The sequence below is a fragment of the Pongo pygmaeus genome, chromosome 18, assembly GCF_028885625.2.
Source record: "Pongo pygmaeus isolate AG05252 chromosome 18, NHGRI_mPonPyg2-v2.0_pri, whole genome shotgun sequence".
Lineage (NCBI taxonomy): Eukaryota > Metazoa > Chordata > Mammalia > Primates > Hominidae > Pongo > Pongo pygmaeus.
The window spans coordinates 23,571,333-23,782,952 of record NC_072391.2 but is presented as its reverse complement, the minus strand read 5'-3'; the positions used below and the strand labels follow the sequence as shown (position 1 = coordinate 23,782,952).

General features: G+C 50.0%; 3 protein-coding genes and 1 pseudogene across 3 annotated transcripts in view; 2 read left to right on the top strand and 2 right to left on the bottom strand.

The window, feature by feature from the left end:
• Nucleotides 1–1,746: 1,746 nt before the first annotated feature.
• LOC129015901 (lipopolysaccharide-induced tumor necrosis factor-alpha factor-like) lies at nucleotides 1,747–10,511 on the top strand. The gene is made up of 3 exons (XM_054454600.1): nucleotides 1,747–1,966; nucleotides 4,803–4,959; nucleotides 8,762–10,511. The coding sequence occupies exons 1-3, from the start codon at nucleotides 1,747–1,749 to the stop codon at nucleotides 8,868–8,870; spliced, it is 486 nt and encodes a 161-aa protein (XP_054310575.1). The 3' UTR covers nucleotides 8,871–10,511.
• A 20,800-nt stretch (nucleotides 10,512–31,311) lies between these two features.
• On the top strand, nucleotides 31,312–185,405 carry LOC129016364 (uncharacterized). The gene is given in 67 exon segments (XM_063654026.1): nucleotides 31,312–31,378; nucleotides 35,028–35,081; nucleotides 36,406–36,566; nucleotides 39,828–39,898; nucleotides 42,500–42,665; nucleotides 42,744–42,878; nucleotides 44,135–44,315; nucleotides 49,798–49,937; nucleotides 56,530–56,633; nucleotides 57,740–57,905; nucleotides 63,864–64,049; nucleotides 64,678–64,830; nucleotides 66,617–66,761; nucleotides 69,590–69,748; nucleotides 71,076–71,200; nucleotides 72,912–73,106; nucleotides 79,278–79,433; nucleotides 80,616–80,800; nucleotides 81,675–81,857; nucleotides 82,912–83,003; nucleotides 86,815–86,978; nucleotides 88,881–89,040; nucleotides 89,294–89,373; nucleotides 96,304–96,490; nucleotides 97,486–97,641; nucleotides 97,995–98,128; nucleotides 98,552–98,710; nucleotides 101,554–101,734; nucleotides 107,779–107,990; nucleotides 109,502–109,690; nucleotides 110,514–110,653; nucleotides 111,681–111,843; nucleotides 111,955–112,038; nucleotides 117,524–117,661; nucleotides 117,757–117,876; nucleotides 119,020–119,112; nucleotides 122,726–122,943; nucleotides 127,404–127,597; nucleotides 133,197–133,505; nucleotides 134,290–134,525; nucleotides 134,608–134,769; nucleotides 135,374–135,451; nucleotides 139,345–139,552; nucleotides 142,917–143,083; nucleotides 144,468–144,580; nucleotides 146,084–146,165; nucleotides 150,074–150,211; nucleotides 152,535–152,697; nucleotides 155,295–155,416; nucleotides 156,036–156,176; nucleotides 157,618–157,731; nucleotides 157,833–157,961; nucleotides 158,965–159,126; nucleotides 160,775–160,939; nucleotides 163,868–164,036; nucleotides 164,910–165,094; nucleotides 165,309–165,401; nucleotides 165,549–165,744; nucleotides 166,943–167,127; nucleotides 167,206–167,303; nucleotides 170,114–170,295; nucleotides 171,982–172,187; nucleotides 172,333–172,510; nucleotides 173,071–173,188; nucleotides 173,392–173,500; nucleotides 173,616–173,757; nucleotides 184,703–185,405. Coding segments are annotated over 67 exon segments (9,951 nt in total). The 3' UTR covers nucleotides 184,708–185,405.
• Nucleotides 90,813–90,906, bottom strand: LOC129016430 (small nucleolar RNA U13; annotated as a pseudogene).
• A 20,178-nt stretch (nucleotides 185,406–205,583) lies between the features above and the next one.
• Nucleotides 205,584–211,620, bottom strand: part of LOC129016372 (recQ-mediated genome instability protein 2-like) — a 6,315-nt gene continuing 278 nt past the window's right edge. The window contains exons 1-2 of the mRNA XM_054455777.2: nucleotides 211,586–211,620; nucleotides 205,584–206,715 (exon numbers count right to left, since the gene is read on the bottom strand). The exon at nucleotides 211,586–211,620 is cut by the window's right edge and continues 278 nt beyond it. Coding sequence (XP_054311752.2) covers nucleotides 206,567–206,715; nucleotides 211,586–211,620 — 184 coding nt within the window. The 3' untranslated portion in view covers nucleotides 205,584–206,566. The remainder of the gene's footprint in view (nucleotides 206,716–211,585) is intronic.

Here is a 211,620-nt window from a genome sequence, read left to right as displayed (position 1 = left end):
TCCTCCTGCCTCAACCTCCCAAAGTACTGGGATTACAGGCATGAGCCACTGCACCCAGCCCTTTTGTTTTGTTTTGTTTTGGAGATGGGAGTCTCACCATGTTGCCCAGGTTAGTCTTGAGATCCTGGGCTCAGGCTATCCTGCCACCTCGGCTCCACAGAGTGCTGGGATTACAGGTGTGAGCCACCGCATCTGGTCTCTGTTTCCACTTTGAGGTGAATACCCTTTCTTTGGTTCCTCCAGAGAAGTCTCCTCTTTGGGGCTTGGTTTAGAGGCAGGGCTTCCGAGAAGGACTCTACCCTTCTCCCTGCAGTGGGATTAATTGCTGCCTTGGCTTCCCACGAGTTCTAGAAAATGAGGCAGACAGTGTCGGGAGAGGGGAGCGGTGGCTGTGGCTCGCTGCCCCGGAGCCTCGTTTCCCATTTCTCCCGAGACAGGTTTGAATGGCTCTTCTAAGGCAGCCTGAACCCTGCCCAGTTAGAAAAACAGCCACACAAAGAACAGCACTGTGTCTGCTTCCAGCTGCCCCATGGCTGCTGGATCATGGAACATCAGACAGGAGCACACTCTGGGTGCAGGGTGTAATTCTAGGCGAGCAGCAGCTCTGCCAGGGCTGGAGGGAAATCCTTTCTTTGCCCTCACAAAAGAAAATGTGTGCCTGGCTGCTCTGGTGCTCATTTTTCAAAACGAGAACTGAAGTCTATGTGTATTTCCTTCTTAAAAAGCTATAACACACAGGCTGGGCACGGTGGCTCATGCCTTTAATCCCAGCACATTGGGAAGCCAAGGCGGGAGGTTCACTTGCCCCCAGGAGTACAAGACCAGCCTAGACAGCAAAGTGAGACCCCCATCTCTACAAAAAATGAAAACATTAGCCGGGCGTGGGGGCACATGCCTGTAGTCCCAGCTACTTGGGAGGCTGAGGCAGGAAGATCACCTGGGCCTGGGTGGTGGAGGCTGCAGTGAGCTGAGATCGCACCACTGCAGTCTAGCTTGGGTGACAGATCTTGTCTCAAAAAAATAAAACAAAACTATAACACACATACAAAAAAGTATATACGTTTTAATTGTACAACTCAGATTTTTACAGACTGAACATACCTCTGTAACCAGCCCCCAGGTGAAGAAAGAGAACAGGACCCGCCCCCTGCAAAGGCCCCCTCATACCCCTTTCCAGATTCTTCTTCCTCTCCCAAGAGTAACCGCTCCATGGATTCATTTTGCCTATTTCTGACCTTTATTTAAATAGCATCATACAGCGTGCATTTTGTGGCATCTGGCCCCTTTGCTATTTGTGATAATTTGTGGTTGGTTTTTGAATGCCTTTATCTTTTCCGTTACCTGAAACAGTTAGTGAAAACCACAGTGGTTTAAAAACCAAAAAACAAAAAAACAAAAAAACAAACAAAAAAAAAACGAAGAAGAAACACCAGATATGGAAGGTACATAGGTCATTGTCCGGTAATGGTTTATGATGTGAAGAAGAAATGACTCGTATTTGGTTGATGTTTCCACTTTGGATTTTCCAGGTTTTGGTGATTTTTGGTAGTAATTATTTACTTTTTGATTAATTCTGGGGTCTTGAAGGGACATTAACCCTCTTCCTAGCTTTTGCACAAAGCTGGATGGAAGTCATTTTCTCAGAATTTCTGTTTGCCAGAAAGAAAATTGAAGCCTTAGGTAAAAAAGAGAGGGAGAGATAACTGAATTTCTTATCTGGTATGTTCTGTTTCTGTTTTAGGTAAAATGTCGGTTCCAGGACCTTACCAGGTGGCCACCGGGCCTTCCTCAGCACCATCCGCACCTCCATCCTATGAAGAGACAGTGGCTGTTAACAGTTATTACCCCACACCTCCAGCTCCCATGCCTGGGCCAACTACGGGGCTAGTGACAGGGCCTGATGGGAAGGGCATGAATCCTCCTTCGTATTATACCCAGCCAGCGCCCATCCCCAATAACAATCCAAGTACGTGTGGCCTCGCAGGCCCCCCTTACCATTTCCTTGGCCCTCCACACTGGGAATCAGGAGAGTGACCAAAGTGACTCTACCAAAGAGTCTAAGTAAAGTGCCAGTACGTTCCAGTTTTAACCCCTTACCTTGAAATTCCACACACGGTCTTTTAGATTCCATGTTGGTGAGGCTCACAGCTTTTCCATAATAAAGTATGGTTTAGGATCTTTCCCATGATCATCATATACGAATCTTTTGGCACATCTCATGGAGGCACAACCAACTTTCTTCTGAGAATGGGAGTTTGTGTCTTAAGGGCCCGCACCCTTCCTCCTGAGGGCTGATGCAGAACTTCTGCCCTGAGGCCAGGGCCGAGGTAGGAATAGGGAGGAGAAGAAACCATCCTGAGCAAGGTGTGATTGTGTTTTCATACCAGCTCACCCTCAATGCAAGTTGCTCTTCTGCTTTTGAGCAACTAGATGGTCCCTGTCCTTTGGTGCTTCCTTCCGCCCGAGGGTGACCTGGTATGTCACTGCTTCAGTATCACAGGTAGCTCTGAAAGAAATCTTTAGCTCAGAGAGGGGGCCCGTGAATCAGACTGCCTGGGTTCACATAACCTCCTTGTGCCTCAGCTTCCCCATTTGTAAAATAGGTTTCATCAAGTACCTATTTACAAATATCAGTGAGTTGTTAACATGAGAGGAAGTACTGTGTGCCAAATACAGAGTACTCATTTGATAAAAGTGAACTCTTATTGTTGTGTTCAAGTTATTTTGAGCTGGAAGAGGATGAGATAATGACTTTAGATTCTTAGACCATCCTGTGATCAATAAATAGTTTCTTCTTCTTCTTTGGTTTTTTTTTTTTTTTTTTTTTGAGACAGGGTCTCACCGTGTTGCCCAGGCTGGAGTGCAGTGGTGCAGTCATGGCTCGCTACAACCTGAACCTCCTGGGCTCAAGTGATCCTACCACCTCAGTCTCTGGAATAGCTGAGACTATAGGCATCCACCACCTCACCTGGCTAATTTTTAAATTTTTGTAGAAATGCAGTCTCACTATTTTTCCAGGCTGATCTTTAACTCCTGAGCTCAAACGATCTTCCCACCTCCCTTGGTCTCCCAAAGTGTTAGAATTACCAGCATAAGTCACAGAGCCTGGCCCAAATAACTTATTCTTGAACCCCAAAAACACTTAATAAAATGTATGAACTGGGTATGGTGGCTTGCGCCTGTAATCCTAGCTACTGAGGAGGCTGAGGCAGGAGGATCACCTGAGGCCAGGAGTTCCAAACCAGCCTGAGTGACATAGTGAGATATTGTCTCTATGGAAATAAAATTAGCCGAGCGTGATGGCTTGCACCTGTAGTCCCAGCTACTTGGGAGGCTGAGGTGGGAGGATTCCTTAAGCCCAAGAGGTTGAGGCTGCAGTGAGCTATGATTGTACCCTTGCGCTCCAGCCTGGGCAACACAAGACCCTGTCCCCCCTGCCAAAAAAAAATTACACATAAGTGCTAAAGTATGATTCAATACTACTTTTCTGGAAGGAGGGTCTTTCTATGAGTATTACTAAGTTCAGTTAACTCTAGGCAGTAATTTTCCCCTAATTCATTTGTTATATAAATGGCATTCTAACAACGTAAAAAGGAACAGAAGGAAGTTGCTTTGACAGAAATATGAGCTTAACAACTGAAGTGCTTGACGATTTTCATCACCCCGGATTCTCTCTTTTTTTTTCTTTTTTTTTTTTTTTTTTTGAGGTAGAGTCTTGTTCTGTTGCCCAAGCTGGAGTGCAGTGGCACGATCTTGGCTCACTGCAACCTCTGCCTCCCGAGTTCAAGCGATTCTCCTGCCTCAGCCTCCCAAGTAGCTGGGACTACAGGCACGCGCCACCATGCCCGGCTAATTTTTGTCTTTTGAAACAGGGTTTCACCATGTTGGCCAGGCTGGTCTTGAACTCCTGACCTCTGGTGATCCACCCACCTCAGCCTCCCAAAGCCAAGGGATTTGCTGGGATTACAGATGTGAGCCACCGTGCCCGGCCTGGATTCTTTTCTGATTCTTGCGAATGTTCAAACATGTTTTCACATAGCTTTTTCTTCCTAGCATTATTTTATATTTTCATTTCTTGTATCAACACAGTTCACGAGCTTGTTGTCTCACAGAGTTGGCCTGCGTTTCCTGGCTTGGTAAACTCTACCCTTATCATTGGCTGTCAGAGTTTATCAAAGGGTCTGTGTAAAGAGAGTGGATTGTTTATCAAGAGCTGCTGGGCACAGTGTGAGGCTGTTTAAAATTTATTTATTTGTTTTTGGGACTGAGCGTTGCTCTGTTGTCCAGGCTGGAGAGCAGTGGCGCAATCATAATTCACTGCATCCTCAATCTCTCAGACTCAAGTGATCCTCCCACCTCAGCCTCCTGAGTAGCTGGGTCTACAGGCATGTACCACCACGCTGGGCTAATTTTTATAGTTTTTCATAGAGATGAGGTCTCGTCATGTTGCCTAGGCTGATCTCAAACTCCTAGGCTCAAGCAATCCTCCCACCTCGGCCTCCCAAAGTGTTGGGATCAGAGGTATGAGCTACCGCGCCCGGTCCTCCTTTCTTTTTGAGGCTGAATCATATTCTGGTGGATGGATAAACTCTGCTGTGTTAATTTATTGGTCCATCGATGGACACATGTGTTCCTTCCCCTTTTGGCTCTCATAGATAGCCAAACGATGAACGCGTGCTATGAACATGGATATACAAATATAATATTTGCTCGCATCCCTGCGTTCCTCTCTTTGTCCTGTAGTGAATGCTATTGGTCTTGTTTCCTGAGCAGCCTGTGTTTGTCCCTCTCCCTTTCATCAGTTACCGTGCAGACGGTCTATGTGCAGCACCCCATCACCTTTTTGGACCGCCCTGTCCAAATGCGTTGTCCTTCCTGCAACAAGATGATCGTGAGTCAGCTGTCCTATAACGCTGGTGCTCTGACCTGGCTGTCCTGCGGGAGCCTGTGCCTGCTGGGGTGAGTCTACCTCCCACTTGGCCCCAAGCCCTCCTGCCCTTCTCTCTGGGTGCTGGCAGGGGTGGGTTCGCAACTGCACCATGCTTGACATTCAGGGCCAGACGTTTGTGTTGTTTTTTTTTGAGATGGAATCTGGTTCTGTCGCCCAGGCTGGAGTACAGTGGGGCGATCTCGGCTCACTGTAATCCCCACTGCTCAGGTTCAAACGATTCTCCTGCCTCAGCGTCCTGTGTAGCTGGGATTATAGGGGTGCACAACCACGCCCAGCTTATTTTTAGTAGAGTTGGCGTTTCACCATCTTGGCCAGGCTGGTCTCAAACTCCTGACCTCAGGTGATCTGCCCGCCTCGGCCTCCCAAACTGCTGGGATTACAGGTGTGAGCCACTGTGCCTGGCCTAAGACATTTCTTTCTTTTTTTGTGATGGATTCTCACTCTGTTGCCCAGGCTGGAGTGCAGTAGCACGATCCTGGCTCACTGCAACCTCCACCTCCCAGGTTCAAGCTATTCTCCTGCCTGAGCCTCCTGAGTAGCTGGGATTACAGGTGTGCACCGCCAGGCCTGGCTAATATTTTGTACTTTTAGTAGAGATAGGGTCTCACCATGTTGGCCAGGCTGGTCTCGAACTCCTGACCTCAGGTGGCCCGCCCGCCTCAGCCTCCCAAAGTGCTGGGATTACAGGCGTGGGCCATCATGCCTGGCCCAAGACATTTCTTTATTGTAGGAGGTGTCCTGTGCATTGTAGGATATTGAATAGCATCCTTGGCCCCCACCCGCTTGATGCTAGGAGCACCACACTCCCCAGTGTTCTGAACAAAAATGCCCCCAGGGAGGCCAAGTCATCCCTGCTGGTCTAAAGCATATCAGTCCCCAGAAATTGGTCTTCCATCTTTTCTTCTTGCTTATCTGCTGAAACCACACCCTGTGTATAGGGACAAGCTTCACAGCTGCTTCCAGCTGTGTACAGGGCAATACCCTTAGGGATTCCTTTTTCTTCTAGAATTTCATGACCTAAATAATAATGTTTTGCTCGAGCCCGAGGGAAGCTTTAAACAATCTGTACATTAAAATTCTTCATAGGAATCGCTTCAAAACTTCTTATCTTTTTATGACCCGAAGTATTTTTCCCATTACTCATGCAGGGAAATTATATAAATATTTATGTCTGCACCAAGGGTATTATGTTTAAAGAGATAATAGTTTCTGTTCTGGGAGAAAAATCTGAGGAAACACAATCAATTTTTTGTTTCCCACCAAGCAGGTAAAAGTAGCTTCCTTATTCCTGGCCACGTGAGCCACTCAGAAAACCCCAAGGGTCTCCATTCTTTTCCTTGAAGGAAACAATATTTGTGAGTTTCAGGAGCCTCATGCAACCGGCACATTCCTCTACATTGTCCTTTGGTGACTTGAGGTTGAGAAGGAACAATATTTCTCTTCCTAAGTTCAATAAGAGGCTCAGAGTCCCGGAGAGTTTAGTTAACTTCCTTGAGGTCATGTGTTAAATAAGGAAGGAAGGAGACAAAACAGCTTTCTGGGCACCTGATTCCCCCTCTTGCCCATAGGACTCTGCTGTTGTCTTCATTCCGTGGGCAGAAAATGCTTAAAAAAAAAAAAAATCCATTGCCTCTGGATATTTGTATTAAAACAAATTTTTATCTTTGAAATCGGGGAAAGACGGAATAGAAACTTACTTGTTTTGTTTTGTTTGAGACTGAGTCTTGCTCTATTGTCCAGGCAGGAGCGCAGTGGTACGATCGTAGCTCTCTGCAGCTTTGATCTCCTGGGCTCCTGCAATGCTCCCAGCTCAACCTCCTGAGTACCTGGGACCACAGGTGTGTGCCACCATACCTAGCTAATTTTTAAATTTTTTTTTTTGTGGAAGCAGAGGTTTTACTCTGTTGCCCAGGCTGGTCTTGAACTCCTGGACTCAAGCAGTCCTCCTGCCTTGACCTCCCAAAGTGCTGGGATTATAGAGGAATAGAAACTTACATTGAGAATCGGCCTATGCCAGTCTGGCTTTAGAAATCGAGGCAACCTTTCTTTTCCTCCCTTTGTTCCTTCCTTAAACATGGTAGAGTGGGTTCAAATCCTGCTTCTCACTAGCTATGTGGCCATGGGCAAGTGACTTTACCTCTCTGTGCTTCAGTTTCCCCATCTATAGATGGGGGTACGGGGCAATAACACCCACCTCAGGGGCTGCTGTGGATAAAATATGTGTGTATGCTGCCTGGAGCCGCGCCTGTACCTATAAGCCGTAGGTTAAGATTCCTGCTGAATGGACTGACTGCCCTTATTTGAGCTCTGGAAAGCTTAGGCAATAGGAGGAAATTTCTTTCATGAGATAATTTCCTCATCAGAATATTTCCAAATTCTGCTTTATGTAAACTAGCGTCTTTCTGTAAAAGGTTGAGTTTTAACTCCGTTTTTGGCAAACATTGGTTGTCAGGCTGTCTGAGATTCCTGCCTGTGTGTGCCAATGGTGGATTATGTAGGTTAAGAGGCGTTATTTGGGGAACTCTACTTGGTTGCTGTAAGAAGCAGCCTGTCTATATGGAAAAGAGATCAGTAAGACGGGGGTTGGCAAAACAACCCTGGAGCCAGGCGCCTGTTTTAAGTTTTACGGGAACACAGCCACGCCTGTTGGTTTTTGGATTCTCTGTGGCTGTCTTCTCATTCCTAGGGCAGAGTTGAGCAGCGGCAACAGAGACTCGATGGCTCATCAGGATGAAAGTATGTGGCCGGGTGTGTGGTGGCTTCCACCTGTAATCCCAGCACTTTGGGAGGCTGAGGTGGAAGGATCACTTGAGGTCAGCAGTTCAAGACCAGCCTGTGCAACATAGCAAGACCCCATCTCTACAAAAACAAACAAAACACAGCAACAAAAAGACTAAAAGATCTACTATCTGTCCCTTTGCAAAAAAAGTTCACCAAGCCCATCTAACACTTTGAAAGACTCCCAAATGACCCCAGATTTGAAAATAATGCTCAAAGGGGCTCTGTCCGTAGGAGGAGCCTTAGCATTGGCTGGCATGTTAATTTCCTAGGGGTGTCATCACAAATTACAACACACCTAGTGTTTAAAACAACAGATATTAACTCTCACAATTCTAGAGACCAGAAGTGCAAAATCAAAATGTCAGCAGGGGCCGGGTGTGGTGGCTCTCACCTGTAATCCCAGCACTTGGGGAGGCCAAGGCAGGTGGATCACTTGAGGTCAGGAGTTTGAGACCAGCCTGGCCAACACGGTGAAACCCCATCTCTCCTAAAAATACAAAAATTAGCTGGGCCTGGTGGCATGCACCTGCAATCCCAGCTACTCAGGAGGCTGAGGCAGGAGAATTGCTTGAACCCAGGAGGACAAGAACTGCTTGAACCCTGGGCAACAGAGTGAGACTCCATCTCAAAAAAAAACAAAAACAAAAAACAAACCAAAGACTAAAATGTCAGCAGGGCTCAGCAGGGCCACGCTCCCTCCTAAGGCTTTAGGGTGAATCATTTTTTGCCTTCTCCAGCTTCTGGTAGCTGCAGGTGTTCCTTGGCTTATGGCCTCATCACTCCAGCCTCTGCCTCTGTCTTCACATACCCTTCTGCCCACTCTGTATCTCTGTGTGTCTTCTCCTCTTCTTCTGAGGTCATTAGGTTTTAGGGGTCCACTTGGATAATCCAAGATGATCCCATCTCAAAATTCCTAATTATACTGGCAAAGACCCTTTTTACAAAGAAGGACATGAACATGTTTTTGGCAGCCAGTGTCCATCCTGTTGTGGTCAGTAATGTGCTCCGTGTGTCTCTCTCTCCTTCCAGGTGCATAGCGGGCTGCTGCTTCATCCCCTTCTGCGTGGATGCCCTGCAGGACGTGGACCATTACTGTCCCAACTGCAGAGCTCTCCTGGGCACCTACAAGTGTTTGTAGGACTCAGCCAGACGTGGAGGGAGCCGGGTGCCGCAAGAAGTCCTTTCCACCTCTCATCCAGCTTCACGCCTGGTGGAGGTTCTGCCCTGGTGGTCTCACCTCTCCAGGGGGCCCACCTTCATGTCTTCTTTTGGGGGGAATACGTCGCTAAACTAACAAATCTCCAAACCCCAGAAATTGCTGCTTGGAGTCGTGCATAGGACTTGCAAAGACATTCCCCTTGAGTGTCAGTTCCACGGTTTCCTGCCTCCCTGTGACCCTGAATCCTGCCATCTAACTGTGATCATTGCCCTATCCGAATATCTTCCTGTGATCTGCCATCAGTGGCTCTTTTTTCCTGCTCCGTGGGCCTTTCTGGTGGCAGTCTCAAACTGAGAAGCCACAGTTGCCTTATTTTTGTGGTTGTTCTGCCCAGAGCTCGGCTGAACCAGCCTTTAGTGCCTACCATTATCTGATCCGTCTCTTTCCATCCCTTATGACAAAGATCTTGCCTTACAGACTTTACAGGCTTGGCTTTGAGATTCTGTAACTGCAGACTTCATTAGCACACAGATTCACTTTAATTTCTTAATTTTTTTTTTTAAGTACAAAGAGGGGCTATTAACACCCAGTACAGACATATCCACGAGGTCATAAATGCATGCTAGAAAAATAGGGCTGGATCTTATCACTGCCCTGTCTCCCCTTGTTTCTCTGTGCCCGATCTTCAGCGCCCCTTTCCATACAGGGATTTTTTTCTCATAGACTAATTATATGAACAGTTTTTATGACCTCCTTTTGGTCTGAAATACTTTTGAACAGAATTTCTTTTTTTTTTTTTTTTTAAACAGAGGTGAGGTCTTACTATGTTGCCCAGGCTGGTCTTGAACTCCTGGGCTCAAGCGATCCTTCTGCCTTGGCCACCTGAAGTGCTGAGATTGCAGGCATGAGCTACCGTGCTGGGCCTGAACATAATTTCAAGAGGAGGATTTATAAAACCATTTTCTGTAATCATATGATTGGTGTCATTTTTCCATTTGCCAATGTAGTCTCACTTAAAAAAAAAGGAAGAAAAAGAAATGGATAATTTAATCTACTGCCTTTACTTGGGGTTGATGTGGTTCTTAAACACCTTCATCATGGAACTCTCAAAGTGGGGTCCGTTTTGGGTTCCTGGTGGTGGGTTTTGAAAGATAAGGGAAAGCACATTTTGAGCATGTCTGGGTACCATGGTGCAGATGCTTGGGAACCAGAACTGTTTCAGAGGAATCTAAAGTCTGATTTTAGTTTTCAGAGACACAGCTTGTTGTAAAACATGAGAAGACCTGATTTCTAGGACTCAGGCAGCAAGCCAGGATTCTAGGTTGGCTGCTGTGTCATCTTTGAAGTCAAGACAAAGCTGGGCTCAACCTTCAAGAGTCCTCATTTTGATAATAATTCAGCACAGGGAACTCATGTGAATATTACTATGTAGAAATAAAACCTAGACCTTGAGCGAACCTCTGTATATTGGTTGAAAACGATAGTGGTAACCATTGATCCCCCTTCATTTGATGTTTGGAAAATTCCAGTAATTATCATTTTTGCAACGAATATGGATACCACATAGTACTTCGGTGTTACCTGCTTTTGAAAAATAAAGTCTTTGGTTCACCCGGTGAACTATTTATGAGTTCTTTTGGTGTGATGAAAGGGCTCATGTTGCATTTCCAGCCATTGCTACAAAGAACCTTTATTTGCTCAGTAACGGTAGAAAATCCTTCCCGATTAAAAACTTCAGACTTGCTGAATATACTGCGATGTCAAGATGACCGATGTTGAGTTGGGTGGATTTGCTAACAAGTCAGATTTGAACATGAGGCTATTGGAACCCAATAGGCGTCATTGATGGCGGCAAGCCACAGCTTTCAAGTTTTAATAAAATGCACAGAAGAGAACTGTCCCCATGCATTCTCTGAACAAAACATGCTTTGTGAGATGCTAAAAGGAGAGTATTGTAACATGTCAGGAATATGGATGCCGCCTTCCCCCATCCTTTGCTACCTGATGATACAGCTTCATTTTGCTAGATGCAAGGAAATAATGTCATCTTGGTGTGGCTTACATTGTCATTTAAACCCTAAATTACAGTCTTGAAAAATTGCTGCTTTCCAGATCTTGATTGTGTAGTTTCGGGGCCATGCATATTTAGCAGTTTGGCTCAGATGGTGGCATATACATGATCTCAAGCTATTATTAATTACATATGCAAAGTCTTCAAAACAAGAGCCCTATTTCAGGATCGTAAAAACATGTATTATACGGAACTTTCATGTCAGATGCCTGGAGTACGAAGCGTTCATTGGACATTCCATTTTACTGTTCGAAGTATGGACTTACATATCAAATTAAAAGGCTCTTTTGTTCTGCCACTGTTTGGTGGGGACTTGAGAGTCTCTTGCAAACACTGGTTCACATTCAATTAATGAAAGGGCTTTATACCTACCTACTTGGACCGCAAAGAGGAATTTTACCAATCTGAAACCAAAAGTGGCTATATATCTTATATTCTGTTATGTCCATCTAGGCGACGTGGCTTTCTAAGAAGTGTTGGTTTGTGGCTTAACAAAATCATTCAGCTACTGCATCTCTTGAAGCCAGACTTAAGCATATGATGGATTCTTTGCTGACCACAGCGTTACCTGTGAAAATGTTTTCTTCGGGACAACTGGCTTCCCAGTTGCTAACGAGAACCCTTCTGTTGAATACTGAACTATTTATAAACATGGCTTCATATACTCACACCATTTGGCCTCAGTTTTCTCCCCAGTGAGAGCCTGTCGTGTTTGGGATGGTAAAAATCCTCCTCTGACTTTCTGGGCTCAAGATTTCTGTTAGGAGTAAATCTAGACGTTGGAATTTTACGCAGAATTCTGATTTGCCTTTCGGTTCCTTGGTCCTCTCCTCCCTGTATGACTCAAATGTTTACAAAGAGTCGCCTGTTTTTTTGCAGGCACATGAGTGAATTGGAAGTAGATCTAGCAAGGGCCATGAAAAAGGCATCAAGAATAGTTTCGCTTTTTATTTTTTTGAGAGGGAGCCTCGCTATGTTGCCCAGACTAGAGTGCAATGGCATGATCTCAGCTCACTGCAGCTTCCACCTCCCGGGTTCAAGCGATTCTCCTGCCTCAGCCTCCCGAATAGCTGGGATTACAGGCACCTGCCACCGTGCCCAGCTAATTTTTGTACATTTAGTAGAGTTGGGGTTTCGCCATGTTAACCAGGCTGGTCTCGAACTCCTGACCTGCCCACTTCGGCCTCCCAAAGTCCTGGGATTACTACAGGCATGAGCCACTGTGCCCGGCCTTTTTTTTTTTTTTTAATCTAAGAATTTTAAATAAGATTCTGGAGCTCAGATTAAAATGAATAAATAAATAAATAAATAGCTCACCACCAAGTATAGAGTCTAGTGCATGTAACTAACCACCTTGTAACTGCTCTCTGCAGTATTAAAAAGATGTTCTCCCAATTAAATACCTTTTCTCCTTTTCTTTCCCTTTCTGTTCCCTTTTTTTTTTTTTTTTTTTTGAGATGGAGTCTCGCTCTGTTGCCCAGGCTGGAGTGCAGTGGCACAATCTCGGCTCACTACAACCTCCTCCTCCAGGGCTCAAGTGATTCTCCTGCCTCAGCCTCCTGAGTAGCTGGGAGTACAGGTGCGCTCCCTCACGCCAGGCTAATTTTTGTATTTTTAGTAGAGACAGGGTTTCACCATGTTGGCCAGGCTGGTCTCAAGCCTCTGACCTCAAGTGATCCACCTGCCTCGGCCTCCCAAAGTGCTAGGATTACAGGCGTGAGCCACTGTGCCTGGCCTCAGCATTTAAGTATTCTTAAAGCTCTTAGTACTGCAGTGCCTCTTAAGTGATCTTGGCCGGTTTCCCAAATGGGCAAAATCAATTTAATGGGTTCATCAAAAGTCACAGTGCATTACTCATAATAGATCTGACTATTATTTGTAAAACTTGGATATATAGATGTGTGTGTTTGGGGGAGGGGTCACGGTGTAAAGTTAAGTGTGAAGGGTAACATCTGGAAGCCTCTGGTTGGTGTCTGTGGATTTCACATTGTGTATCATTGATTAACTCCTGCTGTTTTGCAGGCATTGTACAATCGGGGTAGAAAACACGACCCTGCCTAGGAAGAGTGAACAGTGGGCTTAGTGCTGCCCTGCCAACATTTCTGCCCCCTTCCTCTTCCCTCCTTCCTTCTTTCCATCTAAAATTCACCTAATGTTAAAGTACATAATTAGGTGGCTTTTAGTACATTCACAATGCTATGTAACCATCACTTCTACCTAGTTCCGAAACATTTTCATCAGCCCAAAATAATACCCCAAACCCATTAGCAGTCACTCCCCATTCCCTTCTCTCCACAACCCCTGGCACCCATCAGTCTGCATTCTGTCTATGGATTTACCTATAGTGGGTATACTATATCAATGGAATCGTAGAGTATGTGATCTTTGCATCTGGCATCTTTTGCTGAGCATCACATTTTCAAGGTTCATCCACATGGTAGCGTGGACCAGTGGTTCATTCCTTTTTGTAGGTGAATGATACTCCATCGTGTGGATAGACCACGGTTGGTTAATCCACTCATCCTTTGATGAACGTCTGTGTTATTTCTACCTTTTGGCTGTTGTTAATAATGCCACTGAGAACATTTGTTTACAGGCTTCTGTGTGGACATATGTTTTCAGTTCCCTTGGGTGTATACCTAGGAATGCAATTGCTGGGTAATTCTACCTGTACGGTCCATTCATTCATTCATTCATTCATTCATTCATTCATTTATTGAGACCAAGTCTCACTCTGTCACTCAGGCTGGAGCGCAGTGGCGTGATCTCGGCTCACTACAACCTCCACCTCTCGGGTTCAAGCGATTCTCCTGCCACAGCCTCCTGAGTAGCTGGGACTACAAGTGCATGTCACCACGCCTGGCTTATTTTTTGTAGAGACGATGTCTTACTGTGTTGCCCAGGCTGGTCTCAGAAGTCCTGGGTTCAAGTCATCCGCTTGCCTCAGCCTCCTGAGTAGCTGCGATTACAGGCACACGCCACTACACTCAGCTAATTTTTAAATTTTTTGTAGAGTTGGGGTCTTCTATATTGCCCAGACTGGTTTCAAACTCCTGGGCTTAAGTGATCCTCCTGCCTTGGCCTCCCAAAGTGCTGGGATTACAGGCGTGAGCCACTGTGCTTGGCCTTCCCATTTTCACTGAAGGTCTTTCTTTGTGGTTGCATTGGTTTGCCTTTCCCTGCATTAGTTGTTTGTCTAACTTAATGGCCTCCTCATTTTATGTTCTGCCTGCCTTCTGTCTTAAAGTCTTAAATTCGTTCAGGCCTTTATCAGTGACCAGATAGTGTCCACATGTGTATATGTGCGAGGGGGTGGTCTGGGTGTCTCTATAGGTGTGTGTGTGCATTGGGGGCTTTGTATGGGGGAATATGTAGGAGTGTGTCTGTGTATGTGTGGGTGTGTCTGTGGGTGTTTGTTGGAGGGCCTAGGTGTCTGTCATGTGTGTGAGCTGGGCTCCGGGTGTCTCCGTAGCTGTCTATGAGTGTCTGGCCCCGTGTGAGTGTGCATCCACACATGTATGTGTCTCTGGGTGCATGGAGCATAAGGGGAAGGGGCCAAGCTGCCCGGAGCTGCACTGGCCTGGAAGCCTTCAGTCCTCCAGGAGCCCTGCAAGGACTGTCAGGCCAACCACCCCCAGGGGGAAGATAAATGAATGTTGCCTCACTGATCTCAGGGACTAAAGGGCAGGAATGATTGTTCTTTCCATTGTTATGCAGTGTGGAGGGGACCATGCCTGGCCTCCCGACCTTGTCAATCATGGCTGTGTCCGGCTGCTGGTGGATGATTCCAGATGGGAAAGATTCTTACTGAATCCTGTACGACAGGGCCAGGGCCACTGTCCTCAGACTCCACGCTGCACATTAGAATCCCCTGGAGGAGGCTGGGTGCAGTGGCTCATTCCTGTAATCCCAGCACTTTGGGGAGGCTAAGGCAGGAGGATTGCTGGAGCCCAGGAATTAAAGACCAGCCTGGGCAACACAGTGAGACCTCGTCTCTATAAAAATAAAAATTAAGTTTGAGCATGGTGGCTCATGCCTGTAATCCCAACACTTTGGGAGGCCAAGGCAGGCAGATCACCTGCGGTCTGGAGTTCGAGATCAGCCTGAGCAACATGGAGAAACCCCGTCTCTACTAAAAGACAAAATTAACCGGGCATGGTGGCGCATGCCTGTAATCCCAGCTACTTGGGAGGCTGAGGCAGGAGAATCGCTTGAACCCAGGAGGCGGAGGTTGCGGTAAGCTACGATCATGACATTGCACTCCAGCCTGGGCAACGAGAGCAAAACTCTGTCTCAAAATAAATAAATAAATAAATAAATAAATAAAATTAGTTGGGCGTGGTGGTGTGTGCCTGTGGTCCCAGCTGCTCTGGAGGCTGAGGCAGGGGCATGGCTTGAGCCCAAGAGTTCAAGGCTGCACTGAGCCGTGATCGCACCACTGCACTCTAGTCTGAGCAACAGAGTGAGGCCCTTGCTCTAAAAAAAAGCAATGAAAAACAATTCCCCGGGGGAGCATTTAAAAGGTTCCATGCCCAGGCCATGCACCAGATCAATTGGATTAGGAACTCTCAAGATGCCACCAGGCATCATTGCTGACCTATCCCTGGGCACAGCCATACTGGGGCCACAGAAAGTCTTTAATTGTACCATTTTTTTCCATAAGAGGGAAAAATGCCTGCATATAATAATGAATCCGGCCTGGATTATATTTCTCTTTATACCAACACAGTCATAAAATACATGTTTAAATATATTTTTATGGAGGAAGTGGCCCACTGAAGTGCTAAGGCTGCCCCGATCAGCCTGCAGCTGCACCGTGGCCCCGGGTCGCTGGCCTGGCCTGGGGGTTGGTGTGAGTGTGTGAGGCTCCATCACTGATGCTGTGGTCCCCAGGGCCTCTGTTCATTCAGTAAGTGCGTATTGGGTGTGTAACATGTTCCCAGGATACAGCAGCAAATGGGAGAGTCAGGCTCCTTGCTCTTGGGAATCTAAACTAGAACATCATCATGTTATGCTTCCTTTGCATATTATGATAACGTGATCTTGCATATAAACGCTTCCTCAAATATTGTCTCCACCAATCCTGCCAAGAACTCTTCCAGATAAAAAGGAAAAACATGATCATTTTACAAGTAAAAGAAAGGAGGCATGGAATAAGTGTGATTTACGCAGTTGCCAAGCAATTCATAACAGAGTAACTTCTGGTCCTAAAATTCACCTTGGGCTTGTTAAAAATACAGATTCCCAAGCTACATGCCTGGAGATTCAGATTCGAAAGGCTTGGGAGGGGGCCCAGAAATCTTCATTTTTAAGAAAAGGCAGGGTGTGGTGGTGCCCGTTGTAGTCCCAAGTACTTGGGAGGCTGAGGTGGGAGGATTGTTTGAGCCTAGGAGTTAGAGGCTGTAGTGAGCTATTACTGTGCCACTGTACTCCTGCATGGGCAACATAGGGAGACCCCATCTCTTCAAAAAGAGTGACAGAAAGAGCAAGAAAGAGAATGAGAAAGAAAAAGAGAAAGAAAGAGAATGAGAAAGAAGGAGTGCCTGAGTGTTTCCTAAGGGCTGGCAATGTTGAGAAATGTTGTTCCATGTGGCCTGGGGATCAGATCGGCCAGACAGAAGGAACTGAAATCAGGGTTCTTGACCTTGGCACTGTTGACACCTTGGGCTAGATCATTCCTTGTTCTGAGTCCATCCTGGGCATTGGAGGATGTTTAACAGCATCCCTGGCCACTACCCAGAGATAGATGCCAGTAGCAGTCGCCAGTTGTGACAATCAAAAATATTAATTCTCGAGGCCAGGCAGAGTGGCTCATGCCTGTAATCCTAGCACTCTGGGAGGCCAAGACAGGTGGATCACCTGAGGTCAGGAGTTCGAGACTAGCCTGGGCAACATGGTGAAATCCCATCTCTACTAAAAATACAAAAATTAGCTGGGTGTAGTGGCAGGCGCCTGTAATCCCAGCTACTCGGGAGGCTGAGCCAAGGAGAATCGCTTGGACCCAGGGGCAGAGGTTGCAATGAGCCGAGATCTCACCACTGCACTCCAGCCTGGGCGAAAGAGTGGAATTCTGTCTCAAAAAAAAAAAAAAAAAAATACTCCAGACATCACTAAACATCTCTGAGGAACAAAATCAAATCACTCCATTGAGAAAACCTGGGCAAAGTGCATGGTTCAAAGGAAACATTTCCCAAGTTTGGGGATCGGGTGTCTGTCACTGACTGAAACATGGTTAAAATACACCAATTTCCATAACAAGGAATGCAGCACTAACACATACTACAGTATGGATGAGCCTTGGAAACGTTATGCCACGTGAAAGAAGCCAGACAGCAAAGGTCACCTGTTGTATGATTCCATTTATGTGAAATATGCAGAATAGGTGATCCATAGATAAAGATGACAAATTGGTGGTTGTCAGGGGCTGGGAAGAGGGGAGAATGGGAAGTGACTGTTTCACAGATCTGGGGTCTCCTTTGGGGGTGAGGAAAATGTTTTGCAGGCCAGGCGTGGTGACTCATGCCTGTAATCCCAACACTTTGGGAGGTCGAGGCAGGAGGGTCGCTTGAGCCCAGGAGTTTGAGACCAGCCTGGGCCACATGGTGAAACTCTATCTCTACAAAGACATGCAAAAAAAAAAAAAAATAGATTGGTGTAATGGCAGGCACCTGTAGTCCCCGCTACTAGGGAGGCTGAGGTGGGAGGATCACTTGAGCCTGGGAAGTCAAGGCTGCAGTGAGCCATGATTGCACCCCTGCACTCCGGCCTGGACGACAGAGTGACACCCTGTGTCAAAAAAAAAAAAAAAGAAAAGAAAAAGAAAATGTTTTGCAACTAGATAGAGGTGGCAGTTGTACAACAATGTGGATGTACTGATGCCACTGAATTGGTCACTGTAAAATTGTTTAATTGTACTAGGGGAATCTTACCTCAATCAAAGAAAATACACCAATTTGTATAGTTTCATGTGACAATTGGTAAAATGAGGATGGAGTGAACTGTGAATACAGCGTAAATCAGAATGGAGGTTTCAATGAGATAGTAACCACTAACAAGTGTGTTAAGACTATAATATAATACGGGTGCGGTGGCTCACACCTGTAATCCCAGCACTTTGGGAGGCCAAGGCAGGCGGATCAACTGAGGTTGAGAGATCTGCGAGGCCAAGGCAGGTGGATCAACTGAGGTCGGGAGATCGAGACCAGCCTGGCCAGCATGGAGAAACTCCATCTCTACTAAAAATACAAAATTAGCCAGGCATGGTGGCACATGCTTGTAATCCCAGCTACTTGGGAGGCTGAGGCAGGAGAATCGCTTGAACCCGGGAGGTGGAGGTTGCGGTGAGCTGAGATCACACCATTGCATTCCAGCCTAGGCAACAAGAGCGAGACTCCTTCTCAAAAAAAAAAAGACTATAATATATAATTAAATAATACTTATAAAGCAAATGGTAGAATCTGAGGACAGGACCTCAGTATCGACATCTTTGGAACCAGTACAATGTTGGGTTAAAATGTACAGTACATGCTTGTTGAATTAGGGAAGACAGTAAAGTGAAAGCATTTGATTCATCAAGAACCATGACTGAGCCACTTGCAACCTGCTGCGGGGCTGGGACAAGTCATTTGAGCTTCCCACGCCGAGTTCCTCTCCTTTCGAAGAAGAGGTACGCTGATTCTTCCAGCGCTAAATGTCTGTGTTGGGAAATGGACAGGTCTAGGGGAGATGACAGTACCTGCTGGAACATTCCAGAACATGCTGGAATATGCTAGGGGCTTGCTGTTTTGGCCTATGTTGTGCTGAAACCCTGTTAGTTTCACTAGGGAGGTAACAAATTCAAGAGGCTGAAGAAGAAATGCAGAGCCAGCAAAGGAGACATTGGGTTTGATTAGGGACTTAGACACAGGGGAGAGAGTGCAGGTGGTGGTGGGCTGGAGAGGAAAACTGCAGCCACTTGCAAACATCATGCAGTTTATTCAGCATTTTCACTTAGTACCCTCCCCTTAACGACCTCCACCTGGCAACCTTCATGTAACCTAAAACTCAGAGCCTGCATCCCTTGGAGGGCCTGTGTTTCATGAGACAGGCCAGGGGCTCAGATGTTTGTCATAGACAAGAAACAAATCTCCAGGTTGGCCATTCCCGGATTCCGTAGCTGGGACACACATTCAGGTGAGTCTGCCATCCAGGTCATCCTAAGGATGTGTGCAGGTTATTGCGTTCAGGTGCGTTTGCCCTACAGCCCACCGGAGCAAACTCGTGGGTAAACTAGGAAACCCTTGAGACACAGGTCTCAATGAGCACCAGGCTGTGGTCAGCTTTGATACGCAGGAGCAGAACAAGCCAAGAAGCGACACTCAACTTTGCAAGAATCAGCCCCCTGTGTCTCCTTCCCACCGTCTGCTGCCAGGGGTGGGCGTCTGTATTCACACATCTGGCTCAGGTGAGGATGGGGCCGGGAGCCACCTTTGCAGGTCATTCAAAAGCCCCCAGATTCCTTCCACCTGTGGGCCCTGGGGGCTGCCTCCCTCCCTCCCGGAGCTGAGAATCCCATTTTTGGAGTGAGTCTTGCGTCTACAGATCTAGGGCTGCACGTGTGTCCTGCTCAGGGCATGGCTAACAGGGCCCATTCCCTGGAAACAAGGGCAGGAAGGGGACTGGGCATGGGGCTGTCGTCTTCAAATAAGGGCTCATTACCACGGAGGCCCTAGCAGCTGGGGCACCTGTGATCCTGGGCAGGTGTTTTTCTGTTTGGAGGACATGGGGATTGGAAGCAGGGAAGCAGGGGTCGATTATAGAGCTGAGCCCTGGGTGAAGTGGCTGGTGCATCTCTGAGTAGCCGAGAAATGGGGGGAAAAGTGCCGGGAGAGGCAGGCCTCCTAACGCAGGGAGAAGGTTTCAGACCCCACCGTAGACTGCTGTATAACAGCCACTCACACAGGGCTTTGCGGTAAGAACTTTTTGGCTTCTTCGGCAGTAGCTTTATTGAGATGTTATCTACATATCACACAATTCACCCATTTAAAGTGTACAATTCAGCTGGGCGTGGTGGCTCATACCTGTAATCCAGCACTTTGGGAGTCCAAGATGGGAGGGTCGGTATAGGCCAGAAGTTGAAGACCAACCTGGACAACAAGGTGAGACCCGGTCTCTTTAAAAAAAAAAAAAAAAAAAAAAAAAAAAGGGCTGGGCACGGTGGCTCACGCCTGTAATCCCAGCACTTTGGGAGGTCGGGGCAGGCGGATCACGAGGTCAGGAGATCCAGACCATCCTGGCTAACACGGTGAAACCCCATCTCTACTAAAAATACAAAAAATTAGCCGGGCGTGGTGGCGGGCGCCTGTAGTCCCAGCTACTCGGGAGGCTGAGGCAGGAGAATGGTGTGAACCTGGGAGGTGGAGCTTGCAGTGAGCCGAGATTGCGCCACTGCACTCCAGCCTGGGTGACAGAGCGAGATTCCGTCTTAAAAATGTTGTTGGGCATGGTGGTGTGTGCCTGCAGTCCCAGCTGCTGAGGAAGCTGAGGCAGGAGGATTGTTTGAGCTGTGCCGAGGTCAAGGCTGCAGTGAGCTGTGATTGCACTGCTGCACTCCAGCCTGGGCAACAGCAGCAAGACCCTGTCTCTAAAACATAAAGTTTTAAAGCATATGACTTAATCGGTTTTAAGTGTATTCACAAAGTTGTGAAACCGTTACCACAATCAACTTTAGCATTTTCATCAGCTCAAAAAGAAACCCCGGGCCAAGTGTGGCGGTTCATGCCTATAATCCCAGCACTTTGGGAGGCTGAGCTGGGCGGATCACCTGAGGTCAGGAGTTCTAGACCAGCCTGGCCAACATGGTGACTTGTCTCTACAAAAATACAAAAATTGGCCAGGCATGATGGTGGGTGCCTGTAATCCCAGCTACTCAGGAGGTTGAGGCAGGAGAATTGCTTGAACCTGGGAGGCAGAGATTGCAGTGAGCTGAGATCATACCACTGCTCGCCAGCCTGGGTGACAGAGTGAGATATGGTCTCAAAACAAAACCAAAAATTCTGTACCCTTTAGTTGTCGACTCTCAATCTCCCCTCCCTGCCACTCCCAGCCCCTGGCAATCAACTGATTTACTCTCCAGCTCTATAGATTTGCCCATTCTGTACATATCATGTAAATGGAATCATAGCATATGTGGTCTTTTGTGCCTGGCTTTTTTTTTTTTTTTTTTTGAGATGGAATCTTGCTCTGTTGCCCAGGCTGGAGTGCACTGGGGTAGTCTTGGCTCACTGGAACCTCCGCCTCCCAGGTTCAAGCAATACTCCTGCCTCAGTCTTCCGAGTAGCTGGGATTATAGGTGTGCGCCACCATGGCCAGCTAATTTCTTTTTGTACTTTTAGTAGAGACAGGGTTTCACCATGTTGGCCAGGCTGGTCTCAAACTCCTGAACTTGTTATCTGCCTGCCTCAGCCTCCCAAAGTGCTGGGATTACAGGTGTGAGCCACGGGGTCCGGCCGATGCCTGGCTTCTTTTACATGGCATAGTGTTTTCAAGGGCCACCCACGCTGTGGCAGGTGTCATTGCTCCATTGCTTTTTATAGCCAGATTGTAGTCATTGTATGCATAGACCACATTTTATCTGTTGAAGGTTATCTTTTTATCTTTAAAAAGTCTGTGGCTCTATCATTGCTACTCATTGTGCCGGCTATTTAAAAAAAAAAAGAAAAACCACTGTGCCATTTTTCAGTAAAATGATTTAGACAATCTTCTTCTATATTAAAAATTATAAGGGTAAGCCTAGATAGGACATGTCAAAGACAAAAGGGCAGCTGTTAATGAGTAGGCCAGGCAGCAGAACTGGGGCTGTCCTGGGCACGCCCAATGTGTGGACGCCCCATTCCTGGGCCAGGTAATAGCAATGCACTGTCTCAATGCTTCAGGCCCTGGATAACACAGCAGAGGAGCGTGGCCCCTGGTTAAAAACCCACATGTGGCCAGGTGTGGTGGCTCACACCTGTAATTCCAGCACTTTGGGAGGCTGAGGCGGGTGAATCACAAGGTCAGGAGTTCGAGACCAGCCTGGTCAATATGGTGAAACCCCATCTCCACTAAAAAGTACAAAAATTAGCTGGGCGTGGTGTCACGCACCTGTAGTCCCAGCTACTTGGGAGGCTGAGGCAGGAGAATCGCTGGAACCTGAGAGGCGGAGGTTGTGGTGAGCCGAGATCAAGCCACTGCACTCTAGCCTGAGTGACAGAGTGAGACTCCATCTCAAAAAACCAAAAAACCCACATGTGATTTTTTTTTTTTTTAAGACCTGACCATAGGCAATTCCAAAAGCTTTACCTGGCAGGCCTTAGGGGAAGCTGCCCTCCCCACACCAGACTTGGGGTGCAGCCAGTGCCCTGTCATCTCCAGAGGGGGTTGCATCGTGGTCTCAGGCACTGCAGCTCTGCTCTGATGCATGTCTGCATTTTTAGCCCTGCTGCCTGCCTTCCTACGTCTCCTTATCTGAGGCCTTGGGCAGAAATCTTCTTCAGGGGCCTCTTAGGACCAGAAGGAGGAAAAAGACCCTTTTCCCCACCCTGGCTTGTTACTCAGTACTTTTCTACTCCTAGCCCCCTCTCTTGCCCCCTACCCAGGTCCATAAAACTGCCAGGAGCTTTTTGCCCGGTTCCCCCACATCTGGATGATATACCAGATCCTCAACTGATGCCCTGTTCCGTGGGGAAACGGGAGAAGGTCAGTTGGCGCTTTCTCCAGTTTTAGCTTCCTGCTTGTACCATCACGGTGAGTGATCACGGGCGTACTGCTGTCATTTTTGGCTTGTTGCTTTGACATCTGACAGCTCAGCCCGCCCTCTTCCAGCTCAGCTGAGCTCCTGACAGCTATAGGAATTGGGACTCGATCTTTGACTGCGAAACGATGTCAACCTGTAAACAGTAAAGGTAAATTAGTGAGTAGGTTTCTGGATGCCAGGAAGATAATGACCAATGACTGTAGATCACCCCATCACGGAGCAGCAGTGAGTATCTGTTGAGTGCCTGCCATGGGCGGGGCACATTCTGTCATTGAATTTCACAACAGTTCTGTAAGATGAACATCGCCTCTCCATTTTACAGACAAACTGAAATTCTGACAGGTGAAGTTAGCGGTCCCAGGTTCCAAGCTGGGATTCCTCAGCTAACATGTCAACCCTCCCAGAGGCATTTTGTATTGTTTTTGTGCTTGAACTTTTTCCTTGTTTGCTCTCATAAACTACATGTTTTATTTCCTGGGCGGGAGGCAGCCCCTATGGTCCGCCTGTGAAAGAAACGTGGGGGCTTTCAAATGACAAAGAGGTGGCCACCAGCTCATCCTCACCCAAGCCAGGTGTGCTGATGCTGACGCCCACACCTGGCAGTCCATGATGAGAAGGGGACACAGGTGGCTGCTGCTTGCAAAATTGAGTGTCACTTGCTTGGCTTGTTCCACTCTTGCTTATCAAAGCTGAACATGACCTGGTCCTAATGGAGACTGGCTCATAGGTGCCAAGCCTGTGTCTCGAGGCGTTTCCTGGCCCCCTATAAGTCTGCTCCTGAAAGACAAGCTTATTTGTCATCTTTTCTTTTTTCTTATTCATAGAGACGGGGTCTCACTGCGTTGCCCAGGCTGGTCTCAAACTCTTCATCCTCTCGCCTCGGCCTCTCAAATTGCTGAGCTACCACACTCAGCCTATTTGTCTTGCTTCTGATCTGTCTCCCTGCACTAGAAAGTCAGCTCCTTGAGGGCAGGGGCTTTCATCTGCCTGGTGCTGTATCCCCAGTGAACAGTGACTGGCACACAGTAGATGTTTGCATTTCGGGAGGGGCCCGAGATCACTCTCGGCCTCTATGGTTTTCTAGAAGGACTCACAGAGCTCAGAAAAGCCATTGCACTCATGGCTGCTGTTGATTACAGGGAAAGATAGAGAGTAAAATCAGTAAAGGGAAAAGGTGCATAAGGCAGGGAGGCCAGGCACAAGCTCCCAGATGTCCTTTCCCTGTGGACTCGTGGACAGTACTTATTTCTCCCAGTCACAGTGTGTGGCAATGTGCATAGGGCATTGCCAGTCAACGAAGCTCACCAGAGCCTTGTGTGCAAAGTTTTTATTGGCAACCAGTCATGGCCAATGGCCCATAGTTGACCTCAGTCTCCAGCCCCTCCAGAGGTCATGCTGGTATCACCTGGCCCAAACCCCCCACCCGAAATCGTGTCATTAGCAGAGACTGGCTGGTGTGGTCCCAGGCCCCCACGTAAACAAAGACACTGACGTTACTATCAGGCAGCACATTCCAAGGGCCTGGAGTTTCATTCCAGGAGCAGGACAAGGTTAACTTTTTTTTTTTTTTTTTTTTTTTGAGACGGAGTCTCCCTCTGTCGCCCAGGCTAGAGTACAGTGGTGCAATCTCGGCTCTTTGCAACCTCCGCCTCCCAGGTTCAGGCAATTCTCCTGCCTCAGCCTCTGGAGCAGCTGGGATTACAGGCGCATGCTACCACGCCCGGCTAATTTTTGTATTTTTAGTAGAGACAGGGTTTCACCATGTTAGCCAGGCTGGTCTGGAACTCGAGACCTTGGGTGTTCTGCCTGCCTTCGCCTCCTAAAGTGCTGGGATTACAGGTGGGAGCCACTGTGCCCGGCCTGGGTTAATTTCTAGAAGGGGAATTGCTACGACAGAGAAAATGTGCCTCCCCTTCCCCACCCAGCCAGCGTTTTTATGGCCACAATGTGAAGGTGTTATGAGCAATACAAAAGGGAGGATAGTCTTTGCCCTTGAAAAGATTAAATTGCTTGAGTTTCACGTACTCCAAATATGAAGTGATCTGCCATTCACCTTTAACCTGCAAAACGTCAACGTGCTGTTTCCTCTTTCTTTTCCCTGAGAGCCCATGTCCTCTTTTTCCACTAGTCGCCAATTATTTCATCCAGGCTTCATGGCCTTTTCACTTAATTTTTAAAATTTCTTCTTCTTCTTCTTTTTTTGAGATGGGGTCTTGCTCTGTCTCCAGGTTTAAGTGCTGTGGTGCGATCTCAGCTCACTGCAACCTCCGCCTCCCGGGTTCAAGCAATTCTCCTGCCTCAATCTCCCAAGTAGTGATCCGCCTGCCACGGCCTCCCAAAGTGCTGGGATTACAGGTGTGAGCCACCGCACCCAGCCTGAGTTTTGTAGCTTTGATTTGCATTTCTTTTTTAGCGGCGTGATCTTGGCTCATGGCAAGCTCCGCCTCCTGGGTTCAAGTGATTCTTCTGCCTCAGCCTCCCGAGTAGCTGGGATTACAGGCATGTGCCAACATACCCGGCTAATTTTTGTATTTTTAGCAGAGACAGGGTTTCACCATGTTGGCCAGGCTGGTCTCGAACTCCGGACCTCAGATGATCTGCCCGCCTCAGCCTCCCAAAGTGCTGGGGCTACAGGCGCCAGCCAATGCACCCAGCCTAATTTGCATTTCTTTTAGGTCTAAGGTTGAACCTCTTTGCTGAAACTCTATTTGTGTCTTTTTTGTGTGTCCTTTTCTGTGAACGGGGTGCTCGTATACTTTGTCCATCTTTGAATCTGTTGTTCTCCCCAACTAGATGCAGTGCTATTTTTATCATGTGCGTGCTCCTGCGTGTACTTAGTTTCTTTCTGAACTCTGTTCTTCACTTGAACACGACGTGGAGCCAGAAGATACTGTGCCAGGAATTTCTAGCCCCTTTATTTTGCCAATGAGTAAAGGAGTCCAGAGAGGTTAAGTAACTTTTCTAAGTAAGAAGCAAAGGGATGAACCATCCCTCCCTCCTCTCTCCCATCCACTCCCCACCTTCTTCCATCCACCTGACTTTTCCAACCTTACTAGTAATCAACAGGGAGCTAATTTCTCTGTTAATCTTTTTTGTTTGTTTGTTTGTTTGTTTGTTTTGTTACAGGGTCTCACTCTGTTGCCCACGCTGGAGTACAGTGGCGTGATCTTGGCTCATTGCAACCTCCCCTTCCTGGGTTCCAGCAATTCTCTTGCCTCAGCCTCCCGAGTAGCTGGGACTATACAGGTGTACGCCACCATGCCTGGCTAATTTTTGTATTTTCTGGTAAAGGCAGGGTTTCACATGTTGGCCAGGCTAGTCTCGAACTCTTGACTTCAAGTGATCCACTTGCCTCAGCCTCCCAAAGTGCTGGGATTACAGGCGTGAGCCACCTAGCCCAGCCTCTTGTTCATCTTTTATCTTGAAGATAAGGTGGCAGTAGTGAGTGCTTCACGAAGGCCAGGCGAGAGGAGCTCACTGCCCCCTGCTGGTTACTTCTTCTCTATCATGGGGTATCTGTGGCTCTCTCACCTGCTTACCCTAGCTCTGCAAAATATCTTTTGGTGGTTTAAAAAGAAAGCTTCTTCAGGCCGGGTGTAGTGGCTCACACCTGTAATCCCAGCACTTTGGGAGGCTGAGGCAGGTAGGTCACTTGAGATCAGGAGTTCGAGACCAGCCTGGCCAACATGGTGAAACCCCTATCTCTACTAAAAATACAAAAATTAGCCATGCATGGTGGTGGGCACTTGTAATCCCAGGTATTTGGGAGGCTGAGGCAGGAGAATTGCTTGAACCCGGGAGGCGGAAGTTGCAGTGAGCTGAGATGGCACCGTTGCACTCCAGCCTGGGTGACAGAGTGAGACCCTGTCTCAAAAAAAAACAAAAAAACCAAAAAAACCCTGCTTCATTCTGAAAAGAATTGAAGAAACACTGTAGGATTCCAACTCTGTGACATTCTGGAAAAGGCAAAACTGGAGACAGTAAAAAGATCAGTGGTTTTGGGGTTGGCGGTGGGGGGTGGTAAGGGAAAGGGAAGGATTTATTGGCAGAGCAGAGGGATCTGGTTGTTTAAGAGTGTGGTGCCTCTGCCATGCCTCTCTCTTGGTCCCGCGCCTGCCATGTAAGACGCATGTTCCCGCTTTGCCCTCTGCCATGAGTGAAAGCTCCCTGAGGCCTCCCCAGAGGCAGATGCTACCATGCTTCCTGTACACCTTCCAGAACCGTGAACCAATTAACCCACTTTCCTTTATAAATTACCCAGTCTCAGGTCTTTCTTTATAGCAGTATGAGAACAAGCTAATACACAAATGAGAAGGCTGCCTTTTTTTTTTTTTTAAACAGAGTCTTGTTCTGTCACCCAGGCTGCAGTGCAGTGGCATGATCACAGCTCACTGCAGCTTCAACCTCCTGGGCTCAAGAAATCCTCCTGCCTCAGCCTCCTGAGTAGCTGGGACTACAGGTGTGCACTACCACACCTGGCTTTTATTTTTGTAGAGACGAGGTCTCCTTGTGTTCCTCAGGCTGGTCTCGAACTCCTGAGCTCAAACAATCCTTCTGCCTCAGCCTCCCAAAGTGCTGAGAGTAAAGGCGTGAGCCACTGCACCCACCAAAAGGGCTTCTGAACTCTGGTGACTCTGACCTGAGCCTGATGGGCTTCAATCCATACTCCGGCTGAACTCACACTGACTGGAAGCTCGATCCCCAGTCACTGGCAAACCCAACCCCAACCCTGTAAATTTCCTCCAGGTAGAAGCAGGACTTTTTTTGGTGGGAGGAAGAGGAGGTGGGAGGCTGGATCTATGGTGGATGGCTTGTACAGGAGGCTCTGAGTCTTTGTGAATCGAATCCTGTGTCCCCATGCTCTATCAAACCAGCTTACTGGGTTTTGGGCCTGTGACAACGTAGATACAAAGTGAGGCCAGAGGTACAGAGACCCTTCCCAGGCAGACTTGGGTAGGCTGGCGCAGTGCAAACACAGCTGGTCATCAGAATGGCCTGGAGGGAGGGCCCAACCCTAGGGAGTCTGATTGTCCTGGTCTGGAATGGGCCTGGGAATCTGCATTTGTAGCCAGTAACCGCTGTGATTGATGTTGCTGCATTGATGAGAAACCATCGCATTGAGGATTGCAAGGTTTCTGCTCAGGCTCCTGGCTTTGAATGGGGGAGGAATTCAGGCCTGTGGTCAGAGACTTGAGTCTCCTGGGGGAGAAGATGGAGAAAGAAAGTGATGGACCAAAGCTGCCAGAGCTAACAGAGCAGGGACTCTGGAGCCAGATGGGGTTAAAATCCTCCTGAGCTGTGTGACTTAGGGCAAGTGTCTTAACCTGTCTGTATCAGTTTTCTCATCTGTACCATGGGATGATCTAGTTCACCTTGCAGGGGTTTTGCAGGAGGAGTTGATTGAATGAGTTAATATACAAGGAATGCTTTGCCTAGTCTGATAGTTTCCTAACAACAATGCCATCTATTCTTTGAGATCCAGGGAAATGTCTCCTTTGTAAACTGCTTCCACGATTTCCTGCCGCAATAACTGTTCCTTTCTCTGAGTGAGGTCTCTCCGTGGTGTGCTGAAAATCTTCTGCCTGGATATCTCATTTCCCCACTGGCCTCCAAGCCAGCACCCGCCCCTGCCTGCCGGGATGCTTTTCCTCACAGCATTTAGCAGCCACACCAGAACTCATCGTAGTCCCCAAGCAGCTGTGAGCTGAAGGGTCTTTTAGGTCTCTATCCTTGTGGGTCAGGGGCTCCTGAACCCTGCTAGAGAAAATGCTTGAGCTGGGGGCCAGGCACAGTGGCTCATGCCTGTAACCCCAGCACTTTGGGAGGCCGAGGCGGGTGGATCACCTGAGGCCAGGAGTTCGAGACCAGCCTGGTCAACACAGTGAAACCCCGTCTCTACTAAAAATACAAAAAATTAGCCAGACGTGGTGGCACACGCCTGTAGTCCCAGCTACTTGGGAGGCTGAGGCAGGAAAATCGCTTTGAACTTGAGAGGTGGTGGTTGCAGTGAGCCGAGGTTGCACCATTGCACTCTAGCCTGGGCAACAAGAGTGAAACTCCGTCTCAAAAAAAGAAAATAAAGGAAAATGCTTGAGCTTGGGAAAAGGGAGGTGGAATCATTGATTTCAAAATATGAAAAGAAAATGGGCCAAGTCTAAAAGCATACATGATTAAGTTTTCATAAAACATGGTGTGCCAACCAGTCAACTGTGTCTTAATTTGACTCTAAGAAAATTCCATTAAAAGTACATTTAACTGTCCATCAAGAGATAAATGGCCACATAGAAAGTGGTCTGTCCTTTCAGTGCATTATTCAGCCACAGAAAGGAATGACATACTATTTCACGTTACGTGGCTAAGCCCCAAAACTGTCATGCTGAGTGAAAGAAGCCAGACAAAGGCCACCTACTAAACCATTCCATTTATGTGAAATATCCAGAATAGACAAATCCATAAGGACAGAAAGCAGATCAGTGGTGGCCAAGGACTGGGGTCAGAGGCACCAGAAGTGATTGTTTACTAGGTATGGGATTTCTTTTTGCAGTGAGGACATTATGAAATTTGTTGTGGTAATGATTGCCAAACTGCCTGACTTAAAAACCATTATTTTTTTGAAATGGAGTCTCACTCTGTTGCCCAGGCTGGAGTGCAATGGCACAATCTCGGCTCACTGCAACCTCTGCCTCCCGGGTTCAAGCAATTCTCCCGCCTCAGCTTCCCAAGTAGCTGGGATTACAGATGCCCGCCACCATGCCCAGCTAATTTTTTGTACTTTTAGTAGAGACGGGTTTTCACCACGTTGGCCAGGCTGGTCTTGAACTCCTGGCCTCAAGTGATCCACTCGCCTCACCCTCCCAAAGTGCTGGGATTATAGGCACATGACACCATGCCCGGCTAATTTTTGTATTTTTAGTAGAGACAAGGTTTCACCATGTTGGCCAGGCTGGTCTTAAACTCCTGGTCTTGTGATCCACCCACCTCGGCCTCCCAAAGTGCTGGGATTACAGGCGTGAGCCACCGCGCCAGTTGAGTTTTGTGCTTTAAATGGGAGAATTGAGCCAAGTAGACCCAGCTACTTGGGAGGCTGAGGTGGGAGGATCACTTAGAGCCCAGGAGGTTGAGGCTGCAGTGAGCTATGATCACACCACTGCACTCTAGCGTGGGCAACAGAGTGAGATCCTGTCTTTAAAAACAAAACAAAAACAAAAACAAAAACACACCTTGAAAACCAAAAGTTGTGGGTGGAGGTGAGTTTGAGGGAGAGAGGCAGAGATGTGGGAACTAGAATGAACGCTGAGCAGGTGTGAGCAGACCCCTGGCCTCCTGAATTACTTCCTTGTCTTCTTGGGAGGCCTTGAACCTGGAGCTTTGAAAAACCCACTGCTGCTGGGATAAGAGCCATTTCCAAAGGTCTTGCTAAGCCAGGCCTCCCACTGGCTTTTCCTAGTCTGAGTACTGGGAAAGACAAATTCAATGTCAGACTACACAACTAGGCAGTAGTGATGGTTGCACAACGTCATGAGTGGACACGACGCCACTCAACCGAATACTTTAAAGTGGTTAAAATGGGCCGGGTGCCATGGCTCATGCCTATAATTTTAGCACTTTGGGAGGCTGAGGTGGGTGAATCGCTCGAGCCCAGGAGTTTGAGACCAGCCTGGGTAACATAGTGAAACTCCGTCTCTACAAAAAATACAAGAATTAGGTGGGCGTGGTGGCACAGTGCCTGTAGTCCCAGCTACTTGGGAGGCTGAGGCAAGAGGATTGCTTGAGTCCGGGAGGTGGAGGCTGCAGTGAGCCACGACCACACCACTGTACTCCAGCCTTGGTGATAGATTGAGACCCTGTTGTTGTTGTTATTGTCTGTTGAGACGGAATCTAGCTCTGTTGCCCAGGCTGGAGTGCAGTGGCGTGATCTTGGCTCACTGCAACCTCTGCCTCCCGGGTTCAAGTGATTCTCCTGCCTCAGCCTCCTGAGTAGCTGGGATTATAGGCGCTCGCCACCATGCCCAGATAATTTTTAAATTTTTAGTAGAGATGGGGTCTCACTGTGTTGGCCAGGCTGGTCTCAAACTCCTGACCTCGTGATCTGCCCGCCTCGACCTCCCAAAGTGCTGGGATTACAAGCGTGAGCCACCGTGCCCAACTGAGACCCTGTCTTTTAAAATAAATGAAATGGTTAAAATGGTCAATTTTATGTTTTTAAAATATAATTATACTGCAATTAAAAAGCAACAACCACTACACCGTCTTGCCTTCTGCCCTGAGATCTCTGTTTACAAGGCTAGAAGAGTAGTCAAGCTCCTTTTTTTTTCCCTTCTAGGCCTTTTTTCCCCTCATTGGTCAGGAGCCCCCTCCCCTCCTCTCTGTCGGGTGGGGTGCTAATAACTTTATTGGAGGTTTCTGATTGGCTGGATCTCTGTTCTGAATGCCCCCCCACCTCCCCTTCTACCCTCCTCGGCTGGGAGAGTGGGTTAAAGCTGAGCCCTCCTCTTTGGGGAAAAAGATTCCTTTCAGGACCACGCTGAGCTGCTCTGGAGCCTGAGGCTGGTGGCACGGGGCTGGCCCAGGAAGTGATGCCGACCCCCGTGGGACTCCTCGGTCTGGTCCTGCTCTGGCCGCTGATGGCAGTGACTGCGGAGAGTAAGTAAAACTGCTGCGCATTCCTGGTCCTGTCTGGAGTGAAGCAAGGGGCAGCCCAGATGCACCTGGGACTGCACTTTTGTAGCCAGATGCCTGTTGACCTGCCTTTCCACTACCACCTTTTGTTTTGCTTTTCATGGGGAAGAGGAGGGAGAGGTGACAGGTGAATCCTCATCTCTCACTCACATGCTCCACTAGCATCCTCTGGAAACTCAGACAAGGCAGGGGTTGGGGAGCTGCAGAGACCAGATCTGAAGCCCTGAGTGAGAAAATGCTGCCTTCTGGACCCACTGAGCTTGAGCCCAGGAGGTCGAGGCTGCAGTGAGCCGAGATCACACCACTGCACTCCAGCCTGGGCGACAGAGTGAGACCTTGTCTCAGCAACCAAAAAAAGCAAGTAATCTTAATTTTCCTAGTACCCACACATACAAATTTTTAAAAAGGCAGGTGAAATTAATAACATTTTGCTTAACCCAATATATCCAATATATAATTAGAAAATGTAATCAATAGGAAGTATTAATGAGATTTATTTCCCATTCAACATTCAATGTGTATTTTATACTTACGACATATTTCATTTCAGATGCTAAATTTTCATTGCAAATACTTGATCTGTCTAGAGTTCTTAAAACATAGAGATGAGAAAGTAGGTTTAGTTACTGTGCTAAGTTGTTTCAAACATATTTGAAACTTTTCTTTCTTTAAAAAATATTTTTTGTAGAGGCGGGGTTTTACCATATTGCCCAGGCTCGTCTCAAACTCAAGTGATCCTCCCAAAGTGGTGGGATTACAGGCATGAGCAACTGCACCCTGCTGAAAGTCTTCTAATAAGTGAATTGAGTATTGGTTTTTTGTTTAATTAAAATTAAATGAAAAGTTTCTCTGTAACCAGTAACATTTCAGATGCTTCATAGCCACATACTGGACAGCACAGGCCAGATTGTGGGGTCTTCTATTTGTTGTAAATGATGTAATTGTTCTGATATTTGGACTTTTTTTCAGCATATAACACTGCCTGGCATGCTATAGGTACTTGGTAAATTGTGTTGGTTTCGTGAAAGAATGCACACTGATCAGAACTGACAGCTGAGAAAGCTGAAATGGGACTTGATTTCATTTGCTGGCTAGAGATGACACTCATTTCAGTCCAATTTCAGATCTCTTCCTAGAAGTGAGTAGGATCTGATTGAAGAATTTATTACTTCCAGTGTGCAGCGTTTTCCCATCCTTGGTTAATCTGTTATGAATTTATCATGACATGAACTTGATTTTTCTGAAATTTAAAAAATATTTTAAATGTGTTTAAGCGTTCAGGAAATGGAAGGGGTACAGGCTTAATTCAAGCGCAATGCTCTCAGAGCTCAGCTCACTTCTGCAGGTCATGGTGGATGGAGGCTGGTGGGCCAGGCTGCTTTGTAGCCTAGCTGAGCAGGAAAGCAGATGTAGGGATTGTCTGTTGAGCAAACAAGCAGGATGCTGGGCTTGTGCACAGTCGAGAACGTAATGATTATGCACACATATGTTTAATTTGGCGCCCAGTGTCCAAGTGATCAAAGAGTTGAAGGAAAGTTGGAAGGGAAATTGATTGGGTTGAATGTCTTTGAAATGTGGTTTTATCTGTTGATATTCTACTTGAATGCTAAGAGGGTTTTGTTAGATGTGCCAAAATATTTAGGGGAGAAAAACCCTGCCAGATATCCTACCATGTCCTATTGTTTTAAGGGGTGTAAACAAAATAGTATATAATGCACCCTGCCCCCACCCCTCCCCATTTTGGGGAAATGATTTGTTTTTCTTTTTCTTTTTCTTTTTTTTTTTTTTTTTTGAGACAAGGTCTTACTCTGCTACCCAGGCTGGAGTACAGTGGTGCGATCTCGGCTCACTGCAATCTCCACCTGTCGGCTCAAGCAATTCTCCTACCTCCCACGAGTAGCTGGGACCACAGGTGTGCACCACCACGCCCGGCTAATTTTTGTATTTTTTATAGAAAGGGGGTTTCGCCATACTGGCCAGGCTGGTCTCGAACTCCTGAGCTCAAGTCATCTACCCACCTCAGCTTCCCAAAGTACTGGGATTACAGGCATGAGCCACTGCACCCAGGCACAGTGTGTTTTTTGAGGGATTAAACAGGTCAGCAAGTGTAGCAATGACCAGTCGAGGTGCAGCAGGGTGGTTTTGAGGATGGAAGTGGTATTATTGAAATGCCATCCTATGGAAATGGCTGCAGATGAATGTCTGCTTAATGCACCGGAGGGCACGAGTGATGCCTTGGAAAGATCCTGCAAGTGGCTGGCAGGAAGGGGAAACAAGGCTTGAAAGTAGGTGGCAGTGGAAGGGCTGGGTGGCTGGAGGGAGGGAGGGAGGGGTGCTGGCCTTCCCAGGGAGGGAGCTCCGGGAATCCCTGGCAGTTTCCTTAGCAGCCTGAGCTGGGGGCCGAGGGGCCACCTCACCACATCTGCTCATGCCCTGGTTGTCCTCTGCCCCTTTGATGGTGGGAGAAGGGAGACACTCAACAGGGAGCGGCACCAGCTCCTGCTATTTCCTGCAGCAGCCTCTTGGTCTTGCTGGTGTTCCATTCATTACTCATTTGCTCACTTACTCTCTGATTCATTCAGGATGAGGGTATGGCTGGGGACTCTGCAGCCAGAGTGCCTGGGTTCAAATCCTGAGTGTCTACCGTTAACCAGCTGTGTGCACCTGGGCAAGTCACTTGGATGGATAGGAGACAGGAGAGGGTGGGTGGGTGGGTGGATGGATAGGAGGGAGAGTGGGTGAGTGGGTGGATGGATGGATAACAGCGGGGAGTGGGTGGGTGGGTGGATGGATGGATAGGAGGGGGAGAGGGTGAGTGGGTAGATGGATAGGAGGGGGAATGGGTGAGTAGGTGGATGGATGGATAGGAGAGGGTAGTGGGTGGGTGGATGGATGGATTGGGGGGTTAGGGGGTGGATGGATGGATTGGGGGGTTAGGGGGTGGATGGATGGATAGGAGGTGGGAGTGATGGGTGAATGGATGGATAGGAGGGGGGCTGGGGGTGGGTGGATGGATGGATAGGAGGGGGAGTGGGTGAATGGATGCGTAGGAGGGGGCTTGGGGGTGGGTGTATGGGAGGGGTGTGGGCAGTGGGTAGATAGATGGATAGGAGAGGGGAGCGGGTGGGTGGATGGATAGGAGGGGAATTGGGGGTGGGTGGATAGGAGTGGGGGTGGGGGTGGTTGGATGGATGGATGGATGGATAGGAGCAGGGAGCAGGTGGGTGGAAGGATGGGAGTGGGGATGGGTAGATGGATTGATGGATGGGAGGAATGGAGACCTGCATTAGTTGATGGAATTGGCAGAGCTTGCTGACATATTGGACTCAGGTAGTGATGAGGGATGTGGAAGCACGAATGATTGGCAGCTTGAACTATCAGGGATGATGGTGCCAGTACCCAAGATGGACAAGAGCAAATTGGACAAAGGGTAGGGCAATCACTTCCAGTCTTTGTGGCTCTCCCTCCCCTGAGGACATTTTGCAAAGTCTGGGGAGAGCTGGCATTATCATTTCTCATCTTCTTCCTGGAGTAAGGTCAGTGGCCCATAGCGTGGGGCTATCGTATGCCTCTTTCTGGCCTCACCCTGGTTCCATCTGATTTGCGATTTCAGAAATTCCAGATTCGCAGGTGGGGCAGGCGGCCTCCTGCATGACTGCGTGCACAGGTGAGTGATTCTCTCAGGACGCCTGATCACACCTCTGGTGACCAGGAGCCTGAGCCCAGTACAGGGCCCGATGGTGGTGAAGCTGTAAGATGGGATTAGAGACAGCCCCAGAGGGCCCTGGCTATGCTCCCAAAGATACCAGTTGGGAGGACCAAGGCCAGTTCTGCAAAGGTCACCTACAGAGTTAGAGAAACGAATAGCAAGCTCAGAGTAAAATGCCTTAAGCCATCCCAGCCCCCAAGGCTTCCTCCTCATACCTGTGGGCCCCAGGTGGAATAAATGTCTTTGGCCAGGTGATACCATTTGCATTTTGGAGGGGAGCAGATGAAAGAGCCTTGGGAACAAATTCTTTGGAAAGAGAGAAGGATCTTAGGAATATGAGGTGTGGTTCTGTCTCAAGGAAATTGACGTGAAAATGTCAGTTCAATCACAAGCCATGGGGAGGGGTGAGATGTTATAATTAGGTTTCATGCTTGATTCCCTGGCCTCAATAGAAGGTTAGAGACTTGGCTCGATAATTATAGACCTCTCTGTTCCCTAAATTGGCTCTTCCCCAGAGCAGTTACTCTCCTCACCCCCAGATTCCCCAAGGCTGGCCAGCTTTACAGCTTTGTCTTCTATAAAGATCAGAATAACAACACACCCTACCCGCCCCACCCCCCCACCCCACTGCCAGCCCCACTTGATATCCATCAAGGTGATAGGTGAGTAGTCAGACTCCCAAGGGTGGAATCCCAGCTGGGGATTGCCTAAGTTAGTTAACCTCTCTGAGCCTCAGTTTCTTCCTCTGTAAAATGGAGAAAAAAAGAGTACTCACCTCAAAGTTGGTTATGAAGCTTAACTGAGTTACTGTAGATGAATGCTTCTCAACTGGGGTGATTGTGGCCCTCCCTCCCCTGGGGACATTTTGCAAAGTCTGGGGATATTTTTGGTTGTCACAACTGGGCTGTGTTACTGGCATCTTGTGGGTAAAGGTCAGGGATGCTGCTAAATTTCCTGACAACACACAGGACAGCCCTCACAAACAGAATTCTCTGGCCCCAACTATTAATAGCACCCAGGCAGAGAAACCTTGATATTAGAAGAAGGCCTGGCCCATGATGACACTGGCTAGCACTTATTGAGCACTTACTGTTATTATCTTTATTTTCTTTTTCACCCTTATGAGGGTATGCAGCTACCCAACCTTTCCCCAAGCTGGGGACAGGCAGCTCAGCGCCCAGATGGGGAGAGAGAAGTGTGAGCAAGGATGCCTGGAGGTGGAGTTGGGATCCCAGAGGGCTGCAGGTTCAAGGTGACATTGCTCTCTCTCTCTGCCCTCCAGGGTCAGCTGGGCCCCACCTCCCTGTGGGCACCAGATACACCTATCACTTTTCCACCAACACCAGCACCAGCCTGCAGGACATCCCGGTGGAGGGGAGTGGTCTTGGCTTCCAAGGCTTGGCTGTCCTTGATGTGCTTGGCCCCTGCCAGATGGCTTTATGGGTGAGTGTCTTTGGGTAACCGGGAGATCACGTTGATGCTGGGAAGGACTAGGAGGAAGCCACAGCCCCTCATCTCCAATTTCCAATTAGCTTAATCAACAGAGGAGCTTTCTGAGGAATCTTATATTTGGCAAGTGAGGACCCTTGAGAGGAATGTGGGAAAATGGTGCAATTTTGGTTGTAAGAGGTGCCACAGAGGGCCCAATGGAGGAATAGCAGAGGTTAAGGAAGGAATATTTTTAGGGCAGGTTGGGGGAGTTCCTTGGAGTGAGAAGAGCCATAGAACGGAGACATACTGTGCCCTAGGGGTGGACTGAGAGCCTAGGTCTCAGTCTGCAAGTCCAAGGGTGTGTGCAAAGTCAAACCAAGTCAAGCCTTTGGACAAAGGAATAGACTGGGTGGAAGTCTATTCCCAGGAAGGCCTGCCCTGTGGACACTGGCCTTGCAGTGCCTGGGTCCACAGGCTCAGGTTATAGGCAAACACTAAGGGTCAGTGGTGTTAGTCCTGGGTTAAGGCAGAATTATGAGCTAGGCCCACTTGGTGGTTGCAGATTTCTTTTCATTGAGATTTTCTGGAAACTCCTCAATGTTCTTGCAAGCAGAAGTGCTTGCTCATTTGCCTCTGTCCCATTTCTGATAACCCTCATATTTTTCCTGGATAAACCCTCTCAACTCACATAAAAGGCCTTTTAGTTTCTGTTGGAGTCTCATCTCATATTGGGATGCATTTTTGTACTGGCTGGAGCACTTGCTAACAAGAGTTTCTCAAAACTGTTTTGTTGTATTTTCATGTAGACCACAGGATGAGGTCTTTCATGGAGTGGCCCTGAGGTGCCTCTGAATTCTTAAAGTGTCCAATATGTCAGAGCTGTTGCTTTATTAGTCTTCGTCATCCTTTCACACCCTTCAAAACACTTGTGGTTGTTTTTATCTGCAGGGTCAGTTTTCATAAAGCAAATTGTGTTCTGTTGCAGTTTTATTTATTTGTTTGCTTTAAGCACTTAAGAAAAGCTGCCAATGTCAAATGTTGGCTAGGATATAAAGAACTGGTGTATTTCAAAGATTCTAGGTGAAAATGGAAATTTTCTCACCCCTTGGGAGGTTAATTAATATATTTTTAGAGAAAAAAGTGTAAATATCACAAGTCTTCAGAACAAGGAATTTTCATAAACCAAACACCTATGTAGTGATCACCAGAGCCTCCTTCATACTTCCTCTTGGTCACTTCTCCCAAGGGTACAACTTTTTTTTTTTTGAGATGGAATCTCACTCTGTCGTCCAGGCTGGAGTTGCAATAGCACAATCTCAGCTCACTGGAACCTCCGCCTCCCCAGTTTAAGCAATTCTCCTGCGTGAGCCTCCTGAGTAGCTGAGATTACTGGTGGTGCGTGGTGTGCTCCATCACGCCTGGCTAATTTTTGTACTTTTAGTAGAGGTGGGATTTTACCATGTTGGCCAGGCTGGACTTGAACTCCTGACTTCAAGTGATTTGCCCACCTCGGCCTACCAAAGTGGTGGGATTACAGGCGTGAACCACTGTGCCCAGCCTGCCTTTTTCATTTCTACCACCATAGATGAGTTTTGCCTGTCTTTCAACTTCTCTCTAATGGAATTGTACAGGATGTTTTCCTTTGTGTCTGGTTTATTTTTATTTTTATTTTTTTACTGTGATTAAAATATAATATGGAATACACCATTTCAACCATCTTAAGTTTATAATTCAGTGGCATTAAGTACTTTCACATCGTTGCACAACCATCACCACCCTCCATCTCTAGAACTTTTTCATCATCCTAAACAGAAGCTCTGTGTACATTGAATAGTAACTTCCAATTCCCACCCTGCAGACTCTGGTCACCTCTCTTCTGCTTTCTGTCTCTATGAACTTGCTGTTTTTAGGTACCTTATATAAGTGGAGTCACATAGGCTGGGCACAGTGGCTCAAGCCTGTAATCCCAGCACATTCGGAGGCCGAGGCGGGCGGATCACCTGAGGTCTGGAGTTCGAGACCAGCCTGACCAACATGGAGAAACCCTGTCTCTACTAAATATACAAAATTAGCCAGGCGTGGTAGTGCATGCCTGTAATCCCAGCTACTCAGGAGGCTGAGGCAGGAGAATGGCTTGAATCCGGGAGGTGGAGGTTGCTGTGAGCCGAGATCGCGCCATTGCACTTCAGCCCGGGCAACAAGAGCGAAACTCCGTCTCAAAAAAAATAAATAAATAAAAATAAGTGGCGTCACATAATATGTGACCTTTTGTGTCTGGCTTCTTTCACTTAACATTTTCAAGTTTCCTCTCTATTGTAGGATGTAGCAGAACTTCGTCCTTTAAAAAATTATTTTTTATTTATTTTAAAAAATGGAGATGGTGTTCCACCATGTTAGCCAGGCTGGTCTCAAAGTCCTGACCTCAAGTGATCCGCCTGCCTTGCCCTCCCAAAGTGCTGGGATTACAGGTGTGAGCCACCGTGCCCGGCCATAATCTATCAAAATTTTTTTTGTTTTTTTTTTTTTGGAGTGCAGTGGCGTGATTTTGGCTCACTGCACCCACCACCTCCCCAGCTCAAGTGATTCTCCTGCCTTGGCCTCCTGAGTTGTTGGGATTACAGGTGCCCGCCACCACACCCAGCTAATTTTTGTATTTTTAGTAGAGATGGCATTTCGCCATGTTGGCCAGTCTGGTCTCAAACTCCTGACCCCAAGTGATCCACCTGCCTCAGCCTCCCGAAGTGCTGGGATTACAGGTGTGAGCCACCGTGACTGGCTCTATTAAATTTAAACAGTGAAATCAGTTATTTTAGGGAGGATATTTTCCATTTTTAGAAAGTCCGCCTTCTTTTGCAACCCCCGCCGCCCCCCCCCACCCTCCACTCACCCTGCCACACACACCCCATGGTGACACTGGGATATCCCAAGTCTTCATCATGGGCAAAGCCTTTGTCTGCTCTACGATGTAGCGTATTCCTGTTGGTACTGCATAGTCCTATGAATCCCTCAACCAAACTTCCAGTGTCTTTTTGGGCAAAATGAGAACTTTCCAGACATTTAGCAGGGAGCTGTAGGTACTTGACTATTTCAGTGAGACATTCAGCCTTCACCACCCAGGCTTTGTACCTGGTCAAGGGAGGGGTCTCTCTGCCTTGCCCCCAACATGGATTCATGTATCCTGCTGGGCCCTAGAACTGCTTTGTGGGTGGGATGCTGGCGAGGTCCTGGGGTATCCCAGGAGAGGTCACCAACTCACGGTGCTTTGTGCTTCAGCTGCAAGACTTCCAGGTGACATCCATCCTGGGGGCCAAGGTGGAGCTTCTGAAGGAGTCGGAGAGCCTGAGGTAAGACACTTGGCCATGGGGCTGGGACCTGCTCACGATGGGGCTGGAGGTGTGAGTCCTCTGCTGTCTTTCAAGAGCTGTCGGGCTCTGGGTGCACTGAATTAGATTAGGACAATTGGTTAGGGTGACCTCTCTGTAGCAAAGAGATGCCATCTTGGACTGAAGTTCAAAGAAGTTTCTATATTTGTTTTGACCTCGTCTAGCACCGATGAAGACCGCTGGGGGGCTGCCTTCATGTAGAAGCCTTGGGTGACTCCAGATAGCCGCAGGTGCTCTTCTCTTACCTGGTGGGAGGAACTCATCCCGTAGTTCTGCCTGTCACCCCCAGCATGTCCAGATTTCACATCTGCCGATCACCCCCTGGGCATCGTTGTTGAGTGTGTTCTGGAAGACTCCAGCTAATGGGACTGTCGGGGCCATGGAGGTCTGCCTTTTCCCCTCCCCCACTCTGCCGAGACCCCATCCTCTCCCACCCCAAGCTAAGACCCTCTTTTGTGACCCAGCCAAGCCTGGGATTCTCCCTGTGGCTTGTTTCCCAGGCCTCCCTGACAGCGGCCTCGGTGGCCTCAAAGCTCAGAGCGACCGCCAGCCTGAAGACAACCCCTTCTCTGCAGATTCCTCTTCCATTTTTATTGCAAATTCATTTGTTAAGAAATAAAGCCTTTGTCTAGGGATACCAGGATGGGGGATGCTGCTGAGAGACAGACAGATCCTCACTGAAAGGCAAGGGGAGGGTCTCCTCCAAGGGGACTATTGTCCCCCAGCTCCTCATCAGAAATGCTAAGTCGGTGGGGCCAGGGGTTGTCACTTCCTGGAGGCCAGACTGACAGTTGCTATTCTGGGAGTGGTGGGCACCATTAGCATTACTCTCCATCAAGGTCTGAGACCCAAGGGACTGCCTTAGGAAGACCCCCAGGCTTTAGTTGGAGCTGGAGAGTGACTGCTGCCCCCCTGGAAGGTAGAAGTGGTGACATATCTGTTCCCCAGGGTTTTGTCTTGCTAGCCTGTAGGGTCTGGGGACTTGGCAGTTTCCCCTTCGTCTTGAAGGATCTCTGCCTTCCAACTCCACGCAGGGAAGGAGGACTTCATCACCTCTCACTTCCTACCTTCCCCATCCCTTCACTCTGCAGATACCAGACCCAGGCACCTTTCTGCCAGGGGAAGGGCAGGCGGGAGGAGCACTGGGCTGAATTCTGGTGCCAGCTCCTTCCCTGACTTGCTGTGTAATATCCCCCAAGAAGGCCCCCGTCTCGGGACTTCATTTCCTTGTCTCAACAATAACAGTCTCAAGTCACTCCCAGTTCAGGGTTTCTGCAGCCTGTGACTCCAGAGCCAGCCTGCTTGGGTTCAAATCCCAGCTGGAGCCCCGAGCAAGACGCTGCATTGCTCTGAGCCTGTTTCCTCATCTGGAATGTGGGTGGAGGGATGATAATTACCTCCCTGGTGAGATCTGTAGGGAGGGAAAGACTCCCTCTACCTTCCTGGGTTCAATAGCTGTGTCTAGAAATAAACTGACATTAGGAGAAGAGGTAGATAGATTTTTTTATACACACAGGGGCATCGTGGAATGAAAGAGTGAAGGCTCCCCAGAGTGGTGAGACTTGGGAGCTTATACACCATTTTCATGGGGAAAGGGGAGGAGGGAGGGAGGCAAGTTAGAGGGGAGTAGATGGTTTCTAGGAAAGAGGAAGGGACCCTTGGAAGAAGAGATAGGAGATGTGCTAGTGTGGGATAAAGTTTGTCTGGGTGTGGTGTCGACTTGCACCATCCTCTCTTAGGATGAGAGCTGCTCTCCCCAGGTGGATGAAACTCCCTGGAGGGCATTGATGACAATTACGTTCCTTTTGGAGGATCTGTCTTTAGGCAGAAGAGGGGAGTTCAGAGAAAGCCTCTCCCCATATTTGCTGTTTCTCAACAAATAACAGTCTGGTTCAAAATAGACAAGAGGCTGGGGTGTGGTGGCTTACGCCTGTAATCCCAGTGCTTTGGAGGCTGAGGCTGGAGGATTGCTTGAGCCCAGGAGTTTGAGATCAGCCTGGGCAACGTAGCAGGAATCTATCTCTACAAAAAGTTTAAAAATTAGCTGGGCATGGTGGCCGCATGTCTGTGGTCCCAGCCACTCAGGAGGCTGAGGCAGAAGGATCATTTCAGCCTACAGGGTTGAGGCTGCAGTGAGCTATGATCGCACCACCGTACTCCAGCCTGGGCAACAGAGTGAGACTGGTCCACAAAAAAGCCAATATTCCCAAGTGGCATATTTTGGGGTGGCACATCCAGAACGCCTTCAGCTCCTTGGGATTAAGTGAGGCGTTTTGGAATGCAGGCAGCTCTTGTCATCCTTTTATTCTTTGACACTTGTCTCACACACCTGTCCATTTGTCCCAGGAGTGAAAAGGCTGGGGTGGCTCAGAGCAGAGTTGGCTGCCCCATAGCCCAGCTGCAGAGGGAAGAAAGGCTATCTTGTGGGGGGATGTGGGGTTCCCTGGGAGCTTCCCATGGGGGCTGGCCTGCAAGAAGGCAGGGATGCTGTGGCCTCTGGCAGTCTGCAAGTGGCCTGGGGCACTGGAGGGTCCCGCTTGACCCCTGTCCACCCTCCTGCAGTGCCGTCCTGGGCCGTAACCCACTCCGCTTCATCCTGCACTCTGGGCGTGTGGCCCACCTGTGTCCCCATCCCACTGAGCCACGCTGGGTGCTGAACGTGAAGCGTGCTGTGCTGAGCCTCCTGCAGGGCCACCCAGGGGCCCACAGCCCCAAGACCCTTGATGAGGTGAGGCCAGGAGACGGGAGGGGGGTGGGGGGTAGAGGTGGCCAGAAGGCTGACCTGTCCCCCACCCTGTCTGCCCAGGTGGACATCCTGGGCCGATGTCCCACCACATACCAGCGCCATGGGGACTGGCTACACAAGACAAAGGACCTGGCACGGTGCTCCCTGCGCAGGGGACGCTCATCGCTGCATTCTCAGGCTCTGCCTGGAGTGGCTGTAAGTGCTGGACTGGGCTGGGCTGGGCCTAGCCCCTGACTGCTATTCTCCCAGACCCTCCTCCTCTTCTTCCTCTTCCTCCTCCTCCTCCCTTTTCCTCCTCCCTCCTCCTCCCTTTTCCTCCTCCCTCCTCCTCTTTTTCCTCCTCCCTCCTCCCTTTTCCTCTTCCTCCCTCCTCCCTCCTCAGCTCTTCCTTTCCTCTCCTCCAATTCCTTCTCTTCTTGGTCCTTCTTCCTTTACCTCCTCTCCTCCCTTCCCCTTCCCCTTCCCCTCCCTTCTCCTCTGTCCTTCAAGAAATTTTATTTTCTGTATGTATGTATGTATGTATGTATCTGTTTCCTTAGAGACAGAGTCCCACTCTGTCACCCAGGCTGGAGTGCAGTGGTGTGATCAGGGCTCAGTGCAGCCTTCAACTCCTGGCCTCAAGCAATCCTCCCGTCTCAGCCTCTTGAGAGTAGCTGGGACTACAGGCACAAGGCACCATTCCTGGTTAATTATTTTTTTTCTGGATTTTTAGTAGAGATGGTGTCTTGCTATGGTGTCCAGGCTGATCTTGAACTCCTGAGCTCAAGTGATCCTCCTGCCTCAGCCTCCCAAGTAGCTGGGACTACAGGCACACGCCACTATGCCTGGTTAATTTTTTAAAAAATTTTTAGTAGAGATGATGTCTTGCTATGTTGCCCAGGCTGATCTTGAACTTCTGAGCTCAAGCGTTCCTGCCACCTTGGCTTCCCCAAGTGCTGGAACTGCGGGAGTGAGCCACCACGCCCGCCCCTCTGTCCTTTTCCCCAAGCCCTCCTCCCCACCTCTGTCTCCAGCTCCCTGAAGAGGCAAGTGCTTTGTAAATACCAAACATCTGCAGGAGGATGAGAAGTGATCATTGTTCGTGTTGGCTTATTATCAAAAGTCTCAGCATCTGAGAGGTGGAGGTGGGCCTCTGCTGATTCGAATGTTTTCATACTGAGGCTTTATCATTCCTCTCCTGGGGGTCTCTCTCTGCTAGACTTTCTTGTTTCCCCTCGTCCTTGTGATCTCTGGTATGCCTTTGCCTGGGCTGATGTTGCCACAATCCAGGCGAGCCAGGGGTGGGTGACGCTGGGATGCACCCCTCAGGGTCTCCTCCCCAGACTTGCTGAGTGAGGGGTGGGGGTCTACAGCTCTGATGTGTCCCTCGTCCCTCCTCCCCTTGGTCCCAGCTGGGTCCTGTGGATGGCTAGATCCTGGCCTGAGCTGTCTTTTCCCCTCTTGGTCCACAGCCCAGCCTGGCCTCCCGCCTGACCTGCATCCAGAGCTTCCGGGCCGGAGTGCTGAGGGAGGCCTCCTGCACAGAGCTGGACACCGCAGGGCCACTGTCTGCAAAGGCAAGCGCTGTGCAGATGCGGACCCTCTCCTCACTCAGCCTGCTGCATGAGGTGCCCCAAGATCCAGCGGGCACAGGTGACCTCAGCCTTCCCTGGTGGCCGCCCCCTGGCCGTGGTGTGAGGGGGTCTGGCCAGAGGGGCCCAAGCAGGCCCAGGCTCCATTCCTCTGTCCCGGCCTGGACACCTCTGACCTATTTCTGAAAATGGTCATCATCAGGAGAGTTAGCCACTTCTAGAAGGTTCTCCAGGCTCTTTCTGCAGGCTCAGATCAGAAGGCCCTGGCTTGGTTGAGTCCCTTTTCCCTGGGATGTCCTTGGTGAAGATGGAATCTTCTGTTTCTCAATCTTAAATTCAGTGACCCCTCAGTCTGCCCATTTTAGGGGCAAACTGACTCAGGTTTCCTGATTTTCCAGAAAGTTCCTGCTAACACATAGCATTGCCTGGGACTTGGTGCCGTCCTACAATTTTGCACAGAAAGAAACAAGCGAGGCCTGTATCTGGGGGGAGGATTGCTTTTCCATGTTTGGAAACCAGTTGTCTTCCTGAATAATGAAATAAGAATGGTTATTCTTACTGCTGGGACTTTGGAAGGATTTACTGTGGGCCAGTTGCTGTGCTGAGCACTTTATGTGTATTTAATTTAATTTAATTCTCATCAAAACCCCATTAGGAAGGTAGTGTTATTAGTTAAATTTAAATAAAAATTTTGGCCGGATGTAGTGGCTCACGCCTATAATCCCAGCGGTTTGGGAGGCCGAGGTGGGTGGATAACTTGAGGTCAGGAGTTCGAGACCGGCCTGGCCAACATGGAGAAACCCCGTCTCTACTAAAAATGCAAAAAATAGCTGGAAATAGTGGTGGGCACCTGTGATGCCAGCTGCTCGGGAGGCTGAGGCCAGAGAATCATTTGAACCCGAGAGGGGAAGGTTGCAGTGAGCCAAGATCACGCCACTGCCCTTCAGCCGGGGCGACAGAGTAAGACTCCATCTCAATAAATAAATAAATAAATATTTATTTATTTTTTATTTTTTATTTTTTTGGAGACACAGTCTCGTTCTGTTGCCCAGGCTGGAGAGCAGTGGTCTGATCATGGCTCACTGTAGTCTCAACCTCCCCAGGCACACACAGGTGATCCTCCCACCTCAGCCTACCAGATAACTGGGGCTACAGGCGCACAGCACCATGCCTGGCTAATTTATTTTTATTTTTATTTTTTATTTTTTGTAGAGACGGGGTTTCACTACGTTGCCCAGGCTGGTCTCGAACTCCTGGGCTCAAATGATCCTTCCACCTCAGCCTCCCAAAGTGCTGGGATTACAGGTGTGAACTGTTGTGTCCCGCCAATTAAATTTTTCGGATAAGTGACCTGTGGCTCAAAGAGGTCAAATGACTTGTCCAAGGTCACACAGTGAGTGAGAGGCAGGGCTGGGACCTGAACCCCTGCCGTGTGTTCTGCAGCTCTGGCTGGTAATAGTGTTTGCCTTGGAGGGCAGGCTCCCAGCACCCCCTGGGGGAGAACCCACTAGATGGGACCTTGGGATTTCTCCTACTTCGCTCTGTACCATGGGATGCCTTCTAGGATCCCAGCTTGGTCTGCCCTCCCCTCAGCTACAGAAACTAGCTGTGCCTGGGGGCATCCAGGCTTGCCAGGACCCAGTGGTGTCTCACTGAGTTGGGTATTTCATTTTTCTTCCTCCTTTTTAACAGCTTTATTAAGAGAGAATTCACATACTATACAATTCACCATTTAAAGTGTACAGTTCAATGGTTTTTAGTATATTTAGAGTTGCACATCCATCATCACCACAATCAACTTTATTATTATTTTATTTTATATTTTGAGATGGAGGCTTGCTTTGTCGCCCAGGCTGGAGTGCAGTGGTATGATCTTGGCTCACTGCAACCTCCTCTCCCAGGTTCACGCAGTGCTCCTGCCTCAGCCTCCAAGTAGCTGGGATTATAGGTGCGCACCACCATGCCTGGCTAATTTTTGTATTTTTAGTAGAGACGGGGTTTCCCCATGTCGGCCAGGCTGGTCTCAAACTCCTGACCTCAGGTGTCCGATCTGCCTGCCTTGGCCTCCCAAAGTGCTGGGATTACAGGCGTGAGCCACCATGCCAGGCCCTTTTATTATTATTATTTTATTTATTATTTTTTGAGATGGAGTCTGGCTCTGTCGCCCAGGCTGGAGTGCGGTAGCATGATCTCAGCTCACTGCAACCTCCTCCTTCCGGGCTCAAGCAATTCTCCTGCCTCAGCCTCCTGAGTAGCTGGGATTACAGGCATGTGCCACCATGCACAGCTAATTTTGTGTTTTTAGTAGTGATGGGGTTTTACAACCAGAGTGGTCTCGAACTCCTGACTTCACGTGATCCGCCCACCTCGGCCTCCCAAAGTGCTGGGATTACAAACATGAGCCACCGTGCCCAGCCTTCAACTTAATTTAAGAGACAGTCTTGCTCTATCACCCAGGCTGGAATGTAATGGTGCCTTGACCTCCTGGGATCAAGGGATTCCCCCGACGTTAGCCTCCCCAGTACAGCTGTGCGCCACCATGTCTGGCTGTTTTTAAAAATTTTTTTGTAGGAACAGGGTCTTGCTATGTTGCCCAGGCTGGTCTCAAACTCCTGGTTTCAAGTGATCCTCCTGCTGCAGCCTCCCAAAGTGCCGGGATTACAGGTGTGAACCACTGTGCTCCACTTTAATCAACTTTAGAACATTGTCATCACCCTAAAAAGAAACCTTGTGCTCATTAGCCATCATCTTCCCAGACCCTGACAGCCACTCAACTACTTTCTGCCTCTAATTTTCCTGTTCTGGAATTTCATATAAATGGGGTCATAAAGTGTGCCCTTTTGTGTCTAGCTTCTTCACTCAGCACAGTGTTTAAGGTTCATCCATGTTGTGGCATGAATTGGAATTTTTTCTTTTTCATTGCTGAATAATATTCCATTGTACAGAGGAGTTTTTTCATATTTTCACTGTCATTCCCAGGAGGCTTTTGGAGTCGGAACTGGATTCAAGTTCTGACTCTATGTTGTATGACTTGGGCCAATAGCCTCTCTCTGTGCCTCAGTTTTCTTAGCTGTAAATATATGGGTAGGTCACCCCTTACCCCATAGGTTATGGCGAAAGTTACAGAAAATGGTCAGCTGGGCACGGTGGCTCAAACCTCTAATCCCAGCACCTTGGGAGGCCAAAGTGAGCAGATTGCTTGAGCCCAGGAGTTTGAGACCAGTCTGGCAACAAGATGAAACCCCGTCACTGTGAAAAATACAAAAAATTAGCCAGGCATGGTGGTGTGTGTCTGTAATTCCAGCTGCTTGAGAGTCTGAAGTGGGATGATCACCTGAGCCCAGAAGGTCGAGGCTGCAGTGAGCTGTGATCACGTCACTGCACTCCAGCCTGGGCGACAGAGTGAGACCCCTTCTGAAAAAAAAAAAAAAGAAAGAAAGAAAATCGTCATTGCCTTTAGCTAAGCACCTGGCACGTGGCCTCTGTGAGCAGTGGTTCACATCATCCTGACCCCGTTCTTTAGGGCCTGATCCCAAAGGCATACTCAGAAATGAGCCTTTATCCCTCCTTGCAATTCCGCGCTGGGCTCAGATGGCCCTGGCTTGGCCATGTCCTCCTCCCTGGGTTGGAGTCATCTGGTTCCCAACTGTCGTGGGAGAATTCTCCTTAGGTTTGCAGATTCTTGGCAGGTCATCAGGAGTGTGTTTTCATTCATGCTTACCCGAAATGCTTGTCTGAGCACCTATTGTGTGCTAAGCACTGCCAGGGCTCTGGGGACAGGCCTGTGATCATGGTCAACTCCATTCCTGTCACCCTGAGGCTGACACCCTCCTGGGAGGGGGAAACCATTGATGGGGAAAAAACCTAGTCAAGGTGGCTTGAGACTGTGATCCATGTCAGGAAAGAAATTAAACAGCTGCATGACAGCCAGTGACTTAGACAGGAGCGACAAAAGGGCCTCCCTGAGAAAGTAATGAAGGATAAGACAAGGTCAGCTTTGGGAAGATGCAGAAAAGAGCATTCAGGGAGGAAACAGGAAGTGCAAAGGCCCTGGGGCAGGCACGACCTCTGTGTGTCCCAGGCACCTGGGGGGCTAAGGAGAGGTCTGAGGATTCGATGGATGAATGTGTGCACCTGTGTGGAGCCAGACACACTGTGAGGGCGGGTGCCCAGGCCTGCAGGCAGCCAGATAGTGTTGGACAGCATCTAGAAGGCAAATGCCTTTGCTAAGCAGCGTTGAAGCTGAGGGAGGTGTGGACTGTGGATTCGAGGGTAGGTCTTTGGCTGAGGTTTGGGGGTCCGAGTGGGGCTCAGGAAAGGTTAACACCATGGCTGTGTGCAGAACAGAGGGCAGTTTCTGCCATCACCCATCTTTATTAGGAAGCAGTCACAGGACCGAATGCATGAGAGAGATTAATATTTATTGTTTTGACAAGGTGATGTGTGACATGGTACAAAAGGACACGGTTAAAATGAGTCCCCCCTCTCCAGAGACTGACTCCATTCCTGGCTTCCAGTATACTTTTCCAGACAAATTCTGTGTACCTACAGATACATAGGCAACTATGTCTGTTTGGGTGGTCTGGTTGTTTTGTTGTGTTTTGTTTTGTTGTGTTTTGTTTTTTTGAGACAGAGTCTCACTCTTGTCACCCAGGCTGGAGTGCAGTGGAGCGATCTCAGCTCACTGCAACCTTATAGCCTCCCAGGTTCAAGCAATTCTCCTGCCTTGGCCTCCCGTGTAGCTGGGATTACAGGTGCCTGCCACCACGCCCAGCTAAGTTGTGGTATTTTTAATAGAGACAGATTTCACCATGCTGGCCAGGCTGGTCTTGAACTCCTGACCTTGGCCTCCCAAAGTGCTGGGATTACAGCCTCTGTGCCAGGCACAGAGTGGTCTATTTTTATTTTTGCACCATACATTGTTCTGCATCTTGCCTTGGTCACTCGATGGCTTGGAGATCTTTACAAGGTAGGGCGTGTCCTGCTGACTTGTTTCTGTTAAAAGATACACAGGGTTGGCCCGGCGTGGTGGCTCACGCCTGTAATCCCACCACTTTGGGAGGCCGAGGTGGGTGGATCACAAGGTCAGGAGATTGAGACCATTCTGGCTAACATGGTGAAACCCCGTCTCTACTAAAAATACAAAAAAATTAGCCGGGCGTGGTGGCAGGTGCCTGTAGTCCCAGCTACTCGTGAACCCGGGAGGCGGAGCTTGCAGTGAGCCGAGATCGTGCCACTGCACTGCAGCCTGGGCACAGAGTGAGACTCCATTTCAAAAAAAAAAAAGGATACTCAGTGTTCCCTGGTGTGAGTGGGCCACAGTTTGTTTGCCCAGCCCCCGCTGGTGGGTACATAGGTGCTTCCCATCTTAGGCTGTTTGCAATGATGCTGCCATGATTTCCCTTGTAGACACCCCTCTTAACCTGTTGCCTGAAACATGCTGAAGGAAGCACTGGCAGGGGTGGGGGCGACTCCCAGAGGGCTTTCTAGCTCACTCTGGCCTTTCCCCATATGGTCATCCCATCCACCTCTTACCATCTCAGATCCAGATGATAGAGACGATGAAGACATGACCCCAAGCAGCCTGCTGTATGAGTGGGAGGAGCTACCATCCCAGGCCATGGTGGCCACTGCGGCCACATTAGTAAGGAGGCTGTGCCTGGCTCAGACCACTAGCTTGGAGGTAAGTGGCTTCTCCAGCCCCAGGCCAGAGACTTTCTTGGCCCTGAGTCTCTAGGACACCTTCCTCTTCCTGCCCATATCCTGGCCCATCCTCTCAGATATTTAATATCAGGGTTGTCAAGTATGGGTGGGTAGGTTGTGCACTGCACAACTGTGCCTGATTGCAGAAGAAAGGAAATCTAGATGGTGTATGCCAAGCCAGTGCCCCAGTCCAGGTTGGATGTGAGCACAGGGGAAGCCTTTTCTCTTCTGTCTGTCTAGGAGCACACAACAGTCCTGTTGACTCATAGTCTAACCTCCCAGGCCTAGCCACATCTGAGCCTCAGCATTGAGGACTTCCCACAACAAAGTTAGAGACACATGGCCAAGGCCTCCTCTGAAACTCCTGGCTGTTTCAAGTCAAGAGGTGGATGTGGCTTTGAGACTTATGGCCAGTTCGTTCCTTGGTGATCCTCAAGTATCTGAGGCCCTGAGGCTGCGCTGTGATGACGAGATTCTCCTCGCCACTTGTCTTGTTCTGAGAGAGGGCCCTGAACCCACATGTAAGATGGAAAGCACGAGAGAGATGGTTTAGCGTGGCATAGTCCCTGGGGAAGGAAAATGATGTGTCATTGGATTGAAGACTCGTCCAGATAATCTAGAATGATCATATCTCAAGATCCTTAACTTAATTACATCTGCAAAGACCCTTTTTCCAAATAAGGGAAATTTACAAGTCCTAGGGCTTAGGACATGGACATATCTTTTTGGGGGCCTCCATTCAATGCTCTACAATTTTTTTTTTTTTAGACAGGGTCTCATTCTGTTGCCCAGGCTGGAGTATAGTGGTGAAATCATGGCTCACTGAAGCCTTGACCTCCCCAGCTCAAGTGATCCTCCCACCTCTGCCTCCAGAGTACCTAGGACTGCAGGTGCATGCCACCACACCTAATTCTTGTGTTTTTTGTAGAGACGGGGTTTCGCAACGTTGCCCAGGCTGGTCTTGAACTTCTGGACACAAACAATCCTCCCACCTCAGCTTGCTAAGGTGTTGGGATTACAGGAGTGAGCCACTGCGCCCTGCCAAGGCTTTACAGTTTAATTGAGCACTTAGTGTACGCTCATACAATAAGCTCCAGGGCCTCACTTGCGTTATCTAATTTAATCATCTCAGTGAAATTCATATCATTGTGCCCATTTTACACATGAGGAAACTGAAGCTTGAAGAGTTTAGGAAATGTTCTTAAAGCCACACTGCTAGTAAGTGATAGAGCTGGGCTGTTAACCCAGGCAGCCTGGCCCAAAGCCGGGTAACTTCCTTTTCAATGCTGTAAGTAATTTTCAGTGCTGTTAAGTTTCTCACCCTGGGTGCTGTGGACACTAAGGGCTGGGTCATTCTTTGTGGAATGTGTGGGGGAGGCTGTCACGTGCAATGTGGGATGTTTAGCAGCATCTCTGGCCTCTCCTCACTAGATACCACCATCATCCCCACCTGCAGTCCGTGGCAACCAGATGGCCCTGGGGAGCACAGTTGTCACCAGTAGGGGACCGCTGCTCTGTGGCCTGTGCTCTAACCGTTGCACTGCTGAACCTCAGGGCTTGATGGGAAGACAGGACTGCATTCTTTGTCTGGCCCTAAGAGCACCCCTGACCACCTAACTGGACATTTCCCCTGGCAGGGGTGGCTCAGGGCAAGGGCTGCGGGCCTGGGTCTCCACTTGTGGATGCTGGCGGTGCTAGCCCCAGAGGGCACTGTGCGGCTGTCTTTTACTTACAGCATTGAAAAGGAAGTTACTGCCACCATGGAGGTCCCCTGGGCTGAGGGGTGAAATGCTGAGGACCCTGTTGCTAGGAATGGCTTTGCAGGGACACATCAGTGCACACCAAGCAGCTCCTGGGCCCCCGGGAGGGCTGAGGGCCTGCCTGGGTTGCCAGGGGGATAGACCTCATGAGCTTCGGCTTGAAATGCCTCTGCCCCTCCCCATTGATGGTGGGCAGGTGACAAGGTTTGTTTTTCAGTCTGGAAACAAAACCAGGACTCAGCACTCAATAGAAAGTAAACCCCCGAGTCGGGCCCTCCATAGAGAGGCCCCGGAGTTTCGATGTGGGGGGCAGAGAGTGGGATGGCCAAGGGCGTCCCTAAGGAACAAAGGAGGAGGAAGCAAGGGTGCACTGGGGATGGGAGGGGACAGACAGAGGGAGCCAGCAAGGCCAACTTCTCCAGGCTGCCAGGAAGGATGCCTGGGAGAAGGCATGGCTCATCACCAATCTTGGGTGTTCTGAGAACAAGGAGCTCGAGTTACAGGTGTTCATTAAGGGCTGACTGTGTACACTCACGAAATGGCATAGACAGTGGCAGAACAGGACTGGCTCATACTGGCTCAGAAGAGTAGGTGAGTAGATTTCCAGGTGTCCCGTAGGCTGCTTGTTAAACACTGCTGTTTTAAACATTAAGTTGTGGCCAGGCACAGTGGCTCATGCCTGTAATCCCAGCACTTTGGGAGGCTGAGGTGGGCAGATCACTTGAGGTCAGGAGTTCGAGACCAGCCTGGCCAACATGGTGAAACCCCGTCTCCACTAAAAATACAAAAATTAGCCAGGAGCCTGTAATCCCAGCTACTTCGGAGGCTGAGACAGAAGAATCGCTTGAACCTGGGAGGCGGAGGTTGCAGTGAGCCGAGATCGCTCCACTGCACTCCAGCCTGGGCAACAAGAGTGAGACTCCATCTCAAGATAAATAAATAAAATAAAATAAAATAAAGTTGTGTTAACATAGCTGACTAATGGGTACAAATACACTTCAGTAGAAGAAATCAGACTCTAATCCTCAACAGATTCCTATGATGGCTATAATTAACATTAATCCTACATTTAAAAATAGCTGGAAGAGAATAATTTGAACGTTTCTAACATAAAAAAAAGATAGTTAAGGTGATGGATATCGTAATATCCTGATTTGATTAGATGAATGTATCAAATTATTCCACGGGTACCCTGAAAATATGTGCATCTAATGTGTATCAACAAGTAAATAGGCAGGGCGTGGTGGCTCACGCCTGTCATCCCAGCACTTTGGGAGGCTGAGGTGGGTGGATCACTTAAGCCCAGGGGTTTGAGAGCAGCCTGGGCAACACAGGGAGAGAGTCCATCTCTACAAAAAATAAGCCAAGCATGGGGGTACATGCCTGTGGTTCTGGCTACTTGGGAAGCTGAGGCAGGAGGTTGGCTTGAGCCTGGGAGGTTAAGGCTACAGGGAGCTGTGATCAAACCACTGCACTCCAGCCTAGGTGACAGAGTGAGACTGTTCTCCAAAAAAAAAGAAAAATTAAAAAATCAAATAAAATGAATTATATTAGAAACAAAGGTATTAAGTACTCCCAACCATGACTACCTGGTTATTTTACTACATTTTACTATTGTCTTTCCATTAGAGGTTAGTCATGTTTCTTGTAACCGTATGGTGGAAATATGACATGATGTGCTAAGGTGCATTTCTTCCCAGGTCTGTCCTTAGCAATTGCATGTTGGTAGCTTGAAATCGACCATGGTGGATGTATTTACACCATGGGAATCGGCAAATGCTACAAATCAAGACTTTTTTTTTTTTTTTTTAAGCCATTGCATATAGGATGCTGGTTAAGAGTGGGGGTTTAGGAACTGGTGCCCTGGGTTCAAGTCTCTGCTCTGCTACTGAGTAGCATGCAGCCACCGGAACCTGACTCAAACACTTTGAGTGTCAATTTCCTTCTCTGTCAGCTTAGACCAGTGCCTGGTACATAGTAAAGGCTCCTTACTAAGTAACTAGTGGTGTAGTTATTACTACTTTTTTTTTTTCCTTTTTTTTCTTCGAGACAGAGTCTTGCTCTGTTGCCCAGGCTGGAGTGCAGTGGTGCGATCCTGGCTCACTGTAACCTCTGCCTCCCAAGTTAAAGTGATTCTCCTGTCTCAGCCTCTTGAATACCTGGAATTACAGGCTCACACCACCATACCCAGCTAAGTTTTGTATTTTTGGCAGAGATGAGGTTTCACCATGTTGGCCAGGCTGGTCTCGAACTCCTGACCGCAAGTGATCCACCTGCCTCGACCTCCCAAAGTGCTGGGATTACAGGTGTGAGCCACTGCACCCAGCCTTATCACTATTATCATGTGTTATTGGTGGTGATGGGGGTGGCAGATTTCTTATCGACCTACATATCTGTCTTTTTTTTTTTTTTTTTCTCTTGAGACGGAATCTCGCTCTGTTTGCTCAGGCTGGAGAGTGCAGTGGTGTGATCTCGGCTCACTGCAAACTCCACCTCCTGGTTCAAGTGATCTCTTGCCTCAGCCTCCTGAATAGCTGGGATTACAGGCATGCAACACCACGCCTGGCTAATTTTTGTATTTTTAGTAGAGACAGAGTTTCACCATATTGGCCATGCTGGCCTCAAACTCCTGACTTCCAGTGAGCCACCCGGCTTGGCCTCCCGAAGTGCTGGGATTATAAGCGTGAACTACTGCGCCAGGCCCCGGACTTGATTTCTAGGCAGGAGACTTGGACCCTTTGCCTCCATCCGTAGCCTGCCTAGATCTGGCCTCTTTTCTCCTTTTGAATTTCTTTTTCCTCCAGTGGAGGAAAACCAGGATGAGCCACTGATGATCCCTCCTTTCGTGCCTGGATCTGAAAGGCCTATTCTCAGGGTAACACTTGTGGTCAGAGGCTTACCCAGAGCAGGAGGAGTGGTCCTGGGCAGGCACCATCCCCAGGTGCCCGTCTGCACACGTGTTCTGAACCCAGGGTGCCAAGGGCAGTCGGGGAAACACAGCCACCAGCCAGAGGGAAATGTGGCCGAGCCCATTAGGAAGGAAGGAAGCAGGCCTGGAACTGAAATTTTTTGGATAGCCACCCCAAACTGGGCAATAGAGTCTTTTAGGCTACCAGTGGTCAGGGCCAGCTGCGATGGTGGCAGTTAGCCTGCAGCAGGGGGCTGGCTCGTGGGTCCTGCCGGAGGAAGAAAAGATAGAGCTGAGCGTTGCCACTGGCTCTGCCCACAGAAGGCACATTCTGGGAAGGCTGCCGGGACTCTGGTGGGCAGACACGTTGGCAGGTGGGCCGAGTGACCAGTGAGGGCCTGTTTTGCAGGCTGCGTCTTGCTGAGATCGAGCTGCGTGTGCAGGGATTCTGTCACAGCCACACACGGCAGGGAGGCCCAGGGTCAGGGAAGCAGGTCCCAGCCTCGGAGGACCCCTGGGTGGGTGGGGGATTCAGGCCTGGCCCTGGCCAAGCCTGGGGGAAGTATGGGGGCTTCTCTGCAGGAAGCTGGGACCTGGCTTGGCTTGGCTCCTACTTTTTGCTCTTTCTGTGGTGTTGGGTTCAGGCCAATGCAGGGAGCCTGAGACGACATGGGTACCAGGACGGAAGGTTTTCCAAACTAAACATCTCCTAAGCACAGGGGCTGTTCTCTGAGTAGAGTCCTTTATTTCTTGTGAGTTCTGGGCCCTCTGCATCCCCTATAATGCCCTTTATTAGCCATCACTGTGAATAATTGTATAAAACAATTTTTTTATTAGAAATATTGGAAAAGAGTGGGTACGATGGCTCACACCTGTAATCCCAGCACTTGGGGAGGCCGAGGTGGGAGGATCACTTGAGCCCAGAAGTTTGAGACCAGCCTGGGCAACATGGTGAGACCTCATCTCTATGAAAAATACAAAAAAATTAGCCGAGCGTGGTGATGCACACCAGTGTTCCCAGCTACACGGGAGGCTGAGGTAGGAGGATCGCTTGAGCCCAGGAGGTTGAGGCTGCAGTGAGAAGTGACTGTGCTGCAGCACTCCATCCCGGCAGACAGAGGGAGACCCTGTCTCTTTAAAAAAAAAAAAAAAAAAAAAAAAAAGTCCAGGTGTGGTGGCTCATGCCTGTAATCCCAGCACTTTAGGAGGCCGAGGCGGGCAGATCACAAGGTCAGGAGATTGAGACCATCCTGGCTAACACGGTGAAACCTCGTCTCTAATAAAAATACAAAAAATAAGCCAGACGTGGTCACAGGTGCCTGTAATCCCAGCTACTCAGGAGGCTGAGGCAGGAGAATCGCTTGAACCCAGGAGGTGGAGGTTGCAGTGAGCTGAGATTGCACCACTGTACTCTAGCCTGGGCAACAGAGTGAGACTCTGTATCAAAAAAAAAAAAAAAAAAAAAAAGAGTATATATATTATATAGGAAAAGATTGCCACCTCACTAAATATTTGAAATATGCTAAGACTCATTAGAATGATTATATTACAATCATAGTGAACATTTATTGGGCTTTTATTAGATGCCACAGATTCAGACACTATGCCTGTTCTTTCACTGCCATATCCTGAATGCAATGCAAGGCACATAGTAGGTGCTCAATAAATACCTGCTAAATTAGAGAAAAATGAGCCAGCCTGTGTGCTTGTAGGGGCTGGGGGTGCAGGGAGGGAGAAGCCAGACCTGGAGCTTCATCTCACTGGGTCTCAGGACACCTTGGGAGAAGGTGGCAGGTCCTTCCCACTTTCCCCACGGTTGTGCTTGCAGGCAGGAGACGGGTGAGGTGACCTTCAGGGATCCCCCGCACTTCTGGGTGTCTCATGCTGCCCCCTCTGAATCCCAGGCCATGGACTTGTTCCTGACACTGGTGTCCCAGCTCCAGGGCCTTTCTGGGGGTGAGCTGATGGAACTGTGGCGACATTCTTCCTTCAAATGCCGAGACAATGGGTAAGGTCCCTCTCCGGGTGGGGGATGGACTAGGAGCTGGCTAGGGGCATCCCTGGGTTAAGGGAGTCTTCGTGCTGTCCTGGGTTCCCAGTGAGGGATGGATGCTGATGCCTCATCCCGTCCCCGTGACACTGACTTGTCCTTCAGTCCGAGACTGTGTGCCAAGAAGGAGATTAAGTGGGGAGGCTGGAGGTTCCCACGGGGCCCAAGCTCGATCCCGCCTGAGACCAGAAGCTGAAGGGGCTGGTGAATAAAGACAGCCATTGTTCCCTTCCCCAGACAGGACCCTCTTGCTGGAATTAGCATTCCAATGCACCTAGGGTACCCTCCTGCCGGGGGCGTGGAGAGTCTGGGCTGCGGGGTGCTGGGCAGGGCTGGCACTCCACCACCTAGACCTTGCTGATCTGGGGCTGGTAAGGTGGGTAAAGTGACTCCCAGTCTCAGAGGGGAGTCTCTGAGGCACTAACTCAGTCAGCTTAGGGCTATGCTTAGGAGTTTGAGACCAGCCTGGGCAACATAGCAATGCCCCCATCTCTACAAAAAATTTAAAAGTTAGCTCGACGTGGTAGCGAACACCTGTGGTCCCAGCTACTTGGGAGACTGAGTGGGAGGATCACCTGAGCCCAGGAGGTGGAGGCTACAGTGAGGTGTGATCGCACCACTGCACTGCAGCCTGGGTGACAGAGTGAGACCCTGTCTCACAAAAAAAGAAAAAATAAATGTCCTGATGTTGTGCTGAGTATTCGAGGTTTAAATTAGAGACTGTTTGCTGATTGCTGGTTCCTGTTCCGCTAGGGATTTTTACCCCTACTCGGTGACATTTGCTTGGGTGGGTTTCAGCAGAGCACTGGGTGCGGACTTGTGTGTTCCCAAACCAGTATTTCTTGGGTGGGTAGAGCTGCCAGGGTCTGGGCTGGGTGCTGCTGTGCTAAGAGCACGGGCCTCAGCCAGGCTGTGGGGTCCCAGACCTGGGTCAGCCCCTCCCAAGGTGTGAGGGTGGGCATGTCTGCACCGTACCTCTCTGAGCCTCAGTTTACCCCTGGGTGACTTCGGTGAGATGAGCTTTGCAGGCACTCAGCACGTGTGGATCTCCTTGATGATCTCAGGCAGCCATTGTTGGATGCCCTGCCTTCCTGTGGGACAGAGCACTGTGTGGGCCTCATGAAGGAACTCATCGAATCAGCAGAGGTGGAGGCAGACGAGGTGGAGGCATGGCTCTCATCACTGGCCTTCCTCCCACAGCCCACAGATGCTATGGTCCATATGCTGCTGGTGAGTCCCTGCACCCCACCCGGGGCCCCGGTGTCCTCCCTCCATGGCTTGGCTGCTGGTTAGATGCAGTGGAGGTGATCAGTTCTTTTGTGCCAGCCCTCATAGGATCAGCAGAGGGGGCCAGACCACCCATCCTCCTGGGCTTCTGTGGCAGGTTCAAGGGAACCTTTGGTATCAGAGAATTCCGGGTTCAAGGGTCAGCAATGTGTCTCCCACTTGTGTGATCCCAGGCAAGTGATTTAACCTTCCTGAGCCTCTTTTCTGATTATTATTATTATTATTATTATTATTATTATTATTTGAGACGGAGTCTTGCTCTGTCACCCAAGCTGGAGTGCAGTGGTGCGATCTCAGCTCACTGCAACCTCCACCTCCTGGGTTCAAGCAATTCTTCTGCCTCAGCCTCCCAAGTAGCTGGGACTACAGGAATGCACCACCACACCCGGCTAAGTTTTGTATTTTCTTTTTAGTTGAGATGGGGTTTCGCCATGTTGGCCAGGCTGGTCTCAAACTCCTGACCTCAAGTGATCCAGCTGCCTCAGCCTCCCACAGTGCTGGGATTACAGGTGTGAGCCACCACACCCGACTGTTTTCTGATCTCTAAAAGGAGGATGGAAGTGGTACCTCTATCCTGGGCTTATAGTGAGGAATGAAATGCTGTGTGTGAAGTGGTTCTCCTGGTGTCTGGCACGAAATCTGAGCACTTGAAATCAGAGCTATTATATTTATAAACACACATATTTAATGAGTCTGGAGATTAGGAAATCTGTGTGAGATGAGGTCTATAATTTCTACCAATATGTGGAGGTCTCATTTAACCCTTGAGGTGTCTCTATGAAGTAGGTGCTCTTATCAACCCCATTTTGCAGGTGAGAAAACCGAGGCCCAAAGAGGTAGTGCAGCTTGCCCAAGGGATTGCAGCTGCTCTGCCCTTCACCTCAATTCTGACCTGAGACCTTGGGGTGTGTCCTCACTTTCCTGGGCGGGGGGTGTCACCTGTCACTCCCCATCTTGTCCCGGCTAATAGTGAGTGCCAAGTCAGATGGCATCGGTAGGGAGTGGGAGTGAAGACACAGCTGGTGCCGGGCAGCTGGGGTCCCTGGGGGCATCAGAGACCCCTGCATTGGTTGAATGGACCCTACCAGGATCTGAGAGCCCCTGGAGCTTGTCCAGCCCTGGCTGTCCCTCCAGGTGGAATATAGGGAGCCCTTGCCTTCTGGCCCCTGACCCCAGGGTTTGAGGTGGGGCTGTTCCAGGCAGACTGCATTGTTGGCTCTGCTCAGCAGACAAGAATCAGGCACTGACTCAGAGCCAGGCCCAGATTGGGTCCCAAGAGGCATCACCCACAGTTCACAGCCTAGCAGGTGACACGCTGGCCACCAGGGACGCCAGAACCACCCAAGACCTGCCCTGGGCTTAGCCCATCTCCCTGGAAATGTCTGTCCCCTTCCCCTTCCCCTTCCCCCATTCCCCTCTTCCTCCCTTCCCCCGCTCCCCTCTTCCTCCCTTCCCCCCTCCCCTCTGCCTCCCTTCCCCAACGCCTCCCTTCTGCCCCTCCCCTCTGCCTCCCTTCCCCCGCTCTGCCTCCCTTCCCCCCCACCGCCTCCCTTCCCTTCCCCGCCTCCCTTCCCCCCTCCCCTCTTCCTCCCTTCCCCCCTCCCGTCTTCTTCCCTTCCCCCCCTCCCCTCCTTTCTTCCCCCCCTCCCCTCCTTCCTCCCTTCACTCGTTTATTTGTACATATGTTTGATTCATGTGCAGTAACTAAGAGCACAAACCCATCTGGACTTCCTCATTTCAGATCCCAGTCCCATTCCTCACCAGCAGGACCTTGGGCAAGGCACTTTACTTTCCCAGGCCTCAATTTTCCCCGTCTGGACAATGGGACTATATTGTAGAGTGACCTTGCAGACCAGGTGAATTGCTTGGTGTGTGCGGAGGGAAGTGGTTGTTGCCATTAGTCTGGGACACAGCACTGAGCCAAGCAGGTGGCATCCATCGGCTCGTGGAGCCCAGAAGCTTCCTCTACCTGCCTAACATGCGATGTTCCATATGCAGGCCAGAGCTCATGCCTCTCTGGGCCGTATTTTCTTGTTCTGTCATTGAGTCAGCAAGGCCCTGCATGAGCCCTGGCAGGTTCTGGGAATGCACTGGCTTCGTGAAGCCTGGGGAGAGGAGGGGGGTGGGGAGTGAGGGGCAAGCAGGGAGAGAGTATTTTAATGAACTTTTTATTTTAGAATAATTTTATTTATTTATTTATTTAATGATTATTATTTTTTGAGACTGAGTCTCGCTCTGTTGCCCAGGCTGGAGTGCAGTGGCACAATCTCGGCTCACTGCAACCTCCGCCTCCCGGGTTCAAGTGATTCTCGTGCCTCAGCCTCCTGAGTAACTGGGATTATGATGCACACCACCAGGCCCAGCTAATTTTTTTGAATTTTTAGTTGAAATGGGGTTTCACCATGTTGGCCAGGCTGATCTCGAACTCCTGAGCTCATGTGATTTGCCTGCCTCGGCCTCCCAAAGTGCTGGGATTACAGGCATGAGCCACTGCGCCCAGCCTTCTTAATGGTGTCTTTCGATGAACAAAAGTTCTTCATGTTGATGAAGTGCAGCTTCTTGATGCTTTCTAGCTGGCGTTTGATCTCCCCCCGGTCCTAACGCTTCCTGTCTTGTCTTCTCCCAGTTCTGTTTTCTTACCTTTTCAGGGAGGGTTGGTTTGAGCATGATGACTGAGCTTTAGAATCATGTTGGAAAAGTGAAATCAGCTTAATAAGGGTTCCAGGTTTGAGAATAATTTTATTTTTCCATCTTTAAAAATGAAAAAGTGAATATTTTAAATAGACTTTTAACTGAAGTGTAAGTAAGCCTTCGTTAGAGAGTTTTGCATTAAGATTTTTTTTCTCCTCCCTTTTTTTTTTTTCAATTTATTTTTCTTTCAAAATTCTTTGTTCTTCTCTTTGCGATGTGGTTTCTGATTTTTGTGAAAACGGGGAAGGCTGGCCCTTCTGGGCGCATCCCCCGGGCAGCCGTACACAGAACCCACTGGATCATTACTGTCTGGATTGCTCAGCACCCAGGCCTCATGCTGGCCCAGTTGTCCTGGCGGGGCCACCGGAAGTGGCTCACAGATCTGGGCTCTCTGCCAGCCAAGTGGCACCAGCCTGCCCCACAGTCCTGCAGGCCGTGACCAGGCTTCTGGCTCCAGCTTTGGTCTGGGACAGGCCCGAGCCTGCCCTGTCTGTGCCCCCGCCGCCTTTCTTGGACACAGTAGTCAGAGGCGGGAACCTCCAGCAGGCGGCCCCTCCCATGTGTCGGAGAGCTTCTTAGTCTTTTTATAACCCCTGCCCGCCCGGCCAAGCCCGCTTGCCCTGCTCTGTATTAACAAAACAGACAGTTTTGTTTACTTTGCTCAAATACAGGAAAACATTGAATGTGCTTTTTCCAGGCTCCACACACCCCTGTCCTTTCACAAAGAAAACATGCAGTGAGATGCACACGCCAAGACCCACAGACATGCATCCTGAGTGCACGTGTACACACGTGGGACACAACCCACACACACTGAAGCAGGCACCCATTGCACTGGGACGTGCACACGCACACTGGATCACGTGTACATGCACAGACCCGCACGTACACTGACACAGGCTCACACCAAGGCACAGGGACACACAAACACACAGGGATATGCACACACATGCTGGATCATGTGTACACACACAGACCTACACACACTGATGCAGGCTCACACTGAGGCAGGCTTTCCCAGGACACCCACATGGGGAAATGCAGGGACACACACCCACACCGTAGACCTGTCAAGACACACACACACGCACACACACACAGACACATTGAGGCATACACGCCAAGACTCACATACCTGGAGACGCAGATATACACCACAGTGTATGCACATGTGAAGACATGGCACGACATGCACATACACGCAGTAGGACACTCACACAGTGGGACATGTGGAGACAGCCACCCATACCTGGACACATGCAGAGGCACACCCAGATACACTGGGCTGTGCGTGGGCACACAAGGGACACACAGTACACACACACGCACCTGGACGCATAGGCACATGCACACACCCACTGGGACACACGAGATGCCCACATGGGAACACGTGTGGACAGGTATCCACCAGGAAATACATGCATACTAGGGTACTCGAGTGCACTGAGACACCTGCACACCCACATGGGAACGTACACACCCACAAGCACTAGGATTCTACAGCACACACCAATATGCACACACACAGATGCTCATGTTCACACCTTCACACAGTGTGCTCACATCCTAGCATAGTAATACAGATCTGGTGAAGAGTCACGAATCCAAAGAAAGAACAGAGCTGGGCAGGTTGGGCGTGATGGCTCACTCCTGTAATCCCAGCACTTTGGGAGGCTGAGGTGGGCAGATCACCTGAGGTCAGGAGTTCGAGACCAGCCTGGCCAATATGGTGAAACGCCATCTCTGCTAAAAATACAAAAACTAGCCAGGCATGGTGGCTCACATCTGTAATCCCAGCTACTCAGGAAGCTGAGGCAGGAGAATCACTTGATCCCAGGAGTCGGAGGTTGCAGTGAGCTGAGATTGTGCCACTGGACTCCAGCCTAGGTGACAAGAGCAAGACTCCATCTCAAGGAAAAAAAAAAGGGACAGAGCTAGGCAGAGATTTTATATCCCCACAGCTGCCAAGCAGTCCCTGTTCTGGAGTGGCGTGGGTCTAGCACAGAAACCCCTGTTCACACCCAGTGCCCCAGTGCCCCAGGGCTGGATTTTAGAGTGAGTCCAGAATTTGCATTTTGAGAAGCAGTGAGTGTTGGGATCATGCCTGGCCTGGGAGCCAGACCCTCCTGGGTTAAATCTCAGTTCTATTTACAGCTGGGCTACCTGAGGCAAGTTCCTTACCCTTTCTGTGTCTCAGCTTCCTCATCTGCAAAATGGGAATGATAAGAAAGGCAATGTGTGTGACATGTTATCAGCAGTCTGGCTTGTAGTGAACATGGTTTGTTTATTAAGATTTGTTGGTCTAGACCGGGCATGGTGGCTAATGCCTGTAATCCCAGCACTTTGGGAGACCGAGGCGGGCAGATCACTTGAGGTTAGGAGTTCACCACCAGCCTGGCCAACATGGTGAAACTCGGCTTTACTAAAAATACAAAAATGAGCCAAGCGTGGTGGCACGTGTCTGTAATCTCAGCTACGTGGGAGGCTGAGGCAGGGGAATCATGTGAACCTGGGAGGCGGAGGTTGCAGTGAGCCTAGATGGGACCACTGCACTCCAGGCTGGATGAGAGAGCAAGACTCCATCTTAAAAAAAAAAAAGATTTGTTGGTCTGATTTCTCCGAGGTGCCTGGGGCGGGGAGAAGCTCTGTCCTGAACCCCCTCCTGTTTGCCTTCCTTTCACTGAAGCCCTGGCGTGAGGATAGCTGGGCGTCTGAGTGGTGGGCTACATGGAGTGCCTTTTTTCTTTTCTTTTTTTTTTTTTGAGACAGAGTCTCGCTCTGCCACCCAGGCTGCAGTGCAGTGGTGTGATCTCAACTCACTGCAGTCTCTGCTTCCTGGATTCAAGGGATTCTTGTGCCTTAGCCTCCCAAGTAGCTGGGATTACAGGCACACACCACCATGCTCGGCTAATTTTTGTATTTTTAGTATGGACGGGGTTTTGCCATGTTGGCCAGGCTGGTCTCCAACTCCTGACCTCAGGTGATCCACCTGCCTTGGCCTCCCAAAGTGCTGGGATTACAGGCATGAGCCACCATGTCTGGCCTCTGGGGTGCTTTTAAAATGTTCCCTGAACAGAGCAATTTGTTCAGACTCTGGGGGACTCAGCTCTGTATTATGAAGTGCCCCAGGTGAGTCGGTGTGTGGCCAGGGTGAGGCCTGTGAAGGGCATTTACCCACCACCTCGGGTGGGGGCCAATTTCTGTCCCCAGCCACTGCTCCAGACCCCGCGGGCCAGCCCTGGTGCCTTCCTGGGCATCTCAGCCCTGGTGCACAACCTCTGTGCTTCTCTGGATGAGCCCTGCGGGCAGCTGCCTGGAGTCGGCTCCCTAGTGAGGATCCTGGGAGATGCCTTAGGTGAGAACTGTACCATCCAGGAGCCCTCGGATGATGACAAGGTGAGGACATCCAGTGTCCTGAGTACCAGCTTCAGTGCCCCCAGTGGGGCCCAAGCCAATCAGGCAAGCTCCAGGTAGAGAGGGTGGGGGTGGGTTACCCCCTTTCCCCCTTCCTCCTATCCTTCATTCCCCCTTCCCCCTTCAACCCATCCCTTCACCCTCCTGACTGCCCCCCCCACACCACTGCCCCTTCTATACAACTGCCCCCCCCCACACCACTGCCCCCCCAACGCCACTGAGTGGGGATGGGGTGAAGGGGGGAAGGGGGAATGGGCTGAGATGCCCAGGAAGGCGCCAGGGCTGGCCCGAGGGGTCTGGAGCAGTGGCTGGGGACAGAAATTGGCCCCCACCCCGAGAAGGTGGGTAAATGCCCTTCACAGGCACCCCCCACACCACTGCCCCCCCACACCACTGCCCGTCCCACGCCACTGCCCCTCCCCCACGCCACTGCCCCTGCCCACGCCACTGCCCCTTCCCACGCCACTGCCCCTCCCCCACGCCACTGCCCCTCCCCCACGCCACTGCCCCTCCCCCCATGCCACTGCCCCTCCCCACGCCACTGCCCTCCCCACGCCACTGCCCTCCCCACGCCACTGCCCCTCATGGTCCTGCCTCCATCTCGATTTAGCTCCAGCTTGTGCTGAAGGCAATCGGCAATGCGGGCTTGGCAGCCATGGCTCTCACCCCCACACTGAGTACCTGTGCATCTCTGAGAAGCAGCGCCCCCGAGATCCGGCTGGAGGCCATCCAGGCCTTCCGAAGGGTCCCCTGCTCTGCAGACGTGAGCCCTTGTGTGCTGTTTCACTGGGTTGGGGTTGGGTGGTGGTGGATCTCGAACCACAGTTTGCTAATTCACTTCTTCAATTGTTCATTCATCATGTATTTAATGAGCACCTACTTTGGGCTGGGTGCTAGTGTGAACAGATATCCAGGTCTAAGCCTGTGTGTGGTGTGGGAAACAGATTATTTATCAAAAACACAACCATATGATTACCGGTGCCATCTGTGCCCCCTCTAGTACAGGGTTTGGCAGACTACGGGCCATGGGCCACTACCTGGCCCTTTGTCTGTTTTTCTCAATAAAGTTTTATTGAAACACAGCCATGCCCACTCACTTATGTGCTGTCTATGGCTGCTTTCCTGCTCCACCTGCAGAGTCAAGTCATTGCAAGGGACCGCATGGCCTGCAGAGTCTAAAAGAGTTCTCTGTCCCTTTACAGAAAAAGTTTGCTAATCCCTGGACCAGTACCTCCCTTCTTACTCAGAGTCAAAGTCACAGTCCCTTCATTGACCTCCCAGGCCCTGAGGGATCTGACCTCTGGGCCTCACCTGTTCCTGTCACCTCCCATCCCTCCTCCCCAGCACATTGCCCTTTCTGTTCTTCCTCAAAGACTTGTGACCCTCTCTTGCCCCAGGCACTTTGCACATGCTGTCCTCTTTCCTGGTACACTTTTCCCCCAGATGTCCCCAGGCCTTTCTTTTTCATGTCCTGTACGTCTTAGCTTAAAAGGCACTTTCAATGTGAGGTCTCCCTTGACAATTTCACCTGAAATTGAACCTCCCAGGTCCCACTGGCTCTGGTCCTGTTTCACCATTTCATTTTTCCCTCCATAGGGTTTATTACCACCTAACTATTTTTTTTTTTTTTTTTTTTGGAGACGGAGTCTCGCTCTGTCACCCAGGCTGGAGTGCAGTGTCGCCATCTCCGCTCACTGCAAGCTCCGCCTCCTGGGTTCACGCCGTTCTCCTGCCTCAGCCTCCCAAGTAGCTGGGACTACAGGCGCCCGCCACCATGCCCAGCTAATTTTTTTGTAATTTTAATAGAGACGGGGTTTCACCATGTTAGCCAGGGTGGTCTCGATCTCCTGACCTCGTGATCCGCCTGGCTCTGCCTCCCAAAAGTGCTGGGATTACAGGCATGAGCTACTGCACCTGGCCATCACCTAACTTTTTATGTATTTCACATGCTAATCTCATTGACTGTCTCCCTGCTCTAGGATATCAGCTTCAGGTGGACAGGGGCTGGGTTGCTCTTGTTTATGGCTGTCACCTAGCACAGTGCTGGGTGCATAGTTGCTGCTTAGTTAATATTTGTTGCATGGATGGATGGGTGGGTGGATGGGTGAATGGATGGTGGGTGGGTGGATGGATGGGTGGGTGGGTGGCTGGCTGGCTGTGGAGGAAGCCAATAGGTACTGAGGGAGTCACAATGTGGGGAGGTGGCTTGCTTTGGAAGGGCTTAGGAAGGCCAAGACATTTAAAGACCTCCTGTGTAGCGAGACATTATGCTGTTTTTGTAAATAGTTTTATTGGAATGTAGCCATGCCCATTTGTTGGCGAATGGATGAGGCTCTAGGCTGAGGCTGGTAGAGACTGGGAATTAGGCACGGTCAGTGAACCCCCTGCTACCTCCCACAACTGCACCACAGGTGAGTGTGTGTCGGGGAAGCCTCCCGCAGTAGGGACATCAGGACAACTGGGGCTAGGCAGCAGGTCCACCTGCTGGAGCCAGGGACATCATATTCCTGGGTGGAGGCAGGTGATGGCCTTCCTTCTGCCCAAGCCAGCAATCGGTGCTCTCCCGTCTGTACCAATCACTGGAGGAGGATGCTGAGATCCGTATCAATGCCTACCTGGCCCTGATGAGATGCCCCAGTGAGGAGGTGTTTGCCCAGGTGCGGCGCACCCAGGCAGGCGAGCTCTCCACCCAGGGTGAGCCATGGGTATGTGTGTGGGAGGGGTGTGAGCAGGGATGGGGCTGGGAGGGCACCTCCTGAAGAGTGCAGGGGGTTTGAGAGCATCCTCTCCCTCCACCCCTTTGGTATCCTCCTGTCTTCTTGTTCCCCTGTTTCTCTACCACACTGTCTAGATAAGGGGCTATGTGTTCTTCCCTTCCCCACATAGCAAGTCCAGTCCCCATTCCGCCATTGGATGACTTTGGAGAAGTTGCTTCTCCTCTCTGGTCCTCAGTTCCGTCATCTGTAAAATGGGATGGGAATCAGTGAGGCCTCTTTTAGCTCTGGCCAGATCACGACGCAGTATCCTAGAGAGACCTAAGATAGAAGAGGGATGGTGTCGGCAAATCTCAGATCCCTGCTAGAGTGAGACAGTTCCCTTTATACAGGCAGCTAAACCCAAAGATGTAAATTCAAAAAAATAAGTTCAACTGATTGTTGAAAAATTTTCCATAATGCACAGTGGGGTGAGAGCCTGGAGCCTGAGAGCCCAGGTTGAAATCCCAGCTTCACCTCTTCCTTCGTGTATGCCTTTAGACAAGTAAGTAAACCTTTGTGAGCCTCCATTTCTGTACCTGTAAAATTGGGATAATGCTAGTACCTCCCTCACAGAGTGTTGCGAGCATAAAATGAGTTAATACACAAAGACATTTAGAAAGCATAGTAAGTGCCATATATGTGACTGTTGCTTTTAATGTTGTTATCACTACTGCTATTATTATTAATGCAGTGTAGCTATATAGTCAAAATTTTAAAGCATAGGCAAGGGACAAATGGAAAATTAGTCTTCCTTCCTCTTCCCCCCAATATTTTCCTGTGTCTTGAAGATACACACTGTGAAGAGTTCTCCTGTGTATTACATCAGAACTTGTAATACATAGATAAACATACACATGTATCTCCTTAACAATAGCATCTCAGGATCATGTTCTACTTGCTGTTGTGCTCTTGGCTTTTTTGTTTTGTTTTGTTTTTTGAGACAGAGTCTCGCTCTGTCGCCCAGCCTGGAGTGCAGTGGTGTGATCTCGGCTCACTGCGAGCTCTGCCTCCCGGGTTCATGCCATTCTCCTTCCTCAGCCTCCCAAATAGCTAGGACTACAGGCGCCCACCACCTCACCTGGCTAATTTTTTGTATTCTTTTAGTAGAGACAGGGTTTCACCATGTTAGCCAGGATGATCTCGATCACCTGACCTCATGATCTGCCCACCTCAGCTTCCCAAAGTGCTAAAGTGCTGGGATTACAGGCATGAGCCACTGTGCCCGGCCTTTTTTTTTTTTTTTTTTTTTTGAGACAGAGTCTCACTCTGTCACCCAGGCTGCAGTGCAATGGCACGGTCGTGGCTCACTGCAACCTCTGCCTCCTGGGTTCAAGCAATTCCGCTGCCTCAGCCTCTTGAGTAGCTAGGATTACAGATGCGCACCACCATGCCTGGCTAATTTTTGTATTCTTTTAGTAGAGATGGTTTTGCCATGTGGGCCAGGCTGGTCTCAAACTCCTGACCTCAGGTGATCTGTCCACCTCAGCCTCCCAAAGTGCTTGGGATGACAGGGGTGAGCCACTGGGTCCAGCCTGCTCCTTGCTGTTTGTCTTTAGCATGTCTAGGAGCTCATCTCTCATCTATAGCTCTTATAGACTCTCATCTGTGGCTGTTTCGCCAGAAGTTTGTGCTATAACCCATTTTACCAGTCTCCACTGATAGGCCTTTAGGCTGTTTCTGGTCTTTTGCCGTTAGAAGCAACAACCACAAACCTACCAACCTTTGGCCCTTGAATTAATCTCAGTTTAGGATAATTTCCCAGAAGATAAGTTGCCATGGTAAAGGGTATGTACATTTAAAAGTCTGATGTGATGTTGCTGAATTACATTCTGAAGAGATGGCACTATTGGAAGATACAGCTCTCTGCCTTGGCAGTTTCAGGCATGGGGTGTGATGTGTGCTAAACCCCTTCTCAGGGGATCAGCTGAGGGGCTCAGCCTCCACAGTGGCCCTGGGGTACCACCTGATGTATTGTCCAGTGGGAATAAGTGGGCACCTTACCCCTAAAAACCCACATTCTGCTCTATTCTGTGATAGATTGTTCCGGAAGCCCCTGACTGGACTTTCTAAGAGCCTGGGACAATGCAGGGAGGGTTGGGGGCTCCCTGTAGGACTCTAATATTCCCCACTGGACTCAGTCCCATGAGGCTTTCATTTGATCTTTATTCCTCCAGGGACCCTCATGGGTCACACGTCACCTTTTGTTGATCCTGAAATGTGCTTAGTCTTTTTAGGTCCAGGCTCTGCTTTTAACTGATCTTCCCAAAAAGCCCTGCAGGGTACTTTGTTAGTTCCTTTTTCAGATGAGAAAACTAAGGTTCCAAGAGCTGGAGTGACCATCTCAGGCCACACTGGTACATGGTAGAACTAGGATTTGAAATCAGGTCTGACTTCCCATTTTCACTGATGAGGAAACTGAGACTCAGAGAGGTAGAGGGACCACCCCGAGGTCACACAGCTTTTGAGCTTTGGGACTGGGTTCAGACTCAGGTCTGACTTTTGAGCCCATGACACCTTCCTTTCTCTTCTGGGAAGTGTGTCAGAATTCCATACACGGGCTAGATTTCCAAGTTCTGTTCAGGCACGACTTGTTGGCTGCTGTTTCTTGAGAGAAGATGTAGGTCTCTGTAGCCAGACTCCTGAGAAGCCCCCGTGTGTGGGAATTGCAGGACTGGGATGGGGGTCGGGAGAGTCTTTTCTCTGGACAGCGCCAGCTCCTGGCCATTTCCTCACGGCCCCTCCCTGCTGCCCATGACTCTATTCCAGTGGGTTCTTTTGTGTGGAGTCACCTCCTGCAGCTGCTGGAGACGCACGACCCCCTGAAACGGGCCCTCCGGGACACCCTCCCCAAGGACATCCTCAGCCGGGAGTTCCACCCAGAAATGTGGAAACACTCGTCCTATTCTGATGCCACCTTCCGATCAGGTATGGCCATCCTGGGCAGCCCCTGTCCTGCTCTGGGACCACAAAGGCTGGGGGACCCTGGAGCTCCAGCGGTTGAGAGCATGTGGATTACACGTTGTGTCAAGTGGTCAAATATTTACATGCCAGTTGGGTGTGGTGGCTCAAACCTGTAATCCCAGCACTTTGGGAGGCTGAGGCAGGAGGATTGCTTGAGCCCAGGAGGTTGAGCCTGCAGTGAGTCATGATTGCACCACTGCACTCCAGCGTGGGTGACAGAGTGAGACCCAGTCTCAAAACAAAACAAAACAAAAAAAAATGAAAAAAAAAACTTACATGCTGCTTGTTCAAAAATATATTTGCAATATTTCCATAGCACCTGCTGCTTTTTTTGGAAGACAGAAGTCATATCAGTTATTTTATGGCATTCAACTGAATACTTATATCTTTTCTCTAAATTGGCTCTTTGTACCTTATATTTATGTTAAAAAGGAAATTATCTATCACTACCATTAATAGAAAGTCAACTTAACTCTCTGTAAAGAGAAGGTAGTCCTAAAAAGTGCTGTACACCCAGAGGCGGGTAATGAAACACTGAAGTTTATTTATTTATTTATTTATTTTTTTGACACGGACTCTTGCCCTGTTGCCCAGGCTGGAGTACAGTTGCACAATCTCGTCTCACCGCAACCTCTGCCTCCAGGGTTCAAGTGATTCTTCTGTGTCAGCCTCCCGAGTAGCTGGGACTACAGGCACGCACCACAATGCCCGGCTAATTTTTGTATTTTTATTAGTAGAGATAGGGTTTCACCATGCTGGCCAGGCTGGTCTCAAATCCCTGGCCTCAAGTGATTTGCCTACCTTGGCCTCCCAAAGCTGAGATTACAGGCATGAGCCACTGTGCCTGGCCGAAACACTGTTTTATTAAATTCTCCTGGATTCTGTGGCTTGTTGAGGGCTGTGAATTGTGAGAAGTGTTTTTTCCTGTGTTAAGAGATTAGCCCCGCACTGAGACTGCCTCTTTGTTGTAATTAAACAGAAAATAAAAAAGGGGATCTCTTTCAACCTAAGGCTCCAAAACTACCTCAGCCATTCTGGGAAGCCTGGAGTTGGGGGTTGGGTGCTCTGGGCACCTCCTCTCTGCCTGTCAGCAGAAGTGGGTGTGTGTGACTCTCTGTCCTGGACTCCCTCTGTTCTTGAAAAGGCTTAAGGCTGTTTCCCATCCTGGCCAGGGAGGGGTGGGAAGACACACCATGTGTCTGGCCCTGTCTCAGGGTATGGCCCTGTGGTAATAGCCAGACCCCACTCTGTGAGTGTACGGAATGTACTGATGTTTTTTTCTTACTCCTAGTGTCTGGCAGCCTGGGAGCCAACCTGGAGGGGACCCTTCTCTTCTCTCCTGCCTCTTTTCTTCCCCGTTCTGCCACAGTCAACCTGACCATCCACACCATGGGCCGTGCCTTCAACCTTCTGGAGGTTAGAGGGGAGCCTTGCTGTAGCCTCTGCAGGGCCTCTTCTAGACTTCGGGCCAAAAATATCCCAGTGACTTACCTGTCTGTCCATCCATCCCTTGCCTCTATTGTTCAATCTCTTCCCCTAATATCTAGTCACCCACCCGCCCATAGATATGTCCATACATCTATCAGTTCACCTACATGCCTCCATCCCTCCATCCCTCCATCCCTCCCTTCCTCCCTTCCTGCTTCCATCTATCCACTTACCTGCTCATCTGTCCATCCGTCCATCCACCCACATCCCTCTCATTCATCTCGTCCATACACCCACCCATTATCCATTCATCCACCCACCCATCATCCATTCATCCAACTACCTACCCACCCACCCATCATCCATCCACCCACCCACCCACTCATCACCCACCCACCCATCATCCATTCACCCAACCACCCACTCACCCATCATCCATTCATCCAACCAGCCACCCACCCATCATCCATTCATCCAACCACCCACCCACCCATCATCCATTCATCCAACTACCCACCCACCCACCCATCATCCATCCATCCATCCACCCACCCACCCACCCATCATTCATTCGCCCACCGACCCACCCACCCGCCATCCATCCACCCACCCATCATCTATCCAGCCATCATTCATCCATCTACCCATCCATCATCCATCCACCTATCTACCCACCCATCATCCATCTACCCACCTATCATCCATCCTTCCATCCATCCATCTATTCACTCAATCCATTTACCAAACCACCCACCCACCCATCCATCCATTCACTTATTCATCTCTCCACCCGCCTACCCATCCATGGACATACCCACCCTCCCATCTGTCCATCTGTGTGTCCATCCAGCCGTGTAATTTCCCATCCATCTCTGTCTACTGTCTCACCTACCCATCTATTCATCTGTTCTCCCACTCATCCATCTTTCATCCTCTGAGTCACACATCCATCTATTATCCATCCATCCACTCACCAGTCATTGCCAACGGCTGGTCTCTTATCTTCTCTGAAAATGCTATCAGAGATGTCTGGATGGAAAGAAGGAGGAAAGAATGAATAGATGGAAGGAGAGTGGTCTATAAGAAAGGAAAAGCAGATGGATGGATAGGACTAAGGATGGATAGAACAAAGGAAAGAAAAGATGGAAGGTGGAGAGGCAGATGGATGGATGGATGGGAAGGACGAAAGGATAGGTGAACAGAGGGGTGCGTGGAGGGGCAGATGAAGACAGTGGGGACAGAAGGAAGGATCCGTTTATTTACCTATCAAATTTTGAGAACCCCCCCCCTCCAGGGGAGGTTGTGCAGGTGCCTAGTGATTGATACATGAGCCCTTGCCCTCATCCTGGGTCTTTCGAGGAAGACACATATTCCAGTCTGAGTATATTGTGTGGGGCAGAGGAGGTGGGAAGAGAGTGACATGGGAATTCAGGGAGGGCTTCCCAGAGGTGATGACATTTGACCCAAGCCTTAAAGAATTGGCAAGAATTCTGCCGTGTGGCATCTACCAAGCAGATACAGAGAGAGTGGTGGATTTCCCAAGGTTGTGTCCCTGAACCTAAGCCCAGGTGGACACCAGGGAGCCTGGAGTACCCTGCTCAAGCCTTCTGGGTCCCCCATTCATATCCCCAGCCTAACAGCTCATCATCATCCCTGTGACTGAATTGTTTCTCCCTGAGCCCCTGGCTTCCCTTCCCAGCTTGGGCTCCGGCTGGAAAATGCTGAGGAAATTGCTCACAGGCTGTTTGGCAGGAAGTCATTTTGGGGTCAGGAAGCCGGGAGAGAGCCCGAGCCAGAGAAGCCCCCAGGGCCAGAACCAGGGCCTGCACCACAGCCAGCCAGCCCCGAGTGTCCAGGAGACAGAGACAGAAGGATGAGAGACCTACAGCAGAAGGTAAGGGAGGTGGCAACACCGACTGTACTCCCCCAGGCAGGCCCACCCTGCTTCATGCTTGGACTTTTGAACCTGAGACTTGGGTGTCTGTGAACTCTGACTCTGCCTCCTCCTTACAGAATTAAGTGGCTGGTTCAAATCTGGGTAGTCAACTGGTAGCTGGCTTTATTTGGAAAAACTGTTGCTTGAAATAGATCCTATGCATGGAAAAGTCCCTAAGTTGTAAGTGTACAGCCTGCCTGACCACCACCTCAACACACCCATGTCACCAGCAGCCAGACCATCTTCAGCTCCCAGCCTCCCTTTTGTCCTCCTGTTCTTGTTAATACCCATCCTTTACCAGGGATAACCACTCTTCCGACTTCTGGCAGCATTAATTTGTTCTACTTTTTAAAAAGGAACTTTGTTGAGGTCTAATTGACACACGGTGAACACTAGTACACGGTTAAGGTGTACAATTTGATACATTGTCACCCATGTACACACTCATGAGATCATCACCATGATAAAGCTAATGAACATACCCATCATCCCCAAAAGTCTCTTCCAGATCCTTGATAATCCCTTCCTCCGGCCGGGCGCGGTGGCTCATGCCTGTAATCCCAGCACTTTGGGAGGCTGAGGCGGGCGGATCACGAGGTCAGGAGATCAACACCATCCTGGCTTACGTGGTGAAACCTCGTCTCTACTAAAAATACAAAAAATTAGCTGGGTGTGGTGGTGGGTGCCTGTAGTCCCAGCTGCTCGGGAGGCTGAGGCAGGAGAATGGTGTGAACCCAGGAGGCGGAGCTTGCAGTGAGCCGAAATCACACCACTGCACTCCAGCCTGGGCGACAGAGCAAGACTCTGTCTCAAAAATAAAAAAAAAAAATCCCTTCCTCCTGCTTCTTCTCTGTCCCCAGAAACTAGTGAGAGGCTTTCTGTCACCATAGACTTGTTTGCATTTTCTAGAATATTATGTAGATCACACAACATGTCTTTTTTTTTTTTTTTTTTTTTGGAGACGGTCTCACTCTGTCACCCAAGCTGGAGTGCAGTGGCATGATCTTGGCTCATTGCAACCTTTGCCCCCCAGGCTCAAACAATCCTTCCACCTCAGCTTCCAGAGTAGCTGGGACTATAGGCATGTGCCATCATGCCTATCTAGTTTTTTTTTTAAAAAATGTTGTAGAGACAGGGTCTCACTATGTTGCCCAGGCTGGTATCAACCTCCTGGGCTCAAGCAGTCCTCCTGCCTTGGCCTCCCCAAGTGCTGGGATTACAGGTGTGAGCCACTGCACTTGCCAACATGTCCTTTTTTAAAAAAAGCATGTACTCTTTTTTTGTTTGGCTTCTTTTATTCAGCATAATTATTCTGAGACTCACCCATGCTATAGGTTATAACATAGTTTCTTTCTTTTTATTGCTAAATGGTATTCCATTGTATAGATATACCACAGTTTGTTTCTCCATTCACCTGTTGATCGACATTCGAGTTGTTTCCAGGGTTTGGCTATTAAAAATAAAGCTGCTATGAATATTTGTGTACAAGTCTTTAGGCATATGCTTTTGTTTTTCTTGAATAATTAGTAGGTGTGGCTGGATCATATGGTAGGTGTATGTTTAAATTTTTCTAAAGCTGCTAAACCATTCTCCCAAGTGGTTGTACTATTTTTGCATTCCCACCAGCAGTGTGTGAGAGTTCCAGTTTCTCCACATCCTCACCAACACTTGATATGGTTAGACTTTTTAATTTTAGCCATTCCAATAATGCGTTGTAGTATCTCGTGGCTTTAATTTGCATTTCCCTAATGACTAATGGCACTGATAATCTTTTCACGTGCTCATTTGCTATTGTACGTCTTCTTTGGTCAAATGTACATTCAAATCTGTTGCTCATCTTATTTTGTTGGCTTGTTTTCTTATTACTGAGTTTTGAGAATTCTTTCTATATTCCAGAAACAAGTTGTTGATTTTTTCTTTTTTTTTTTTTTTTTTTTTTGAGTTGAGGTCTGGTTCTGTCATGCAGGCTGGAGTGCAGTGGTGTGATCATAGCTCACTGCAACCTTGACCTGCTGGGCTCAAGTGATCTTCCAGCCTCAGCCTCCTGAGTAGCTGGGACTATAGGCAGTACTGCCACACCTGGCTAAGTTTTTTTGTCTTTTTGTTGAGATGGGGTCTCACTGTGTTGCCCAGGCTGATCTTGAAGTCCTGACCTCAAGTGATCCTCTTGCCTCAGCCTCCCAAAGTGCTGGGATTACAGGTGTGACCCACCACACCTGACCAGAAACAAGTTCTTCATCAGATGTGTAACTCAGAAATATTTTCTCCCAGTCTGTGGTGTTTCTTTTTGTTCTTACAATGGTGTCTTCCAAAAAATAGGAGGAAGTCTTAATTTTCATGAAGTCAAGTTTATTAGTTTCTTTGGCTGATAGAGCTTTGACTGTTACAGCTCAGAAATTTTTGCCTGATGGGATGTTACAGAGATTCTCACAGGACCTTCTGCAGACCTCCGAGCACGCTCTCTGTTCAGCTCTCTCATCTCTGGCATCCTGTCCTGCAAAGTCCAGCTGCCAGGGTCTCCCCATACCCCTAGCTCCTCAGTTCAGGGAGTCACCCGGCTCAGCCTCCATTCCCCCTCCTTGCACCACAGCCTGGACACTGTCTCCAGGCGGGAAGCTGGGCTCATCTTGCTTGTTTCCATCTCTTGGGGTTCATCGTCTTGGGTTGCCTGATGTCTGTGTCTTGGGAACCATTGTTGAGCCTGTGTCATCTGGGTTACCAGCTGCTCCACGTGGGAGGTTGAACCCAGTCTTCATTACTCCAGTTTGGTTGGCAGTAGAGGTCACATCCAGTTCATTTTGTAAACTTTTTATAAATGGAATCATTCACCGTATACTCCTTTTTTTTTTTTTAAGAGATGAAATTCTCATATGTAAAAATAACCATTTTAAAGTGAGCAATTGGCCGGGCATGGTGGCTCATGTCTGTAATCCCAGCACTTTGGGAGGCCAAGGTGGGTGGATAACTTGAGCTCAAGAGTTCGAGACCAGCCGGGTCAACATAGTGATACCCTGTCTCTACTAAAGACACAAAACAATTTGCTGGGCATGGTGGTGTGCGCCTGTAATCTCAGATATTCTGGAGGCTGAGGCAGGAGAATCACTTAAAACCGGGAGGGAGAGGTTGCCGAGAGCCAAGATAGCACCACTGCACTCCAGCCTGGGTGACAGAGCGAGACTCTGTCTCAAAAAAATAAAAATGAAAAATCGAATAGGGCTGGGTGCCGTGGCTCATGCCTGCAATCCCAGCACTTTGGGAGGCTGAGGTGGGCGGATTGCCTGAGATGAGGTGTTCTAGACCAGCCTGGCCAACATGGTGAAACCCCATCTCTACTAAAAATACAAAAATTAGCCAGGTGTGGTGGCAGGCGTTTATAATCCCACCTACTCAAGAGACTGAGGCAGGAGAATCGCTTGAACCCAAGAGGCAGAGGTTGCAGTGAACCAAGATTGCACCATTGCACTCCAGCTTGGGCGGCAAGAGTGAGACTTCATCTCAAAAAAAAAGAGTGAACAATTCCATGGTATTTAGTACATTCACCATGTTTGCCACCACCACTTCTGTCTGGTTCCAGAACATTTTTATCACCCCCAAAAGAGACACTGCACCCATGAAAGAGTCACTCCCCAGCAGCCCCTCCTCCTAGCGTCCAACAGCCACCAACTTGCTTCCTTTCTCTATGGATTTACCTCTTCTGGATATTTCATGTAAATGGAACCATATAATATGTGACCTTTGTGTCTGGCTTCTTCCTCTTAGCCTAGTGTTTTTGAAGTTCACCCACATTGTAGCATAGCTCAGTACTCCATTCCTATCTAAGGTCAAGTTATATTTCATTGTATGAATGTACCACATGTGTTTATCCATTCATTCACTGATGGACATTTGGGTTGTTTCTGCCTTTTTGTGACTGAATAGTGCTGCTCCTGTACTTCTTTTTGTGTCTGACTTTGGTTTAAAATTGGTGAGATTTCTCTATACTGTGGTGTGTACTTATAATTTGTTCCTTTTCATAGCTGCATAGTATATTCCATTGTGTGAACAAACAACAATTTCTGTATCCATCAGTTGCTGGCTGATACATACAGTGCTATGAAGACTCTTGGGCCTGCCTTCTTAGGGAACGTGTGTATTCATACCTGTCGGGCGTACACCTAGGAGTGAAATTGCTTAGTCTTAGGGTGTATATATCTTTAGCCTACTTTTTCTCTTCTTACTGTCACTTGAGTGTTTTCTTACTAGAAGCTCACCATTCGTAGGTATTTTAATATTCATCCTATGGGTAGGGACCACAGTTTACATAACCATTTTGTCATTGATGGAGTTTTAGATTATTGACAACATTTTGCTCCTATAAAATGTCATTGCCATGTACATCTGATAGTGACCAAGGTGGATGGTTGGGGCGTTGGTTCACTTGGTTACATGTTTCCTAACCACCAAGTGTAAACCTGGGGCTTGGGAACAGCAGGGCAATAATCCTTGCTGTTAAAAGCATCTTGGACTAGAGCTGGGGGCAGCAAGAGACTTGAAAGAGGGAGGTCGGCTAGATATAAACAGTTTTTCTTAGAATGCACAATTCCCTTTGTCTGTTATTTTCTCGCTTTTCCTAGAGACTCACATCCCGAGAAACATTGTGCATGAGCGCAATGATGAGTGGCAGCAGATACTTGGCCTCAGTATCGGAGAGACAATAGGGAGTGGTGGGGACTGTGGCAGACAGAGGAAGCCCATGGCCCAGCTAAAGTGGCAGCCACTGCTCAGCTCTGGTTCCTTGTTGCCCCTTGTTGTGGGGAGGGTGGGCAGCCCGATGTTTCTCTTTATAGAGAAGCCAGAGAGCTGGGTTTTATATAAAATCTCCCAATTTCCAAATTCAATTTATAAAGAACATACGTGGCATGAAAAACAATCAAAGACTAAAAAACTGCCACTAACCGGAGACCAGGGAGATACGGCAACGAGATGCAGTGGGGTTTGCTGGATTGGATCTCAGGACGGAAAGAGGATGTTAATGGAAAAACTGGTGAAATGTAAATGAACTCTGGAGTTGAGTTGATAGAAACATACCAATGTTGGTTTGTTAGTTTGCACCATGCATCCTGGTGATGTAAGATGTTAACAATGGGGAAATCAGTTGAAGGATACATGGAGTTTGAACTCTCTGTACTGTCTTTGCAAATTTTCTTTTTTTCTTTTCTTTTCTTTTTTTCAGAGACAGGGTCTTGCTCTGTCTGTTGTCCAGGCTGGAGTGTAGTGGCATGATCATAGCTCACTGCAGCCTTGAACTCCTGGGCTCAAGTGATCCTCCCACCTCAGCTTCCCAAGTAGCTGAAACTACAGGCGGGTGCCACCATACCCGGCTTTTTTTTTTTTTTAATTTTTTAGAGACAGGGTCTCGATATGCTGTCCAGGCCGGTCTTAAACTCCTGGCCTCAAGCGATCCTCTTTTCTTGGCCTCCCAAGTGCTGGAACTAGAGGCATGAGCTACCATTCCAAGCCAGTTTTCAACTTTTCCGTAAATCTAAAATTATCCTAAAATAAAACCTTCATGAAAACATACACACACTCTCAGCATTGGGCACTACTGTGCAAGTCAGAGAAAACACATCTGGGGTTGGGATTTGGTTCATGCTCTAGGAGTTTTGCAAGCCTCATCTGGACCCCACAAGTTCTTGACCTTTCTCTTCAGACCCTTCCGCCTCCCAAAGTACAGGCACTTTGCCCTGTGTATTAGTTCGTTTTCATGCTCCTGATAAAGATATACCAGAGATTGGGCAATTTATGAAAGAAAGAAATGTAATAGATTTATAGTTCCAAGTGGCTGGGGAGGCCTCAAAATCATGGTGAAAGGCAGGGAGAGGAAGTCACGTCTTACATGGATGACAGCAGGCAAAGAAAGAGCTTGTGCAGAGAAACTCCCATTTTTAAAATCATAGGATCTCCTGAGCCCCATTCACTATCACGCTAACAGCACGGGAAGGACCCGCCCCCGTGATTCAGTCGTCTCACATAGGGTCCTTCCCACAGCATGTGGGAATTATGGGAGCTACAAGATGAGATTTGGGTGGGGACACAGCCAAACCATATCACTCTGCTAACCCTGACTCCATTCTTTGTGACCTCCCCCAGGTGACCCAGAGGCATGGGGCCCGGCAGGCTCTGCGATGCAAGCTGAGCATGAAGGTGCTGGGGCAGGAACTGAGCTTTGTGAACTGCGGAGCCACGGGGAGTCACGTGAACCACTGGTCCCTGAACCTGGCCGAGCTCGCCATCAAGCTCATGAAGGTAGCTCCTGCCTGCCCCTGTCCATGCCATCTGCCCTGTGACACTTTGGCAAAGCACTTAAGGGCATGAAATTTGGAGCCAGGCTGCCCAGGGTCAAATCCCAGCTCTTTCGTTTACCTCCTCGAAGCTGTTGATTCACTTACCACGGCCTTAGTTTCTGCATCTGTGAAATGGGATAATAAATAAAAAATAACAAAATATCTGGCTGGGCGAAGTGGCTCACGCCTGTAATCCCAGCACTTTAGGAGCCTGGGGCAGGTGGATCACCTGAGATCAGCAGTTTGAGACCAACCTGGCCAACATGGTGAAACCCTGTCTTTACTGAAAACACAAAAATTAGCCGGGCATGGTGGCAGGCGTCTGTAGTCCCAGCTCCTCGGGAGGCAGAGGCGGGAGTATCGCTTGAACTCGGGAGGCAGATGTTGCAGCAAGCCAAGACTGCACCACTGCACTCCAGCCTGGGTGACAGAGCGAGACACTGTCTCAAAACAAAAAAACAGAATATCCATTCATAGAGCAATTGTATTAAAGGAACTAATGTGGTGAAAATGCAGCAGGGTGCTTTCAGCTTGCCCGGTGCATACTAACTGCCTAGAATCTTAGGGAGGATCCACGTTCCTCCCCACCTGACTGAACCTGACCCCTGACCTTTTCTCATAAGCAAACTGCCTGGGTTCATACCTAGCTCCATCCCTTTCTAGTTACCGGGACTTGGTGGGACATTTATCTTTGTGGCCTCAGTTTTCTCATCTAGAAAGTGGGATCATGTGCCCTCTGAGGACAAATGAAATCTCTTGTGCTCAGTACTCAGAGGGCTCCTGGCCCACAGCAGGGGTGGCCACGTGTCCCCTTATGGTTTGTTTGTTTCTTTTTTTGAGATGGAGTCTTGCTGTGTTGCCCAGGCTGGAGTGCAGTGGCACAGTCTCAGCTCACTGTAACTTCTGCCCCCCCGGTTCAAGCAACTCTCCTGCCTCAGCCTCCCAAGTGGCTGGGATTACAGTCATGCATCACCACACCTGGATAATTTTTGTATTTTTAGTAGTGACGGGGTTTCCCCATGTTGGCCAGGCTGATCTCGAACTCCTGGGCTCAAGTGATCCACCCGCCTCGGCCTCCCAAAGTGCTGGGATTACAGGCGTGAGCCACCGCGCCCGGCCACCCCTTATTGTTTCTTGGCTGCAGAGGCAGGAGGTGCAGATGAACCGGAGGCTGAGCCTGGCCGCAGAGGAGCTGGTCTTTCCCACGGTGTCTGGCCTTCCTGCCCGGCTGACCCTAAACGCCTCGGCTGCCATCAGCATCCGGGTCCGAGGAACCGCTGACTTCCAGCAGCGCTCGGATTTCTCTGTGAATGGTTATGTCAAGCCCAGGTATCTAGCTCCTGGGAGCTGGCACAGGTTAGGTGGTGGGATCCCATCCCTACAGAGGGCTGCAGAGGCCTGGGTGACATCCATATGGGCAAGAGATGATCCCTATTCTGCAGAACACCTGTGCCAAGAGACTGTGTGCAGAGATACTGGGTGGTTAGATCCACTTTACAGGTGGGAAGGCTGAGGCTCAGAGAGGTCCGGTCACGTGTTCAAGGTCACACCGCAGTGCGAGGTGGCTGGCAACAACCCTATGCCCTTCCATCCACCCCACCCAGAAGGGAGGAGAGGAGCTAGCCTTGAGCTCACTGAACTCGTGGGACCCCCTCCCGACCAACCAAGCCTGGTGCTTCTTATTCCCACTGACAGATGAAGAAACCAAGGTTCAAGGCGAGGACACTGACAGCCTGGGGCCACATAGCGCCAGAGCAGAATGTGTGCAATATCTTGTCCGATTTTGGAACCTGTCATGGTGCTGCTGAGCATCTGTCCCCAGCCCCTCAGCTGAGCTGTCCTTGGGCCCTGGGTTTGACATGGGGAATGTGGATGCCCTAGGCTGGGTGCTCTCTGGCGTGAAGAGCCTGGGCTGGGACTTAGACACCCGGGGTTCACATGTCCCAGCCGCATGCTTTGTCCCAGTCATGGAACCTAGGCAGGTGCTTTCACCTCTCTGAGCCTCAGTTTCCCCATCCGTAAGAGGGATTAGTGCAGGTGAGGACTGGAAAGTGCTTGGTGCATGTACAGCCTCTGGGTGGCTGTGGTGGCAGTGGTGGAGGGGCTGCTGTGGCTCAGGAGTGCAGGGGGCTGCTGGGGGTGGCAGGTGGGGTCTGTGGCCCCAGGGCCCTTGGGATGCAGCTGGTACATGCCTGTCCCTCAGTGCCCTGCTCCAGATCTCGGCTCAGATGGGCACAGCAGGTGCCCTGGGGCAGGCCGGGCTGAGATGGATGACCAGTGTCCGCGGTGCCGCCAGCCTGGATGGCGGGATCCAGGTGCAGAAAGGCCGGGACCTTAAGGTGCATCTCAACGCGCCCAAGGAGACCATGGAGCTGCTCAGCTTCAGGTGGGTGCCCAGTGCCGGCAGGAAGGGAACCATGAGCGCGAGGGTGCAGGTGAGCAGGTGTGTGGTGTGTGTGCGTGCATGCATGCATGTGAGTGTGTGATCACATGTCTGCGTGTGTGCATGGGGATGTGCATGGGTGTGGATGTGACATTAGTATGCATGTGTGTTAGTATGCACACCCATGAGCCTGTGTCTGAGTACACATGATCAGACATATGAGAGTGCATGTGAGCTGCTGTGTGCATGAGGGTGTGTCCGTGAGTGTGTCAGTGAGGAGTGAGTGTGTTGTGGGAGTGCGTGTGTGTCCACGAGCATGTGTGTCTGTTGACTGTGAAGGGTGGGTGTGTCTGACAGGGACCGTGGGCAGCTGAGAGGTGAGAGCTGGAGAACTTTCAGACCCCTCAGCTCTTTCCTGGAGTCCCTCTGGGGCATGCTTGTCTGTGACCCCTAGGGAGGTGACTCTTGGAGAGGGGCAATTTTAGAGGGAGTGAGAGTCCAGGCTGCCCCACCTACCCGCATTCTTTCCCTTGTCCTGCCCCATGGGGGCTCTGCCCATCTCCCTCCTCCCTCCTCGCATCTGCCCCTGTTCCCTGCCCCTCACTCACTGTCCCCCTCTATCCTGACCCCCTCCCACCAGCCTTCTTTCCATGTTCCTAAAGCAGCCAACTTGTTCCTACCCCAGGGCCTTTGCACCTGCTGTGTCCTCTGTCTGGAACAATAGCTCCTTCTCATCCTTTGGATTTCTGCTCAAAAGTTACCTCTGCAGAGAACTCCCCCTGCCCCAGCTAGAGGAGGCCCTGCTCTATCCCCGAGACAGCCCTGTGCCATGCTGTCCTCCGTGTGGGTTTCTCACAGCACTTGTCACTGTCTGTGGTCCTCAGCATCTGTCCCTGTGTCCATGGAGTGTCACCCCACCAGCGTGTGCACTGCCCAAAGGCTGGCCCCGCTCAGGGTAGAATTTGCCCCTGTGCCAAGCTCTGGCAGCTCAAGGTGTTACTTGTCTAATGAATGAATGAAAATGACACGTCTGACACTGTCCTCTTTCCCTACCCAGCTCTCAGCTGTACCTCATCACCAGGGATGGCGTGAGGAGCCTCAGACATGTCCCTGGCCCTTCTGAGGTCCAGTCCTGTACTGGTGAGGAAGGTAGGCAGCAGGGCCTCCATGCCATCGTACCAAGGTGGGCATCCCAGGGTTGAAGGGAAAAATGCCGGCTCCAGATCCCACAGTTGCTCTTCTGCCCTAAAAGTATTCATATTCTGCAAACCAAAAAGTATCTGAGACAGGTTTCAATCAATTTAAACGTTTACTTTGCCAAGGTTAAGGACGTGCTTGGAAATAAAGGAACACAAATCCACAGAGCAATCTGTTGTCTATGCCTTTTTCCAGAGATGATTCTGAAAGCTTCAATATTTATTTATTTATTTATTATTTTTATTTTACTTTAAGTTCTGGGATACATGTGCAGAACATGCAGGTTTGTTACGTAGGTATACATGTGCCATGGTGGTTTGCTGCATCCATCAACCCATCATCTAGGTTATAAGCCCCGCATGCATTAGGTATTTGTCCTAATGCTCTCCCTCCCTTTGTTTAAAGGGGAAAAGCGGGCTGGAGGGGAAAGAGGGAGGGTATGGTCACATGACTGAATCCACAGGCTGCAAGGGAAAAGGAACAGGGAAGGGAATAGTCACTTACATGCTCGTACTTGCTCAATAAATCAACACTTTACATAAGATAAGGTGAACATAGAATAGCTGCGCAAATATTTAACCTTTTATCTGTAGCTACCTGCTTAGGAACAAAAGAAAAGGCAGCTTCTTGCATGACTCAGCTTCCAGATTAATTTTTTCCTTTTGGCATAGCAAATTGGGATCCCGAGATGGTACTTTTATTATTATTATTGAGACAAGGTCTCTGTCGCCCAGACCGGAGTGCAATGGTGCAATCATGGCTCACTGCAGCCTCCATCTGCCCAGGCTCAAGTGATCCTCCCATCTCAGCCTCCTGAGTAGCTGGGACTACAGGCACTCGCCGCCCTGCCCAGCTAATTTTTTTTTTTTTTTTTGTATTTTGTAGAGACAGGGTTCCACCATGTTATCCAGGCTGGTCTCAAACTCCTGGGCTTAAGTGATCTACCTGCCTGGGCTTCTCAAAATAATGGGATTACAGGCATGAGCCGCTGCACCCAACTTCATTTTCCTTTACCAACCACTTCAGTCAATGATAATGCTTCTAGAATTCTACCCTATAAAAGCAAACCAAAATCACTTAAAAATGCTCTGCACAAAGATGTTCGTTGCATCATTATTTAGAACAAAAAATAGGAAGCAACTCAAATATTCCAGAGTAGGCAAAATAGCTAATTATAAAGGCCAGTGAGCTAAGGGCAGGTTCTTATATTAAGTGGCTAAAAAGAGTCAAAAGAAGAATATCTCATATCATGAAAACTTCATGAAATTGAAATTTCAGTGTCCAGAAATAAAGTGGTATGGGAACGCAGCACACCCCCTTCATTTGCATATCACCTGTAGCCACTTTGTCCCACAACAGCACAGCTGAGTAGTTGCAAGCTAGACTCTATGACTGCAAAGCATAAAATATTGACTCTCTGGCCGGCAGATAGCTCACGCCTGTAATCCCCGCACTTCGGGAGGCTGAGGTGAGAGGATTCCTTGAGTCCAGGAGTTCAAGACTAGCCTGGGTAACACAGTGAGACCTTGTCTCTACAAAAATAAAAATTAACAAATTAGCCAGGCATGGTGGCATGCACCAGTGGTCCCAGCTACTTGGAAGGCTGACAGGAAGATCGCTTGAGCCCAGGAGGTCGAGGCAACAGTGAGCTGTGTTTATGCCACTGCACTCAAGCCGGGGTGACCAAGGAGGATTCTGTCTCTAGCTAGCTATCTAGGTAACTAACTAAACAAACAAACAATCTGGCCCTTTACAAAGAATGTTTGCTGGCTCCTGGGTTGGTAAGTTATTGACGTATCGCATAACTTTTTTTTTTTTTTGAGACAGAGTTTCACTCTCGTCGCCCAGGCTGGAGTGCAATGGTGCAGTCTTGGCTCACTGCAACCTCTGTCTCCTGGGTTCAAGCAATTCTTCTGCCTCAGCCTCCCAAGTAGCTGGGGCTACAGGTACCTGCCACCAAGCCCGGCTAATTTTTGTATTTTTAGTAGAGACAGGGTTTCACCACATTGGCCAGGCTGGTCTTGAACTCCTGACCTCGCGTGATCCACCTGCTTTGGCTTCCCAAACTTTTCAACTCCATTATGAGTGAGCTGTTTTAATGAGAAACTTCTTTAATAATAATGTCAGGTGTAAGCCAGCAACACTGAATATGATCGCAAGTGGGTGGAAAGACAGGAAGTAAATGTGCCAAATAATAGCAGATCTTGAAATTTTTTTTTTTTTTTTTTTTGGAGTAAGGTTGGGGAGGGCTCTATTTAATGAAGATATACAAATTTTGCTTCTTGATAATTTTTCTTTTTTGCATTTAAGTTGCATTTAGAATTGTAAATAAACTTATGAAACTAATATATAATACAGAAAAAAATTTTAGAAATCTTTCTGAGCTTTCTAATTTTTTTTCTAATTTCCTGCAACAAGTACATTTTTATTTTATTTTATTTTAATTAATTAATTTATTTATTTATTTATTTTGAGACAGAGTGTCCCTCTGTCACCCAGGCTGGAGTGCAGTGGCGCAATCTCGGCTCTCTGCAACCTCTGCTTCCCGGGTTTAAGCGATTCTCCTGAGTCGTTGAGATTACAGGTGCCTGCCACCACGCCCGGCTAATTTTTTTTAATTTTAGTAGAGCCAGGCTTTTACTATGTTGGCCAGGCTGGTCCTGTACTCTTGACCTCAGGTGATCCACCCGCCTTGGCCTCCCAAAGTGCTGAGATTACAGGTGTGAGTGACCACATCCAGCCAACAAATATATTTTTATAATCGGGATAAGTGTTACTACCAAAGACATCACTGTAGGCCTGGTGCTGCTCTCAACACTTACTGACCTGTTAATCCTCACAGCTACGCCGTGAGGCAGGAACTATTATCATTAGCAGTTTAAGATGAGGAACACTGAGGCCCTTACAGTGAGTCAGAGGAGTAGTAACAACGATAATGAAAAAGAAACATTGAGACCCAGAGAGGTTAAGTAATTTGTCCAAGGTCACAGAGCTGGGAAGCGGCCGAGCTAGAATTTGAACCAGGCATTCTTGCTCCAGAGCCTGTGTTCTACACAGTATTGCCTGACACTCTTTTTAAAAAGTCTACCAGGGGCTGGGCACGGTAGCTCACGCCTGTAATCCCAGCACTTTGGGAGGCTGAGGCAGGCAGATCACCTGAGATCAGGAGTTCAAGACCAGCCTGGCCAATATGGTAAAATCCCATCTTTACTAAAAATACAAAAATTAGCCAGGCGTGGTGGCATGCGCCTGTAATCCCAGCTACTTGGGAGGCTGAGGCAAGAGAATCACTTGAACTTGGGAGGCAGAGGTTGCAGTGAGCCGAGATTGTGCCACTGTACTCCAGCCTGGGTGACAGAGCGAGACTCTGTCTGGAAAAAAAAAAAAAAAAAGTCTACCAGGGGTTCTCAGCTGGGGCAGTTTTGACCCCCTAGGAGACATTTGGTAATATGTGCAGAAATACTTGATTGTTGATAGGGGTTACTGGCATCTAGTGGATGGGGATCCAGGATTCAGCGAAACATCCCACAGTGCACAGGACAGCCCCCACCTAAGATGATCTGACCCCAAATGTCAGTAATGCTGAGGCAGAGAAACCCTGGTTTACACACCACTGCCTCACGGGATTCCTGTCTACATCGTGCCTTTCCTCAGAAGAAATTAGAGAAGAGCTTTCTTTGCTGATGTGGCAGCGGCGGGCACCCATGCCCAGAGCCCTCTGAGTCTCCACTGACCAGTTCTGCCTGCTTACCTCTCTCTGCAGTGTCCTACACCTGGGGCTGGCGGCTGTGCAGTGGAGTGACCTGGCCGGTGCCTGGCCAGCCCTACCTGCTCTCATTGCCTGTGTTTGCGGCCGTGACGCTGCAGAAACAGGACCCAGGGCTCCGACAGTACCTGCTGGAAGCTGCCTATACCCTGCAGCCCCAGGTGGGCCCTAGACAACAGCCCCGTGTTTCTCAGCCATGTTGTGGGTCTCCGTAGGTCAGCACTGGGCTCACCCTAAAGGACGTGGGGCTCCTCTCTGGGGCTATTGGGCTGTGCTGGTCTTGCTGTAGGTTTCTTCTGGACCTTTGCACATACTGATTCTCCATCTGGGGCTGTATGATGCATTAACTGGAAATCAGTCTTCAGATCTCAGTTCAGGAGTCACTTCCTCAGGGAAGCCTGCCTAGGTTACCCCAGAGCACATCATATTCTTTTGTGACTTGCCTTAAGACAACCACGTTTCTTCCCTTTTGATCACTTCTGTTTCTTAGTGAAGCTAGTTGGTTAATGTCTGTCTTCTCCGCTGGTGACTCAGTTTCTGGGAGCAGATTGAGGGTTTTTTTTGTTTGTTTTTTGATACAGAGACTCTTGTTGCCCAGGCTGGAGTGCAATCGCATGATCTTGGCTCGCTGCAACCTCTGCCTCCCAGGTTCAAGCGATTATCCTGCCTCAGCCTCCCTAGTAGCTGGGATTGTAGGGATGCACCACCACGCCCAGCTAATTTTTTTGTAATTTATTAGAGATGGGGTTTCTCCATGTCGGTCAGGCTGGTCTCTAACTTATGACCTCAGGTGATCCGCCCGCCTCGGCCTCTCAAAAATGCTGGGATTGCAGGTGTGAGCCAACGCGCCTGACAAGCGTTTGTTTTACTTAACTCCTGTGTCATCAGCACCTGGTCCAGAGGAGGCACTCGGTGGCCTCCTGTCTGATCCTCCACTTCCCACTCTGATTTCCTTACCATCTTCACCAGCAGCCACATGGGCCCTCTGCAATCCCAGCTGGATCGTGTCCCTCCTCTACTGCCCCGCCATGGTGCCTGTTACCCTTAGAGTAGAAGTCAGACACCATGACCCACAGGCCCTTGGCAGTCCCGCCCCTGCTGGCCTCCTTCCCTGACTCTCCTCCAGACTCGCTGCCCTGAAGACACACTGGCCCCTTTTTCAAGGCCACGCACATGCCCGCCCCAGGGCCTTTGCACTGGGTGTTTCCCCTGCCAGGAACACTCTTGTCCGGGATATCCACCTAACTCTCTCCCTAGCTCCTTTCAAGTGTCCCTCAATGGGACCCCTCAGAGGCAGCCTTCCTGGGCCTCCCTGTCTAGACCAGTGCCCCGGTCAGGGCCCCTAAACCACTGACTTTGCCAGCACACTCACCGGCGGCTGCCGTCTTGCGCGTTATTGTGTCTGGTGGTCCTGTGCCTCCTCTCTAGGACGTAGGCTCCACGCGGTCGGGGACTGCGTGTCTCATGCTCAGTCATCTTCCACGCAGCAGCACACATCTCTGTTGGTGTTGAACAAATGTACGTTGATGTGGGATTTCAGAACGGGGCTTGTGGCTGAGGCTGCACTTTCCCAAAAAGAGACCCAAGCCTTGGACTGGGGTACAAGTGATTTGTTACGAAAAGGCTCCAGGGGACCCAGAAAGAGTGGAGAAATTAGGAAAGGCCGGGGGAAGATGCTGAGAGGTGTGCAATTTCAGGTGAAGTTGCAGCCTCAGCCTGGTCCCACAGGGAGCCCCAGAGCACGAGGTACTTGCAGAGTGTGTTCCCCTTTGGGCTAGGGTGCTGGGAGTTTTGGCGGCAGTGCTGGAGGGCAATGTTCTGGAGCCCTCAGGTGACAGCGAGGAAGTGCAGAGCTTGCAGAAGCAGCCGTTTCTCCCTGGCCGTTTGCTGAATAAATTGCGACCCTGTGGACATGGTCCTGGGCTGTTCTGCAGAGCTTTACACTTCTGCAGGTGATTTTCAAGCCTGAGAAATTCCTGGTTGGGGAATTGTGAGGAGAACAGTGCGAGTGTCTGAAGGGTAGAGGTGGAGGCTCTCAATCTTGAAGACTCTGCTATTTCCAGAAGGACAGCTGGTTCCCCCAAGAAGCCACAGCCCACGTCTTCATGGGCACGCCCGGGTCAGAAGTGCCGAGGGACGTCGGGGTGGACATCAGCTACAGCTTGCCCCAGAGCAAGTTCCGGCTCAAGCTTCTCCATCCCAAGAAGAAAATCGAGCTGGACGGTAATGTCAACGTCCCTCCCTGTTCACTGCGCCCCTTGCTCGGTGCCACACCCAGGGCAGGGCCCCTGCAGTGAGCTGGCTCATAGAATTGTCTGTGATCTCCTGAGGTCAGCACTAAATCCAGCCCCATTTTACAGGTGCTGCATCTTAGGCACAGAGATTAAAAAAAGGGCAGGCAGTACTCCCAGGGGGATGGAGGGGCCAGATCCAGATGTTGAACCCTTGTCTCTAAACTCTTGTTTTGCACCCCCAGGAAAGATGGAGGCTTTTGGGAGTGCCCACACGGGTCACTTGGAGCTGGTACTGGATGACAGGGACGTCTACTACATCAAGGTTTGCTCCACACCCTTGGCCCACCTGTTTCTGCACCTGCCACCTCCCCAAGGATTTCCTGCCCCCGTCCCAGAGCCCTGTTAACTATTGCCACCACCTCTGGGATCTTCCCTTTCTACCTGCCAGTTAACAAGTGTTAGTTCTGTTACCCAGAAATGTAAAAACAAGAAAAAAATGGGCTCAAATCCCACCGTCATTGATGTTAAAAATGGATATTAATAACACAAAAACATGCTTTTAAGAATTCAGGTGGGATGCGGTGGCTCACACTTGTAATCCCAGCATTTTGGGAGGTCGAAGCAGATGGATCACCTGAAGTCAGGAGTTCGAGACCAGCCTGGCCAAATGGTGAAACCCTGCCTCTGATAAAAATACAAAAATTAGCTGGGTGTGGTGGCGGGTGCCTATAATCCGAGCTACTTGGGAGACTGAGGCAGAAGAATCACTTGAACCCAGGAGGTAGAGGTTTCAGTGAGCTGAGATCATGCCACTGCATTCCAGCCTGGGCAACAGAGCAAGACTCTGTCTCAAAAAAAGAAAGAAAAAAAAAGCCAGATGTGATGGCTTATACCTGTAATTACAGAAAGTTAGGAGGCTAACTTGGGAGGATCACTTGAGGCTAGGAGTTCGAGATAAACCTGGGCAACATAGCAAGACCTGGTCTCTACAAAACATTAAAAAGAGTTACCTAGGCACAGTGGCATCTGCTTGTAGTCTCAGCTACTCAGGAGACTGAGGCAAGAAGATTGCTGGAGCCCAGAAGGTCGAGGCTGCAGTGAGCCATGCTTCTGCCACTGCACTCCATCCTGGGTGACAAAATAAGACCCTATCTCTCAAAAAAAGAATTCAGAATAGAGAAAGGTATAAATTGTAAGTTAGAGCATGCCACGTCCCAAATTTCCTACAGAAGTACTGATGCACGCCCTGAGAAATCTGTATTCATTTCCCAGAGCTGCCCTAACAAAGTACGCTAACTGTGTGCCTTCAACTACAGGAATTTATTCTCACAGTTCTGGAGGCCAGGAGTCTGAAATCGAGGTGTTGTTTTTTTTTTGTTTTTTTTTTTCTCCCCCCCGGTGAAGGCTGTCAGGGAGGATCTGTCCCAGGTCTCGCTCCTGGATTCTAGAAGCCTCCAGAGCTCCTTGGCTTGGACCAGGTGGTCTTCTGTCTCTGTCTTCCCATAGTCTTCCCTTTGTAGGTGTCTGTGTCCACACATCCCCTTTTTATAAGGACACCAGGCAAACGGGATTAGGGTTCACCCTCATCACCTCAGCTTAGCTTAATCATGTGTGAAGACCCTATTTCCAAATAAGGTCACGTTCACAGGTCCTGCGGCTTGGGGCTTCAGCATCTTTCGGGGAGACACAGTACAACCTGTAACCCTATAGATTTGCAAATATTTGTAGTTTGGGTTTCTGGGTTTTATTTTGTCTTTTTCACATCAGGTGAGTGATGTGATGATGTAACAAGTTTTGAGGGACACACATATCATACAATAGCATGAAAACCCAATTGTCATGCTTAAGTTTTGTTTTTTTATTTTTATTTTCTTTTTTTGAGGCAGGGTCTTGCTCTGTCACTCAGGCTGGAGTGCAGAGGTGCAAACATGGCTCACTGCAGCCTTGACCTCCTGGGCTCCAGCGATCCTCCCACCTCAGCCTCCCAAGTAGCTGGAACTACAGGCATGTGCCACCATGCTTGGCTATTTTTTTATATTTCTGTAGAAATGGGGTCTCACTATGTTGCCCAGGCTGTCTCAGACTCTTGGGCTCACACAATCTGCCCAGCTTGGCCTCCCAGAGTGCTAGGATTACAGGTGTGAGCCTCCACTCCCAGTTTCCCAGTTTTTGTGTTTTTTTTTTTTTCTTTAACCTGTAAAGACTTTTTTTTTCTTTTTTTTAACTCAAAAATATACCTTGGCAGCCAGGTGCCGTGGCTCACGCCTGTAATCCCAGCGCTTGGGGAGGCCAAGGCAGATGGACCACTTGGGGCCAGGAGTTGGAGACCAGCCTGGCCAACATGGTGAAACCCCAGCTCTATTAAAAATACAAAAATTAGCTGGGTGTGGTGGTGTGTGCCTGTAATCCCAGCCACTCGGGAGGCTGAGGCAGGAGAATCCTTTGAACCCAGGAGGCAGAGGTTGCAGTGAGACGATTTTGTACTATTGCACTCCAGTCTGGGCGGCAGAGTGAGACTCCGTCTCAAAAACGTGTGTTTGTGTGTGTGTGTGTGTGTGTGTGCGTGCGCGAGCTCGCTTGTATATACACACACACACGTAATACACATATACGTATATATACCTTGGCAATCTTTTTAGACCAGCATGCGCTGATACAATTTAAATTCTGTTGTAGATTTCATTGAGATTAATTCAATCTAAATACTATTAAATTCTACAATTAAATAGGCAATGCATTTAAATGATTCAAATTTCAAAAGCTATGAAAGGGGATAGAACTGACTCTCCCATATGGTAGCCAGTGGCACACATGTTTATTGAAATCTAAGTGAGGCCGGGTGCGGTGGCTCACGCCTATAATCCCAGCACTTTGGGAGGCCGAGAGAGGTGGCTCACCTGAGGTCAGGAGTTCAAGACCAGCCTGACCAACATTGCGAAACCCCATCTCTACCAAAAATACAAAAAGTAGCCGGGTTTGTTGGCAGGCTCCCGTAATCCCAGCTGCTTGGGAAGCTGAGGCAGGAGAATTGCTTGAACGGGGGGTGGAGGTTGCAGTGAACCAAGATCATGCCACTTTAGTCCAGCCTGGGCAACAGAGCGAGACTCCATCTCAAAAAAAAAAAAAAATCTAAATGAATTAAAATTAAAGAAAATTAAAGATTTGGTTCTTTGGCTGCATGGGCCACATTTCAGGTGTTCCACAGCTTCATGTGGCCCTGAAACATTGTCCTCATTGCAGAAACTTCTATTGGTTGGTGCTGGTGTAGACTTAAAACCTCTCTTCCACCCCTCCTAAAAGCCAACCACTGTTAGGGTTTTTTTGGTGATTCCTTTCTGAGATGATCTATGCACACAGTCAGCACATGGAGTTAATATATCCACTTTAAAGAAAATAAGTGCCTCCTGTGTAGTGCAAATTACTGTGTAATAGTCCGTGGAATGGAATTTATTCGGCTAGTTTAATAATGAAGGACTCTTGAGTCTTTTCCAGGTTTCTGCTCTTACAAATATTCTGGCGTGAACACCGTTCTCTCTGCAGAGCAAATTCTTAACAATGGAATTCCCTGGCCACAAGGTTTATATGTTTTTTCTCTTTTCTCTTTTCTTCCCTTCTTCCTTTTCTTTCCTTTCTCTCCCTCTGTTTCCCTCCCTCTAGTCCCTCTCTTTTCCTCTTCCCACCTCTTTCGCCCACTTTCTCCCATGTCTTCTCCCAGTCTCTTTACCCCTTTCTCTTTTCCCTGTCTGCCCACCTCCCGCCTTCTCTTTCTTTTACAAGGTCTTATTCTGTGCAGTGATCCTAGATCACTGCAGCCTCAAACCCCTGGGCTCAAGTGATCCTCTTGCCTCAGCCTCCCAAGTAGCTGGGACTACGGCCTGTGCCACCATGCCCTTCTATTTTTCTTTTTCTTTTTCTTTTTTTTTTTTTTGTGAAGATGAGGTCTTACTATGTTGTCTAGGCTCGTTTTCATCTTAGTAGGTGCTTTTCTAGTGTTCTTACCCAAGGGTACCTGGACAGAACTTAGTCGTTTGAAGCCCCTGTCATTGTGTTGAAGTTTTGTGTCTGCCCTCCATCCTGCGAAGAAGGTTGAAAACTTCCATCCACTTTTCAGGCAGATCGGTGACTTCAAAAAGTATGCAAATGTTGGGAGGCTGAGGCGGGAGGATCACTTGAGGTGAGGAATTTGGGACCAGCCTGACCAGGATGGTGAAACCCTGTCTCTACTAAAAATACAAAAATTAGCTGGGCGTGGTGGCGCATGCCTGTAGTCCCAGCTTCTTGGGAGGCTGAGGCAGGAGAATTGCTTGAATCTGGGAGGTGGAGGTTCCAGTGAGTCGAGATCATGCCACTGCACTCCAGCCAGGGTACAAATAGCAGCTTTAGACTTGATCCCACCAGGCATGATCGCTGGGCACCTTCGGCAGTGGATCGCCTGATTCTGCCTCAGTTTCCAGTGTCTTCTCAGAGAGGTCTGGAGTGGAGCGTCTGAAGCCGGAGCTGGATGTCTTGCTGCAAAAATATGTTCTCCACTTCCAGCTCTGCCGTCAGCCTGGGTAGGGGGAAGACCTATGTCAGGGGAGAGCTGTCTTCCTCCTAAAGCCCCACCTGCCTAATGGGTGAGACTTATGCCTCATTTTCAGAATTCCCAGGGGCCCTCGAACTTCTAGTCGTTTGCTAAATATATAAGCACGGATTGCCTCTACCTCCCCGTGGACCTTCCTGCTGGTCCCTATAGAGGTGCCTGCAGCCTGGAAATGTTTGCCTTTGGAGAAATTCTAGTTCCACCTGCCCCAGACTTATCACAATTACAGTAACAGCCGGAACTCCGGAACTTGCTGGAGCCTGTTTCAGCAGACAGGAGGTCCCCCCTTCAAGTCCTCTCTGTAACCCCATACAAGATGAAGAAACTGAGGCAGATGAGCTCATGAATATGAAGTCCCAGAGCTTGGGTTCAACTTGTCTCAAAGCTTATGGGATTTAAGGTTGGTTTAGGCAAGAGTGTTCTGTTCAGTGCCCCCTTGTGCTAGTGTGCAGGGGTTGGGTCCTGGGTTGCCTGGAGACCCCAGTTTACGCCTGGTGACCTGACACATTTACAACTAGCGTTCTCTTTAACTGCAAAGTGTTCTGGTTTGGGTGAGAAATTCTGTGTTCACCCTGTTCACGTGAACCTTGAGGAAGCTCTGACGAGCACTGCACAGCCTCTGATACAGACTGGAGAAAGCCATCGCTAGAATGTGCCTGTCAGCAGGAAAAGCTGGGAGCAGAGTGGAGAGCGAGCATCTGTTTCTGTAAAAAGGGAGGGATAAGGATGTGTCTGTATATTCATGTGTGCACACACGTACATCCATACACATATGACATACCCATACACATGTCCATACACATCCACATCATATACACGTCCATATTTACACACACGAACATCCACATGTAGACACATCTGTACATACATTCGTATATACACACATGCATATATAGACATCTGTACACATGTCTGTACAGAGTCCGTACACTTCCATATTCACACACATTCAAATGTAGACATATCTGTATGCACATTCATATACACACATCCACATATATACATATCTTTTCACATGTCCGTGGGGTACACACGTCCATATACATCCATATTCACACAATCCACATGTGGACATATCTGTACACGTTCATATGCACGCATCCGTATATATGCATCTCTTTACAGACATATATGTCCATACACACACACGTGCATACACACGTATTCACACACACAAACATCCATATATAGACATATCTGTATATACGTTCATATATACACACATTCATATGTATACATATCTGTACATATATCCACACACACATCCATATATACATATCTGTTCACATGTCCATACGCACACATCCATACACATCCATATTCACACAATCCACATGTAGACATATCTGTATGCATACATTCATATACACACATCCATATATATACACCTCTTTACACATCTGTATACATACGTTCACGCACATGTCCATACACACATCTACATACAGACACATCCGTGTATATACAGATTCATACATACAACTGTATTCACCCACCCCTGTATACACACACCCCTGTATACACACACCCCTGTATACACACACCCCTGTATACACACACATCCATTTACAGATACATCTGTACACACATCCACACATTCATACATACATATCTGCACACACATCTGTGGAGATCGGGGACAGAGAGCATTAAGTAGTGGCAGTGTGGTAATAGTGGGTCTTGTTTTGACGTCTACTGGTGGCCATCGGGTCTGTGGGGGTGGGGAGCCTGCAGATCGGCGGGGCCATCAAAGATGATATTTGCAGTTGCTCATGGCTTTTCCAGAGAATCTTCTTTGCGGGGCCGTGGAGTGTGTAGTGAGCTGTCCCCGTGGCCCATCTGCCAGTGTCTTCCCGTGGCCAGGTCTGCACCACTGACCAGCAGAGAAAGTTCTGGCCTCGCTGGCCTTCACGAGGACTTTGGGTTGTACTGTAAGAAAGGCTAGCGTGCCAGCATTCGACGTGTCTGGTCGCTGTGTGGAGATCAATTGCCAGCAGCGGGATGGGAGTCGGGAGAGCCAGGAGGATGTTGCAGTGAGACAGGCCGATGACCGGGGCTCCAGCTGGTGAGGCAGTGGAGGTGGCAGAACTGGTTGATTCTAGACACGTTCCATAGGGACAGTTGACTCGAGTTCTTGATGGATTGAATGACGGGGATGTCAAGGAGAGAAGAGGAGTCCCTTATATTTATGTCTGAGTTTGTAACACAGGTTTCTAATTTTGAGAAATCCAGAGTTTAAAAAATTGGGGAAGGGCTGGGCATAGTGGTTCATGCCTGTAATCCTAACACTTTGGAAGGCCAGGGCGGGTGGATCACTTGTGCTCAGGACCTTGAGACCAGCCTAGCCGACGTAGTGAAACCCCATCTCTACTAAAAATAAAAAAATTAGCCTGGTGTGGTGGCACGTGACTGTAATCCCAGGGAGGCTAAGGCAGGAGAATCACTTGAACCAGGAGGTGGAGGTTGCAGTGAGCCAGGATCCCACCACTGCACTCCAGCTTGGGAGACAAAGTGAGACTCTGTCTCAAGGAAAAACAAAAATTGGGTAAGGATCGGTGTGGAAGGTTGTTAGCTAGGTTGTCTCCTGCCCTGTCTGGTCCCAGCTTGTGTGGTCAGGGCTGGGCCTGCTGGCCAAGCCTGTCCTCCCAGGTGACACTGAGGCCGTTTCAGGGCTGGAGTGACCTGCAGCCAGCCATGGGTGGCAAGGCCGAGCGGTTCCAGGCGCAGCTGGAGGTGAAACTGGTGACGGGGGGCAGCCCCGTCATCTTCACTGGGAACCTCACACGGCAGGCGGGCAGCAAGCTGGCCTTCTCCGCATCGCTGAGCAATCTGCTGAGTGACCAGGCCCACATGACAGGTAGGAGATGAGATCCCTTCTGTCCCCTCTGCTCTGTGGCCAGGTTAGGGTGTGGTAGCCCAAGTGCCTCCTTATGGTCCTCATCACTGCAGCTTCTCTTAATATCAACATCCGATCTAAGGGCAGATCCAGGCTCCCTGTGAGCCCCCAGAACCTCCCCCAATCTCCAACTGCACCCGCAAACCTTAAAATAGCAACTTTTGGACTGTTTTTATTCTGACCCACGATAAGAACCACTTGTAACATTTTGACGTAAAATACACTGGGCATTTACAACACACACAGACTGAGCAGGTGCTGGCCCTGGTGCTGGAGCTGGGGTGGTGGCGGCTGGGTGTGCCGCTCATGGGTGTTCCGGAAGATTCCAAGGTAAGGACAGGAGCTGGGGCTAGGGGTACTTCGAGCAGTGGCTGTTGACCCCCTGATGTGGGCGTTTGGGAGTCATAACAGCTGGCCGTTTCACCTGTGTGTTCTGGCTGGCCTTCTGTGTCTCAGAAGCTTCAGAAGGTGAAATTTACCCAACAACCCATGATGTGCTGTTCTTTCTTTTCTGTTCTGTCCTGTTCGATTTTGTTTTATTCTACTTTATTTTTGGGCCAGGCACAGTGTCTCACGCCTGTAATCCTAGCACTTCGGGAAGCTAAGGCGAGAGGATTACTTGAGCCCAGGAGTTCAAGACCAGCCTGGGCAACATAGTGAGATCCCTGCTTCTACAAAAAATACAAAAATTAGCCAAGTGTGGTGGCACACATCTGTAGTTCCAGCTACTCGGGAGGCTAAGGTGGGAAGATCGATTGAGTCTGGGAGGTCAAGGCTACAGTGAGCCGTGATCGGGCCTGTCTGTGGCCCGTTGTGCAGGGCGCACATGTCGGCTCTTCAAGGAGCCCCCAACCCCAAGGCCCCTCGGTGATTCCTGAGTCCCTTCTTTGCCTGGGGATGGGGGTGCTGGTCCCTGAGGGCTGACCCTCTCATCTGCCTGCTCTCTGTCCCTGCAGCACTGCTGGAGAGGAAGGAGGAGAATGGACGGTGGGTGGCCGCCCTGGGTGCCAAGCTGTTCGTGCCAGGGTTGGTGGGGCTTCGTGCCCTTGGCCTGCTGCAGCAACGGAGCCAGCTCTGGACCAACTCCCTGAGGATCCAGTACAGCCTCCTGGGTAAGGCACTGCGTGCCTGGTTGCGGGGCAGGTGGAGGTGGCAGGGCCTGCCCTGTTTCTTAGGGCTGTGGTTCCGTGAGCTAAGATACGCTGTCACCACGGAGTTTTCCATTAGTTATTCTGTTGGCTCTGAGTAGGAGTGAGTACCTGCCCATTAAAAAGTGTGTCTGCTGAGGGGACATTCACCCATCTCTTAAGACCTCCCCATCGACAGGTTCTAATGGAGTGACAGGTGGAGCAGAGCATGGGGGGTGTGGCTGAGGCCAGGCTGGGCCGGGCCCTCCTTCTCTTGGAGCCCTGGTGGAGGGCTGCCTGGCAGAGAAGGGCAGGGGTCTCTGGGTCGATCCACACAGGTCAGGCAAAGCAGGCGGCACACGAGTGCAGCACCAGCCAGAAGCTGTGGGCAGACAGCGGCTCAGACGGTGCCTACAGGCTGGAGCTGCACCACGAGCTCCACTGCACACAGATCCCAGCCTTCAGCCACAAGGTGGGTACCCAGGCCAGGTGTGACATCCGGAGAGAGTACCAGAGTCAGGCAAGTGGTGATCTGAGTACCCTGAGCTCATCCCCAAAGAGATGGACTTGCTCACTATTACATAGCCATATGGGAATGGATCTGGGGCTGGAACTTTAGCCGCAGTCTTACATCTATTCATCCAGGAACACTTCAGCCCAGGAGGCAGAGGTTGCAGTGAGACAAGATGGCACCACTGTACTCCAGCCTGGGTGGGAGACTGAGGTCTTGTCTCTAAAATAAATAAATAATAATTTAAAAAAAAATAGTGCTTTCTACAGAACCATCTCTTCTGAAAACCAGGCTGACATCCCTGGAGTTGGGTGGCTATGAGGAGGCCCACGGACAGGGTGGGCAGGGCCTCCATGGGCAGTTCACCACCCATGTGTGTCCCAGGTCCAGCTCTGGCATGAGGAAGACTCGGGCCACCTGCACTCACAGCTGGAGGTGAGCTACGGGAAGCACTGGGACAAGAACAGCAACAAGAGGCGTTTCCGTGTCAGCCAGACCTTCAAGAATGACTCAGGGCCCGCCCTGAGCAATCACTTCATGGAGGTGAGCCCGGCCACTGTGGCAGAGCCGTGCCCCATGAGTCCAGCATGGACAGTGGGAGCTGGGGAACCCCCACATAGTCCTCTGGTCCTGGCTGCAAGGATGCAACCAGCTGAAACTCAGCCTTGGTGACTTTCCCTTTTGCACCTCCAGCCCCATGTCCCCATGTCCCCAGGGGTGAGAAATGCTTGTCAGAGTGCCAAGGGCTGGCAGGAGGGCTTGGGAAACACAGATGTCCAACTGTAAAAATGCATTTTGGAAAGAGCGGTTCGCTTTTAGGTTTTCCCGGAGGGTGGGTTCTTTTGCTGAGTTAGGACTGATGGAGTGCTCAGCAGCTGAATAGGTGGTGGTTCTTACACAGCACACATTTAACCTTGTATGTTTATTTAAAAATTGGTTTAGAGGCCGTGTGCGGTGGCTCATGCCTGTAATCCCAGCACTTTGGGAGGCTGAGGCGGGCGGATCACGAGGTCAGGAGATCGAGACCATCCTGGCTAACACGGTGAAACCCCGTCTCTACTAAAAATACAAAAAAATTAGTTGGGCATGGTGGCGGGTGCCTGTAGTCCCAGCTACTCGGGAGGCTGAGGCAAGAGAATGGCGTGAACCCGAGAGGCAGAGCTTGCAGTGAGCCAAGATTTCACCACTGCAGTCTGTCCTGGGCGAAAGAGCGAGACTCCGTTTCAAAAAAAAAAAAAATTGGCTTAGAATATTTTTCCCTTTTCACATCCAGTCCTGCAAATGGTCTTTTAAATAGTAACTTTTAATTTTAATTGTGGTTAAATATACGTCATGTAAAATTTACTGTTATTTTTTTTTTTATTTTATTTATTTATTTATTTTGGAGATGGAGTCTCTCTCTGTTGCCCAGGCTGGAGTGCAATGGCACGATCTTGGCTCACTGCAACCTCCACCTCCTGGGTTCAAGCGATTCTCCAGCCTCAGCCTCCTGTGTAGCTGGGATTACAGGTGCCTGCCACCTCGTCTGGCTAATTTTTTTGTATTTTTAGTAGAGACGGGGTTTCTCCATGTTGGCCAGGCTGGTCTCGAACTCCTGACCTCAGGTGATCCGCCCACCTCAGCCTCCCAAAGTGCTGGGTTACAGGCATGAGCCACCACACCTGGCCATATTTACTATTTTAACCATTTTGGAGTTTAGTGGCATTACACACTTTTACATTCTTGTGCAACCATCACCACTACTTATCTCCAGAACTTGCAAAACTGCAAGTCTGTACCCAGGAAATGCTGACTCCCCGTTCTCTCCTGCTCGCAGTCCCTGGAAGCCACCATTCTACTTTCTGTTTCAGACTTTTGACTACTCTCTGGCCACCGCAGAGAAGTGGAATCATACACTATTTGTCTTTTTTTTTTTTTTTTGAGACAGAGTTTCACTTTTGTTGCCCACACTGGAGTGCGATCTTGGCTCACTACAACCTTCGCCTCCCGGGTTCAAGCGATTCTCCTGCCTCAGCCTCCCAAGTAGCTGGGATTACAGTCACCTGCCACCACACACGGCTAATTGTTTTTTTTTGAGATAGAGTCTCGGCCTGTTGCCCAGGTTGGAGTGCAGTGGCATGACCTTGGCTTACTACAACCTCTGCCTCTGGGTTCAAGCAATTCTCCCTGCTTCAGCCTCCTGAGTACGTGGGATTACAGGCGCCCACGACCACGCCCGGCTAATTTTTGTATTTTTTAGTAGAGATGGGGCTTCGCCATGTTGGCCAGGCTGGTCTTAAACTCCTGACCTCAGGTGATCCGCCTGCCTCGGCCTCCCAAAGTACCGGGATTACAGGCGTGAGCCACCATGCCCGGCCCTGGCTAATTTTCTTGTATTTTTAGTAGAGACTGGGGTTTTACCATGTTGGCCAGGCTGGTCTGGAACTCCTGACCCCAGGTGATCCACCTGCCTTGGCCTCCCATAGTGCTGGGATTACAGGTGTGAGCCACCATGCCTGTCCTGTCCTTTTTTTGACTGGCTTATTTTACTTAGCATGTCCTCAAGGTTCATCCATATCGTAGCATGTGTCAAATTTCCTTCCTTTCTAAGGCTGAATACTCCATTGTCTGTATAGACAGCATTTTGTTTATCCATTCATCTGTTGATGGACATGTGGGTTGCTTCCATCTTTTGGCTATTGTGATAAATGCTGTTATGAACGTGAGTGTGCAAATATCTGATGCTTTCAATTGTTTCAATTGCTTTCAGTTCTTTTGTATATATACCTGGGAGTGTCATTTCTGGGTCATATGGTAATTCAATCTTTAATTTTTTTTTTTTTTTTTTTTTTGAGATGGAGTCTGGCTCTGTCCCCAGGCTGGAGTGCAGTGGCGCGATCTCGGCTCACTACAAGCTCCGCTTCCCGGGTTCACACCATTCTCCTGCCTCAGCCTACCGAGTAGCTGGGACTACAGGTGCCCGCCACCATGCCCGGCTAATTTTTTGTATTTTTAGTAGAGACAGGATTTCACCGTGTTAGCCAGGATGGTCTCGATCTCCTGACCTCGTGATCCGCCCGCCTCGGCCTCCCAAAGTGCTGGGATTACAGGCGTGAGCCACCTTGCCCGGCCCAATCTTTAATTTTTTGAAAAACTGCCACACTGTTTTCCACAATAGCTGCACTATTTTACATTCCCACCATCAGCGTATGAGAATTCAGATTTCTCCATATCCTTACCAACGCTCCTTGTTTTTTGTTTTTTTGGACTGCGTTCCACTCCCGTTGCCCGTGTGGAGTGCAGTAGTGCAGTCTTGGCTCACTGCTGCCTCAACTTCCCGGGCACATTCTAGGCCAGGGGTGGCATGATCCCATTGGCATCTTGGGGGGGGGGTGGGCATTCTCCAGTTTGTGCTGCAGGTGGCTGAGAGGCAGGTGGATTGCCGCATGCAGCTGCACCACTTGAGCCTCCGCCTGCCCTACGTGGAGAGCAGCAGTCACCTGAAGGTGCGGTACAATGGGCGGCCGCTGTTTGTGGCAGGCGGGCAGTGGAAGGACACATCTCGGGCCACCCTGTGGAAGTGGGAAGGTGAGTGTTGGCTGTGGGGCCTCCTTGGCCAGCAGCTCAGATTTCTGACCTCCAGGCCTTTGCTCAAGCTATACCTCCTTCCTGGAACACCTTTTCCTTTTGTTGGCTAGGCTAACTCAGGAGTCAAACTGGGTCAGGCACAGTGGCTCACGCCTGTCATCCCAGCACTGTGGGAGGCCAAGGCAGGAGGACTTCTCGAGGCCAGGAGTCTGAGATCAGCCTGGGCAACATAGTAGGAACCTGTCTTAATTTTAAAAACAAACGAAAACCTTATCTTTAATGAGTCCCATGATGCTTATAATTACATCCTAACTTCTTACCTTTGCCAGTCAAGTGTCAGGCCCTTCCTCCTTCTCCAGCCTTGTCCCACCCCACTCTCCCCCTTGCTCGTTATCTTGCAGGCTTGGAGGCCTATTTTTGTTCCCCAGGCACACTCCAGGGCCTTTGCATTTGCGGATCTTTGTGTCTCGAAAACACTGTCTCTTACTTTTAAAAAATGGATCCACCGGCTGGGAATGGTGGCTCACGCCTGTAATCCCAGTACTTTAGGAGGCTGGGTGGGGTGGGGGTGGGGGGGTGGATTACTTGAGGTCAGGAGTTCAAGATCAGCCTGGCCAACATGGTGAAACCCCATCTCTGCTAAAAATACAAAAATTAGCCATGTATGGTGGCAGGCACCTGTAATCCCAGCTACTTGGGACGCTGAGGCAGGAGGATCGCTTGAACCCAGGACATGGAGGTTTTGGTGAGCACAGATCATACCACTGCACTCCAGCCTGGGCAACAAGAGTGAAACTCCACCTCAGAAAACAACAACAACAACAAAAAGGATTCACCATAGTTTATCTACAAATTTTTTTTTCAATTTTTTCAATTTTTATTTTTATTGAAGCAATACCTTGTTTAAAAGTGAATTCGGCTGTGAGTTGCTCATTGTTGAAGCTGGGTCCCATGGGGGCTCATCATATTATGCTCCCTGCTCTTGTATAGACTTGAACTACGTTTTCTAAAAGTTGATTAAAGTTTATAAAGTTTAATCTAAAAGATTAAAGTTTATAAAAGTTGATTAAAGTTTATACATCCTCTGTGTCACATCTGCCTACCTTGTTTGTTTTTCTTTCTCTTTTTTTTTTTTTTTTTCTTTTTTGAGACAGAGTCTTACTCTGTCACCCAGGCTGGAGTGCAGTGGCACGATCTCGGCTCACTGCAACTTCTGCATCCAAGACTCAAGCTATTCTCGTGCCTCAGCCTCCTGAGTAGCTGGAATTACAGGTGTGTGCCACCACATCTGGCTAATTTTTGTATTTTTAGTAGAGACGGGGTTTCACTACGTTGGCCAGGCTGGTCTTGAACTCCTGAGCTCAAGTGATCCACCTTTTTGGCCTCCCAAAGTGCTGGTATTATAGGTGTGAGCCACTGTGCCTGGCCCCTACCCCAAGTCTTGCTTAAAACAGTAAGCATGCTAAATTCTTTTAGCCATTTTTTCTGTTTATATTCTCCATATTTTAAAATAATATAATCATGCTGTTATTTCTTGATTTTTCAGCTTTAGGCATTCTCCATAGCTTTCTTACTAGAGAGGATAAGAATTTAACGCTTAGATTGGTGCCCCTTTCAAATACATATTTCCCTCCATTTTCTTAAAAGAGTTACCTTTTGTTAACATCTGATGCTTACCCAATTATAACTATAAATGTCTTACATAGCTGAGATATATGGTGTCCTATCATGGTGACTTATTGTTTTTTTCTGGAGTTTTGTAATTGCCTTTATTTTTCTATTTGATTAGTTTTCTATAATTTTTGCCTACTAATTACAGAATTTTCAGCAGCATCGCAAAACTTTTTTCCAGGTGGTCAGACACATCAGATTGTTCATTGACTTCAATTAGTTCTGATATTTTTCTGGGGGACCCTCTTCCTGGAGCCTGAGTCCTGCTCCAAAGTAGACCAGTTGCACAGCTATGGTTCTGCAGCCTCCCTTTTCCATCAACCTGGGAATTCCTTTCACTTCTTCTCTGGGTCACAACCCCTTTTTCTTAAACCTGTGTCATCTCTCTTGGTTTATTCCTTTGTTCTGATGGAGTATGTGTTTCAGTAGGTTCCAGAGAAAGCAGAGATGGGAGGTGTTTTCATTTCCAAGGGCTTCTGTAACTAATTACTAAACTGGGCAGCTTAAAACAACAGAAATTTGTTCTTGCACAGTTCTGAAGGCTAGAAGTTTGAGTCAAGGAGCCACCAGGGCCATGTTCCCTCTGAGGCTCTGGGGAGAACTCTCCCTTTCCTTTTCCAAGCATTTGGTGATGGGTGTTGAAGCTTGGTATTCCTTGGCTTATAACCGCATCCTCTCTAATCTCTGCCTCTTTTGTCATATGGCATTCTCCCTGTGTGTGTGTCTCTGTGTCCAGATTTTTCTTTTCTAATAGAGACATCTGTTCTATTGGGTTAAGGGCCTGTCCTATTCTAGTATGACTTGATCTTGACTTGATGATATCTGCAATGATCCCATTTTCAGTTAAGGTCACATTGGGAGGTATTAGGGATTAAGACTTCAATTAATCTTTTGGGCAAACACAATTTAACCCATCACAGAATACAAACATTTTGAGACCCTAAATGTTGAAAATGTCTTCATTCTACTGGGACAGTTTGAGTGGAGAATTTTAGGTTGGAAATAATTTTCTCTTGGGATTTTGAAGGCATTGCTCCATTGTTTTGAATTAATTGGGAGATCTGATGCTTTTTCTGATTTATCATGTTTTGTATGTGACCCTTTTCTCACTGTCTCAGAAGCTTTTAGGAGCTTGTCTTAGTCCTGGTGGTGGTAAATCTCATTACAAGGTACCTTGGTATGGATCTGTGTTCCTCCGTTGTACCGGGTCCTTAGCATAGGGCTTTTCAATTTGGAAACATGTCATTTTGGTCTGGGTAATTTTCTGTTACAGTTTCTTTGATAATTTCCTTTCTTTGTTCTGAAATTCCTATTGATTAGATGTTGGTCCTCAGAAAACTGAGCTTCTAATGTTTTCTCTGTTTCTCTTTTCAAACTTGTTTTTATTTTTGTCTTTTTTTCTTTTTATTTTTTGGAGAATGGGGTCTCAGTATATTGCCCAGGCAGGTCTCAAACTCCTGGGCTCAAGTGATCCTCCTGCCTCCGCCTCCCAAAGTGCTAGGATTAGTGGTGTGGGCCACCGCACCTGGCCTCCTTGTTTCTCTTTTGTTCTATTTCTTTGTCCTTTGGTTCTGTTCAAGAGCCAATTTCCTTGACTTCATATGCCAGCCCTTCTACTAGCATTTTTATTTTGGATTATCTTATATTTTCTAGAGCTCTTTTTTTGTTGTTCCTTTCTTAGAGCCTCCTGTTCCACGAATGCAGTTGTCTTCTCTTAGAGTATAAGTTACAGAATTTCGGGGAGTTTTATCTGTTTCCTCTGAGTTTCTTTTTTCTTTTTATTTCTCTATTTCCTGTTGAAGGCTTTCCCCCAAATGCTAAGCCAGCCTTGGATATGTGCTTATGTTTGAGTCGGCTGCTCAAAATATTGGTTACCCTGTTTTCAAACAGGATAATTATGTTTTGAGTGTACTCAGAAGCTGCCTGAGGACTTAATTAAAACCAGCAGTATAGCAAAGTTAGGGATCTCATATTCTGGAGCAGAGATTTAAAAGTTTGTTTAAAAAAATCTATTCTCCTTAAAATCCTTTTATAAAACTTACAGTAAGAGACCTGCTGAAACAGAGAGGAGAGAACACATTCCCACACTTGGCCACCTCTTGATTCTCCTGGATACCATTAGGGGATAGTGAGTGCCAGTTCTCTGCCAACCCAGGATTAGGCCCTAAGGCTGCCGTAAAAAGGATCCCAGGAGAAAACTCAGGAATAAAAGTGGAGAAAGTGAGACATCTGACTAAAATGACTAGAAGCCCCCAGGAAGTAAAAAAGGAAAAAGAAACCGAGAAACCAGAAAAACCATCAGACCAGTTAATTCATCTTTGGAGTAACTGGAGATCCAAAGCTTCCTAAAAGATTAGAAATCTTCTGAATTTGAAGAGTTGAGGAAGAAGAATCATGAATGGCCTAAAGCAGTTGCCTAGTGTCTCACGCAGAAGGGCATGGAGAAGAACTGGCAGGAATGTCCCCAGATGGTGACAAGTTTGCAGGACTTTTACTGGACGACCCATGAGGCCACCCAGAGGCCCAGGAGCCAGCCCTGGCCCTGTCCTCATGGAAAGACTCTACGCAGGATTTTGGGATACAAATGGAAGGACAACATGTTTTCAGGTCCTGCCTGGGCAGATGCAGTTGTCCTTCCAGCTCTGCAGTTCCAAACCCAGGCCTGTGCCATCCCCATTCACTTTGAGGGGCCTCTGTGGGCTCCCCCACCCATGAGCTGTGTGCAGGATCCTCGGGTACCCAGAGGGTCGCCCTTGATCATGAACCCTGTGTGTGGTCAGCTCTAGGTCTGTTTCGTGCCTTTCCTCCAGCAGCCCCTAGCCTCTGGCAGCAGTGGCCGCTCTCTTCTGGTTCTGATCCAGGTCTTGAACTTGGGAGACAATTAGAACATGGATCGCAATTCTGTGTGAAAGCAACAGAATAATATAATCTATACACTGGCACATGACTCTTGGCCCAGCCCAATGTAATGAGAAATAAATGAATGACCATGACTTCAAAAGCAAAAAAAAAAAAAAAAAAAAAAAAACTGAGCAACCAGACAGATGTTCTGGAGGGCCCGAATTTGCCAGATCGCAACTGTGATCTATGAAGTGAAATAAGATCTTTATCACCATGAAAGAACATGAATGAAATAGAAAACTAATTGGAGACTCAAAACTTGTTTGAAAAGAGGCGCTATGTATAGGTGGGGGCATGTGCGGACTGGTGGGTTTCCCTGTCAATCAAGCAACTGGGTGGGGACCTGGCTCTCCAGGGATCCGTGCGTTCCTTCTGTCCTTCTGTGGTGCCATGTTCCCACTTCCCGTGGGAAGGGAGCAACTGGGCAGGGACCAGACTGCCCACTCTTCAATGTCTCCCTGTTCTCTACTCTGCGGCTCCTCCCTCCCCTCACTGTGTCTTTGTCCCTGCATCTGAGCCTGTGTGCCTCAGTTTCCCCAGACAGTAAATCTCCTGTCTCCGGCAGGGGTGGGTTGCCTGCCCCTTTGATCAGCTCCCCCTTGTCTTTCATTTAGGTATCAGGTAAATTGTCCCTTCCTCCTAGAAGCCTTTGCTGACCTACCCAGTTTTTATCAAATTCCTTCTTTATTGTTTTTCTTCACAGCCCTCACCATTTCTAGCTGTGTTTTTTTTTTTTTTTTTGAGACAGGGTCTCCCTCTGTTGTCCACACCAGAGTGCATTGGCACCATCACAGCCACTGCAGCCTCCACCTCAGCCTCCCAAGTAGCTGGGATATAGGTGAGCACCACCGTGCCTGGCTAATTTTTGTATTTTTTGTAGAGATGGGGTCTCACTTTGTTGCCCAGGCTAGACTCAAACTCCTAGACTCAAGTGATCCTCCTGCCTTGGCCTCCCAAAGTGCTGGGATTACAGACATGAGCCACTGCGCCTGACCTTCCAATGTTTTGTTATGAAAAAATTGCATTCTGAAGAGTTGGATGAATGGTACAGTGATTACCAGCATCCTCTCATAATAGGTTCTGCTATTAACAGTTGACCCCACTTGCCTCATCACCTCTCTCTCCACATATCCAGCCCTCTTATTTTTTCCGTGCAGTTCAAAGTAAATTGTAGACGTTGATACATCTCACTCCTAAACGTTTCAGCATGTGTTTCATTAAGCAGAGTGAAATGTATAAATCTCCACGGTACGATTGGATGAGTTTTGACAGGTGTATACATCTGGGTGATCCAAACACCTGTCATGAGTCACAACATTACCAGTGTCCTAAAAAGTTCCCTCATGTCTAGTTATTCCCAGTTTTCAGATTTGTCCATTGCGGCTGTGATGAGACTCTGGGGACCTCTCGCTGCCTGCTAGAAGCTTCCTCTCTACCCCGCGTACCAGATTCTCCTTCTTTGTCCCTTGCAGGAGCCTTGAACCTGGATAGTCCATGGCTGATGGTCTCTGTAGCTCACAGGCTGTACTGGCCACACCGAGCTGTGTTCCAAGCTGTCCTGGAGCTAACGCTGGGCAAGGCCTGGACCCTAAAGGACCTGGTGGTCAGCGTGGCCTGCAGGAGTCAGGGCCCCAACAGGGAAGGCAAGATCCAGGTTTACACCCCAGTTACCACCTACCTCCGGGTGAGCAGTGCTCGGCCCCCAACATATGTCTGGTCCCCTGCCACTGAGATCTTTTTCTGGTGCAGAGGTGGATAAAAGCTGAGGCCTGTGGGCAGATAGCAGCTCACAGATGTGTGAAGTCTGGCCCTCCCAGTGCCTACAACTATCAGAGTTTAGTTCCTAAGTGACGTAGAAGAATTAGACCTAAAAAAAGAAAATCTAGATTTCCCATATCTCTGCTTGGCAGCTGACGGGGAGAGAAATATAAAATAGGAAAGCAAGTCAAACAGGACTTTGGAAACAGATGGACATTCGGCTTTTGCCAAAAAAACAGAGTGAAAATTTCTAGGACGTAAGTCGGTTTGATGCCAACTACTGACTGTCATGATGTTGCTTCTCTGCACACATTTGGTGCAGAAGCAAGAACAGGTTTGGGAGAAAAGCCATGAGTGTCATCTGCAGGGCTGAGGGAGGCTGGCGGGTGGACTGTTTCCCCTGCACTGGGTGATGCGTGGATGTGGGGAAGGTCCGGGCCTTGATTGGGCTCATCCGAGGGCAGCACAGTCCCCTCTGAGGCAGGACTGGGTGGCACCAGGTTGGAGTCAAGGGCGGTGGTAATCTTAGGGACCGTGAGGAGGCCTCTGTGTAGCAGAGGATGCCAAGACAGGAGAGTGAGGTGCGGTCGACTAGCCAGCCCCTGCCCTTCACCCAACCAGAGGGCCTGGCGGCCTGGCCCATGGTGGTGGCAGTGGAGGTGCCGGCAAGTGTCCACATCCTGGAGATGCCAGATTTGCTGATGGACTAGTGGTGAGGAAGGAGTGAAGGAAAGGAAATAAATGGCTCTGAGGTCTTGGCCCAAGCATCTGGCGGGATGGAAGTGCCATCCTAGGAAATGGGGAAGTGGATCGTGGGGAACTGAGGATCAGTGACATGAGACAAAGTGTTATGAAGTTCTGGTGTTGGGTTGGAGGCTCAGCCACGCCCAAACCCTGTCTTGTCCTTGTCACTTCTCCTTGTGAGACCCCTGAGTTGTGTGAACAAAGGATGGTGGCCAACAGGGAACCATCCCATGCAGGGCTTGTGCCAGGGTGGTGGCTGCAAATGGCCTACCTCCCCCAGCTCCAAAACGAGCCAGATCACACCCAGCTCTTCCTAGGACTCCCGAAGACCATGGTGATGGTGCAGGGAGAGAAGGCCACCTGCCAGCATGTGCCCTTCAGGGTAGAGACACCCTGGCTACTAGTAATCGCAGCCCAGCGAGATCAGATTCCCTCCCCAAACTGAAGAGGAGGAAAGGAAATTATTTCTGCTCAGGGTTGGGGCAACAGAGAGGAGTTTTTCTTCTTGTCTCAAGGCCCTGTAGAGAAAACTAGCCTACCTGCACCAGTCAGGTTAGGCCTCAGAGAAATGGCATTGAAGGGGTTTTGAGGGATGAAGAGGAGTTCACCAAGCAGGAAAGAGATGAAAGGGTATCCCAGGGGGAGGAAATAGGGTGTGCAAAGGCCTTGGTCCCCCTCCTCACCTCATTGCAGGTTTCCACAGTGACAGTCTTGGCACAGAGCCTCTTCCACAGCTGGAGCGAACTCGAGTCAGCCTGGAACGCGGCAGTGCAGGGAGAGATCCATGCTGAGAACAGCCAGGACCGTAAGATCCTGAACTGCTGGTTGAAAGGCCCCCAGCAGGAGCTAAACCTAACAGCGGCCTACAGGCACCTGGAGGGGGTAAGAGCCCAGGAGGCCCGTGCAGCCAAGAGACCACCGAATCCCTCACCTGGGTCTCCTACCTCTCTCCCTGCTTGGGATGGAAAAGGGCTTTGTGCTACTGGCTTGGCCTGTGACATTGGGCCTCTTGGAGCCTCTATTTCTCTCTCTCTTTCCTTTTCCTTTTTCCTTTTCCTTCTTTTCTTATATATTCTTTGACAGTTTCATTCTGTTGCCCAGGCTGGAGTTCAGTGATGCTGTCATAGCTCACTGCAGCCTCGAACGTCTGGACTTAAAGGATCCTCCCCGCTCAGTCTCCCAAGTAGTTAGAACTATAGGCACATGCCACCCATGCCACCATGCATCACTGACTTTTGTTTGTTTGTTTGTTTGTTTTGTTTTAGCAGACACGAGGTATTGCTGTTTCCCAGGCTGGTCTTAAAGCCCTGGGCTCAAGTTACCCTCCCATCTCAGCCTCCCAAAGTGCTGGGATTACAGGCATGAGCCACCATGCCCAGACAGGCTTTAGTTTCTTGGCCTGTGAAATGGACCCTGGTCACTTTAGCACAGATCCAGGAGCAAAGCTTGGCATCCTTTAGCTGAGAAGTCCAAGTTCTTTGTTCCCCCTAGGTACCTAGGGAGGTCTAGCCGTGGTGGTACGCCGGTGGGATCCTGTGGTCTGATCAGGGTGGAGGCTATGGCCCAGTTCAGTAGCTGTTCTCGGATAGTCATTTCTGGGGGTGATGGGCAGGTTGTGGGGGGCTACCCTTTGCTTTCCTGCAAGGCAGGTCTGCAGCTTGGTCCTGCTGGCCCGTCCCTCTCTTCAGCCTGGATCTTGTTGCAGCCCCGGAAGACCCAGGTGTCGCTCACGGCTCTGCGGACTGGTGCCCAGGGCCAGCCTCTGGGCCTGCAGTTGGAGGGAGAGCTGGAGGAGCTGAGGCAAGACAGGATGTTGTACCAGAAACGGGGGACCTTGCTCCTTAGGTGCGTGCACCCCTTCTCCTCAGCTGACACCCCTGCACATTTCTCCTTCTCCAGCATGGAGGGTCCCCAGGGGGAAAAGGATGGGCAGAGCTACCTGGAGAATCCCTGCTGACTTGCTGGGGCCCAGATGGAACCCAAATCCCAGAGAAGAGCCACCTCCCCTGAAAGCTCACACATTCCTCGCCCCCTCCATTAGTTGCTGAGGTGGGAGCAGAAGTTAGAGTCTCGTCATCCTAGCCTGGAGCTTGCTTGGGGAGTCTTCTCATTTCCTAGAGACAGAGCTCATTAAAAAGCAGTTCCCTGTGTGCAGGGAACAGCACGAGGTTGGGACGAGCCGAACCATCTTGGACTCCAGGCTATGCATTGAGCAGCTGTGTGGCCTTAGTTAAGTCACCTACAGCCTAAACAGCAGCAGTGATGACAAAGGAACAGCAGCATCGTTTGTAGAGTGTTCGTTCTTGTTTTTATCCTGTTTACATTCATTGAGCACATGCTATGGACCAAGTGCTCTTCTGGGCATGTGGAAAATGGCAGAGAACTGGAGCGTCAGAAACCTTTGCCCTTGGGGAGCTTGCGTTCATTTCGTGTATGTTATTTTTAATCCCAACCACTGTGTCCGATCAGTATTATTTTAGCCTCCGTTTTACAGATGGGGAAAGTGAGGCACAGAGCAGTCAAGTCCTTTTCCCAAGGTCACACAGCTAGTGAAAGACCGTGCCTGGATTCTAGTCCCAGTCTGTGTGACACCAGATGCTGTGTGTCGTCTATCCCCTTGGGTCTTTGCTGTCAAATGGCGACGGGGACCCCAGCCATGCCCACTTCGCTGACGCAGTGAGGTAGTGAAGGGTTCTGGATGCCAAATTGTAAAGCACAGGGCTGCCAGGTGTCCTGATGTTCTCTTCTCTGTGGCAGAGTCTTAATTCTGCAAGCTCGTGACAGGCCCAGGCTGAGACCGTGGGGCACAATTGTCCCCCGACACTGCCAGCTGCTTTAATGGCTTTGACCTGTTTTTCCCTCTGCACACCAGGCACCCCTTGCACCTGCCCATCCCGCAGAGCCTCCTCCTGCAGGAGACCTTCACGGCTGATAGGCGACACCAGCGCTATTCCCTGGAGACTAGGGTTGTCCTGAATGGCCGAGAGGAAACCCTGCAAACCGTGGTCCTGGGCTGCCAGGCCGGACACCCCTATGTGAGTGGGTCCAGGGCATAGCCGGGAAGGGGCCTGAGAGCCAGAGGAAGGCCCCAGCTGCCTCCTCACTCCTTGCATGTGTGTGTACATGTATGTGGTTGTCCCTCCCAGGTCTGTGCAGGTCTGACACATCCATATGATGGCAAAGTCATCCCCAGGAACACAGAGGGGTGCCTGGTTACTTGGAATCAGACGGTAAGAGTGGAGACCCCAGAGACCTTTGCACCCCACTCAGCCCTGGTTCAAGTTGCTATCATCTCTCGGTAGGATTAAAAACATGTTATCTGGGCTGAGTGCAGTGGCTCACACCTGTAATCTTAGCTACTCAGGAGGCTGAGGTGGGAAGATGGCTTAAGACCAGGAGTTTGAGATCCGTCTGGGCAACGTATGGAAACCCCGTTTCTACAAAAGAAAAAAAAAATTTGTTTCATTAGCCAGGCATGGTGGCATGTGCTTGTAGTCCCAGTTACTGGGGAGGCTGAGGCAGGAGGATCTGATTAAGCCCAAGAAGTTGAGGCTTCAGTGAGCCATGATTGCACCATTGCATTCCAGCCTGGGCAACAGAGCAAGACTCAGACACCACTCCCCGGCCCCCGAACCACACACACACACAAAGTTCTCCTGGACAGGTGTGGTGGCTCATACCTGTAATCCTAGCACTTTGGGAGGCCAAGGCGGGAGGGCAGATCACCTGAGGTCAGGAGTTCGAGACCACCCTGGCTAACATGGTGAAACCCCGTGTCTACTAAAAATATAAAAACTAGCTGGGCGTGGTGGTGGGTACCTGCAGTCCCAGCTACTCCGGAGGCTGAGGCAGGAGACCCCAGGAGGTGGAGGTTGCAGTGAGCCGAGATCGCGCCACTGCACTCCAGCCCGGGCCACAGAGTGAGACACTGCCTCAAAAAAAAAAAAAAAAAAAAAAAAAAAAAAGGTTTACCTGCCTGGGTTCTGTTTCATTTGGTCCTCCCTAGTACAGTCTATGTGACAGTCAGAGGGAGATTTTCTAAAGGCCAGCACAACCCTGCCACCCACATGCTCTCAAACTCTGACAGCCCCTCTCGGGATAAAGCCCCAGTCCTGTCCCCTCAGCCCTGCTTCGTGGCCTGCATCCGCCTCATCCAGCCTCTTTGCATTTCCTCGCCTGGCTCTTTCCTGCCTTGGGACCTCTGCATGTCCTGTGTGCCTGGAGCCGTCACCCTCTCCTTCAGCTTTGCTTCCTCCCTTCTACTCATCTTTTAGGATTGAGCTCAAGCATCCTCTCGCCTGACCCCCAGACCACCTCACACACACCCCTGCTTACCCTAGCGATGCCTTATATCTTTTTCTTTCCTTTTTTTTTTTTTTAGAGAAAGAGTCTCACTTTGTCACCCAAGCCGTAGTGTAGTGGTGCAGTCTCAGCTCACTGCAACCTCTGCCTCCTAGGTTCAAGTGATTCTCCTGCCTCAGCCTCCCAGGTAGCTGGGATTACAGACGTGCATTCCCACTCCTGGCTAATTTGTGTATTTTTAGTAGAGACTGGGTTTTACCATGTTGGCCAGGCTGGGATCAAACTTCTGACTTCAAGTGATCTGCCCGCCTTGGCCTCCCAAAGTGCTGGGATTACCGCTGCACCCAGCTTGCCCTTTATCTTTTGCCTTTAGTACCTATTACAAATCCCAGTTCTTTTTTTTTTTTTTAAGACAAAGTCTCGCTCTGTCACCCAGGCTGGAGTGCAGTGGCACAATCTCAGCTCACTGTAGCCTTGTCCTCCTAGGCTTAAGTGATCCTCCCACCTCAGCCTACCAAGTAGCTGGGACTACAGGCACACACTACCCCCACACCTGGTTATTTTTTATTTTTATTTTTAGTAGAGACAGAGTCTTGCTATATTGCCCAGGCTGGTCTTGAACTCCTGGACTCTAAGCGATCCTACCATCTTGGCCTCCAAAATGCTGAGATTATAGGTGTGAACCACCGTACCTGGCCCCAGTTCTATTTTTGTGTGATTCATCAATCCCTGGCTCGTCTGCTAATCTGGAAAGCTCATGATCTCCATGAGTACTTTACCACCGTAGCCACAGGGCTTGGTATACAGTAGGTGCTCAATGAATACTTGCTGCCATGATGCTGTTTAACACCTGTTGCATGCCAGGATCCAGAGCAGAGGTCAACAAACTTTTCTGGAAAGAACCAGATAGTAACTAGTTTAGGCTTCATGGGCCACATGGTTCAGATCTTGTTGACTCATAACTGTCGTTACAATTCAAGAGCACGGTGAATAATACGTAATGAATGGGCGTGGCTGTGTCCCAACAGGGCTTCACTTGCAAAAACAGGCCACATTTAGACCAGGGGCTGTAGTTGCTGGCCCCTGACTTAGAGGGTCTTTTTTGAGGCAGGGTCTTGCTGTGTCACCCAGGCTGGAGTGCAGGGGCACGATCATGGCTCACTCACTGCAGCATTGACCTCCCAAGCTCAAGTGATCCTCACACCTCAGCCTCCTAAGTAGCTGAGACCACAAGTGTGCACCACCACACCCAGCTCATTTTAAAATGTGTTGTAGAGATGGAGGTCTCACTATGTTTCCCAGGCTGGTCTTGATCTGTTGGATTCAGGGGATCCTCCTGCCTCACCTTCCAAAGTGCTGGGATTAGGCCAGGTGTCGTGGCTCACACATGTAATCCCAGCATTTTGGGAAGCCAAGGTGGGTGGATCACTTGAGGTCAGGCATTCGAGACCAGCCTGGCCAACATGGTAAAACCCCATCTCTACTTAGAAAACTATAAAAATTGGCTGGGCATAGTGACAGGTGACTGTAATCCCAACTACTCGGGAGGCTGAGGCTCAAGAATCACTTGAACCTGGGAGGCGGAGGTTGCAGTGAGCCAAGATCCCACCACTACACTCCAGCCTGGGTGACAGAGAGAGACTTGGTCTCAAAAAAAGTGTTGGGATTACAGATAAGAGTCACCACACCTGGCTGAGGGTCTTGACATGTGGCTCCCTAGGGGTGAAACTTGTTTTTGCCTGTGTGTCCTTGGCAAATTATTTCATGTCTCTGGACCTGAGTTTTCTTGTGTGCAGAATGGGAGCAGCAGTGCTTATCTCTACACAGTGGCTGTGAGGATTACAGTGTAGTGTTGTAAAATGCCTACTAGAACCCTATCCAGGTCTTCTTCCTGACACCTCTAGGAGGAGTTGATATTCTGGGAAAGCACCGTATTTTTCAGCAAGCATTTATGGAGCATCTACTGTGTACAAGGAAGATAGTCATTGTTTCTCTCTCTCTCTCTTTTTTTTTTTTTTTTTTTTTAGACAGAGTCTCACTCTGTTGTCCAGGCTGGAGTTTGGAGTGCAGTGACTTGATCTCAGCTCACCACAACTTCCACGTCCCAGATTCATGCACAGACCCCTCCCATCATTTTTTTTTTTTTTTTTTTTTTTTGAGACTGAGGATCAAGTCTCGCTCTGTTGCCCAGGCTAGGGTGCAGCTGCGCGATGTTGGCTCATTGCAACCTCTGCCTCCTGGGTTCAAGTGATTCTCCTGCCTCAGCCTCCTGAGTAGCTGGGATTACAGGTGCCCACGATCACACCCGGCTAATTTTTGTACTTTTAGTAGAGATGGGGTTTCTGCATGTTGGCCAGGCTGGTCTCGAGCTCCTGACCTCAGGTGATACCCCCCACCTCAGCCTCCCAAAGTGCTGGGATTACAGCTATGAACCACCTCGCCTGGCCGTTTCTCTTTGCAAGATACACAACAGCCCCTGGGAAGGAGGGTGAACCAGGCAGCTGTTGAGCATTGAGACCCACCCTTCTTGGGGGCTCCCTTCATCATTAGTTAAACGAGGCTGCGTGTGGCTCCCTGGGGATAAGGTAGTACAGTTATTGGAGCTTCTAGGGAGAAACAAACGGCAGGATGACAGCCTCAGACACCTGCAGAAGTGGCTCCCGATGGTGTTTGCTGTTTCTTAAACCGGAGATTGCAGAGCTGGCGCCATGGGCCAAATTCAACCTGCAGATGGGTTTTGTTTGGTCTGCTTAGCATTTAACTTTTTTAAGGAAATTAATTGCTACCATTGAAAATCAGAAGATTTTGAGTAAAATCCAGATTTCCAGGGTTTATAAGAAGAAAATCAGACGGTGTGACCACACCAGGCCTCAAATCCCAGCTGACAACAACAGGCTCTGACTGAGTAAATGGCAGTCGTTTAGTTTCATATAATTTGGCTGTCTGCTCTTTTTAAAACCGTGTCTAGGCTGGGCGAGATGGCTTACGCCTGTAATACTAGCACTTTGGGAGGCTGAGGCAAGGCAGATCATTTGAGGTCAGGAGTTCGAGACCAGCCTGACCAACGTGATGAAACCCCCATCCCTACTAAATACAAAAAAAATCAGCCAGGCATGGTGGCGGGCGCCTGTAATCCCAGTTACTCAGGAGGCTGAGGCAGGAGAATCGCTTGAACCTGGGAGGTGGAGGTTGCAGTGAGCCGAGATCATGCCACTGCACTCCAGCCTGGGTGACAGAGCGAGACTGTCTCTAAAATAAAATAAAATATAAAATAAAATAAAATAAGCTGTTTAATGACATACATTTTTCTCCCCTCTTGGACCCTTATTTCCCTTCCTCCATCTTGGTTCTAAAGTAAAGCCGAGCACCCTTTAAAGATGCACTGCAATGATAAAGCTCCTTGGCAGGCATTTTTAACTTCTAAGTCAACACGGGTAGGAAAAGATGGCAACGTGCTACTGTGTACTTGGCCTGTGGCAGAAGCTAAATGGTTGTTGAGTGAATAAATGATGGAGTAATTGTGTATTAGTTTGCTGTGGCTGCCATAACAAATCGCTGCAATCTTAGTGGTTTAAAACGCCACAGATTTTACAGTTTTGGAATTCAGAAGCCGAAAATGGATCTCACATGGCTAAAATCAAGGTGTTAGCAGGGCTGTGTTCCTTCTGGAGGCTCCAGAGGAGAGTCCATTTCCTTTCCTTTTCCAGCTTGTGGAAGCTGCCTGCATGCCTTGGCTCATGGCCCCTTCTTCCACCTTCAAAGCCAACAGCGTGGCATCTTCCAGGCTCTGTGTGACTCTGACCCTCCTGCCTCCCTCTCATAGGATCCCTGTGATTACTTTAGGGCCACCCGGATAACCTCCTCCTGTCAAGATCTTCAATCCAGTCACACTGCAAAGTCTCTTTTGCCATGAAAGGTCCCATATTGACAGGTTCCAGTGATGAGGACATGGATGTCATTGTGGGATGAGTGTTCTTCTGCCAGCTCCACTATGAATTACTCATTCTTTCACTCTAGCACAGCTTTGACCTTGGGGTTTCAGGTTGTAACTAGTGATTCTGCATTTGTCCAAATATTTATTGAGCACCTGCTACATGCTAAAACCTGTGCTAAGTATTAGGAATACGGCAATGAACAAATAGACTACTCCCAAGGCACTTTCTTTGAACAAGACACAATCACATTTGTTCCATCAAGCCCACCCTGCTAATCTTACCTTTAGGCACTGGAGTTTACCATTCCTGTGTACCCAACCCCACTTCCTGCCCTATAAGTAGAAGAGTATAGACTGCTCCATAACCCATCAATTTTTGGACCACTTTCTTCTGACCACTGGATTCCCAGGGTGGCTTCTGCAGGCACGTAGAGATGGGACGAGACCTCTCTCAGTGCCTCTGGTTCTCACACACCCAGGCTAAGAACAGGGAGGTCGAGGCCACTTTGAAAGTCAACCGGAAAGTTGTCCTGCACTTGAAGGGTTTGCTTCATGACAGATCTCAGCGTGGGGAAATCCGGCACAGCGTGGCCCTGGACTTGGCCCATTCCTACCAGGTACGGGTCCCCAGGTTGGGCAGACCCTGGTTTGTGCCCTCCACACACAGCTTGGCTGTTAGCGGAAGTCAAGGGTGTTGTCTGTTTCTTCCCAGCTGAGCTTCCCCCAGGCCCTGAGCTTGGATGGGGGCATCATCTTTAGACAGAGTCCCCAAGGAATATTCAACTTTGGCATGGATGCACGAGCTGCCGTCAACCACAACGTCACATCCCAGGTCAGGAGACTGAGTCCTGCTCCCTTGCCGAGGGAGGCTGGGTCTTAATAACCTTTAGTGAAGGTGCCCTGTATGAGATGTCTGAGGAGGTGGCAGGAGACATGACCCTGGGGAGCCAACAGCACAGCCCTTATTTTGGCAGTGTGTGTGTGATTAGTCAGGATGCATGGACTGTTGTTGTAAACAAATGTTTGGCTCTTTGTGAAAGGCCAATGTTCATGTGCAGTTCAGCCTGGCTCTGCTCCATGCAGTCTCTCAGGATCCAGGCCTCCCCACCTTGTGGCTCTGCCCTGGCAGGCAGATGGAGGGACAGAGAGTGGAGAATTAGGCAGGAGGTTTTTATGGGCCAGACCCATAAGTAGAAAGGTCATTCCTGCCTGGGTTCTCATCACATGATCCCACCTAGCTGCAAGGGAGGCTGGGAAATGTAGTTTTAGCTATATGTCCCGGAAGAAAAGGAAATGCAGTTTGGTGAATATATAGCGGCCATTGTAGGTATATTTACTCATTCAGGGCTGTTCATTTGTTCATCCATGGACGTGTTCATTCATGTGCATTCATTCAGCATGGATGGGTTGTATCTCTGCTGGGTGACTCTGTCCCCATCTCTGTTCCCGTCTCTGAGGAGCTTTCAATCTAGTGGGCTTTTAGTGTTATATAAGTTCAAGTTCAATTCCCAGTTCCACTGTTAACGAGCTGTGTAACCTTGGGTGAATTACTGAATCCCACTGAGCCTCAGTTTTGCTAGCTGAGAAATGGGATGGTAACAGCAACCCAGCAAAGCAGTGTTGAGGATTAAATGAGGCGGTCATTGTGAACCTGGTAGCACAGTGCCTGGTTCACGGTCACGGTCAAGTAGAAGGTGGTGTGGCTGTGGGAGGCATGAGCAGGCACCATGGCAGGGAGTAGGGGGTCCCAGAGTGGTCTTCCCAGCCCCCCATCCAAGACGTCACTTCCTAAGCAACCTTTTACTGTAGCACAGCCTGAGTAAGACTGAGGGCTGAAGAACATTGAGGGAGGACAGAAGTTTCTGGTTTGAGCTTTGGGAATATTCTGGGATGCATTTGCCCAGTAGCCACCTCCTAGGGTTCTGCATCTCTCTCTCTGTTCCCTCTGACCGCTCTTCAACTCTCCCTGCAACAGGCCTCGGTCCAGCTGAATGGATCTGACTCCGACTTTGCATTTCTCTTCCGGCTCACGCATCCCCACGGACCAACACTTCCTCCAAACTTCCAGGTATGGACGTTGCTCCCTTGGAGATGACCTTGACTCGCCTGCCAAGGGTTGTCTCTGAGCAGCTGGCCTACTGGGAGATGGGCGGAAGGAAGGCAGGATGGGGGACCGAGGGAGGGAGGCCACACTTGCAATGTTGTGCTTAGCCAAACAGCCCCTGCAGAATCAAGAACAGATGGCAGGGAGGTTTCCACATCCATCATTTGGAAGTGATGGTCTAGGCTGAAGGGGGTGAAGGATCGTATTTCACTCTTGAAAATGGACAGAAACAGAGTTTTCCTTCAAACTCTGCCCTGTATTTGGGCTTGGGAGAAGCCGTGTAATCCTTCAAGAGGGCTTTGTTGACCCGGGTATTTTGGAGGTAGAGAAAGACATCCAGGTGGGAGCCCTGTCCCCCCACCAAATTTGTGGCTTCATTGAGCAGGCTGTGCATGGTGTGTGCACAGGAATTAGGGGGTGGCTAATTCAAGGATGTGGAGGTGTAAACAGGAAATCCTGACAGGGATGAGGCCCTCAGAAGACGTGGGGCAGACCTTTAATTTGATAGCAATAAAAAAAATTAGAGGTGGGGTCTCACTATGTTGCCCAGGCTGGTTTTAAACTCTTGGCCCCAAGCTGTCTTTCTGCTTCAACCTTCCAAAGTGCTAAGATTACAGGCATGAGCCACTGCACCTAGCCTGATAGCATTTTAAAATTTCTTTTGAGACAGGATCTCACTCTGTTGGCTGGGCTGAAGTGCAGTGGCATAATCACGGCTCACTTCAGCCTTGACTACCTGGGGTCAAGCAGTCCTCCCACCTCAGCCTCCTGAGTAGCTGGTACCACAGGCACGTGCCACAACACCCAGCTAATTTTTGTACTTTTTTTTTTTTTTGGCAGAGACAGGGTCTCGCTATGTTGCCCAGCCTGGCCTTGAGCTCCTGGGCTCAAGCGACCCTCTTCCCTTGGCCTCCCAAGGTGCTGGGATTATAGGCATGAGCCACTGCCCCTAGCCCTGATAGCATTTTTTTAAACACCTGCTGTTCATTCCCTGTGTATTGGGTTTTAGAAAGTTGAATGGAGCCCGAGAATGGCTCTGAATGGCTGAATGGAGGGAACTGCTTATTCTTAGAGGCATGAGCTTTCACAGGTTGATGTCCCTGAAGTCAGTCTGTAGCTTCACATTGACACAGGTCGCCGTTTCACTAGCAACCTTTTGCTTTTGTGGAGTTCCCTGAGATCACGGCCCATTTGAGAGCTGCTGGCATCTTAGATTGGAGGAAATGTCATCATATTAACCATTTGTTCCAGGAGCTGATGTCTGTGGAATGATTGCGTGGCAGGCTCTGTTCTAAACCCTCTTTGTGGATTATCTAATGGTTGCCTCATGATGCTGTTGTTGGGGGTGTGGAGCACTGTTGTACCATTTTGTGGGTGAGGCTCTGAGATTTAGAGAGGTGGTATGACTTGCCCAAGATCATGGAGCTTACCAGTGGAACATCTTGGGTGGGAACCCAGGCATTCTGGTTTCAGAACCCATGTGATCGATCCCCCGAACTCATCGGGGAGTGGGAGTGGGTTACCCTGGAAGCTTGGATGCTGGGTCATCTAATGAGTGCAAACATTATTATCATTAGTATTTTTTGAGACCGAGTCTCGCTCTGTCACCCAAGCTGGAGTGCCGTGGCATGATCTCGGCTCACTGCAACCTCTGCCTCCCGGGTTCAAGCGATTCTAGTGCCTCCGCCTCCCAAGTAGCTGGGATTACAGGCATGTGCCACCACACCCAGCTAATTTTTTGTATTTTTAGTAGAGATGGGATTTTGCTACGTTGGCCAGGCCGGTCTTGAGCTGCTGACCTCAAATGATCCGCCTGCCCCCGGCCTTCCAAAGTGCTCGGATTACTGGTGTGAGCTACTGTGCCCAGCTCAAACATTAATTTTAAGTTTAATTTTTAAGACACGGTCTTACTCTGTCACCCAGGCTGGAGAGCAGTGACATGATCATGGCTCACTGCAGCCTCCCCCTCCCAGGCTCCAGCCATCCTTTCACCACAGCCTTCTGAGTAGCTGGGACTACAGGTGCACGCCACCACGCTCAGCTAATGTTTTAATTTTTTGTGGAGATGCGGGTATTGCTCTGTTGCTCAGGCTGGTCTCAACTCTTGGCCTTCAGCAATCCTCCTGCCTTGGTCTCCAAAGTGCTGGGGTTACAGGTGTGAGTCATCATGCCCTGCCAGTCTATGGATTTTGACAGATTCATATAATGTCATGGATCTGCCGTTACGGCATCATTCAGAACAGTTTCCCTGCCCTAAAAAATCCTCTGGGTTCTACCTTTTCATCCCTCCTCCTACACTCCACCCCCTGGCAACCACTGATCTTAGAGTCTGTGGTTTTGCCTTTTTCCAGAATGTCATAGAGTTGGAATACAGTATGCAGCCTTTTCAGATGGACTTCTTTCACTTAGTAACATACATTTAAGTTTCCTCCATGTCTTTTTCAGCTTAATAGCTCATTTTATATTAGCACTAGATAATATTCCATTGTCTGGGTGTATCATGTTTTATTCAGCAGTTCATCTATGGAGGCACCAGGCATTCTTTTAAAACCTTTCCAGGCCAGGCATGGTGGCTCACACCTGTAATGCCAGCACTTTGGGAGGTCGAGGCAGACAGATCACCTGAGGTCAGGAGTTCGAGACCACCCTGGGAAACATGGTGAAACACCATCTCTACTAAAAATACAAAAAAAAAAAAATTAGCTGGGCATGGTGGTGGGCGCTTGTAATCCCAGCTACTCGGGAGGCTGAGGCAGGAGAATCGCTTGAACCTGGGAGACAGAGGTTGCAGTGAGCCGAGATCGCGCCACTGCACTCCATCCTGGGTGACACAGCGAGACTCTGTCTCAGAAAAGAAAAGACAAAAAACAAAAACAAAACTTTTCCTGTGATTGTAATGCACAGGCTGGATTGAGAACCATGGGGCTAAACCTGCTTTGCAGATGAGGAAACTGAGGCCCAGATCAGTAAAGGGGGAGGCTCAGGTCCCTTGGAGCTGGTGGAGTCTTGGGCCTCTCTGCTCCCACCCTCCACTGCTCCCCTCCACTGCTCCCTTCAGTACCCTTGTTGGGGCTAGCTGCATGTTCACCCCAGCCTGACCACTTGGGTACCCAGATACCATCCTCTTTGAACCCCAGAAGTTCTGGGTCCTTTGGTTCCCGTGGTGCAGTCTATGGGGCCTCCTTTTCTGTGGAGGAGTTGCAAAGATGTCCTCTGCTTCCCCTACCAGCCCTCTTCAGGCACCAGCATGAGTTTTAGAGCTAGGCAGACTCAGGTGGCATATGCGACGCTTTCAGTGCCTCAGTTTCCCCATTTGTACAATAAGAACTCCCGTTTCACATGTGGTGGAAAGAACAAGATGGGACTGTACCCCTGGGCCAGGAGCTGGAGCCAGGGTAGGCTATCTCCTCCATTCCTCCCTCTGTCTCGTTTTGCCTACTAATTGTGTGCTGTCTACCATGATTGGTGAGTGCTCAAAGTTGGAGTGGCTCAGGAGGGCTTCCTGGAGAAGGAGGCAGCCCTCCCCCACACCCAGGATCCCATAGACCCTTCCTGTCCCTCCCCTGCCTCCCCGCAGGTGCAGGCAGTTGCCGGGCGCTACAGAGTGCGCAGCCTCAATGGGTGTCTATCTGTGCATATGTCTGGCCGGGAGCTGGTTCTGCTGGAGGTCAACGCCAGCCAGGACACTCGGAGGAGCAGCCGGGGCTGGGGTGTGAGTGTCCTTCTCCACCAGGCTGTCCTCAGTGCCCCCAGGGCTGTTCGGCTGCAGCTGTATGGAAAGATCACCCCAGCAAGGTAATGGTCCCCAGGTGGCCTGCAAGGAGGCAGGGACACCACAGAGGCCAAAAGGCTGGTGTCCTGGGACATGGGAAATCCTCACTCAGAGGCCCCTCTTCTGTCCCTCTGAGACCACACCCAAGTCAGCCCCATTGGTGCCACTGAGGACATGAAAAGCAGGTGGCATTCAGTTTTTCACTTTTACCCTTTATTTCTTTTTTGAATTGTTATGAGAGTGTTCATTGTAGATGGCTTAAAGGATAATGTATAAAGGGCTGGGCACCTTGAGTCACACCCCAGGGCTTTGGGAGGCCGAGGCAGGAGGATTGCTTGAGTTCAGGAGTTCAAGAGCAGCTTGCACAACATAGCAAGACCCCGTCTCTCCAAAAAATAAAAAAAAATTAGCCAGGTGTGGTGGGGGGTGTACCTGTAGTCCTAGCTACTCAGGAGGCTGAGGTGGAAGGATTGCTTGAGCTCAGGAATTCAAGACCAGTCTGGACAACATAGACCCTATCTGTACAAAATTTTTTTAAAAAAATAGCCAGGTGTGGTGGCATGCACCTGTAGTCCCAGCTACTCGGGAAGCTAAGGTGAGAGGATTGCTTGAGCTTGGGAGTTGGAGGCTGCAGCAAGCTATGATTGCAGCATTGCAGCCCAGCCTGGGTGACAGTGAAACGAGCCTGACTCTAAAATAGTAATAATAATAATCACATAAAAAGGAATGAAACAAAAATCACTAGTGATCCCAAGGAACGTGCATCTCCATCTGGTCTCATGTCTGAGTATATATTTACCTACTCATGTGTCCACTATGGTGGGGTGCTCAGGAGCCTAGGGTCCAGGGGTGACCACTTGGGTTCAAGTCCCAACTCGACCACTGCTGCCTCTGGGACCACTCTCCCTTCTGTGCCTCAGTTTCTCCACCTGCCTCTTAGGGTTGTCCTAAGGATGAACTGAGCCCTGCATGTGAGTTCCTAAAGCCAGGGCCAGTGAGCATGCTCAATAGCTGGCTACCATCTTTGCTGCAGGTGTAATCAGAAAAATCAAACTCTTTTCTGCTCCTATCCTCTTAATGCTCAGTACAGGATAATTCTGTGGCCAGGAGCAAGGGGGTCTTTTTCCCCATCAAGCAATTCTCTGGTGGACACTAACTCGTGTCCTACAAATTATCTCAGTTCTGACTCTATATACCTGGAGGTAGCATCAGACCCCACAGGTTAAGTTTGCAAGACTGCCCCCAACTTTAGACACCATTCCCCTCAGCCTCTCTAGTAGCTGGAACTACAGGCTTACCACCACACCTGGCTAATTTTTGTACTTTTTTTGTAGGAACAGCGTCTTGCTATGTTGCTCAGGCTGGTCTTGAACTCCTGGCCTGAAGCAATTTTCCAGCCTTAGCGTCCCAACGTGCCAGGACTACAGGCATGAGCCACCCTTTATACATTATTATACATTATTACTTATAGACTATTATAATTCTTTGTGTTATATACCATGAATGCTCTCATAACAATGGAAGAACCTAGGTTCTGCTGCCCACTGTGCTTGGTGAGCGCTCAAGAGCTGGAGTGGCTCGGGAGGGCTTCCTGGAGGAGGGATCCTCCCCCTCACTGAGGTTCCTATAGACTCTTCCTGTCCTCCCTCTGCTTCTGAGCCTTCCACTGCCTCCTGACCAACTGGCTGTAACTTGGAGGTCCCCATAACCTCCTCCCATCTTGTGTCTGATCATTCGTAAAAATGGCTCACAGAACTCAGGGAAACATTTTACGTATATTTATTCATTGATTATAGAGGATATGATTTGAGAACAGCCAGATGGAAGAGACGCTTAGGGCAAGGTATGGGGCAAGGGGTGCTGGGCTTCCCTGCCCTCTCCGGGCTCACCACCCTCTGTGTGTTCAGCCCAGAAGCTCTCTGTGAACCCCATGGTTCAGGGATTTCTATGGTGGCTTCATCATGCAGGCATGACCGCTTATTAACTCAATCTCCAGCCCCTCTCCCCTTCTCAGAGGATGGGATGTGGGGCTGAAAGTTCCAACCTCTAATCATGGCTTGATCTTTCTGTTGACCAGTTCCTGTCCAGGAACCCACCAAGAGTCACCTCATTAGAACCAAAGATGCTCCTATCAAGAAAAGAGACTCCCTAGTTCCAAGGGATTAGGAGCTCTGTGTCAAGGATTAGGGGCAGAGACCAAATATATATTTCCTATTACATCACAATATTCTGCTATTTTGAGTACTGCACATTCTGGTACAAACTGGGTCTCCACTAAATATTTCCTCTGCAATCCCATGTTTGTTGCAGCCTTGGCATGGATTTAAGGAGACCTGGGCTGTGGGCATGGTCCTAGATAACCTTGTCCTCAGAATTGTCACCACAGCTGTCTGTCCATTCACCTGTCCACCTGCCCATCCTTATCCCCAGTCTGAAAAGGATTTGAGGCAAATTATTAAAATGTACCTTGTTCTACGTCAGGAGTTGGCAAACTCTCAGTAAAAGGCCAGATGGTAAATATTTTCAGCTTTGTGGGCCATATGGTCTCTGTTGCAACTACTCAACCCTGCCACTGCGACACAAGAGCGTCGTAGACAATTCATAAATAATGGGCATGATTGTGCTCCAATAAAACTTTATTTATAAAAACAAGGGGTGGGCCAACTTTGGCCCACAAGCTGTAGTTTTCCAACCCTTGTTCTAGATTTTAAAAAGATACACGAGGAAGCTAGGGGGAAGGGAAAAGAAAAATAGGAAAAATGGGAAGCTACTCAAAGTAGTTTCAGTAAACAAAATTCATGCCATGAGTTCCTCTGTGTTATTTAGAGCTCAGCTGAAGATTTGGCTCTGAGCTTCCTAGCAGCCAATGCAAAGAGAGAAACCAACAAGTAGTAGTATTTGCAGTGGCCCTCAGGAAGTGCACACACACAGTCCACAGCTGTGTACCATGAAATGCATGGCTGATCTTGTTCCTGGTGGTGAAGGTCAAGGGAAGTCTCTCCAATGGTGTCATGTAGGAACTCACTGTGTGATGACAGGAACTGTGTCCCCTGCCCCAATTTTCCAGCAAGTTTACCAGCAAGCTTCTTGGGGCTGTTCCTTTTCTCATATTTGTCAATCACTCATTATGACCCTGGAGCAGGAACCTTATATTCCGAAGTTCGTTTAATTCTAAACAACCCTATGCTTTAGGTACTGCTAACTGCTTATTTGAGCTTTGGGCATATTACTCTCTCTCTACCTGTTTCCTCATCTGTGTATTAGGGATCATAATATTCTCAAAACTCACAGGGCTTTTGTAAGGAGTCAGACAATGTGTCTAAAGTGCACAGTGCATGGCAGAGTGTGTTGGTTAGATGTTGCTGTATAACAAGCTACTCCAAAGCACAGAGATTAAAGAACAGCCATTTTGTTTGCTCATGATTCTGTGAGTCAGGAACTTACACAAGGCTTAGGCAGTTCTGTTCTGTGTGGCTTTGGCAGTGGTCATTCTCTGGGACTCTTGGCTGACATCAGCCTTCAGCTGAGTCAGTTCCCAGCCAGATGTGTGCATGGGCTGAGGACGGGGGTGGACTGGGAAGTCCAGGAAGTCTTCCTTTGCATGTCTGGCACCTCGGTGCTCTTCCATGTGCACCCCCCTCTCTCTTTTCAAGTGGCTGCTTGGGCCTCCTCACATCATGGCGGTCTCAGGCTGGTCAGACTTCTTACCAGGTGGCTGGGTTCCAAGAGGCAGCATTCACATGAGAAGGTGAAAGTTGCAGATCTTAGGGCCCAATCTTGAAAGTTCTGCAGCGTCATTTCTGCCACATTCTACTGACCAAAACGTAGGTCACAAGGCCAGCCCTGATTCAAAGGGAGAGGACATAGATCTCACATGTTAATGCAGGAGTGGCAAAGTCACCTTGCAGGAGAGTATGGGAAGAGCTGGCCATAGGAGCAAACACACTGTTTCATACCTGGTTGAGTACCTGTCAGTATCAATATCAATATCAGTTCAAGGCCAGGCACAGCAGCTCATGCCTGTAATCTCAGCACTTTGGGAGACCAAGGCGGGCAGATCACCTGAGGTCAGGAGTTCGAGACCAGCCTGGGCAATGTGGTGAAACCCCATCTCTACCAAAAATACAAAAACTAGCCAGCTGTTGTGGCGGGTCCCTGCAATCCCAGCTACTCAGGAGGCTGAGACAGGAGAATCGCTTGAACCCAGGAGGCGGAGGTTGCAGTGAGCTGAGATCGTGCCACTGTATTCCAGCCTGGGTGACAGAGTCACTCTGTCTCCTAGGAAAAAAATAAAAATAGAAAAAAAAGCTCGATATCAGTATGTCCACTTTATTCTCCGCTTTGCAGAAGGAGAAACTGATGCTCAGAGAGGTTATGTCCTTGTCCCAGGTCATCCTGTTAGTGGGCAGCATCATTGAGATGGGAACCCAGGTTTGCCTGACTGCAAAGCCCATGATCTTAACCCCCTTACTTCACTGCCTAGGATTTGGCTGTTTTCCAAGGCACTGCTGGACCAGAACACAGCACAGCTGCTCCTCAGGGCATCAGAGGAATGGAGGGGAGGCCGGATTCTGACCTTCCAGAGCCAAACCCGGCACACGGTGGCTGGCTGGGCAACGATGCCCCGCCTCCTGACACTCACAGGAAGGCTGAAGCAGAAGGAGACGCTTCAAGAGGGTGAGGGCCTGGGGAACGCCATGCGGGCAGTGGCAAGCACTTTCTATGAAACTGCAAGGTAGATTCAGTTCCACCCAAGTCCAGTGATGCTCCAACTCCAGCATCTCACACTGGCATGTCCACAGGTTTAGATAAAGGGATATGGATGATTCCCCTTTGTGTGAAATGAACATGCATTCTGACAAAGAAAATCTGCTCACTAAAAACTGAATAGGGTCCCTTATGCAGGACTTGTCAGAGCCTTTAACACGCTAATGGACATTGTATATCTCCAGGAGGGAGAGTTGGGTGCAGGGTTTCCCAAGCATATTTTTTTGGAATACCTTTTATTTTGACGTAACACTAGGCTTGTAGAAAAGTTGCAAGAACAGTGCAAAGAATCGCACAGGCCCTTTGCCCAGATTAATCAGTTACTAACATTTTACATTTCCTTTATCATTCTCATATTCATATTCTCTCTATGTGTACGTATATTTAACATATTATTTTATTCCTGAATTGTGTTTTCCTAGATTGCAGACATGATAATTCTTTTTTTTCATTTTCTTTTTTGAGACTGAGTTTTGCTCTTGTCCCCCAGGCTGGAGTGCAATGGAGCAATCTCAGCTCACTGCAACCTCCGCCTCCCAGGTTCAAGCGATTCTGCTGCCTCAGCCTCCGGAGTAGCTGGGATTGCAGGAACACAGCATCACACCTGGCTAATTTTTTTTGTGTTTTTAATAGAGACGGGGTTTCACCATGTTGACCAGGCTGGTCTCAAACTCCTGGCCTCAAGTGATCGATCTGCCTCCGCTCCCAAAGTGCTGGGATTACAGGTGTGAGCCACCGCGCCTGACAGTTATTTACATTTTGAAGGGTACAGGGCAGTCATGTTGTGAAACAGCCCTCTGTCTGTTGGTAGAAAGGCTGTTGGTAGGACACCACAGAAATGAGGCAGCCTCCTGTCAGGTGGCACCTTCTGTCTGTTTGTCCAACGTTGGTGACATTAGCTTTGATCTCTTGATTAAGCTGGGGTTGCCAGGTTCCTTGCCTGTAAAGCTTTTAGTTATTTCCTTTGTAATTAATAAGTAATTGGGGGGAGATACTTAGAAGTCATGTAAGTATTCTATGTTCTCATCGAATTGTGACCCTCGTAGTTTTAGCATCCACTGATGATGCTTGTCTGAGTCTGTTACTGTTATGATTGCCAAATGGGGATTTTTCTAATTTTTTTTTTAATTTATTGCTTACAGGCCAGGCATGGTGGCTCACGCCTATAATCCCAGCACTTTGGGAGGCTGAGGCAGGCAGATCACTTGAGGCCAGGAGTTCAAGACCAGCCTGGCCAACATGGTGAAACCCCGTCGCTACTGAAAATACAAAAATTAGCCAGGGTGGCGGTGCACGCCTTTAGTCCCAGCTCCTCAGGAGGCTGAGGCATGAGAATCACTCGAACACAGGAGGCAGAGGTTGCAGTGAGCCAAGATCACACCACTGGGCTCCATCCTGGGTGATAGAGTGAGACTCTGTCTCAAAAAATAATAATAATTCATTGCTTAGGGAGAATGCTCTCCCTGCTTACTCCCTTTGCCCTTCCCTTCCCTTCTGTATTAGTCTGTCCTTGCAATGCTATCACATCCTGAGAGTAGGTAATTTATAAAGACGTTGGCTCGTAGTTCTGCAGGCTGTACTGGAAGCATGGTACATCTTCTTCTCTGCCAGCACGTCACAGGGCCAGAGCAGGATTAAGAGAAAGAGGGGGGAGCTGCTACACAAGTTTAAACAACCAGATCTCACTATCGAAAGGACAGTACAAGGGGATGCTGCTAAATTGTTTATGAGAAATCCGCTCCCAGGTCACCCAGTCACCTCCCACCAGGCCCCACCCCTGACGTTGGGGATTACAATTCAACATGAGAGTTGCTGGGGACACAGGTGCAAACCATATCACCCTCCTTCTTCCTTTCTTAACCTCAGTAGGGACTCATGGATTCTTATTTTATTCAGTAATCTGTCATAATCATTATTATTTCAGTGCCCGATTTTTCTTGGTTTCCCCCCCTGGGAGTCCCTACAAGACAGCTCCTCCCCCTCCCCTCCCCATTTCCCAAACAAGGTTTCACGAATATAGAAAAGTTGAATTGCACGTGAGTTATAACCTAAATGTTATAATTGTTTGCATTTTGTGTTATTTTCTTTATCCCCTATCCACTGTCCATCTGTCAGAGGTGTGTAAACCACAGCAACCCCATCTTGAATAGGAGCTGGGTAAAATGAGGCTGAGACCTACTGGGCTGCATTCCCAGGAGGTTAAGGCACTCAGTCACAGGATGAGACAGGAGGTCGGCACAAGAAGCGTGTCATAAAGACCTTGCTGATAAAACAGGTTTCCGTAAAGAAGCTGGCTGAATCCCACCAAAACCAAGATGGTGACATCCCACCAGAACCAAGATGGCGACGAGAGCGTCCTCTGTTCGTTCTCATTACTACATTCCCACCAGCGCCATGATCGTTCACAAATGCCATGGCAACATCAGGAAGTTACCCCATATGGTCTAAAAAGGGGAGGGTTGTGCCGGCCGCGGTGGCTTACGCCTGTAATCTCAGCACTTTGGGAGGTTGAGGCAGGTGGATCACCTGAGATCAGGAATTCGAGACTAGCCTGGCCAACATGGTGCAACCCCATCTCTACTAAAAATACAAAAAAAAATTAGCCAGGTGTGGTGGCACATGCCTGTAATCGCAGCTACTCAGGAAGCTGAAGCAGGTGAATCACTTGAACCTGGAAGGTGGAGGTTGCAGTGAGAGATGACGCCCCTGCACTCCAGCCTGGGCAACAAGAGCGAAACTCAGTCTCAAACACAAAGGGGAGGCATGAATAATCCACCCCTAGTTTAGCATATAATCAAGAAATAACCATAGTAATGGGCAACCAGTAGCCCTTAGGGCTGCTCTGTCTGGAGTAGCCATTCTTTATTCCTTTCCTTTCTTAATAAACTTGCTTTTGCTTTGCACCATGGACTTGCCCTGAATTCTTTCTTGTGGGAGATCCAAGAAGCCTCTCTTGGGGTCTGGATCCAGACCACTTTCCTGTAACACATCCATCTATGTTATTTTTGATGCTTTTCAGAGTGAGTTGTAGACATCAGAATGCCTTACACCCAAATGGATTATCACACACGTCATGAACTAAAGCTCAAAATTTGCTTACAATTCTCCCTGCTCTTAGTCTCCTTCCCTTTCTTCCTTCCTCTGATGTAAAATTTACATAAAAAGAAATGTGTACATCTCAGCTGGGAGCAGTGGCTCACACCTATAATCCCAGCATTTTGGGAGTCTGAGGAGGGCAGGTTACTTGAGGCTGGGAGTTTCAGACTAGCCTAGGCAACATAGGGAGACTCTGTCGCTACAAAAATTTTTTAAAAATTAGCTGGGCATGGTGATGCATGCCTATAGTCCCAGCTACATGGAGGCTGGGGTGGGAGGATCGCTTGAGCCTGGGAGGTTGACATTACAGTGAGCCATGATTATGCCACCGCATTCCAGCCTGGGCAACAGAATGAGACCCTGTCTCAAAAAAATAATCAAATTAGTGTCTAGTGGTTTCTCCTTGTGGCTTTAATTTGCATTTCCCTGTTGATGAATGATGTTGAGCACTTTTTCTTTTTCTTTTTTTTTTTTTGAGATGGAGTTTTGCTTTTGTTGCCCAGGCTGGAGTGCAATGGCGCCATCTCAGCTCACTGCAACCTCTGCAATTCTCGTGCCTCAGCCTCCTGAGTAGCTGGGATTACAGGCCTGCATCAACATGTCTGGCTAATTTTTTTTTGTATTATTAGTAGAGATAGGGTTTCTCCATGTTGGTCAGGCTGGTCTTGAACTCCTGACCTCAGGTGACCTGCCCACCTAGGCCTCCGAAAGTGCTGGGATTATAGGTGTGAGCCACCGTGCCTGGCCAAGCACTTCTTCATGTGTGTTATTTGTTCATGTAGCTTCCTTTGAGACAGGTCACATCAATTTTTTTTTTTACCCATTTATTAAATTGTCTTTTATTGAGTTGTAGACACTCTTTATATATTCTGGAATAGAATATTTTCTTCCATTTTGATTTTTATACCTTTTTTTTTTTTTTTTTGAGTTGAAGTCTTGTTCTGTCGCTCAAACTGAAGTGCAGTGGGATGATCGTGGCTCACTGCAGCCTCAAACTCCTGGGCTCAAGCAATCCTCCTGCCTTAGCCTCCCAAGTAGCTGGGACTCCAGGTACATGCCACCATGCCCAGATAATTTTTTTTTTTAGAGGCGGGGTCTCCCGTTGTTGCCCAGGCTGGTCTGGAATGCCTGAGCTTAAACAATCCTCCTACCTCAACTTCCCAAAGTACTGGGATTACAGGTATGAGCCACTGCACCCAGCCTGGCCTGATATTTTTATGCCATTTAGGTTTTTTTTTTCTTATTGCAGTGGCTAAGAAATAACAGTATATGATGTTGGATAAATATGCTAAGAGCAAAAACTCTTACCTTGTTCTCAATCTTACAAAGAAAATGTTCAAAATTTCCACGAATAATTTTAATGTTTGCTATTGGTTTTGCAGAGTTTTTTTTTGTTTTTTAGAGACAGAGTCTTGCCCTGTCTCCCAGACTGGAGTACAGTGGTACAATCTCTGCTCACTGCAACCTGCCACCTCCGCCTCTCAGTTTCAAGCGATTCTCCTGCTTTAGCCTCCCAAGTAGCTGGGATTACAGGCATGCGCCATCACACCTGGCTAATTTTTATATTCTTAGTAGACACAGGGTTTCACCATGTTGGCCAGGCTGGTCTCAAACTCCTGACCTCAAGTGATCTGCCTGCTTCAGCTTCCCAAAGTGCTGGGATTACAGGCATGAGCCACCGCGCCTGGCCAGTTTTTATTCTTAAGAATGGGTGTTGAATGTAGTCAAATGCCTTTTCTGAATCTAGTACATATTCATAGGGTTTTTCACTTTAATTTTGTTAATAGAGTGAATTAAATTGGTCTTCAGTGTGAAACCAACCTTGCTTTAGTGGGATTCCCTGCATTTTTTCATGTATTTTTCTTTCCTTCTATATGTAATTGAATTTGGTTTTCTAATACTTTGTTAAGAAAGTTGGTGTCTGTTCATAGCACTATTGGGTTGTAATTTTCCTTTTTTGCAAAGCTCTTGTCAGGTTTGGTATGAGGTTTATGCCAATTTCATAAACCAAGTCGAGTATTCTCTTTTCTTTTCTGAACGACTTTGTATGAGATTGGTGGTGATGTTCCCTAAACGTCTGATCGACTTTACCAGCGAAGACGTCTGGAGCGTTCTTTGTGGGAGTTTTTTGGAAAATGTATAGAGGTATATAAATATATAGCTCTATATTTATATAGAGCTATTCAGATTTTCTGAATTATTTTGTGAATTAGCTCCCTTGATTTTCAGAGTATCCTGGGAGGGAGCTGGTGTACTTTGATGGATTTCACAAATGTGCCATTTCTGACATGAGTTACAAGTGCGACATCGTGAATCTAGCAACTTCCTACCCCCAAATTCTTTTCCCTCCTCTCCAAAGCAGCTCATTTCCCTGAGCCGCCCCTGCTCTGTTCTTCTCTACCATCCTCTGCAGGCACCCTCAGGGTCACTGCTGACTCAGCTGAGCTAGGCTTCCTCCTGCGGGACAAGCATGAGAAGGCAGAGAACGACACCAGCGTGCACAGCGTGACCTGTGTCCTCGTCCAGAACAGCAGCCAGGCCTTGCCTGGAGAGCTCCATCTGAAGGGCCGGCTGCAGGTCCAGATGAGGAACCTGAGGGCCCAGGCCAGCATCCAGGCCCACGTGGCCAGCCTGGCTCTGGGTGGCGCCTGCTCCTGGGGCCCCGGGCACAGCCAGCTTGCGGGTGGCCTGACACACAATATCAGCACGCTGAGTGATGCAGGTAGTATGAGTGGTCCAGGCAGAACAGCTTCTTCCTCCAAGACTTTTAAGTCCTGGAGCCAAGGCAGGGGGGATAAATGAGCCTCCAACCCCCAGATTCACATTCCAGCTTCATTTCTTTTCCTGCTGGCTTCCCTGGCACACCTGCGTCTCCTTCCCGGGGCCGTGATTCAGCCAGAACATGCAGGTTCGGGACACCAGTTGTTACCGCATTGACGTGCTTCAAATCAGATGGTGACAGCCCCTGCCACCAGCCCCCTCCAGGCCTCCCACCCCCCATTCCTTGGGACAGCTCGTGCAGCGTGGACACCTGGCCTAGCCAGGACCCCAAGGATGCCCTCTGGGACCAGAGCTATGAAATAATCCCAACAGCCCCTGCTCAAGCTTCTCAGATGTTCCCTCCAGGCCTGGAGGGGCCCCCAGGTGCAGCAGCAAGGGAGGACACATGATCAGATCCCTGTTTCCCTCTGAGATTTGGGCCCTTTCCTCGGGGAGCTGGAAATCCTAAGGGGACATGGGTCTTAACACCGACTGCGTGTGGCAATTGTGCTGTGAGGTTGGGTCACGTGAAATCGCCATTTCTGTGAAATGTTGACAGTTTCAGATAGTTTAACCTGGTATATTGGGGGCAGTAGGACCTGGAGCTGTGGGGCTCAGGGGATTCTCTAGAGAGCAGGTGTGCTGGCCAGGCTCCTGTCATGTTCCCATCCTGACTAAATGCAGTGGACTGGGCTGAGTGGTCTCTGGGGCTCTGCCCACTCCTGCCCACTGGCCTCTTCCCCCAGGACTCCCCTCCAATGCAGGGATGCTCCTGTTTCTCACCCACGTGGCTTCCAACTGCTCAGCACGCCTGGCACTGCGGAACGCGGGGGGTCAGCTAGATGCTGCCCTTGGCCTGGAGGACCTGACCCCCGAGTCCCCAGGCCTCCAGCTCCATGCCAGCCTCCGTCACACCCACACCATGCCCAGCCTCAAGCACTGGGGCCTCCCCTTCTCCTTAGACAGCCATGGGCACTTCCAGGTGAGTGAAGAGGGGGCTGCACCTGGGCCCTCTCGGGGGACAGTGGGTCCCAGGGACACCCAACAGCTTTGCTTCTGCCCAGAGTGTGGGACGCAGTCTGGCGGCCGGGCTGACTGTGAACATGGATGGCGAGCAGCTCCGTGCAGCCTTGGAGAGGAAGGCAGAGGGTGGCCGCCAGGGGCTGGTGCTGGGGCTGCACCACGGCCTCTCAGGGCTGCAGGGCACCCTGCCCTCCCAGCTGGAGGTGAGTGGGTTGGGTGCCCACGTGGGCCAGGTGCAGCCTGCACAAGGCCCTGCCTGGTAGAATGAAGATGGTGGAGGGCCTGGTCCCTCAGTTCCTCCCCGGGGCCCCTACCCTGGAGAAGCCCCACACCCGCAGCTGTCTTCTTCATTGTTCTCAGAAATGAAAAGCAGGAAACCACCTCGGTGCCTGTCCCTGAGGGTGGCTAAACCGTCCATGGTGGGAGAGGGAATGTGAGTGAGCAGCGCTCCTGGCCTGAAGCCAGGCTGCACCATCGCTGACTGTGTGACCACACGCAAGGTGCTTCCTCTCCCTGACTTGTGTGACTCAGTTTCCTCATCTGCCACCTCCCCCCATGGTTCCTCTGTGGTTCAGTTAGCACCGTGCCTGGCGTGGAGGCCCCGCATGCTGGGAGCTCCGTTTACCTTCATTGATGATGATGCTGTGGCTTCGCCCTCAAGTCTCTGTGCAAACCTCTCTTTGGGGTTATTTGCCCACGGTGGCTTCTCCAAAGGGCGGCGGGGTCAAGTGGGATCTTGGCACCCACGACAGTTCACTCTGGGGTCAGGGAAGAAGCCAGCCCCTTCCCACCCACTGGTCTCTGTAGGTCAACTGCAGTGGAGACGCCTCGCCCACCCAGCTGTTAGGACGGTGCCGAGGGGACATCGCTGGGCAGCCTCTTGAGGTATGGGGTCTCTGTCCTGGGCTGGATGGTTGTGGTACATGGTGGGCCTCTCCAGGGGGGCTGGCACAGCCTGTTCACAGGGGCTGCCTGTGGTGTGGCCCGGGGCTGAGGTCGCTGCCAGGAGATACTCACATGGTCCCACTCCTTCAAGACCCCCCACATCCCTGGTGACATGCACCTACTCCCAGTTCCCAGGGGCATCAGCTCAACCTGACGGTCATCGAGTGGTCCCATCTGCAAACACAGGTAGACATCAACCGGGACCCAAGGGTTGCAAGCCCACCTCTGTCATGGGCAGCTGGGTCAGTGGGCAGCTGGACTGGTGGTCGGCATGTCCTGGCATCGTGAGACAAGTGGACCGTGGAACTCAGGGCTGGGGTGCAGCTCAGCTCAGGTGGCTTCAAGCTCTCACTGCCGAGGGTGCAGGAAGGAAGCACAGTGCCTTTCTCCTTGTCCTGTCTGCCGCCCACCACTGCCACCTAAGCGTCACGGGCTCAGGCATTTCTGTTTTGTGCAGGGTAGTATCCCCAGGTTTAAGACGGGGCCTGGCATGTAGCAGGTGCTCAGTCAACATTGTTGACCCATGAGTAGCCGTTCCTGCCTCATAAAACAGGTGACATAAAACAGTGAGGGGCCTCACCACCTGCTGCGTGCTCAGGCAATGATCGCAGCTGCTGCCGCTGTTGCTGCTGTTTCTTTTCCTTTCCTTTCCTTTTTTCCTTTCCTTTCCTTTCCGTTCTGTTCCATTCCATTCCATCCTTTTCTGAGACGGAGTCTTGCTCAGTTGCCCAGGCTTGAGTGTAGCAGCATGACCTCAGCTCACTGCAACCTCTGCCTACCAGGTTCAATTGTCTCCTGCCTCAGCCTGCCAGGTAGGTGGGATTACAGGTGCCCGCCACCACGCCCAGCTAAATTTTTGTATTTTTAGTATAGACAGCATTTCACCATGTTGGCCAGGCTTGTCTTGAACTCCTGACCTCAAGTGATCGGGCTGTTTCGGCCTCCCAAAGTGCTGGGATTACAGGCGTCGGCCATGTACCCAGCCTGTTCCCGCTGTTTCAATGATAAACCTGCATGCGTTGGGTACAGGGGTTGCAAACTCGAAGACTTTGGGGGCAGGTGGAGAACTGAAATGTGTCACTGGGCTGTGTGGGGGACTACAGAGTGTGTGCCACGTCTCAAACCCTCCACATCATATGCATCTTTTCACATTTCTTGTTGTAGTAAAATATGTGTAATAATGTAAAACCATTTTAAAGTATACAACTCGGGGATGCTACGTTCGTTCACACTATTCTACAATCATCGGTGCTTGCAAGTTCCAGAACTTTTCAACACCCCAGTGGAAACCCCATACCCATCAGCTGTCCCTCCAATCCCCTCCTCCCTGGTCCCCAACAACCACGAATCTGCCTTCCGTCCCTATGCGTTTGTCTGTTCTGGAAATTTCACACAAACAGAATTATACAAGATGTCGTATATCCCAACACTTTGGGAGGCCGAGGTGGGCAGATCACTTGAGGTCAGGAGTTTGAGACCAGCCTGGCCAACATGGTGAAACCCTGTCTCTACTAAAAATAGAAAAAATTAGCTGGGCATGGTGGCTCATGCCTGTAATCCCAGCTACTTGGGAGGCGGAGGCATGAGAATCGTTTGAACCCAGGAGGCGAAGGTTGCAGTGAGCCAAGATTGTGCCATTGCACTCCGGCCTGGGTGGCAGAGCAAGACTCAGTCTCAAAAAAAAAAAACAACACAAAAAATACCAGCGTGAATGACCACATAAAACTTATCAGCTCAAGGGCCACCAGTTTGCAACCCCTGGTCTAGGGTTGACTGGACCCTGGGAATGCCTACTCCTGGGGGGAAAGTCCAGGGAGCCAGCTGTGTGGTGACGAGGGCTCAGGCCTCAGTTTCCCCAGCTCTGCCCACTGCGGCTGGGGTCAGGGAAGCGCTCCGTGGATAGTGACAGAGAGCTCAGCCCTAGCCTCTCTGCTGTCACACTGAGTGTCTGGATCTGCCCTGAGCCTGAGTGCCTGGGGCCCGTCTGACCTTGGCGCCATCAAGGTCAGCAGTGACACCAGGAGAGGCCTAGCAGGCAGGCCTGGGTGTGGCCCAGTGTGGATGGGGACAGTTTGGCAGAGCTGGCCAGCAGTACAGAGCCCCCTGAAACTCAGGACAAGTCCAGCCTTGGGTCCTGTGCTGTCATCCCAGAGGGTGGGTGACATATGATCAGAGCCTAGCAGACCTGGACCTCCTGTGGGGTCCCACGGCAGAGGCGGCCGTCTTCTGCCTAGAGTGGGGCTTCCCGCACACCCAGTACACAGGCATAACCGGGGAGGGCGTTAAAATGCAGGTTTGATTCAGTAGGTCTGGGGTGGGGCCTGAGACGTTGCATTTCTCAGCCCGGGTGATGCAGTCACGGCTGGGCCGCTGCTCATTCTTTGGGTTGTAGGGGACCAGGGTGTCCTCTCCCCCTCTCTCATTCCTGCTCCTTTATGCCTGGGTAGCTCCTTCAATAATGGTGGTAGAGGTGGTGGAGATTTCACTGAAAGTTTTTTTTGTTTTGTTTTGTTTTGTTTTGTTTTTTGAGACGGAGTTTCACCCTTTCGCCCAGGCTGGAGTACAGTAGCCTGATCTCAGCTCACTGCAACCTCCGCCCCCTGGGTTCAAGAGATTCCCCCGCCTCAGCCTCCTGAGTAACTGGGATTATAGACACCCACTACCATGCCTGGCTAATTTTTGTATGTTTAGTAGAGATGGGGTTTTGCCACGTTGGCCAGGATGGTCTCAAACTCCTGACCTCAAGTGATCTGTCCGCCTTTGCCTCCCAAAGTGCCGGGATTACAGGCATGAGCCACTGTGCCTGGCCTCACTGGAGGTTTTACTGAGACAGTTGTGGGGTGGCGTGGGAGGGAATTACATCTCACAGCAGCCTCACTGGAGGTTTTACTGAGACAGTTGTGGGGTGGCGTGGGAGGGAATTACATCTCACAGCAGCCTCACTGGAGGTTTTACTGAGACAGTTGTGGGGTGGTATGGGAGGGAATTACATCTCACAGCAGAGTTTGAGAAACTTTTCCCATCGGGTTCTTGGATCTTGTGCAAGAAAGAATTCAGGGCTGCTGGTTGCCCATTTTTATGGCTATTTCTTGATGATATGGTAAACAAGGGGTGACTTATTCACGCCTCCCCTTTTTAGACAATATAGGGCGACTTCCAGACGTTGCCATGACATCTGTAAACTGTCATGGTGCTGGTGGGAGTGTAGCAGTGAGGACGACCAGAGGTCACTCTTGTCACCGTCTTGGTTTGGTGGGATTTAGCTGGCTTCTTTACTGCAACCTGTTTTATCAGCAAGGTCTTTATGACCTGTATCCTGTGCTGACCTCCTATGTCGTCTTGTGTCTTAGGATGCCTAACCTCCTGGGAATGCAGCCCAGTAGGTCTCAGCCTCATTTTACCCAGCCCCTATTCAAGATGGAGTTGCTCTGGTTCAAATGCCTCTGACAAACAGGCAGGGCTGTGTTCCAATAACTTTATTGACAACAACAGATGTATGCTGTGGTTTGCAACCTGTTTCGCACCAGCCAGGACATCTTGGTCTTCCCAAAGTCTTTCTCCAGCCGTCCTCCCCGGGCTCACTATCCCCTGCCTGTCCCGCTTCCTGATTGCTTTCTCCGTGTTTTCTCTGCAGTCTCCTGGGTGCACGTGTAATTAGCTGCAGTAACCACGTTGGTCATCAAACCTGCTCCTTCAAGAGGGTTTGAGTTCCTCCCACCGCAGCGACGTGGGTGGCACTGATAACCCCAGGGTTTGTGGGAGCCAGTGCCAGCTTGACCCGGTCTGGCTCTCTCTGCACAGGGCGGTCCGGTATCTCCTTGGTGTCATTCCAGGTCTCTGTGGACATTCACAATGGCAGCTCCGGCTTCGAGCATTCTGGACGCATCCTGATGGGGCCCACATTCCTCAACTACTCTGTGAGCTGCTGTTACCATGATGGGCACCTGGAGCTCTCCGGCCGGAGCTGGCACAACAGTGAGGCTTTGTTGTGGGCGGGGTTCCCAGGCGAGGCCTCCCTCAGCGCTGAGCTGCAGATACACGGTAAGGCACTCAGCGCACAGCCCCGGGACTGGCGAGCTGGCTTCCTCCATGCCTGGGCCAGCCCAGCAGCCCCAGGCCTGGACCCAGGTGGCATACCCATCAAGCCCAGTGTGGCTCTGGGCTCCAGGACAACCAGGACAGCCTTGCCTGTCAATGACCTAACTCCCGAGGCAGGTGGATTAGTTTTCTAGGACTTCCACAACAAAGTCCCACACACTGGATGGCTTAAAACATAGAAATCTTAGCTAGGTGTGGTGGCGCACGTGTATGGTCCTAGCTACTCGGGAGGCTGAGGCAGGGGATCGCTTGAGACAGAAGGTTGAGGCTGCAATGAGCTATGATTGCAACACTGCCCTCCAGCCTGGGTGACAGAATGAAACCCTGTCTCAAAATAAAAACAAAAACAATCAACAGTGGATTGAGGGCCTGTCTGACTTGAATATGACCTTATTTTTACTTAATTACATCTGTAAAGACCTTATTTTTAAATAAAGTCATATTCACAGGACAGAGGGTGAGGGGGTTGGGACTTCAATATCTCTTTTGGGGGACACGGTTCAACCCATTATGGTGGGAAGATAAAAGCAACAAGAGGAGCCAGCACTGGCTGAGCACTTACTGCATACATGCCAGGCAAGCTGTGTACACACGAGAGCTCAATACAGTACAGCCGTCCCGATCACACAGGGGGAAAGTCAAAGCTCTTAGAGGGGCCTATGAGCCATCAGAATCCACACCCTTCCCCCATCTGACCTCGTCTCCCAGCCCCCAGCCCTACTCGTTCCACTCTTCAACACGCCAGGCTTGCTGCGGCCCCAGGACCTTGGCACGGGCTGATCCTGCTGCCTGGAATGTGTCTCTCCCACACGCCTGCCTGGCTCCCTCACCTCCCTTAGGTATTTTTCCATTGGCATCTCAGGGAGGCCTCTCTTTTCCACCTCCCCATCTCCTCCCATCTCTCTCCCCAGCTCTGTCATTTGAACACACTGTGTAGCATACAAATACCTTTGTTTCTCATTCTTTCTATGCTAGAATCACCAGAATGTGTGCTCCGTGAGGGCAGGGAGGATTTTTGTCTGCTTCGCCGTAGGGTACATAGTAGGTATTGAATGGGTGCGTAAACGAGCCTATGAGGTAGGGTTAGGAACACCATTCCCATTCTGCAGATGAGGAATGGAGGCTCAGAGAGTTTGAGTCACCTGGTCCAGGCCACACAGCTGGTAATGACGGAGTGAGGATTGAACCCAGAGCCATCCTGTGACCCCCATATAGATTATGGAGACTTGGCTCTTGACCATTCAGGACCCTGGGAACTCCCCAGTCCCCTAGGGGAGTCCTTCTGTTGGCCTCAAATTTTTTTATTTTGGGGGCCGGGTGCAATGGCTCATGCCTGTAATCCTAGCACTTTGGGAGGCCTAGGCGGGTGGATCATTTGAGGTCAGGAGTTCGAGACTAGCCTGGCCAACATGGTGAAAGCCTGTCTCTACAAAAAAAATTAGCTGAGCATGGTGGTGCATGCCTGTAGTCCCAGCTATTCAGGAGCCTGAGGCACAAGAATCACTTGAACCCGGGAGGCGGAGGTTGCAGTGAGCCGAGATCACACCACTGCACTCCAGCCTGGGTGACAGAGTGAAACTCTGTCTCAAAAAAATAAACAACACTTTGGGAGGCCAAGGCAGGCGGATCAGGAGGTCAGGAGATCGAGACCATCCTGGCTAACATGGTGAAACTCCGTCTCTACTAAAAATACAAAAAATTAGCCGGGCGTGGTGGCACACGCCTGTAGTCCCAGCTACTCAGGAGGCTGAGGCAGGAGAATGACGTGAACCTGGAAGGCGGAGCTTGCAGTGAGTGGAGATCGCGCCACTGCATTCCAGCGTGGGTGACAGAGTGAGACTCCGTCACAAAAAAAAAAAAAAAAAAAAAAAAAAACACTTTATTTTTGGCCCTCAGCCTCCTGAGGGGTGAACAGAGGACAGGATCACATGGGGAAATTGTCCCCAGTCTGAGTTGACCTCAGGGTTTGTTAGGGACATGACAGCCGAGTGAGGGGAGGCCATTCTGGATGACCACCTCCACGCCGCTCTAGTTCTGGACCCAGGATGCCTGATATGGCTGCCCCCAGCCAAGAGTGACCTCTCCCTTCTCCCACTGCTGTCCACAGTCTGCTGTCCCCACCTCCCGGGGACGCTCTCTGCCTGTCGTTAACATTCTTGGTGTGTCTGACAGCCGGGTGCTCCCAGGTGTGGGGATTGTGTCCCCTGTCTCCTCGTGCCCTGCACATAGTAGGTACATGTGGTTGAATGTTGAACGAGGAAGGAAGGAAGCATTTCCTGAGGCCTCCTGCATGTCCCACAAGTGGTCCTCTCCCGTGTGTTACCCCATTCACTCTGGACGCTGTCCCTTGAGGCGGGCGGGCTGTGCCCACCTCATAGATAAGGAAGTCGAGGCTCAGAGCTGCAGAGCTCGTCCACCCTGCTGGCCAGATGGGAGGTGCTGGAGCCTGGCTGAGTGTCACCTGGGCCTGAGCCATGAGCTGCACCCCACGGGAACCTGGCATCTGACATAGAGTCGGCGCCATCTGTTTGCTCTAGGGCTCCCGGACCCGATGAGTTTCTCTGTATAGCAAAGGGAGTTTAAGTCAAAGAAGAAACTCCTAACTGTGAGCCAAAATCTCCTGTTCTGCAGGGGGTGATGGGAAGGACGGGACCCTCCAGCCAGGGCCAGGTGGCTGCAGGTAGATGTCAGTGGCCGCAGTGGCCATTTGTGGAGAGCAGACCTCATGCTGATTCCTCGGCAGGCTACCCCTCCATAATCCTCAGGAATCCCTGCAGAGAAGCCTTTCATCCCGCAGTCATTCAGAAAGCACTCACTGCACCCCCGCTGTGTGTCAGGAGCTGTCCTAAGGGAAATCCTGCCCCCAGGCACTGACCTTCTGGTGGGGTGAGAGTTTCAGGAGCAGGAACCTAGTAAGTAAGTGAGCGAGATCATTTCAGGTTGTGCTGGAAACCACACTCCAGGGAGATGGGATGGAGGATGTCTGGCAGCAAAGGACTGGGAGGGACTTCAGATGGGCAGTCAAGGGAGGCTTCTTGGAGGAGGTGTCATTTCAGCAACTTCAACTTCAATGACAGAAGGAGCCACCCAGGCCTAGATCCTTAGGGACAAATTATGACAGATGATGTCAAGGAGGCTCAAAGGGGTTGACCCCACCCAGCACCCACGCTGTGGCAGCCTTGCCCTTTCCTGCTGGTGCTGTGTTTGAGGGCCACAGGGCATGTCCTCTCCTGTAGTCTGGTGTGTTCCTGGGCTGGGAAGGGAGGTGGACCTGTCTTCAGTAGCCCATGCCATTCTCTGTCTCTAGAGACCCAGACCCAGGCCAGGCTGGCCCTCCATGGTGGGGACAGTGGAGTCAGCGTGGACCTGGCAGCCCTGGTGGCTCGGCCACGGCGTGGCCCACTGCAGCTGGTGGCCAATGCCAGCCACGCGGTGCCTGCTCTCCAGAGGCTGGGCCTGCCCTTCACCAGCCAGGTAAGGAGTGGATGGGGCAGGACCTCCCTCCAAATTCTGTCCCTTCTGTCCAATTCCTGGTGTGCAGAGGACCCGCTGTGTGCAGGGTGGGTGGGGAGGACCAGGCCTTGGGTCTCCCCAGTACTTGACAGTTTACAAAGACTTCATTCATAATCGCTATAACCAGGTCTGCTGAGCAGTCTTTGCATTTCCAATCACACGGCTGGTGTGGAGGGGTGCCCTGGAGCCTTGTCTGGCTCCTGCCCTGCATCCTTCTGCCCTGCGGTCTTGGGTCAGAATTAAAGCTCCTGCTTGTCAAGCACCTGTACCATGCACAGCCCCCTTCAGAGGGTTTATGGGAGTTCGTTAGTCTCATCCTCCTCACACCCCAGAGAGAGGCAGGATGGCACCGTCCTTACCAAGGCCCTCTCCGGTGTTCAGATCCCAGCTCTGCTGCTTGCCAGCTGTGTGGCCTTGGGCAAATTCCTTCACCTGTCTGTGGCCTCATCTCCTCATCTGCAAAACGGGGATGATATTACCTATAATACGCAGGTTGTGAGGATCGAGTGAGTTCATTCCATTAATGCCTGAGTAGATGCTTAAGCACCTGCTGTGATGAAGGCGAAGATGAAGATGCTGATGGCGTGACAATGATTATTATCATCGTCCATCATCATCATCTCTGGGTCACACGTGAGAGTGTGGGTGACTCGCCCAAGGTCACCTAGCAAGTTAGCAGCAAAATAGGGACTCAGACTTGGCACCCAGGCCCTTCCTCACGGCGTCCTCCTGCCTTGGTGAAGAGGAACCCACATGGGGTCATGCCCTGATCACTGTCACTTGGCATGAACTCGTCCTGCTTGGCTGGGCCCTCTTTCTCCAAGAGCCACAGAGCATATTCCAGAGCCAGGCGCCAGTGCTTCTTTCTCACCCTCCTGTTTCAGGTTACCCAGCAACCCCTGCCCTAGTCCACTCTGCTGTGGGAGGAGGGAGCAGCTCCCCGGGGGTCAGGGGGCCAGGATGTCACCGCTCCTGCAAAGGATCTCAGCCCTGTACCCCACAACTGAGTAGACTGGATACCCCGTGCCCTTGACTTCATCTAAACCCTTTGCTGGCCTCGAGGTCAGGTGACAGGGAGCCCTCCCGGGAGCACAATCTTTGCTGACGTCTGGGCTGCAGCTGTCCTTTGGGGTCCCTCGGTGGGTACCGCCAACCTGAGCTGCAATAGGGGCTGACCCCGGCCCTGCATCCTCAGCACCTGGGAGAGTGTTGGATGAGCCAGGCCATGCTGGGCTTGGGGACAGGGATGTGCTGGGCTGTAGAGTTTGGCTGGGGTCCCCAGCTGGCCTGTGAGGCTCCTCAGGCTGTCTACACCCACACATCTCACAGCCTGCTCCCTCCTCAGCTCGTGTTCCAAGGACTCTGGGAGGCAGAAGAGATGAGCTCCTCACTGCAGCTGACCTGTGATTCTCAGGCCACCTTGGTCTTTGACGTCCGTGGCCAGAACCAGGCAGTCAGGTGAGGGGGTTCCCCAGGAGGAGAGGAGTCAGGGGGAGGAACCGTTGACTGGGCACCTACTGTGCACCATCGCTGGACACAGCACCTCTCAATCCTCTGCTCAGCACTGCTGCATAAATACGGGCGGGGAGGCTCAGAGAGGCCACGCGACTTTTCCAAGGTCACACAGCTATAAAAATCCCTCAGCCTCTCCAGGCAGGGCACTGATGAGTTCTCAGTCTCAGAAACTAAGTGCATCCCAGGCCCCAAACACTTATTAATAACTATTACTGCCCTTAGGGCTGGGGGCCTGATGAGGTGCTTGGTGCTCTTACGTGTGTACTAAGTCAGTGGCCACCAGCCAGGCTCTAGCGCTCAGGTCTCAGCAGTGAGGGAGGGGGTGAGTAAGCCACTTGTTGAAGGGGTAGACCAGTGGTTGTCACCTAGGGGCGAGTTTCCCCCCAGGGACTTTCAGCAAAGTCTGGGGAATTTCTGGTTGCTACACTGGGGAGGGGGACACTGAGATCAGTGTATAGAGGCCACGGATGCTGCTAAGCATCTTACAGTGCCCAGGACACACCCACGACTGTGAAGTCCATGAGCCACGATGTCAAGGCTGAGACATGGAGGTGGAGAGGAACCTGACAGGAGGGTGTGGCACCCTGGAGTTAGCAACAGGGGAGATAGGCCTGGCACAGCGGCTCCCACCTGTAATCCCAGTGCTTTGGGAGGTCGAGGTGGGCGGATTGCTTAAGCCCAGAAGCTTGAGGCCAACCTGGGCAACATAGTGAGATCCCCATTGCTACAAAAAATCTTAAAAATGAGCCTGGTATGGTGACGCACGCTTGTAGTCCCAACTGCTTAGGAGGCTGAGGCAGGAGGATCACTTGGGTCTGGGAGATCGAGGCTGCAGTGAGCAGAGATGGCACCACTGCACTCCAGCCTGGGTGACGGAGAAAGACCCTGTCTCTAGTGAAGAAGGAAAAAAAAAAAAAAGAGAGAAAAACGTGGAGACTCTAACCACCCTGGCCTGGAGGAGTGAGGGGAGGGGTGCTATGTGAGGAGGATCCCTGGGAGGGAGTCAGGGGGTTAAAATTCTGCTGTCCAGGCCCTGCTGCGGCTCCCATGGGACCAACCCAAGAAAACTCATTGATGGACTCATGGAAGGCTTGAAGCCCAGAGGCATGTTTAACCCTTGATACCAATGGGGAAACTGAGGCTCAGAGAGGGGAGACTGAGGCTCAGAGAGGGGCAACCAAGAAGCTTGCCCCTGGTGCCAGAGCTAGGCAGAGGCCAAGCCTGGACTCAAATCCAGGTAACTTGGCTCCAGAGTACAGCCCTAACCAGGGCACCGTATGGCCCTTGGGCCTCAGGGTGTGTGAATAGGCCTGCGGTGGGCCACTGATGTGATCCTGGCTCTCTGACTCTCTCTCGGGGAAGTCACCTTGGTCTCGACCTGGCCCTGGGGGCACTGGACAAGGTGCTGTCTCGCCAGCTTCAGGCCTTCTCTTTCCTTCCTTGTAGCAAAGAGCTGCTGTTCTCAGGCCGGCATCGCCTCCCCTCCCTCCTGGGTCTCTGCCCCAGCTCAGCCTCGGCCTCAGCTAAGGTAACTGTGCCCCAGCTGCCTGGCTCCTAACTGGTTCCAGATGCCCAGCCCGAGGCAGGAGGGGGCCAGGCCCCTCTGGGGAGTGTTAACGCATGCACATCTGTTCCCCAGCCTGCAGCAGGCTCCGGTGGGCAACCCTCGGAAACCCCTGGCTCCCGCTTTCCCACACATACCCACGTTTACATTCCTGGGCCAGCCCCCGTGGCCCCCATTCAGGCCCACAAGCCCTTCAGGAGATGGGGGAGGCCTCCTCACCCAGTGCCTGGCGTCTGACGTTGCCTCACCAGCCTGGCACACTTATAGAAGTTGGAGCAGATGACACAGCCCTTTGGAGCTGAGCCAGCGTCACCCCCATCTCTGCCCTGCAATGCAGGACTCGGGGGTCGTAGGAGTGGACAGAGGGCCCAGTAGTCTTAGGCCAGGTTCCTCTGTCCCTCTGAGCTGTTATTGTCTGTGCCCAAATCCAGAGCTCCTGGAGGGCATGCCTAGTGCCTGGCACAGGGCCCAGCACACAGTAGTTGTTCAGTAAAAAAATAGGGCATGAATAGGTGAGTGCATGCATGAATGGTCACATGTGCAACTGGTCACTTCATTTTCCTACCAGCCACCATGTTTTGGTAGGCATTCTCCCAGCCCTGGCCCAGGCCACCTTTGTCTACAGAGCATGCGCTATGTGCTGGGTCCCCTACCGCATTTACACATGATTTTGGAGTTCCTCAAACTTCGCTACAACTGCACAGTCATTCAGGGAACTCCTTTATTTATCTGTTTATTTTATTTATTTATTTTTTGAGACAGAGTCTCTCTCTGTCGCCCAGGCTGGAGTGCAGTGGCACAATTTCAGCTCACTGCAACCTCCGCCTCCCCGGTTCAAGCGATTCTCCCGCCCCAGCCTCCTGAGTAGCTGGAATTACAGGCGTGCACCACCACGCCTGGCTAATTTTTGTATTTTTGGTAGAGACGGGGTTTCACCGTGATATCCAGGCTGGTCGCAAACTCCTGACCTCAAATGATCCACCCACCTCGGCCTCCCAAAGTGTTGGGATTACAGGCGTGAGCCACCGTGCCCAGCCTTATTTTTTATTTTTAATTTTTAAAATTTCTTTTTGAGACAGGGTCTTGCTCTGTCACCCAGGCTGGAGTGTGGTGATGTGATCATAGCTCACTGCAGCCTCAAACTCCTGGGTGCAAGTGATCCTCCTGCCTCAGCCTCCAGGGTAGCTGGGACTACAGGTGGTACCACCACACCTGGCTCCATTCCGGGAGCTTCTTAGTTTTTTCCCAAGTTTTATTTTGAGTCATTTCAAACTATATAAAAGCTACTGTAGGACAGTGAACATTGACCATTTGTTAATATCTTTCCATCTTTCTTATCTATGTTACATAAATTTGTATCATCAGACACACATTGTTTCTGTATCGTTAAGAATTAATATAGAGATGTTTCTGAAGACATCACCTTTTTACTCTGAAATACTTCAACTATTTCCTGTAACACAGGAAATACTGTGTGATTTAACACAGTAATTACAACATTCAGGAAACTGAATGTTGAAGTAATACCTTCATTTAATGTACAGCCCATATACAATTTCCCAGCTTTCCCACTAATGTTCTTTCAAAAAACTTGTTTTGTTTTGTTTTAAATCCGGGATGCAGGCCAAGATCACACAGCATGCGTAGTTGCCGTGTCTTTTTAATTTTCTTAATCTAGAACAGAGGTCTACAAACTTTTATTGTAAAGTAAAATGTTGTGGGGGTTGCAGGCCTTATGGTCCCTGTTACAACTCATCAGAATTGTCACTGTAACACAAAAGCAGCTACAGACGATATGTAAGTGAATAGACATGGCTGTTACAATAAAACTTTTTATAAAATCAGGTTGTGGGCCAAATTTGACCCAAAAGCCAATTCCTGATCTAGAATATTCTCCTTCTACACCCTACCTTTCCTTACCCAATGTTTTATTTATTTATTTATTTATTTATTTTTGCTTTTTTTGAGATGAAATTTCACTCTGTCACCCAGGCTGGAGTGCAGTGGTGCGATCTTGACTCACTGCAACCTCCGCCTCCTGGGTTTATGCAATTCTCCTGCCTCAGCCTCCTGAGTAGCTGGGATTACAGGCATGCAGTACCATGCCTGGCTAATTTTTGTATTTTTAGTGGAGATGGGGTTTCGCCACATTGGCCAGGCTGGTCTCGAACTCCTGACCTCAAATGATCCACCCACCTCAGCCTCCCAAAGTGCTGGGATTACAGGCATGAGTCACTGCATCTGGCCCCCCAACATTTTATTATACAATTTTTTAGACACTAAAAAATTGAAGTAGTTTTACAATGAATACCCACATTTATTTTATTTCACATAATCACATAGCTCTCTATCCATCCATCTTATTTTTGGATATATTTCAAAGTAAGTTGCAGATATAATTCCCCCTAAACATTTTATTATCATTAACCACCTTAAAGAAAAGTCCCAACTGGATGCAGTGGTTCACACTTATAATCCCAACACTTTGGGAGGCCGAGGAAGGAGAATTGTTAGAATTCAGGAGTTCAAGACAGCCTGCAACCTAGGGAGACCCCATCTCTACAAAAAATTTAAAAATTAGCCAGGCATGGTGGTGTGTACCTGTATCTCAGCTACCAGGGAGGCTGACGTATGGAAGAATTGCTTGAGCCCAGGAGGTTGAGGCTGCAGTGAGCTGTGTTCACACCACTGCACACTCTAGCCTGGATGACAGAGCAGACAGATCCTGTCCCTGTCTTTAAAAAAAAGAAAAAAAAATTCCTGCCCTGACAATTTTGAAGTGTCCAGGAAGTTATTTTGCAAAACATCCTCCTAATGTGGATTTGTCTGATTGTTTGTTGAAGATAAGATTCAGGTTGAACATTTTTGACAAGGGGTATCACTAACGTAATGACGCATCTAGTGAGCTCCTTAAAAATACCAGCTCTTGGCTGGGTATGGTGGCTCACACCCGTAATCCAGCACTTTGGGAGGCCGAGGTGGGCAGGTCACCTGAGGTCAGGAGCTTGAGACTGGCCTGGCCAACATGGTGGCCATCTCTACTAAAAATACAAAAATTAGCTGGGCACGGTGGCACATGCCTGTAATCTTAGCTACTCAGGAGGCTGAGGCAGAAAAATCATTTGAACCCGGGAGGCAGAAGTTGCAGTGAGCCGAGATCGTGCCACTGCACTTCAGCCTGGGCAACAGAGCAAGACTCCTTCTCAAAAAACAAACAAACAAACAAACAAACAAACAAAAACGGCTCTTGAACATCTTCCCAGAGACTCCATTTTTGTAGGTTTTAAGTGGGAGCCCAGAATCTATATTTTTGGTAAGTTCCCCCTCCAGTGATTCTGCTTTTCAGCCAACCTGGAAGTTAGCACATTATTTCATACAATTTTCACAACAACTCATAATAAAATAGGTGTCCTTATCCCTGTTTTTGGATTAGAAGGCTTGGATGGTTAAGGAACTAGCTGGAGATCACTCACCTCTCAGTGGTAGGTCCACACTTGGAATTCTGTTGTGTTTGATGCTGAGACGCCCCCCAGCATAGTTATTTCTGCTAGACTGCCCCCTGCTGTCTGCAACAGTACTACAACTAGAATTCTTGGCTGCTGGTGCCAGGCTGGTAGATATTTTCAAGTTAATGTTATAGCAGGGAGGGCATGAGGAGGTAGTTGCCATGGCCACACTTGATGGCCTAACCTGAGGCTCCAAACGCTCGCATCATCAAAGTTCATCCAGCCCAGGGAGGTGTGGGTCTCTTGGGCCTGGGACTTTGGGAGGCAGAGCCCTCGGCCTAGAGCCAGCATCTCCTGGAATGTTCCATCAGAGCCCTGATGATGAGCTTTATCATGTGTTTTTTTTTTTTTTTTTCTCTGACTCAGCTACACTACCCCAAGGGTGAGGTTCAGAGCATGTTCACCTTGGGCGTGGAGGAGCGTCATTTTCACATCAGCACCCAGCAGGTAGCTGCTAAGGCCGGTCTCACCAACTTCATCAAACTGGAACAGACCTTTCTGCAGGTGTGTGGAGGTCAGCCCAGGGCCGGAGCATGCTGGGGTGGGGGGCCTCTGGGACAGCCCTTTGAGAAAAGAAAAATTGTCCTAGTGTCCTGGTTCCTGGGAGGAAGGACAGACAAGGCTGTGAAATGGACAAAATGTGCTGGATTTATTGAGCTGGATTTATTGCATGGTTTATGGAGCATCTACTAGGTGCCAGGCACTATTTCAGAAGCTGGGGTGTGACCTAAAACAGAACTGATCAATCCTTCCTCTCATCAAGTGTCCACTCTAGCGGGGGAGATTGACTCCCCAAAATCACACAAATGAAATATGCCATATAGTGCTATGATATGGAGAAAACGTACTGAAGTGACTGAGAGTGACCAGGGAGCTTATTTAGATTAGGTGGCCAGGAAAGGCCCCACTGAAGAGACAATACATGAGCTAGTGGTGGATGATAAGCACCAGCCGTTTGAAAATCCGGGGGAAGGCCAGGCATGGTGGCTCGCGCCTGTAATCCCAGCACTTTGGGAGGCCGAGGCGGGTGGATGACCTGAGGTCAGGAGTTCGAGACCAGCATGGCCAACATGGGGAAACTCCATCTCTACTAAAAATACAGAATTAGCCAGGCGTGGTGGCACATGCCTATAATCCCAGCTATTTTGGAGGCTGAGGCAGGAGAATTGCTTGAACCCAGGATGTGGAGGTTGCAGTGAGCCGAGATTGCACTGTGGCACTCCGGCCTGGGCAACAAGAGTGAAACTCCATCTCAAAAAGAAGAAAAGAAAAAAGAAATCTCTGGGGGAGGGGCATTCGAGGCAGGTAAAGAGACTGTGGTATATATACACCGTGGAATACTACACAGTCACAAAAAAGAATGAAATTCTGTCCTTTGCAGCAGTAGGGATGCAATTATCCTAAGTGAACTAGCTCAGAAACGGAAAACCCAACATGGCATGTTCTCACTTGTAAGCAGGAGCTAAACATTGAATACACATGGACATAAAGATGGAAACAGTAAACACTAAGGGATCCAAAAGGGAGGAGGGTGAGAGGGAGCCGAGGGTTGAAAAATTACCTGCTGGGTATGATGTTCAATATTTGGGTGACAGGGACGCTAGAAGCCCAGTCCCCACCATTACACAATATACCTAGGTAACAAACATGCATACTGACCCCCTGAATCTAAAATACATTTTTTAAAAAGAGTATTCCAGGCAAAGGGAACAAGACATGCAAAGGGCCTGGGGCAGGGATGGGTTTGCGTGTTTTAGGAATGGCCAAGGAGCCACTGGGCTGGAGCTGGGTGGGTGGGGTATGGTAGGAGGTGGTCTGATCACACAGGGTGTGTCAGGCCACAGGGAGGCGTTTGTATTGTGTTCTGTCTGCTACTAGAAGCCTTTGAGGCTGTGATCAAATAAATGATGATTTCAGATCCCTCTGGCTGCTGTGTGGGGAGGGACCTACAGGTGGCAGAAGTGAGCAGTGAGGAAGCCCCATAATGGACAGGGGCAGGGCAATAATACTGTGTGGATGAAGCTGGGGGCAGTAGTGCTAGGTTTTAGAGATGTTTAAGAGCAAACTTCCTACCCCACCCCAGCAGTCCCCCTGCAGTGCCCTCAAGTCACCCTCGGACTGTGGTACCCACCAGCAGGGATGGCGTCCCTCTCCAAACCTTTGCACAGGCTCTTCCATCTGCCTAGAGTGCTCCTCCCCACCTCCTCCCCAAGCTTGCTTCTCTGCATTCCTTTCTCCCTTGAATGTCTCTTGTGACCATCCTTGTCACCTTATCCCATCATTTTTTTGTCCTGTGACTATCTCCCTGGGAGCCCCTTAAGGGCCAGGACCAGGTCTTGGCTAGGTTTGTAGCCAGGCACTCAGCACTGACTTGGGAGATGATACCTGCTCGCTACATGATTGAGAAACCGCAATACCAACTGCGTGGCTCCTACAAGCTCCTCTCCACCGTGTAGCCCTGGGCTGAGTGCACCACTTGTATCATCTTGTAAAGGTTGACACTTTCTGGCCTCTATTTTCTAGGAAACTGAGGCTCAGAGAGGTTGAAAAACGCCCAGAGCCACACAGCTTGGCTATGGAATTGAGAAGTGGCTGTTCTGTGCTGTCTCCTGTTGGCCATACTCCCCTCACCCACTCCTCTCCTTTAAATTAGCTGCTCATCCTTAGGAAGCATTTGGGTTTTTGATCCCCTGCATATGTAACCACGCAGGAAACTGTAAATGATCCGCAAATATTCCCTTTTACCTCCTCTGCAAGCTTCTCTTCTTTCCCATCCCAGGCAGAAGCGTGGGTCGGGTTCCCCCATGACGCCATCATTCTCTTCCAGCTCAGCGCTCTTCCCGGGGAGCTGGTCCTGCAGACCACATACGAGCAAGCTCATGGGACCCGTGTCCTGCGCCAAGTGGTGCTGTGGGATGGCCAGGAGGTGGCCCTCACCGGGAGCCTCTCTGGGCCTTTCCCCAAGCCCGCCAGGAACCTCAGCCTGCAGGGTGAGTGTGTGAGGGGCTGCAGGCAGGGATGGCCCAGTCACTCAAGAAATCATCCCTGGCCAGGCGCGGTGGCTCATGCCTGTAATCCAAGCACTTTGGGAGGCCGAGGTGGGTGGATCACTTGAGGTCAGGAGTTTGAGACCAGCCTGGCCAACATGGTGATACCCCGTCTCTACTAAAAATACAAAAATTAGCCGGGCATGGTGGTGGGTGCCTGTGATCCCAGCTACTTGGGAGGCTGAGACAGAAGAATCACTTGAACCTGGGAGGCAGAGGTTGCAGAGAGCCAGGATTGAGCCACTGCACTCCAGCCTGGGTGACAGAGCGAGACTCAGTCTCAAAAAAGCCATGACTGAGCACCTGCATATCCCAGGTGTGATTCTAGGCACCAGGGGTCCATCAGGAAGCAAGATGGCCCAGGTGTCACCCCTCGGGGAGACAGGCATTGAGCAACAAGACGCACATAAGCAAAATAACATCAAACATGACCATTTCCACGAGTGGGAAAGGCTGTGAGAGCAAGCAGGGTCTTTGTGGGGTGTGGGCCTCCTTTAGGTGGGGTGGTCTGGGAAGGCGTCTTGGAGGAGGTGACTTCTGAACTGAGATCTGAAGGATGAGAAGGAGCTGACTGAGAGGCAGATCTGAGCAGAGGCACTTCAGGCGGAAGGCCCCGCGTGGAAATGAGCCTTGTGTGTGGAGCAGCAGTAGTGAGGCTAGCATGGCTGGAATGGGGAGAAGGGATGAGGTGAGGCAGGAGGGCTGGGAGACCCAGGTCGTGCAGGGTCTCAGCTCACAGAGTGGAGCTGGGGCTTATCCTGAGTGCAGCCGGGCAAGGAGAAGGGGCCAGGGCATGGAAGGGGTGGCATCCCTGGGCAGTTCTGGTGCCAGGGGAGGTGAGTGCTGATGTAGTGCCAATGACAGCAGCCATGAGCCCTGGGGTCCTCCAGAAACAGGCATCCCTGGAAGGGGCTGTAATTCGTGGCCTGTGCAGCCACAAGACTCAGTTTCTGTGTGAGAAACCCCCTGAGCACAGAGCAGAGCCTGACCCACGACCTGCCAGGTGTGGAGACAGAGTGCAGACCCCAGCCTGGAGGCACGGCTTGCCAGGTGGCCTGATGGAATCCTCCCAGCATCACGTTTGCCACATGTGTGCCCTGGAAGACAGAAGAAGTGAGCAGGTCCCCAGCAAGCCAAGGCAGTGTGCATGCGTGTATGTGTGTGCTCATGTGTGCATGTGTGTGTATACATGCACGTGTGTGTTTATTCTGTGTGCTCATGTGTGTATGTGTGCGTGTGTGTATGTGTGTGTATACATGCACGTGTGTGCATGCCTCTGTGTGTGTGTTTATTCGTGCCACCCTTGGTGAGCTACACAGCCTGCAGCCCCACACAGTGGTGACAGTGTTGCAGGTGGGGTCAGCAGGTGGCAGGAACAAAGGGTTCTAGCCCTGTGTGTGGTCAGCCTCCCCAGAACCAATGACTGGGTGATGCCCTGAGAACCAGCCAGTGCCAGTGTCTCTGGGCACAGCTCCTGCAGACCCTCCGAACAGGTGGGTGCCCTTTGTGCAGAGCTCACAGGTCACCAACATGCAAAGGGGCCTCGGGCAGCCTCCTGCTGTGGGGTCTGGGAAAGCAGGGCTGCTCAGGGGCCTCAGGAGATGGGGTCAAGTGATGCCGGAGGTCAGGGCAGCTTGACTCACCTGGGGGACAAAGGAAGAAAACCCGGGGTGCGGAGGCCGTCTGTTGCGAGGACTCAGCTATGGGGTGCCACCTGTCACACCCAAGATGGAAGGAGAGCACAGGACAGCAGACGTTGGCATGGGGTGTGGGGCTTCCGAGGGGGCGCGGGGCACCTGTGCATGCGAGGCCACCCAAGAAGGATGCAGGTTGTCGAGGCTGTGGCTGCCCCCATCAGCTCCTGATTCAGGATGGTAACAAAGTATTCCGAAACTCAGTGGCATAGAGCAAGCGTGGCGCCTTGCTCACGAGGCTGTGGGTCACCTGGGCAGCTTTTCTGGTCTTCCTCATGTTCCAGATCAGCTGTAGGGTGAGCGGGCGGCTCTGCTGGCCTTGGCTGGGCTCTCCGGCCTGCCCAGGGGCTGGCTAGTTGTCAGCTGCGCTAGGACATCCTGAGCTGAAACCAGGCTCTCCCCAACCCCAGGTGGCACCAGCCCACAGGCTAGCAGGGTTTGTTCTCATGTGGCTCGACAGGGCTTCAAGGGAGGAAGCGGGGTGAGGCCTCCTAAGGCCTGGGCTTCGAACTGGCACTCAGTCAACTTCGCTGAATTTTATTAGCACATCACGAGGCCAGCCCAGCTTCAAGGGCTGGGGAGGCAGACGCCACCTCTTGGAGGAGCCTCAGAGTCTCATTGTAACGGGGCTCCCACAGGGACAGTGCAGGGTGTCGAGTGGTAATGGTGACAAAGTGAGTGTGTAGCTTCTGAGTTTTGTGAAAATTATCTGGCTGTGTGGCCCCCGAGCGGCCACTTGCGTGAGCTGGCAGTGGCGTCAGCTGAGTCCCCTGAACCCCGTTGGGCCTGGAGCTGCTGACCTCAGCTCACATGCCCTACCCTTTGTGTGTGTCCTCACCCACTCAGTGGAGCTCACCCACCCGCTGCTCCTCCCGCTGCCGCGACACTGCAGCCTCCGCCTGTCCTCAGAGCATTCGGGAGGCAGCCACCGGGATGGCCTGGTTGTCGGCTGGGATGGCAGGGACCAGGTAGGTGTCAGGGCCGGAAGGTGACCCTGGGGCAGAGCTGAACTCCACCCTGCAGGCTGAGTGGGGTCTTTGGGGCCCTCCCCTGCCTGAGGAGCCTTATCTGGGGCCGATGAGGCTGTACCACATCCCCAAGGGACTGTGGGAGGGCAGCAGGAGACCTGGGTCCCCACAACACCTTGACAGCCACGGCAATGACGGTGGCTAACAGGCCCCGAATGCTTATCCCGTGATAGGTTCTGTGCGTGAACCCACACATCAGCCTCCCATCTGCTCGGCGCTATTAATAGCCCCGTGTTCAGATGACGAAATTGAAGATCTTAGAGGTGCAGCGACCTGCCTGGGGCCACAGAGCTAAGGGAAGACAGTGGAGGAGGAGCGCGATCTCCAGTCCCATCTCTGTCCTGTGTTTGCTCCATCTGCTCCTCTCTAAGCCTTGATTTCCTCCTCTGTGAAATGGGCTGAGCTCTCCGAGGGCTTTGCACAGGGGTGGGGTTTTTTGCTCAAAGCCACCTGCCCTTTTGCAGCCTTGACCTCGATGGAGAAAGGTGGTCTGTGAGGGTGGGAAACAAGTGCGGCCTGTCTGGGCAAGGCCACTGGCTGAGTCTGTCTCCCTCCCTAGGTGCTGGTCTCTTCGTCCCTGTGGCTGGGGAAGAGTGAGCTGGCCGCCCGCCTGGCCCTGGCTCACCCATTCAACCTCTCTTGGCGGCAAGCCGAGGCCAGTGGCCTTGCTGAGAGCAGGGGTGGCAGGCAGAGCCGGCAGGTGAGTGAGGATGTCCCAGGCGCCCTTGGCCGGGGCTGGAGGTGGGAGCCACTTGGCTGAGCCTGTGGGTCTGGGCACCTCCGGTAGGAGAAGGAGAGTATGTTCATCAGTGACAAGGACTTCTCCAGAATCACAGCTTCCTGAAGCCTGGGGATCTCTGGGATCCTTCATTCAATCATTCCTTTATCAATACCTCATTAAGCATCTACTGTATACCACGCAGTGTTTGAGGATAGCTCACATTTTAATGTGGGAAACAGGTACAGGCGTCTCTGATTGATCATTTATAGTTGGTTGTTCAGTGGTAGCTTCAGGGACTGACTGAGGCAGCTGGGCTCCCAGTCTGGCTGGGGGGCGTTGTGTGTCTCCTATCACCTCTCTGAGACTCAGGTTTTTCCATCTGTGAAAGGAAGGACAATAGGCCAGCTGTGTGCAGGCAAAAGACGCTCTCCAGAATTCAAGCCAAAGAATGAATTAAAAAATCAGAAGGTGTGATAAGCACCATAAAGTAGTAAAGAGGGGCCGGGCGCAATGGCTCACGCCTGTAATCCCAGCACTGAGGGAGGCCGAGGCCGGTGGATTACTTGAGGCCAAGAATTCAAGATCAGCCTGGCCAACATGGCAAAATCCTGTCTCTACTAAAAATATAAAAATTAGCTGGGTGTAGTGGTGTGTGCCTGCAATCCCAGCTGCTCGGGAGGCTGAGGCGGGAGGATCGTTTGAGCCCGGGAGGTGAAGGTCACAGTGAGCCAAGATCATGCCACTGCACTCCAGCCTGGGTGACAGAGTGAGACTTGGTCACAGAAGAAAAAAAAAGATGTGAGATTGAGAGTGACTAGGCAGGTGGGTGGGGCAGCTACTGTAAGGTGGGTGGTCAGTGAGGGCCTCATGGGGGAGGCGGCCCCGGGATGGGAAGGAGCTGGGCTTGCGAGAAGCTGGAGGAGCAGCACTGTAGGCAGCAGGAAAAGCCCGTGCAAAGGCCCTGTGGTGGGAACGAGCCGGGTGCTTCAGGGAGGGCTGGAAGGGAAATAAGATGGGAACAGAGTGACTGGGAGGGATGGGTGACAGGGAGATGAGGTCAGATGGACAGGGACAGATCATGCTGGCCCTGGAGGCCCCAGTGAGGAGCACGATTGCTTTCTGTCTTTGGAAATGCTGAGTCTGGGTGTTGGGGATGAGGCCTTTTTTTTTTTTTCATTTAAATGCTTTCAGTCTCCAGCCCAGGAATGGCTCTGGGCTCTTCCAGAGATGGGGGTGGGCAGGGCAGTCTCTCCACCCTCCATCCTAGTTCTTCTAGGGATATCTGGCGGAGGGGCACCAGCTTCTCCATCCTCCCTAGCGTCTCATTTCCCAACAGAGATGGGGTGTGGGGGCGCCGTTAGCCTTTCCTCTCTCCAACGTGTCCCCCTTTCCCCACCACTGCCCTCCCATCCCAATGCAGGTGCAGCTCACCTGGAACAGAGGACAACCTGCGGCCCTGCAGCTCACCTGGGCTGGCGGGTCCTCAGCACACAGCACCGCCTGGGACGGCTGCCTGGCCGCCTCCCCGGGGCAGGTATGTGGGGCCTGACCGCTGCACCGACTGTGGGGCTCCCCCTCGCTCCAGGCTTCTCAGCTGGCCCCCCAGGTCATGTACCGTATTCTCTTCCCTATCAGCTCCAGGAAACCTGGGGCCTGAACACCCTCCAGGCCTGCGGGAACTTCACGCAGACCCCAGCTGTGTTCGTTGAACAGCTCGACCTGTCCTGGGGCCAACACCGCATGCGGCAGAACGTGACATACGAGGTGAGGTCGGGGGAGCAGCATCTGGGCAGGGAACCCCCAGGCGGCTCCACCTGCCATAGGAGTGTCCGGCTCTGGGACCACATGGTCCTGGGTTCCAGTGCTTGCGGGATACTGGGCAACTCACTTCTCTGCTGTGAGCCTTAGTGTTCTCATCTGTGAAATGGTTCCCTTCCTAACTGGGATGTGGTGAGGGCTCTGGAAGACAAGAAAAGCAAGGGGACCGGCCCGAGATGCTGGGAACAGACGGGGAAGGAGGTGGGATGCTAGGGGCCTTCTCAGGACGGGGCGGAGGGAGATTGGGAGCTCAGGTTCCCGGAGGTATCAGGTCTGGTCTCCTCCAGCATCACTACCTGATAGGGCTCCTCATGGGGCCGAGCACTGTTCTGCAGAGCCTGGGGCAGGAACCAGGCCATGGAGAAATGGGGAGAGCTGGCTCTGGAAGCCCCTTCCTCCGCTGGGCCTCCCACTTTGGTTCCCGGGGCTCTTAGGCATGGCCCCCTAAGTGCTCACAGCAGAAATCCTGCCACGGGCGGGGCATGGTGAATCACACCTGTAATCCCAGCACTTTGGGAGGCTGAGGTGGGGGGATCACCTGAAGTCAGGAGTTCGAGAACAGCCTGGCCAACATGGCGAAACCCCATCTCTACTAAAGAATTAAAAAAAAAAAAAAAAAGAAGTCAGTCATTGTGGCATGTACCTGTAATCCTAGCTATTTGGGAGGCTGAGGTGGGAGAATCGCTTGAACCTGGGAGGTAGAGGTTGCAGTGAGTCAAGATCGTGCCACTGCACTCCAGCCTGGGCTACAGAGTGAGACTCTGTCTCAAAAAAAAAAAAAAAAAAAAAAAATCCTGTCCCAGAGTGTAAGGGGGTGCTGTGGCTGATGAGAGCTCTGACGGCACATTCCTGGCACATGCTCTTGCCTAGGTGAGGGTCTCCAGCTGCAGCTGGCCATGGGCATTCTCTTAGGTGATGAGCCCCTGACCCATGGGCCCTCTCATTCCAGAGGCATTGGCCACCTCAGCCAAACAAAATCATCGTGGAGGCCACGCTGGAGCACGTCCTCGGGGCCTCTTGTACCCGTCAGAGCTTCTGGGGAGAAGTACAGACTGACTATGCACGCTGGCTGCGGCACTCCTTCCACGTGGGGCTCTGTGACCTGCCCAGGGTGAGTCTGCCCTGCAGAAGGGGGCAGCTGGAGGACCAGGGACCCATGGTGAGGGGGCAGCAGGGAGGGTGGTGCCCGCAGAATGCAGGGGTGTAAGCGAGGCAGCCAGACGCCAGCATGGTGGCTCTGCCATTTGCCCGCTGGGTGACTGGGCAGGGCGCATCTTCTCTCTGAGCCTCTGGTGTTTCATCTGATGAAGGAGCAGCAGGTTCCAGCATGTAGAGTGATGGTGAGACTTAAGAGAGACGTGATGCAGGAATGCTCAGCCTTGGTGCCAGGCACATAAGTTAGAGCTGCTGTAGTCATCACTGCCCCAGGGGAGAGGTGTTGGGACCCCTTTTCCTCAACCCCTTTCCCCTCCTGGGATTGGTAGCTGGTTGATTGGTTCTTCCATCCACCAACCCATCCATCCATTCCTTCATGCATCCTTCCATCCTCCTTCCTATCTTCCATCCATCCCCCTATATCTGCCCTCCCACGTACCCTCTCTCTCCATCCATTCATCCTCCAACCCTCCCTCCCTCACATCCATTCATCCGTCCGTCCATCCATCCATCCCTCCCTCCCTCCCTCCATCCCAAGGACTCATACTCTTCTGTAAAGAGACAGATAGTAAATATTTTAGGCTTTATGAACCATTCAGTCTCTGTTCCAACAACCAACTGTACCACTGTCTTGTGAAAGCAGCTATAGACAATATGTAAATGAATCCTTATGGCTGTATTCCAGTAAAAGTATTTACAAGCTGGGCACGGTGGCGCACCCCTGTAATCCCACCACTTTGGGAGGCCGAGGCAGGTGGATCACGAGGTCAGGAGATCGAGACCATCCTGGCTAACATGGTGAAACCTCATCTCTACTAAAAATAGAAAAAATGAACTGGGCATGGTGGCACGTGCATGTAGTCCTAGCTACTCAGGAGGCTGAGGTAGGAGAATCGCTTGAACCTGGGAGGCGGAGGTTGCAGTGAGCTGAGATCGCGCCATTGCACTCCAGCCTGGTGACAGAGCACATCTCTGTCTCAAAAAAAAAAAAAAAAAAAAGTATTTACAAGAGTGGGCAGTGAGCAGATTCGGCCCCAAACCAGTTTCCCACCCCTTATCTTTTCCTCTGTTCATTCAGAAAACATTTGTGTGTTTCACCTATGCCAGGCTGTGCTCTAGGTGCAGGGACTGGATGTGAAAGAGACAGCCTAGGTGCCGGCCTCCTGGGTGGTGCACTCCAGTGGCGCCAGGAAGATAGAACAAACTAGAGATGCATGGTCTATGGTCAGGGTGTCGTAAACGCTGTGCAGGAATGAGGCAGAGAGAGGGGCCAGGGGATTGCAAAAGGGGCCTCACTGGTGAGTGTGAGCCCTGCAGAGGGAAGGGGCCTAAGGCACGACTCTGCCTTGAGGAACACGGGGCAGCCCTTACAGAGGGAGCAAGGGAAGTGAGGTTGGGACAACAAAGCAGCCCACAGGCCATGCCAGAGCCTGGTTTGCCTTAGGGGACGGCGTCTGATTTGCGTTTCTTAGAGGTCAGCTGTGAGCTGGGACAGGTGTGGAGGCTGGGAGGTGGCAGCTGCTGCATTCTCGGTGCAGGAGACTGGGGAGAGAGGAAGCTGCCGTCCCCTGTGCCTGCCTGACACCTAGACTCTCTCGTCCCAGGCCCTCTTGGTCGTCGGGGAACACACCCTGGGCCAGGGTGGACTCCTGCTGCGTTCCCGCTGCCACCTGGGCCTCGCACCAGACCCAGACCACGGCCTGCATCTCAGCTTGACCCTCCAAAACCACAGCAGGCCTCATTCAGCTGACTTCTCCGGGGCACTGGAGGTCGGTGGCCAGGATGGGGCTGACAGTCCCTGGGAAAGATGCCCTGGCTTCCCTCCAGTTCCTCCCTGGCCAGCAGGCCCCCAACTGCTTGGGCGGCCCTGCCATCTAGTGGCCATCTGAGGAACCGCAAACCAGCATTCACTCTGGGTCGGAGGAAACACCTGCTGAACCCCAGGCCTAAAGCAGCTCCTCCACAGTCCCAACACCCGGCCCTTCCTATAACGGAGAGGCAGTGGCTGGGCTGCCCAAGTTTGAATCCCAGCCCTGCTGCCTCCTGGTACCTGACCTCCCCTGTAAAATGGGTATAATAATTGTACTGGCCCTATCTCCCATGGGGTTAATATTGCAAGGATTAAATATATTCATAGGCACAGACAGCTTAGAGCAGTGCCTGAGAGAAAACAGCCACTACGTAAGTATTTACTATTAGCCATTATTGGCACCATCTCCTCCCCCTCCTTCCTCCCAGCAGCCCTGGGAAGTAGGAAGGGGCAGAGTTGGCCTCCAATACCTACTCTGCCCTGACCTGGCCAGGTGATCCCAGGAAGGAACCTCTCTGAGCATCTGTTTCCTCATCTGTAGGAGGGGATCAGATATTTCACAGGGTGGTTTTTGGGAGTCTGGATACCGGTTCCCGCTGCCTGCATAGCCAAGGCACGTGACGTAGCAGGTGCTCTCTCGGCGTTTCCATCCACCTCCTCTGTCTCCCTGGCCAGGTGAACTTGACCTTGTGACTTGCCTTTGCTGAGCCTCAGTCTTCCCCTCTGTCAAATGGGAACAAATACCATCTCTCTTGCAGAATCGTTAGGAGGAAACACATTTGTACAACATCTGCATGTAGCAGGTGCTTGTGAGAGGGGGAGTTCCCTCCCTTCCCGGCATCCGAGCTGGATGAGGATGCCGTTTCTGGGTTGAGAGTTCAGCAGCCGTGGCCATTTCAAAGGAGTTTCTCCTTCCAACGTTCTTGTTCTCCGGGACCAACTGTCACTTCCCCGTTTCCAGCCAGGCCCCTGCCTGCCCCCTGCCTGCCCCTGGCTCTGTAAGCCCCGTGCCTGATGGAACTGGAGCCCTGGGAGTGAACCCATGGCGGATGCTCGGCAAGAGGCCGGTCCTCTTGCTTCCCTGTCCCCGATTTATTTGGGACAGCTGTTCTGACCCCTTCTCACTTGCTCCATTCTGGGGTCTGTGGAGTGGTCAGAAGGCTTCCCCAGCCTTGTTTGTTCCTCACCCCAACCCAGTGGCCCCAGGACAGATGAGGGACAGATTCAGGGAGGTCAGGCACTCACCCAGGCTGCACAGAGGCAGGCATGGCCCTTGCTTTTCAATGACACCAAGCGGGGCTGAGCTCAGATGCTGGAAGCCGTCCTGGGCCAACTCCGTGTGGTCTGCTGTAGACCGTCCCCTGCCCCCACCTGCCTGGCAGGATCACATTGTGCTCACTTACATTCCATAGGAGTCCTGGGCTGTAGCCCTATTACCAACTTGGTCTCCTCAGAGATCGACATGCTTCTGCATGTTTAGTAAGCATCCTGTATTTGATTCCTAGGACTACTGTATTAAATTGCCACCAACTGGAAGCCTTAATGCAAAAGACAGGTATGGTGTCACAGTTCTAGAGGCCAGAAGTCCAAAAGCAAGCTGTCAGCAGGGCCACACTCCTCTCAAAGTCCTAGGGAAGATTCTTCCATAGGACCTCTAGCTTCTGGTGGTTGCCAGCAACCCATAGCTGTGGTGGCATCATGCCTCTGTCCCACGTGGTAGCCTTCTGCCTTCTGGGTGGCATCTTCACGTGGTCTTCTCACAGGGACAGCATTCATTAGGTGCGTGACCTGCCTCCATCCACTATGGCCTCAACTGGATTACTTTTGCCAAAAACCTATTTCCAAATAACACCACGTTCACGGGTATAGAGGGTTAGGGCTTCAGCCTATCTGAGGAATGAAATTCAACCCTTAACACGCACGCGCACACACATTCTTAAGTCCTGCTAAGTTTTGTGAAACATTGTTCTGTATCATTTTACAGATCTTGGAGCTAAGGTCCAGAGAGGGTGACACCCTTACTGAAGGGTGCACAGCTTGTTAGCTGCAGTGTCTGGACTAGAATACAGGGTAGCTGAGGCTCCCTCCCCTGCACGGCCTCCTCCAGGCTTGTGTTCTCTTGGGGGCCTCTGAGCCTCTCTCCCACCCCATTCTAGACTCACCTGTCCTGGTCCCTGCCATGCCCCCAAGGCTGGGCACCTGCAGGGATTTAGGTAAACTGCCCAGTGCCTGGGGTGTTATGCCAGGTGTGCCCATGTCTCCTTGAACTTGCTTAGACCTTTGCAGTGGTTCCCATGCAAACTCGGAAAGCCTGGGCTGTAGCAGAAACACCAGGGCACTGGGAATGTTAGAAATGCCAGGGCCTGGGGCCCCCAAAACCAATTAAGTCAGTGTCTGGGTGGGGCCTGGGCAGCAGCCATCTCTAAGCCACCCTGTGGGTGGCTGCTGCTGGGATGGACTCCTAGATGGGTATTTTTAAAAATTAAAAAAATTATTTGTCATGAGACTGGCTAGGTTTTGTATTTTTGGTAGAGACAGGGTTTTTGCCACATGGCCCAGGCTGGTCTGAAACTCCTGGGCCCAAGCGATCCACCCACCTTGGCCTCCTAAAGTGCTGGGATTACAGGAGTGAGCCCTTGAGCCTGGCCCGGAGTATTTTCATAAGTGCTTTCTGTAATGGGGCACTGGGGGCCTTAGATAGGGGTATGGCGTGGGGAACCTGGTGCCCCGGAGATCGGGCGTGGGTATTGTGCCTTCCCTTGGTTCCCTACAGGTCCAACAGCAGCCTCCCCAGCCAGCCCCTTCCTGAGCCTGGGGCAGGGAGGGGAGACACCAGGGACAGGGCATGGGCCAGGCTCCACTCAGGCCTCTGCCCTCCCCCTCCCAGCTTCGTGGCTCCAAGGCTCAGCGGGTTGGCCTGCTGGGCCGTGTCTCCACCTCAACTTCTCAAAGCCTGGTCCGGTTGGAGGGAAATGTGGACAACAGAGAGGAGAAGGTGTGGCTGTCTGTGTTCCGGGCCCCAAGCTGTCTCCAGGCCTCTGTGGCCCATGAGGAGGGTGAGTGGCAGCTGGGTCCCAGCTCAGCTAGCTGGGCACGGCCCCTGTTGGCTTAAGAAAGGACGGGGGTCTGGGCGTTAAGATCTCAGAAGTCAGGGCTGGGTGCCGGGGCTCATACTTGTAATCCTAGCACTTTGGGAGTCCGAGATGGGTGAATTGCTTGAGCTCAGGAGTTGGGGACCAGCCTGGGCAACATAGTGAGACCCCGTCTCTACTTAAAAAAAAAAAAAAAGGGGGGGGGGCCAGGCGCGGTGACTCACGCCTGTAATCCCAGCACTTTGGGAGGCCGAGGCGGGCAGATCACGAGGTCAGGAGATCGAGACCATCCTGGCTAACACAGTGAAACCCCATCTCTACTAAAAATACAAAAAATTAGCCGGGTGCAGTAGCGGGCTCCTGTAGTCCCAGCTACTCAGGAGGCTGAAGCAGGAGAATGGCGTGAACCCGGGAGACAGAGCTTGCAGTGAGCCGAGATCGTGTCACCGCACTCCAGCCTAGGCGACAGAGCGAGAATCTGTCTCAAAAAATGAACAAACCTGGTGGGGTGGGGGTGATTTGTTCCTATGGTCCCAGCTGCTGGGAGTGAGCTGTGATCCTGCCACTGTACTCCTGCCTTGGTGTCTCAAAAAAAACCTCAGGAAACCCCATTAAGACTTCACGGCATCCCTAACAGACTGCTGTGTCAGGGGAGGGGACAGAAGAGGGGGCTTCAGGTGGCTCAGGAGGTTGCTTTAGGTGGTGCAGCTCAAGGTTCTCAAATCCTAGGGCCTTGAGGCTTGGCCTGGGGCAGTGGGGAGCTACAGAAAGCGATGGAGGAGGAGTGGGCAGCTAGAGACAAGGTGGGGGCACCAGCAGGTCCCTTTCTGGCTCCAGGGGGCAGAGAGGAGAGTGTGGTGCTGCGGGCATGTGCCCACGGGCGGACAGCCGAGGCAGAGGTCCTGTTCCGGGATGGCAGGCAGCCCTCCCAGCCGCTGGGACGCCTGACCCTGCAGGCTGCCAACCAGAGCCTCCTGCTGGCCGCGTGCGGCTGCCAGGGGGTCCTGCTGGGCCGTGTGGAGGTGAGAGGGCCTGGGCTGGGACACAGGGAAGGGGTTACCGTTCTCTCACTGGGTAGAGGCCCCCGTGCCAGGAGCCCCGAGCCCTTGGGGTCCAGCTGTGCCCAGAAACCAGGGCAGACGACCCCATGGTGAGGCCCACACCTGCCGTTGGCACCGAGTACCTTGTGTCCACTTCATTCCTACGACGCCCCAGCCTCTTCCTCTGTCCTCACAGTCCAGGATTGCAGCAGTTGGCTCCCAGGTGCAAGCCCGGCTGGAAGAGAAGGTTCAAGGCTTGGGTGCCTCTGTGAGAAGGTTCCAGCAATTGGTGGGTAGCACAGGAGGGGAGGGTGGGGCTCAGGGTGGAGAGGTCCCCCTCTGGCCTGGCTTGTAGCCCCCACTCACCAGGCAGGAGGGTCTGGGGCTCTCTCTGCCCTGGACCTCACCCTGATTCTGCCTCGGTTTCCCTGCCCAGGTGCAGCCGGCCGGCACCCTGGACGGCGTGGCAGGCCTCCTGCTGCAGCTGTCCCAGGCGGGGCAGGAGGCCATGCAGGCGAGTGGTTGGGCAGTAGCCACTTTGTGGGCCCGGAGCCAGGCACTGACCCAGCACCTGCCTCTTTACCTGGAGTGGCTGCAGGTGGGGCTGGAGCAGCTGCGGGAGGAGCTGGAATGTAAGTGCGGGAGGGAGGGCTCAATCCCGTGCAGAAATCAATGCCCCCCGTCCCCACCGGGGCCCTAAGCGCTCACATTGGCCTGTGGCACTGCTTCGATCAGAAATGTGGCCTCGCTTCCCATGGGCCTGCAGCCCAGCTGTGTTTAGCGCCCCGCCTTATTTCTTACAGATCTACAGCCTTCGTTTTTTCTTGGTCTGCTGTGTCATTCTTACAGTCTCCAAGCTCATCTCCCTTATGCCTGCTGCCTAGGTTTTTTCAGTCTCCCGCCTGCTTTCTTTTGAGTATACAGCCTTGTTTCTGTGAAGCTCACTGCCACAGCATCTCTTTCTGGTTCCACAACGAGCTCAGTGTGGCCATGTGGTCGTTAAAGGCTCACACCTGCTGCCCCAACTGGCCTCGCGGCAGGACTGGGAACCTCTGGCCTCTCCGCCATCCAGGGCTAGTGCCCAGCGCAGCACAGAGCCCCCAAGGCCCTGCCCAGCGCCAGGGTGGGCATCCCTCTGACTGGCTGTTGAATGTTACCTCCCCATCCTCCCTGCTGTGCCGGAGTGTTCCTGTTGCCACCCCCAGGGCAGTGAATTGGGAGGAATGCCCCAGGATGCCTCACAGCGCTATTCACGGCTGTGATTTATTATAGTGAGGGGATGCAGGAGTGTCAGCACAGGCAAGGAGGCTGGGGCAGAGTCTAGGGAGAACCAGGGCCAGTGCCCAGTGTCCTCTCCCAGTCCCAGCGCTTTCACACAGGATGCACTCAGCTGTCCCAGCTGTCACCAGAGCAGCTACTGGGAGACTCAGCACCCAGGGTTTTTATTGGGGGCTGCCACACTGGCAGGTGCTGTTTGGCACAGACTACACTGTCAGACTCCTAGGAGGCAAGCAGGGGTCCGGCATCAACCACGTTTGTACAAACAGTTCAGATGCAAGGAGCCTCATATCAATTCTAGGACTGGTGGGAACCCTCCCCCAATCCAAGTTCCCAGACAAACTTATAAGCAGGCCTTGCAGAGACGGCTCAGGCCTGCTGTGACAACTCCCCTGCAATCTCCAGTGCTGCTGCTCTGTTCCTGTTCCCCCAGCTCCCCACATCTTAATCCCAGGAACAGGCCCTATCTCCTTGAGGCCTGGGCTGTCTGGGCAGGGCTGGTTCTCTGATCTGCCCTGAGGTCTCACGGTGGGTGGTGGCTGCCTGTTGCAGGGCCCCTGGCCACACTGAAGGATGCCTACCTGGAGGTGACACTGCGGCCCCTGGAGGAGGTGTGGCGGGAGCGGGCAGAGGAGGCCATGCGGCGGCTGCAGGCCTGGGTGCCCGGGATGCCAGGCAATGGGGGTCCAAGGCCCATCAGGGTGGCCCTGGGGGCTGTGAAAGGAGCCCTGGAGCTGGTGAGTGAGAGCAAGGATGGGGCGTGGCTGGCAGGTGAGGATGACTGAGCCAGCTCTCACTGTCCCCTCCCTCTCCAGGCCACCCACCAGATGCTGTCCTGGGCTGAGGCCACGTTCTCACGGGCACTGAAGAGGTTCTGCAAACCGCTGCTGGACCTGTACAGCCTGTCGGCCAGGTAACTTGGGGTTTGAGAGTAGCGCATCCTGCATGCCTGCCACATACCAGGTGCAGTGCTGAATGCTTTGACACCCTCCCACATACTGACTCGTGTGACCGCCCTGCCCAGAGGCTTCTTCTCTCCTGTTTCACAGATGAGGAAGCTGGGCTTTCTTCCTCGCTCCATAGATACCTCGTGAGCACTGGCCCAGGGCAGGCCGGATTTTAGGAGCTGCAGAGAGCGCAGTGGCTGAGGCTGACCCTGCCTTCAGGAAGCTCACTTTAACTCAGACACGAAGCACAAGGAAGGGCTTGTCATCTACACCAGGGCTTGCACAGCTCCCTGCAGAGGGCCTGAGAGTCACATCTTAAGCAGGCTATTCGGCTCTGTCACATTTCCTTGCTTTTGTTTTGTAATCTTTATTTATTTTTTGAGATGGAGTTTTGCTCTTGTTGCCCAGGCTAGAGTACAGTGGTGCAATCTTGGCTCACTGCAACCTCCACTTCCTGAGTTCAAGCCATTCTCCTGCCTCAGCCTCCCTAGTAGCTGGGACTACAGGTGCTCATGCCATCACACCCAGCTAATTTTTTGTATTTTTAGTAGAGAAAGGGTTTTGCCATGTTGGCCAGGCTGGTCTCAAACTCCTGACCTTAGGTGATCTACCTGCCTTGGCCTCCCAAAGTGTTGGGGTTACAGGCATGAGCCACCGCACCTGGCCTCTTTTGTAATAATCTTTTAAACACACAAAAACCCTTCTTACTTGCAGGCTGTGCAGAAGCTGGCCACAGGCTGGGGCCCACTGGTCACCATTTACCACCCCTGAGCTATACGTTAGGTTGCAAATGCTAGAGAAGGAACATCGGTGAGATGGGGGTGGGGGGTGGATCCTATGAAACGGTGGGGCCGTGACTGGCTTTGAGGAGAAGGTAGAGTTTCAGCAAGAGCCACGGGGCCAGCGTGGGAAGAGCGCTCCAGGTGGGGGTCACCACTGCACAAAGGCCTGGGAGAGGGATGTGCCTGGCCTGTTTTTGAGATGGAGTCTTATTCTCTGTTGCCCAGGCTGGAGTACAATGGTGTGATCTCAGCTCACTGCAACCTCTGCCTCCCACGTTCAAGCGATTCTCCTGCCTTAGCCTCTCAAGTAGCTGGGATTACAAGCATTTGCCACCAAGCCCAGCTAATTTTTGTATTTTTAGTAGAGACAGGGTTTCACCATATTAGCCAGGCTGGTCTCAGACTCCTAAGCTCAAGCAACTCGGCCTCTCAAAGTGCTGGGATTATAGGCATGAGCCACCGAGCCCAGCCCCGTCTATTTGAATATCAAGCTGGCGGGGCTGGAGCAGAATGTCTGCAAGGGAGAGTGAATGTGACCGGGAGTTCCCAAGACTCGGGAGGCAGGTGGGGGGGGCGGGGCTCAGGTGGTCTCTGGCTTATGCTGTGACCTAGGAAGGACGTGATCGCCCTTTTACTTTAAAAGACGTCTTTGGCCCCTGTGTTGAGAACACGGGGGTGGTGGATAGAAGGGGGGAGCCCAGTTTACAGCAGGGACCGGGGGACCCAGTATCCTTTCCCCTCACAGGCACGAGGCCCACCAGGAACCAGGCTCCAGGCAGGGAGGCAGCTGCCCCTTCCATGCTGGTAGCCTCGCAGAGCATCTGGAATCCGGCTCTCCCTCTAACTAGGATTCCTCTGCTTCAGTGCTCTGTGCCTCAGTTTCCCCAGCCATGAAATAGGGACTAAACCCACATCATGGGGAAAAGGCTCCCTGTGATACAAGTTCCTGCTCTTGCCTTCCTGCGGTCAGAATGGAGGCTGATGAAGGGAGGAGCTCCCAGGGCGGGGTCTGGCTTGGCTGAAGAATGACCTGCCTGGTTACTCACCTACCTGGTGAGTGGGATCCGGTCACTGCTAGGTGGAGGTGCCAAAACATGGATTCAGGTGGCAGGGAGGGAGTTGAGGCTGCTTCCTGCTCCCAGCTGCAGGGCCTCTGGGTTCCTAGAAGTAAGCAAGTGAGGCCACCTACCCCTGCTCCCTCTCTACTGGCCCATCAACAGCAGGGTATGGGATGTTTGTCTTCCCACTACACCCCCACGTGAGCTGAGATCCCCCTGATCATTCAAAATCTCACAGGCTTGACCCCTACTCTAGATCCCAAGAAAGTTCCAGTCCTCCCCTAAACTGTAGAAATTTCCTAGACCTGTTGGCTGGGCACAGTGGCTCACACCTGTAATCCCAGCACTTTGGGAGACCGAGGTGTGCAGATCAGTTGAAGTCGGGAGTTTGAGACTAGCCTGGCCAATGTGGTGAAACTCCAACTCTACTAAAAACACAAAAATTAGCCAGGTGTTGTGGTGGGCACTGGTAGTCCCAGCTACTCGGGAGGCTGAGGCAGGAGAATCACTTAAACCCGGGAGGCAGAGGTTGCAGTGAGTTGAGATTGTGTCACTACACTCCAGCCTGGGCGACAGAATGAGATTCTTAAAAAACAAAATCTCCTAGACCTTCCAGCTCCTGTCCTCGGCATCCCCACACATAAGCCCATGCTGCCCAAGACCCGGGGAGCAGAGTAGGCATGACATCGGACATCTGTGTCCTCAAAATGGGGCCACTTGTTTTTGTCACCAGCCATCATCTACCACCTCTGCTGTCATACCGGCCTCTGTCCTCCTCATGACAGGATTTCCCAAAACAAGGACAGCCCTTCTCTGAAAGGCACCCTCATGCTCTCCCCTGCAGAGCTCTTCTTGCGGACCTAGAAGCTCCCCTCTGCAGCCAAGGGAAGCAAGGCTCGGGCAGGCACAGTGACTTGTCCTCTGCATTCCCTCCAGGAACCGCTCAGTGGTGGTGACGCTGCCACTGTTGCCTGCAGGGGACGAGCCCCTGGACGTGGCCCGGGTGACCAGCTACCTCATGGAGAAGCTGCTGCGGCCGCTCCGAGAGCTGTCTGGGGCCAACGTGCTGGCAGAGTACTACTGGCTCAGACGCCGCCTGCTGGCGGGCACCTGGGAATGTGAGTCCTGCCCCGGGCTGTGCCGCCCTCCTCTCTGGGAGCCCCCTGCCCCGTGGGCACAGGGAAGCCTCCATAGGCTAGTGGCATCACAGTGCCAGGCCCAGAGCTTACTGGACTTCCCAAGGTCCTATGGGACTAGGGCTGAGGCTACACATCCTGCTTTTGTCCAGAATATAAGTCCTGGCCCCGTAGAGGGGTGAGGAGGGCAGTTTAGGGCTTCAGGCCAGCTCCCTCCCTGCGGGCACTGCTGGAGAAGACGGCAGCCCTCCAGTTCCAGCTGGAAGAGAACTGACTTCAGACTCGCCGGTCAGAGGTGACCTGCAGCCAAGGGCTGGGGAGCTTGCGTGTGGCTCAGGCTTGCTGTGTGGCCAGGCCAGTCTAACCTCTATGGGACTCGGTTTCCTCTACCATGAAATGCTGTGTGGCCAGGTGAATCTAACCTGTGGGACTCTGTTTGCTCCACCGTGAAATGCAGGTAACAACGTGGCTCGCTCATATGGGTAATGGGCATATACTGTTCTTGATGCAGGGGGAGCCCCTCATGTCTGTGGGGGAACCCCGGTACCCAGGCTTGGCAAGGAGTGCTTTGTGTGTGGGGTGGGACTCACACCCAGGCCCAGGGCTCCCTAGAAGCGTGGGCACAGTTGTCTAAGCAGCACGTTGGTGTTGTAGAAAATGGCCTGGTCTTCAAGTTCCGTGTGTGTGACCGTGGGCTTCTCTGTGCCTCTCAGTTCTGACAGCTGCCCCTGGGGCTGGTAGTGCCTCCCTCAGGATGCTGGGATTGGCCAACAGGTGTCTGGCTGTGCACCATAGATGGTGCTTCCTGGCCACGGGCAAGGGCACCCCCACCCCCAAGCCACAGCTCAGGGGCCGCACTGGCTAGACTTGTCAGACCTCCTTCTCAGGCCATCTGTTCCCTACCCTGAAGAGGGTAGGTCTGCAGGACACCAGTCTTGTGTTTGAGGGACCCTTGGGCCATCCACTTACATAGTGAATGTTTCCCTGCTCCCCGCCAGCAGCTTCATTGAGATTAAATGGATGACCTGTATGATGTGTGACATTTTTTTTTTGAGACTAGGTCTCACTCTGTTGTCCTGGCTGGAGTGCAGTGGCGCGATCTCGGCTCACCGTAGCTTTCACCTTCTGGGCTCAAGTGATCCTCCTGCCTCAGTCCCCCAAAGTGCTGGGATGGCTTAGCGCCACCGTGCCTGGCCGATGTGTGAATTTTAAGTGTACAATTCAGTGGCTTCTAGTTTATTCAGAGTTGTGCATCCATCACCACAGTCGATTTTAAAACGTTTTCATCACCCTAAACTGAAACCCTGCAGCTACCAATCTGCCTTCTGTCCATAGCTGTGCCTGTTCTGGACATTTTATGTAAACAGAAGCATAGCCCATGTGGCATTTGAGCCAGGCTTTTTTACTTAGCACAGTATTTTTGTAGCAGGTCTCAGGACTCCTTTCCTTGTTAGAGCTGAATTGCCAGTAGACCTTCAGCTCATGTCGTCTTGAAGCCGGTGAGGGATTCCTGGGCCTCTGGCTGCTGCACCAGGGGAGGGGGAATCCAGGCCTCAGGGCAGGCTAAGCCAAAGCTCTAGGCATCGGGGCACCCAGCAGGCATTGGGCTCCTACTGCGGTGGGTGGAGCTGGCCCCACTTATCCTGCCTTTGGGCTGCTTCTCCCCAGACCATACCCTGGTGGCCGGGGCCCAGCACGTGGTGACCTTCGATGGCCGGGTATGGGACCTCAGCGCCTAGTGCGGCAGCATCCTTCTGGCCCAGGACTTTGCTCACAACACATTCTCGCTGACGCTGAGTCGGACAGGCTCGGGGCTCACGGCCCTGTTCGTGGAGCTTAACCACAAGACCCTCATCTTCTACCCCAGTCTGCAGGTGAGCAGGAGAGGCGTGGCAGCCTGCAGGACTGAGCCTCCCCTGGAGACTTGTGCCCATGGCAGGTCGCCTGGGGGGATGGCACTTTCAAGCTTGTCACCTGGCTGTGGGTCAGACCTCGTGCCCAGCCCCCTCTGGCCCACAGGCCTACAGGCTGTACAACTCCTCCCTGCCGGGGGACAGCTGTCCGGACCTCAAGCTGCATCCTGCCACGACAAGGAAGGACGTCTCCAGGATTGAGTTGGCCAGTGAGGATGGGGTCTCTGTCTCCTGTGACGTGCCCACCGGCCTCTGCAGCCTGACTCTGGGCCTCTGGCAGCATGGTGGGTCTGGGCCCCAGGAGGGTTGGCCCCACCTACAGAGGACTCTTTGGGATTCACCCCTTTAAGCTTCCAGGGTGGCAGGGGGCTACCGTGCATGCAGAGCCTCTGCCGGCCTCGTCTCTAGCATGGCAGTGTGTGTGCCCTCAGCTCCTCATCTAGCCTCATGCCATTGACCCCGTGTCCAGATGACCGCACAGAGGCCCAGGGCTTTCTGTCCCATCCCTGGGACACGCGGCTCCAGTGTGGAGTTGGCCCTTCTGTGGTCCCTCTGCCAAGGAACACAAAGGAAGGGCCTGGATTCCAGCCACTCGAGCTGAGGACATGGGGAGGGGATGGGGGACACACATGCTGTCCTGAGCCCCTGTGCTTTCTCTTCCTCCTCTGATGAGGGTTTAGAGCCAGGGCCTGGACTCCAGGAGTCCGGGGTGGAGGTGGTGGGACTCTACTGCTCCTCTGTGTGCCTCAGGCTCATCTCACACACAGGTCCTGAGGCAGCAGGGCTAGGGCTGGGGGAGGATCACAGGCTCTTACGGCCACCTCAGTTTCCCTCCTCCCCACAGGCATATCCGCTGGCCTTCTGGGCACCAACGACAATGAAGTAGGCAATGAGCTGATGTTGCCGGACGGCTCTATGGCACGCAGCCTGGAGGAGCTCAGCCTGGCCTGGCAGGTGAGCAGGTACACCTGCCTGTCCTTCCGGCTGAGGTTCTTGAGGGCTGCTCACTGCAGAGTCCCAGGAGAGGCAGGCGACCTATGGCTCTGTCCTGGGAGTTCCTAGGCCCAGGGTTTGGGGGAAGTCTCCTGCTGAGGCCAATATATGTGGGGAGCCACAAGGTCCAGCAGGAGGCCTGAGTCTTGCGTCCATCCTGCCAGGTGGATAGTGACTGCAGGGCCACCGAGAAGACTCAGCAGGCCTGCCCAGGACAGATCCCCACCTGCCGGGCCTTCTTCGAGGACCCCCACTCCAGCTTGAGGAACTGCTTCCGGGTGGTGAGTGTGAGCCTGGCCCATGGGGTGCAGAAGGCCCTTTCCCTGATCAAGCCTAGGCCCCTCCTCCTCGCCATTCCTCAGGGTGTGGACAGTGACTTGGTGTCCCTGATTTCAGGTAGACCCTACACCATTCCTCAGCCTGTGTGTGCAGGACCCCTGTGGCACCCAGCAGCTCCAGCCTGCCTGCAACTTGGCAGCCGCCTACATCCACCTGTGTGGCCGGGGCTTCGTACCCCTGGCCCCTCCTCCACAGTGTGGTAAGCTGCCCCAGCCATCTGGCACTCTGCCCCCTGTCTGGCATCTGCCTTCCAGCCCAGAGGGAAAACCAGTCCCTTTCTCTCACCCGGGATGACAAATAATTGTCATTCAAGGAGCTAAGAGTCACAACATTTATTAAGAAAGGGAGTCCCAGTGACTGTCACATACTGCCAGTTTGGATGTGTGTCCCCTCGAGGGGGTACATGCCTCGTGGATGGCCTAGTGCCCTCCGTTTGGTGAAATTAGTTCACATGAGAGCAGGTTGTTTAAAAAGACGCTGGCAAGGCTGGGCACGGTGGCTCACACCTGTAATCCCAGCACTTTGGGAGGCCGAGGTGGGTGCATCACGAGGTCAGGAGATCGAGACCATCCTGGCTAACACAGTGAAACCCTGTCTCTTCTAAAAATACAAAAAAATTAGCCGGGCATGGTTGCCGGCACCTGTAGTCCCAGATACTCAGGAGGCTGAGGCAGGAGAATGGCGTGAACCCAGGAGGCAGAGCTTGCAGTGAGCTGAGACTGCACCACGGCACTCTAGCCCGGGCAACAGAGTACGGCACTCTAGCCCGGGCAACAGGGTGAGACTCCGTCTCAAAAAAAACAAAAAAGACCCTGGCACCTCTTTCCTCCTGCCATGATTGTAAGCTTCCTGAGGCCTCCCAGAAGCCAAGCAAATGCTAGAGCCATGCTTGTACAGCCTGTAGAACTGTGAGCCAATCATCTCTATCATTTATGAACTACCCAGCCTCAGGTGCTCCTTTATATCACTGTAGATGGATTCCCTACCCCCTACTAAGCTAAGTGTCCGGAGAGCCACATTAAGTCACCTCTTGAAAATTTGCTATTAGGTTTTTTCTTTTTTAGGACAGTCTCACTCTGTCACCCAGGCTGGAGTGCAGTGGCACAATCTCGGCTCACTGCAACTTCCACCTCCTAAGTTCAAGCAGTTCTCCTGCCTCAGCCTCCCAAAGTGCTGAAGTGACAGGTGGGAGCCACTACGCCCAGCCTTATCAGGGATTTGAATGTACACCACTGTTTAGGGAAAATACTCAGCCCTGTTTTCTCTCTGTTCTCACATCACAACAATCATCAACACAGCAGATGACTTCTGTGACCAAATGTGTGTTATCCCCACTACCAGGGTGTCCCTCTAATTCAGTTCTAACGCTAGCTACCCTTGAGACAGCATCAGATCCCATGTGGTGACAGCTCCTTCATCCAGTGCTGTGTATGATTCCCACAGCCAAAGCCCCCACTAAATGGGCATAGAAGTCAGTGGCAACAACAGGAGTAGACTTCCAAGAGCTTCAGATGCCAGAATTAGTGGCTGCCATTCAGACATTTAAAACCTTAACAGAAGAGAAAATTAATGAATTGGAAAATATGACAATGAAAGGGAGGATGAAATAAGAGGATCCAACGTGTCTAAAAGAAATGCTAGGTGCCGTGGCTCATGCCTGTAACCCCAGCACTATGGGCAGATCGCCTGAGGTCAGGATTTTGAGACCAGCCTGGTCAACAGGGCAAAACCCCCGTCTCTACTACAAATACAAAAATGAGCCAGGTGTGGTGGCGTGCTCCTGTAATCCCAGCAACTATGAAAGCTGAGGCAGGAGAATCGCTTGAACCCAGGAGGTGGAGTTTGCAGTGAGCCGAGATTGCGCCACTGCACTCCAGCCTGAACAACAGAGTAAGACTCCGTCTCAAAAAAAAAAAAAAAAAAAAAAAAAAAAAAAAAAAAAATTCCAGAATGAAAATAGACACAGGACCCTTTAGAGTCAGGAGGCACGATCCCCAATACAATAAATCCATCCATACCAAGACCCATCATAACAAAACTGCAGAAAAAACAAAGAAAAGGTCCTAAAAGCTACTGAAGAGGGTAGAAAGAAGGAAGAATATGTTGATAATTGATCTCCCACCAGCAACAGCAGAAGACAGTGGAGTAAGAGAAAATAAGCATTAGGTTAGCGTGTGTACCCAGCTCAACTATTATTTAAGAATGAAATAGCCTCTCAGCACTGATCTGTCTAGAGGTATCTTTACTGTCTAGACATATCTTTACCACGAATGACACTTACTCAAGGGATCCACCAACGTTCATTTACATACTCTATGGCTGCTTTCCTGCTACAGAGGCAGAGTATTTGCAAGAGAGATCTTATTTCTGCTGTCTGAAAGACTCTATTAAGAAGATGGAAAGATAAGCTACAGATTGGGAAGAATGTTTACAGACCACCTATCAGACTGAGGACTCATCTCTAGAATATATAAAGAACTCAAAGCTCAAAAGTAGGCCAGGTGGGGTGGCTCACACTTGTACTCCCAGCACTTTGGGAGGCTGAGGCGAGATTGCTTGAACCCAGGAGGTCAAGGCTGCACTGAGCCATGATCACACTCCTGCCTGCATGACAGACTGAGACCCTGTCTCACAAAACAAAAACTCAAAAGTAAACAGTGGGAAATAAATGCATGAAAAATGTGTGCAATACCAGCCACAGAGAAACAAGGTAGCGCCACACACCTCAGCTCCAGTGAGTTCTGGCACGGGTGGTGAGTTCCAAGGACTCAGCAGCATAAAGCATTGGTTGAACATCCAAATGGCCAGGGTGTGATTTCAGCGTCCACTTATGAGTGCACCATAAAACGCACCGTTCTAGTACCAAAAATGTGACTGGTGAGAATATAGGACAACTGCTTGCAAAGCTAGGCTTAAGGCAGGAATCAACTTCACGGTGTACCAAGCAGACCCTTGGGAGGCAGCCTTGGACTCGATGAGACGACTACGAAGTGCCAAGACAGGAGGTGGTGTGGCTCCACGGGAACCTCGGAGAACCTGTGAATCAAGCAGAAGTGCTCGTTGTTTTGACCATGTAAATACAAAACTGTCCGCTACTTCAGCCATCAACAAAACATCTGGGAGGACAACAGAGAAGACTTACAGCCACAGTCTCACAATGGAATGGTATCTGCAGTTAAGGTCCTCTCCCTCCCTTAGGGTTTATTTTTTTAAATCAAGGGCTAAGTTATTCCCCTCTTGGACACCAGAGAAGTATCTAAGAAAAGCAGTCACCAATTATAATTAACTTTTGAAGGACAAATTAAAAGGTGGTTATAAGTTACAAAATAAAGGCATATTATGAACTCTAAGAAATTAAGACACTTACTATTCTTAGTAATTTTTTGAGACAGGGCCTCTGCTCTGTCCTTCAGGCTGGAGTGCAGTGGTGCAGCCTTCCGAGTAGCTGGGATTACAGGCATGCGCCACCACCCCCGGCAAATTTTTGTATTTTTAGTAGAGACGAGGTTTCACCATGTTGGCCAGGCTGCTCTCGAACTCCTGACTTCGTGGTCTGCCCACCTCGTGTCTGACCAGAGAAATTAAGACATTCTCAGATAAACAAAAGCTGAGAGAGTTCATTATGCATGAAATGCTAAAGGGAGTCCTTCAAGTCAAAAAAAAAAAAAAGATGCTAGGTGGAAATTTGAGGCCACATATAAAGACCTGTATTGTAATTTTGATTCATCTTTATAATTATTTTATTGGATTTAAAAGATGTATAACTATACATCTATGTTAAATATATAATTTGTGAAAAAAAATAGGCATGGTGGTGGCATGCACTTGTAGTCTCAGCTACTCAGGAGGATCGCTTGAGTCCAGGGGCTTGAGGTTACACTGAGCTATGATAATGCCACTGCACTCCAGCCTGGGTGACAGAGTGAGACCCTGTCTCTAAAAATAGATATATTTTGTGATATCAACAACATAGGAGGGGGGCAGAGCTGTCAAAGAGTAGCGTATTTGTATGTGATCGAACTTACCAGTTTAAAATGGATTGCTATAAATTCAGGATGTTTCATGCAATCCCCATGGTAATGACAACATATCTATAGAATGTACACAAAAGGAAATGAGATCCTAAGTGTGTCACAATAAAAACATCAATTAAACACAAAGGGACGAAATGAGAGAGAAAGCAAACCATAAGCCATGCAGAAAACAATCACCAGCGTGGCACCAGGAAGTCCTTCCCCATTGGGAAGTCCCATCAGTAGTGTGCTGGAGTCTTCCCACAGCAACTGCTCACCGCAGTCCTTGGCTGTGGGCCTCATGACACAGTCACCAGGTTAGAGAGTTGCGTCAGAATGGTAATCTTTAAAAATACAAATGAATTCCACAATCAAAAGACTAAGAGACTTATACAGGTTGAAAGTGAAAGGATGAAATAAGATAGAGAAGGAGTAGCTATACTAATATCAGACAAAATCGACCTAAGGTCAAAAGCTGTTATAAGAGATAATGATAATAGTCAATTCACCAAAAAGATGTAAGTTATAAATGTACATGCAATGTACCTCAGAGCTCCTAAATATATGAAGCAAACACTGTAGAATGAAAGGAGAAATAGATAGTTCTATGATAATGGTAGGAGATTTCACCTCACTTTTATTTTTTTGAGATGGAATCTCACTCTGTTGCCCAGGCTAGAGTGCAGTGGCGTGATAACAGCTCACTGCAACCTCCACCTCCTGGGTTCAAGTGATTCTTATGCCTCAGAGTAGCTGGGATTACAGGCGTATGCCACCACGACCGGCTATTTTCAGTAGAGACAGGGTTTCACCATGTTGACCAGGCTGGTCTTGAACTCCTGACCTCAGGTGATCCACCCATCTTGGCCTCCTAAAGTGCTGGGGTTACAGGCCTGAGCCACTGCACCCGGCCCAATACCTCACTTTCAATAATGGATACAACACCCAGACAGATAACTACCACACACATAACTTCACCCAACAGCAGAAAACACATTCTTCAAAAGTACACGTGGAATGTTCTCCAGGAAAGATTGTATGTTAGGCTTCAAAGCAAGATTTAATACATTTTAAATGACTGAAATCATAATAGAAGGAAAACTGAAATATCCACAAATATGTGGGAACTAAACAACATACTACAAAACCAGTGGATCAAAGAAAAAAAATAAGGAAAATTAGAAAGTATCTTGAGACAAAACATATGAAATCTTATGGGATGCAGCAAAAGCAGTGCTATGAGGGAAATTTGTAGCTGTACACACTTAAATTAAAAAAGAAGCTGGCTGGGTGCGGTGGCTCCACCTGTAATCCCAGCACTTTGGGAGGCCGAGGTGGGCAAATCGTCTCAGGTGAGGAGTTTGAGACCAGCTTGGCTAACATGGCAAAACCCCAGCTCTACTAAAATTATAAAATTTAGCCAGGTGTGGTGGCAGGCACCTGTAATCCCAGCTACTTGGGAGGCTGAGGCAGGAGAATCACTTGAACCCGGGAGGCAGAGGTTGCAGTAAGCTGAGATTGTGCCACTGCACTCCAGCCTGGGTGACACAGCTAGACTCCACCTCTCCCCTCACCCCCGCCCCACCGCAAAAAAAAAAAAAAAAAAAAAGCAGCAGCAGCCAGGCACAGTGACACCGTTCTATAATCCCAGCTACTTGGAAGGCCGAGGGCCAGGAGATTGCTTGAGCCCAGGAGTTTGAGACTAGCTTGGGTAACATGGCAAGTCCCTCTCTCAAAGAAAAAGGAAAAGCTCTCAAACCAACAACCTAACCTTCTACCTTAAGTTATTAGAAAAAGAACAGCCTAAACCCAAAGATAGGAGAAGGAATGAAATAACAAAGGTTAGAGCAGAAATAAATGAAATGGAAGATGGAAAAACAGACCTGTAACTACCAAGGAGATTGAATCAGTGACCAAAAACTTGGAAAGAAAGAAAAGCACAAGATCAGATGCCTTCACTGGTGAATCACCAAACATTTGAAAAATCGATACCAATCCTGCTCATATTCTTCCAAAACGTTGAGGAAAGAATACCTCCAAACTCATTCTGTGAGGCCAGCATTACTGATACCAAAGGCAGACAAAGCACTAGAGGAAAATAGACCGATATTCCTGATAAATACAGATGCAAAAGTTGTCAACAAAATACTAAAAAGGAGAATTCGACAGCATCATAGAAAAGATTATACACCATGATCAAGTGAGATTTATTCTTGGAATGCAAAGATGGTTACCATATAAGAATCAATGTAAGATATCACATTAACAGAATGAACGAAAGAAAACACTTGACTATTTCAGTTAGTGAAGAAAAAGCATTTAACAAAGTTTAATACCCTTTCATGATTAAAAACATACAGACTCGAAATAGAAATGACCTCAACATAATAAAGGTCATATGAACAACCCTCAGCTAACATCACACTCAGTGATGAAAGACAAAGTTTTCCAAGATGAGGAATTAAACAATGATACCTGCTTTCTTAATGCTGGAAATCCTAGCCAGAACTATTAAGAAAGAAAGGAAAAAGAAAAGGCATCCAAATTGGAACGGAGGCAGTAAAATTATCTGTTAATAGATGACATGATCATCTTTGTCGAAAATCCTGAACACTGCATGAAATAAAAAACAACTGTTAGAACTAATAATTTGTCAAAGTTTCAGGATTACAAAATCAACATACGAAAGTCAGTTGCATTTCTACACGCTAACAGTCAACAATCCAAGAAGGAAATTAAGAAAACAATTCCTGCCGGGCATGGTTGTGCACGCCTATAGTCTCAGCTACTTGGGAGGCTGAGGCAGGAGGATCGCTTGAGCCTCAGAGGTCAAGGCTGTCAGTTTTGATGATGATTATGCCTGTGAACAGCCACTGTACTCCAGCCTGGGCACCACAGTGAGACACCATCTTTAAAAAAAAAAAAAAAGTCCATTTACAATAGCATCAAAAAGAATAAAATGGGAATAAACTTAACCAGGAGGCAAAGACTTTGGCAGGATGTAGAGTCCCAGAGACCGGTTGTACAACAAATGTAAAGGCATCTCATATTTATGGATTATAAGAATATCATTAAGATGTCAATACTACTCAAAAGTGATCTACAGGTTTAGCGTAATTGCTATCAAAATCCCAGTGGCATTTTTTCTTCAATTATAGAAAAATCCATCCTAAAGTTTATACACGATTTCAAGGGACCCCAAATGGCCAAAACAATCTTGAAAACAAAGAACAAAGTTGTACGTCTTATACTTCCCAATTTCAAAATTTATTGAAAGCTACAGTGGTCAAAAGTGTGGTACTGGCGTAAAGACATACATACAGACCAGTGGAATGAAATACAGAGTCTAGAAAGAAACTCTTACACATGTGGTCAAGTGATTTCAATAAGGATGCCAAGACTATTGAATGGGGGAAAGGACAGTCTTTCAACAAATGGTGTTGGGAAAACTAGATATCCACATGCAAAAGAATGAAGTTAACCTCTAACCTTATAACATGTTGGAAAAAAAAAAAAAGAAAACCTCAATAATGGATCAAAGACCTAACTGTAAGAGCTAAAACTATACAACTCTTAAAACACAGTAGGAGGGCTTCCTTTGTCAATGATTTCTTAGATATGGAGCATATGACACCAAAGGCACAAGCAACAAAAGGAGAAATAGACAAACTGGATTGCATTGAAGGATACTATTAACACAGTGAAAAGGCGTCCTACAGAATGGGAGTTAAGATGTGCAAATTATATCTGATAAGGAGTTCCCATCTAGAATACATAAAGCACTCTCACAATATAACAACAAAAACCTGACCCGGTTCAACAATGTACAAAGGGCCCGGCGCGGTGGCTCACACCTGTGATTCCAGCACTTTGGGAGGCCGATGCGGGTGGATCACCTGAGGTCAGAAGTTCGAGACCAGCCTCAACATGTTATCCACGGGGTTTCTCACCCCGTCTCTACTAAAAATACAAAATTAGCTGGGCGTGGTGGGCGCCTGTAATCCCAGCTACTTGGGAGGCTGAGGCAGGAGAATTGCTTGAACCTGGGAGGCAAAGGTTGCGGTGAGCCGAGATTGCGCCATTGCACTCCAGCCTGGGCAACAAGAGTGAAGTCCGTCTCAAAAAAAAAAAAAAAAAACATGTACAAAGGACTTGAATAGACATTTCTCCAAATAAGATATGTAAATGGCCAATAAGCACATAAAAAGATGCTCAACATCACTAATTATTAGGGGAACTCAAATCAAAACCACATGGAGGGGCCAGGCACAGTGGCTCACGCCTGTAATCCCAGCACTTTGGGAGGCCAAGATGGGTGGATCACTTGAGGTCAGGAGTTCGAGACCAGCCTGGCCAACGTGGTGACACCACGTCTCTACTAAAAATAAAGAATTAGCTGGGAGTGGTGGTGTATGCCTGTAGTCCCAGCTGCTCAAGAGGCTGAGGCAGGAGAATTGCTTGAACCCGGGAGGCAGAGGTTGCAGTGAGCTGAGATCCCGCCACTGCACTCCAGCCTCGGTGACAGAGCAAGACTCTGTCTCAAAAAAAAAAAAAAAAAAAAAAAAAAAGTACATGGAGGTGCCACCTCAGACCTATTAGGATGGCTGTAATCAATACAGAAAATAACAAGTGTTAGGACATTGAGTTGTTTGAACCTTTGTGTGTTCTTACTGGGAATATAAAATGGTGCTGCAGCTATGGAAGACAGTATGGCAATTCATCAAAAAGTTAATAGGCCAGGTGCGATGGCCCACACCTGTAATCCTAGCACTTTGGGAAGCTGGGGTGGGCAAATCACTTGAGGCCAGGAGTTCAAGACCAGCCTGGCCAACATGGTGAAACCCCATCTCTACTACAATACAAAAATTAGCCGGGTGTGGTGGTGCGGCCCTGTAATCCCAGCTACTTGGGAGGCTGAGGCATGAGGATCACTTGAACCCGGGAGGCGGAGGTTGCAGTGAGCTAAGATCGCACCACTGCATTCCAGCCTGGGTGACAGAGCCAGACTCTGTCTCAAAACAAAGAGTTACCATACAGTCCAGCAATTCTACTTCTGGGTATGTATCCCCTAAAATTCAAAGGGTCTCACACATTTATACACCGATGTTCATAGCAGCATTATTCACAACGGCCAGAAGACAGCAGCAACCCAAGTGTCCACTGACAGATAAATGTGGTCCCTCCATACAATCAATCGTGATGCAGCCTTCAAAACGAAGGAAATTCTGACACACGCTACCACATGGATGACCCTTGAGGACATTATACAAAGTGAAATAAGCCAGTCACGAAAACATAAGTACTGTATGACTCCACCTATTTGAAGCACCTACAGTAATCAGTTTCACAGAGACAGAAAGTACAGTGGTGGCTGCCGGGAGCTGGGAGAGAGCAGTAATGGGTTATTTAATGGGGATAAAGTTTCAGTTTGGCGGGATTTACTGAGTTCCAGAGACTGGTTGCACAAAAATATGAATGTACTTACACTGAATTGTGTACTTTAAAATGGTTATGGTAAATTTTACATGTCTTTAACTACATTTAAAATTTTTTACACTAGAAATGTATATTGAGCATCTCTGTGCTAGGTGTGGTGATACAATGATAAACATTTTACCTATGAACACCGTAGTTATAAAACCAAACACTCTTAGAATTTCATCTCCTTAAGCGTAAAAACTAGCACAGACAGGCAATAGACACAGACCCACAGGACTCAGATAGTAGGCTTATTAGACACAGATTATAGATTTTAGCAGGGAACTAGAAATTATTAAAATTACTAATTACTAAATTTGTAGTTTAGTAATTAATTTAGCAAATCAGCTAATTTACTAATTACTGAAAATTATATATCTGAAAAAGAACCAGAATGTAGTAGAAAGAGATGGCAGAAAAGGCCACCTAAACCCCATATTTTAAACAGTTCTCTTAGCAGATGAGGAATAGAAGGGTACTTCCCGGCCAGGCAATGTCACTCATGCCTGTAATGCCAGCACTTTGGGAGGCCGAGGCAGGCAGATCACCTGAGGTCAGGAGTTTGAGACCAGCCTGACCAACATGGTGAAGCCCTGTCTCTACTAAAAATATAAAAATTAGCCGGGCATAGTGGCATGTACCTGTAATCCCAGCTACTTGGGAGGCTGAGGCAGGAGAATCACTTGAACCCGGGACGCAGAGGTTGCAGTGAGCTGAGATTGCACCACTGCACTCCAGCCTGGGCGACAGAGCAAGACTCCATCTCCAAAAAAAATAAATAGCTGGGCACGGTGGCTCGCTCCTGTAACCCCAGCACTTTGGGAGGCCAAGGCAGGTGGATCACTTGAGGTCAAAAGTTCGAGATCAGCCTGGCCCAACCCCGTCTCTACTAAAAATATAAAAATTAGCCAGGTGTGATGGCAGGCGCATGTAATCCCAGCTACTCAGGAGGCTGACGCAGGAGAATTGCTTGAACCCGGGAGGCAGAGGTTGCCGTGAGCCACTGTACTCCAGCCTGGGTGATAGAGCGAGACTCCATCTCAAAAAAATTAAAGCCCATCTTTTAAACAGTTCTCCTAGCAGATGAGGGATAGAAGGACACTTCCTTTGCCTGGTAGCTCTGAGTGTCCATCTGTGCCCTTGTCCACCCCACTTGATGGTGAAACAGCAGAGCAGTCCCTCTAGGGCCAGGAGCACCGTGGCATGGCCTCCACCACATGCTATACTGAAGATCTCACCCACACAGTGAGCTCCCTTTAGCCCACACTTTGGGTTGGATGCATCCTGAGCTCTCAAAGCATCGTGTGCTAAGGTTCCGACCTCCCCTTGGCTAGGAACTATGTCTTGGTCTTCTTTGTGTCCAGGGTGCTGGCAGCAGAGCCTGACACTCCACAGATGCTTGTTCAATTTCCAAGGAACGCAGCAGGCTGGGCCTAGCACCACTGCCTGCAAAGGCCCTGCAGGTGTAGGGACTCATTGACCCATGCCGGCTGCTCTTACAAAAAGGAGGGAGGGAGATGAGTGGGAGTGGAGGGGGAGTTGTCGTTTTAATAATGAGGGCCAGGGGCCCCAGCATAATTTATTTCAAGAAACAGCAGGGGCCTCCTCTGGGGCCCATAGCCTAGTCTTACTTCTCTTCTCTCTCCTTTACAGTTTGAGATTTTGTCTATGCCAGCACTAGGCTGCCAGACTTCAAACTCCTTCACCTTCTACTGCAATTCCAGCTCCCTGGCAATGGCAAGATTCATGGCTGGGACAGAATAACTAGCATGGAATGCCAGGAAACTCAGAACCGCACATGCTGCAAACGCAGGGAAGAAGGGCTCCTTGCCACTGGGCTCAAAATACTTGCGGGGGACATGAAACTCTCCCACTGGTCTGGGTAATTCTCCCCCTTCCTCCACACCTCCACTGTAAACCAGGAGACAGTGCGGCCAGCGAGTACCAGCTCTGCAGAGAAAACTCCACCTGGCCCCTGTTCGTGCCCAAGATATTTATTCACTTATTCAACAGCCATTTGGGAAGCCACTGCTTCAGAATGCTGACTGCGTGCTGGGGGACACGAAGCCAGCTCAGCTGCTTGGTGCTGGCTTTCCCTGCCTGACCCAGGGGTCTTTTGAGACAGGAGATTCCTTGAGGGGAACTGATGGCCCCAAGCCCATTAATCAGAAACCCAGGTAGGGAGCTTCTCTCTTTGGGGTAGACACACTGGGACCCTGGGGAGCCCTGGGGAGGACCTCTGTTTTGGTAGGGGCACCTGTGAACTCAGGCCCCCAGGCTGTATCATTGGAAGTTTTTTACTTTCTTTTGGGAATATAACTTTTTCCTTTGAGTTTTCAACTGAAAAATAAAGCTGGCAGAATCCAAGAACATGTCTCTGGATTGCTGGGGTTGATTATCCACTCAAGAGAGGGGGAGGTGTGGGTGGCTATGGAATCTGCTCACCGATAGGGGGTGCCCTAGAGCCCTCTCTGCACTGAGCCTGGTAGGAGCTTGTAGGGTCCAGATTCCAGAGCAAAGGGCAAGGCATCAGCCACGGGGACTGAGGCAAGCTGAAGGCCAGACTTGACCGTCCTTGACCTCCGCCCCATCATCCCCCCCAATGAATCCCTGGTGCACAGCAGGTGCTAGATGAAGTTCCGAAGAAAGAACTCCAGGGTGAATGGGAATGAGAAGGTTGGTCCTCCACACCCCCACACTGGAGGGAAGACAGAAGGAGAGTGGCTGTGATTTGAGTGTTTTGCTATGGTTACAGCCTAAAGACCCTGGAGACCAGGCACTGCTCCAAGTGCCTTGAAAGATGTTTGATCTGGGGGCTGGGTGTGGTGACTCACGCTTGTAATCCCAGCACTTTGGGAGGCCGAGGTGGGTGGCTCATAAGGTCAGGAATTCAAGACCAGCCTGGCCAACATGGTGAAACCTCATCTCTACTGGGGGGAAAAAAAAAAAAAAAAAAAAATCCGGGCGTGGTGGCTGGCGCCTGTAATCCCAGCTACCCAGGAGGCTGAGGCAGAAAACTGCTTGAACCCAGGAGGCGGAGACTGCAATGAGCCAAGATCACACCACTGCACTCCAGCCTGGCAACAGAGACTCCGTCTCAAAAAAAAAAAAAAAAAAAAAAAAGTTTGGGTCGGGCACAGTGGCTCACTCCTGTAATCCCAGCACTTTGGGAGGCCAAGGCGGGTGGATCATGAGGTCAGGAGATCAAGACCATCTTGGTTAACATGGTGAAACCCCATCTCTACTAAAAATACAAAAAATTAGCCGGGCGAGGTGGCGGGCTCCTGTAGTCCCAGCTACTCAGGAGGCTGGGGCAGGAGAATGGTGTGAACCTGGGAGGCGGAGCTTGCAGTGAGCCGAGATCGCGCCACTGCACTACAGCCTGGGCGACAGAGCGAAGACTCCGCCTCAAAAAAAAAAAAAAAGAAAAAAAAGATGTTTGATCTTAAACCTTACAATAGTCCAATGAGGAATGGATGATCCCCACTTAATGAGAGAAGAAACAAAGGCTCAGAGAGTTGAGGGGATTTCCCCAAGGTCATACAACCTACAAACAGCCAGGATGGCGCTGACGCGCGCCTGCCTGCCTCCCAAGGCTGCCCAACCTCAGTCAGCCCCCACTTCTGCTTTTGCAATAAAAGAAAAGCAAATCACTGGTGCGCAGGGGACCCTGAGCAATTCAGAGTCAGATGCAACTAGAGTGTGCAGCCACCTGACCTGTTGGTTTCTCAATATGCTTAACGGATCCATGATTTCTGGTCCAGAAAGGAAATGCAGAAGCCTTTCCTTCCTGCCTCCCACACTCTGTGGGTCAAGTATTTACCAAAAACACAGCAGTGGACTGGACACCAGCAGAGATACAAAGAGGGAAACATAGTTCTCCCTTCTCAAGGCAGGTTGGACAACATCAATACTTTGCAACTGGGGGGCGTGAGTGGAGTACTTGTGCATGAATTCGAAACAGATAGGAGAGGGAATGATTCCAGCGGAAAGACCAATTCACGTCTACAATATACACTGAACTCCAGCCTGGACAACATAGCAAGACTGTCTCTAAAAAAGTTTAATCATTAGCCAGGCATGGTGGCACATGCCTGTAGCCACCTAGGAGGCTGAGGCAGGAGGATCACTTGAGCCCAGGAGTTCGAAATCACAATAAACTATGATCACACCACTGCACTCCAGCCTGGGCATCAGAGCAAGGCCCTATCTCCAAAACAAAACAAGGTAACACGTTTACATACAAATCAATGTAACAAAATCCAAAATAAAATATTACCAAACAAACCCCACTGGGGCCTAAAAAAAATGACCTAAACCAAGTGAGACTTCTACAGTGTGACAAGGATGGCTCAAAATTAGAACATCTTTTAATTTCATATATATATATTTTTTTTTCTTTTTTTTTTTTTTCTTTTTTGAGATGGAGTCTCGCTCTGTTACCCAGGCTGGAGTGCAATGGTGCGATCTAGGCTCACTGCAAGCTCCGCTTCCTGGGTTCACTCAGTTCTCCTGCCTCACCCTCCTGGGACTACAGGCGCCCGCCACCACACCCGACTAGTTTTTTTGTATTTTTAGAAGAGATGGGGTTTCACCATGTTAGCCAGGATGCTCTCGATCTCCTGACCTTGTGATCTGCCTGCCTCGGCCTCCCAAAGTGCTGGGATTACAGGTGTGAGCCACTGCGCCCAGCCTAATTTCATTCATATTAATATGTTAAAAATCATAATCATCGTAGATGTTGAAAAGGCATTTGACAAAATTTACTACAAAATTTAGGGAAAAAAACCCCATCAAATTAGAAAGAGGGATACTTCCTTAAATTACACACAATAAAGGAAATTACATCCAGACACATACCCATCAAGCCAGAGCCCAGCATCATTTGTAGGGGATGGAAGCAACACAAGCTTCCATTAACCTTCGCAACAAAAGAATGGCCTCTGTTACCACTATTATTTTGGAGGCCCTAGCTGATGAAACTAGGCAAGGAGGAAAGTAAAACATTTAAGAAAAAAGCAGGAGGTAAAATAATTATATTTACTCTGAAAAATGAGGCAGACAGATTTTGCTAAGGAGTTAGGTACAAAAGTAACATATTAAGCAGCCTTCCTTTTTCTTAATTTTTAAAATATGGAGATGGGGCCGGGCACAGCTCATGCCTGTAATCCCAGCACGTTGGGAGGCCGAGAGAGGCGGATTGCTCAAGGCCAGGAGTTCGATACCAGCCTGGCCAACGTGGCAAAACTCCATCTCTACTAATAATACAAAAATTAGCCGGGTGTGATAGCACACACCCGTAATACCAGGTACTCAGAAGGCTGAGGCACGAGAATTGCTTGAACCCAGGACGTGGAGGTTGCAGTGAACCGGGACTGCATTACTGCACTTAGCCTGGGTGACAAAGAAAGACCCTGTCTCAAAAAAAAAAACAAATAAAATAAAATAAAGATGCAGTCTTACTATGATGCCCAGGCTGGTCTCAAACTCCTGGGCTCGAGCAATCCTTCTGCCTCAGTCTCCCAAAGTGCTAGGATTATAGGCGTGAGCCACCAAGCCTGGCCTCAGTCTTCCTATGTACAAACAAGCAGTTAGAAAAGTTAACAGAAGAAAACATCCCATTTGCAACAGCACACTCCCAAAAAACAAAACTCTCAGAAATAAATGTGCAAAAATATACACACACAATCTATATGAAGAAATCTTTCGAATGCTGCCGAGGGATATGAAACACTTTGAATGCAAAGAAGGCCATGCTGCATGTGTTATTGAGAAAGGTTCAACATTAAAAAGATGTCACATCAATATCAAGCGGGGGTGTGTGGAAATGGAGCCTTCACACATGCAGGGGGGAACGTGGCAGTATGGCCACTCCAAAACACAGTTTGGCAGTTTCTTAAAAAGTGAATATAAATCCACCTTATGGGGCCAGACACGGTGGCTCATGCCTGTAATCCCAGCACTTTGGTAGGCCAAGGCAGGTGGATCACCTGAGGTCAGGAGTTAGAGATGAGCCTAGCCAACATGGTGAAACCCCATCTCTACTAAAAGTACAAAAAAAATTAGCTGGGTGTTACAGGTAGTGGGCGCCTGTAATCCCAGCTACTCGGGAGGCTGAGGCAGGAGAATCACTTGAACCCAGGAGGCAGAGGTTGCAGTGAGCCAAGATCGTGCCACTGCACTCCAGCCTGGGCGACAGAGCAAGACTCCATCTGAAACAAACAAAAATTAGCCAGGTGTGGTCGCACACACCTGTAATCCCGGCTACTCAAGAGGCTGAGCCAGGAGAATAGCTTGAACCCGGGAGGCAGAAGTTGCAGTGAGCCAAGATCATGCCACTGCACTCCAGCCTGGACAACAGAGACTGTCTCCTAGATAGATAGATAGAAAGAGATAAAAAATAAAGTGTCAAAATCAGTGGCTTTTTGTATACTTACCGAACGGTGCATCCATCACTACAATTCAATTGATTTTACAACATTTTCATTTCCCCAACAAGGAACCCTGTTATCCTTAGTCATCACCCCTCCCAATTCTTCCTTCCTCCCCAGCACTGGGTGACCAGTAATCTGCTCCCTCTCTCTCTGGATTTTCCCATTCTGGACATTTCACATAAATGGAATCATACAATATGTGGCCCTTTGTCATTGGCTGCTTGGACTTGGCATGAAGTTCGAGGCTCACCCATGTGTGGACATTTCACATAAATGCAATCATACAATACGTGGCCCTTTGTCATTGGCTGCTTAGACTTGGCATAAAGTTCGAGGCTCACCCATGTGTGGCCCATGTCTGTGCTTCATTTCTTTTTACTGCCTTCTTGCCCAAGTGGTTTCATAAGCCCCGTAGGGTGTGTGTTGTAATCCCTAGAACAATCGCTAAAGAAAACATATATAGCTAAAAACACAGAGCAAAAAGATATAGCCAAAAGCCAACAGAGATGAAAGGAAATGTGAAGAATCACTCCATTAATCCAAAAGAAGGCAAGAAAGGAGGAACAAGAGACAAAGCGAAATAGGCTGGGCGCGCTGGCTCCCTACGAAAAATACAAAAAAAAAAAATTAGCTGGGCGCACTGGCGCGCACCTGTGATCCCAGCTACTCGGGAGGCTAAGGCAGGAGAATCGCTTGAACCCAGGGCGGGGGGAGGGGTGCGGAGGTTGCAGGGAGCCGAGATCATGCCACTGCACACTCCAGCCTGGGCGACAAAGCAAGACTGTGTCTAAAAACAACAACAACAACAAAAAACACAAATAGCATACATTAGAATTTCCATTGGGCTGGGCGCAGTGGCTCACACCTGTAATCCCAGCACTCTGGGAGGCCGAGGCAGGCGGATCACGAGGTCAGGAGATAGAGAACATCCTGGCTAACACGGTGAAACCCTGTCTACTAAAAAATACGAAAAATTAGCCAGGCGTGGTGGCAGGCGCCTGTAGTCCTGGCTACTTGGGAGATTGAGGCAGGAGAATGGCGTGAACCCGGGAGGCGGAGCTTGCAGTGAGCCGAGATTGCACCACTGCACTCCAGCCTGGGCGACAGAGTGAGACTCCGTCTCTTAAAAAAAAAAAAAAAAAAAAGAGAAATTCCATTGAACGAAAGTGAACTAAACACTCCAAGTGAAAGTGAGATAGACTAAATTTAAAAAAAACAAACAAAAACATGACTCACCTACATAACGTGTAGAAGAGGCACACTTTACATAGAAAAACAGATAAGATGAAAATACAGGATGAAAAAAGATATCTATGTAAACATTAATTATAAAAAAGCTCTATTAACATCAGATAAACAGATAATATGTGGGTTTCCTACTTTTTTGATGGAACAATTAAAAACGCAGAAAATGGGGTTGGTACAGTGGCTCACCACTTTGGGAGGCCAAGGTGGGCAGATCACTTGAGCTCAGGAGCTTGAGACCATCCTGGACAACATAGTGAGACCTCATCTCTATCAATAACAACTGCCACCTAAGAAAATGGCATTTTTCATGAGGAACATCAAATACTGTGCTATCCTTTGCCCAACTTCTGGTTAAGTCTTTCCTAAAACCAAGGCCCAGCTTTGGGACTCCTGCAGTTCCATTAGGTGTCAATAAGTCCCTTTTGCCAAAAATTAAGAAAAACAACCAAAAGCCCATCCACCAATGAGTGGATAAACCAAATGTGGTCTATCCATATGATGGAATATTATGTCATAAAAAGGAATCAGTCATAAAAAGGGATGAAGTACTGATATAGGCCACAACATGAATGGATATTGAAAACACCATGCTGAGCCAGGCATGGTGGCTCACACCTGTAATCCCAGCACTTTGGAAGGCTGAGGCGGGTGGATCACTGGAGGCCAGGAGTTCAACACCAGCCTGGCCAACATGGTGTAACCCCATTTCTACTAAAAATACAAAAATTAGCTGGGCATGGTGGCAGGTGGTTGTAATCCTAGCTACTTGGGAGGCTGAGGCAGGAGAATCACTTGAACCAGGGCGGCAGAGGTTGCAGTGAGCCGAGATCGTGCCACTGCCCTCCAGCCTGGGCGACTGAGTGAGACTCTGTCTCAAAACACCAACAACAATTTTAAAAACCCACCATGCTGAGTGCCAGAAGCCAGACACAAAATGCTATATATTGTGTGATTACATTGGAAAGAAATGTCCAAAACAGACCAATTCATATAGACAGAAAGTACATTCATGATGGCAAGAGCTGAGGGGGATGGGAGGATTGTGGGATTGACTGTTAATGGGTATGGCGTTTCTTTTAGGGTGATGAAGTGTTCTCGAATTAGTAGTGGTGATGGTTGTACCACCGTGTGAATACGCTAAACACCAGAGAAAGGCCAGGCATGGTAGTTCACGCCTGTAATCCCAGCACTTTGGGAGGCCGAGGCAGGCAGATCACCTGAAGTCAGGAGTTCAAGACCAGCCTGCCCAACATGGTGAAACCTCATCTCTACAAAAAATACAAAACGTAGCCAGGAATGATGGCGGGTGCCTGTAACCCCAGCTACTCGGGAGCCTGAGGCAGAAGAATGGCTTGAATCCAGGAGGCGCAGGTTGCAGTGAGCCGAGATCGTGCCATTGCACTCCAGTCTGGGTGACAGAGCGAGACTCCATCTCAAAAACAAAAAACGTCAGAGAATGGTACACTTTAAAGTGCTGCATTTCGTGGTATGTGAATTACTTATCAATTCCTTAAGACTACTAGGAGAAGGAAGGCATTGCAAATGATATTTGGTTTTGTAATTAAACAAGAAATTTCTCCCTCTCCCCCCAAAAAAGTTCTCTTTCAGTTTCTGCAAACTTCCTCCTTCCCTCCCCTACCCATCCACCCAGAGGAATTTTATCTGTTCCTGCCTCAACAGATTAGAGGGCTTTGTCTGTCTTTTGAGGCCTGGTAGGTAAATTAGAAAGGGGTCCCAAGTAAATAGAGAGAGAGGCATCCCAGAGCCCTGCTCCATCTGAGCCTCCCACGGCCCATGACTCACTTTACCCAGTAACACGCTTCCCTTCCAGTTTACCATCTGGAAGAAAGAATAAACTTATTTTTCTTATTCACCAATAATTTCTATAAACCAAACATTGCAAACAAGGGTTTCCTTAGCAACCTCTATCTCATTCTCTTCAGATACCAATTGCTCTCCAGTAAAGGGAGTGTCCTGTTCCACACAACTTAAATTCACTTGGAAATCTCACTTAAAACAGAAAAGTTAAGGTCTTCATAAGGTTTACTAGGGACAAAGCGTTTGCAGGAATGCACGGGGCTGAAGGTCAAAGGCAAAGAAAACAAGGCACAAATTATTTCACCCTGATTTGGTTTGTCCTTGTACACTCATGGTTAACAGGTCACCTCGCAATGACAAATCTGCTTTTGAAGTTTTTTTTTTTTTTTTTCTGGAGGCAGAGTCTTCTTCTGTCGCCGAGGCTGGAGTGCAGTGGGGCGATCTCGGCTCACTGCAATTTCTGTCTCGCAGGGTCAAGCGATTCTTCTGCCTCAGCCTCTGAGTAGCTGGGATTACAGGCACCCACCACCATGCCTGGCTAATTTTTGATTTTTAGTATAGACGGGGTTTCACCATGTTGGCCAGGATGGTCTAAAACTCCTGATTCTCAAGTGATCCACCCGCCTTGTCCTCCCAAAGTGCTGGGATTATAGGCATGAGCCACCGCGCCCGGCCAGGTCAGTTTTCTCTAACAGAAGTAACAAAACAGATATAATCCAAAATCACAGATATATCAAAATTTTAAAAATGGTGTTGGAGGCCAGGTGCAGTGGCTCATGACTGTAATCCCAACACCTTGGGAGGCCGAGGCAGGAGGATCACTTGAGACCAAGAATTCAAGACCAGCCTGGCCAACACACCGAGACCTCGTATCTATAAAAAAGTTTGGTTTTTTTGTGGTTTTTTTTTTTTTGAGATGGAGTCTCGCTCTGTTGCCCAGGCTGGAGTGCAGTGGGGCCATCTCGGCTCACTGCAAGCTCCGCCTCCTGGGTTCATGCCATTCTCCTGCCTCAGCCTCCCCAGTAGCTGGGACTACAGGCCCCACCACACGCCCGGCTAATTTTTTGTATTTTTAGTATTCACTGTGTTAACCAGGATGGTCTCAGTCTCCTGACCTCATAATCTGCCCGCCTCAGCCTCCCAAAGTGCTGGGATTACAGGCATGAGCCACCGCACCCGGCCAAAAGTGTTTCATGGTATTGGAAAATGCTGACTTGGGTAGTGACAGTTTCAATGCATCATTGCCTGGCCTTCTGGGTTTCACCTTGAACCTTGTGACAGGTGATCAAGTCATGTGTCCAAGCTCAGGGACTTCCTGTTGTACAGAGATGCTGCTGCCTGGGGCACCCTACTCCAATCCCCCTCCCTTCTACTTGTCACGGTGTATCATATTCAGCCCAGACCAGGGCAAGCCCCGCTCATGTCATCAGCCCTGCCCTGGCCAACAGCCTAGAAAAGATGCAGGTCAATTCCCACAAAGGGCAGGGTGACTCAGTTCACTCACATGCTACAAGCCAGCTGCCTGCCTTGCACTCTCTCCAGACCTGGGCTGTATGCAAACTGCACAGACAGGGCCCCGTGCTCAGAAGGGTCCCCAGTGCTTGCTTGGATGCTCTGTTACCATCTTGAATCTTAATTTCTGAAAATTATTGATTTTCATTTTATGCTGATCTCTGCAAATTAAGTAGCCATTCCTACTTCAGAGCCACTTAACGAAGGTTCTTGGGTGGCTGGAATAGGCTGGGGTTTCCATAAAATAAGGGACTGGCTGGCCGGGCACGGTGGCTCACGCCTGTAATCCCAGCATTTTGGGAGGCCAAGGTGGGCGGATCACGAGGTCAAGAGATTGAGATCATCCTGGCTAAAAGAGTGAAACCTCGTCGCCACTAAAAATACAAAAAGTTAGCCAAGAATGGTGGCACACACCTGTGGTCCCAGCTACTTGGGAGGCTGAGGCAGGAGAATTGCTTGAACCTGGGAGGCAAAGGTTGCAGTAAGCTGAGACTGCGCCACTGCACTCCAGCCTGGGCAACAGAGCGAGACTCCATCTCAAAAACAAAACAAAACAAAACAAAACAAGGCGGGGGAGGTGGTGCTGGCCAGGCACAGAGCCCCTGCAACAGGAAGACCCTTCCCTTGCTCTAAAGTAACCCTCTCATAGCCATTTCTTAATGGAGCCTTAAACAGCCTGGTGACCTGCCCTCAACTGTTTTAATCATTGGCTGTCCCCTTCTTCAAGAGCAGGTGCATTTCACATAAGTGCATAATTAATACTAACAAGAGGGGCCGGTGCCCGTGTGCTGGGGCCCTGTCATGTGTATTCTGTGCTCAGGGTCCCTGGGAGGCACAGGACCCAGATCTATCCTTACAGTATGACTATAGATCACTCTAGAGTGGCCTGTCCTGAGCAGGACAAGACCCGGCAACCCTTTTGGTCAATGCTGGAGCGTCTCCCAGGGATGAGCAATGGTGGCGTTTGCAGGATGGCTGGCAGCACTCGGCAGTGGGCCAGCTGTGCCTCAGTGATTCTGGTGGTTCAAACCCACAACCCAGCCAACTCACCCTGGGCTCCAACCAGCCTGGCTAACTGGGGACAGCCATTCCCAGCTGCACTCAGGCATCCGAAAGACCCTTCCTTTCCTGCGAAGCCTCTTTCAGGGTTTCAGGAAGGAAGTGGAGACAGTAAGGGGAAACCACAAACCCATATAACTCTAATAGTATCACCTCTTGGTCCATGGGGGTGGGGGGAGGGTGCTTCCCATGTTGAATTTCATCCTGAAGCCACCCTGGTGGGGGGAGGGGAAATGCCATTCTGTCCATCTCACAAACAACATCGCATTGGCCCCGAGAGATGAAGCCGGGGACTGAGACTGGCTAGCAAAGCCAGGATCGCAACCGACCGGGTCTCTCCAACTTGGGAGCTTTAAGGGCAGGCTGTTGGTTTCTGCAGATACTGGCCTAGCATAGCCCATGTGATCAGCCAGGGCTCAGGTCCCTCTGCTGACAGGTTTCCCTCCTAAGGACACTGGTGGGGCTGTAGCCCCGTCAGATCATCTGTCCCTGGGAACACTCTTTTCCAGGGAACTCCAATGAGGAAGAGAAAGTGGGGACCCATCAACTTCCGTGTCTCTGAAAACAACTTTGTCAAAGTGTGTAAGGACCCAACACTCTGCTTATAATCAAACGGCTCGGGACCCCTCCGCTCTGAGCGCTTCAACATTGGGCATTCCTTTTCCTGTTTGGGTCTCAAACTCTGCCTCTGGAATCTTGTTTTGAAGGCTAAGTTTCCAGCCAGAACAAGTGCCCACACTCTATTATCCCAAACCCATCCCCTTGCCTTAGCCAAGAAGGCTGATGACAGACAGGGTCTTTGCTCTGCTAGACAGAGCTGGCTATGACTGAAGGACCCTCAGATGCAGGCAGAGCCCTTTGTCCTTTTGTGTCACTGTGCAGACCACCTTGGGAGCTGATTATGCTCCTTAAACCTTCTGGGAACGCTTATGGCCCCCAGCACTGCAAAAAGGATTAAGTCAACTGAGAAGAGACATGTTTTTCCAATTAGTTATAAATCACCCATGTTGGAATTTTTGCAAAACTGGCTGGTTGCTTTCCCATTACCCAAGATTCCTCATTCTTTCTGTATAATTTCACAAAGTTTTCAAGTAAATTTGGTACTAAAGGCCCATGACCATGAAATAAACAGGACACTCACAGCGAAGTGCTAAAGCCAAAATCTCATCTTCCATGCGCCATGCAATGAGAAAGGAGATGGAAAGTAACTTCCACCTACCAAACTTCCCTACCCCAGGTTTCTGAAGACACATCAACACGCGCAACGACATTTGTGTTTGGATATGCATTTTACTACATACGTACATCTTTAAAAAGATTTTTCCCACTGACATTTATTTCTCATGCCAAGTTGGGGCCAGCCGCCAAACTGGGGAGACTAAGATCCTGGAGTCAATGCGCTCATTCTCCTTAAAGGATTGTGACACCACCCAGAGAGGCGGAGAATGTGGTAAAGGCAGGGAAAACACGATTCTCCCACCTAGGAAGACAGAAGAGCTCTCGCAATGGGCAGGGCAGCTCTGGAAGCAAGTGACTAATAGCAGGAATATTACAGTCAGTGCATCAACACACGGGATGAATTTAACGAGGCTGGTTTTTTTTTTGTTTGTTTTTGTTTTTTGTATGATGGAGTCTTGCTTTGTCACCCATGCTGCAGTGCAATGGTGTGATCTTGGCTCACTGCAAGCTCCGCCTCCTGGGTTCAAGTGATTCCCCTGCCTCCGCCTCCCGAGTAGCTGGGACTACAGGGCGGCGAACAAGGCTGTTCTTACTCCAATTTTGCAAAGTGAGGAAACGGAAGCCCAAAGAGGCTGTGTGTCCCAAATCATTTATTGAGTGGTTGTAAAGCTGGGATTGGAACCATGCTGTCTGGATCTGAAGCCCTCTTGTGCTGTTCCATCTGGCAGGTCCTTGTGGACAGAATTCTAAAATACCCCTTCCCCTTCACAGACACGATTCCCACCCCTGTTGGATACACCTTCCCCCAGGCATTCAACTGAACACAAATCTAGGTGTTGCTGTGCAGTGATTTTGCAGAAGTAAAGTCCCAAGTCACCTGACCTTAAGGTAGGGGGCCTGAGCCAATCACATGAGCCCTCTCTAAACCTGGGCCCAGGAAATCAGAGGCTGGAGAGCAGGAGGCAGATTCAAGGCTCATTCCTGAAGATGGAGGGGACCTCTAGGAGCCTCCAGTTTACAGCTGGCAAGGAAATGGGACCTCAGCCCTACAACTGCAAGGAACTGAATTCTGCCAACAGCCTGATGAGCCTGGATGCCCATTCTGGATTCTTCTCAAAGCCTCCCGAAGAGAGCTCAGCTGGCCGACACCTCGATTTTGGCCTAACGAGGCCCTGAGCAGAGAACCCAACAACACCCTACCAGACCCCGACCCACAGAAACTGTGAGATATTAATACATTTGTTTTTTTAAGCTGCTAAGTTTGTGGCAATTCATGACATGGCATTACAGGCTCTGACCAGAGGCCTCAAGCACCAAGCCCGGCTGTCATACCTATGGAAGACGCCATGTCCGCAAATGCCTCTCCAGGCCTTCGAGACCTCGTGTAGTCACATGAGGCTCCCAAATGCTCCTTAGGGCACTGTCCCTATCCTCTGCAGGAGCCACGTGAGGGCGGTGAGGACTGGCTGTGGAATTTGAGGCTTCTAAGTCCTGGCCTCCCAGGGCCTCAGGTGTCTTACCCATGTGTGCTATTAACGTGATGTATCACTTGATGTTAACCTTGGCCAGCTGGCTGAGGCAGTTTGTCAGGGTTTCGCCACCGTAAAGTTACTCTTTTATCCCCCTTTCCATTCTGGAAGGAAGTCACTGTGCACAGCCCACACTGGTGGAGTGGGAGGCACCCTACACTTTTATTTACTAAGTTTGGCAACTCTGCCTCTCACACCAGCACACTCCAAGTACTCCACAGCTCCATGAGGCTGGTGACAATCACATTAGACAGTGCAGCTCTATTTTAGAACATCAAGAAAAAGTACCCAAACATCAGTCACTCAAGTACCACTCTACTATTGTTTACTTAGTAGTTTTCTGTAAAAGGGCTCACTTTTTTTTCCCCCCGAGATGGAGTCTCATTCTGTCGCACAGGCTGGAGTACAGTGGCGCCATTTCGGCTCATTGCAAGCTCCGCATCCCGGGTTCAAGCGACTCTCCTGCCTCAGCCTCCGAAGTAGCTGGGACTACAGGCACCCGCCGCCACACCCAGCTTATTTTCGTATTTTTAGTGGAGACAGGATTTTGCCATGTTGGCCAGGCTGGTCTGGAACTCCTGACCTCAGGTGATTTGCCCGCTTTGGCCTCCCACAGTGCTGGGATTACAGGCATGAGCCACTGCATCCAGCCACAGGGCTTTTTAAAAAGGGAACTTGGTATCACTACCTTGCAACGGCACAGCATAAAGATGGCCCTGGACGTCCAAGAGGTGGAGCAGCCCTGTTCCTCCGCATGGGCTTTTTCCATCCTTCCTTTCTTCTCCTCCTCAGAAGCCTGCGGCATATGCATGGTCCTGGTACTCAGGACTCCAGGGTCCCCACCTGAGAAAGCCTTACGCCAGTTCACAACCAGTGCCACAGGCAGCTCTGACCCCTCCTGTGACCCAGGTATCTCTGGGTCAGGAAGCTGTAGATCTGTGGCTGCCAAGCCTGGTTGATGATGAGACTCACTGGAGAGCTTTCTAAAGGCTTAGACTTCCCTGAGCCTCCAGCACTTGGATACTAATTAAAGATATGGGTAGGGACCAGGTTAAAAACAGCCCAGGTGGAGCTGATAATCAACTACTTTTGACAACACTGAGTCCTACATGCAGGACGACCAGGCTCAGCTGTGCTCTGGGAAAACGACCCCAGGGCAGGCACTGACTCTCTTTTTTTTCTCTTGAGACGGAGTCTCAGTCTCACTCTGTCACCCAGGCTGGAGTGTAGTGGAACGATCTCGGCTCACCGCAACCTCCGCTTCCTGGGTTCAAGTGATTCTCCTGCCTCAGCCTCCCGAGTAGCTGGTACCACAGGCGTGCACCACCATGCCCGGCTAATTTTTGTATTTTTGGTAGAGACAGGGTTTTGCCATGTTGGCCAGGCTGGTCACGAATTCCTGGCTTCAGGTGATCCACCCGCCTCGGCCACCCAAAGTGCTGGGACTACAGCTGTGAGCCACCACTCCCAGACTGACTCACTTTCTAAAATGAGCAGTACCCGCTGGAGGAAAGCGTGTAGCTCGGCATCTTCCCAAGCTCACAGGACGTGGAATTCGGTGCTGACAGGCCCTTTGGAGAAACTCCTTTCCCTGTCCTGTGTGAGCAGGAGGAAGGGAGGCTTGGCAGTTTGGTCTTTCTGGGTGTACAGCCTCATTGTTTCTTCCTTATCTGTCTTGCCCATATTACATCTCAGGTCCCTTGGATCAGGGACAGAACTAGACTGTGCTCCTCTGGGTGGCCACCCACTGCACTTTAGGGCCTGATAACTGGTTTAGTGAGTTCCAGGTTCACAGAGGGAGACGAACTGCTCAGGATGGGTCATACCCAAAGCCTCCCCAGCACCAGATTGAGGTGATTAGGTGACGAGATTGAGAGCAGATTTGGGACTCTTGAGTTGATGTTATAATGGGATGAGACCTTGGAGCAGGGTGAATGTATTTTGTATTTGGTATGAACACACATCTTCGGGGTCTAGTAGGCAGAATGTCCCTCCCCACACAACGATGTCCACGCCCTAATCCCCAGAACCTCTGAATATGTTACCTTATGTAGCAAAAGGGACTTTGTAGATGGGATTAGTCAGGGCATTGGGATGGGGAGATTAGCTTGGATACCCGGCTGAGCCCAATCTAACCACACAAGTTCTTAAAAGCACAGGACTTTCTCAGGCTTAAAACAGGAACGATAAGGAGGAATGGGAGGTCCAAGAAGATACCATGCGCACAGGGGGCAGCCACGTGTCTCGTTCACCTCAAGTATCTGGAGTCTGGAACCCATCAGGTGCTTGGCGACAGAAAGGCCACTAAAGTGAACTTTGAAGCACCAGATTCCAGTTAACAGTCATGCAGACAAATTATTTAACCTCTCTGACCCCACATCATCCCTTCTCTATGGATATCAGAAGGGCAGTGAAATAACCCACCCAAGGTCATCCACTGAATGAACAGTGGGGCTGGCCCCACTGCAAGCCCCTCAGAACCCATCTGGTTGCCAAATCCAGCACTCTCCCCACCCCCACCTCGGCTTGGCCATAATGGGCAGAACTCCTGGGTAGACAGGGGTGAAGTTCCTCATGGCCCCATTTTGATCCTTTGCTCCATTCCGTGCCCTTGTTTTCTGGTGACGGGTTGTCAAATCATTTTCTGTGCATAGACCAGCAGGGGGAGCCAGCGCCCATGTAGAGACCATCAGCTCGCAGAGCTGCCCTGGGGAAGAGCTGCCCTAGGGAAGGGCCTGGTCCTGGCCACCCACAACAGTGTCCTTAATGACAAGGGGCACCTATTGGTTCACCACCTGGCTCTTCGGCTGCTAGGTAGATGCCCCTGGAAAAAGGACTTCATCTCCGTGGCTGCAGTTTTCACAGCTGTGAAAGGGGATGGGAAACGGACCTTCCAGGTGTACTGGGACAGTAAAATGAAGCAACTCATGAGACAGCTTCCAGCACAGGCCCTGGCACTTAACTCTTAGTTGAATTTGCATTCTTTTATTTTTATTTTATTTTATTGAGACAGAGTTTTGCTCTGTCACCCAAGCTGGAGTGCAGTGGCGTGATCTCTACTCACTGCAACCTCCATCTCCCAGGTTCAACTGATTCTCCTATCTCAGCCTCCCAAGTAGCTGGGATTACAGACACACATCACCACACCTAGCTAATTTTTTGTATCTTTAGTAGAGACGGGGTTTCACCATGTTGGCCAGGCTGGTCTTGAAATTCTGACCCCAGGTGATCTGCCCACCTCTGCCTCCCAAAGTGCTGGTATTTCAGGCATGAGCCACCGCACCCAGCTGAACTTGCATTCTTTACCAAGAGACGTTCAGTCAATCTCAAAGGACTCATTTCAGATTCTGCCCAAACCACATGAATCGTTTTTTGGACTTGGCTGTCTCGTTCCTTTTCCTCCACCCTTTTATGTCTTTACCAAGTCTTTCCTCTGTACTTAAAGAGCACTCCCCAACAGTCTAGCCAGCACCCTCAGGCCCGCTATAAACTACACAGGGGGCCCAATTCAAAAGGCCCTACTAAGCAGGGGGCTCCTTTCATCTGAAAACTGCTGCAGGCAAAGTGTAAATTTAAGACACTGTGCCTTTGCTTGTATATTTCCTCTGTCTTCCAGCCTAAAACCCAGCCAGTCCTAACACTGACTGACTGCCCATGTATGTTACATAAGACCCCATGCTGGGCAGGGATACTGAGATAAGTAAGACACAATCACGACATCACTGGAAGCACCTCCAACAGGGACAGAGATAGCAACAGATGATTTCAGAACAACGTATGTGCCTGTCTACAAAGATCCACTCTCAGGAGTGGATCTTGGGATTCCGTTCCCAAGAACTTACCCCGTACCACCCTTTGAAGGATGAATTGTCTCCACTTCACAGACTGACTTCCAAGGCCAAAGTCAGACAGGAACGGGCAGGACCAGGACTGGACCCCAGGTTTGACTAACATCACTGTCTCCCTTATCGCAAGGAGACAGAGGCCCCTTGAAGATGTCCTTTCGCAGGGGCTCCAAAATATCTACTAAATGAAGGTCATTATGACTGAAAATGCATTTTTCCCCTTATCCTTGCAGCAGGCAGCTGCTCTGTAAGTTTCAGCTGTAGCCGGATGTTTAGCAACAGCAGCCCTAGCCCATCTGCTGGCCAGCAGATCGCAGGGTTGTCACCCTTGGAATTGGAAGGCATTCTACACACAGTGTGTCTTCCAGGTGCTTTTTCTCCTCAACCATGAAACCACACACCCACAGGCCAGACAACAAAGTGCTCAGTTACTTCACATGGTCATTCTTTCCTCTTCCTGCTTCACCTGATGCAGAAGAATTTGTCAATAAAACTTGAGCATTACAAGAATATGCAACAGAAAGAATTAGAGAACTTGGCAATCCAAAAGCTGCTAAATGAAGGTTTTCTCCATTTGGGGTGTAATGTAAAGCAGTTCCAAGAAAAGTGAAGTCACAGCCACGGTTGCTTATTTTCGGTTTTAGAAAAAAGCCAATGTGAAAGGGGAAGCAGCTCTGCCCCAGCACACAGCCTCCATTGTCTGGTGGGGGGCGCTTCCTGATAAACCAACTTGGATTTGGCACCAGAAACCCAAAACCTCTGACATGTTTTCATTTGGTGATGTCAGGGAGGAAACTCAAGCCGAAACAGTGAAAGTTATTAATATTCAAAGAAACCACACAGCTCAGCTAACATGCTGAGGCAACACTCTTCCAGCACCAAGCCACCAGCATTTCTGAGGGGACTGTCAGAAAAAACACACAGTGCCCTCCTTTTCCTACCTCCATTCCCCAACACAGTCCTGAGATGCATTATTGCTCAGGCCACCATGTCAGCCCAACTAGCATTTTTCAATGGACATTACTTACCCGAAGTTGGGTGAGGACAAATGGGGTGGGATATGGTACAGGTGGTTTTCGGCAGCTTGGGTCTGTTTTCTAGCACACAAGCAGGTTTCGCCACAGTAGGGCAGACTTCAGGTTAACATCTTGGGAGTCTACCACACATCCAGCTCAGGGGCTACTACTGGGTGCCCCATAATAATTTTGTGAACAAGGTTTGCTTTTTTTGTTTTTTGTTTTTTGTTTTTGAGACAGAGTCTGGCTCTGTCGTCCAGGCTGGAGTGCAGTGGCACGATCTTGGCTCACTGAAACCTCCGCCTCCCAGGTTCAAGAGATTCTCATGCTTCAGCCTCCAGAGTAGCTGGGATTACAGGTGTGTGCCACCATGCCTGGCTAATTTTTTTGTATTTTTAGTAGAGACGGGGGACTGTGTTGCCCAAGCTGGTCTTGAACACCTGGCCTCCGCTGATCAGCCTGCCTCCACCTCTCAAAGTGTTGCAATTACAGGCATGAGAAACTGCACCCAGCCATTGTGACTAAGTTTTAACCTAAGAATCCTGTAACAGAGATCTCATTGTCTGCACCAAAATTAAATTTAAATGCAATTAAAAGCAACTGATTGAATGACCCAGCCAGGGAGAACACCTAGGCAGACATGATGATGAAATGGAATGTGGTGTCCCGGATGGGACCCTGGAACAGGAAAGAACATTAGGAAAAACCCAGAGAAATCTGAATGAAGTACAGACTTGGGTTAATAACATCTCAATATTGGTTCATGAATTTTAACAAATGCACTGTACTAACATGTTAATAATAGGGGAAGCTGGGTACAGGTATATGGGAACTCTTTGTACTATCTTTGCAATTTCTCTGTGTGTGTGTGTGTGTGTGTGTGTATAGACAAGAACATACTGATCCTCCCAGCAATAATGATTTGGTGCCTACTAAGTGTCACATACCATGTAAAAGTGATCTACACATATCTTCATTTATTCCTCACACCAGTGCTACGAGCTGGGCATAATCTGCATTTTACAGATAAAGAAACTGAAGAATGGAGAGGTTAGGTACCTTGCTCATAGTCACACGGCAAGGTTAGTTGCAGATGAAGTGCTCAAATTCAGGTTGACAGGACGGCAAAGTTCCTGTTAAAGCTCAGCAATATTGCCTGAAAAATCCCAAACTGTGAACATAAAACAGTTCAAAACAAGCTTCTTGTGGGCAACAAAAATGATGCACACTTTCCAATCTGCCTGGCTTTAAAAAGAAAGTAGTTTAAAAGCACAGCACACCCAAGACACTGACAACACTCAGAGCTGGAGACGATGTGGAACAGTGACTCCCCTTCATTGCTGGTGAGAATGCAAAAGCAGACTGGCAGTTTCTACAAGGCTAACCATAGGTTTACCATATGGCCCAGCAATTGCACTCCTAGGCATTTACCCCAATGAGCTGAAAACTTAGGCCCACACAAAACCTGGGCATGAATGTTTACAGCAGCTCTATTCATAGTTATCAAAGACTGGAGTCAAGATGTCCTTCAATAGGTGGATTAGATAAAACTATGGTACATCCATACAATGGAACATTATTCAGTGATAAAAAGAAATGAGCTGGCTGGGTGTGGTGGCTCATACCTGTAATCCCAGCACTTTGGGAGGCCAAGGTGGGAGGACTGCTTGAGCCCAGGAATTTGTGCCTGTAGTACCAGCTATTCAGGAGGCTGACATGGGAGGATTGCTTGAGTTTGGGAGGTTGAGGCTGCAGTAAGCTACGTTCGTGCCACTGTACGCCAGCCTGGGTGACAGGGCAAGGCCGCATCTTAAACAAACAAACAAAAATAAAAAGCTCAAAATAAATAAATAAATAAATTAGCTGGGCATGGTGGCACACATGTGTAATCCCAGCTACTCAGGAGGCTGAGGCGGGAGAATCGCTTGAATCCGGGAGGCAGAGGTTGCAGTGAGCAGAGATCACACCACTGCACTCCAGCCTGGGTGACAGGGTTAGACTCTGTCTCAAAAAAAAAAAAAAAAGTCCCTAAGGAATTCTTCATGTTTCTATCTTGTAATAAGCACGGGCATTTATTGAAAAAAAAAGCTAACAAGCTGCAAAAAGACCTGGAGGAGTCCAGACACAATGGCTCACACCTGTAATCCCAGCACTTTGGGAGGCCGAGATGGGAAGATTGCTTGAGCCCAGGAGTTTGAGACCAGCCTGGGCAACATGGCAAAACCTTGTCTCTACAAAAAATACAAAAAAATCAACCAGGCATGGTGATGCACACCTGTAGTCCTGCTACCTGAGAGGCAGAGATGGGAGAATCACCTGAGACTGAGAGGTTGAGGCTGTGGTGAGCTGTGATTGTGCTCTTGCACTCCAGCCTGGGCAAGAGTGAGATTGTCTTAAAAAAGAAAAAAAAAAAAAAAGATATGGAGGAATCTTATATGCACAGTAAATGAAAGAAGCCAGTCTGAAAAAAATTACTTACTGTATGATCCAACTATGTGATATTCTGGAAAAGGCAAAACTGAAAAGAAAGATCAGTGATTGTCAGGGTTGGTGGGGAGGGGTGAATAAGGGGAACCCAGAGGATTTTTAGGGCAGTGAAACTATTCTGGATGATATTGTAGTGGTGGATACACGTTATTATGCATTTGGCAAAATCCACAGAATGTATAAGAGAAGGAATGAAGCCTAATGTAAACTAAACTTTAGTTCATAAGAATGTAATGTTGGTTTATCAAATGTACCATCCTAATAAAAGATGTTCACAGCTGCAAAAACTGGGAGTGGGGTGTGCGTGTGGAGTATATGGGAACACTGTAGTTTCTCCTCTATTTTTCTGAACACCTAACACTGTTTTCTTAAAAGTCTATTAAAAAAAAACAAACCATACAGCCTATTAAAAAATTTATTAGAGGTAGAATATCAATAATCCAGGTGAAAGTCTACAACCATGTCAGAACATAATCTAACTCCTTTGATATTTACAATCTCAAAAAATTCAGGCATGGGTACTAAGCAGACAGCAGAAACCCAACATTCAAAACAATCACTGCAAAAAGTCATTCCATACAAAGACAAAAGAACTCTTAGAACACCAGGAGGCTCACCATGTCTCACCCAAAGTTATGAAGCAGAAGTTTAGCTAATGCCTGAAAGGCATCCTTTATCTTGATGCTTTTCATTTCAACAAGAAATTCTGAAAACGTCTCAATATCTCTGAGTAATGGAAGAAGGTATCACTTTCTCTAGCTAGGAAAAGGCATAGAGCTGCATCTAAATGTTTGAGTGGTCTTCCGAAGCAGAAAGGGAGCTGTTGTCTTTCAGGGGCCGCCATGCCTGCCGTTAGGAAATGCCATTTGACTTGCACACTGGTTATGGTAGTTGCTGATGAAGAAGATGAGGAGCCAGGATGTCATTCCTTTTTTACACAGTCTGTCTTCCTGCCCATAACCACACTTTAATCACCATGGGCAATGACCGTACTTAAATTTTGCATTGTAAAACAGGGACGCAGCAGTAATGGAAAAAGTATCATCACTCATAAAATTTGGAAAATGCAACATGAGACTTCTGTGCCTCAGAGAGAGAGAGAGAGAGAGAGAGAGAGAATTAACACACACACACCAGGAAGGAAAAAGAAACACAAGCATCTGCTTTTCACAGCAAACACAGGCAAATCAAGGGGCAGCAGAGGCTGTGTCACTGAAGTATCCCAGGATTTAAACATTCCTACATCCGGACTCCTTGGTCAACCAAAGCAAGGCTCTCTGAAAAACTTTTGAAAAATACGCATTGAAAAATGTCCATGAAATCCACATCATTATAAGCTTCTAAATAGTTTCAGGATTTTGGTTGTTTTTAACGACAGTTCCAACATTATCTAAGGAATATTCCTGTGTAAATCTTCTACCTCCAGCTCCCACATACTTTCATGGATGGGATTATCAGAAAGGTCTGTCATCTTCACAGCCTGCAGGCAGGGCTCAGGGCTGCAGGCCTGAACCACTCCCATCACCATCACATACTTTCCTAGAAAAAGAAGAAAAGCCCATAGTAATGTTCTTTTTTTCTTTTGAGACAGAGCCTCGCTCTGTCGCCCAGGCTGGAGTGCAGTGGTGCAATCTCGGCTCACTACAACCTCCGCATCCTGAGTTTAAGCGATTCTTGTGCCTCAGCCTCCTGAATAGCTGGGATTACAGGTGCCTGCCACCATGCCTGGCTAATTTTTGTATTTTTAGTACAGATAGGTTTTCACATGTTGGCCAGGCTGGTCTTGAACTCCTGACCTCAGGTGATCCACCCACCTTGGTCTCCCAAAGTGTTGGGATTACAGGTGTGAGCCACTGTACCCGGCCATCTTCTTTGGTTTCTGATTTTACTAGACCAAACAAAACTGTCATGTAAAATGTAACCATGCCCAAGGAATGGAGGAGATGCTCCCATCAGAGCCAGTTATAATTAGGTGGCTCTGAGGCAGGGGCAGAAAACCTCAGCTTTCCTCTAATCCCGTTCCTTGCTCAATGCTAGGGTATGTGACTGGTTTCTGTGCACAGGACACATCCTCTTTCTGCAGACACCCTCTGACAGTTACTAAGCAATCCAATTTTCCCTCCACATTGCCGAAAAGGCTGGGCAGGCAGCCCCCCGCCCCATTGTTCCAACTGCTGGGACCTATCCCTGCCACCTCCTCCAGCACATACAAGTAAATCCACATAAGGGCCGGCTGCCACCAGGATGATCTAATGACATATTAACTGTGACTCTCTACCCATTCCCTTGAGGAAGTGACTCTCCTTGAAAGCAAAACTTGAAACTTGGCCAGTCTCAACCACACAAAACCTGATTGTGTAAAAGAAAACTCCAAACGCTGCATGAAGGACAGGCCTGGTGCCAGCCCCGCTGCCTGCCTCGTGAGGCTTTCATTGCACTGCACGTGGGGCCTTGGGCTTTGACTGAAGGAAGCCAGGCAAGCTGACCCCTGATCCTGCTGTTCAACCCCAGGCAAGATGTGTTCAAGTATCTCAGAACTCCCCCCCACGTTCCAACTGGGTCCCTCTGTGACAGAGGCTAGTTCTGAAAATGCACTTGCCATCCCCTCTGAATGGGCTTAAAGTGCTGGTAGGGTTGGAACACACAGAAGTAGAACGACTGAAGGCCCAGGAAGAGAAGAACAAGCCCAAGGGCATTCCAACCGGGAGAGGGGAGGGGAACAGGAGCTCTACTGGGAAGGCACACACAGCCAGCCGGATGAACTCAAAGGCATGCGATGGGACAAATTGGCCCTGTAGGTTCTACCCATACCCTCTCCCACTCCAAAGCAGCTCTCCACTGTCTCTCCCTCTCCTTCCCGCATCCCCACCCCGCGGTTGCCATGACCATTCCAATGGCTCCAGCCCATCTCCTGCCAGCTTCCTCCCCTTAGAAACCATCCCCACCCCACTGCTGCAGTCAACATTCTCGAATCCTCCTCCTGCCTCCAGAACTCAGTTGATCCAAGCGCGATCTAGGTAAGCATGGTTTCTCTGATTCTCCTGCAGACAGAAAGCAGCTTGAGGGCAGGAAGAGCTTCTCCTTCAACTCTGCCTCTTCAGCACCTTAGGTTTATGGAAACAAACTCCTGGATGTTCCAGAGGAAGAGGCGGTGGAGGAACAGCACTAGAGCAGCAATGCAGTGAGCAGAGTTCAAGGCCATCTTGAAGCAGGCAGGTCCTTCCAGACAGCCACTGAGGCTCATCAGGATAGAGCCCTCCTACCTTCCACCACTGCCCCAGGCTCCCCAAAGGCATGCGGCTCTATCGCCTTCAAGCCTTTGCACAGGCTGTTCCATGGAGCTGCACAATCTCCTGCCACTGCACACAGACAGAGAGTGCCCAAGTGTCCCAGTTTTAACACTGAAAGTCCCATGTCCCAGGACCCTCTCAGTCCCAGGCAACCCAGGAGGGTTGGTCCTTACAGATACCTCCAATGCATCCTTCAGGGCTGCCTCTTCCAGGAAGCCTTCCCTGAGCCCTCAAACCTAGATCAGCTGTCCCTCCTCTGCGCCACCTCACTCTTGCCTGCAATGTTACTTTGTGTTTTAGTGGACTGCTTACCTCCCTGCCTCCCTGATGGCAGTGACTCAATTTTGTCAAGCTGGACTCAGTATTAATTAACAAGAGGAAATGACACGGCCCCTGCCAGCTGGCATTCAGGCCAGTGGGTATGTCAGACAGATTCACCAATGCCCATGGGTTCAAACACTGAAGTATTTACTAGATGCCAGGCTTATGCCAGGGCTGAGACCAGATAGGAGACTGCCCCAGCCTGCCTGCAAGGTGCTTTGCCTGCAAACCAACACACCAAGCAGCACGGGTTACTTGCTGGGCCAAGGCTAAGGCCAAGGGTTGGCAAACTTTTTCTGTAAAGGGCGAGATAAATATTTTGGGCTTTTCCCGCCATAGGGTCCCTGTCCCAAATAAAATTCTAGCTGTGGTTGGGACAGCGGCCCGAGACATTCTGTAAATTACCAATGTATTCCAATAAAACTTAACTTATGAACACTGATGCTTGAATTTCATATACTTTTCACATGTCGTGATTTTTTTTTCAACCATTTAAAAATGTGAAATCCTGCCAGGTGCAACGACTCATGCCTGCAGTCCCAGCACTTTGGGAGGCCAAGGTGGCCAGGAGCTCAAGACCAACCAGTCTGGCCAACACGATGAAACCCCATCTCTACTAGAACTACAAAAATTAGCCGGGTGTGGTGGTGCACCCCTGTAATCCCAGCTACTCGGGAGGCTGAGGCATGAGAATCGCTTGAACCCAGGAGGTGGAGATTGCAGTGAGCCATGACTGCGTCACTGTACTCCAGCCTGAGAGACAGAGCGAGATTCTGTCTCAAAAATAATAATAGTAATAAATAAACATCTTAAAAGCATTTTTAGTTCGCAGGACACATGAAAAGAGGAGGCCTGTAGTTTGCTGACCCTGTCCTAGACCAACGCTGGGGCTGAGGGCAGGCATACATAGAGGGAAGGCTGAAGGGTAAGGCTGTCGGGAGGGAACAGGAGCATGTGGCAGTAAATGGGTCCCCATATTTTGCACTCTCACTGTGAGCCAGGCGCAGTACTAAGGCAGTTGTTTACTTATTGAATCCACACAACAGGCAGGAATGATTAGCTCCTTTTTACAAAACAGTACAAGTCCAGAAAAGTTAACAAAAGTGCTCCAGGTAGCTCAGCTGGGAAGGGGTGGAACCAGAAATTCGACCTAAGCCTGTCCAAGTCCAAAGCAGCTCAGGCCAGACCACTGACCTATCTGCCTCTAGTTAGACTCCAAGACTGAACAGGAAGGGCCCTTAGGAATGAAGTGATCTTGGCCTGATTTCCCAGGGGAGGGAGCCTCAGACCTCCTCAGCTTACACCGCACATCCTCTAGAAGCCTCCCTGGGCCACTCAGCACCTTGCACATCCTCATGGGTCCCCAGGGATCAGCAATCCTCTGGGACATTTGCTCACCGCCTGTCTCCCAGCAGACTTTATCTGGGTCTGGGCTGCAGCCCAACACTGCACATGGGGGGCTGATGTACAACACGTGCTCAATTGACATCCCAGGGAACAAGTGAGATGGATGCCCACTGCCTGTCACTCAAGACAATTGGTTCTTGGAGCACTTACGTGTCAGGCACTGGGCCAAATGCTGAGGATACAGTTGTCAGGACCACACAGCTCTGGACCTCCAGTAGCTTGGTCTGGCCCAGTGGTTCTCAAAGTATGGCCCCCAAACACCACGTGTGGTGGGTGGTGCAGGCCTGTAGTCCCAGCTACCCAAGGAGGCTGAAGCAGGAGGATTGCTTGAGCTCAGGGCCAGCCTGGGCAACATAGTGAGTCCCTTATCTCAAATAAATAAAACATTTAACAAGTCGAAATTATGGTCCCCAGGCCAGCAGCATCAGCATCACCTGGGAGCTGGTTAGAAATACAAATTTCCAGCTCCAACTAGACTTCCTGACTCAGAAACCCTGAGGGTGGAGCCCCAGCCATCCCAGCTTTAGCAAGCCCTCCAGGAGAGACTGATGCTGGCTCAAGTGAGAGCATCGGTGGTTTAAGAGAGGAAGCAAGCAGGGCGCAGCGGCTTACGTCTGTAATCCCAGCACTTTGGGAGGCTGAGGTGGGCAGATCACTTGAGGCCAGGAGTTTGAGACCAGCCTGGCCAACATGGCCAGTCTCTGCTAAAAAATACAAAAATTAGCCGAGTGTGATGGCACATGCCTGTAATCCCAGCTACCCGGGAGGCTGAAGCATGAGACTCGCTTGAATCCAGAAGGTGGAGGCTGCAGTAAGCTGAGGTCGCGCCACTGCACCCCATCCTGGGCGACAGAGTGAGACTCCGTCTCAAAAAAAAAAAAAAGAGAGAAGAGGCAAACATGAGTGAGCTACAGCCCAAGACAGTTCAATTAAGCAGAGGTACAGGAGGGTCTCCCGTTCCTAGGGGCCAGGGAGGACTTCCCTGAGAAAGGTACATTTGAGTTGAGACGTTAAGGATGAGCAGAAGTTTCCCAGGAAAGTATTTCCCAAAACTTGATGGAGAACAAGGATATCAATTGGGAGAGGGGGCTTGTGACAAATGCAGGTGCCCGAGTCCCTCCCCGGAAGATTCCCACTAGGGGTGGGAGAGTCCCAGGAATCTGTATTTGTTAAAGGGACGGCAGGTGGTGCTTATCATCAGATCAACTTCACCAAGGAGGGACCGGAGCAAGGGTACCCAAGCGGGGACCCGCAGGGGCAGAGGCCCGGAGGAGGGCTAGACCCGCCCCGCCCCGCCCCGCTTCGAGTGTCAAGAACGAGATCGAATCTGGCCTCGGCAACTTCTCGGCGGACAGCAGGGAAGAGGGCGCCCAGTGAGGCCCGGGCATTACCTGGGACTAGACAGGGCCGCCCGCGCGGCACCCGC

Coding starts and splice junctions, on each gene's coding strand:
- LOC129015901 (XM_054454600.1), top strand. CDS start 1,747: ATGTCGGTTCCAGGACCTTACCAGGTGGCCACCGGGCCTTCCTCAGCA. Junction 1,967..4,802: donor CATCCCCAATAACAATCCAA/GTACGTGTGGCC, acceptor CCCTTTCATCAG/TTACCGTGCAGACGGTCTAT. Junction 4,960..8,761: donor GGGAGCCTGTGCCTGCTGGG/GTGAGTCTACCT, acceptor CTCTCCTTCCAG/GTGCATAGCGGGCTGCTGCT.